The sequence below is a fragment of the Lampetra planeri genome, chromosome 21 (assembly GCF_965212315.1).
Source record: "Lampetra planeri chromosome 21, kcLamPlan1.2.h2, whole genome shotgun sequence".
Classification (NCBI taxonomy): Eukaryota; Metazoa; Chordata; class Hyperoartia; order Petromyzontiformes; family Petromyzontidae; genus Lampetra; species Lampetra planeri.
In genome coordinates, this window is record NC_136127.1 from 1,226,578 (window position 1) to 1,514,935 (window position 288,358).

General features: G+C 47.6%; 5 protein-coding genes and 1 pseudogene across 9 annotated transcripts; 2 read left to right on the forward strand and 4 right to left on the reverse strand.

The window, feature by feature from the left end:
- Positions 1-6,199: 6,199 nt before the first annotated feature.
- On the forward strand, positions 6,200-60,794 carry PEX1 (peroxisomal biogenesis factor 1). Of its 2 annotated transcripts, none has more exons than XM_078603701.1 (24): positions 6,200-6,354; positions 8,714-8,857; positions 11,639-11,722; positions 13,090-13,204; positions 13,735-14,507; positions 18,100-18,219; positions 19,904-20,024; positions 21,519-21,631; positions 25,999-26,093; positions 30,419-30,548; positions 32,996-33,092; positions 36,100-36,270; positions 37,373-37,527; positions 42,372-42,573; positions 46,671-46,837; positions 47,592-47,726; positions 48,073-48,137; positions 49,666-49,808; positions 51,546-51,649; positions 52,964-53,155; positions 55,075-55,308; positions 56,028-56,207; positions 56,924-57,054; positions 58,861-60,794. In XM_078603701.1, the coding sequence occupies exons 1-24, from the start codon at positions 6,256-6,258 to the stop codon at positions 58,940-58,942; spliced, it is 3,852 nt and encodes a 1,283-aa protein (XP_078459827.1). In that variant the 5' UTR covers positions 6,200-6,255; the 3' UTR covers positions 58,943-60,794. The 2 variants fall into 2 exon arrangements, with proteins under 2 accessions (XP_078459827.1, XP_078459828.1); XM_078603702.1 differs by having other exon boundaries at positions 55,078-55,308.
- Positions 60,795-60,994: 200 nt separating this feature from the next.
- Positions 60,995-156,053, forward strand: IFT88 (intraflagellar transport 88). Of its 4 annotated transcripts, XM_078603703.1 has the most exons (27): positions 60,996-61,096; positions 63,231-63,339; positions 69,269-69,331; positions 70,269-70,325; positions 71,158-71,214; positions 71,956-72,025; positions 72,571-72,640; positions 78,632-78,722; positions 84,841-84,945; positions 86,990-87,092; positions 89,318-89,432; positions 91,770-92,001; positions 93,079-93,149; positions 99,449-99,535; positions 100,501-100,600; positions 100,911-100,997; positions 103,249-103,435; positions 106,008-106,116; positions 114,465-114,615; positions 125,827-125,942; positions 126,861-126,913; positions 134,822-134,887; positions 140,527-140,633; positions 142,054-142,114; positions 147,283-147,393; positions 152,900-153,063; positions 155,862-156,053. In XM_078603703.1, exons 2-26 carry the CDS (start codon positions 63,238-63,240, stop codon positions 153,025-153,027), a joined length of 2,499 nt encoding a protein of 832 aa, XP_078459829.1. In that variant the 5' UTR covers positions 60,996-61,096; positions 63,231-63,237; the 3' UTR covers positions 153,028-153,063; positions 155,862-156,053. The 4 variants fall into 4 exon arrangements, with proteins under 4 accessions (XP_078459833.1, XP_078459829.1, XP_078459830.1 ...); XM_078603707.1 differs by having other exon boundaries at positions 60,995-61,096; positions 152,900-156,053; XM_078603704.1 differs by lacking the exons at positions 60,996-61,096; positions 63,231-63,339 and adding an exon at positions 67,463-67,791 and having other exon boundaries at positions 152,900-156,053.
- On the reverse strand, positions 142,880-145,930 carry LOC144724759 (protein Wnt-5b-like; annotated as a pseudogene).
- Positions 156,054-213,063: 57,010 nt separating the features above from the next.
- LOC144724504 (uncharacterized) lies at positions 213,064-222,299 on the reverse strand. The gene is made up of 4 exons (XM_078603708.1): positions 218,574-222,299; positions 217,310-217,909; positions 215,890-215,948; positions 213,064-213,091 (listed from the first exon to the last, which is right to left on the reverse strand). Exons 1-2 carry the CDS (start codon positions 221,152-221,154, stop codon positions 217,614-217,616), a joined length of 2,877 nt encoding a protein of 958 aa, XP_078459834.1. The 5' UTR covers positions 221,155-222,299; the 3' UTR covers positions 213,064-213,091; positions 215,890-215,948; positions 217,310-217,613.
- Positions 222,300-226,699: 4,400 nt separating this feature from the next.
- LOC144724505 (uncharacterized) lies at positions 226,700-234,817 on the reverse strand. Its single transcript, XM_078603709.1, has 2 exons — positions 234,509-234,817; positions 226,700-227,155 (listed from the first exon to the last, which is right to left on the reverse strand). Exons 1-2 carry the CDS (start codon positions 234,783-234,785, stop codon positions 226,971-226,973), a joined length of 462 nt encoding a protein of 153 aa, XP_078459835.1. The 5' UTR covers positions 234,786-234,817; the 3' UTR covers positions 226,700-226,970.
- Positions 234,818-267,934: 33,117 nt separating this feature from the next.
- Positions 267,935-279,889, reverse strand: LOC144724506 (myosin light chain 3, skeletal muscle isoform-like). Its single transcript, XM_078603710.1, has 7 exons — positions 279,532-279,889; positions 277,520-277,547; positions 272,540-272,683; positions 270,791-270,964; positions 268,773-268,850; positions 268,233-268,273; positions 267,935-268,081 (listed from the first exon to the last, which is right to left on the reverse strand). The coding sequence occupies exons 1-6, from the start codon at positions 279,640-279,642 to the stop codon at positions 268,245-268,247; spliced, it is 564 nt and encodes a 187-aa protein (XP_078459836.1). The 5' UTR covers positions 279,643-279,889; the 3' UTR covers positions 267,935-268,081; positions 268,233-268,244.
- Positions 279,890-288,358: the final 8,469 nt, after the last annotated feature.

Sequence of the window (288,358 nt, forward strand, 5' to 3'; positions counted from 1 at the left end):
AACTTTCGTGACTGCAGGAATTCATATTCCATGGTTCTTTCGGTAAAGTCACGTAGATAAAAAAATAATAACAATAATAAAATAATAAAAATAAAGTTAATCAATATACAGTGAGGGAAAAAAGTATTTGTTCCCCTGCTGATTTTGTACGTTTGCCCACTGACAAAGAAATAATCAGTCTATCATTTTAATGGTAGGTTTATTTGAACAGTGAGAGACAGAATAACAACAAAAAAATCCAGAAAAACGCATGTCAAAAATGTTATAAATTGATTGGCATTCTAATGAGGGAACTAAGTATTTGACCCTTCTGCAAAACATGACTTAGTACTTGGTGGCAAAACCCTTGTTGGCAATCACAGAGGTCAAACGTTTCTTGTAGTTGGCCACCAGGTTTGCACACATCTCAGGAGGGATTTTGTCCCACTCCTCTTTGCAGGTCTTCTCCGAGTCATTAAGGGTTCGAGGCTGACGTTTGGCAACTCGAACCTTCAGCTCCCTCCACAGATTTTCTATGGGATTAAGGTCTGGAGACTGGCTAGGCCACTCCAGGACCTTAATGTGCTTCTTCTTGAGCCACTCCTTTGTTGACTTGGCCGTGTGTTTTGGGTCATTGTCATGCTAGAATACCCATCCACGACCCATTTTCAATGCCTTGGCTGAGGGAAGGAGGTTCTCACCCAAGATTTTACGGTACATGGCCCCGTCCATCGTCCCTTTGATGCGGTGAAGTTGTCCTGTCCCCTTAGCAGAAAAACACCCCCAAAGCATAATGTTTCCACCTCCATGTTTGACGGTGGGGATGGTGTTCTTGGGGTCATAGGCAGCATTCCTCCTCCTCCAAACACGGCGAGTTGAGTTGATGCCAAAGAGCTCCATTTTGGTCTCATCTGACCACAACACTTTCACCCAGTTGTCCTCTGAATCATTCAGATGTTCATTGGCAAACTTCAGACGGGCATGTATATGTGCTTTCTTGAGCAGGGGGACCTTGCGGGCGCTGCAGGATTTCAGTCCTTCACGGCGTAGTGTGCTACCAACTATTTTCTTGGTAACTATAGTCCCAGCTGCCTTGAGATCATTGACAAGATCCTCCCATGTAGTTCTGGGCTGATTCCTCACCGTTCTCATGATCATTGCAACTCCACGAGGTGAGATCTTGCATGGAGCCCCAGGCCGAGGGAGATTGACAGTTATTTTGTGTTTCTTCCATTTGCGAATAATCGCACCAACTGTTGTCACCTTCTCACCAAGCTGCTTGGCGATGGTCTTGTAGCCCATTCCAGCCTTGTGTAGGTCTAGAATCTTGTCCCTGACATCCTTGGAGAGCTCTTTGGTCTTGGCCATGGTGGAGAGTTTGGAATCTGATTGATTGATTGCTTCTGTGAACAGGTGTCTTTTATACAGGTGTAATAAACGACTGGACCACGATGTCTGGCTCAGTGTCCTTTATTCGGTTCGTACTGTACTCCCACACGGCTGTCTCTACTCTGTAGCTTCTCCACGGTGCTGACTCCGATGTCGGCCCGATCCACAACAGCAGCCCCGCTGCTGTTACTCTCACACAGCCCCCTTGGCTGTACTCGCTGCAACTCCTCTCTCCTTCGTCCTCTCTGCAGCTCTGACAGCCTCGTGCTGTCTCTCCCTCTTCTCTCCCGCCACACCTGGCAGCCACACCGCTGCCTCTATCACGCAGCCCTTCTGGCTGTCCTCTCCGCAGCTGCACGCCACTCCGTAGCTTCCTCCTGTCTTCGGGGTTGGCTCCCGATGGCCGTCGGTGCCCCCCCCTCTTCTCACTCGCCCGCGTGGCCTCACTCTTTTCCGCTCACACCCCGACTGACTTCCCCTTCCGGTTTACCCGCTTAAGGACCCGAACCTTCCACACACGTCACATGGCTCCACCCCCTGTGACGTCACATCCGGAAGGTCGCTTGCGCCCGCATTACACAGGTAACAAGCTGAGATTAGGAGCACTCCCTTTAAGAGTGTGCTCTTAATCTCAGCTCGTTACCTGTATAAAAGACACCTGGGAGCCAGAAATCTTTCTGATTGAGAGGGGGTCAACTACTTATTTCCATCATTAAAATGCAAATCAATTTATAACAGTTTTGACATGCGTTTTTCTGGATTTTGTTTTTGTTATTCTGTCTCTCACTGTTCAAATAAACCTACCATTAAAATTATAGACTGATAATTTCTTTGTCAGTGGGCAAACGTACAAAATCAGCAGGGGATCAAATACTTTTTTCCCTCACTGTATTTAGGTTGGCGCCATGGTGGCGAGATGTTAACTACCCTGCCTGGTATACAGGATGGTCGTGGGTTCTATTCCAACTCTGATGCCTGTATATTTATATCTTAATTTTGGAGCTTTCGTGACTGCAGGAATTATTCTTTGGTTCTTTCGGTAAAGTCACGTATAAAGATAAAATAATAAAGTAAATAATAGCATACTACGACGTTAAGGTCCCATCACAGAGACGACCTCTCTCTTTGTGCCGATACGTGTTCTCTCTCTGTGTATCTTTATGATGTCTGTCTGCTTATATGTCTGTCTATAGTTTTCTGGTTAGATTGTTGTTGCTATTTCTTTTATACCTGATGATGATTGATGGCGTTGCAATCGAAACGTCGTAGTATGCTATTATTTAATTTATTATTTTATCTTTATACGTGACTTTACCGAAAGAACCAAAGAATGTATATTTATAGTTTTCATGTTCTCGCTGCGGTCGTGTGGATTTTTCTCCGGCTCCTGTTTTTTCCTTCCACATCTAGAAGCATGCGTTTAGATTATTTAGCTGCTATAAATTTCCACGCCATAAACCACTTCTTTTTGTGGCCAGATCGCTTCTGAAAAATGGCTACTAGCTCAGTGGGCTCTACCTGGTAAATAAAATAGTTTCGTTTTAGTTTAGATCGCTTTCTGTCCACTCGCGTGAAAGGGGCTCGTCTGGTCTCCGGTGATTTTATCTCTGTGAATGACGCTCGGACAATTCGCCTGGTCTCTAAGAGGAAGGTCAGATTTAAAAAGTCGATGGGTTTCATCACAAGAACACGTCCACGTGTGCTGGGATATAGCCTGGCATCGTGGCGGCGTGACACGTGGAGTGTAAGCCGGACCTATGCGTGCGTCCAGCTCGAGATTCTCATTCATATCTCATTCACCCGCACACCGGCCCCTCAACAGCCCACGTGCGGCACGCTCAGCCCCAGCGCAAGAATAGATTTAATTTTCCTTTGTGCTGTTTTGTTTCCGTGTTGGTTTAGTTTACTTAAAATGTTCTCCACTCGTTTAGCATCACTGGAACACGAGGACAATGCGGCTTAGCGGTAGAGCGAGCGACTCGCAATCAGAAGGTTGCAAGTTAAAAACCTGGTTGGGGGTAGATTCAACGCATCATCCATCCCAGGTCGATCAAATAAATACCACTTTGTGGGCAAGTCAACAGTGGTTGTCCTATGGATAGAATCGCCCCCGCCAAAGGAATGCACTGGCTCAGATGAACACTGTTTCAATGCTCATTTGAGCAGGCAATCACTTTGTCTTTTGTCTTTAATGCGATTGCATCTCAAGACGCCGTAGGCAGGCCAGTCTGAATGTTTCGAACCAGCGCAGTTGTTCCTTTAAAGGGGTCCACGTTTCGCAACCCATAGAGAAATTCCGGAGCTTCATATGGAGCAGATTCGATGGGTCTCCGTGACAATATGGATATCCATGTCTATGGAAGAGAGAGAGAGCGGTAGTCGCTCACAGGCCGAGGAAAATGAAATGACTTGATCCTGGACTTCAACAGAGACAGCGAGTCAACAGCAGGGACGACAGGGGGGTAGGACTTTCAAGCGTTGAAGTCAGCAGAAGAGAACGAGCGACCTCCCAATGCCAGCTGCAGGCTTCTCCAGAAGGCCTTGGTTGTTGGTTAAATAACAAGATGTGGAGGGGCCCTGATCCAGCAGTCGATTGATAAAGGGATGCACATGAAACATAAGCAACACGATGGCCAGTGGTATTCTACATGTAGCCACTTTGTAGCCGTGTGTTTGTGCTCTATTTTGTGTACGATCACAAATCACTATTTAATTAAATCGAAAGACTAAAAGTTATAGTGCCGCGCCGATTACCATCGCTTAAATGAAAGCGTGGTGATCTAGGAACAGGTTTGCATGTTTGCTGACCCTTTATGTGAGGCCTTGGAGGAAGCGGAAACCCCTCAGCTCAGACAAACATCACGGGGCAAGGTGGGGGTCGACCCTGCTGGAGCTGCAGTCCCTCGGATATCTTACGAAGTGAAGGGCGATCGGGAGCCAGAGACGAGTTGAAGCACCGGGCAGAGATGACCTCCCAAGTGAACTGCTGAAGGAGGGTGGTGATTGTGTTCAGGCTAGCCTATGTGACATCGTTAGAACTGTCTGGTCCACAGGATGGGTTCTGCAAGTTTGGAAAGAAGGGCGACCACGTTGATTGTAATAACTACCGGGGCATCTCCTACCTCAGTGTCCGTGAAAGTGCCTCGCAAGGATTCACTGTGGAACAAAACATTTTTTTGTTCCTGGGTAGTAAGTGTTATTTCCTATTTGCTTATGCCTCAAACAGTACAGAAAATACTCTGGTTCTTTCGGTAAAGTCACGTAGGTATAAAATAAAATACATTAAATCACGACGTTTCGATTGCAACACAAGAAATTATCATCAAGTACAGAAAATAGCTATTATTCCCCACAAATTTTGCTTTTGTGACCAGGATAGTGATATTTAGAAATTTACCTATTTTCAATCAGAAAACGTGTGCATTTGTGTCTTTCGTTCACATAAAGTCCTGGTCACAAAAGCAACATTTGTGGGAAATAATAGCCATTTTCTATACTTTTTAGGCATAAGCAATAAAATAATAACACTTAGTACCGGTACCCAGGAACAAAAATGGTGTTATATTGTGAATTATTCAACATCGCCATGGCAGGCACGCTCACGAGAGGATTGCGGAGCCCCAATGTTGATCTAAACCCGGGTGATCCTGCACGGATGCCATATTCTTCTGTCCTACTGCTACAGCAGAGGTGTAGGGCATTTCAACAAGACCTACAGTAACATCTTTGCTTAATTGTTATGGTCAACACCTAAAATGGCATCAATAGGCAACGGCTTTGGGGATTGTTATTTGTCGTGATTTTGGGGTCCCTGAACCTCTGCGGGTAATAATTATAAACCTTCATGATACTGGACAGGCCCAGGTAAATTTTCGTGGCCAGGATTCAGGGCCATTTCCTGCCTAAGTGCAGTCAAGGGATGGCTCCCTACTTGTCAACCGTGCAGTGGATGACCCCAGTAATTTCTGCTTACGATGCCGAGTTAATGACTCTGCTGCTGAAGCTGCAGCATACTCCTAAGAGACGGGGCTTTCCCATCAGCCCCACAAAAACAAAGCACCTGCCCAGGTAATTTATGGAATCAAAATACACCTCGAACTCCCCATGATTGATGGAGTTGTGAAGTGGAGGCGTTTTCATACGCGACAGTGGCGCGCTTATGACCAGCTCCGATTTGGCAGCGCACGTGTGACTTCCACGTCATCCGAGCGGCATTTGTCTCGTCACCAGTGGCGTATCGCTGAGTTGGCGCAGAGGCGAGTATGGGTGAGGTGGTGCAATGTGCAGGGGGCCACGGGACAGATGACTGACAGACGTCAGTCATCTCAGTAAAGCCACTCGGCACAACAGTTAACCCGTGACACTTTGTCGCGTCTGTCCCGTGATCTCATGCCAACACTTCAAGCGACGGCATCACGGTGCACCTAACCTGGTACAATCGCCGGGGTCACATCACCATCGCTGCGGGCTGTTTATGTTAAACTGTCGCTGTGTGCCGGGAGCGGTGGCGAAGTGGTTAGCGCGCTGCGCCAGGCACCCGAGTGTGCGCGGTGTGCAGTAAACATCGCCAGTGGGGAGACAAAGGCGGCCCGGCGTGGTTCTGGCCACACACCCCCTCGTGTGCCACAGTGCCGCACTTCGCAGCACTTGCCCCTTTAGTCTGTTCGAGGCTACACTGGAGACCTTTGTATGTGGCGCGTCGCGTGGCGATGCAGATTCCGGGGCCACGCGCGCGGCTATGCCGAGTCTGGGGCCCTGCGCGCGGCTATGCAGATTCCGGGGCCCGCACCGTGGGGATGCAGATTCCGGGGCCCCGCGCGCGGCTATGCAGGTTCCGGGCCCCCCGCGTGGCGATGCAGGTTCCGGGGCCCCGCGTGTGTGGCGAGGATGGCGGCAGCGGCTGCGTGCACGCTGAGGCTGGCGCCGCGCAGGGACAGCTTCCTGAGCGTCCCCTCTAGCCTGGCGCACAGCCTGCACCTGCAGCAGGTGCGCCCGCAGCTGTCTGTCGCTGTGTGTTGTGCTGTGCGTTGTGCTGTGCGTTGTGCTGTGCGCTGTGCTGTGCGCTGTGCTGTGCTGTGCGCTGTGCTGTGCGCGTGTGTGCGCCCAGCCTTCATGAGGTGCGCGCTATCAGCACTTGCCTCAACAGTCTGTGAAGGCTATACGGGGGATCTTTGTGTGTGGAGCTCTGAGTGTGTGGTTAGCACAGTCGGGGCACAGGTGGTGCATCAGCCAGTCATCTCGGTCATCTCAGTCGACCCGTGGCACCTGGGTCTGCCCGTGGCACCAGGGTCTGCCCCGTGACCTGCCAGCGGGCGTTCGACACTTCACGTGGCCTCAACGTGCACATGGCCTGGCACAAGCGCCGTGGTGACGTCACTGAAACTTAATGGTGAACTGCGATTCTTGTGTGTGGATCTGGGAACATTTCCTTCCGCCAGTGAGCACCGGCAGGCAAGGCTGGGTCACGTAGCCCACATGGCCAGCCACCGCATGAGCAATCGGCTGCATAGAGGGGGCTAAACGAGCACGATACGGGCTGGACAAGAGACGGACCGCTGCGGTACGGGAGGATGTGAAGCTGAGTGGACTTGCCGAAGTCTGGGCAGTTTGAGGCCTTCACCTTCCACCCACTCCAACAACTCCAACAACACACGGAGGTCACGAGGAGCCACGCTCACAACAACGAGCCGAGCGCCGGGCAAAATAAATGCGGCAAGTTGGCACCGCCAATTAGCACGTGCTATGTACTGTGCGAAAGAAGTTCGACGTAGGTGCCACAGGTGTTTGCATCAGCCATCTGTACAAGTCAACCCATAGCGCCTGGGTCTGTCCCTGGTGACTTTTCAGCGAGCCTTCGACACTTCACGTGACATTGAGGGAGTGCACCTGGCCTGGCACAGGCGCCATGGTGACATCACCGCCCCTCTTGTTGTGTGGAGCTGTGTAACAGTGTGGGGGCTCACTGACCTAATCGCTCCATACGAAGCACCAGCATTGGCGCACCGTGACGCCGCGGTGCCTAGATGTAGACATGCGGATTTATCGGGAGTTAAATCGGCGGTTATTCGACCGAAACGAGTGCTGTGAGGTAGAGAGGTACAATTGGCAAGGTTGAGGGGGCCCTGATCGTCGGTTCGCGTGGAGCGCGATTGTCATTGGCGTGGGTGCGATTGTGTTTATGCCGCGACTGTCAAATGAGGCGACCGATTGGGGGAGATGTAGACGGAGAGACATGAAGGACCCCAGGGACTTATCCCTGGGGGACAGCTGCAGTGGACGTGACGACTTGGCTTGAGGACACCTGCCAGCCTGGACGTAAGAGACCTGTCAGAGAGAGATAAAGACGTGAGCCGCCGAAGGGCTCTGGGGCTGCATGCGAAATCAGGTTTTTCCACCACCGTTCAATTAACATTTTGTTGTTCACAAGTTTCAAAAGCAGCAGGTGGTAGTTTGAAGGGTCATCGAGGTTGGAGCCAAGGTTTCATTAGTAGGAGCGTCACTTGGCCCGATTTAAGTGATGGAAGGTAACCACCGGACTAGAAGGAGCAATTGGCAAGATGAAAAACCAGAGTTGCAAATGTATCAGAGCAATGCTTGAAAGCGCTGGCAGGTAAGAGGTCCACGGGAGAGGTTTTAGTTGTGGAGATTAGGATCACTGTGGAGAATCTCTTGGTACGTGGCAGGTAAGAGGAGAGTGTAGAGTGAAGGTCAAAAGAATGACAGCCGAAAGAGACATCCCGATGGTGCAGGAAATGCTGGTGAGTTCGTCTCTTAGAAATCTGTTACATTTGAGAGCAAGTGGAGGGTCGGCCAGGCGCTTGCACGTGGCCACCACCGGTTTTTGATGGAAAACAGCATTTAAGTGCAGACCAGAGTTACCGTGGGTGGTTGGCTGCAGGGATGATGTGTTCATTGTTTTGTGAAGCGCATGAGGCTGCGATGACCTCATCGATGGCTTTGCTGAGTAGATGCAACTGCTGCAGCCGAGAGTCACAGCGGTTGCCTATCAAATTACCCTCATGACCAACCAGCTTTGAATGGTTCCGCACCTTCCAATCGGATTGAGCGGCCCACGTCATCTCCCCATGTGATTGCTCACCAATGAGAGTCTTGCGCATGCTATTTGAACTCACAAGCAATCAGATCCTGTGGGCGTTTATTTATTTACTTATTAATAGGGGTTGCCTCTCGGTGAGTCCCTTACACATGTGATACATTTGTTTTACATGGATTGCTGTTTGCCACTAGACAGTTGTCCATTGTGGATGGAATTAATCGAACTCGCCGAAGCATTTGCTAATTGTGCATTTTGTGTGTTTTATTTTGTATTCTGTACTTTGAGCAGGGCCATGTGGTTGTGATGAGCTGGGGCACAGGACAGGAGGCCTTCCTGGGCTGGCTGTGCCAGGGCCTGGCAGCACAGCACGACCAGACGGTGGAAATCGGTACCACCGTGGCTTTCCACCTGAACCTACGCGACGGTCAAGAGGTAACTCTTCTCACCCTGTGATCTTAACATTTGCACACATCGTCTGCTCCGGGATGAATGAAGACATTGGGCCGGCCAAGGCTTTCCAAAAACGCCACGCCGCCTCGCCATCTCCGCGTGTGTGGGTCCCACCCCCGAGTCCACCAACCGCGTGTGGCCATCCCCACGCCTGTCTCTGTAACTTGCCCTCATTTTGATTGCACCTGTACCACAGCCGGCGCAACTCCCCTGCTCTTGATTATACCTACAACGCTTTTTTGCCATGTTCATATTTCGAACGTGCAAAGTTGCTGCGTTCTTTGGCCTGCAATTTATTTACAATAAGAAAAATAATCGTAATAAATGAGTACATTGGGTATTCGTGACATTCTTATAGCGCTGTGCTATCAAGAAGGAAGGTGCTTTGTTTCACAGACAGTCTGCAGTAATTACGTAGGGGGGTAGCGATGTTACCGTGTGTAATCCCAATTGAGTAATTTGCAGCTATTTTGTCATTTGGCAAATGTGGATCTTGAGGCCAGCACGCAATGGCCTCTCCTCATTTTGAATGATGTCACAGGATCTTTAATGTCCACTGTGAAGCAGACGTTGCGTAGTATTTTATGGTTAACGAGCAAATCGCACATCGTTTGGACGTGACCGTCTGTCCGTTTGTCCCTCCCTCCCAGCCAGCAAAGCCTTTACTCTATATGGAGCCCTGTCTCTCTCCACCTTTCTCTTGCCTGCTGTGTATGCCAATTCATCTCAATATCTCACTTTCTCTCTGTTTCTATTTGTTTCTCGATTCCTCTGTCCCCTCTTCTACCTCTCCCTTCCTCTCCTCCCTGCACTATATCTAACCCACTTTCCGCCCCCCATCTCTCTCCCTGTTTCTCTCTCTCACCTCTCAACCTTGCACTCCTCATTCCCACCTCTCCCTTTCCCGTCTGAATCTCTCTTGCTTTCCCTAATCTTCCCTCCTGCTGTTTGTCACTTTCCCTCGCTGTCCTCTTTCCATTTTGCTTTCTCGCTTTCCTCTCCGTTACACACTCTTTCACTCTCTTTTCCGCCCCTGTCCGCAATGTTCCTCTCGGTCTCTTCTTCCCTGCTCTATCTTCCTCCTATATATATCCCTCCCTCAACTCCCTCCTCTCTCTCCTCTGTCACATCTGTGTGGGATCCACGGCCAGGGTGGAGGGTGGGTGGTTGGGGGGAAGAGGCGTGGCATCAGCACAACTCACGGACGCGGCCACGGGGTATGCGTGGGCCATGGGGCGGGCATGGGCTAGGGGGGGGGCGTGGGCCATGGAGCGGGCGCGATGGGCACTGGAGCAGTGTAGGCCACGGGGCTCCACTGTACATGCGATCGCACCCCAGTTTGTTATTTTATTTTTAAACACAGTTGCTGACCCAAAACATCAAGCGGCTGGCAAAATCAGCACTTTAAAAGTTACAATAGATAAGAGTGTGACACATTCCTTGATTTGAACAAGATTATTATGAGAGCTTGGGAACAGAAACTGGGAAGAAATTTCAAAATGTATAAGGTGGGGGAGAAGAAGCCAAAAGACAAGTGTTGTGACCTGCAGTGTCGTGAGTGAGTAAGTGAGTGATTGATAAGTGAGTGTGTGAATGGGTAAGTGGGTGAGTGAGTGTGTTGTTGTGGGGAGTGATAGTGTAGCGGTTAGCGCACTGCGCTCCGAATCCTTTGACCCGAGTTCGAATCCCGCTCACGGCCAACAACAGTGACGATTATCTGAACCGGTCCTGGGCCCACCTAGATCGATTCGGCCTCAAATTAGTATTTGGTGCGATTTGTTAAATCTTGCCACTAAGGAGCCAGGCAAGGTGTTGGCCACCCACCCCCTCGTGTGCCATGCCAGCCTGCATAGGTGCTCACTAACAGCACGAGACCCAGCAGTCTTTTAAAGGCTATACAGATAATCTTTGTTGTGACCTGCAGTGTGATGGTAGTTGAACGCAATACAGTCAGTCTGGCAGTCCTCAACACGGGTAGTGCAACCAATGAGAGTGATGTTTTGCGGGAACATTAACCATGCAAAGTAGAGATAGCAGAGCCAATGTCGTTATCCGCGAATTTTGCTATTCACGAGCATCTCCGGAACGTATACGTCAACGAATAATAATGGGATACTGTACTGCATTTGTACATCTGTCATCAATGCAAATACGGTTTTCCAATACGATACCACAAATGCCTTTTAATAATATTTTGAGGTCAATAAAGTAGTGCTCGGCTGTGGTGTTCAAATTGTGTGAAGGAACCATGCACGCTCTTACTTAATATTTAATTCCCAGTGTTGAGTAAAGATAAGACAAGAGAGCTCACAATCTGGGATGCATACATTTAACAACACACGCACAAACACGTTCAACATCGTGACCCCACAATTCCGACTTGAGTCTATATTCGTAAAATATACTCACTATCGTTTTTGGAGACTCAACGTGCGTTGCAGTGCATTTGTATATTGTCACCCGTCTTAGTTTTGCGTTGCTTTTTCTGCGTGGCTCAGCGGCAGAGCACGTGGGAAGGTTGTTCCTTCAAACCCTCGTTACTGGCGTTGACTTGGCCCATCAATCCCATGGGTTTGTTAAAATGAGTACCACTTTATGGGGAAGTCAACAGTGGTCGTCCTATGGATAATAGACGCCCCTGCCGTAGCAATGTGGACTTTGCACCATTGGCTCAGGGCTGTTAAACAAGACGATCACCAATGCCTCAATGCACTCGCAAATTGCTGACATGGTGTTGATGTACGTTTTCCGGTGTCTTCCCAGGTACTGCTGACAGTGCTCAGAGACGTCCCTTCCTGCCAGCAGGTTTTACTGGAGCCTTTAACCTTGGACGATTTTGAAATTTTGGTAAGTGAAGTTTCAATTTACAAATCGATTTGAAATGCACATGCAATGCAATTAAGTGTTTTTTTACAAACACTCATATTAGCCATCTTCTTGGTATGGCTGATGTTGACGTAGAGCAACGGCTGTGATTCTACATTGAGGTGCTTTAATGATCCAGATGATTGCATCAGGAGTAGCTTCCCAGTGCATCGCTGTGACGACGCCTCCCGCTTGGTATTTGTGAATTTAGCGTTGAGTCGTTGTACGTTCCGTGGTTCTGTTCTGGGTGACCACAGTCTCCGCACACCGCAGAGTTTAAAATTTTCCATTTAGTGCATCGTGTCCGCATCTGCTGCCATGTAGCCATCATTGTTCTATTTCAGGCCACGTGCGGAGCCACCTCGTGCCTCATAGGGACGGTTGCCCCTTTAAAATGTGTTCAGACGCGATACCCTGGCATTAATCACTATACTGCAAAAACGAGGCTGCTCTCTGTCCCAGCATGGGACGTCTCTGTTGATAATTCCACCTTTAACAGATGGTTTGGTGATGCAGCTGCATTGGCACAATTTCCAAAACGTTGCTCCGTTGCGTTTCCTCTTTAGACCGCCCAGTGTGATGGACGACCGTGTTGGCTTAACTTCACCTTTGTTGGCTCGTTGAGCCTTGGACACTTCCAGTGACTCCTCCTTGAGACGCGAAGAGCTCTGTCCGTCGAGCAGACGACCGCCTGCAATTCTGCTTTGTGCACGGCAATGCCACCCGCTCGACATCGCGACGCCGCTTGTTGTTGTCTCGCTGTCGATCTATGCTAGAATCATATTTGAAAACACCAGCGTTAATTTCGGTATTTACTTGTTACGTGGACATTCCCGTTTGGCCAGTTACCCTGCAAGTTTGCAAGGGAGATATGTGGTGAAATCGGCACTGAGCAGGAACAACTTCAGAGTGATCCTTATGGAGGAACGGGAAACATCGGAACAGAACGATCCTCCTTTACTCTTCACAGCCTCTACTCTCCACACTCTACTTGCCACAGCCTTCTCTACTCTCCACAATCTCCTCTACTCTCCACACTCCCCTCTACACTCCACATTCTCCACTCCACAGCCTCCTCTATTTCTACACTCAGAAAAAACGCCTTTAGCCAGATCGTTACCCTCACCCTAGTCGATTATGAGTTACAACTTGGGCTGTGAAGATCCGTTTTCCAAGTTTGCTCTGAAGTGTTGCTTTCCTATCGCTACGGCATTTGTCTCTGTGTTTTAATTGCATAACCTGCGGTGATCATATCGATGAAGATGTTGTCCCCGGAATGTGCAAGATCGCTGCTGCGAGAGCGAGACAGTGATGGGGGAAGAGAAGGCCTTTTTGGTTTGTGTTTACAGGAGCTCCATGCGGCAGAGCTGGAGGAACAGCTGCTCAATCAAGTTCGTGTGGTCTACATCGGAATGACTTTATCCCTGTGGATCAATCAGTCTGTTCTGGTTAACACCCGAGTAGGTTGGTACCATCATTATTACTATTTAACTTTATACCATGCACAATTAGCGATACGGATCTCCACATGCAGACTGTTCTATAACGCGGTGGTAGTTGCGTTCCTAAAGAACACCGTGTTATGGAAAAATCGCGTTATAATAAATAATATATACTATAGGGTTAAGTACAGTCCACAATAACACGTGAGATGCGTACGCAGGTTGAACAAAGACCGAGGTGTGTGGGTAGCCTCTAGAAGCATCCAGCAGCATCCCAATGCCTTGTGTGATGCTACGCCGAGGCAGCCGTACAACCGCTTATTCCTACTCGCACGACGCAGTTCCGTTCATTCAATCGCGTTATATCCAATTCGCATCCGCGTTATAAAAATATCTTCCCTGATACATTCATCGCGTTATATCCAATTCGCGTTGTGAAAACATGCGGCGCCATAGGAGAACGGACTAGCACCGTCAGATATATTTTTTTGCGCCATCTTGGTTTGAAGTTTAAATTGTGAAGGTGCAGCTTTGTCACCCCGCGTCCGGCAGTGTCACTGACGCCCTTCAGTAACTACGGGAGGCTGGAGGTGGACACGAGGCTTCTGGTGGAGCCCAAGTATCGGCACGATGTGACGGAGCGAGACATGGGGACCTCGGCGATCGCGAACACCAGCGGCGCCGGCGGCGGGGCAGCGAGCGTCCGCGACGATACGTCGGCGGGGAGCGACGAAGCACGGTCGGGAAGGAGCTCCGCACACGTGGACTCGGCCTCCAAGAGCAACACGGAGGCAGGAGGTGGCGTGGCGGCGAGGAACCAGCCGGATTTGTGGAGCTCCATGTGGAGCTGGTTTACGAGTGCGCTCTGGCAGCGAGGTGACGCGTCGACTCTCGCAGGGGCGGCAGCCGAGGATAAAACGGTGTCCCGGTGGAGACCTTCGGATTTCGACGGCGTGTACCGGGTCACGAGGGTAGCACCGGCGACTCCGGGCGAGCGCGGCCAACTGCAGGCGGCCAACGTGGTCGTTGTGTTTCCCTCCGGGGTGCGCGAGGGAAACGCGGCCACGTGGTTCGCCGAAATCTCCAGACTTGCTTCGCCAAAAGAGCGAAAGGAGAAGGCGAAGAAGAGAAGCGCGGCGTCAAAGGGCGACGGGAAAAAGTCGCCGAGCGAGGAGGAGGAGCGAAAGGACCGCGGTGCTGTGCCGTGCGTCGTCAGGGCCACGGTGGCGCAGCCCGGCAACCGAGCAGGCGACTGTGAAGGATGCGATTCGAATTGGGCAATCGAGCCCGGGAGTCGCTCGCAGCTACACACGGGAATTATATGGGTAAAGATCGTAAATATGATCGGAATCAAAATATGTATTTGTATTTATACTGGAGGAATCCGATGAGCTATAAAGCTCTTTTTTCACAGATGTCCAGAACAAAAACATGAGCGTGCTAAGTACCAGAAAGGTAAACAAATCATCCAAACAAATACAACACTAAACCATATTCTTAGGTTTTTCGGTAAAGTCACGTAGGTAAAAAATTAAAATTAATAAAAGTAAAATAAAAATAAAAATCACGACGTTTCGGAGGCAACACAAGCTTCCGTCTTCAGGTGGAACCGTCACAGCCCGACAGCTGTATCAAGTAAATGAGGGATTACAGGAGATACCACTCCGTATATATAATGGTTGAGGGGGGCAGGGCCAGGAACGGCACACTTTTTATTAATATGGTAAGGTGAGGCTTAAGACTAAGAATAGACTGCATAACAAATGACTGAGCCTGTGTTATGGAGAGGTGCGGTTTGTGACTAACGCCTAGCCTACATAACAAATGCTGCAAATGAGACAGAGCCTCTGCCATGTAGATGGTAATAGGCTACATAACAAAAGACTGAGCCTTTATTATGGAGAGGTTCGGTTTGTGACTAAGCCTGGCCCTACATGACAAAAGTGTGAAAAAAGAAAGCTAAACCTGGTAAAACAGAACTGGCTGTCTATCAGTAACCTGTAATAGTTGTCTGTCAAATAAGATGATCAAAATAAGCCACATGAAACTCCGACCAAAACTATCACGTTACCATACATAGCAGGCGTGACCAAAAAGATCTCCAAAATTCTAAACAAACATAAGATCCAAGTCCGATTCAGTACAGTGCATAAAATCCGTGATCTGATTCCATCTGTGAAGGATGTCGTTCCTGACTTACAGTATCCTGGAGTCTACAAATTGAGTTGCAGTTGTGGTGATTGCTACATTGGAGAAACGAAACGTCATGTTTCTGATCGTGTCCGCGAGCACAAGTCAGATCTGAAACACGGCAGAACTGATTCTTCGGCCATTGCCGTCATTGCTACAACTCTGTGGGCTCTCATGAAATTGTCTTTTCCGAGACCAAGGTGCTCTGCAAACCTCCTGGCTACCATCAAAGGTTTGTACACGAAGCCATACAAATATACAAACACAGACATAATTTCAACCGTGATGATGGTTACAAACTGAGTAATCATTGGAAAGATGTGATTAACCATGCAAAAAAAGATTTAACTACACTTATTTTGATCATCTTATTTGACAGACAACTATTACAGGTTACTGATAGACAGCCAGTTCTGTTTTACCAGGTTTAGCTTTCTTTTTTCACACTTTTGTCATGTAGGCCAGGCTTAGTCACAAACCGAACCTCTCCATAATAAAGGCTCAGTCTTTTGTTATGTAGCCTATTACCATCTACATGACAGAGGCTCGGTCTCATTTGCAGCATTTGTTATGTAGGCTAGGCGTTAGTCACAAACAGCACCTCTCCATAACAAAGGCTCAGTCATTTGTTATGCAGTCTATTCTTAGTCTTAAGCCTCACCTTACCATATTAATAAAAAGTGTGCCGTTCCTGGCCCTGCCCCCCTCAACCATTATATATACGGAGTGGTATCTCCTGTAATCCCTCATTTACTTGATACAGCTGTCGGGCTGTGACGGTTCCACCTGAAGACGGAAGCTTGTGTTGCCTCCGAAACGTCGTGATTTTTATTTTACTTTTATTAATTTTAATTTTTTACCTACGTGACTTTACCGAAAAAACCTAAGAATATGAATCCTTGCAGTCATGAAAGCTTCAAATCTAGAACACTAAACCATCGCCATCCTACCAGGCAAAGGCCACTGAGGTATTAACTTCTTCTTTCAGAAGTGACCTGGCCACAAATGAAAGCTCAACAAAGTGGCTTATAATTGGGACATTTATAGCAGTAAATTAATCTAAATAATCTCAATGCATCTTTTTAAATGCGGAGGAAAAAATCGGAGGACCCGAATAAAAAATCCAGGCAAAAAATTGTCGTTATTAAAATTGTTTTTCTCAAACTCAGGTCATAAGATGGAGATATTTTTATTATTATTTTAAACTCCCTGCGTCAGATGAATTTTGTTGCCTAGACTGTAGTTCTTCATTTTTACAGTGACATCGTATCCAGTTTTTTCGGTTAACGTTTCGCCTCCCATAGTGACCCCATGGTGGTTTCGACTAACGCTAACATTCTGACTAACGGTAACGTGTTTACGTTATGCACGCGGCGCCAATTTCGGACAATCTGAGTGCTCGTAAGTGGGCCTGACCCATGCCCTCAGCCAATCAGCAATGCCTATTCACGAACTTTTAGACCTCAACTGGCTTTGTTTATATTATGCTTTCTGTTTTGGCAGTGGAAACAGCTCTCTTGCAGACTCAGTGATTTTTTAAAGTTCTTTTTCAACTTAAGTGAATTAGATTAACATAGTTTTAACAATAGTTTTTGCAGAACGAATTAAAAACATTAACCGAGGGACGATTGTACCAGATTTTTTGTAAATTCTCCACTGAAATATCCCAGCGGAGGTGGAATTTGAGTGGTTGACAGTGCTCAGTAGTAAACTCAGCTGCCATCGGAGGGGGCTTATCCCGTAGCCCCGAGGTGGGCGTGATCCTTCTTGAGTGTTGTAGCGTTTGTGGACACGTTCCGCAATTTTGTCAAGCCGCTGCTATTCTCCTCGTGGGGGTTATTTAGCCATACTTGACCATGCAGGTCAACATTAAACTATTAAGCTCTACAGAAAGGACCTGACCATCACAAATGATAGCTCTACGAAGTGGCTTATTGTGTGGAAATTTATAGCAGCCAATGTCAGGGAGCGTAAATGTTGGAGTAAGGTACAGTACAACAATAGATGTTGTCGAACTTATGCTGACAACATAGCTTCACAGCAGCCCATGACATCTCTTTAGTTTTTGCGGCAGTTGCCCATCCAAGCACTTTCCGAGTTCAAGCCCTGCTTGGCTTCCGAAGCCTAACGAACTCGGGCGCATTCCGGGTGATTTGCCCATGGGGAGTAGCTTTTACTTGTTCTTGGTCGAACGTTTTGATTTTGAGTTCTGTCAAATTTACTTACATTAATGGAATAACAAAATATTAAACTTAGTACCTGTGGCAAACCACGGAAGGGGGAGTAGAGTTAAGGTTATAATGCAATGGGCAAAGGAGCAGGAAAGAAATGGAAGAGAGAAGAGGAAGAATGGGGAATGAGAGGAAAACGAACGGAAAACTGGGACCGAAGGGGAGGAGAGAGGAGAAGGACGCCAGGGATGAGAGTTTGATGATGATGAGAGGGGGAGAGGGATGAGAGAGAGAACAGGAAGGCACACGCAGTCGTGAGGAGCATGGAGCAGAAGGAAAGGGTCCAGAGTGGCGGTGGCCACACACAAGTCACGTGACTTACGGGAGGCTTGAGCTGATTTAGAGAGATATATAAACAAGAGTGGGGGCGCCACACAGAAGTCACGTGGTCTACAGGAGGCCTGAGCTGATTTCGATAAAGAGATGTAGGTCGCATGGGTAGAATGCACTTGTATGTTTAGTCGACGGTTTGTGTGATGTGGTTTTTGCACCACAGGTGCCAGAGCTGCTGAGGTGCAGGCTTCAGCTGGAGGCCTCTTCCACAGTCCAACTGAAAGCAGCCACATCCCAACCTGCAGTGGCTTTGGCTGTGGAGTTACAGCCACTTCTGCCTTTGGTAAGCAAAAAACATTTCACTCATTGCTGCAGTATACTCAGACCTGATAATAACAATAATGGTAATCATCACTTATTTAACCAAGGAAAGCCACACTGAGCTTGAACACCTTTTTTACAGGAGGGCCCAGCCCCATTGGTCTGTTTGACCGACACCAATTACATTGTATTGTTTTTTTATGTAACTTATGGGAGGAAACCGGTGAAGCTGGAGAAAACACGTGCATAGCAGGAGGAGAACTCATGTCTTTAGAACTGTGCTCCGTTTATTGTCCACCCCCCGCACCTCTTGCGAGCACACTTTTCTACGTACGGTGTGAAAGAAGTTTAACATACATACAGAATATAGAGACTCCATACAGAAAGGTGCCAGAGTCAGCCATCGAACTCGGTCACTTGCTGTGAGGCATGAGTGTTATCACCATGCCTCCCTGCTGCCCTATTCACAGCTTGAATGTACATTTGACTAATATGAGCGTGAAACTACAGAATTCGGATTTTTAAAATGTATATTGGCACATCCACTAATACCATGTGGTCTTTCTCACTATCTGAAAATCAGACATATGTTTTGCCATTTATAGTTGATCATCGGCGCACGATTATCCGGCTTCCAATATTATCCGGCGGTCCCGGGCCAATCTGGCGAAACCAGCAAAACCGCTCCAAAGGCTGTAACCAGTCTGGCGATCGGTACCGTGTGTGTGACAAAAAAAGTAGTTATGTTTGATTTCAGTGTCAAATATTATATACAGCACATTATACACTACATGCAACTTAAACACGGATAATACTGCACGTATATACTACAGTAATAAAAAACAGAAAATATACACAGTGGGATCCGGCGAAAGTATGCGTGTAATTCGGTGTTCGCGTCATTTCGGCGATCGTCAAACACATGTCGTTGAAACAAGAGCGTAGTAGTAGTACTGCGTTCATCACCCCATGCAAAGTCTTTGAGATTGGAGTGGTAAGTACGGTCCAGTAAATACAGTAACAGGATATTTATGTTTGTCTACTTGTATGTTTATTTATGCCAATTTCATATAGTAAACAAATTAAAACACTAAAAAAACATGCACAACAGCTAAAAACGTAATGTGATGCAAGGTCCTATATTAATGTGCAAACATTGGCTATTTTAAATAATGATGATGTAGTGATTATCCAGCGTTTTTGAAATCCGGCGCCCCCTTCCCCTACGAAGCCACCGGATAATGAATCGAAACACATAGCAGGCAGATGTAACGCCGTCGTGCCTGGCCCTTATTTGTAAAACCCATTTGATTTGGTGGAAACTGATGCAATCATCCAAGCACACAACAACCGATGCCTTAATAAAATGGTTAAAATCATCAAAGTAATGTTCAAATGTGGAACCTCTACCCCCGAGAGGGCATAAAGAGCTTGACAAAGTAGAACTTGTGAGGAGATGTGTGGGACAACAATGTGCGTCCGTAAGTGCAGGTGTTGTAAGTGCGGGCGTCGTAAGTGCAGGTGTCGTAAGTGCAGGTGTTCGTAAGTCGAGGACTGCCTGTATTGAGGAAACTGCCTCTTATATTTCATAAACAGTTTCCCGACATTTTGGTTAGAAAATATCCAGAGTTGAAATTCCTGGACAAGACGTACTCATCCCTGTTTGTCAGGAGAATCAGGCTGTGACTGTGCCGCCGTGTTTTCAGGACGCGTCTGTGTGTGAAGAGACCGTGTACCAGTCCTGGCTGTCCTGGCTTAAACTCTGCTGCATGGACACTCACGGCATTCCCACCGCGAAGTGCAGCGAAGTGGAGCTCAACATCTCAGGTTGTTCACCGGATTATTCTTCACAGTTACCATATTGCAACTTGGCGGTGCCAGCTGTGTCGTTCATAACGGCAATGTCTGGCGATCGCTGTTCATGTATATTAATTATGGTTGTTATCACGGCCTTGTTCTACTTCTGTTTTCACCGCGCGAATTGGATATAACGGGATGCATGTATTAGGGATACACTTTTTTTTTATAATGCGGATGCGAACTGGATATAATGCGGTTAAGTGAACAGAACTGCGTCACACGAGTAGGGATAAGCAGTTGTACGGCTGCCTCGGCGAAGCATCGCACAAGGCATCGGGATGCTGCTGGATGCTTCTAGATTCTACCCACATACCTCAGTCTTTGTTCAGCCTGCCTACGCATCTCACGTGTTATTGCGGACTTTGCTTTACCCTATATTAGATATCATTTATTATAACGTGATTTTTCCATAACGCCGTGTTCTTCAGGAATGCAACTACTACCGTGCTATCGGAGAACATGACTTTCGGTTTTTATGCATCACCGCCGGTGATCACACAAACAAAATCGGTGAAAACCCGTTTTGCCGGTTTGCCGCACCAGTGGTGGGGGGGGGGGGGCATTGTGACGCGGCCCAGCCGATGGCGCGTCAGCCGCTCCATGTCGAGGTTAATGGCTCGAATCCAGCAGCCACGCTGGTTATTACTGTCGGCGTAAAAGCTGTAACATTCACACCGCCTGCTTCACAGTGGACGTTCAAAATCCCCTGACGTGATTCGCAAGAGGCAGGCCATTGTGTGCCGGTGTCATGGTCCAAATTTGTTAAACTTAGAATGTTTTTTAAAAGTTACCCAAGGTACTCAAATGGAATTATACACAGCAGCAATCGTCGCCCCCCTAACTGCGAAAACTTGGCAGGACCCTCCTGAAAAGGTCTTGAGACTCCGTGAGGCTTTCCTGGGTAAACAGTCTTCGTAATAATACAAATAGTGTATAGAAATGTCAAGAGCAATAAACGCAACCTTTTCAACTCAGAAATGAAGGGAGCTGCCACAGTGGTGTAACGGTTAGAACATTGAACTCATAATACAGAGGTTGCCGAGTCCATCTCCCGGCATAGTGGTTGAATCAGCGGTGCATGCCTTGCTCACATTGTCCTGGATTCAGTTCCTGGTTCCCAACTTTTGGAACGGTAAACGTTTCTGGTTACCGGTTTATCGGTTATCGTTTATCAACCCTCGTACGATCTGTACTTGACATCTCAACTGGGACGGATGATTTGCTTTGATTGCTTCTTAACCTTGGCCTTCTGTCTTTCTCAAGGTCATCGTTCCATTTGTACAGCACTAAAAATCATTCTCATGTAATCACTTTACTTATTGTCGATGTGCGGGGAAGTGGAGAAGTGTATTATTACAAGCTGACTATTCCAAAGCTGGTTAAAGAAAAAATATCTTAGATCTTGCCTTTGCTAACGATGAAATCGTTGTGTTAAGTAAGTGTTATTCTGTAATGTTTCAGGGCAACTGAAAACGTTTTCATTGGCTGTGGTGAAACACAAGAGGATATCAAGCGACCACGAGCCATCGTATTTCATTCTGTCGCACAAGTGTCTGTTTAGATCATCAGTCAAGGTGAGTTGTCGGCTTATGTATGTTGATGAAAAATAGGGGAATGGGCTTTACCCTTTTATGCAATAAAACAGGAGGTGTTATGATGTTCAAACACCAAATAGATACCGATTGCAAGGCATCAAGTCTGCTTTAACCATGCATACTTGTGGCTCAACATGCAAACAAACATGCTCCGATTATAATTAATCTATGCATTCTCTTTGAAACTGATTTGTCGACACCAGAGACAGCCTTCTTTATGGCCGAGTCTCACCAGTGTCATACCAGAGAACGCCAAACTGCGAGCAGTACAAAGGCAATGCACATATCAAAGCATTAATAGCTCTGCGTTGAAAAAATAAGAATCTTGCAATTAAACATGAGGTGTTATGATGTTCAAACATCATATTTTGTTGTTCATCGTCTCTACAGTGGTGCTGTTGTTGATGTTGTGTTATGTGCAGGAGACTTCTTGTTTGTGATGTTATTGGGGTGGGACCAAAATCACAGATCCTATTATCTGTGAGGTGGTCTGTGAGCTGACTCTTCCGCGGGGTAAAAAAAAAAGAAATCACGGATTAACCAAACAAATAATAGGGTAAATTTGCTACGCAAACTCCTATTACCAGCAAAAAATCTCAGATCCATAGGAATCAGCTTCACTGTGCATCATGGGTAGATCACGCTTGGGAACATCGTCCAGGCATCCGTCCGTCAGCGAGTCGGGTTAACAGCTCCAGTTTGGAGAAGCCACATCGGCTAGCAGAGGACAAAACTCTTTGCTCCAGATGTCTGCAAGATGTCCAATTGCTTTTGCGTACGTTGGCAGTTGAATTTTTTTCACAAATACGACACACAACGCTGTTTGGTTCTACTCCAACGCTGTTTAGTTGCGCACGCGTACTTGTGTGTCCGTGCGACAGGCAGGCAGGCAGGAATCCACCCAGGCAGCTATATAGCTGCCAAGCAGCTATATATATATCTTTTTTGAAGCGATCTAGCCATAAATTATAGCTCAACGAAGTTGGCTTATCATGTGGAAATTTGTTGCAGCCAAATACTCTAAAACATGTGATATTGATTCTAAATGTCTAGGGAAAAACCAGAGGACCCGGAGAAAAATCCACGCGACTGCAGGGAGAGAAACATGCATATTACAAATATACATCTGTCAGAAGATTCCCCGTATAGATTCTACAGACTTTTGGGGCAAGTGCTGTTAGCGAGCACCAATGAAATCAGGCATGGCACATGAGGGGGTGAGTGGCCAGCACCATGCCCGGCCGCCTTTGTCTCTCTAGTGGCAATGTTTACACACTGCTCCAGGAACTAATTTGAGGCTGAGTCGACCTAGAGGAGGGCCAGGACTGGTTCATGTAATCGTCACTGTTGTTGGCCATAAGCGGGAATCGAACTTGGATATCTGGGTTTGTAATGCAGTGCGCTACCTACTGCAACAACAACAGCCACCATTTCCACGAAGTGGAGATGACATCACCACAGCGCATGTGCCAGGCTAGGTGCACTTTGAGGCCTCGTAAAGTGTGACACCATGGGCACCAGTCATCTTCAAGTCCACTCGGCTGCAGATCCATCTGTGCCGCATCAGTCCATCTCTTCTCTATCCGCTGCCGTGCCCGTTTAGCCCCTTCTATGAGCAACACAGAAGCTGCTTGGCCATGCGGTGCCTGGGCACGCTTGCTACACGACGCGGCCAACGCAACCTCGCCTGCAGGAGGAGCTCACCAATGGGACAGAAACAGCTGATTGGTGCACTACCGCTCACACACACACTCCGAAGTGCCCTGGAGTAATAAAAAACGAATAATAAGGCTTCTCAGTTGAAGTACGTGCAGTATTTTTACGTGGTGGAAAGTCGTCCCTTCAGGGTTACTACGCGCCTGGTCCATCTTATTAATCACTGACCTGATCGCACCCGTGGGGAATAGCCCTCTGTGTGCTCGAGTCTGTTACCAAAGCTGTTAATGAGGACACGTGGCGTTGTGTCAGGAGGCAATATGGTCTGTTCTCCTATAACGCGCTATCGTAGTTGCGTTACTGAAGAACATCGTGTTATGGAAACATCAAACATCGCGTGATAATAAATAATATATAACATAGGGCAAAGCACAGTCCGTGGTAACGCGTGGGTAGCATCTAGATGCATCCAGCAGCATCCAGCAGCATCCCAATGCCTTGTATGATGCCTCGCCAAGGCAGCCGTACGACTTCCTATACATACTCGCGTGATGCATTTACGTTCCCTCAATCGCGTTATATCCAATTCGCATCCTTCTGCCGCCCACATTGTGGGCGGCAGAAGGAAGTGCAGCGTAATGTGTTGGATTGTGCTTCTATGCTCCCGTATCGGTGTTCCCAAACCTATAGAACAACCATTCAAACGGTGATGTTGCAGTGACAGTGGTGCACAAATAAAATAAAAACCGCAGCACTTTCGTCAGTCACACTGGCCTTGACAAAAAAAAAGATATACTCGACAAACAAACACATAATAGCACGTGTGCTATAAAGAAGGCCCCTTTTTTCCCTCAAAGTATCCTGAACAAACGATGAAGGTGCACACAGAGGGCACAGTTGTGGAGTTAACACCGGTATCGACACAATAAGCACAACAATGATCACCGACGGATATATTTATGTTGAACCCGTCTTATGTGTTTCAATAGACTCTACATCCCTGGTGTTAACTTCCTTGACTCGGATAACGCCTCTAGGGGAAGGACCATGTGGGTGGAGAGGGAAGGGAGAGGGGTGGGGGGTGAAGGGTAGGGGTGGGGGTGCCGTGAATGCCGAATGAACGATTTTACAAATCAGTGGCCACTGGAGGAGAAGCCGTCAAGGGTTCCAAGTTTTGGTAATATGCTTCCCTCCCTGCCCCTTAATTTCTTGCGCTTGGATGTTCTAGAGTGGCTATTTTCGACAATTTATTAACCAATACCTGCAGTAATGAGGGGGTGGGCATGCTCTTCCCAGTTGTCTATAATGGTGCGTTTTGCCTTAACAACAAATGCAGTAGACTTGATTATCCGCATGCGGTTGATTTGATTTGCGGATTAACTGCGCACTTGAAGCTTTGACATGAATGAATAACTCATGGAATTTCCCTTAGCCCAAGATCCTTGGTTGGGAAATTCTCCAGTGTCCAAAATAGACGGCTGGGGAAGTTCCCCGAGGGAATTCACGAGGATAAAAGCAGGGCAAGAAGGGAAGTTCGAGGCTGTCGAGAGGGACTCGGGCCATCGTCGCTGTCTTCATGTCGTCGCTGTCTGCTTGGTCATACAACCTCCACGTCGGCATTATCTCATGACGACGTCTTCCTAAGCTACATTACGTGCAATACAGGAAACCTTTATAGCTCGAGTCCGGAGTCGTTACACATGGTAATTCTTGGAAATGTTTACTACAAGTCACGTTCTTGAAACAAACAATATGTGTTCCAGTTTATCCGAAATACACGTGATCGCCTCTACAGTACAGTTGCATATCTTTACAACAGTGAAGTGGAGTTTGATTGATGTTGATTGGCATGGCTCTGCTGCTGTCCACTTAGTGGGCCGAGTCTTTTGCGCAGGAGCAGGAAAGTGTTATCTCTGAGCACGCTTCAATCAGTCAATCGTTAGTATTCGTTCTTATTTATACCTATATTAGTGTTTTTTAGCATAGAGATGCACGTAAAATGGATATCTTTGGATTATCCGCAATTTTTAATTATCCTCGGCCGCCCTCTCCCATCATTAGCGCGGATAATCGAGAGTCTACCGAATTTGTAATAATATCTTTGCCTCCCTGGGTAGACCTTGAGGTTTCAGCCCCAGTAGGGATGTTTCCGGGAAGGGCGAGATGTTCGTGTTGTGAAGAATGTGATTAAAGTAGCGACCGATCGTCCCGAAAAAAATAACTTGTTTAATATCAGGGCAGTCCCAGAAGGGCATGTCTGTAAGTTCGAGGGGTATCTGGGGGAACAGTTGCCTATTTGCTATTGATGCAATGTTTTGAGTTTTTTGTAATTTTTAAAATGGCCAGGAATAGCATCGACAATATCCTCGTGTTGACAAGCGCCGTCTCATCCCTACACATGATGAACATGCCGGGCTTCACCGTGCGGTGCTTAATTTACGTGTGAGCGCGGTGTACCACGGGTCAGGGTTTTTGTTTTGTTCTTTGTTATTTAGTTTTTTGTTATTTTCAGGTATCCCGTCTGGCTTATCCTGAATTCTGGCTTACCCGAGTCCAGCTTCGAAGGGTTTTACTGTAATGTAATTCAATTCGATAGCATAATGAAGGCTGATCATAATTACTGTTTTAATGGATTTATTTACTGTGAATGCTGACTGAGTTTAATGATTCGCTTGGTGTGTGCTTCACAGGTTACCCTGTGTCCAAGTGAGAAGGGCTGGGTTATCTGCAAGCAAACCGAAGACTTAGACCACCAACTCCCTTTCATTCCGCTGGAGCGTTTAGGGTAAATTTTTTGTTGAATATAAACGTGAAAACCATTTCAATTAACATTACCTAAGTGTCGTCATGCATGCACATTAGCTTTGGTATCTTTATTATTACAGTAGAACCTATCTTCTTAGTTCTTTCGGTAAAGTCACGTAGAAGGGAAGTAATAAAATAATAAAAATAAAACATTATAAAATAATTCTCACGACGGTGCGGCCACAACTTAAGCAGCCGTCCTCAGGTGAAGAATGAAACACCACCAAGCTTGGAGCGTATATTTAAGCTGGGTTGGAGGGGGGGAGGTGGGAAGAAGAGCGCCTAGACAAAATAATTTGCATATCAAGAGGAATTTAGCATATGGAAAATGCGTAGGAGGTGGGCGGGGGGGTTTCAAATTAATATTATGCCCGTGCATTATGCAGGATTAGCAGCATCAAAGGGAGGGGGAAGGGGGGTAGCATTAACAAAGGAAAGGAATGTTAATAGTATGTAGCTGCAGTTACTAAACAACCACGTAGAAAACTAAAGTATAAACTACATAAACAACTAAAGTATAAACTACATAGCATCATCAGTATACTTACTATACTCTACAATAAGCTGAGTTACTAACAGTAAGTAATACATTACAATTCGACGTCGTAAAAATTATATAATATGCTTCCATCTAAACTTTATTCTCTTACATCACACGAGTCTACACCGTACTATATACTGCCATAGACAAACCCAACATTAAATTATATACTGTATTGCTATAAACCACCCTATACCTTATACATTTTAATATAACACTATGTATTATTCTACCCACCCTAATGTGTATCACACTGCTATATGTTTACTATACAATTACGATACTATATATTAATTTGCACATTGTATTAAGCATATGAATGTTATACTATTTGTTATTATACACTGTACCATTGACCGTCGTGTCAATGGGTGAGTTGTGGGGGGAAACTTGCAGCGGAGCAAAGAATCCATTCCCTGCGGAGAATACAATGCCAGTGAGTGGAACGCGGTCTGAAAGTCACCGTAAACGTGAACACAATCAGTTAAGATCCGAAATGGTTTATTACGTCCTTCCAATGATTGCTAAGCCAGAATCCATCTTCTCGGTTGAAATTGTCTCTGTGTTTGTATATGTGGATCGCCTCATGAACGAATCTCTCATGATAGCCAGATGGCTTGCAGAGAACCTCTGTCTTGGAGAAGTCAATGTCATGTGAGCCCACTGAGTTGTAACAGTGATCTGCCACGGCTGAGGTTTTTGTCCTACCGTGTGGATGCGGTCCGAGACATGTCGTTTGGTTTCTCCAATGTAACTGCTACCACAGAAGCAACTTAGTTTGTAGATGCCAGGGTACTGTATGTCTGGAACCACATCTTTTACAGACGGGACCAGATCACGGATTTTATGTACTGTTTTGAATCGGACCTGGATCTTGTGTTTAATCAGGATTTTGGAGATCTTTTTTGTGACCCCAGCAATGTAGGGTAAGGTGATGGTCTTGAAAGGCTCCTCAACAGGATCCTTCTTGATGGTTGGAGTGATGGCTTTGCGGATTGTGTAGTCGGAGTAACCATTAGCCTTAAGAGCTTGACGTACATGTTTGAGTTCACTGGCAATGTGTTCCTGGTCGGAGATGCATTGGGCTCTATGGTATAGAGTCTTGATGAGGGAATTCTTCTGGGATGGATGGTGCTGGGAATCCGGTTTTAGGTAAGCATCCGTATGGGTGGCTTTCCTGTAGACAGTGTGGCTCATTGAACCATCAGGTCTCCTTTTAATTAGGACATCCAAAAAGGGTAGCTTGCCATCTTTTTCGACTTCCATGGTGAATCTGATGGCTGGGTGTATGGAATTGATGTGGTCGAGAAATTGGTCTAGAGCAGGCCGGCCATGTGGCCAGATGACAAAAGTGTCGTCTATGTACCTCTTCCATAAGGTCGGGCGTAGAGTGGCAGTCTGGATGGCGTCTGTCTCAAATTTCTCCATGAAGATGTTGGCTACAACCAGAGATAGGGGGGGGCCCATTGGGGTGCCTTCAGTTTGCTTGTAGAAAGTTCCATTCCAGGTGAAGTATGTATTGGTTAAGCAATGTCTCACCAGGGGGGGTACCCCAGCATTCAGTCCTTGATGAACCAAGTCTTCAATGATTGCGATGGTGTCAGGTACAGGAACTTTGGTGAATAAGGAAACCACATAAAAACTGACAAGCAGGTCGTCTGGGGATAGGGCAATCCCCTTGATTGTCGATACCAGGTCAGTAGAGTTTAGTACCGCAGAGGTGTTTTTTCCAGTGAAAGGCCGTAGGATTTCAGACAAAAAACGAGCCAATTTATAGGTGGGGGAGTTGATAGTAGAGACAAGGGGACGAAGAGGTGTATCTTCTTTATGTATCTTTGGCAAGCCGTATAATCTTGGTGGCCTGGCTGCAGAAGGTTTCAACGAGAACTGTTTGGTCTGATCAATTAATGCGGTTGAATCAGAAATGATTTGCTTGGTTTTAGAGACGAGGCTGTTGGTGGGGTCTCTTTTTTTTTTGTATAGCTGCCATCGTTGAGTAGTTCTTTGATTAATTTGAAACCCCCCCGCCCCCCTCCTACGCATTTTCCATATGCTAAATTTCTCTTGATATGCAAATAATTTTGTCTAGGCGCTCTTCTTCCCACCTCCCCCCCTCCAACCCAGCTTAAATATACGCTCCAAGCTTGGTGGTGTTTCATTCTTCACCTGAGGACGGCTGCTTGCGTTGTGGCCGAAACGTCGTGAGAATTATTTTATTATGTTTTATTTTTATTATTTTATTACTTCCCTTCTATGTGACTTTACCGAAAGAACCAAGAAGATGAATCCCTGCAGTCACGAAAGCTTTAAATCGAAAAGTAGAACCCCTCTTAACAACCACTCCTGTTAACAACTAATCGCTTAACGACGGGCCTCCATAGACCCCAATGTGCAGTGTATAGTGGTGTAGTTGCCTCCATAGAGTCCAATGTGTCTGCTTACCGACCATTCCCCTGTAAACGACGGGCTGTTGTAGAGGCACAGTAAATATGAATTAATGCATTGATTAACCGTGTTCCATTTAATGTTATGACCAGTTTCATGGAACCAATGACCTTCGTTGAGAGAGGTTCTACTCTATTATTATCCCTTGTCATGTCCATCTTAGCTTAGCATCAGTTGGTGCCAATTTCCCACCCTAAGCTCTGCGGTCCTCTGTATATGAAGGAGTTTTCTGCCAATTATAAATTAATCTTTACATTTCATCGCTGAATCTCTGCGGTGGGTGGACGTTCCTGGCCTAGCATGTCCCCACGTATCTCACGTGGCGTGTAGCCGTTAGGCTGTGGCAATTCACCCACCCCCTCGTAACTCATGACCATTGTTTGACTCAAGTATCCACACCATGTTGTCATGTTTGTTTTGTTGGTAGTTTTTCTCGTCTCTTTTGTGCAGTTTTGTTCACTCCGTTACCCTGAATGCAACCTTCGTTTCTAATTTTCAAAAGATTAAATAATTGATTCCTGCACACTTTTTGATGCGTGCATTGTAAGCGAAGGCAATTTTTTTAATCGATGCCTACCACTGCTGTGCAAAGCAGGATAACCTCGCGCTTGGCTGTAATTTTTTTAGATGGTCCACATTTAATTTTAAAACCCACTCTTTGGCATCATTATCATCCCAAGCGCCTGTTGGGTGCATTGCTTCCCCCTCTCCCACCTCTGAATGCCGAAGCCTTATCAAAGCCAAACAACTCCTGAATCCGCTTGCGCCACTCCTTATAACGTACTTCGCACCATTGCTACGAATGAACGAGATAAATTTATGTCTTTCCTTTCGCCCACCAGCCAAGGGGTGGTAATTTTTTACGGCTATGAAGAAAAGGACCCTCGCCCCAAACGTCCCCAATGTGGACGTTTCCAAGGGCGCAACGGTGGCTAAGAGCTGTTAACCACCTTGCCTATTATACAGGCGGTTGTGGGTTCGATCCCGACCCTGACGATGCCAGCTGTATATTTGTAGTTTGCATGTTCTCTCTTCCTGTTGTATGGATTTTTCTCCAGGTCTTTCCGTTTTTTTCCCTCCACACTTACAAACGTTCATTTAAGAGTATTTGGCCTATCAAATACTATCATTTACGGCAGCCTGGAAGCTTCTGAAAAGAGAGCCATACAGATGAGTGGGCCTTACCTGGTAGAAATGAAAAAGTATTTTTTTTATGGTTTAGTTTTATTGTAGGGCCATGGGTGCTATTGACGAGCATGCTGGTTTTTTTCTGATGCGCGCTTACGGTGCGGTTGTGTGCGTGCATGTGTGCTGCGTAGCGGCGTTGAGCAGGCGGGGAGACGGGGCGAGCTACACGTGCTGCAGAGCCTCGGGTGGGGCCACCTCTTCAGCTGCCTGGGGGCTCCGTGGGGACTTCACAATGGTGGGCTCCTCATCACGGGCCCCAAGGTAATCGCCGGCCACGTTTTCCCCCCGACGTTCGTTTCTCACGTAACGAGCGTGTTTGTTAGAATCGTCTGGAAGAATGATATGTACGTGTATATATGTGTGTATGTTGAACTTCTTTCGCAGCTTACGTTAGCCAACCACGGTAATCGGAGGTGCTGAAAAAGTTATTTCCCTGATCGAAGTGTTCGCTCGGAGTTGGCATTCATCTGCAGGTATCACGGTGGCGAGATGTTAAATACCTTGTCTGGTATACAGGGGGTCGTGAGTTCGATCCCGACCCTGACGCCTGCTGTATATTTGGAGTTTGGTGTTCTCCCCGTGGTTGTGTGGACTTTTCTCATGTGCCGTGCTGGACTTGACAGGTGCTCGCGAACATTCCGTTCCCCAAAAGTCTGTTCAGGCTATACGGGGATCTTCTGATGCCTTTATATTTGGAGTTTGCGTGTTCTCCCCGTGGTCACGTTAATTTTTCACTGGGTCCTCCAGTTTTTCCATCTACATTTAGCATCAACATGCATTTAGAGTATTTGGCTTCAAAATATTTCCACATGATAAGCCACTTCGTTGATCTATCATAACTGACCAGGTCGCTTCTGAAAAGAGCAGTATAGCTCAGTGGGGCTTACCTCGTAAAATACAAATAGTTTATTTTAGTGTTGTGGTGCAATTCACGACTCCGAGGCAGGTTGCTGTTAGGGGCTCACGTCACGTTTATTTAAGGGCTCACGCCAGGTTGTTAAGGGCTTACGCCAGGTTGATAAGGGCTTACGCCAGGTTGATAAGGGCTTACGCTAGGTTGATAAGGCTCACGCCGAACCAGCACCCCCCTAGCCAATAACTCCCCAGGAGACAGGGTACTCAGATCCCTACACCCCGGCTAACCCGGCTCTCCACCCTGCCCCGGCCCAGGACTACCCCCAACCTCGGCCGATCGGGCGGAGTAGCCTCCCCTAGCCTCGTGTGAGGACCAACTACCCGAGTCCCCACTCCTACCCCTGACCAACCCCGGTTACATCCCGGGTCCCCCTTTAAATACCCCCCTGGGGGCATGATGTCACCGTCCTCCACGGCCCGCCTGACGTCACGTCCCGCGACGCCACTCTCTCAGAGGGCGCGCGTGACGTGATGTCACCCACTACATCTCTACATTAGTGTAATAAAAGACTTCGTCACACACTGCTGGTCTCCGTTGCTCTTTTATTTAGCTTCTTGCTCGCACCCCGCTGGTCCTGACAGCAGACCAGCGTCTCCTCGCGCGCGCCCCGTACGCGCTCCCTCATCAGTTCTTCCGCTCCCCCACTCCGCACGCCGCTGGCCGACGGTGTGCCGAAGCTCCTCCAGCCACGTGGCTGATGGCGCGGATCCCCTCCGGCCACCCAACGTGGTTCAGCTTCTTCACTCCAGAAACTGACCCGGAGCCCTTCCGGGCTCCCACCTATATCCCCTTCACCACGTGATCCTGACTCCTCCCCTTCCGGACCGTCAGATCCAGCCTTCCCATAGCGCCCTGTTGGCTCCACCCCCGTTCACCTCGCTTCTGATTGGACCCGAGGTGAACGACGGGCCCTCCCATTTGCCCCCCATACTGGGCTCCGCCCCCCAATACCCCGGGCCGTATGATTGGGCCAAAGCCCAGCAGCGAACCCCGTTTACGCTCGCATTACATTAGTATCAGTCTCCACTGATTCTGTTTGGCTCCACCCCCTGTCTTGTAGCTCCACCCCCTGCTCTGTAGCTCCACCCCTCTGTGCTGTAGCTCCACCCCCTGGGGAGTCCCAGCCAGGGACAAGCTCTCAGTGTTGCCCGGACTGCTGGAGTGGAGAGCGACTCGAGCGAGGCGTGGAACGCAACGTGGAGGCTGACTTCTTATGGCTTTTTGCAGCCTCCTAAGTTTGTGAACAAACACCAGACAGTTGATCGCTTCCAGATCCTCTGTGTAACACTGCATACCCAGATCATTTGAGAGACTGGAGATGGACACAATGCAGAGCATCACAAGGTCTCCATCTGGGTATTCTAACCGGTAGAGCGGTAACAGACTGGCCACACTCATCAGCCTTGGTGACTTATCGCTGTGCTCCACTGCATTAAAGCTTTTGACAATTTCCACGTTATGTTTTTTTCTCCCAATTTTCACTCGCGACGATCTTCTCAGCGATTCCAGTCGATAGCTGCACCTACCAGCTGTTGAAGCAGGGAGAGCAGTTTAGAGACAACACCCTTGGTTTGTCCAAAAGTATCCGTGGGTAATGTTTCAGGTGATGTTTCAAGAGGGGTTCTCCGCCTTCTGGGCCACACTGCAAGATTGACCCTCTGTGCATTGTGATGCGATTAAAACATTATTTTTGTCAGAGTTACTTTTGCTTACAAGTATTTGAGATGTGGACATGGTAAACGTGATCACGGCCTATCATAGCACGTATGTTTAATGCCGATCAAACTTCCAGGGCTCTGGCAAGACAGCCCTGGCGAGGGCCATCTGCAAGCAGGCTGCAGAGAGGCTTGATGGGCACCTGGAGATCATAAGCTGCAAGTCCCTGAGAGGTAAAACCATCTCTCGTGACTTTTCTCTTCACCGTTATACACATGCACACACACGTTTAATTTCCTGACCTCGTGCCCGCCGCAATATCTCTTCCTCAAAACGTATTGCATGAACTTGAAATATTGACTATGTTTTTCACGTGAATTGTCACAACTCACAAAGTCACCGTGAGCGGAAGCGATGTAACTAAAATGCCCTGTATTGTGTGCAATGCAATTTCTGAGACGAATTTAAGTGTTGTCATTCACTTAATTAACATGTTAGTCTGCGTGTAGTTCTGAAAAAACGCTTAAGCCCCTAAGTCCCTCGGTGTCATCTGAGTTGTCCACTACAAGGCCCCTACACAGCCCATGAGCAGAGCTGCCCAGAGCCACACCGGGCCCCCTCCGCTCGGGAATCCTCTCCCATCGTCTCTTCCCTATGCCAAGCTCTTAGAACTTTTCCCAATTCAAGAGACATATGAGCTGTTATCTATACAATTCTTTGATGGTGCTTTGTGTTGCTGGTTGCTTGGCATTTTGGGCCCTCGGTGGGCGGGCGGGTGGGCGGGGGCCAGTGTTCAGCAACTGCGTTCACCAATAAATAAAATCCGTGCATTGCTACCGATGTCTCCGGGTAGCTCGCCGTCTCCCCAAGGGGGGTGGACGAGGCCAGGGACTTGGGCCGCAATCGTCATGCCTCTCAGCTTTTCTGTGCCCCCAGGCCTTTAGACCTTGCTTGCATCCATTGCCTCAGACTACAAAGATTTGTTTTCACGCAAGTTACGCGTTGCGGTCTGCATACGCCAGTGCACGACGCTATGCCACGCCGGCTCTTCTCATAACACTAATCATCATCAGGGCCGTCCATAATGGGGTGGCAGTGCGGGGCCCGAGTCAAATCCCACCTTGTGGGCCCCCCTGCTGAAGCCTTCAAACTAAACCGGAAGTATTACTACGTCTGAAACCAAGACGTTGAAGCGCGGGGGGCCCCCCAAAGCATGGGACCCTGGCCAGTTGCCCCAATTCGCTGAACCCGAGGGACGGCTCCGCTAAACACAAACACCGGCACTTTTCAGAACAGTTTCTGTTCCTATACTATGACGGATCTACAGAGGGGAAAAGGAAAGTGAACTTGTGCTACAGGAATGCTTTTTTACGTTTAGTTTGTTGTCCTTCCCTCGCCCCTGCACCTCCAATGAGCACGGTTGGCTACATCTGGTGCGAGAGAAGTTCAACATACGTACATAAAGGACAAATAGGTTTCTCACTTGTATATTCACAACTTTCCGGCCGCTGGTTACGCTTAATAAAAAAGAATTACAGACTTTCAAAATGGTTAGCCTGAAATGATTGGTGTTTTTATTTAGTTCCTTTGATTTAAAATGTATAAATAAAATAAATAAAATAATTCTACTCTTTGGTTTTTTCGGTAAAGTCACGTCGAAATAAAATAAAATTAATTATAGAATACGACGTTTCGATTGCAACACAAGCAACCCTCATCAGGTGTGAATGCAAGCTCGGAGAGAGACACAGACACAGAGAGAGAGAGAGACACCTTCACAGAGAGAGAGACACAGAGAGTGAGAGAGACACACAGAGAGACACACACGCACGTAATCAGCCAGGTAAAGTGTTAACTGTTGTGTTAGCCGACTCTGTGTTGAATTGCATTACATTTCTAAGTTTACTAGGTTTGTTTTCTCAAGCTTCCAATTTCTCTCCCCCTGCCGCTCTCATTGACATGCTAATTTTTCTGCCTCCCCCTCTCTCCCTATATAATACCTCATCACACAGGCGTTGTTTCTCTGTGTGTCTTTGTGTGTGCCTCTCTCTGCGTTGTGTCTCTCTGTGTCTCTATGTGTGTCTCTCTCTCTGTGTGGTTGTCTCTTTCCATGTCTGTGTCTCTCTGTGTCTCTCTCTCTCTCTGTGTATGTGTCTCTCTATATATGTGTCTCTCTCCGAGTTTGCATTCACACCTGATGACGGTTGCTTGTGTTGCAATCGAAACGTCGTATTCTATTATTTAATTTATTTTCTTTCTACGTGACTTTACCGAAAGAACCAAAGAGTAATTCCTGCAGTCACGAAAGCTTAAAATCAAGTTAGAAAAGAACCCTTTACACAGATGGTAGAAGTGTGACTCCATAAACTGGCTCGGCCCAAGCGGAATGAGTCGCGTTCATAGTTGACATGTTGCAAGGGAAACACATTGTTGTTCGCTGATACTGTGTTGGCAGTGGTGCACAAGCACAAATACAAACTCAACACAGTCGTCAATAACACTGCCAATGGCTCTTCATAATTGCACATCATTTACGTGCTATGAATAAAGGCCTGAAATGTTGCATATTATAAAAAAAAATTATTCCCATTTAAGGCCAGATTGAAGAATGTGTCGAGTTTTGTTATTTGTGCTTTCAGAAAGAAAAAATCAACAACGCTTGGTCTATAACACCATGATCCTAAAAAGTGGGGAAAATATGCAGGCTATTCTACTAATAAAGCAGTAGTTGCTTTCCTAAAGAACACCGCATTATATAAAAATTGGGTTATAATAAATAATATCGGGTAAAGCACAGTCCGCGATAACACGTGAGATGCGTACGCAGGCTGAACAAAGACCGAGGCGCGTGGGTAGCATCTAGAAGCATCCAGCAGCATCCCAATGCCTCGTGCGATGCTACGCCGAGGCAGCCGTACGAGCGCTTATTCCAACTCGCGTGACGCAGTTCCGTTCACTCAATGGCATTATATCCAATTCGCATCCGCGTAAAAAAAAAAGCATTCGCTGATACATTCATCACGTTATATCCAATTTGCGTTATGAAAACAACACGCGTTATAGGAGAACAGAGTGTAAATATATAACAAGCGACGTTTCAGGCAATGGCCCTTGTTCAGAGCTAGGAAACTGTGCGAAACAGCGAGTTGGATGCATAACGGACATTGTGCATTGGATGTTTAACTTCGTGACGTTACTTCAGTCTGAGAAGTGAGGCGGGAACTCTCTTCCTGACGACAGGGAAAGCGACGGAGACGATCGCCGGCGTTTTGGAAGCGGCGATGAGAGAGGCGGTGTGGAGGCAGCCGTCGCTGCTGCTCCTGGACGACCTGCACCTTGTGCTGGGCTCAGCCTCCAACTTCGGGCCCGAAAACAATCCGGAGGACAACCAGGCCCTGCAGCTGATGGAGGGTAGGTGGCCGCCGACGCGATACGCGCGCTTACCTCCTTGATCATCAACTTCCAGCTGTGTCCATCATTATTACTGTTATTAATGTTATTGGCCAACACCAAGGGCATTGTACGGTTTTAGCTAAAGGGAGGAAAGTAGAGAACCCGCGGGGGAAGAACGTACAGCCTCCATGCACTCTCCCGCAAAGACAAAGATCCCCCCCGTGTCGCCTGTTTATGGATTGTTGGGGCAATGGGGCAAGTGTTGTTAGCGAACGTCTATTAAGGCCAGCACAGCACACGAGGGTTGGTCAATACCACACCCGGCCACCATTGTCTTCCTGCTGCTGATGTTTTTACATACCGCATCAGGTACTCGTTGAAGGCTGAATCGACCTAGGGGAGGCCCATAACCGGTTCAGATATTTGCTGGATGCGCTAACCACTGCACCACCACTCCCCTCACACACTCTCACACACAAAAACAACATCAGCCTCCATTTGCCACGAAGTCACCAGTGCTTATGCACTTTCAGTCCACATGAAGTTTTGAAGGCTCGCTGACAGGGAGGTTACAGGACAGACCCAGGTGTTATAGCTTGACTGACTGATTTGACTGGCAGATGCAAAGACAGCACTTGCCTCAACAGACTTTTGAAGCAAGTGCTGCTTGTGAGCACCTATGAAGGCCAGAATGGCACACGAAGGGGTGGGTGGCCAGCATCACAACTGGCCCTCTTTGTCTCCCCAGGGGCGATGTTTAAACACCGCACCAGATACTCATTAGAGGCTGAGTCGACCTAGGGAGCCCCAGGACCAGTTCACATAATCATCACTAGTGTTGGCCATGCGCGGGAATCGAACTCGGGTCGCCGGGTTCGTAGCGCAGCGCGCTAGCCACTACACTATTGCTACACACACCGCACGCTCTCACAACACTGCAGAATCATGGAAGAACATACAAACTCTACACAGAGAGGCACCGCTTGAGGAATCAAACACAGGCCCCACTTGCAGCGAGGCACGAGTTATTACCACAGGGCCACGCTGCTGCCCTTGATTTGTTAATCAATTCCGTCGCCCCCCTCCCCCTGCCCCCCCTCCTCCTGCCCCCCCCCACTAGTGTTCAAACAGCTGTTGTGCGCGGAGATGTCGCAGAGGAGCATGGTGGCACTGGTGTGCACCGCAGAGTCGGAGGGGGCGCTGCACCGCTCGCTCGTCTCCGCTCAGGGCCTCCACGTGTTCCAGCTGGGGCACGACGTGGCCCCCCTCACGCGGGTAGCCACTGCACTACATCGTTATGGCCACTGTCACGTGAGAGAATGGAGGAATACCGCCGTCTGGTGTCCAACTGGCACCCGCTGCCCGAGTTAATTTCGAAAGTAAAGACACCCCTTATATCATGGGCGCTTATTATATCAGCGGTGGCTCCGAGAAGCCATGGGGATGTCACGGAAATGCCACGGGGATGCCATGGTGGCGATATGTTAATTACCTCGCCTGGTACATAGGAGGTCGTGGGTTCGATCCCGATCCTGACACCTGTATATTCGGAGTTTGAATGTCTCTGTCCCTTTGGTCACGTGGATTTTTCTCCTGGTCCTACGGTTTTGCCTTCCACGTTTAGAAACATGTGTTTAGAGTATTTGGCTGTGACTATAAATTTCCACGTGATAAGCCGCTTAGTTGAGCTATAATTTGAGGCCAGGTCACTTCTGTAAAAGAGCTATATAGCTCAGTGGGCCTTACCTGGTAAAAGAAGTTGAAAATAGTTGAATGCCACGGGAATGACATGGGGATGCCACGGAAGGCGTGCTGCAGGTGAGCATGGCTCGTGGCTCCGAGACCTGAGCAAACTCCACATTCCCTCCCCACCTTCCCGCTGTACTAACGTAGTTATCTACTCGCTGCAACGATGAATAGACAAGAGGCTCTGAGTGGTTTAGATTTTTCTTATCTCCTGCTTTAGTGCGAGAGCAGCCATTCCACTCTTGGCGTTGTGTAGTTTGGTTGAGTTTATTTTTGTTCACCCTCCGCCGGGGCAGGGCTCATTGAGTTAATGTGTTTTTTGTATTCAAGGGTGACCCGGGGGGGTGAGCGTTCATCAGAAGGGCACATTTGATAATTGTGACAAATGACAACAGTGCCTTCTGAAAGCTCACTTCTCTACCATCGTGGAGCACTTAGACCAACGACTTGGTGTGATCTATTCACCCGAATTATATTGTCTTGTATAACACTTTTTTATTATTTGTTTTACTTATGGAGTTGACATTTTCACATGCGACTAGGTGGGTCTATAAGTGGGTGTGTGAGGGACCGAGTGATTTAGCAGGTGGGTGGGTGGGTGAGTGAGTTGGTGAATGGGTGAGTAAGTCTGTGAGTCAGTGGGTGGGTGTGTGAGTAATTTAGTAAGTGGGTGAGTAGGGGAGTGCGTGAGTAGGTGAGTTAGTGGATGGATGGGTATGTGAGTGGATGAGTGAGTAAATGAATGGGTTCGTGAGTGGGTCAGTATATGAGTGAGTGAGTGGGTGAGTTAGTGGGTGGATGGGTGAGTGAGTGGGTGTGTGAGTGGGATGTTCGAACGCTCACTGCGGAGGAGAGGCTGCCACTCCTCTGTCGGGAGCTGGACCGGTACCGCCTGGATCTCTCTGGCATTCAGGCGGTCCGGTGGAGCGGCTCTGGCTCCTGCCACCATGAGGGGTGGACAGTCCTCTACTCGGGGCAGGAGACTACCAAACAACAAGGAGTGGCTCTTCTTCTGAACAAAAGAATGAAGGGGGTGTGGGAGCGTGGCGGTGAGGATGTGGGAAGCTGTACGCCCCAGGCTACTTTGGGCTCGCCTTCCCATCAACCGCAGGCGAGGAGTGGTGGTCGTGGTTACTTATGCCCCCACCGAAGACGAACATCCGTGGAGGGATGCAGGCAAGGCCAATGGGTCAGATGCCTTCTATTACCTCCTGTCACAGGTGCTAGCTAAAATGGCCCCTAGGGATAGAGTCATCTTGTTGGGTGACTTCAATGCCCGAGTTGGTCATGATGCTGGCACCTGGTCTGGAGTGATTGGAAGGCATGGGCCAGATCAGCTCAATAACAACGGTAGGAGGCTGCTAGATTTTTGTGCAGCTCATGGGCTTGTAATTACCAACACGCTGTTCCGGCATCGGCGCATCCACACAACATCATGATTGCATGCCGGGTCCAAGCAAGAACATCTGCTGGACTACATAGTGATGGAACAGCGGATGCGGGCCCATGTCCTTGATACCAGGACCTACCATGGAGCTGATCTGCCCTCTGACCATCGACTTGTCATCTGTAAGATGCGCCTGCCATTCTTCCACTCTGGTGGTGGGTGTACATCCAGGACCCTATTCCAACCTAAGGTGGCCTGGTCTCAGCTAGCTGATGAAAGTTGCAAGCGAGAATTTCATCATCACTTGCGGCTGGGGTTAGCATCGTCCCCCATTCCTCCAGATGTCGAGGGTAAATGGGCGAGATTTAGGACTGTGACTCAGGCAGCTGCAATGGCTGCTTTGGGTACGCGGTCCAGACCTCCTCAGAGACCCTGGCTGACAGAGGTATGCAGGATGGCTGAGAAAAAGCGACAGGCCCACTCTAATCGTTTACAGCATCCCACGTCAGAGAATGAGGAGGCTTACTGCAGCCTTCGCTCGGAGGTTCGGAGAGCCGTGAGGCACTGCAAGGATGGGTGGTGGTCGTGGTTAGCTGAGGAGATGGAGTCTGCCTCAATGGCCCACGATCACAAATCCCTATTTAACTCAATCAAGAAAGTAACCTGCAGCGCCACACCTATTACCATCATTATGGGAAAAAACGGTGATTCAATCTCCGACCCCCAGGAACAGGTTTGCAGATTTGCTGAGCATTTCTGTGAAGTCCTGGGGGAGGGGAAATCCCTCGACATGGAAAACATAATGGGACAAAGTGGGGATGACCCTGCTGAGGCTGCGGTGCCTCAAGTATTGGAAGAAGATGTCACCGCCTGTGAGTGGCTGGCTGAGGTGCCATCTGTTGAGGAAGTATTAAAGGATATCCAGAGTCTGAGACCAGGAAAGGCACCGGGCAGAGATGATCTCCCAAGCGAAATGCTGAGGGAGGGTGGCGTTTGTGCACAGACTGCCCTACATGACATCATAACAACAGTCTGGACCACTGGACGGGTTCCGCAGGATTGGAAGGATGCCCTTGTGGTCCCCCTCTTTAAGAAGGGGGACCACACAGACTGTAACAACTACAGGGGAATCTCACTTTTCAGTGTGCCAGGAAAGGTCGTGTAAAGGATTATTCAACATTGCCTTGCCAGGCACGCTAAGGAGAGGCTTGCGGAGCCTCAATGTGGTTTCAAGAAAGAGCGGTCCTGCACAGATGTCATATTTTCTGCCTGTTTGCTACAGCAGTGGTGTAGGGAATTCCAACAAGACCTACATCTCTGCTTTATTGACCTGGTCAAGGCCGATGATACCATCAGTAGGCCTGGGCTCTGGGTTATTCTTTGTGCTTTTGGAGTCCCTGACCATCTGCTCACAATCATTAAGGACCTTCATGATGGTGAGCGGGCCCGGGTAAAACTACGTGACCAGGAGTCGGAGCCATTCCTTGTTCACCTTTGGGTGCGACAGGGATGTCCTCTGGCTCCCACATTACTTAACATCTTTTTCGACCACATAGTTCGTGAAGCCTTTGATGGCTGTACCAGAGGAATTTCCATCTGGTACAGATACAAGGGGAGGCTGATCGATGCCCGGGTGCGGTCAAGGGATGGCTCCCTATTGGTCAACAACATTATGTATGCCGATGATCTGGTAATTGCCGCTCACTCAGAGGAGGAGTTGGAGGCACTGCTGCTGAAACTGGAGCGTGCCACTAAGAGGTGGGGCCTTACCATCAGCCCCACCAAAACTAAGCACCTGCCTGGGTATTTTGTACCATCGGGCAACCCACCCCCACAACTCCCAATCGGTGATGGGGCAGTTGTGGAGAGAGTGGAGAGTTTCCAATACCTGGGCAGTGTGCTCATGACCTCCTCACGATGAGTACGCTCCAGTTTGACAGCAGAGGTCTCGCTCAGAATCAGCCGCGCGGCATTATCTTATCATCGGTTGCGTAATGCTGTGTGGAAGCTACCTGGTCTGTCGCTTCGCATGAAGCTTCAAGTCTTCTAGGCCACGTTCATTCCTTCCCTTCTCTACGCTTGCGAAACGTGGACCCCCTCTAATGGAGCATCTTCGCCGATTTGAAACATCTTGGGTTTAACCAGGCTGGATTGTGTGAGGAGCTCACAAATCCTTGAAAGATCTGGGCAAAGTCCCATCGGTGAGCTTCTCCGGCACGCAAGGCTGCGTTGGCTGGGTCATGTAGCCCGCATGCCCAGTCACCGCATGCCTAAACAGCTTTTGTTCGGCCAGATAGAGGGGTCAAAACGGGTGCGGCACGGGCTAGAGAAGAAATGGAGTGATGTGGTACAGGAGGATGTGGAGCTGAGTAGACTTGCCGAGGACTGGTACCAGCGGTGTTAAGATCGGCCCCTGTGGAGGAGGCTTGTGAAAGACGCTGCTGGGCAGTTGGAGGCAGTCGCCCTCCTACAACAATGGAGGGCGGAGGAGCGACGTTCACAACAACGAGCGGAGCGTCGGGTGGCTAAAGCACAGCAAGTTGGCACAGTAGGGGGCACATGTGGTGCATCAGCCAGTCATCTCGGTCAGTCGACCTGTGGCACCTGGGTTTGCCCCGTGACCTCCTGCCAGCAGGCGTTCGACACTTCACGTGGCCTCAAGGTGCACATAGTCTGGCACAAGTGTCGTGGTGACATCACCGCCACTTAGTGGCGAATGGCGGTTTTTATTGTTGATTGAGTGAGTGAGTGGGTGAGTGAATGAGTGGGTGGCTGAGCGAGTGAGTGGCTGGGTGTTTGAGCGAGTGTGTGAGTGATTGGGTGGGTGAGCGGGTGAGTGACTGAGTGGGTAGATGAGTGAGTGGGTAGATGAGTGAGTGGGTAGATGAGTGAGTGGGTAGATGAGTGAGTGGGTAGATGAGTGAGTGGGTGAGTCGGTGGGTGACTGAGTGTTTGACTGAGTCGGTGAGTGTGGCTGCCTCTGTAGGAGGACGGCCAAGAGCTACTGGCGGCTGTCATTCGCAACAAGTCGAGCGTCTCTGCGCGGGGACTGAGTGGCGCAGAGCTGCAAGAGGTCGCCAAGCTCACCGGCGGCTTCCTCGCTCGGGACGTCGTGCAGCTCGTGGAGCGGGCAGTGCACGCCCACCTGCAGGCCAACGCGCCGCCCCACGGGGATGGCACGCCGCAAGGTAACGCTCGGCGTGAGGCCCCTCGCGGCTAGCGAATTGTTGTGTCGAGAGTCTGGCAGTATGGTGGCAGTATGGTGGCAGTGCCGGTGGAAGCACTCGTGCCTCATAGCGATAAAGGCCTGGGTTTTATTCCCAACTCGGTCCCCTTTTCTGTCTGGATTTTGTATATTCTCCTGTGCTGCATAAGGTTTCCTCCAGGGTTCTCCAGTTTACTTTCCTAGATACAAATCTTTTTTTAATGTTACTGGTATTGGACAAAATATCCCAATGCTGAAAATTTTCCTGTAAATTATTTAGTTGGGATTACACCCAGCAGCAGCGACAACATAGCCCACGACTGCGAAAAACTTGGCAGGACCCTCCTGAAAACGATTCTTGAGACTCGGTAAGGCTTTCCTATAATTTTTTAATTGCTGGATTTGGTTCCACAGAAATTCTATGACCCATTTATAAGTTTACACAAAGATTTCAACTCGGATATTCGACTCATCATTGCAAGTGCCCAATCAACACAGCGTGCATCTTTTCACATTAAAGTCGCTGCTACCCCGCAATTAAACTCACTACGTTAAGACTTTGCTGGGATTGTGAATTGTGTTTGTTGTCCCCCCCCCCGACACCTCCAATTATCACGGTTGGCTTCGTGCGGTGCGAAAGAAGTTCACCGTACGTGCAACCGCATGAAAAAACTGTAAAAACCAGTTAGCAGTTTTGGCACAGATCTTGAAATATCTTGAGCATTAGACATTAGTTTTCCCTTTTCAATTCAGAATCGAAGTGAACTGCCGCACTGCGGTGTAAGCGGTATCTCACTGGACGCACGTGCGATGGATCGCATCGTTCTCTCTGTTACCAGCGGCAACGCACCGCGAGTGCTCACTCGCTGCATTATTCACGTTCCCGGGTACTGACGCTGGCTGGCCCCCACCCTCGCTCGCGTGAATTGCAAACACTGCAGGAGGTGGCCCGGTGGCTCCGGGGGGCGGCATCTGCAGCAACACGAGCGGCTGAGCGGCGCCGCAGCAGCCGTCGCGTACTCATCGTGAGGAGATTGTTGCCGATGTTTCAACAATGCAGTGGTGCCGTGTTAATCCCGGAGGAGTATTTACCCCACATGGAGATCGGTTTATTGACAAATCAATTTAACACGTAGGCTTTCACGACCAATATTATTCATAATAACGTTTTTTTTTGGGTTAGATCGCGTTATTTATAAATGTGTCGTAACCCTCCACCACCCGACACGGCTAAACAGTAAAACATGTGTCACGTTTACAAAAGACAAATAGTTCACTACTTCAGCCCACCGGTGTGTTGAAGAGTGAATCAACATCATTTACAATTTTGAGTACGACGTTTCGCTGGTAATTACATCCAGCATCATCCAGCAGCAGGGTGACGTCATCTTTCAACTCAATCTGGTGCAGTGATTCGAGGCGAGGAGGGTATTGTAATTATATAATGGATTGGTAATCATTCAATTGTTGTTCATTGGCATTTGTTTCCCCTATAAGAAATTGTATTATTAAATAGAATATATATTACAATAAAAAAATTAAAATGATATCTCACACACCGGTGGGCTAAAGTAGTGAACTATTTGTCTTTTATAATGTGACAAGGAAGCCGACATTTCTGAGAGAGTTGGCTTGCACAGAGTGCATAAACAAGGTAAAGTTCAAAGCGACGGGTCTGCATTGAAACTCACCACGCTTGCCGTCACCAGACTGAGTCGTTGTTTTGGTTGTGGCGCGTGGCGTCGCTCCATGTGTATGCTGGACTTGGACCATTCGGTATGGCAATTCGGCTCATGGCGAATTACTAATACACAATTTTTCTGCCGAAAGCGCAGCCGTGCCAAATTATCCCCAATTACGAATGAACAAATACCGATATAACGAGGTTTTACTGTAAGCAGGAAATATTCCTCAACATATCTGTGTCTCGACGTAAGAAACACAAGTACAATTTTTTTTTACAAATCTCACCAGCACCACGGCTTCCTGGTAGTATGTAATTTCACCAGCATTGGTTTCGACACGAGCAAAAACTCTGGAACCGGTTTTTACATTCACTGTCTCATCAGCATGCGTACAATTTCCTTGGGACAGATGTGTGCAGGGAGGTGTGTTGGCCGATTCTTGATTTTGTTCTTATATACTTAGGTTATTTCGGTAACGTTACGTAGATAGGAAAATAAATAAATAATAGATCGCAACCACAAGCGCTTGTCCTCAGGTGAAAGAGAGAAACCTGCCTCTGTGACGAGGCATTATAAAGAGGGGGAGGAGGGGAGGCTGCAAAGGGGCGAGAGGGTGGGGATAAAATTCAAAGAGGGCTTGGGTGAGAGAGAGAAAAGAAATGTGACAAGGAAGCCGAGATATCAAACTTAACATTTGGAAATGTAATGCTAACACAACAGTTAACACCCTACCTGGTTGATCCAGTCCTTCCAAAGATTGCTAAATTTTGCATCCATCTTCTCGGTTAAAATTATGTCTGAGTTGTGTGGAAAACCTCCCCGTCGAGGCGGTTCAATCTTGATTAGAAGCTTTTGTGACTGCAGGATTTCATACTCTTAGGTTCTTTCGGTAAAGTCATGTAGGTAGGAACATTTCTTTTCTCTCTTTCACCCAAGCCCTCTTTGAATTGTATCCCCACCCTCTCGCCCCTTTGCGGCCTCCCCTCCCCCTCTTTATAATGCATCCTCACAGAGGCATGTTTCTCTCAAACCCTCTTTCACCTGAGGACGACCGCTTGTTGTTGCGATCGAAACGTCGTGATCTATTAGTTATTTATTTTACTATCTACGCGACGTTACCGTAAGAACCTAAGAGTATGAAATCCTGCAGTCACGAAAGCTTTTCATCAAGTTTGTTCTCATATGTTCTGCACAATGACGGAAATTATAATTTTGTAAGAGGTTAATAGTAGCATAGGTTTTCACAGCCAATATTTTGCCCAAATTTAGATTACATTAATTGGCATTGGTTAATATCTCGTCTAAATCTGCTTGGTTTTCCTGTGATGTCAGGACACCTGTTTATTCTGACTTCCTGGGTTCTAACCTAACGATGCTTGACACAGTTTCAAGTAGAACTTCGCGTATCAAGCAGCTACATTTTGTCATGGGAATTCCTCCACAACTTACCAGTCAGTATGGTGAAAAAAGTTATAATTGGCCCGTTACACAGTCGAACACTTGACAATTTTATTTGTTAGGCTGCGTCGGGTGGTGGAGGGTTAGATCATTATGTCGCCTAACCCAATGATCAATTAACAAATCACGTTTATAGCCATGCGTGCGTTTGGCATTATTGATAAGTTGTGGAAAAATGATCATAACCAAGTTTATCAGATGTGCGACATTTTCCTTTTATAAGGTCGCACTCTTTACACACAAAGTGCTTACCACAAATGAACCACAACACCTCGCTGATCTCCTCAAGGAGCATCACGCAAACTCCAGTCATCCTCGCAGCATCTTTTGGCTTGCCATCGAACAAAGCCAGTCACTGCATTTCGTCCTGTCAGATGCGCTTCTGCGGCCGTCTGGAACGCTCTTCTGATATTAGGAAGCCACTGGCGCTATACGCTTTTAGATCTAGATTGGAAACTAATTTCTTTTAAACTGTTTTTTGTGTTTAGTTTGTTGTCCTTCCCTGCACCTTCGATTAGCATGGTTGGCTACGTATGCTGCGAAATAAGTTAAATATTCACAAAAACAAAGATCCCCTGTATAGCCTGTAACAGACTGTTGGGGCAATTGCTGTTAGCGAGTACCTATGAAGGCCCGCACGGCACACGAGGGGGTGGGTGGCCAACACCACGCCCGGCCGCCTTTGTCTCCTGAGTGGTGATGATTACACACCACACCAGGTACTCATTTGAGGCTGAGTCGATCTAGGGGAGGCCCAGGAAAGATACAGATAGTCATCACTGGTATTAGTCCGAGCGGGAATCGAACTCGGCTTGCCAGGTTTGTAGCGCATCGCGATAACCGCTACTCTACCGCTCCCCACATTCACGCATTCAAACGCACACATGTACACACACACGTACACACACACACTTACACACGCACACGTGCGTTGCAGGGCTAAATCTGAGCACAGAGGACTTGAGGGTAGCTCTGCGTGGCTTCACGCCGTCCTCCCTACGCAATGCGAATCTCCACGAGCCCTCGGGCCTCGGCTGGGACAGTGTGGGCGGCCTGGCCGCCGTCAAGCAGGTGCTCATGGACACTGTGCAGCTGCCGGTCAAGGTACGCGCGTGTGTGCGCGTGTGTGCGCGCGTGCGCGCGCTCGTGTGCACTCGTGTGCGCGCGTGTGTGCACGTGTGTGTACGTGCGTACACATTTAGAAATGTGTGAAGAGTATTTGGCTTCTACAAATTTCCACGTGATAGGCCACTTCGTTGAGCTATCATTTGTGATAGCCAGGTCGCTTCTGAAAAAGAGCTATGAAGCTCAGTGGGGGGGCCTTACCTGGTAAAATTAAAATAGTTTTAGTTATTTAGTATTGACACTCTCACTAAGGGAAGCCACATTAATCCAGTTACACACAGAGTCATGGGTGAATGTGTATTGGCGAAATCTCACATTAACCTTTGGTACCTTACAGAGGAAATGTGATCCACACCTTATATTGTAAGGAATGAAATCTGGAATAAGCAAACAAGTTAAGCTCCATCGCCACAGATAATGGGATTTGCCGATCGACTCTATTTATCCACAAAAATGTAGAGGATAATAGATAGCTGTTACGCAATGCAGTATGGGAAGTACACGGATGATCGCGGTTCGTAGTAAGAATCGTGGGGCGGATGATAGGATTTCATTGACCCTTTAGGTCCTGCGGATAACAGTAGTCGCCGGTATAATATGGTTGCGGATAAGAAGAGTTGTGAATGTACTGGAGGAATCTGATGAGTTATAAAGTAATTTTTCACATATGTCCAGTAGAATGACGATAGAGTGGCAGGTTACTGTTTAAACGACTGCGTGCCACTGGGTGCAGTACCCTGCGCTGTTTGAGAGGCTCCCGATCAGACAGCAGACGGGGGTCCTGCTGTACGGCGCCCCCGGCACGGGGAAGACTCTCCTGGCCGCGGCGGTTGCTCACGAGAGTGGCATGAACTTCATCAGCATCAAGGTGAGGCGGCGGTACGGGCGCCTCGTGCGTTAAGGCACTTCGTCGTCACGCCTTTTAGAACGTATATTATATTTTACGTTCACGCATTCTAACCCAAAAACTTCTATTGTGGATAATATTGGTCGCGAAAGCCGACGCGTTAAACTTGTAGATCATGTCGCCACGATCGCGTCCCCAGTCGCGGAAAATGCTGGGCCATATTAAAATCGTGGCGTGTGCTGGTTATTGATGTTTTTTGCCGACAAAGACGTAGGTATTTGCGCGAGATGAGTACAATGTGAACGAATGCGGTGTTGTCCGGCACTGTGTGTGGGGTGTAACCAAGCGGGTGTTGCCTCCCTGGCAGGGCCCGGAACTGCTGAATAAGTACGTGGGATCGAGCGAGCAGGCCGTCAGGGACGTTTTTAAGAGGTGAACAGAGACGCGTGGCTCTTGTATTTTTTTTATCAAATGCACAGTTCCTGAGCGCAGGCCCAAATGTCAAAAACGTCAAGTGGACAACACCCAACGGGCACTATTGAGGTCGCAAAAAACAATCCGGGTTAACGCGTACGTCACTTGACTTGAGCAATGTCATGGTAACGGCATGGTAAAAGGGATGATCAGAGGTAAATCCCAAAGTGGAGTATTGTGAGGGAAGAAGCAGAAAGAGTCAGTAGGAGTGTTTTGAGCTGCAGTGGGGTGAGTGGGTGGCTGGGTGGCACACAGTGTGAATGGCACGAAATAGCTCGCCTGATAGACCAAAGTCCTCCACACTGGTGGAGGACTCGATGAGTGAAGTCCACGAGAACGGTGACCATGGTAGTAGCGACAGGCAAGTGACAAGGAGGCGACTGGCTGGTGGTGAGCGAGTGGCTGGAGCGATTCAGTGAGTGGTGGATCATCATTCGCTTCGACTGCTCTGCCTTGAATGTTGGCTGTGTGTTTACTTCACTGCTTTCCCATCAACACACGGGGGAAATACAGGGTCCAGGTTAAACGGTGAAGCTTGACGTTCATTCATAATGCAGCATCGTATAAATCATATGGACGTGGCATGCAGGGTTGTGTGCTCCGCACGAAATGAAACCCCCAAATTTAAAGGTGAAACACTCCCGGCAATGAAAACAAATGTTACGTAACGTAGCGTAAAAAGTGGACAACGAGGAAAATAGAAAATAAATGTCAATCCATTGGAATAAGCTCACCTTGTATGGTGAGTGCAAGGTGAGCTTGTCTGGCCGTGTGGCTGCATGTGCGTCGATGCTCAGCAGCTCGGCAGCTCAGCAGCGCGGCATTGCGGCAGCTCAGCAGCTCAGCAGCTCGTCGTGACTCAACGAGCCGAGAGCCCAGGAGCATTGCGCAAGCACTCTGCTACTCTTGAAGCCATTATCTTTCTCAACCAACCGCAATGTTAAATTATAGTTCCAGTCGTATTTTTTAATCGGGCTTTGAGTCCATTCCACGTACCATGGTTCTGTTTTGGGTGACTGCAGTCGCACTTTGACGGAGAGTTTAAAATTTTCCATTTGTGCATCAGGTATCCGTGTCTGCTGCCGTGGTTTGTGTGGATGTGGTTTTGGGGTAGTGGCCCTGTAAGTTTCACGGACGATCAAAGCCAGGGTCTGTCACGAGATGTTGGTTTGTGACTTGTGACTTCTTGTGAACTCCATTTGGTTTTCCAAGCATCAACCAGGGTTGAAGTTGCATCGTTGAAGGTTAAGCGCGTATGCCACGTAATAATCTTACGATAGTGATTTGACAGAATCGTTACGTGGTCTAACCCGACACTCAGTAATGCATCTGTGTTCGGCACTGACGCTGTGTGGGTCTCGGAAACAAGACCTGGCCACAAATGACAGCTCAACGAAGTGGCTTATTGTGTGGAAATTTGTAGCTTTTACAGTGTCAAGCCGCAGGATTGACGCTCTGCCCCCTCGTTGCATTTCGTCCGTCGCAGGGCCCAGGCCGCGAAGCCGTGCGTTCTGTTTTTTGACGAGTTTGATTCGCTTGCTCCTCGCCGCGGTCACGACAACACGGGCGTGACGGACCGCGTCGTTAACCAACTGCTCACCCAGCTGGACGGCGTGGAGGGACTGCACGGTGAGGGGGGTTGGCGGCTCCCTTGTTCACTCGCTAGACGGCCAACGATGAAGTTCGCGTTGTGGCCTCTTTGCGGCACGCATCCTTCAGCAGGGCCATTACCCTCGTACAATGAACACTCTCCTCTTCCGGCCAGGGGGAAAGTGGAAACAAATGACGAAATGTGCAGTGGACACCGATGGGCTATGTGCCCATGGATCATGACGATTATTATTCCATCCTATCAGCAGCCTCGTCTAAAATGCTATCACTTAAACATAGCCATTCTTCTTTTCTATTCTCAGGTTTTTTTCGGTAAAGTCACGTAGGTAAAACATTAAAAGTAATGAAAGTAAAATAAAACAAAACAAAAATAAAAATAAAATTCACGACGTTTCGGAGGCAACACAAGTCTCCGTCATCAGGTGGGACCGTCACAGCCAGATTAGCTGCATCTTTGAATCCACATGTAACTTCGTGAAGGCAATAAAATGTGTTTTTTTTTAAGTTAGTTATTTATCCCCAATTTTATGCCATTTGCTATTGGAGTCATGAGATGGAGAAATCCATTCGGATCCCTCACAGATCAGCGCAACCCTTCGTGTTAGAGAACATTCCATGGAAGTGGATATCACCGAGCTACCTCTGAGGTCCGTTTAAGTGACCTCTGGCCCACACAGGTGAGGGAAGCACTTTCCCACCCACTCTGCATATGAGAGTAATGTCCATTGCATGACAAGCTGATATTTCATTCCAAGATATTTAATTTAGCCAAATACAGTCACTGGTGACCGTGCTGAAACCATTAATTCGCTACATTGAGAACCTGGTTTCATGATAGGTGACTGCCTGGGTTCGAACCCGGGATGTATGTATGTACGTTGAACTTCTTTCGCACCGTACATAGCCAACCATCTTATCCTTGCCAGCTCAGGGCTCTCACCTCTGAGCTTACCTTGTTTGTTTAGTGCACCAATTATATTCGGAGGTGGATTTATGATGAGCATTCCCGCTTGATTAAACGTGTTAATTATTTTACTCTAATTCACACCTTTAGTTCATTCAAGGCCCTCCACAGTCCCCATTGCTTGTCGCCGTGTGGAGAGACTTAATCCTGACACAACGAGTGGTGGTGCTTCACAGACAACAGTTCGAAAATATTGTTGTCAGGCCAGGTAGCGCAGCGGTAGACCGAGCGGCTCAAAATCAGAAGGTTGCAAGTAACCATTCTAGTTGTTGGTTGACTCGGCCCATCATCCTTGCGGGGTCCTTAAAAGAAATAACCACTTTGTGTGGGAAGTCAATACTGGGTGTCCTATGGATAGACTCGCCCCCCCACCATAAGGGCTCAGGGCTGTAAAGAGGAGTGCGCATCGCCTCATTGCCGTCTTGATTGGGGCGTGACGGTGGCAAGATGTTAACTACCTCACATTTGCATACAGGAAGTCGCGGGTTCAATCCCGACCCTGACGCTAATATAGTTGGAGTTTGCATGATTTCCCCGTGGTCGCGTGGATTTTGCTAGAGGTTCTCCAGTTTTTCCCTCCACATTTAGAACCAACGTGCATTTGGAGTAATTGGCTGCTATAAATTTCCACACGATGATAAGCTCGGTGAGCTATCATTTGTAATCGCCACATCACTTTTAGTAAAGAGCTATGAAGCTGATTGGGCCTTACACCTGGTAAAATGAAAAAAATATGTTTTATAGTTTACCTTCGATGCCCGTGTTTGGTGTGGTGAACATTCTTGCCGCAGGAGTGTATGTGCTGGCTGCCTCCAGCCGCCCGGACCTGATTGACCCGGCCCTACTGCGTCCGGGCCGACTCGACCAAACGCTCTTCTGTCCACCTCCCTCACTGGTGAGCCATTGAGCCGTTGTGCCTTCGTCGCTGCCAGGAGAGCCGCCGGCCGGATGTTCCGCATAGTTTACGATATACAGGGACTCCTCTACTTACGTTAGGTTCCAGAGGTCTGTTTGTAAGTCGATTTGTTCGTAAGTCCAACTTTACTGCTGTCAATTCCAAACATGTTGCACGGCACGTGCACGAAACACGGGGAATGGCTTTAAAAGTTGTATCATCTCCTGTAGATGTCACTGATTCTTCACATTCTACAGATGTAGATGCCACCACCGCCATCTATTGCGTGGCGATTGAACTTACGACTCGAACAAGCAACTGGACATACGGACTGGTTTGTTCGTATCTTTAAACTTCATAAGTCGAATTTTCGTAAGTAGAGGAGTCCGTCTAGTAATTGTAATAATAATGTAATAATTCTCCGGAGACGGATTCAGAATCGGTCTTCTTTATTTTCACTTCACGGTACACTTGTTCCCACACGCTCCGTTGCTGGCAGACAACGGAGAGCGGCAGACTCCCACAACTCCCACCGCGCACGTGGCACCCGGAGCCCCGCTCGCGCGTGGCTCTCACCCCGTTCAGTTCCCCGTCTCCTCTCGATCATCCCTCTCTCCTCCCTCTTAATCCCTTCGTCACGTGGTCCCCCCAGCCAATCCTCCATGGGCAATCTCGACCGTTCTCGATGGTTCCCTGTCACTCCCGGGACAACGCCTCTTATCCGGATCCCCATTAGCTGGGGCCCCAATGGCTGGGCCAATCACCCCTGATGACATGCCGTGATCACGCCGGCCCCACGCTCCCTATCTCGACCCTTATTGGCTACAAGCAGGACCGGCAAGCCAATCCCCCACGTGAACCCACTATAGCTGTTATTACAATAATACTAATGTCAACTTGTATCGCATCGCACAGTTTTAGCTCACTGACGAACAGAGACAACGACTCAAGAGGCTCGAGAAGGAACCAGAGATAAATGCGTCGGCAGCCACACGGTGAATTGCCCAAGCTCTGCGGTCCTCTACATATTTAGGCCAATTCATGAGTGTTTACATTTAGAGGAAACCTGAGCACCAGGAAGGAAAAACCCACGTATGCACGGGGGCAACACTCTTATCCTGTACAGATGGAACAGGTGGAGTCCACATTTTTGTTGTGGCGAGCCAGGGCACGGCTCCTCCTCAACGCCCACGGGAAGGGAGTTTCACAGCAACATTTGTGCGTCCACAGCGCTGGATTACAGGCGGCCACGTGTGGTAGCAGCGTAGCCACCACCGGCCGGCTAAGATGCCTTCTTTGCCGGTCGCCGTGCAGGAGGAGCGTCTGGAGATCCTTCACGTGCTGAGCCGGCCCCTGGTGTTGGCCGAGGACGCTTGCCTGCAGCCGGTGGCTGAGCAGACGGTGGGGTTCACGGGAGCTGACCTCAAGGCCCTGCTCTACAACGCCCAAATGGAGGCCATCAACGGCCTGCAGGCCGACGCCTTTGTCGTCAACAACAACAACAAGGTGACGGCGTCTCTCTTCCACGCAGTTTCTGAAACGATCCATACTCACAAGGGATGTGCAAATGGTAATATGTAGGATACTGCAACCGATGTTACGATTCGTAATCGACCTTTGGGTCGGGTCACGCGAGTAAAATGTGTGTCGTAAAGCCCTCCTCCACATTTGTGGCAACTGCCTGATGATGCCGGTTGTAACTTCCAGAGAAACCTCGAACCCTGTTGTTAACCCTTTCCCGTTCTGAGACGTCTGCAAGTTGCAGAGTGGGGTGTCCCGTTCACCGCTGAATCTCGGTACACGTAACCTGTTAGCGTTAATTTTATTTGGAGAGGCATTATGCCGTCGTTTTTAAAGACATTGTACTCACCGCAAATAACTGTAGCGACACGACCACTGCACTCTTTGATAGCTGGCATCAAACTGCTGCACGCCCTCCCGCATAGCCATGTGGGAGCCTCGGTACCAATAAAGTTATTTTTATTATTTTTTCTTCCGATTCCATATGGATGACATACACATACGTCATCGCAATGGGAAAGGGTTAAATGTGTGGATCGCTCTCCAATGTCACACCGGTGGCGGCTGCTGAAGCAGTAATAAATTGCCACGTGTGTTGATGTGACAACTTTATTAATTGGCTGTCTCACGTGGAGGAGGGTGCACAACACACATTTTACTTACATGATCTGACCCAAAAATCAATGATGAATCATGGATATGCACTTCGCACCTTGCTAGTTGGACTCATATTTGCCACGCATATTTTAGCGGGTAATACTCATGCTTGCGAGTGTGGCCCTGTATAGTAGCGTAGTCGTTTGCGTGCTGCGCTACAAACCTGCCTGACACCAGTGACAAGTATCTGAACTGGTCCTGGGCCTCCTCTTGGTCGACTCAGCCTCAAATAAGTACGTGGTGCGATGTGTAACATGAGCACTGGGGAGAGAAAGGCGGCCGGGCGCAGAGCTGGCCACTCACCCTCTCGTGTGACGTACCGGCCTTCGTTGGTGCTCACTAACGGCACTTGCCCCAATATTATTATTATCTACATTTCCAGTGCTGCACAGGTTTCTCAAACGCTTCATGCCACACTAAACCGGTGTTTCTCAACCGGGGGGGTACGCAGACCCCTGGGGGTCCGTGGCAATGTCCCAAGGGGTATGTGAGGCGATTTATAAATGTGTGAAAATATATCATACATTGGTGAATAATCATATATGAATCTGTCAATAGAAAATCACTATGATAACATTTTAAGCCATATGGTAGCCTAGAACGATATAAAAACCTTTCTAAATGCATGGATTGTAACAATGCGGGTTTCAAAGAGTAACCAGCGAGCGTAAACAGATTACGCCACGCACGTAGAGCGTCCGTTTACTTTTGTTATTTGCTTGCAGTTACTCGCTAGTTAGTTTAAAATATTGATGTTCATTATTACCCATTGGTTCTTTTGGTAAAGTCACGTAGGTATAAAATAAAATAAATCGCGACGTTTCGATCGCAACACAAACGGTCGTCCTCAGGCCGAAAAAATATAATCCAGCAGTGGAACTGCTGGACAAGCGAGAGAGCAGTTACAACAAGAGGTTATATATGTGGCGATGGGCAAGCAAGCGGGGTCTGAGCTGGAAAGGAACTCCATCCACGGACGTAAGCACGTCAAGAATGGTCATTATTCTTACATGTATTTCTCAGAATCATGTTGGTTCAGGCAAGGGGGTATACTCGGTTGAAACGAAATTCAACAAGGGGTAGGTACAGTAGCCAACGAAAGGTTGAAAACAACTGCACTAAAACGTATTCCAGCACACAGAAGCACGGGGTCTAGCTTCAAACTTAATGACGATGAAGATTATGATGCCGCTGCTGTTGTTTTGGAGTTCACCTGGCGGCTGGAATAATCTGAGTTGTTGCCGCAGCAGGAGGGCACGGCGGGGAGCGAGACGGACAGCCTCTCCTCCATGCTATTCCCCGCGACTAGCGGCGGCTCCGAAGAGTCGGGGCCCGAGTCGGGCCTGGAGCCGTCGCTCACCTCGCTGGATGCCTGTGAGCTGCTGCCCGCCGCAGAGGAGCCGTCCGTCCCCGACGTCTGGAGGCTTTACTTCGGCAGCTCCTACGAGTCCGAAATGGGCAACGGACTCTCCTCGGAGCTGGTGGGTAATGTTTTGCCTTCTCGTGAATGAATAATAACCGAGGTGTTTGGCGTCGTTGTTGACGCCGTCGTTCGTGCACATTGTGTCGTTTGCAATAACTAGGGAACCATTGCCGAGCTGGAAGGCAGCAGCCAGGCGGTTAGCAGGTGCTAGCTCAAGCTGTGCAATCTTCTGTGTATTAAAATGTGTTTAGCCAATTAATGAGTTTTGCCAATGAATGGGGCGCCGTGGTGGCGAGATGTTAAATACCTCACCTGGTACGCAGGAGGTCGTGGATTCGAAAACGACCCTGACGCCTGTATATTTGCAGTTTGCGTGTCTCTTTCCCCGTGGTCGCGTGGATTTTTCTCCGGGTCCTCCGGGTTTTCCCTCCACATTTTGAAATGTGCGTTTTTTTGTATTTGCTGCTCTACATTTCCACTTGATAAGCCACTTCATTGATTATATTATCATTTCTGTCCAGGTCACTTTTGAAAAAGAGCTACATAACTCAGTGGGCCTTGCCTGGTAAAATAAAAAGTTTAGTTTAGAGTGTTTATAAATCTTGAGAGGAAACTGGAGCACCTGGAGAAAACCCATGTATGCGAGGGGGCAACACTCTATCCCATGCAGAAGGGTCGAGATAAAATTAGTCCGCCTTCTGGTAAACCAGAGTATGGTGCCTCGATGCGCACGGGATAGGATTTTCATAATATTGTTGTGATCCACCGTTGACTCAGGCCACGCAGGAAGCATCCCTGAAGCAGCAGCTGCAGTGGGCGCTGGGCCAGTCGGTGCTGTACATGCCGTCCCTGCAGCAAGGCTTCTGTGAGCTGAGTCCAACGGAGACCGATTCCCGCCGTGCTGAGCTCTCTCTTATCGTCGAGAACGGACGCGCTGTCCACGGTGTGGACATAAAGGTGCGGTACGGCCACCCACATTCGTGTTTTTGCAATTTGAGCATAGTACCATGCGTCTTTTTTCTCTCTTTTTTGGCGGCAGGGGGTAACACGGTACCTCGCCTGGTATACAGGATGTCGTGGGTTCGATCCCGACCCTGACGCGTGCTGTATATTTGGAGTTGACATGTTCTCCCAGTAGTCACGTGGATTTTTCTCCAGGTTCTCTGGTTTTTCCCTCCACATAGAATCAACGTACTTTTAGTTTATTTGGCTGCTATAAATACTTCTACGTAATACGCCACTTGGTTGAGCTCTCATTTGTGGCCAGGTCGCTTATAAAAAAAAAGCTTTTAAAGCTCAGCGGGCCTTACACCTGATAAAATAAACAAATAGTTTAGTTAAACACACAGCAAGACGGTACCTGGGTTCGATTCCCGACAGGGGCGACCTTTCTGTGTTGAATTTGTGTGGACTCCCTCTGTTCTGCATGGGTTTCCTCGGGGTTCTCCGGTTTCCTGCCACAGCTGACAAAATCCTGTTTCGCCCAAACATCCCGATTCTGAAAAATTACCTGCAAATAACTCAACTGGGCTTACAGACAGCAATATCACCACCCCCTGCCGTAGAAACCTGGCAGAACCGTCCTGTGAGGCTTTCCTCGATAAATAAGCATAAATAAAACAAATACAAAATGTAATTAATGAGTATCCATGGATATATGTATGTGTGTTTAGAACGGTGAAACCCAAGCTGATAATGAGAAGACAATGAAGAGACTGCAGATCAAGCAATCACATCTGCTGGCTGCGTTGGCGAGCACATGTCCATCTATCTCCAGTGAAGACTGGGCAGTATTTAACAAGCTGTGAGTGGCCCTGCTCGCAGTGCTGCTGCTGCTGCCCTTCAACTAGCCGTGGTGGCGGAGTTGCAGCCATCACATCATGCGGCTCATGGTCGAGTGAGCGGCTCGCAATCGGAGGGTTGTGAGTTCGGATCCTGGTTGGGGGGGTTGACTCAGCCCATCATCCATCCAAGGTTGATAAAAACAGGACCCTGTGGGGTGGGCTGGTAGGACCGAACAATTGAATGGCTATAATAAAATGAAATGGCAAAAAATGGCCGCCAATAAGTGGATGCCCCGTGGCCCCGCCCTCCACCCCGCGTAACCCCGCCCCGGCCACCCGTGGCCCCGCCCCATCTCGGTGTCCCCGCCCCCAGCTCGTTGCCCCGCCCCTTACCGCCGTAACCCCGCCCCAACCCCGCGTAGCCCCGCCCTCCACCTCGTGCCCACGCCCCCTGCCGCCGTTGCCCCGCCCAGCCCCGCGTAGCCCCACCCCCTGCCGCTGTAGCCCCGCCCAATACACCCCGAGCAGGGGAGAGATTCCCAGGCCTGGCTCGGCTGGAGAGCCGCCGACGAGGGGGGGTAGGGAGTTGTTTTAATGTAAAAGCTTTAAATTTAAATGTCGCTATTAAAAAACATCAGGGAATGTAACATTGTTAAACATTAACTCCCTTTCACACACACGGGGGAACTATACGAAGGGAGAGCTTGAGGCCTAGTCTAGGCTTTAGGCCTAGCTGTAGGCCTTAGGCCGCCGTGAGTTAATTGTTAATATAAATGTTTTAATTATTTACGTAAAAGCTTTAAATGTGAATGTTGCTATTAAAAAACATCAGGGAATGTAACATTGTTAAACATTAACTCCCTTTCACACACACGGGGGAACTATACGAAGGGAGAGTTTGAGGCCTAGGTCTAGGCTTTAGGCCTAGCTGTAGGCCTTAGGCCACCGTGAGTTAATTGTTAATATAAATGTTTTAATTATTTACGTAAAAGCTTTAAATGTGAATGTTGCTATTAAAAAACATCAGGGAATGTAACATTGTTAAACATTAACTCCCTTTCACACACACGGGGGAACTATACGAAGGGAGAGCTTGAGGCCTAGGTCTAGGCTTTAGGCCTAGCTGTAGGCCTTAGGCCGCCGTGAGTTAATTGTTAATATAAATGTTTTAATTATTTATGTAAAAGCTTTAAATGTAAATGTTTCTATTTAAAAACATCAGGGAATGTAACATTGTTAAACATTAACTCCCTTTCACACACGCGGGGGTACGATACGAAGGGAGAGTTTCAGGCCTAGGTCTCGGTTTTTGTAGGGTCATACCAAGTGTTTGCAGTAGGGGGCGATGTTGCTACACGGACGGACAAACGGACGGACGATATAATCTATTGGTGGCTGGTCCACTTCGTTCCTACCAGTATAAGCTCCATATTTTAGGGAAGGCAACAGTGGCTGTTCTACAGATAAACTCGCCCCCGCCATAGGAATGTAGAATGTACACCACTGGCTTATGGCAGTAAATTGGAGACGAGCACTGCCTTATTGCTCATTTGAGCAGCAGGAAGTCATTTGGCTTTGATTTGATCGTGTGCCAGCACGCACTGTGGTGTATTTCGGTGTGTGTGGTGGTGCACTCCGTTGCGTGTGATGGTTTTTGTGTTGTTGTAACTTTCTGACCCGCCCCTACTGTACATCTGTGAAGAAGAGCTTGATAGCTCATCGGATTCTTCCAGGATAAACAAATATTCTGATTGTGACTTGTTTGGAGTCTATTGTGACACTCGTGCGACCTCATTCTCACGGGGTGCCTTCTCTTCTCATTGCAGATACAAAAACATCAGAGGCTGCCAAGAGAACAGTGAAGGCGACAGGACCCGTTCCCCTCTCCAAAGAGTCACCCTCGCTTAACCGACGATGCTACACACTCGAGCGGTTGCATTGACGGCGGTGTTGGCACACAAGGCAAAGCACCCGTTACGACAGCCATCACATTCTAAATTGAGAACTAATTTCTTTAGAGCCACTTCTCATTGCAGATACAAAAACATCAGAGGCTGCCAAGAGAACAGTGAAGGCGACAGGACCCGTTCCCCTCTCCAAAGAGTCACCCTCGCTTAACCGACGATGCTACACACTCGAGCGGTTGCATTGACGGCGGTGTTGGCACACAAGGCAAAGCACCCGTTACGACAGCCATCACATTCTAAATTGAGAACTAATTTCTTTAGAGCCACTTTTTGTGTTTAGTGTTGTTTTCCTTTCCCCGCACCTCTGATTAGCACGTTTGGCTACGTACGGTGCGAAAGAAGTTCAGCGTACATACGTATTAACACTGCCGGATAACAAAAATATCCTGACACGTAGGCCACGTAATGATCAACGTCGGATCTAATTGATTAATTTGGTTTTGAGAAATGTTCTTCCAACTCATCGTTGGCATGTCGTCTATCGCTTGACCACCACGTGACAAGTCCTTAGGCTGTGTCAGGTGGCGGAGGGTGCTGTGGTAGAAACTTGGCCAGATCATCACACAGTCCCAAATCCAATAATCAATTTTGAAAAATCTCTTGGCTGCTCTTGGCTTTTTATGAGCGCAGAGGGGAAAGCAGAACATTTCTAGTTGTAGTTTTGAAACTGTGCTTTACAAGGTGTTGAATACGTTTTGGATAATTGCTGACAGTTTTCTATAAAATGTGAAAACTATTGGAATTATAAATCTGTTGAATGTGACGTTTTTAATCGCACCCGCTAAAATGTGTGGGACTGATTTTGACTGTTATTGCAGTTAGCCTTATTGTAATCGATCATTGATAGGGATGTGATGCGTGGAGCTCTTTCAGCTATGATTGTGCCACTATTTAGCAGAATGACGGGTCTGTTAATATATCAGCGGTTTAAAATTGCTCTCGTGTTTAAAACAAAATTAATTCACAATGCTCACGTTTCCCTTGCAATCTGCTCAATAAGAGCCATTACTTGAAACGGTGCTACGAGGTAGTATTAATGACAACGTTCAAAACAAAACAGACAAGCTGGGAAGGCTGCCAGGCGGTGAGCCGGCACCAACAATTGCTCTGCACTTTTCTATTAAGATAATTTTCAGCCAACATGTGGTGTTCATTATACATGTGGCAGCAATATGGAGCATTTTGAGAAATCCCGCACATGTGAAGGGGCAACACCCTATTTCCATACACCTCTGACGAGCACGGTTGGCTACGTAGGGTGCGAAAGAAGTTCAGCATAAATGCATACAATGTGCAGATGATATCGGTGTGCACGTTGCTGTGCTGCATCTTGCTGGCGAGCCAGGGTGCTTGCACCTCGATACCCACGGGAAGGGAGCCGCCTCCACAGTGCTGCATTACAAGCCACGTGGCGAGCCAACACTGCCAGGCGGTGTTGAGGTGCTCTTGAGTTTCGCTGACAAAACTCTCACAACCCGAACTGCCTCGGTGACGAGCATATGAAAGATAATAGGATGTCCGTGCCACACAAGCATGTACGCCAATATAGCATGGGTTCTATGTAATGTTTTAAAATGTTCTTTTAAAGTTGAACTGCAAGGCCGGGTAATTATTTTGAGAATTGTAAATAGTAAAACTCTGATTTGTACATTGTATTTAGTAATTTTCAGACGATATGATGTATCTGATATATTATCATAAAACGCGTGTCTACAGATTTACATATAATTTAAACGTTTCGTTTACAATTCCATCTTCTCGAATGCACTGGTAATAAATTATTTTCAGTGATGGCTCATCTTCCACTCGTTTTATTATTGTACTGTTAATGTTAGCAGTGGATGCTTGTGCATCATTTGACTTGGAGGTAAAAACCTCGGATGTGGAGGTAAAACCTCTGATCTGAAAGTAAAAGCCGCAGACGTGGAGGTAAAACCTCTGATCTGAAAGTCAAATCCTCAGACGTGGAGGTAAAAACCTCTGATCTGGCGAGGGCGCTTCACGGCCCCCATTGCGGGCCCCGTCCCCATGGCGACGCGACGCGCGCGCGGGGCACGCCGGGAGCGCGGGGCCTGGGCGAGGTGAACGCGGCGCGGTGAGAGGCTCGAGAGCGTGAGACGCGGGGAGAGCGTGAGAGGCACGGCGTGAGAGCAGAGAGAGCGTGAGAGAGAGACGGGGAGCGTGAGACACGGGGAGAGAGAGACGGAGAGAGCGTGAGAGGCACGGCGTGAGAGCAGAGAGAGCGTGAGAGAGAGACGGGGAGCGTGAGACACGGGGAGAGAGAGACGGAGAGAGCGTGAGAGGCACGGCGTGAGAGCAGAGAGAGCGTGAGAGAGAGACGGGGAGCGTGAGACACGGGGAGAGAGAGACGGAGAGAGCGTGAGAGGCACGGCGTGAGAGCAGAGAGAGCGTGAGAGAGAGACGGGGAGCGTGAGACACGGGGAGAGAGAGACGGAGAGAGCGTGAGAGGCACGGCGTGAGAGCAGAGAGAGCGTGAGAGAGAGACGGGGAGCGTGAGACACGGGGAGAGAGAGACGGAGAGAGCGTGAGAGGCACGGCGTGAGAGCAGAGAGAGCGAGAGAGAGACGGGGAGCGTGAGACACGGGGAGAGAGAGACGGAGAGAGCGTGAGAGGCACGGCGTGAGAGCAGAGAGAGCGTGAGAGAGAGACGGGGAGCGTGAGACACGGGGAGAGAGAGACGGAGAGAGCGTGAGAGGCACGGCGTGAGAGCAGAGAGAGCGTGAGAGAGAGACGGGGAGCGTGAGACACGGGGAGAGAGAGACGGAGAGAGCGTGAGAGGCACGGCGTGAGAGCAGAGAGAGCGTGAGAGAGAGACGGGGAGCGTGAGACACGGGGAGAGAGAGACGGAGAGAGCGTGAGAGGCACGGCGTGAGAGCAGAGAGAGCGTGAGAGAGAGACGGGGAGCGTGAGACACGGGGAGAGAGAGACGGAGAGAGCGTGAGAGGCACGGCGTGAGAGCAGAGAGCGTGAGAGAGAGACGGGGAGCGTGAGACACGGGGAGAGAGAGACGGAGAGAGCGTGAGAGGCACGGCGTGAGAGCAGAGAGAGCGTGAGAGAGAGACGGGGAGCGTGAGACACGGGGAGAGAGAGACGGAGAGAGCGTGAGAGGCACGGCGTGAGACAGCGAGAGCGTGAGAGAGAGACGGAGAGCGTGAGAGAGAGTGCGTGAGACGGGGAGAGAGAGATAGTGTGTGAGAGAGAGGGAGAAAAATTAAGTGAGAGGGGAAGCGTGAGACGGGGAGAGTGGGAGAGAGTGAGAGATAATGCGTGAGAGCAGAGAGGGAGAGCGTGAGACCGACAGCGAGAGAGAACGTGTCTGAGTGAGATGTTGTAGAGTTCGGGAGTGGTTATGCGTGAGAATTCCAGGTGGCGGTTCAGGCTACATCCATGTAGATTGTCACATCTGTCTGGACTGTATTCTGTTTTTCTCGTAAGCTAATGACCTATCTTACAATTAAGATGTATCTTCGTATCCACATTGTGGCACTTCAAGCCGATCCAATCTCCAAGTACATTGGAGACGTAACGTGCATCCGGGTAGTAAGACTTGCTGTGTCCAATCTGAACGTTTTAGAATGATTCCTTATTAATACCACGACAGGTTACATCGACTCACCGAATCGATGCTGCCGAAATTTTGCATGCGCAGAAGATCTTGTGGTTGATGTGAAGTGTCGCTATTCCACTCTTACTTTTGTTACGTGGAGGGGACAGATAGGTAAAGGAGATGCATTGTCTGCTTATTTAACTTGTTAAGATGGAATGATAACAGCGGATATCCACGAAACTGACCATATACATGTGCTTAATATCAATTTGAAATAGAAGAATGCCAGCGAACCCAGTGGAAAGTGTAATAAATACCCAAACATTACGCCTCCTGGCTTTGCCATTCCTTGAAGACGCTGGTGCCTTCAGAACATCATCAGGCCGATGCGCACGTCTTCGTGCGTATAAAATTAAAGACGAACCACAGTCGTACGATTGTGGCCATGACATCCAAACTGCAGACCGTAGAGTAAACCATTGGGGTGTCTGGACCCCTTCAATGGGAGGAATGGGCAAAACTACACAAAGTCTCCGCTGAAGTCCTCTTGCGGCGAGCAGACCTCGGCATTGGTATTTAGCTCCCGCACGTATTGCCATACGCAAGAATATGAATTACAAAGAATTGGTAAATAACGTGAACTTTGAATTGCATGTTCCAGCTCAGGTATGGCGGGAATGCGAGGTGAGCACATCATGCTGGTGCCCGAGGAGGAAGAGGAGGACCTCTACTCAGGCTACAATGAGTACAACCCCACCTACGACATTGAGGTGCAGCATTGCAATATGTGCACAGTGGTGTGTGAGTGCGTGTTGTGGCGAGATGTTAACTTAGCTCGTCTGGAATGCAGGAGTTTGTGGGTTCGATCCCGTACCTGACGCCCGGATATTTGGAGTTTGCATGTCTCTCTCCCCGTGACCGTGTGGATTTTCTCCGGGTCCTCTGGTGTTTCCGTCTATATTTAGCTGCTATAAATTTCAACATGATAAGCAACTTTGTTGAACTCTACAGTACATGGTACTCTACAGTGAATGGTACTCCTTAAGGATCCTCTTCTTATTCTCTGCAATATTGATGTATCTGTTGTTGTTGCTGCTGCTGTGCTCACGCACCACGGATTCCCCTTGTAAAACAGTCGTGCAACTGGCTAATTGGGACCATCCGTGTAACAAATCAAATAAACTCAAACTTATGTTAGTGTGTGCAGTGTACAGTCCAAATGATCACAATTGCGGTATATGTACAGTACAGTACTGTAGTTATGTCCTGGGACACTGCAGTGGCGAGATGTTAACTCTCTCACTTGATATGCAGGAGGTCGTGGGTTCGATCCTGACCCTGACACCTGTATATTTGGAGTTTGCATGTCTCCCTATGGTCACGTGGATATTTTTCCGGGTCCTCCAGTATCCTGGAGTCTACAAATTGAGTTGCATTTGTGGTGATTGCTACATTGGAGAAACGAAACGTCATGTTTCTGATCGTGTCCGCGAGCACAAGTCAGATCTGAAACACGGCAGAACTGATTCTTCTGCCATTGCCGATCATTGCTACAACTCGGTGGGCTCTCATGAAATTGTCTTTTCCGAGACCAAGGTTCTCTGCAAACCTCCCGGCTACCATCAAAGGTTTGTACACGAAGCCATACAAATATACAAACACAGACATAATTTCAACCGTGATGATGGGTACAAACTTAGTAATCATTGGAAAGATGTTATCAACCACGCAAAAAAGACTTAATTACAATTTTTTGGACCATCTTACCTGACAGGCACTATTTTACTTTACTTTACCGAGTGTTAACATCCCCAGTTATTTTTTAACAGTACTCTCTTCATTGTTCAGCCAGCATTGGTATGAACATGGGCATTTTCGTTCTTTTGTCTATCATGTGTATCAGACCTCCCCTCCCCCTCTCTGTCCATTGTGTTGGCGTGTGCAGTAGTTTGTCGCTTGCGCACAATCGCTTCCACGCCGTCGCCCACCCTTTTGGCCCCGCCCCCCCTCCCTCCCGATACGTTCCATTCATTGGCTACCATATTCTGATGAGCTCCCCCTCCCTCTCCTCCCCCCTCAACTCGCTTTTAAGGGATTACATCTTGAATCATTGCCTCACTTGATGCAGCTAATCTGGCTGTGACGGTCCCACCTGATGACGGAGACTTGTGTTGCCTCCGAAACGTCGTGATTTTTATTTTTATTTTATTTTATTTTCATTAATTTTGATGTTTTACCTACGTGACTTTACCGAAAAAACCTAAGAATATGATTCCTTGCAGTCACGAAAGCTTCAAATCTAGAATTAACGCTGGGTATATCGAGTTTATACCACAAAGTCGTCGCCTGACAGAGTTGCGTGTCGAGGCCTAGTACCGTGCAGAGCCTCCGGCCTCGCCTAGATTGCCCACCCGGCTGAGGCTGGGTACTGGGGCCGTTACCCCCCCCCCCCCGCGCTACAATAATACTGTCTAATCGCTATAATTGTATTATCTACTAACCCTATAATAGTAATTGCACACATTGGGGTGGGGGGGGGAGTGAAGAGGACGTGAAACTTTGATGAATTTACCTCAGAGTCGCGTGTTAATGCGTGCGCATATTTTTAACGGGAATTAAAAATGGCGTTCACCCCGCAGCGAAGGCGTCGCTACCCGTTGCCAGGGGCAACCGCCGTGGTCCGCGCCGGTCGGCAATCGTAAATAAATAAGTAAAGCGTTAAATAAATAAAGAGAAATCGCACTACATCGATAATTGGTCCGATTTAAAGTTTAGAGACGAAAAATCGGAAATGCCTAAGTTTACCGCGGGGCCGGGGGCGTGCCCACCTGCAAAATTTAATCTCGCCGAACCCCACGGTCCGAGAGCTACATCCCCCGCAAGGGAGCGTACGCAGACGGACAGACAGACAGACAAAAAATGAATTATATAGGTTAGATTAACTCACGGCGGCATAAGGCCTACAGCTAGGCCTAAAGCCTAGACCTAGGCCTCAAGCTCTCCCTTCGTATAGTTCCCCCGTGTGTGTGAAAGGGAGTTACTGTTTAACAATGTTACATTCCCTGATGTTTTTTAATGGCAACATTTACATTTAAAGCTTTTACATAAATAATTAAAACATTTATATTAACAATTAACTCACGGCGGCCTAAGGCCTACAGCTAGGCCTAAAGCCTAGACCTAGGCCTCAAGCTCTCCCTTCGTATCGTACCCCCGCGTGTGTGAAAGGGAGTTAATGTTTAACAATGTTACATTCCCTGATGTTTTTAAATAGAAACATTTACATTTAAAGCTTTTACATAAATAATTAAAACATTTATATTAACAATTAACTCACGGCGGCCTAAGGCCTACAGCTAGGCCTAAAGCCTAGACCTAGGCCTCAAGCTCTCCCTTCGTATAGTTCCCCCGTGTGTGTGAAAGGGAGTTAATGTTTAACAATGTTACATTCCCTGATGTTTTTTAATAGAAACAATTAAATTTAAAGCTTTTACATTAAAACAACTCCCTACCCCCCCTCGTCGGCGGCTCTCCAGCCGAGCCAGGCCTGGGAATCTCTCCCCCACTCGGGGTGTATTGGGCGGGGCTACAGCGGCAGGGGGCGGGGCTACGCGGGGCTGGGCGGGGCAACGGCGGCAGGGGGCGTGGGCACGAGGTGGAGGGCGGGGCTACGCGGGGTTGGGGCGGGGTTACGGCGGTAAGGGGCGGGGCAACGAGCTGGGGGCGGGGACACCGAGATGAGGCGGGGCCACGGGTGGCCGGGGCGGGGTTACGCGGGTGGAGGGCGGGGCCACGGGGCATCCACTTATTGGCGGCCATTTTTTGCCATTTCATTTTATTATAGCCATTCAATTGTTCGGTCCTACCAGCCCAGCCCACAGGGTCCTGTTACTGGTAGGAACGAAGTGGACCAGACCACCAATAGATGAATGTGTCCGTCCGTCCGTCTGTGTAGCAACATCGCCCCCTACTGCAAACACTTGGCATGACCCTACAAAAACCGAGACCTATGCCTGAAACTCTCCCTTCGTATCGTACCCCCGCGTGTGTGAAAGCCAGTTAATGTTTAACAATGTTACATTCCCTGATGTTTTTAAATAGAAAAATTTACATTTAAAGCTTTTACATAAATAATTAAAACATTTATATTAACAATTAACTCAAGGCGGCCTAAGGCATACAGCTAGGCCTAAAGCCTAGACCTAGGCCTCAAGCTCTCCCTTCGTATAGTTCCCCCGTGTGTGTGAAAGGGAGTTTATGTTCAACAATGTTACATTCCCTGATGTTTATAAATAGAAACATTTACATTTAAAGCTTTTACATTAAAAACAACTCCCTACCCCCCCCTCGTCGGCGGCTCTCCAGCCGAGCCAGGCCTGGGAATCTCTCCCCCGCTCGGGGTGTATGGGGCGGGGCTACAGCGGCAGGGGGCGGGGCTACGCGTGGATGGGCGGGGGCAACGGCGGCAGGGGGCGTGGGCACGAGGTGGAGGGCGGGGCTACGCGGGGTTGGGGCGGGGTTACGGCGGTAAGGGGCTGGGCAACGAGCTGGGGGCAGGGACACCGAGATGGGGCGGGGCCACGGGTGGCCGGGGCGGGGTTACGCGGGTGGAGGGCGGGGCCACGGGGCATCCACTTATTTGCGGCCATTTTTTGCCATTTCATTTTATTATAGCCATTCAATTGTTCGGTCCTACCAGCCCACCCCACAGGGTCCTGTTCTTTTTTACGGCTCTAATTGTCGACGCTCAACTCACGTTGCCTGTAAATCACCACGGTCCCTGACGTCACGGCAAGCCTCGGGGAGCCACGCCGAGGGGCGGGGGATGTGGAAGGAGGGGAGGGGGGAAGGGGGCAGGGGGAGAGGCAGCTCGGACAGTACATTTCATCAAAGCGTGCTTTTAAAAAAAGTTTTTAAATATTTTATTACACGTTTTTATTTAACTCACTATGTCTGTTATCGTATACTCAAATCTTGTAACTCAAATTTAACCCACTTCCCAATGTTGTATCGACTGCAAACTTGGTATACTTATGTCATACTGATGACAATACTATATTCTATAATTAAAAATAACTCCAAATATATTATTTTTATGTCATGTTTTGCCTTGGGTCTAATTGTCCACGCTCAACTGACTTTAGCTGTACATCACCACGGCCCCTAACGTTATGGCAAACCTCGGGGCGACTTCCTGGAGTCGTGGAGTTCTGCCATTACCCGTACGGTACTTTTCATTAAAGCGTGTTTAAAAAAGTATTTTAAATATGACTTATTAGAGACGTAATTGTACATTTGGGCCTTGAGAAATATTTAGATTCATTGTGGTAATAGGATTGGAATTGGTGAGTAATATGTTATTGGAGTCGGCTGTAGATCCACCTTTTATAAGAGAATGAACAAAAGCAGTTTTCCATTTCTGGGGTACTGCGGTTTATTTGATCGATACATTTTACTTAAGAAATATTGATAAGAGATTAATAGATTGTCACCCACTGCGAGCAAACCAAAGGTAGTTTATTTGCCGAGTGTCTTGAGTGAGGCTAGTTGGTTTTGCACATCCAGCTCTGATAGTTTGGACATTAAAAGCTTGGGGTAGATCACCATTTCCATCTAGAAGTGGTGACGCTGGGATCATTCAGCTCATCAGAAACTAACGGCAGCACGTGGGTGAGTCAAGTCGCCTGTGTGAAAATTTTAGTATTGTCCCCTTGTGTGTCGGTTTTCTCTGGGTACTCGAAATTTCTACCACATTAAGGAAAGCGAGACTCGGAAAGGCTTTCCCGCGTACACAAATGCCATTGTTATTATTAATATTACCGATGTATTTCTTTATCAATATACAACATAAGTCTACAGATAATTGCAAGCAAATTACCAGGATCCATGCACCCATATGTGTCATGCAATCTTTCCTCATCATATGGCAACTCAATATACGTAATTTCTCGATAATGTGCAATACTGTAATAATGTGCAAAAAGAAACCATAAAGCAATTGCCTTGAATGTAAGTGCTGTGTGGTATTTTTCGTTTTGCAACTTATTTTGAGTATACAGTATTAATATTTAATAAAATCATCTATTTTTCATGAAATATGTGCATTGGGGCCGTAATTTTTTCAGAAAGAACTCATAAAATGGAAGTCGATGGGAAAATAGGTTTCGATATACAGATGGAGAATATTACAGGAACGTATCTGTTTGCCATTGAGAGGGATGCGTGGATTCTCTGGTGTCCCACGTGCAGCTGCGTTGCCCGTGTTTACAGAGCTAAGCTGTGGATCTTCAGCTACTGGTATCGTTGCTTTATTGATTACAAAGGGGCCACTGAAACTTATGAGGTTTTCGATGATAATACCTCTGCGTGTGAACACAATAACCTTCCGAGAGGTTAGGCAGAAGCATATGACGCTCTGTGCATGTGTTCATGAGCGTCAGTGCAGCTATTAGTGCACTGCACTACGAACCCGGCAAGCCAAGTTCGATTGTGACAATTATCTGAACCCGCCCTGGGCATCCCCTAGGTCGACTCAGCCTCAAATGAGTACCTGGTGCGGTGTGTAAACATCGCCGCTGGGGCGCTTGCCACCCACCCCCTCGTGTGCCGTGCCGGCCTTCATAGGTGCTGCTCGCTAACAGCACTTGCCCCAACATTATGTTAAGCCTACACGGGGGATCTTTGTCTTTGTGTGTCCAGGAGCTGGAGAACGACCCAGGCTTTCAGCAAGCCGTGAAAACAAGTCATGGCCGCAGGCCACCGGTGAGTCAGAACCACTCGTGCTGCACGTTGTATGATGTCGCCTGCGGTGGGAACACATTCACCTTGATGGATGCTTGCAGCTCTGCATTGTTTTCATTTGCATGCAACGAAAGTACTTTCAAGTGTAACAAGAGACCTACAAGAGGATTGGCAATAACAGTAAGGTCTTGATCTACGCGAGCCTAAGTGGGTAAAGGCGAGGAACAGAGCCGATAGTTTGAGAGCCGCAGCGAGCAGAGCGCACGTGGGATGCGGCCACAACGCGTGTAGCAGCCCCTTGGGTTTCGATGCATCATTAGATGAGTACACGGAGTCAAACCCCAGCTACCTGGTCCACCGCTAACCTGGAATTCGCACTCAGCCGATGTTGCAGAGGACGACGGGGATGCATGCCACCTAATATATTCTATTTTTACCATTTATATTAAAGCCTTCTCCAAGTATGACAATGTTTTCATGGCACAACACTGTTAAATGAAGGTGTCCGACAGTGTAAGCGAAGGTGATATGTCCCCCCCTCACTTAGTCTACTGTGTACATTTATCTTATAGCATTGATAATGATGTCAAGTCATTTAAGTCTGCTCATACCACAGCCAAATGGTTGCGTCAGTTTTGAACACTCATATACACACGTACTTATACAGGGTGTTTCAAAAAGATGGACCCGATTTGAAATCGCTATGTCTTTGAAATTGGGTCCATCTTTTTTAAACACCCTGTATATAGATGTACACATAAGTATACATGTGTATTATATGCCAGTCACACGTGTATTTCCCATGCACACAATGTAATTGAGCTGCCATTGTTCCCTGACGATCCCATTTCCTCATGACCTCATCCCTCCATGACACTGTTTACATGACTGTTAGCGCTATGCTAATGGAGCCAGTTGATATTAGTGGTGATCTAACTGTGTGTATCTGGTGCCGCAGATGACAGCCAAGATTCCAGGCACAGCATCAGTGAGAGCTCCCGGAACTGCCATGATGGTGAGGGCAAAGAGTGGACATTGATTAAACTGCAGATAAGATGTGGTGCCTCAGAGGTCAGAGTGCTGAGCTGGCACCTCTGGGATCCTCCGATCGAATCTGGGTGTCTGCCCGTAACTAAACTGCACTCTCAAATGTAGCCAGTTTATGGTCTCAACTCGGTTACCAATGACGACATGAAAACCATCCGATAAAATGTAGTTTTGTCTTTAATTTTCCTGAATAAGGACATTGATTTGACTATAGTGCAATGAGCATTTCTGTCTGTAGCAGGGCAGGTCGGGAAAGCTACATAAGATAAGAAAGTGCTGTCCCATAGCGTGGATAAGACATCACTTGATATTTCAGAAGCACTTGATTAATAGCACCTTCCTTGGTTCATTCCATAACACAGGGTGATGCACTGCTCTGTGAGATTCATGGAAAAAATGTATACTTAAAATAATATAATACTGGAGATTTGTCTTTGTAATGAGTGACTGTTGGTGGTACCCGTTTGAAAGTGCATTTATTCGGAATTATAATAAAATCTGTATAGGCCACAAGTTAGAAATTAATTTTTTAAAGGTGTAGCTGCCTTTAAAATGTCTAAATCTTGCTTCTGTGGCCTGTTTTTATATATATTGAACGTATCTGTTGCACTTTATTGAATTCTATACATTTCATAAACCATGATGAAATATGTCTAACATTTTTTAAGTAGAATGTGTGAACCTTGACCAGTTTAAAATGTGTTCTGCTGTGTTCTGTAACCCACTTTAAACATTCTCATTATGAACAAATAGGATACGTCCTAGCTTTGTGAATATTTTTTTTTCTCTTGTGTGTGAAGATGAGAAATCGTCTGGTTTCATCCATAGGAGGACGACCCATTACTGGGGCTGTGCAGGTAACCACAGACACTGAAGCGCACACACACACATTAAACACACAGACGTTGTGAGGTTGCTGGGTGTTTCAAGAGGCTTATGCTCTGTGTTAAGAGCATTGATCAAGCACCATCATGAGCCCATGGTACAAATAATTCAAAGCTCCGACCTACTTTGTGCAAACGTTTGAAGTGTGGTGAATTTGATGGTTTCTCCATGGTCACCAATTACCCCACAAAAAAACATCTTAACAATCTGGATTTCAGCTTGATTGTTCAAGTGCATGTTATTAGGGGCGCTGCGGTGGCGAGATGTTAACTCCCTCGCATGGTATACAGGAAGTCGTAGGTTTGATCCCGACCCTGACGTCTATATATTTGGAGTTTGCATTTTCTCCCCGTGGTCGCGTGGATTTTTCTCAGGGTCCTCCGGTTTTTCCCTCCACATTTAGAAAAATGCGTTAAGAGTATTTGGCAGCCAGTATTTGGCTGCTATAAATTTCCACTTTATAAGCCACTTTGTTAAGCTATGATTTGCGGCCAGGTTGCTTCTGAAAAAGAGCTATATATCTCAGTGCGCCTTACATGGTCAAATAAAAATTGTTTAGTTTCGTTTATTAGTCCATCACTGTGCAGGATAAGTTCGCGGATCATTCTTATATCACTACGTGCTGTGTTACTCCCAAGCTGGTGAGCTGCAAGGTGGTGAGGAGGTGGTAGTGGCACATTCGATGGATCTGTGACCCGTGTGCCTGTGTGCAGGACGGTAGCCCCGGAGCCCGACCCTTGACAGCTGTACGAGCTGCTGGGTACAGCTCCATGGGCTCGAGAGGTAACTCGCTCCACCACAGTTATTTTCTGCTACCCTCTCACTTTGAGATGTATTCCCTCTGCTAGCATTGCTCGTTTTAGGTGGTACAGGAAGCTGTGTCTATCTTTTATTTGGATGGCATCGTGTTAAAAGTAGCTTTAATTTCTGTTACGTGTGAATTAAAAATGATATACACAGGATTTTGATGGGTGTTTCCAAAATGGTCAGCATTTTTTTTTTTAAAGGTGTGTTTACATTTCAGACTAAAATGAATGGCAGAAGATGTAGGTGTTTTTCATTAATAACTTATGTGGTTGATCTAGCAGACAGACATCAGCTCGTCCACTTGCGCTCCATTTGTAACAAACATACTCCTGAACGTCACCTGTTTGGCTGACAGCTTTGGTACTCGAAAGGTTGATCCTGAACGGATTCGGTGTTTGCTGATGAGCAGGTTAATGCGCATCAACTGAGTTACTTTGAAACATCTGTAAAGTAACACCGATGTGATGTGTGTGAGTCTACGTGTGAGATATGAGTTGCACGTATTATTATGTTTTGGTCAGGCGCTGCATTTGACCCAATGGGCCAGTCCCGAGGACCAGCACCTCCACTGGAGACAAAAGGAGAGGACACGTGAGTTTGTGTGGCAAGTGACCTGTGCACGCATGACGTGCAGTGGTTGGCTGTAACTATGTGTATTTGTTTTAATATCTGATTATTAAATGTCTACAGCTACTGTAATTATACGTTCTATGTTATGCCCCTTCGATAGAAACACATTTGGTCACAGTTGGCTTAGATGGTCAAACCATTGCTTCTTTTCTGCAACATCAGACTTTATTTCAGCTCGTAAGGCCCTTTGAGCTCAGCAGCTCTGTTACAAGGACAACTACAGCTCAAGACCGTCGGCAGTGGCAGCAGTTATGGACATTGCGGGGTGGGAATGTGTAAAATAACCAAAGCTAAAACAACAAATCTATATATATAAAAGTCAAACATTGTGTGTGGGTTTGTGGCAGGTTTGTGTGTGGGTTTGTGTGTGGTCGCGCGCTTGGCTCTCCAATGGTGGGGTTTTCGTAAATAAAAATCGCCAGGTACCACGCCGTAAGCCCCGCGGTGAGCAAGCGCTATTCCTTTTTCACATCCGTCAACTTTAAATTAGTTTAATTAGCGATTTAGTGTGATTTTTGTGCGCTATCTCTTTATTTATTTATGACACATGCACGACCATACCAACTCACGAGCCTTTGGTGGGGGGGACGGCCCATGCCAAGTCGCACACCTTTGGTGGGAGTGAGGGGGACATTTTATTTGCGTAAAAAATGCTATAACAATGCACTAAACGCTCAGATAAATTCTTCACTGTGTGATGTCCCCCTCACCCCGATGCGTGCAGTTATTACAACTATACAGTTGCTAGATGCTAGGCCATAGATATTACTGCAGAGCGGCCGGGGAGATCGTGGCTGGTGGGTGGGGGGGTCAGGGGTAGCACATTTTTAAGAGTAGTTTTGAATTATTTTTAAGACCCGGGCAACGCCGGGTACTTCCCGCTAGTTATTTATATATGAAACCCATGCCAAAACGTATTTAAAACAAGATAATCAGCAATGTATGTATGTTGCACTTCTTTCGCACCGTACGTAGCCAGCAGTGATAATTGGAGGTACGGGAGAAGGACAAAAAACTAAACACACAAAGCAGTTCTTAAGAAATTAGTTCTGAATCTATATGATTTAAAAGCGCATCGCTCCAGTGGCTTCCTAATATCGGAAGGAAGAACATTCCAGATGGCTGCAGAAACGCATCTAAAAACGCACGATGCAGTGACTGTCTTTGTTCTTAAACACAAATCAAAAACAGTTTAAAAAAATTAGCATCACATAACACGTGCCTCAGACAACAATGAAGTTAGTTATAGCATTCGCAATAGCGGCAGATGTAATCCTGCAGCATGGCCTTAAAACATGAGATTAAGAAGGTAAATGTTGAATATTAAGATTGGTAATGAGGACAGGTTTAATTAATGTGTTGCCATACCCAATGAGCCATGCTTATTTGGTCTCGTTTTTCATGCTTAAAAAGCCTGATAATACAGCATTATTTTTTACTCTTTCATTGAATAATGGGACAATATTTTATATTGAAACGCTGTGTTTTATATATGAAATTGATGAGTTGTCACATGTTGTAGCGTTTTACACCTGCAGTTCTGTATTATCTAATTGGCTCACTTTGCTGACAAACAAGGTTTGTTGAATAATGTATGGCTTCTGTTTTAGATGGCTGAGTACAGTATTCCCAAAGGTGTTGGATTGCCCAGAGTATCTTTGCGATGGGTAACTGCTTTTATCTATGGTCATAGAAGCAGCTCATATGGTAATAAGAGTTTGAAATATCTTTATAGCGCAGGGCTTGATGATGCAACATATAACAGGCAATGGAAGCTGCAGGCCCGCTGGCTACTTTGTGGAACTTACACTCTGCATGGTAGTTTCAAAAGCTGCTGGCAGCAAAGGCGTGTATCACAAAAAATAGTCAATCTGGCATTGCGGAGTGCATATACTGCACGCACTTTCCTCCCAACACCACTGCTGGAGAGGTATTAACTGTTAAGTAGTAATCAATAAGACTATATTTATTCATGTTTTTATTGTCAGGAATTAACACTTTTATATTTTTACTTTAGAGTATCATGTATTTCTTTACCATAGCAAGCATATGTTGCTCATGGCTCATGCGTTAATTTATACCCATATATGCACATATCCACGTGTGTTAACGTGTGTGTGGTGTGTGTTTATATTAATGTGTGTGTGAATGTGGGTGCATATTAATGTGCGTGTGGGTATGTGTGGGTGCACCTGGCCTGGCACAGGCGCCACGGTGACGTCACTTAGTGGCGAATGGCAGGTATTGGTATTAGTATTGGTGTGAGTGCATATATGGGGAGCGTTGGCGCCATTGGTTAGACCACTGCGCTACAAACCTAGCTACCTGAGTTTGATTCCTGCTCATGACCAACACCAGTGGCGATTATCTGAACTCGTCCTATGCCTCCCCGAGGTCGACTCAGCCTCAAATGAGTACCTGGTGTGGTGTGTATTCAACATCTCCACTGGGGAGACAAAGGCAGTAGGGCATGGTGCGGGCCACCCACTCCCTCCTGTACCGTGCCGGCCTTTATAGGTGCTCGCTAACAGGACTGGTCCCAATAGTCTGTGAAGGCTCGAAGGGGGGATCTTTCTCTTTGTGTAAGCACCCACGCAAAAATGTGTGTGTGGGTGCTTACAAATGTGTGTGGGTGCATATGTGTGTGTGTGGGGGTGTGTATGAATGTGTGTGAGGAGCGATAGTGTAGTGGTAAGCACGCTGCATTATGGACTTGGCGACCCGGGTTCGATTCCCGCTCACGGCCAACACCAGTGACGGTTATCCTTTATTGGGCCTCCCCTAGGTTGACTTAGCTTCAAATGAGTACCTGGTGTGGTGTGTAAATATCGTCGCTGGGGATACAAATGTGGCCGGGCATGCTGTACCGTGCCACCCATCCCCTCGTGTGCCCAAAAGTCTGTTAAGTTTATCTAGGGGATCTTTGTCTTTATATTAATGTCTGTGTGTGTCACTGCATTTGAATCTGTCGGACCAATTTTCTGTTCACCTTGGGGTGCGAAAGGGATGTTCTCTGGCCCCAACACCATGTTGTTCGAGAAGCTTTCCGTGCATGTGCAGTGAGGGAAAAAGTATTTGATCCCCTGCTGATTTTGTACGTTTGCCTACTGTCAAACGCCAAATAGATGATACCTTTTGCAAGGAATCAAGTCTGCATGAACCACACCGAGTAATCTTGATTTTAAGCGTTCATGACTGCAGGGATCCATACTCTTTGGTTCTATCGGTAAAGTCACGTGGGTAGAAAGAACCAAAGACCACACGGAGTACTTGTGGTGAACATGCAAATAAAACATACTCTTGTAATACAGTGAGGGAAAAAAAGTATTTGATCCCCTGCTGATTTTGTACGTTTGCCCACTGACAAAGAAATGATCAGTCTATAATTTTAATGGTAGGTTTATTTGAACAGTGAGAGACAGAATAACAACAACAAAATCCAGAAAAACGCATATCAAAAATGTTATAAATTGATTTGCATTTTAATGAGGGAAATAAGTATTTGACCCCCTATCAATCAGAAAGATTTCTGGTGTCTTTTATACAGGTAAGAGTGTGCTCCTAATCTCAGCTTGTTACCTGTATAAAAGACACCTGTTCACAGAAGCAATCAATCAGATTTCAAACTCTCCACCATGGCCAAGACCAAATAGCTCTCCAAGGATGTCAGGGACAAGATTGTAGACCTTCACAAGGCTGGAATGGGCTACAAGACCATCGCCAAGCAGCTTGGTGAGAAGGTGACAACAGTTGGTGCGATTATTCGCAAATGGAAGAAACACAAAATAACTGTCAATCTCCCTCGGCCTGGGGCTCCATGCAATATCTCACCTCGTGGAGTTGCAATGATCATGAGAACGGTGAGGAATCAGCCCAGAACTACATGGGAGGATCTTGTCAATGATCTCAAGGCAGCTGGGACTATAGTCACCAAGAAAACAGTTGGTAGCACACTACGCTGTGAAGGACTGAAATCCTGCAGCGCCCGCAAGGTCGCCCTGCTCAAGAAAGCACATATACATGCCCGTCTGAAGTTTGCCAATGAACATCTGAATGATTCAGAGGACAACTGGGTGAAAGTGTTGTGGTCAGATGAGACCAAAATGGAGCTCTTTGGCATCAACTCAATTCGCCATGTTTGGAGGAGGAGGAATGCTGCCTATGACCCCAAGAACACCATCCCCACCGTCAAACATGGAGGTGGAAACATTATGCTTTGGGGGTGTTTTTATGCTAAGGGGACAGGACAACTTCACCGCATCAAAGGAACGATGGATGGGGCCATGTACCGTTAAATCTTGGGTGAGAACCTCCTTCCCTCAGCCAGGGCATTGAAAATGGGCCGTGGATGGGTATTCCAGCATGACAATGACCCAAAACACACGGCCAAGGCAACAAAGGAGTGGCTCAAGAAGAAGCACATTAAGGTCCTGGAGTGGCTTAGCCAGTCTCCAGACCTTAATCCCATAGAAAATCTGTGGAGGGAGCTGAAGGTTCGAGTTTCCAAACGTCAGCCTCGAAACCTTAATGACTTGGAGAAGATCTGCAAAGAGGAGTGGGACAAAATCCCTCCTGAGATGTGTGCAAACCTGGTGGGCAACTACAAGAAACGTCTGACCTCTGTGATTGCCAACAAGGGGTTTGCCACCAAGTACTAAGTCTTGTTTTGCAGAGGGGTCAAATACTTATTTCCCTCATTAAAATGCAAATCAATTTATACAATTTTTGACATGCGTTTTTATGGATTTTTATGTTGTTATTCTGTCTCTCACTGTTCAAATAAACCTACCATTAAAATTATAGACTGATCATTTCTTTGTCAGTGGGCAAACGTACAAAATCAGCAGGGGATCAAATACTTTTTTTCCTCACTGTACCGGTGAAATTTCCACCTGGTATAGATACAATAGGAGGCTGATTGAAGTCCAGGGATGGCGCCCTATTGGTCATGTATGTGGATGATGTGGTGATTGCTGCCCACTCTGAGAAGGAGTTGTAAATGCTACTGCTGAACCTGTAGAATGCTACTAAGTGATGGGGCCTTACCGTTAGCCCTATAAAAAATCCCCTCTCTCAACTCCCCATCAGTGATGGGGCATTTGTGGAGAGTGGAGCAGTTTCTCTACTTAGGCAGTATGCATATGTCCAGCTCCGATTTGACAGCCGAGGTCTCACTCCAAATCAGTCGAGCGGAATTATCTTTTCATCAGCTGCGTAACATTGTGTGTAAGCTACATGGCCTGTCGCTCTATACAAAGCTCCAGGTCTTCTCAGCCACAGTTATTCCCTGCCTTCTCTATGCTTGGGAAACGTGGAGGCCCCCTATAAAGGAACATCGGCACTGGTTTGAAACATTCAGGCCAGCCTGCGTACGATCCATCCTGGGTTTAAGCAGACTGGATTGTATGAGGAGTTCACAGGCCCTTGAAAGATTGGACACATTTCCATCAGTGAGCTCCTCCGGAAAATCGAGGCTGCATTGGGTGGGTCATGTTGCCCGCATGCCCAGCCACCGCATGCCCAAGCAGTTTCTGTTTGGCTGCATGAGGCTAAATGGAGCGGCAAGGGCTCGAGAAGAGATAGTCTGATGTGGTACAGAAGGCTGTGCAGCTGACTGGACTTACAGATGACTGGTACCAGCAGTGTCAAGATCACCCTCTGTGGTGGAGGTTAGTGAAGGATCCTGCTGGGGAGTTGGAGGCAGAGGAGCGACGCTCACAACAACCGAGCATAGTGCCGGGTGGTTAAAACGTAGAAAGTTGATAGTTGGTAGCACAGTTGGTGCATCTTTCAGTCATCTCAGTCAATCAACCCATGGCACCTGGGTCTGTTCCATGATCTCCTGCCAGCGGTCCTTTGACACATTACGTGGCCTCAAAGTGCACCTGGCCTGGCACAGGCGCAGTGGGGACGTCATTTCCGCTTGGTGGCGAACGGTGGTTGTTGTTGCAGGCCGGAGGAGAAGCTGAAGCAAATGGAGAAGAAGGTGATGCTGCTGGTGGAGGAGAGCGTCATGGCAGGCAGCCGTGGGGATCTGACCCTGGTTAGCACCGTACATGCATTTCCACTGCACACTTTATGATGGCGAAATTACTCGTTATCATTAATCTCTCATCAACACTGCACAACGATACCACAATGCTCACTTGCTGGAGGTGGCACATTCCTTTGTACACAGCTATTTAACTGTATACACATTGCGTAATTTTTGCGCAATGTGTATACAGTTCAATAACTGTATACACATTGCGTAATTTTTGTTTGGAATGTATTTCATTGTCTGCATTTTTCCAAAAAAATATTACTACATTCGCAGTTATTTTATTCATAGGTGCAGTACGTTAATGGTTCCAATGGAATAGAACTTAGTTGTCACAAACATACAAAAATGCTTGTTTCTGTCACGTACAAACCAGAGTAAGCTTACTCTTAGGTTTTTTCCGTAAAGTCACGCAGGTAAAAAATAAAATTAAAATTAATAAAAGGTAAGCCCCAAGCAGTATATATACAAAGTCGGGTCTCTTAGAATTTCTCTTTACTTGATACAGCAATTGTGCTGTGACGGTTCCACCTGAAGACGGAAGCTTGTGTTGCCTCCGAAACGTCGTGATTTTTATTTTACTTTTATTAATTTTAATTTTATTTTTTACCTACGTGACTTTACCGAAAAAACCTAAGAGTATGAATCCTTGCAGTCACAAAAGCTTCAAATCTAGAATCAGAGTAAGCTTGTGGGAGGTGGCTAGACATCTCAGATAATATGTGTTGGAGCAGGAAATCAGGATCGCTAAATTCAAGGGGTTCGAATCCACACAACGACCCAGGTTCACACGTGCAGCATGTGGATTGGACTTGGTCGCAAATATTTATTTCACAACTAATTTGGCTTAAGCCAGTGCCAAGGGATAGACTTTTACTAAATGCAACCCAGCTCACAGATGTCCAGTAGTTTTCACAGGTGTCTCAACAAGGTTATATAATTCAGCTCCTGGTTGAATAAAGCATAGTTACTGACTGTAAAAGTGTGTAATGTGGTATTGATTATGTTCTGGGAAACACTCAATATAGCATGCAAGTGCTCATCTGGTACTGGATGGAGTGCCTCTTGAAGTGATACTATGAGTAGAGTACGTCTGTGATATCATCTGCCAGAACTGTCTGCTAGCATCCTGCTTTGTCAGCTAGGCACATTTAAGTCCTGATAGAATGTTATTTTCACTCATGACATAACTATTGGAACAATTGTGATACTATCGGTGTAAAAACACACGTGCTTGGTGCCGCACATGTAAACTTTAGTCTTTGGGTACGATTACGCATTTGTTAAAACACACAGACCTGTACATGTAGGGTACAGAAAAGGTAACGCGTGCACCTGCAAGCTGGAAAATTCTGTAGCTTGTGTGGCATCACAGCGCGTGTTGCGTGCATGACTTAACAATCTTGCCAGGAGGAGAATTGACAGTGGGTGTTGGTGAGAATCAGCACCAATATGGCACTCTCTTGGTGAAAGCAAACATCAAACTTGAGCCATTACTGTGGCCAGGGCAGCTTGGGGCTTACCGACGTGCGTTTGCTGCACCTCTTGACAGATTCACATGCGCACTGCACCCTCTCTGTAAACGTATGGAATGTCCCAGTAGTCTGGTACTTGTAGAAAATAATACTGGTGGGCAACAGACTAAACTAAACTATTTTTTATTTTACCAGTTAAGGCCCACCGAGCTATACAGCTCTTTTTCAGAAATGATATCTCAGCGAAGTGGCTTATCATGTGGAAATTTGTAGCAGACAAATTCTTTTAAAGGCATGTTTCTAAATTTGGAGGGAAAAATCGGAGGACTCGGAGAAAAATCCACGCGACCACAGGGAGAGAGCCATGAAAGCTCCGAATATACAGGCATCAGGCTCAGGATCGAACCCATGCTTTCCTGGTCGTGGGTTCGATGGCGTCGCACCGGCACGGCCATCAAGCTCACCGTACTTGCCACTGATGTGCCACTGAGCGTACCAAATGGATACGGCCTCTCCTAAGGGGGTGACTGCTTGATTTCTATGTTTAGACTTAAAACTTTCGTGACTAACGGAGTTCATCTTCTTGGTTCTTTCAGTGAAGTCACGTAGATAGAAAACAAAAATTAAAAGCAAAAAACCCACGACGTTTCGGTCTTTTTCAGGTGGAGAGAAAAGAGGGGGCAAACCTCCAAATGTAGCTGCGTATAAGGGCTCCAGAGTGAGTGGGCGGGGGAAAGGGCTGCGTAAGAGACAGGGGGAGAGAGAGGGGGTGGGGAAGAGATAGGGGAGGGGAGGAGAGAGGGGTAGAGATGGGAGGAGGGAGGAATTGCACCTCGGTACACCCATTAGACAATGGGGGGGAGGAATGGGGCAGAGACAGGGGGAGAGAGAGGGGGTTTAAGCAGAGATGGGGGGGGAAGAGATGGGAGGGGGGGAATTGACAGGGGGAGAGAGAGAGGTGAGGCAGAGATGGGGGGGGGTAAATATGTGAGGAGGAGGGAATTGCACCTCGGTACACCCATCAGACAATGGGGGGGGTGGAGAAGGAATGGGGGATAAACAAATTCAAGTGCTCCACTTCCAATTTGATTTCGCTGCTCGGTCCCTCCAACAGTGGACGGCAGCAAGAATCGGTGGGATGCATTGAGGAGAACATGAAGCTCAGCCGCACGCTTCCATCAGCCAATCACACGTGGCTTTGGCCAAGACGGGCGATCGCTGGCACTTTTATCGGTTCCCCCCTGATGTCATTGGCTTATCGTGTAATTAACAGCTTAACTCTGCCGGCTTAATCATACGTTCTATATTTACCTGACCTGAATGCGATGGTGAGCAATTGCTGGAGGTCACAGGCAACTCATCTTATTTTGGGCAATGTGTCTCAGCAGTGCTTGGAATCTCAGTAACTCTGCCTGAACTTCAGTGTTGCAGACCGTGGAATGCTTTCATTACATCCGCCTCCCCCTTAATGACTCTTGCATCACTAGGGAAGTTTGTTTCTTTCTGAGAATAATTGTAAGCCTCAAACATGCACTAAATCAACGTTTTTAATTATAAACTATTTAAAATATACAATGTGTTTCAAGGGTATTAAAAGTAGAACATTTTTGTAAATATTAAGTATTATTAATTTCTATTTTTTTTATGTAGACCACAGACAACATATTTAATAACATTGCACAAATACACGTGGATGATCAGAATGGGAAAGGGTTACTAGTCAATATGATATCTCTAACTGAAATGTTCTGATCAAAGTGTTCCTCTTCCTGTCTCTCAGTGTAAGCATGCACCTCTCCACGATTGTTGTTGATGTGCTTTTTCAACATTTGTTCCATCTTCTTTGTCAACGACCACGTTTGTGATTCATTGTATTGTTTATTCTTTGGTTCTTTCGGTAAAGTCACGTATAAAGATAAAATAATAAATAAAATTAAATACTAGCATACGACGTTTCGATTGCAACACAAGCAATCATCATCAGGTATAAATTAAATAGAAACACAAATCTAGTATACTTAGAAATGTAATGTAATACAACAGAGAGTCGGATAACATAAAAGTCAACACCCTATCTGGTTGATTACGTTCTTCCTGAGAATGCTAAATTTGAGAGAGAGATTAAACACAGAACCAGAAACATAGACAGACATATAAGCAGACAGATATCACAGAGATACATAGAGATAGAGCAAAAATAGGCACAAAGAGACACTACGCCTTTGTGTCGAGGCCTTAAATAGAGAAAGGGGGGGGGCGGGGGTGGGGAGAGAGGGAGGGGTTAGAGAAATTAGCATGTCCATGAGTGGAAACGGTGAGTGGCAAGGTGTAAAAAGCTTGAGAGAGGGGGGCAGGGGCGGAGAGAGGGGTTAGAGAAATTAGCATGTCAATGAGTAGCACGATGAGTGGTACGGTACGAAAGCTTGAAAAAATTAGGAGGCAGCGAGAGAGACACACTAAATTATCTAACCTAGCAAAAATTTCGAAATGTAATGCAATGCAACACAGAGGGTCGGTCAACACACAATTAACGCATAGCCTGGTTGATTACGTTCTTTCAAAGATTGCTAAATTAGAAGTTAAGTGTGAAATCTGAAAAAACACAGACACGAAGACCGATACACAAGCAGAGAGAGACAACGAAAAAACCCAGAGAGAGAGAGAAATAACTAACTTAAAACTTCCCCGTAGAAGTGGTTCAAACTTGATTTGGAGCTTTCGTGACTGCAGGAATTATTCTTTGGTTCTTTCGGTAAAGTCACATATAAAGATAAAATAATAAATTAAATTAAATACTAGCATACGACGTTTCAATTGCAACACAAGCAATCATCATCAGGTATAAATTAAATAGAAACACAAATCTAGTATACTTAGAAATGTAATGTAATACAACAGAGAGTCGGATAACATAACAGTCAACACCCTATCTGGTTGATTACGTTCTTCCTGAGAATGCTAAATTTGAGAGAGAGATTAAACACAGAACCAGAAACATAGACAGACATATAAGCAGACAGATATCACAGAGATACATAGAGAGAGAGCAAACATAGGCACAAAGAGACACTACGCCTCTGTGTCGAGGCCTTAAATAGAGAAAGGGGGGGGGGGGCGGGGGCGGGGAGAGAGGGAGGGGTTAGAGAAATTAGCATGTCCATGAGTGGAAACGGTGAGTGGCAAGGTGTAAAAAGCTTGAGAGTGGGGGGCAGGGGCGGAGAGAGAGGGGTTAGAGAAATTAGCATGTAAATGAGTAGTACGATGAGTGGTACGGTACGAAAGCTTGAAAAAATATAATTCCTGCAGTCACGAAAGCTCCAAATCAATTTTGAACCACTTCTACGAGGAAGTTTTAAGTTAGTTTTTTTTCTCTCTCTCTCTCTGGGTTTTTTCGTTGTCTCTCTCTGCTTGTGTATCGGTCTTCGTGTCTGTGTTTTTTCAAATTTCACACTTAACTTCTAATTTAGCAATCTTTGGAAGAACGTAATCAACCAGGCTATGCGTTAATTGTGTGTTGACCGACCCTCTGTGTTGCATTGCATTACATTTCGAAATTTTTGCTAGGTTAGTTAATTTAGTGTGTCTCTCTCCCTGCCTCCAAATTTTTTCAAGCCTTCGTACCGTACCACTCATCGTGCTACTCATTGACATGCTAATTTCTCTAACCCGTTTCTCTCCGCCCCTGCCCCCCTCTCTCAAGCTTTTTACACCTTGCCACTAGGGGTCGGCACGGTTTGAACCGACTCAAACTAGTTTCAAATTGAGCAATCCAAACCAAACCAGCGACGACTGAACCAAACCAAACCAAAACCAAACCAAACTAAGCTAAACCAAACCTCTTAAGTTGGCTTGAACCAAACTAGTTTGAGCCGGTTCCACCCTGTCCGAGCCAAACCGAGTCGGTTTTCGTAGCCCCAAACCAAACCGAACCAGTTCAAACAGAGCCAAACCAAACCGATTTGGTTCGGTTCAAACCGCGGTTTGGTGGTTTGAGCCAAACCGTGCCGACCCCTACTTGCCACTCACCGTTTCCACTCATGGACATGCTAATTTCTCTAACCCCTCCCTCTCTCCCCACCCCCGCCCCCCCCTTTCTCTATTTAAGGCCTCGACACAAAGGCGTAGTGTCTCTTTGTGCCTATGTTTGCTCACTATGTATCTCTGTGATATCTGTCTGCTTATATGTCTGTCTATGTTTCTGGTTCTGTGTTTAATCTCTCTCTCAAATTTAGCATTCTCAGGAAGAACGTAATCAACCAGATAGGGTGTTGACTGTTATGTTATCCGACTCTCTGTTGTATTACATTACATTTCTAAGTATACTAGATTTGTGTTTCTATTTAATTTATACCTGATGATGATTGCTTGTGTTGCAATCGAAACGTCGTATGCTAGTATTTAATTTAATTTATTATTTTATCTTTATACGTGACTTTACCGAAAGAACCAAAGAATAATTCCTGCAGTCACGAAAGCTCCAAATCATTGTATTGTTGTGTTGTAACGTTCTGACCTGCCCCTCCTTGACATCTGTGAAAAAGAGCTTTATAGCTCATCAGATTCCTCGAGTATAGATACATTTGGATGATTCTGCCCTCCCGAGCTACAGAAACGAGTATCGGTGGTGGGCGTTGTCACGAATGCAGGCGCTGGAGAAAGCGAAGGATGCGGGGCGCAAGGAGAGGACGCTGGTTAGAGAGCGTGAGCAGGCGGCAGCCAGCGACAACACTAACCTCGACCTCACCTACGCCGTGAGCACCGCACGCAGCACGTTCAGTGGGCAGCCTTCAATCGCTGCAGAAAAGGGCATGGATGACAGATGTGATCGCTCTTCTTTCATCGATGGATAATGAAGAACAGTCAGCTACATGACTGCTGCAGCTACTAGAGCCCACACTGCCTATTCACATACCGTGGATCACATGATCCAACACTGCCCGCACTGCCTATTCATAGACCATGGATCACATGATCCATCACTGCCCCCACCGCCTATTCACAGACCATGAAACACATGATCCAGCACTGCCCACACTGCCGATTCATGGGTAATATCGCCGATATCCACCAAGCCTCCACAGAGCATATTGAATGGCTAATATCATCGATGTACACGTCATGTTACTAGTTTCACCTTGCCATACAAAAAAATAAGTACGTTCGCTTGACGCAGCATGCTCGCCATCCTGCACACACAACCGACACCCACGTCATCATCAATCTTATTAACATCGATGTCAGTTTATCAACATTCATCAACTCGGTTTGTTTTTGATGACCAAGTCGTGTCTATATTTGGCTGACCTCACTCAATGACTTTTGGCAGCCAGCGCTTTGAACAAATGACCAAAATAACTTTTGGTAGGGTCACACTTCAAATGTGGAGATCTTATAGAAGAAGCTGACAATCACCTTTGGAACCTCTTTGCCAGTAAAAAATATGATAATTGGTTTTTTACCCTTCTATCTGGCAACAAAACTGACACCTTTTTTTACAAGGAGTCATGTTTGCATAGACCACAATACCTGCAGCGATAATGCAAACAAAAAACACAACTCTGATAATGTATGCACTGTCCTTGAAGTTGATTGGTCCACACCCGAGACAGCTTTCCTTAGAGCCTAGTCTCACATGGTGTTGGACATGGTGTTGGACCAGATGACGCCTTTTGGCGTCATCTGGTCCAACACCATGTGAGACTAGGCTCTAAGGAAAGCTGTCTCGGGTGTGGACCAATCAACTTCAAGGACAGTGCATACATTATCAGAGTTGTGTTTTTTGTTTGCATTATCGCAAACAAAAAACAATTATCAAGCTGACAATCATTTACGATTGGGATCAGATCCAGTAAGATTTTTGTCAGTGAATTGGGTGATCAATCTATGATGATGATGGAAATCAAAAGCAGATCACATTATGATTGGCGTATTAGCTTATATTCTTTCCTTTAAAATTGAGAGGTCATAACAGTCATTTCCATTGATAATTACCATGACTTCCTTTATTTTTTCAGATTCCAGATATGTTACACAATTGACACTTGACCTCTGTCATGCACATTAATCCCTACGTACGAAAAAGTAATCTACCTTCCTCCACATTGTCATCTCACAATCTTACTCGTGATGGAGGTGTAGGCACACCGCTCTCCGCTTAGCTTTGGAAAATCCCACCACGTATAAAATTGCCAAATGCAGCAGTTTTCCAGCCAAGGTCTTGGTTAACAAACCTGCATTGTCTGCATAATCCAAATATATCAAGGTGATTTTTTAAAATGTATTATTTTGGGATGTGGTCGTCACTGGTGTGACAGCGTTGGGTTTTCCCATCCTTCGTTGTGCCAAGAAGGCGGTGGTGCCACCCTGTCTCCTTGAACTGATTGTTTTCGATTGTCCACTTGAAGGTTTTATTTTTTAAGGACAACTTGTGAAAATTTGCGATTGTCAATTCAGTTCTACTTGATTCTGCTCAAGATGTCCTCGATTATAAGGCTGCTTTTCTTGAAATTTGTATTGAGGGTATTTCGGCCAATATTTGGTGCGTCCGCTCATTCTCCACTTTGCTATCGACAACTAGAAATGTGGATGTGGTAATGGCAGTGACACCTTGATTGATAGACTTAAGTAGAGGAAACAACACATGTCTTTGTAGATATGTTAGTTCTTCTATTTGGTAATATATTCACTCAAGTGCACTTGTGAATTGTACTTGACGGACATTCATTTGTCATATCATAATTTGCTGCGATTGACTCGTGATGTTTGTGTCATTGTGAACTGTTTCTTATCGTACAGGTGATGTTTAACTTGGGTAACCAGTACGCTGCTAATGAAATGTACTCAGAGGCACTGAGTACCTACCAAGTAATTATCAAGAACAAGATGTTCAGTAGTGCAGGTGAGTGCCTCATTTGCCTTGTAGGTGTGTTGCCTAATAATCATTGGTTAAACATCGCTGACTTCGAGTTAATTTGCTGTCAAATACGGTAAGTCCTCACTTAACGTGTGTGCACATAACGTGTTTTCACTCTAACACGGTTTATCTATTGGGGAACACCTTTTGCGCAACGTGGAATGCGTCTCTTATAACGCGGAACGCACCCCATTATAGCACGGTTTCTGAGCTGATCGACGACACAACTACTTTCTTGAGCTGCTAGGCTGAGCCATATGGGCATTACTGGGTAAATGTGTGGAATGACGCCGTACTTAGCGGCGTACCCTCATCTCAGTATTTTTGTTTTTGTTAATTATTTGTATTGATCCAACCAGGGGGGGGGGGTGGTGTACAACTTCTGCGACAGGTGAGTGGTGCATAGCGGCATCGGTGGCTCGGACAGACAACCAACGCTGACGTTTAGGACCGTACGTAGCATTGTGTAGTACGTGCGTCAGATCCCCTTTCTTCCGGGAAGGAAGGGGGAAAGATGGGGGCGGGGAGTCAGTCTTATTTCAGGTTCAGTCAAGTCGACTCTGGGTCTCTGGAGTGGCAGTCACGAGGGGGGCCCAGATTTGGGTGAACTCCCCTTCCCTATTCCTCAGCTTCAGACTCAGGTGTTCTAACGCTGCTAGGGCGAATAGGGAGTTATGCCAGAGGGTTAATGAGGGGGCCCCATGATTTTTCCAGGAGCTCAGGATGGTTTTTCTAACTGGAATGTTGAATGCTTAGAGAAGAGTGTGTTGGTGCCTGGTGATGCCTTCGAGTTTAAGGCCCAGGAGGGAGGATTCACCTCATCTCAAGTCTTTTGTCCCACCATAGGAGGACTGCAGGCTCATTTTATTGTGCAAATGTGATTCACATTTGCATTGATTTATTTATGCTCCGCAATGTATTTACAGTAATTCCTCGCTGAACGCATTTATTCGCTTCACGCGCCACTTTTCAGGAACGCATCTACTGCATTAAATAAGGAAGTACTCTAAATGTATTCTGTGGTAATCAGGTAAATAATAATGTTTCGTCTTGAAATTTTGGGTAACGACAATCAAAGCATGTAGTTAACTAGGCAAGCCCTTTTTTGGGTTTATCTTTTGCAAGACGCCACATGGGCTTTCATAGCTACATAGGCTTCTTTTAAATTTGTCTGCAGATCATTTTCAATGTGGATTTAATCCACGACTGACACATAATTGACTAGTTTTGGCATTTATGTTATAGTCATTTCCAGCAGCCGGTTAGGAGGTCATGAACAACTTTATAACATGAATTTCCATGAACATCAAGCTACCATAAACCATTAACACTCCTGAATCATACACAATGAAAAACTGTAAATAATAAACGGTCATTCAAAATGAATAACGCTAATCCATGAACAACTCCACACTAAACCATTAACGATCATAAACTATCATAAACTATTGACAGCTAAACATCTTGGGAACCACTTTGTTGTATATCAGGATGTGAAAGAGCATTGTGTTGCTATGTTGTTCTCATTCCTTAGAAGGGATGAAGCCACTATGCAGTTGTCAAGTTTTATAGTCATGACAATGTTAAAGGCCACCCTAATCCTTTTTTTATTGGTGGCTGGATGAGGATGCTGATGGATCAGGGTACTGAACATAAATAATACATAGCCTCTTCTGGGTGAGCGAGTTATTGTAGAAATTCGCACAATACCATGCAGATTCTGTTTCAATTGTTAGTATTTGGATTTTATACGCGAGTGTGTCTACTCATAACAAGTATAGCAGAGGTGGGACAAAGTCATTGTTATGCAAGTCCAAGTCGAGTCGCAAGTCATCAAATTCATGACTCGAGTCTGACTCGAGTCCAAGTCACATGACTCGAGTCCACATCTCATAGGTGGGACAAAGTCATTGTTATGCAAGTCCAAGTCGAGTCGCAAGTCATCAAATTCATGACTCGAGTCTGACTCGAGTCCAAGTCACATGACTCGAGTCCACACCTCTGAAGTATAGTATTATACAAATAACAGTCTCCTGGGTAATATCTCATGATTAAATGGTACTTCAATTACTATTTTGGTATGATTAACTAGCTCTGCATATTACTTGCTCATGCCTTCACTACTTTTTTTGGTAATTACAGATTTATTTTGTCACGGTGTTTTAAAAACTGAAATTTCATGTATGGTTGTGTCTGTGTGTGTGCATCAGGTCGGTTGAAGGTGAACATGGCCAATGTTTACCTCAAGCAAAAGAACTTCCCAAAGGCAATCAAGTTCTATCGCATGGCCCTGGACCAGGTGCCGTCCAGCCAGCGAGAGATGAGGTGATGATAACTTATAAATACAATCGGTTATTGTTATTATTATTATTGCTACGTTCAGCCTCTGCTCTTGGCTGAGATTACTTATTATTTCACGTGGTTGCTGAGCTTAGAGCCAAGGGACATTCCAACATCAAACGGCCGGTGCAAATAGCACCGTCAAAGATATAACAAATGAGAGTTAAAACATTTCTTAAATTGAGCAAGGTTTTTCTAAGAGCTTTGGAAAAAAGACCTGCAGTGTTGTATATTGAGTTGCCGAGTGGGTGGGTGACTGAGTTAGTGGCTAAGTGAACGATTGGATAGCTGAGTTAGTGAGTTGGTGAGTGAGTGGGTGGGTGAGTGGATGGGTGGGTGAACGTGTGTGTGTTTTGTGACCTGTACTGTGATGGTTGAACAGACTGTGGATGAGATGCAACGGGCAGTCTGGTATACCGAGTTGTCAGCGTGCGTGGAGCAAGCAATGAGTGAAGTTCACGGAAACAGTGACCATGGTTGTAGTAGCGATAGAAGAGTGATAAGGAGGTGACTGACCACCGGTGAGCGAGTGACTGAATTGAATGGGTGACTGCCGGCTTTATTTGCATTGAATGCTATTGAGTGCAGCAAGGTAGGAGCTGTCTACTCCATCTGAGCTAAGCATGATGGCACACCACTAGTCTAGAACTTTGGAGGCAAAGGTTGGTGGAACGCACAAGCAAGTAGAACACGAAAACCCACTGCGTTACAAAGGGTGTTCGTTCGTGCGAATCTTTGAGTATTACACCTCGTATAAGCTTCCTCATATTTTATTTAAAAATAAACATTATATTATGTTCTAGATTTGAATCTTTCGTGACTGCAAGGATTCATACTCTTAGGTTTTTTCGGTAAAGTCACGTAGGTAGAAATAAATAATAATAATAAAAATACTATAAATAATAGAAATAAAAATTATAAATCACGACGTGATTTACTGTAACCAGCTGTGACGGTCCCACCTGATGACAGAGACTTGTGTTGCCTCTGAAACGGCGTGATATATACTTTTTATTTCTACTATTATTTATATTTTTATATTTTATTATTTATTTTTACCTACGTGACTTTACCGAGAAAACCTAAGAGTATCATATTATGTTTTTAATATAATTTAGATGTCTAATTATTATTGTAATCTTAACAGGCTAGATGTAATGGTATTATGCTATCATTTCCAGAATCTGATTGAAAGCATTAATATGGTTGATTGTAGAGGAACCTTTTATAAACCCAGCTTTCACATATGGTCAGTTGGCCTATACAATTATATGTATGAACTTGTGTTGATCTTCTTTCGCACTGTATGTAGCCAACCGTGCTAATCAGAGGTGTGGGGGAAGAACAACAAACTAAACACAAAAATCTATTCTAAAGAAATGAGTTTTCAATATAGATTATTTAAAAGTGCATAGCTCCAGTCTCTTCCTAATATTGAAAGGAAGAGCATTCCAGATGACCGCAGAAGCGCATCTGAAAGCGCGCGATGCAGTTACCATATTTTTTCGATGATTAGCAAAGGCCGCTGCGATGGTTTATGTTCCTTGACAAGATCAGCGAGGTATTGTGATTCATTTGTGACAAGCACCTTTGTGTGTAATAAGCGTGACCTGTTGCAATAATTTTTAAGGACAATTTGTATCCATCTGATGAGTGGCTAATTGGTCTATAAAGCCAGTGTTATAATCCCGTATGAACTGAAGAACGATTCTGTGATCAAGGTATTTGATTTCAGTGTAAACATTTAGTAAATAATCTTGATTTGAAGCAAAGAATTGTATTTAGTAAATAGGTCCACTTATTTTGTTCCAACAACTGGTGTCACTTCTCTGATAATGTCCGCACTTACACCATCTGGTTACCCCAGGAGTTTTCCCCTATTATATAATTGTGAAGGGCAGCATTTACTTTCTCATCGTGAATCAAATACTATTTTTGCCATATCAGTGTCTTACCCATGCTTATTAAACCTTTTCCCATTGCGATATGACTGCAAGTTGCAGGCTGTGGTGCCGTTCACCGCTGAATCTCGGAATGCACAAGCGGTTCAGAGTTAGTTTGATTTAGAAAGGCATAGCGCCGCTGATTTTAAAGGCATTCTACTCACAGCAAAGAACTGTAGCGACACGACCACCGCACTCTATGATAGCTGGCGCCAAACTGTCACACGCCCTCCCGCATGGCCTTGTGGGATCCTCGGTACCAATAAAGTTATTCTATTTTAGTTTACGTTACATTTAAAGTTGTGCATATTAACTTTACTCCTGTTAAAAAAATAACACGGTGTTGCTGCCTCGCTCTCAACCTCTGCGCCTCCCGCAGGATGAAGATAATGCAGAACATTGGCGTGGCGTTCTTGCGCGTGGGCCATTACACCGAGGCGGTGTCGGCTTTCGAGCACATCATGAGCGAGAGCCCCGATCTGCGCGCTGCCTTCAACCTGACGCTCTGCTACTTTGCGCTGGGCGAGCACGAGCGCATCAAGCGAGCCTTCCAGCGCCTCGTCGCCGTGCCCCTTGGTGTCGGGGATGAGGACCGCTACACGCCACACAACGTGAGCTCAGCGCTCGCATCGTCACTCGCTCTCATAACTATGATCGTTGTTGTTACGCTTGTTTAGCGAGGAAAGCCTCAAATCCCCGAAACTCTGCCTCGAGTTTGCTTAGTTTTAGGTGACATGCGCAGGTGAGTAAACTGCAAAGTGGGGCTCAAGATAATTTGACCAAAACTAAAGTTAATAAATACAATAATGCACAAGGACACAACTGGAAAATACAGTGGAGTAAGCTGAAAATAAAAATCTATAAAAATATACAATGCAACTGGTATGGACCAGACATACCTATGCTGAAAAAATACTCAGCAAATTGCTCAGTTGGGATTACACAGAGTAGGCTACTCGTACAAAAGAGTATTCAGACTCATTGAGGCTTTTCTGGACAAATAAGCGTGATAAAATAATGACAGAAATAATAACATGTATGCCTAGGACAGTTATTGGAGGCACGAGAAGGGATTCCGTTCATTGGTAAACACTCATGTCAAGAGTATCAGCCAATGGAGGGAAGATGTGCAGGAGGTTCACTGTGGAGATAGAGCGTTTAATTAGCTCATGTGCAAGTTCTTGTTGTATTGATGCATGGCAGTAACGTGAGGGATGGTGATGACTTGGGAAGACTTTCATCCAGCAGTGGATTGATCATGGCTAGTGATGATAATTAAGTGAACACAGCTTACTTGCACATGCTGTTTTCTTGCGTGTGTTTGTGGGTTCTTGTATGCATGTTACATGAGGAGCGGTAGTTGTAGCGGTTAGTGCGCTGCACCACAAACCCGGCAACCGGGTTTAACTCCCACTCACGGCCGACACTTGTGTCGATTATCTGAACCGGTCCTGGACCTCCCCTAGATGGACTCAGCCACAAATGGGTACCTGGTGCAATGTGTAAACATTACTACTAGGGAGACAATGGCCGTCGGGCATGGGGCTAGCCACCCATCCCCTTGTGTGCCGTACCGGCCTTCATAAGTGCTACTCACGAACAGCACTTGCCCCAAAAGTCTGTCAAGGCTATACGGGAAATCTTTGTTGTTTTTTATGTGCGTGTGTCCATATCTGTGTGGATTGCAGGATGATCCGCACACTAACTTGGTGATAGACGCCATCAAGAATGATATGCTGCGGCAAATGGAGAGGGAGAGGTGAGGTCGGAAAAATATCGAAAGGGAAACCCCCATGAAGCACGAACGACCGAAAACTAATATTTTGAGAGGTCGTGAGTGACCCTCGATTCCTCGCAGTAATCAGGGGGAGGAGTGGCATGGCTTAAATAAAAATATGTCCATGGGACCATTTTACCAGTTCTAGATTTGAAGCTTTCGTGACTGCAAGGATTTATATTCTTAGGTTTTTTCGGTAAAGTCACGTAGGTAAAACATTAAAATTAATGAAAGTAAAATAAAATAAAAATCACGACGTTTCGGAGGCAACACAAGTCTCCGTCATCAGGTGGGACCGTCACAGCCAGATTTGCTGCATCAAGTGAGGCAATGATTCAAGATGTAATCCCTTAAAAGCAAGTTGAGGGGGGAGGAGAGGGGGGCGGAGCTCATCAGAATGTGGTAGCCAATGAATGGAACGTATCGGGAGGGAGGGGGGCGGGGCTCAAAGACGGCACGACGTGCCACGTAGAACGCATCGGGAGGGGGAGGGGGGGCGGGGCCAAAAGAATGCACGACGTGGTACACGTCGACGGCGTGGACGTGGTTGTGCGCAAGCAACTACTGCTGCACACGCCAACGCATTGGACAGAGAGGGGGAGGGGAGGCCAAAAGAGAGTGTGGTGCAAGTGTACGTGGACATGTGTGTGTACAAGCACCTGTTGATACACATGATAGAAAAGAACGAAAATGCCCATGTTTATACCAGTGCTGGCTGAACAATGAAGAGAGTACTGTTAAACACTGGGGATGTTAACACTCGGTAAAGTAAAGTAAAATAGTGCCTGTCAGATAAGATGGTCCAAAAATGTGTAATTAAGTCTTTTTTGCGTGGTTGATAACATCTTTCCAAAACTTAGTAATCATTGGAAAGATGTTATCAACCACGCAAAAAAGACTTAATTACACATTTTTGGACCATCTTATCTGACAGGCACTATTTTACTTTACTTTACCGAGTGTTAACATCCCCAGTGTTTAATAGTACTCTCTTCATTGTTCAGCCAGCACTGGTATAAACATGGGCATTTTCGTTCTTTTCTATCATGTGTATCAACAGGTGCTTGTACACACACATGTCCACGTACACTTGCACCACACTCTCTTTTGGCCTCCCCTCCCCCTCTCTGTCCAATGCGTTGGCGTGTGCAGCAGTAGTTGCTTGCGCACAGCCACGTCCACGCCGTCGACGTGTACCACGTCGTGCATTCTTTTGGCCCCGCCCCCCCTTCCCCTCCCGATGCGTTCTACGTGGCACGTCGTGCCGTCTTTGAGCCCCGCCCCCCTCCCTCCCGATACGTTCCATTCATTGGCTACCACATTCTGATGAGCTCCGCCCCCCTCTCCTCCCCCCTCAACTTGCTTTTAAGGGATTACATCTTGAATCATTGCCTCACTTGATGCAGCAAATCTGGCTGTGACGGTCCCACCTGATGACGGAGACTTGTGTTGCCTCCGAAACGTCGTGATTTTTATTTTATTTTACTTTCATTAATTTTAATGTTTTACCTATGTGACTTTACCGAAAAAACCTAAGAATACATTTTACCAGTATTCAAAATGAGTCCGCCTCCGCTTATATTGCCGCAGGTGCGGCTAGGCTCTGCCTCCGGCCACGCCCTTTTCGTGGAACTTTCTAGCCGGTTCTCGGAGTTTCTCGGCCGGCCCTGCCCTTCACCTTTGGCCTAGATACCTCTCCCTTTGGGGATTGGATAATGTTTATAATGATGCCTGTACCCGTGCTTCCCTTTTCCAACCAGTAGATGTCACTATCTCATTGCAAAGGTTTAAAATGGCCGTAGCCCAAGTGTCAGCAGCATGGGCGGGGCAGTTAATGTTAATGTAAATGATGGTAGTAGTGGGCAACGACGGCGCTGGTGGTGGGTTTCCACCAATGAAAGGGCTGCCAGGTAAAGGTTAAACATGGGTGTAAATCAGGTGTAGCAGCATGGGCGGGGCAGCTAATGTTAATGAAGTGATGGTAGTAGTGGGCAACGGTCGCGCTGGTGGTGGGTTTCCACCAATTAAAGGGCTGCCAGGTAATCATTGCACCTCGCTTTACACAATCACACTGTTGACGGTGGAGGTTGCTGCTAGAGGTGATGGTAGTAGTAGGTAATGATGGTGCTGGTGGTGGGCTTCCACCAACAAAGGGCTACTGCTAGTGGTGATGGTCGTCATGGGCAGTGATGGTCCTGGTGGTGGGCTTCCACCAATTGAAGGGCTGCCAGGTCTAAAATGGAAACATTACAGCCAGTTATGACTTGAAATGGTTGATAACATCTTTCCAGTGATTGCTGAGTTTGTACTAGGGCTGAACGATTTGGGTAAAATATCTAATTGCGATTTTTCTGACAGATATTGCGATTTGATTTGCGATTAAATTTATGAAAGTCAAGCTTCAGTTCAATTTTCACTGTGTAATAGATTTAAAACATGTGATGCAGCATTACCACATGCTACCATCGAAATAAGAATTGCTCTATATATTTTAATGCAAGGATGAGAACTTTAAATATATGAATTGCTTCAAACATGAATTTGTTTGAGTCCAACTGAGTCGCAGACGTTGCCTTGGGAGCAACAATTTATTTCAGTAACTCAACATAACATAACACAACCTACACTTGGGTGTTGAATGCCCATCTAGCCACGCTATGGCAGAACTAGACATGGTTCACTATCCTGGCCCGGACCACAAGCTGGGTCCCGGACCGCGTGGCTAGAGGCTTCTTTAACCCGACGTGGATCTTCTTCACCAGCAACACGAAGAATCTCGAGCCCCTCACGGGCCCCCGATATATCCCCCAAGGCTGGGGCTGGCTCCGCCCTTTGCCCCGCCCTTTGCCCCACCCACCTTCCAGATCTCTCGAGCTCTTTCCCGAAGGCTCCCGAGAGCTCTTTTATGCCACGTGACCGCCCAGCGGCCCCCGTCCACCGATGCCCCCCCTCCAATATCATCCAGTCACGTGTCGGCAGGTCAACTAGAGTATCATGCCCCAACGTAACCCTGGCTGGCTGACACTCCCTCTCGCTCCCTCACCGGGAGCCCGTACCGCACACTGTACGTGGTGCCTCCACGCTGACCAGCGCTCGCACAAGCCCCGCTAGGGCTGGTACTACGCCCAGTAAGCGGGCTACACATAATGCCAACACATTATCCACCGTGGCTTCGTCAGCTCGGCACCACACAGTGACATACACAGTCACTATAGATTTATTAAAATGTTTAATTGAAATAGAATAATCAAACATAGAACAATTGTTCAGTTAAATAAATAGTTATAATAATTAAAAAGTAAACAATTCCAATACGAAAGTCATAGGACTTTTCAAATCGCAGTTTCTGCGATTTGCTTATCGCATTGTTTCAAATTGCTATTTCGATTTGAAATCGATTAATCGTTCAGCCCTAGTTTGTACCCATTTTCTCGGTTAAAATTGTGTCTATGTCTGTATATATGGATGGCTTCATGAACGAATCTTTGTTGATAGCCAGTGGGTTTGCAAAGTACCTTCGTCTTAGATAAATCAATTGTAATGATCAGCCACGGCAAAAGTATTGGTCCTACCGTGTTTCAAATTTGCCTTAGGTTCACGAACACGGTCCGAGACATGTCGTTTGGTTTCCCCATTGTAGCTACTGCCGCAGATACAACTTAGTTTGTAGACGCCGGGATATTGCATGTCAGGGATCTTGTCCTTCACAGAGGCGATCAGATGATGAATTTTATGTACTGTTTTAAATCGGACTTGGATCTTGTGTTTGTTCATGATTTGGAAATCTTTTTGGTTACCCCTGCTATGTATGGCAAGGTGGTGGTTTTGATTGGATCCTCAGATAGCTCCTTCCTCACGGTTGGGGTAATGGCTTTGCGGATTGTGTAGTCAGTGTAGTCAGAGTATCCATTCGCCTTGAGAGCGAATGGATAAATAACAAAATAACTCAACACATTTGTCAATAATGCTGCCTTGCAAAAAAAGTGTATAATAATAGTAATTATACCTCTCTGGCCCATCAGTGGGCTGTGAGAAAGGGCCATTACCCAGATCATCTCCTGTTTTTATAATTTCTTGGTGTAATAAGTTTACTCGCTGATGTGTTGGCAGTCATGGTCACAAGGGCACTGAATTGTGTGTGAGGAGCAGAGAATAATTAAACCAGAGCATGCATGGGGATATTGTAATTATTCTTACCACAGGCATGGTTAATCCACAACCACGGATAATCCACCCACTGAGAATCGAGCGTTAACTAATAACATTCAAATTAATAATATGAAACAATAGTCACTCACAACTGTGTTTTCATCAATTGTTCGAGGGTCGGCAAGCTGTGGTTCCGGAACCGCGTGCAGTGGCTCTTTGTCTTCCTCCTTGTGGGCAGCCGTTTTTTTCACTTAAATCTGAAACACAACTTAACATAAAGATAATTGATGACATATGGCAGGAAATGGGTGCACTATAAAATGTCTTGGTGACAACAAACTGTACAACAGTCAAACTGTATTGATAAAGAATAACTCAGGGGGGGGAAACAAAATAGATGCAGTTTATTCCGTCACCTATTTTGTTGATTTAAGTCAGAATGTTAGTTGTCATCTGTGGTGTCCCTGCTGCTGCTGTGTCTGTGTACAAGCAGCTGTGCGTGTGATGTGGCTCTCCAACTATTTTGGTAAAAAAAATGTCTCTTATGCTTTGAAAGTTTCCTACCCCTGGAGTAGATGATATTGCTAAATTCCGGGTATGAACAGCACACCCTTGACTTGACCATTGCTGCATACAATGTGCAGACCATCTTAAGAATCAAGCCTTGCCAATACTTATTTTACACAAAGGCTTTCACAACCAATATGATTTATAACCTGGATCAGGAGGTCCTTTCATTCCAGAGCTGAGCTCTGTTTAAATCCAGTAACGTTGGATTTAATCTCCAGCTAGGCTGAGTCGACAATTTTACTTGCTTTTCAACCAATCAATTGGAATATATTTGACCACGTGACAACTTGAATTGATTTCCTCTGTCGAGTGGTCGAGGGTTATAGTTGACAATAAAAGGCAACTAAATTATGAATCTTTCCAAATTGGAGACAGAATTGAGGAAACATACAATTAGACATTGTTAGCATTTATAAGTATATATAGTCTCAGTGTGTGTCTTCTAAATGGCACTATGTCATGGGGATGACAGTGTAATTGAAAAATGAAGACGAAGTTGACGAGGAGAAAGAGCTGTACAAGAGTGGTAGCAGCAAATATGCAGCAAGGGGTGAGTCAGTCTTTATGAGGGAGTAGTTTCAAGTTAATGTCAATCCACCAGGTAGTGAGAACTCGAGACCAGGATGGGTCTCATTTGCAAGAGTGACGACCTTGGTGACAATGAGCAAAAACAGAAGAAAAAAAAACCAAAGTGCGGAAATGAAGTAAAGCAATTGGAACAAGAAGCAAAAGAATCACCGTGTGAGACAAATTGCATATGTTGCACAAACATGAATCAAAAGTTAAATCGAAGCTAAATATTACATTCCTTGGAGTGCAACATTTTCCTGGCCAGTTTACCTTTAGATTGATCTCAGCACAAATTTCAAAACTATAGAAACGTAAATATTAAACAGATATAGGCTGAATTTCGATTTAAATCTTTCGTGACTGCAGGGATTCATCTTCTTGGTTCTTTCGGTGAAGTCACGTAGAAGGGAAATAATAAAATAATCATTTATCATGCTTTCTTTTTTTTATTTCCCTTCTACGTGACTTCACCGAAAGAACCAAGAAGAAGATATAGGCTGACTATAATGCTCTTATGTGCGCAAACTAGGAGTTATGTTAATAGCAGGCATGTTTGTCTATTGTGGATTTTGGCTTGAAATCAGGATACAACTTTTATGTGATTGTGTATGTACTGCTTTGTGAGCAGTGGTAGTGCAGAGGTTCGCACACTGCTGTATGAACCCGGCGACCCGAGTTCAATTCCTGCTCACGGCCAACATAGGTTACGATGATCTGAACTAATCATGAGCCTCCCCTAGGTCGACTCAGCCTCAAATTAGTACCTGGTGCTGTGTGTAAACATCACAGCTGGGGAGACAAAGCCGGCCGGGAGTGTTTGCTATCCACCCACCCCCTTGTGTGCTGTGCCGTCCTTTATAAGCCCTATTCGCTAACAGCACTTGCCCCAACAGTCTGTTAAGGCTCTACGGAGGATCTTTGTATTTTGATTGTGTTGGCGATGGTGGCCACGGTGCAGCGTTGACGCATGATGCACTGCTCGGGGTATGCAGGCGCACCATGGCCGAGCGTTTCATCATGACGGCGGCCAAGCTGATCGCCCCCGCTATCGAAGAGACTTTTGTGGCGGGATACGACTGGTACTGTTCACCAATTTGTTAACTGGCTTTTACGAGCAAAGCTGTTCACTTACAATTTCAGATACAGTCACGTCTGAATAAAAACATGCAATGCATTTTTTACACAGTGATACATAAAAGACTTTATTGTTTTTTTAAACAATCAAATAAACATCAACCTCAATGAAGTTAAATTATTTTTTACATGAAATCGTGTTGCCTTTTTAATGCTGGACCCTGCCATAGGATTGTTGCATTTGTACCATTCACTCAGGACCATTGCTGATGTTTAAGTTTAGTTTAATTTGTTTACCCGGTGAGAACTCAAGAGACCAGGATAGTCTCAATGGCATGAGTGGCCTGGGGTATTAGTCTGTTGGTAGAGGGCAATAATTGCTATGTCTAGTCCTGATTCATTAGCACGGTGGTTGCTAATCAAACCACCGTGCTAAACAATCAGGAGTAGCATGTTTGGTACCTCTAATTAGTACGGTTGGCTATGTATGTTGCGAATGAAGTTCAACCTACATACATTTAGTAATTTGCGGGATATCTTAGAATTTGTAAAATGGCCTACTCTTGCGAATGACGTCATGGGTTGTTTAATCTCCACTGTGAGTGATGGCAAGTAGCGTTATGGTGGTTATTCCACACCGCAATAATAATCGGGGCGACCGCTCGATTTTAACCGTGATGCACTGCAACGAGCGGTGGAGACGAGCATCACACATTTATGTGTGTATTTTGAACTTCTTTCGCACTGTACGTTGCCAACCATGAGAATCGGAGGTGCGGGGAAAGGACAACAAACTAAACACAAAAAGCAGTTCTAAAGAAATGAGTTTTCAATCTATATGATTTAAAAGTGCATCGTGACAGTAGCTTCCTAATATCAGAAGAGCGTTCCAGACGGCCTCTGAAGTGCATCTGAAAGCGCGCGATGCAGTGACTCTCTTTGTCCGATGGTGTTTACACACATGCTGCAGGTGTGTGGAGACGGTGAAGGCATCCCAGTATGTGGAACTGGCCAATGACCTGGAGATTAACAAGGCCATCATGTACCTCAAACTGAAAGACTTTGATCAGGTAGGAGCTAAGAGTGATGGAAGCACAACAATTCATCGTGATGGTGATTGGTGCTTGCACGTTTTTTGTTATGTTTTTTTGGTATGTTCACCAATTAAATCTAGCTTTTTAGAAAAAAAAAACTAAATATCAGATACTCAAGTAAACATTTGGTTTTTAAGTTAAGGGTGCAATGCCATTCAAGTAACGCAAGGATTGTATAGTACCGGTTATGGTTTGCGTAAATGGGTGTCAGTATGCCAGTGAACTGAACTGTTGCCGTTGGACTGTCCAAGCCCCTGCACGGGTTGTGTCGGTGTCTTGTGTGCAGGCTGTTGAGGCGTTGAAGATGTTTGAGAAAAAAGACACGCGTGTGAAGAGTGCAGCCGCCACCAACTTGGCATTTCTCTTCTTCCTGGTACATACTCTGTGGGGTCACGACCTTTCTTCGAGGTCAGCGCAGGGTGGTTACGTGAGGAGCATGAACATTAATCAAGTAGCCTCTTGCATAATGTAAGATCGAAGCCATAACAAACCATCACAAGCTCTCTGTGTTGTTGTAGAGGTTACATTTACATGTAAATTACAGATTGACATGCTAATCTCTAATCTCTAGCAATACAATGGCCGCCTCTTCAGCACCGTAATCGTGAGCTATATCAGGCTCTCCGATCTTACATTTACATGCAAATTCCATCTCTAGCCCCGTCCAGTTATCCTTGGGTTGCACCCATCTCAAACCTATATAACCTCTTTCTGCAGCAGCTCTCCCGCGATATTTCTCCTGCCTCAGCAGTTTGCCTGCTGTATTGTTTCACCTGAAGACGATTGCTCGTGTTGCGATCGAAACGTCGTGATTTTTTAAAATATTTTTCTATCTACGTGACTTTACCGAAAGACCCAAAGAGTATGAATTCCTGCAGTCACGAAAGCTTTAAGTCAAGATTTTACAAATTGATCATCAAACCCTGCTGCAAAAACTTGGCAGGACCCTCCAGAAAATCATTCAATCTTTATTTTACGTGTTAATATCGCCCTCAATAAAGTAGGCATCCGTGCACATTTCAGCATAATGGAAACATTACAGGGGGCACAGAGCAACAGGGATGAATAAAGAAACCCGTCATGACCTCAGTGGCTAACACCGACTGAGCAAAGTAAATTGTAACCACGCGCAAAAAATTAAGTGCAACCGTGCCCAACAAATATCATAAGAAAGGTGAGTAGTAAATACAAATGAATAAAATAAATAAATAAATGAAATGTAAAGAGTTTTTATTTTAGATTTTATGAGAAGGCAAGTCTTGCACAGACCACAGAATTCCTGTTATGAGACTCACTGAGGCTTTGCTGTAATGATAATAATATAAATAATATCATCAACATCACAACCAGGTCACGTGCTCCATCCAGACCTGTTCGACAGCCATGTGCTATGTCATGCTACATTCCGCTTTCAGTTTAACTTCATATAATTCAGATAAACATCCTGAAAAACACAACACAAGTGGTGTGTTCCTCAAGGTCACTCTGCTCATTGTTATTCCGACCGCTGTTGCAAACCCCTGATGTGAACATTGTGTGCCGAGTCAGAGTAACCCACAGACAGTGTCTGAACAGCTGCTCACCATTTACTGCCTGCCTCTGTCTATAAGGGTATTTTAATAAGTCAATGTCAAAGTTATTTCCGCTCAAATGAGCATTAAGGTGGTGTTCATCCTCCTTTTACAGTGCTGAGAAAGTGGTGGAGGTTTTACATTCCTGTGACGGTGACAAGTCTATCCATGGAATGGCCGTTATCGACTTACACGCATTTTACTGACCCCGGAGGGATGATGGGCTGAGTCAACCCCCAACAAAGATTTGACTTTGCAACCTTCAAATTGCGTGCCACTCTACTCCTAAGGAAAGAGACGTCTAATAATTCAGTATCCTTTGGTGGTGCCATTTCAGTCAAAATTGCACAGTGAATGGTAATATTTTCTTTCTGTAGATTTTACCACGAGGTCATAACTTAAATTTGGAAGAGCAGCGAATCATTACATATGTTTTTGTCCTCTGAGGGAGTGAATACAGTATGTCCTCCTATACTGCCACGTGTTTTCACAACGCGAATTGGATATAACGCGATGAATGTATTAGGGAACACATTTTTTAGAATGCGGATGGGAAGTGGATATAACGCAATTGAGCGAACAGAACTACGTCGCCCGAGTAAGCAGTTGTACGGCTGCATCATAGAAGGTGGGATGCTGCTGGATGCTTATAGATGCTACCCACGCGCATCAGTCTTTGGTCAGCCTGGGTACGCATCTCACGTGTTACTGAGGACTGTGCTTTAGCCTACATTATAATTTATTATGACACGATTTTTCCATAAAGCGGTGTTCTTCAGGAACGCAACTGCCGCGTTATCGGAGGACAGACTGTATGCGTGAAATGTATTGAAAAGTGAAGCTGATGAACGGTGAAAACTACGGTTTGTGTGGCATGTCGTTTACATTTCCCCTGGCACATGAGTAAGAGGGGGTAATGCTGTGTGATTCTAATTATACAGTGTGACCATAGATCACGGAATAAATAGGGGGGCCGGCTTTGCTTATTGAAACATCCTCCTGTGCCTTCTCTTCCCCCACGCCCCCCCCCCCCCCCACTGCTCTGCCCAACAGAGGAACGACGTGGCCCAGGCGGAGAGATATGCCGATGTAGCCATGGCGGCCGATCGCTACAACCCGCAGGCGCTCGTTAACAAGGGCAACTGCTTGTTCCTCGGGGGCTCCGCGGAGCAGGCGGCCGACTACTACCGCGAGGCGCTCCGCAACGACGCCTCGTGCACCGAGGCGCTCTACAACCTGGGTAGCTCGACGCCCGCTCGCACGGGGGGGGAGACACAAAACAAGCAAAGCGGGAGAGAGAGAGAGACCGGCGTGCAAGTTCGCACACGAGGGCATGTGGACGCGTTACTGTTATTAATGGCTGATGTTTTATTTTAGCAGGTAAAACCAAATGAGATATGAGCTCTTTTTTCAGAGGCCAGCTGGCCACACGTATGTATGTATATATGTTGAACTTCTTTCGCACAGTACTTATCCAACTGAGCGATTCGGAGATGCAGGGGAAGGACAACAAACTAAACACAAAAAGCAGTTTTTAAGAAATGAGTTTTTAATCTAGATTTAAAAGTGCATCACTCCGTGGCTTCCTAATATCAGAAGGAAGAGAGTTCCAGACGGCCGCAGAAGCGCATTTGAACACGCGAGATGCAGTGACTGTCTTTGTTCGATGGTTAGCCAAAAGCTGCTGCTGCTGCGAGGATGATCGGATGATAGCTCATCAAAGTGGCTTATCATATCTTGGAATTTATAGAAGGAGCTAAATAATCGAAATGCATGTTTCTAAATATGGAGGGCAAAAACCGGAGGATCCGGGGAAAATACTCACGACCATGGTGAGAGAGACATGCAAACTCAAAATATACAGGGGGTAGGCTCTGGATGGAACCCAAGACCTGCGTACCAGGCGAGGGAAGTAGTATTTCGCCACCACGGCAATATTCATTGGGAAATGGGGGGGGGGGGGGTGGGGGGCAAACAGATTGTGGATAATTTAATAATAATTTAAAAGTTAATGTATATAATGTATTAGTTAAAGAAAAACACAGCTGACGATAACAAACTTAAGCATTCACTTTATCAGAATCATAATTGAGAATCTTGATCATGATTTCCAGATGCCTGTATTTCAGCACTGTGGTGCCGAGGTTGCCATACCTAACTTGCCACAAGAGATGGCAGTACAACCAGTGTGGTCTAATCCCCCACCTCTATTCCATCTGTACGGGATAGAGTATTGTGCCTTCGCACACGTGTTTTTTGTCCAGTTTCCTCCCAACACGTAAACACTTGTGAATTGGCCGATAACACCTACCATGATGCCACTGTGGCGAGATGTTAACCACTTCCCCTGGTATACAGGATTTTGTGGGTTCGATCCTGACCCTGACGCCTGCTGTATATTTGGAGTTTGTCTGTCCTCCCCGTGGTCGCATGGATTTTTCTTCGGGTCCTCCAGTTTTTTTCTCCACATTTAGAAACATGCGTTTGGAGTATTTGGCTGCGATAAATTTCCACGTGATAAGCCAATTCGTTGAGCTATCATTTGTTATAGCCAGGCCGCTTCTCAAAAAGAGCTATATAGCTCAGTGGGCCTTACATTGTAAAATAAAAAATAGTTTCTATTTTCTTTTTTCATATAGAGGACCACAGAGCTTGGGGGGAATTTGGTGCCGGTTCACCGCCTGGCTGCCTTTACCGCGTGTCTGTGGTTCCTTGAACCTCCGAGTCATTCTCTGTCTTTCAGAGTAAGCAAATACTGTGCAAGTTACAAGTTGAAATTAATTGAATGCTCGATTCAGGTCTCACCACATAATCACGGGGGCACCACGGTGGCGCGATGTTAATGACCTTGCTTGGTATGCAGGAGGTTGTGGGTTCGATCTTGACCCTGACGCCTGTTGTATATTTGGAGTTTGCATGTCTGTCTCTCTGCCCGTGGTCACGTGGTTTTTTTCTCCAGGTCCTCCGGTTTTTCCCTAAACATTTATAACATTCATTTATAGTTATTGGCTGATTTAAATTTCCACTTGATGAGAAGCCACTTCGTTGAGCTATCATTTGTGATCGACAGATCGCTTCTGAGAAAGTGCTATGAAGCTCAGTGAGCCTTACTTGGTAAAAATTAAAATAAATTAATCAAGAAAAAAACACCATCCCTTTTTGTCTTGTGATGCCATCATCCTAACTCCTGAACATAAGCTAATATTATCGCTCCATCTCCTCCTTTGTTGTTTGTTTCAGCTGTGCTCCTCCAACACTTGTTTTCTTTTGCTCGTTGAACTCTTTGTACGCGACTTTTGTTTCACTCTTGGATAACACAACACCGGTCGTGTTAGCTGACTCCATATTTCCATAGTTGTTTCAGTGGAGCAGATTGTGAAATGCTGTTTCCTACCCTAAATAAAAACCTATTTTGTTTTCTCTATTCTGACAATGGTGAGGTGTATTTGGCTTTTGACATAGAAATCAGTGGGGCTCATTCATGGAGATTGAAATGCACCCTCCACATAAAGCGTGTTGGATTGAACAAGCAACCTCCTTCCCAGTGATTCAATGAATTGTTACAATTCTACATGTCAATTATATTCAAGAATCAGGTCACCGTGCTGCCCACTTCGCTATGCCACACTGTTGGTTCTATGGAGAGGCCAGCACGTACCATGGAAGTGTGTACTTTCCACCTGTGGCTCAGGAACACGGCCACCCTCAGAGATGAACGTAACCCACTGGTTTTGTGTACAACAATGTTCTGTGAAGTTGTTCGTGATGTGGCATTGCTGCCGTGTGTGAAGACGCTGTGCTGTATTGTGCAGGCCTGGCGCACAAGCATCTTGGACGTCTCCAGGATGCGCTCGACTGCTTTCTCAAGTTGCACTCCATCCTGCGCAACCATCCTCCAGTGATGCACCACATCGCCAGCATGTAACAAAACACAAAGAACCCCCATCTCGCCTCTTTAATACACTGTTGGGGCAAGTGTTGTTAGCTAGCAAACCATGAAGGCCGAAAGAGCGGGCAAAGAGGGTGGTGGGCTCATACCACGCCCGGTTGCGATTGTTTCCACAGTGTTGATGTTTACACACTGCACCAGGTACTTATTTAAGGCTGAGTCGACCTAGGGGAGGCCCATGACTGGTTCAGATAGTCTTCACCGATGTATGTATGTTTAACTTCTTTCGCACCATACGTAGGCAACCGGGCTAATCAGAGGTGCGAGGGAAAGACAACAAACTAAGCACAAAAAGCAGTTCTTCAGAAATTAGTTTTCAAACGAGATGATTTAAAAGTGCATCGCTCTAGTGGCTTCCTAATATCGGTAGGGAGAGCATTCCATATGGCCACAGAAGCACATTTGAAGGTGCGCAATGCGGTGGCCATCTTTGTTCGATGCTAGCCAAAAGCCACTGCGAGGATGACTGGAGTTCACGTGATGGTTTATGCTCCTTGATGAGATCAGCAAAGTATTGTGGTTCATTTGTGGCATGTTGGCTGTGAGTGAAAATCGAACTCGGGACGCTCGGTTCGCAGTGCAGTGGGGTAACCACTGCACTCCCACTCCCCTAGAACACTCACACCCTTAGCCACATCCACCCACACAATGTGACTAAAATAAATAACCACAACTTAGACTCACACTTTTGAAACACTATTTATGAGGATGAGTACAACATTACCAGTACAACATACAAGAAGGTATTGGGTTGGCTCTTGTTTACCTAGTGCTTAAGTTGTGACGGCAAACATACATGGCTAATTTGTCTGAAGCATTGAGGTCGCCCAGCGACCACCTAGGCCATCACCTGGGTAAGAAGGTAATGTAAAGGCCACACCCATCAAATTATCTAATGTGCCCTGGTTGATAACAGTAAACCCTCCACAACAACTTTCCCAGAGAATAGGGTAAGATGAAAACTGAGCGTGTAATGATCTTTTCTTCTGGGCAAACCCCAGGCATTCTTGTAAAATGTCTGAATGCTTTTTGCAGAAGAGAGGCTGCCTCTCCTTTGTCGAAAGCTTAGAACAGTACTGTCTTGACCTCCAGGTAGTATACAGGAGGTCTGATGGATGCTTTCGGTCTGCTGTATGTCATAGCAAGTTTTTTTGGGGGTTAGATCATGTAAATAGAAATCTTGTTAAACCCGCCACCACCCGACACAGCCAATTAGTAACGTAAACAAAACGTGCAAATTAGTTACTACTTCAGCACACCGGTGTGTTGGAGAGTAAACCCTCAACATTCGAGTTCAAGTTCAAGTTCATTTATTAGGTATAGCCCTGTGAGCCATTCAGCTCTTGAATCGGGTGCAACCGCAACAAACAAAAAACAAAAACATGAACAAAAAAACATCTTAAAGTGAATATGTGACTAAGTGCAAACAGAAAATCCAAGAAAAGACAGCAAAATATTGCAGAAAAAACACCGTACACCAACGCTGTGTGCAAAAATCCCAGTGGGATGCAAGTCAAACAACAACAACAACAACCACAAGACAGCTTAAATTAAGGCCATCAGTCTAACTCTGTACTACAACAAACAAACATGGCTAAACCAATACACTTTTCGAAATCACCAAAATAAAGCCATGAAAGCAATGCAAAAGCAATCATAGGAACTGTGACAGAATTTTCACAATAAATGGCATAAACAACATGTACTACCAAAACCCTGCAGCCATAGCTGGCTGCATGAGTCACTCCACCTTTAAGATCAGCACACTAAATCAAAACACAGGTCATACTTTGTAGCGATCATCCGGAGCGAAACATTTTATTTTAGGTCACTGAATAGCACTGGCAGCTAGGGGTGTACAACTCCTCTAGAGCAGTTTTGAGTGAAGATCTCATAGGTAGTGACTCAAGTTTCAATTTATTGGCAACAGCATTCCAGACCCTGGGGGCATCAATAGCAAAGGCCCTTCCTCCAGTATATGTACGGCAATAGGGAATATTAAGCTGGTAAATGAGTGTAGACCTTAGGTCAAATTTGTTCTTTGAAACAGAGATGAGATCCAGCAGGTAATCTGCAGATTCTTTTGCAAGTACATCATGAATAAATAAGATCTGGTGCACAAGCCGTCGAACATTCAGAGATGTTAAGTTTGACCCAATGTAGAGGTCACAGTGGTGAGTCCTATATGGGCAGTTCAATGCAAATCTTAAGGCCGAGTGATACATTGAGTCAAGCTTCTTCAGTACAGTACTTGGGGCTGATTTATAAACAATGTCACAGTAATCAAGTAGAGGCAGTATGGTAGCTTTAATCAATTCCAAACGGAACATAGGGGGGAAGCAGTGCTTGTGTCGATATAGAAAACCAATTTTAATTTTTGTCTTTTTCCCAATATAATCAATGTGATCTTCAAAATTCAGTTTTGAATCCAGGATGATCCCAAGATACTTATAGATCTTAACTTGCTCTATTTGATCATTATTTAAGGAATGTAATTTGGGGAAAATAACTTCCCGCTTTAGTCCTGGTGAGAAGCATAGCACCTTGGTTTTGGCAGGATTTAGGACTAGTTTAAGAGCAACTAGCTGATGTTGTAGTTTGTTGAAATCACTCTGGAGCTTAGCAATCACGTCATCCGGAGAGCGGCAAGCAGTAATTAGTACCGTGTCATCTGCAAAAAGATTTACCCTGGAATAATCCAGTTCAGTGCCCAAGTCATTTACATAAAGAGAGAACAAGAGGGGGCCGAGAATGGAACCCTGTGGAACCCCTTTTGTTATCTTAACACTGTTTGACCTCCAACCATCTGTGAATACAGTTTGGGTGCGAGAAAAGAGGTAATTTTTTAACCATTTTACTGTGTTTTCGGAAAAACCGAGGCAACTTATTTTACTAAGCAGGATGTTGTGGTCTACTGTATCAAAAGCTTTGGACAAGTCAAGAAAAAGACAGGCGCAGTACTGCTTATTATCAAGGCTACTGTAAATGTGATTCATAGAGTCTAATGCAGCAGATGTGGTGCTGTATTTTTTTCGGAACCCAGATTGTTTTAGATGTAATAGATTGTTGGCGGACAGGAAACTGATAATTTGGTAGTTCAATAATTTTTCAAAAATTTTCATCAACGGGGACAAAATTGAGATAGATCGGTAGTTATTTGGATCATCTTTAGGGCCCCCTTTGTGAAGTGGACGAACATAGGAATGTTTCCATTCTAGAGGAACTGATGCTTCTTTGATGGACAGGTTGAAAATATGGGCTATAGGTTTGTATATTAGGTGACCAACACTTAGTAGAGCAAAGACGGGAATACTATCTGCTCCGGTAGAGGAGGACCCTTTGAGGAAGGACAGTTGTTTCAGAACATTACTTTCGTGGATTGGCTGAAAACTAAATTCGCTTAATGTTTGGATAGGGGTGTAGGAATTTGCATGAGCAGGGGTTACTCCCAATAGATTATCAAATAGGGTACCAGCTTCAGAAAAATGAAGGTTAAAATTGTCAACTATTTTTTGGGGATCTGAAAAATATTCCCCATTTCGGTTAAGCTGAACGGGCAGATGATCTGTTTTGGATGCCTTTTCGATACATTTGATTGTTTTCCAGAAAATCCTGGCATTTCCATGAGATTCAAGGAGAGTAGAAGAGAAGTAGTCATTTTTTGCATGCCGTATTTTTTTGACGCATCTATTCCTTAAAATCCTGTATTCTAGCCAGTCATTAACCAAATTACTTTTCTGAGCACATGCCCAAGCCTTGTCTCTAGTTTTCATGAGTTTTGTAATCAAAGGATCAAACCATGGTGGACGATTGCCTTTAGTTTTAAATTTAACCAACGGAGCATGTTTGTTAAGAATTTGTAGAAACGTGTACCTGAAGGTCTCCCAAGCCGTAGTCAGGTTTGGAATATCACAGACCTTGTCAATATCCGAGTGAAGCACATCATTAGTAAATGCCTGTATGCTGAAGTGTCTCATGGAGTGCTTCTCAACCAATTTAGGGGGGGCTTTGTGTCTGGCTGATGATCTCACCCCAAAAATGAAGGAGTGATCACTAAGGTTATTACCTAGAACACCAGTCAGTGCGAAATTGTGAGGGGCATTTGTCAATAGGACGTCAAGCAGAGATGACTGTCCCGGATTTTTTAGGTTGGGTCTTGTGGGGACATTTATTAATTGAAACAGGTTAAATTCATCTGCAAAATTTGTGGCCACGGCCGGCGGGTTTAGCCAATTCCAATTTAGATCACCCACTAAAACTATTTCACCTTTAGGGAGGCCCCCAAGAAGCTCTCTCAGTGCAGATGCAGCTTCAACATCCTTACCACTAGGCGGTCTATAGCAGCACACTACCAATATGTGTTGATTATTAGGGAGAGTTATTCTGAGAGCCAGACCTTCAAGCAACATTTTTTAAACAAGGAGTGAGCTGGTGAACATGCAATAGTATTACGAACATAGATGGCAATTCCACCTCCTTTAGATCCTCGGTCAAGCCGAAAAAGGTTGTAGTTGTCAATCGTAATCTGCAAGTCATTGACGGCAGGAGTGAGAAATGTTTCTGTTAGGCAAAATATGTCCGGGTCAAGATTTGCTACTTCTAGTTTTAGTTGACTTAATTTAATCAAAAGCCCTCTGATGTTGACATGTAGAACACCAACACCTTTTCTGCCAGAAAAATCTACAGAATTATATGAGTTCTTTACATTTAGGCCAGGATGAAGCTCAATACCACCCAGAAATAAGAAAAGTAGAATTAATAGTTTGCACAGGTATTTTCTGTGAAAGGATGAAGAGCGACGAACCTTGGACGAATAGCAGCAGCTCACAGATGGTGTTATTTTTAAGAGCAGAATGAAGTTTGGAAGGAGTGCTGGTGAAGTAATGGGACAAAGATAGGGTTTAAAAGGATACAATGATGGAGTGTAGAAGTGTCTATAAGTTGTTTCATTAGCAGGTGTAGTGGCAAATTTAGCAATAAGTATTGACGCGAAGTAACGCGGGTAGCCGTTTGTAGAGTTGAGTGTGGCACTAGATATGGCCGGGAGGGACAGTAGTAAGATACACAGCAGGTGAATTGACATCTTTAAAACACTAAATTTAAACACACACACAGCTCACTCACACGCAGCTCACCCTCACCCACTCTCACGCACAGCCCACACCCATGCAGCACAACGCACACACGGCCGCACACGCCGCCGCCATCTTGCTGCTGTTGTTGTTGCAGCTGCTGTTGTTGTTGCAGCTGCTGTTGTTGTTGCAGCTGCTGTTGTTGTTGCAGCTGCTGTTGTTGTTGCAGCTGCTGTTGTTGTTGCAGCTGCTGTTGTTGTTGCAGCTGCTGTTGTTGTTGCAGCTGCTGTTGTTGTTGCAGCTGCTGTTGTTGCAGCTGCTGTTGTTGCTGCTACTGTTGTTGTTGCAGCTGCTGTTGTTGTTGCAGCTGCTGTTGTTGTTGCAGCTGCTGTTGTTGTTGCAGCTGCTGTTGTTGTTGCAGCTGCTGCTGTTGTTGCAGCTGCTGTTGTTGTTGCAGCTGCTGTTGTTGTTGCAGCTGCTGTTGTTGTTGCAGCTGCTGTTGTTGTTGTTGCAGCTGTTGTTGTTGCAGCTGCTGTTGTTGTTGCAGCTGCGTTGCAGCTGCTGTTGTTGTTGCAGCTGCTGTTGTTGTTGCAGCTGCTGTTGTTGTTGCAGCTGCTGCTGTTGTTGCAGCTGCTGTTGTTGTTGCAGCTGCTGTTGTTGTTGCAGCTGCTGTTGTTGTTGCAGCTGCTGTTGTTGTTGTTGCAGCTGTTGTTGTTGCAGCTGCTGTTGTTGTTGCAGCTGCTGTTGTTGTTGCAGCTGCTGTTGTTGTTGCAGCTGCTGTTGTTGTTGCAGCTGATGTTGTTGTTGCAGCTGCTGTTGCAGCTGCTGTTGTTGTTGCAGCTGCTGTTGTTGTTGCAGCTGCTGTTGTTGTTGCAGCTGCTGTTGTTGTTGCAGCTGCTGTTGTTGTTGCAGCTGCTGTTGTTGTTGCAGCTGCTGTTGTTGTTGTAGCTGCTGTAGCAGCTGCAGCCGACCCAACTGCAGTTGCAGGAGTCATACACGAAGCAGCCGCAGCTGTGTGTACTACAGCAGAGCAGCAGCGGGCGTGCGGCCTGGAGGCGCCGAGGCCGAATAGTTGCGTGATGTGGACGTGGAGAGGCGAGATGTTTGGCCCATCAGCTTCATTGTTCTGCTTCCATTGACGAGCACCCTCCACGTAGGCCTCGACGTAGGCCCCCACGTAGGCCCCCACGTGGGCCCCGACGTAGGCCTCGAAGTAGGCCTCGACGTAGGCCCCGACGTAGGCCTCGAAGTAGGCCTCGACGTAGGCCCCGACGTAGGCTTCTATGTAGGCCCCCACGTGGGCCTCGACGTGGGCCCCGACGTAGGCCTCTATGTAGGCCTCCACGTAGGCCTCTATGTAGGCCTCCACGTGGGCCTCGACGTAGGCCCCGACGTAGGCCTCTATGTAGGCCCCCACGTGGGCCTCGACGTGGGCCCCGACGTAGGCCTCTATGTAGGCCTCCACGTGGGCCCCGACGTAGGCCTCTATGTAGGCCTCCACGTAGGCCTCGACGTAGGCCCCGACGTAGGCCTCTATGTAGGCCCCCACGTGGACCCCGACGTAGGCCTCTATGTAGGCCTCGACGTAGGCCCCGACGTAGGCCCCCACGTAGGCCCCCACGTGGGCCCCGACGTAGGCCTCGAAGTAGCCTCGACGTAGGCCCCGACGTAGGCCACGAAGTAGGCCTCGACGTAGGCTTCTATGTAGGCCCCCACGTGGGCCTCTATGTAGGCCCCCACGTGGGCCCCGACGTAGGCCTCTATGTAGGCCTCGACGTAGGCCCCGACGTAGGCCCCCACGTAGGCCCCCACGTGGGCCCCGACGTAGGCCTCGAAGTAGCCTCGACGTAGGCCCCGACATAGGCCACGAAGTAGGCCTCGACGTAGGCTTCTATGTAGGCCCCCACGTGGGCCTCGACGTAGGCCCCGACGTAGGCCTCTCGGATCCCTCAGGACAGCTGTTTTTCACCTGAGGACGGCTGCTTGCGTTGTGGCCGAAACGTCGTGAGAATTATTTTATGTTTTATTTTTATTATTTTATTATTTCCCTTCTACGTGACTTTACCGAAAGAACCAAGAAGATGAATCCCTGCAGTCACGAAAGCATTAAATCGAAATATACTTTGCACCCTTATAGTGTTTGTGTATCGTTTATTGTTGCTGTAACGTTATGACCCAGCTCCTACTGCACCGTCTCCAAATATGGTGGTGAACAAGTTAACACCACATTGCCTCCTTTAATTGTGTTGTAACCGGAAGTACTGTGACGTTTCACTGGTGATTACAACAATCAGCTTCATCAGGCAATAGCCAGAATTGTGAAGAAGTCCTCCTATTTCGGTCTTAAATAGGGGAGTAAAGGTGATGTCATCACTGTGGGCCTATCAGGTGTGAAAGCCTCCATTTTTAACTTTATGTTACTGGTTGTTGTAGACTCACCTTCCACACAACACAAACAATTTAATGCATGTACAGTATTGCGAGCAGAGCAATTGATTTGATTCAATTGAAAAAATGGTTACATTTCTAGTGTTGGTTAAAAACATCAGTGGGGTCACCATCCGTGGACTAAAGTAGAGGTTCCGCTGCCCTTTCCTGCCATTTATGTATGTTGAACTTCTTTCGCACCATACGTAGCCAGCAGTGATAATTGGAGGTACGGGAGAAGGACAAAAAACTAAACACACAAAGCAGTTTTCAAGAAATTAGTTTTCAAATGAGTTTTCATGTAAATCTACAATGTAGAATTGTGGGAGCTCGATTGGACCCTGACAGGTGAGCTATTTTAGGCCCCAGTGCCATATATATACTGGTGTAAATATTTAATGAAAATAGACTAAAATGTAAAGATTGTATTGAATTTATTTAATAAAAAAATGTCTATATATCACATTTGGTGTAAATTGACGATCATCTCCCAAAAGTTTTCCTTGAGATTAATTTTGTTGAATCAGTACTTTGATGTTGGTTGGGTTTTTGCATCTTGACAAAGCAACATAACAAAGTTGTCCGTGGGAAAAAAAGACCAGGTTCTTAGAGATATAGTGCAACATGCTAAAAAAAACTGTCCTTGTGACTTATTGACAGTGATAGCAAATGCAGGAATGATTGGAACTGTCTTCGCGTCAAGTAGCCTGCACCGGTGTTACAGACAGCATACAGAGTGTCAGGCATTAGGCACAGATCGCCAAAACTATATGTATAATGGAGAGCAGAAATTTTGCATTTATTGGGGAATGCTTTTGCAGATATGAAGCACTGGAGGAAGCAGGCCAAGCAGCGGAGTGGCTGCTGCAGCTGGTGACAGTGGTGCCCACAGACCCGCACGCCCTCGCCCGCCTCGGAGACGTCTACGACGCTGATGGGGACAAGTCTCAAGCCCTGCAGTACCACTATGAGGTGTGCACACTCACCACACCGCTACCAGACATTTGTGTGTCCAGTCAAAACCCTGGACAGCCAGACAATAGGGGGCGGGGGGGGGAGCCCTGGTCTGGATATATGAAAGGTCTGCTCGCAGCCACACTTTAAATGGAAATGTAATAAAAACAGCAAAACCACATGTACTCTGCAGTTTATGGTACACTACAGTACAGTATGTTGTGCTCGACAGTACATGGTACACTACAGTGAATGGTACTCCTTCAGGGGACCCTCTTCTCATTCTCTGCAATTTTGATGTATCTGTTGTTGCTGCTCACGCACTATGGATTCCCCTTGTAAAACAGTCGTGCAACTGACTAATTGGGACCATCTGTGTAACAAATCAAATAAACTCAAACTTATGTTAGTGTGTGCAGTGTACAGTCCAAATGATCACATTTGCGGTATCTGTGCAGTACAGTACTGTAGTTATGTCCTGGGACACTGCAGTGGCGAGATGTTAACTCTCTCACTTGATATGCAGGAGGTCGTGGGTTCGATCCTGACCCTGACGCCTGTATATTTGGAGTTTGCATGTCTCCTTGAGGTCACTTGAATGTTTTTCCGGGTCCTCCGGTTTTTCCCTACACATTAAAAAATATGCGTTTCGAGCATTTGGCTGCTGTAAATTCGCATATGCTAAGCCACTTCGTTGTGCTATTGTTTGTGGCCAGGTCGCTTCTGAAAAATAGCTATATAGCTCAGTGGGCCTTACATGGTAAAATAAAAGAAAAAGTGTTTATAGTGTTCTTCTTAGGTTCTTTCGGTAAAGTCACGTAGAAAGTAAAATAAAATAAAAACAAAAATCACGACGTTTCGGAGGCAACACAAGTCTCCGTCATCAGGTGGGACCGTCACAGCCAGATTAGCTGTATCACTTGATAAAGTCACGTAGAAAGTAAAATAAAATAAAAACAAAAATCACGACGTTTCGGAGGCAACACAAGTTTCCGTCATCAGGTGGGACCGTCACAGCCAGATTAGCTGTATCACTTGATACAGCTAATCTGGCTGTGACGGTCCCACCTGGAGACTTGTGTTGCCTCCGAAACGTCGTGATTTTTGTTTTTATTTTATTTTACTTTCTACGTGACTTTACCGAAAGAACCTAAGAAGATGATTCCTTGCAGTCACGAAAGCTTCAAATCTGTTTATAGTGTTCTTTACACAGTGCCACAGCCCCTCCCTACCATCGCCCACTACCTCTCCCCCACCACTAACTATTACCATAAGTACAATTCACGCACAATTACATATTTTACAAATTACACAAAATTAAGCAAGTGTTTGTGCATTTTATTGTACATATTAGAGTACATACATATTCTAAATTATATATTGTGCAAGTTATTATTTTATAATAAAAAAAAAAATTGTATTTAAAATACATTACAGATGTTTTTCTATGCAGTAATTGGTCCAGCTCAATGTGAAATATGGCCAGCCCACGATCTGGCTAGCTGTTGTCTTTTCCTGTGCGATGATATCCTTACGTGTGTAAAATGAGGACTGGGACACGTCGTTAATAATAATAATAATGCAAATGTTTCATGCGTGTTCCATCCTTGGATCCCAGTGCACAATGCATGAAAAGCAGAGAATAAAAACAGACGCAGGGTCAACTGACCAAACTAAAGAGGGACGTCCAGTTTAAAGAGATGGGTTTTCAAAGCAGATTTAAATATATCTACTGACTCTGATTTCCCGATTTCAAGTGGCATGGGTGCCAAGATAACAAAAGCCCGATCGCCAAAAGAGCGCAACCTAGACCTGGGAGTGCTGAGCAGTTGTAGATCAGAAGATCTTAAGGACCTTGATGGACTATATAAATGTAGTAGTTCCTGTAAGCAATGGGGGTGAGCCCTTTTAGAGCCTTATAGGTTAATAGCAGTACCTTAAAAACCAGTCAAAATTTGACCGGTACGTCAATGAAGAGATAAGAGGACTGCTGTAATGTGCTCACGGAATGGTGTACATGTAAGCACTAGCAGCTGCATTCTGAACAAGCTGGAGTCTTCCCAGTACTTTGCTCGGTAATAAGGGCTCTTTATTGCAAGCCGGTAACGTAACGCGTAACACTCAGAGTCCCCAGAGAGCCCCGACCACATTCCCTTTCCCCCCCCCTTGCTCCTCTCCCTCTACGGTTCTTGAAAATTCTCACCCTGAACCTTCCCCTTAAGCCAATCAGAGCCTCATCTTTCCCAATGGTTATGTTACTCAAGTGTCCCGGCCGCCTTACCATTAAAATTAAAATTTTGTACACTTCATGACTATCTCGGCCTTGCTGTGCGCTGCGTTGCACCGCTAGTCGAGTAGATAACCTTGCGTTCAATTAACCCTCGGAGCCAGGATGAATGTCCAACTCCAATCGTCATGTATTGATTGTAACAAGGTAAAACTGGTGAGAAAACACAGATACAGCATCTGTTATAATCCGGAAACACCAACACAATGAACACCACAGCATCAGAACATTGTCTTAGATAACAATAGATCCTGGACGGACCAGGCCCCTACATTACCACTGAACAACTAGACAAAGCACAAACCGGTGCGTTGCATACAGGCACATCGTGTATTCATCCCACTGCACCCCAAATGTACAGCATTACACATAACAAGTAAACTGTGGATGAGATACTTCGTCATCTTTACTCTCAGGATCGCAACATAGGCACAAGTCTGACTCGACCTACTAAATCACACGTAACATCCACAATAAGGAAAGTCGCAGGCTTCGTTACTAACTAGGCCTCGTATATACTACAACAACTTAACGGCACCATAAAGGCATTTACATCACTATAACGGTCATTCCAACATTACAACAGCATTGCCAATATTATAGGAATATAAACAAACTTACAGATAATGCTTCTTAAGCTCCCACAATGGACAAGTGCGGCTGTGGTCTCACTGAGATGCGATGCGTGCCGCCATCTTGACTTATCTGTGTAATGGCCGACGCCCGCGTGGTACAGTGGAAATCTAACATCATCACTTCCTGGTCACGTGACAAAAATTAGCATAAAAAAACAGGAACTTCCTGTGAACGTACGCTCCCCATCTGCCGTGAGGCAAGACACTCCCCGTCTGGTATCTAGGAGATACCACCAATTATTTCCTATCTCATAAACAAAAGTGTATAACAACTTCAACGGGTCGACTTATTTGTCCATATCTTTGCGAGAGAGAAGTAGTACTATCTCGACTATGGGCCTGATGAAAGTTCTTGCGACACCTTGCTTCGCAATCATAACCTGGACCTTTCGAACTTTTCCATCGGCACTTGGAATCGACTTGAGGATGCGGCCCATTGGCCACTCATTCCGTTTGGCTTGGTTGTCCTTCAGTAGAACGAGGTCGCCTTCTTGGATGTCTGGTCTGTTAGACTGCCACTTGTTGCGCACTTGGAGTGTCGTAAGGTACTCGTTTTTCCAGCGATGCCAGAACGTGTTTGCAAAGCTCTGCACTTGTCTCCATTGACGTCTGTAGAGGTCTGCAGTGCTGGCCTCCTCGGTAGGTGCCGTGAGCACATCTGTCTTCTGGGTAAGAAGTGTAGCAGGAGTCAAGATGAATGGTGACTCCGGGTCGGTTGAGACGGGGATCAGGGGTCTTGAATTAATTATGGCTGAGACCTCGGCCATGAGAGTGGTTAAGACCTCATGAGAGAGCCGTGTGGACCCGACATCACATAGCATGGAGTCGAGAATGCGTCGAGCAATCCCGATCATGCGTTCCCAGGCTCCACCCATATGCGAAGAGTGGGGAGGATTGAAGATCCATGTGCAGCCTTGGTCACTAAGGTATTTCCTGACAGAATCATCTTCGACATTCTCCGTATTGATCTTAAGCTCCTTACATGCTCCTATGAAATTGGTTCCACAATCAGAACGGAGTTGCTTGGCTGGCCCTCTGATGGCGAAGAATCTCCGGAGTGCATTTATAAAGCTCAAAGAGTCCATGGACTCGATGACTTCGATGTGCACTGCTCGTGTACTCATACAGGTGAACAGCACTGCCCAACGTTTGCTGTTCGCGAGCCCTCCTCTGGTGCGGCGGGAGATGACTGTCCACGGTCCGAACACGTCCATCCCTACAGAGGTGAAGGGAGGTTCCACACTGAGTCGATTGGCTGGGAGGTCTGCCATTTTCTGTTCTTCCTGTTTTCCACGTAGCTTACGACACCGGATACACTTGTGGATTGTGCTGGCGATGCACCTCTTTGCTCCAACGATCCACAGCCCTGCAGATCGGATTGCTCCTTCTGTGAAGTGCCGACCTTGGTGCTTGACCTTCTCGTGGTAGTGGCGCATGAGTAAGATTGCGATGTGGCTCTGGCTTGGGATTATGAGGGGGTTTCGTTCATTCTCATCTAATTTTGCATTCCCTAGCCGACCACCGATCCTGAGCAAGTCGTCTTTGTCCATCCTGGGGTTTAGCTTCCTGAGGGTGCTGACCCTAGGAAGGTCTTCTCCCTTGTTGATGGCCTTGATCTCACTTGCATAAGCTGCCTGTTGCACACAGCGGAAGATTGATTTCCTTGCTCTGGAAAGCTCGTCTTCAGTGCGTGGCACTGTGCAGTGATGCCATCCATTGCAGCTACCAGTGGTGTCTCTCATCGGGCGATGGAAGCAGTCTGCGATATGCGTTAAATGTGCTATCGCTCGCACGAGCGTCGTCCATTTAGAGAAATGTTCAAAATGGTGTGGACTCAGTGGACTTCTTGGTCGCACATTTGTTACGAAAGTTGTCACTTGAGGACGAATCTCCTTGTCGGAATCGGGCTCTATGAGTCCAAAGGTCTCCTTGGTAGTACATGGGCCACCGTCACGTCGTAACAGGAACGCTGGACCCGTCAGCCAGATTGTTTGATTCAGCAGAGATGCAGGGACGGACCTAGTTGCGAGATCTGCTGGATTCTGGTCAGTTGGAACTTAATTCCATTGCTCCGGCTGCGTCGATCTCCTGATGCGCTCCACCCGGTTGCTAATGTAGGTGTAGAACCTTCTGGTTTGGTTGTTTATGTAGCCTAGTACGACCTTACTGTCCGTGTAGAACTTGACCGCATCCAGTTTGATGTCCAATTCATCTAAGATCAGTTCCGCCACATCTGTAGCAAGAACGGCTCCGCACAGCTCGAGCCTTGGGATGGTATGTTCCGGTTGTGGGGCCTTGCCGTGGAACTCCTTCCAGGATTCCCACTCGGATGACAGGAACGGAGAGGCCACGGCCGCAGCGACCACCGCCACGACCACCAGCAGAGCGACGAGCAGTAGCTTCATCTTAGTCTTCTTCCCATCAGTCAGGGCTGGCTTTGAGAAACGTGGAGGTACAAACTCCGGCGAAGACGGTGGATGTACAAGCGAAGTCATGGTGGTTTCTTCGTAAGTCTGCACGATACAGCCTTGACTTCTCTCGCCGAGTTTCTCTTTCAGCATGAAGTTGTTGGGGCACGGTTTGAAGTGTGACGTGCGTCCATTCGTGAGCACACTTGTTCTGAATGTGCTAATGCGGTCTGGTTTGTGTGTTCCATCGAGACAAACGTCACCTATGATGACCCATCCTAGGTCGAGTCTCTGGGCGTAGGGAGCGTCGTGAGGTCCATTGCGTTGGTTGCGAACCTTGTGGACTCTCAGCATGTCCCTGCCGAGCAGAAGTAAAATCTGTGCCGCGTGATCCAATGGCGGGATGAACTCTGCTATGGGTTTCAGGTGTGGGTGGTGACGTGCAACTTCGGGCGTGGGAATCTCACTCCTGTCGTCCGGTATCTCGTTGCACTCTGTCACCGTAGGAAGGGCTAGCTTCATGGTGCTATCTATGGTTTCCACCATGAGGCCGCTCGCCCTTCCCGCTGTCTCCATCAGTCCTGAGCATGTTCTGAGCGTGTATGGAACGGAATTCCCACCTACACTTAGCTGATCAAAGAACTCTGACCTTGCCAAAGACCTGTTGCTCTGGTCGTCCATTATGGCGTACATCCTTACTGCCCTTTCAGGATGTCCTTTGGGATAGACTCGGACGAGGCATATCTTTGAGCAAGATCTTCCTTTGAAGCCTTCTCCACAGACTTCTGTGCATTTGGTTGTGATTGACAAAGTGAGTGCGGCGGTCTCGCCTTGCTCCCCGCCGTGCTCTGCTTCGGGATCGGAAGCCTTAGTGCCACTGGGTTTCGAGTAAAATGTGTGCAGAGCAGTTGCGTGTTTGTCGCTGCCACATTCCTCGCACTTGATATCTGCCTTGCAATTCCTTGCAAGGTGGTTTGTAGAAGCACAGCATTTGAAGCACACTCCAAATTCTTTCAGAATGTTCTTCCGCTCTTCCAATGGCTTCCTCCTGAACTCACGGCATTTCTGGAGGGAGTGAGGTTTATCATGCAATGGGCATTGCTTCTCTGGATCCTCTATCTTTTTCTTTGTGGTGGTTGCCTGGACGGAGTTTGCGAATGTCGCAGGAGAGACCTCAGTCTTGTGTACGGAAATTGGCACTCTCGCTGTTCCTCGTTTCGCCATCGTTCTTTCCATTTTTGGGAGATCTGGACTGGAAATCCCCGTGGTGCCAAACATGAAACTCGGGTCATTTCTAGTCTTAGCCAGGTTGCGGATAAACATTGAGAAAAAAGAGAATGGGGGGAATGCAACCTGATGCTCTGACTTGTATCTTGAACCCGCTGTTCTCCATTTTTCCTGCACGTCAAATGGCAATTTCTCTACGATGGGGTTCACGCCATGGTATGTATTCAAGAAAATGAGACCTGGTAAGTAGGGGTCAGCCTGGGCTGATTCAAGCTCCATCAAAAGATCTCCAAGCTCCGTAACCTTTTATTGTCTCGACCAGAGATTTTTGGAAAGTTCTGCAACTTCTTGAAGAGAGCCTTCTCAATGGTTTCTGGACTACCATAGCACTCCTCGAGCCTCTCCCACACTGCATGCAGGCTTGAGGTGGGGTCGTCAATGTTTGCTGACCGGATCCTCTTTGCGTACTCTGCAGACTCATTTCCTAACCATTTCACCAACAGGTCGCGTTCTTCACTTGCAGAGATGTCTGCATTTCGGATTGCATTCCTGAAGGTAGATCTCCAGGCTCGATAGTTTTCAGAGTGGTCATCAAACTTAACGAGTCCTGTGTTGATTAGTTCGCGGTGAGCCAGGTACATAGCAAAGTCCCCTAGTCCTGCTGATCCAGAGTGTGTCCATATTGGCGCTTGTGAGGTGCTATTATTTGCTGCATTGCCTTGCATGCCGTCATTTGCGATGGCGTTGGACTGTGGGCCCAAAGGGTTTCGATCACGTTGACTGGATCCCCTTATGTGACTGTCTGGAATGTGGGTCTGACTTGGTGCATCCACGTCTGACCTCACGTGCGCGACGCTGAGTTGGCGACTAACTGCCAGGGCAGGATATGCATTTCCACCATTCCTGTAGACAGCATTCATGTTCATTCGGTGTGGAGATGGCGATGCCTGAACGTCCACCCTTTGTTCAGTATCGTTTGGTGGAGGAGCATTGATGCATTGTTCAGAACAGTCCAAAATATTTTTTCTGGTGAGTTGATCACGGTCCTTGACAGGTATCTGATTGCCAAACTCACTCCAATTCTCTTCCTTATCCAGGTTGGCTGCTGCCTCGAGCACCTCTGCCTGGGCCATTGCAGCAGCTGCTTCCCTTTTGAGTTGTAGGGTGCTTAACTTAGCATCCAGCTCAATGTTCTTCCGCGTGGCGGTAGCCACTAATATACTCTCTTGCTCTTCAAGCTCTGCTTTCTTCCGTGCAGCAGTAGCCACTAATATACTCTCTTGCTCTTCAAGCTCTGCTTTCTTCCGTGCAGCAGTAGCCACTAATATACTCTCTTGCTCTCGTGCGGCAGCAGTTGCTAATATACTTTCTTGCTCTGCTTTCCTCCGTGCGGCAGCAATTGCTAATATACTTTCTTGCTCTGCGAGCTCTGCTTTCCTCCGTGCGGCAGCAATTGCTATGCTTGCTTCTTCTTGTATGTGGGCCTTTTCAATTAGCATGGTTTCCTCTTCAGCCATGTTGGCAATACGGGCGTTTGCTGCTTCTGCTGCTGCGCGTGCCTGGCTGCTGCCATACTAGTAGATGATGTCTTTGAGTGTGCTGAGGCTTTAGATTTTGTGGTGGACCTGGATGAGACAGAGTGCTGAGATCGTGTCTCTCTTAAGCCCTCCACACGGTCCATTGCATCTTGTATCACTGCCTGCACATTATCATCGAGCAGTTCGAGGAAGTGCTCTTGTCTGCGCACTCCCTCAATGCCCTCATCTGTTTTCACCTTCATCAGGAGCGAGATGTATTTATTTGCCAGGAGCTTGTAGCTTGAGCTGCTCACATTCACTCGCTGGATGGCCCGCTGAATTGAGGCCACTGTGTCTGAGGCGTTTGAAGCTTCAGATGAATCTGCTTCAACCCGGTCCCATGCCCGTTGTATCCTGGCATCAAGGTCCTGTTTCTCAGCATCATAGCTTTCCAAGGCCCTTTGTGTCAACCTGACCTCTCTTTGGGGCCTTGAACTCCCTTGGTCCTCTTGAGGCAGGATGCGAGGTCCTGGATTGCTTAAATCACCTTCTTCAGTATCTCTCCCTGCTGAACTGTGGCTTTCCATGCTGCGATGCTAGCAGCACGATTTTAATGTAGACTCGTTGCAGAGTTCCTTGCTTGCTGCAGGCTGACTGCTTGAGAGCTCCTTGCTTGCTGCAGGCTGACTGCATGAGAGCTGGTTGCTTGCTGCAGGCTGACTGCTTGAGAGCTGGTTGCTTGCTGCAGGCTGACTGCTTGAGAGCTCTTTTCTTGCTGCAGGCTGACTGCTTGAGAGCTGCAAGAAGAGTATCTTTTTACTGCTGCAGGGCTGGCTGCAGCACTTCTTGGGAGCTTCAAGAAGGCTGTCTTTTTACTTGGCTGCAGAGAGCTGGTTGGGAGCTTCAAGAAGAATATCTTTTTACTATCTCGGCCTCGCTGTGCGCTGTGTTGCACCGCTAGTCGAGTAGATAACCTTGCGTTCAATAAACCCTCGGAGCCAGGATGAACGTCCAACTCCAATCGTCATTTATTGATTGTAACAAGGTAAAACTGGTGAGAAAACACAGATACAGCATCTGTTATAATCCGGAAACACCAACACAATGAACACCACAGCATCAGAACATTGTCTTAGATAACAATAGATCCTGGACGGACCAGGCCCCTACATTACCACTGAACAACTAGACAAAGCACAAGCCGGTGCGTTGCATACAGGCACATCGTGTATTCATCCCACTGCACCCCAAATGTACAGCATTACACATAACACTAAACTGTGGATGAGATACTTCGTCATCTTTACTCTCAGGATCGCAACATAGGCACAAGTCTGACTCGACCTACTAAATCACACGTAACATCCACAATAAGGAAAGTCGCAGGCTTCGTTACTAACTAGGCCTCGTATTTACTACAACAACTTAACGGCACTATAAAGGCATTTACATCACTATAACGGTCATTCCAACATTACAACAGCATTGCCAATATTATAGGAATATAAACAAACTTACAGATAATGCTTCTTAAGCTCCCACAATGGACAAGTGCGGCTGTGGTCTCACTGAGATGCGATGCGTGCCGCCATCTTGACTTATCTGTGTAATGGCCGACGCCCGCGTGAACCAGGAACTTCCTGTGAACGTACGCTCCCCATCTGCCGTGAGGCAAGACAATGACATTTAGTCACATTTTTACTTTTGCATAAATGTCAGATAGGAAAGCAACCCCTGACTTTAACACCATGTCTACGGGAAATTATAGTTCGCTTGAAGTCATTTCGAGTAAAGTAGCATTTCCCAGAAACGCATCCCTTATGTATAGCGGGGGATTCATGTATTCATAGTTTCTAGCATCAGAACTAAAAGGTATGGCAAATTGTAAATCAGAATACAAATCAGAATCCTAATATTTATCCTGGAGGAATCCGATGAGCTGTAAAGCTCTTTTTCACAGATGTCCAGTATGGGCGTTACAACGACAAACAGTACAAAAACATAAGAGTCGTGCAAAGTACAGGAAAAGTAAATAAATCACTGAAACACATGTAATGGTGGTATTGAGACGTACGCACACCAGCTCCGGCTAACTCCCATTACTTACCTGGACGGGGCAATCGTGATATTCCTCGCCGGGGCCCCTCCCGGGGGGAGGGGGTTGTGGGGTGCTTGGATCCCCCGCACCCCTCCCAACGGGTGGGGGCTGCGGGGTGTCCTGTGATCCCACAGAGCCCTGCCCCTCGGTGGGGAGTTTGCCTGAGAGAGTGGGGCAGTACTGACAAGCCGAAGCCAGAAGAACCAGCTGAAGACTGAAGTCCAGCTAGCTAGACCCTGGGACTCCTCTGACCCGCTGCCCTTGTAAGGGCCGGGCAGAGCAAGCCAGTGGTGCGACACCAGAGCCTTAGAGACCGACGTTCTTGTAAGGGCCGGGTCCGTGTGGCTGGTGGTCGAGAACTGCGCCTTGGCTGGGCCAGGTCAGGTAGCCTCCTTGAGAGGAGGGTCGAGGTATAGGTGGGGAGTAGGCGAGTTAGCTTGGGAATACCTCCCTTGAGAGCAGCGGGTGAAGAGGCCGTTACCTCTTCGAGTGTGAAGCTGTAACGTGGCTAAGTGTTAATAAATAGTGTTGCCTCTACTTCAACGTCTCTTTCGTCAAAGAACCCGCTACACATACAAATAAACTAAACCATCCCCATCTTTCCTAGCAAAGCCCACTGAGATGTTTCCTTATTTTTCAGAAGTGACCTGGCCACAAATGACAGCTCAACAAAGTGGCTTATCATTTGGACATTTACAGCAGCAAAATAATTTAAATAATCTCATTGCGTGTTTCTAAACACAAGAGAACTTCTTAAGTGAGTGATGAAGCAAGAGGCAACATTTCGTAGGCAACTGGAAGCATGACCACCTAGCGCAAGGTGCCGACACACAATTGCCCACCGCTAGTACGTGCTTATGCCTGCACCACAACGATGAGGAGTCAATATGGACCAAGTGTTACGAAAAGCTTTCACAACTCACTTTCGTGACTTAACTGCACTCGCATGCGGCACCACTACCACTGTGCACGTATCAGTTTAAACATACGTACGTATATAACCACATTTTTTGCAATCTGTGATGTCAATCCCCTTTCCCGTGTGCCTTGTGTGCAGTCGTACCGTCATTACCCGTGTGACATTGAGGTGATCGAGTGGCTCGGAGCCTATTACATCGACTCCCAGTTCTGTGAGAAGGCCATCCAATACTTTGAGAGGGCGGCACTCATACAGTAAGTACACACACCGGCATGCATCTTACCACCACCGTGAACATATCTCTAACAGAGGCTACTTGTGACACATTAGGCCACGGGGTACCCTGATAGAGCCCAATAAAGTATTGCCATTGTCTCTGCTTGCTACCACTGATTGCTTCTCAGGATCAATCATATTTTCCAGCATCCTTTAACTGGACTGCCTAAATGCCAATTACTCATGGGGCAGTGGCCAACAACCACCAGAAGCAACAGTTTGAAGTCACATGTAATTGTTGATTAATGCCATTTCACTACATGTGTTGCATGTACTCTTATTCATCTACCGTGTTATTGAGAGTTCCTGAGTGCTGTTGGTGAGTGTTAATGAGCACTGGTGATGTGTCGGCGAGTGCTGCGAACCTTCCATACCATACCAAACCAAGCACTCTAATCTGCGTGTAGCAGTGTACGTTTTGATAAGGGGCAGAACAGGGCTGTGAGTAGTCCGTGAGCATTTCACTATAACTTTAATATGGCAGTCCCAAGCATACCCAGATGATGGCATGTTTAACTTGACAGTGTTTGGGATCACGCAATAATTTGGCGGCACTTGGAAGTTTTTTTCTACATTGTAGGTGTTACGGACAGATACGGAACAAGTTATGTAACTGCCCACCAGCTTTGTCGATGAATGAAAGCGGCTAAACACAAAATACTCAATCACTTTAGAAACATTTAGCGACATGAGACCATAACTATCTAACCCAAAGTGGTCAGAATTAACTTTAAGTTGGAAATGCCATGCTCTAATTTCTATGCATGGTGACGAATACCATAATTCTTAATGTAAACCCTGATTGGATTAAAGATACTTCTTTCAGACTTTGTAAAATAGACCCACAGGACCCGCCAGCGTGTTCGTTAAGATGATTCTGCGTTGCCCAACTCTAGGCCCACGCAGGTGAAGTGGCGCCTCATGGTGGCAAGCTGCTATCGGCGGAGCGGTGAGTACAGTCCGTTATGTTTTCATAACGCGACAAATATATCAGGAAACACGTTTTTTATCATGCGGATTGGCTATAACGCGATTGAGTGAACGGAACTACGTCGTGCCAGTAGGAATAAAGGTTTGTACGGCTGCCTCGGCGTAGCATCACACAACGTGGGGTGCCGCTGATGCTTCTAGATGCTACCCACGCGCCTCAGTCTTTGTTCAGCCTGTGTTATGCATCTCACGTGTTATCGTGGACTGTGCTTTACCCTATATTATATATTATTTATTATCACGCAATTTTTACATAACGCGGTGTTGTTCAGGAACGCAACTACTACCACTTTATGGGAAAACAAACTGTACTGCGAGGTTAGATCAGAGTTCTTTCAAAACGCCATTACAGCCAATCTCGTCTGTGCCACCATATCTCTTCATAGTGTTCTTGTACGCAATCCTACAGCTATTGTTTCTGTATTTAAGTATGTTGAATTTATTTCACACCGTATCTAGCCAACCATGCTAATCGAGGGTTCTGGGGGAAGGACAACAAACAAAACACAAAAGAAACGAGTTTTCAATTTAGATTTAATCGTGCATAGCTCCAGTATAGCCAACACCTGACCTCCAATATCTTCTCTCAGTGTTCCACCATTAGGCTTTATGTTTTTTCCTTTGTCTCTTCTTTTTTCATACGGCGCTACTGTGGTTGCTTTTCCAACCGAGCGGCTCTTTACCAGTGCATCAGTCCAACTTGGTGATGGTGTCGGTGGTGCTGAGCACTAACATTGAAGGCTGTGTGAAGGTTGCCATCTTCTCCCACCCCTTGGTATCTGACCTCTAGGTTCCCATTCCCATGACTGTTTCAGTAACCTACCCTTTTCCATCCTGTTTGCTTTTATTATCCTATGCTCGCCTAGCACACGTGCACATTCATCGTACAATACCTGCTTATCCATTGAAATCTCCTAAAATCAGTATAACGTGGTGCTGTACTTGCTTATCGTATCAAAAGACACACATCATTTTATAAAAATGTAATAAAGGTCGTTGAAGCGACTTCTGGAATCCAGTCTTTATTTACTTTTCATTACAGCATTCCTTCACGCTGCTGACAGGCAGCGTGAGAGGGATAGAGAGAGAGAGACACGCGCGTAGTCACGTGGAAATTTGGACCTCCGCTCTTGCGTGGCCTCCTCCTCTGTTCGTTCCAGTTCTGACCACGTGTTGTTCGTCTCCACCCCTATTTAATACCCGGGTCACGTGGTACGTTTCCACCAATCCTGGTTAGCCTCTATGGAATCTTCAAGACTCCATCGTAGGCTCCCGGGACTCCGCCCCTGACTCGTCTCCCCATTGGCTGTGGCTAAAGCCAGCAGAACCAATCCTCTACAAACAGCTGTCACCTTTCCATTACGTCAGGGCCACGCTCCTAGGCTTTTTCCCATTGGCTATGGACCAGGACCGGCAGAGCCAATCATCGTGATGAGTTGTAATCCGTCAACGACCCGGATATAACCTCACATTACTTCACCCCCCCCCCGGTGTAAAAAGTCAGCCGTCTCGGCTGGGAAAAGGGGTGACAGGCCGAATCCCTTTGAATAAATCTTAGGGCGTCTAAGACGCATTAACAAGGTAAGGGGGAGTAGGGGTCAACGCGCCGAGGAATGTAAAACATTAAACAACAGACATACATTAGGGCGCCCCTGGAGCGCAGTAACACCAGGGTGACAGACCGCAAGGCAAGCAGTATTAGCGAAATGGGAGAGACTACGACCGCGTACGCGACGCCGGACCCTCTCCTCCTTTCGTTCGTGGTTGCCTCGCCGACTGTTCAGCAGGAGGTGGTTGCCGTGGAGAAGAAGAAGTTTCGGTTTCCGTTGTATCTGGGACAGGCCCCGTTGGAGGTGGAACGTCTGTGGTCTCGTCGTCCTTCAGAACCTGTTCATCTGCGGGGGGTATAACACAGCCCCGCTGGGGATCAATGGGCGAGGCAAGTGGCACATTCAGCACGCCGGCCCCCGCAGGTCAACAAGTGGAGATGAAGGGCCAGCACGCGGGTCAACGTAGGGCTTGAGCCGCGACGAATGGACATGCCAATGACGTTGGCCGTACTGGATGCGAACACTCTGGGGATTCCGAATGTCCACCAGCCTCACACGCCCCCGCCAAGGCTTGTGCAGTTTAGGGGACGTACCCACTGGCACCTGAGGGCAATGGAGCCATGCCATATCGCCCACCGACCAAGGCATATCAGTTCGCGATCGACGCGCATACCTCCCTTTCCTTGCCTGTGTACGGGCCGTCGTACATCTGGCGGCCTCTCATGCCTCCGTAACCCGTTTAAGCGAGTCTCGCACGTGGTCAGGCAGGGAAGGGGGGGACGGTTGTTTCCCCACTGCACCAAGTTGCACATCAATCGGGGGTACATTCTCACGGCCATACATCAGGAAAAATGGTGAATATCCTGTGGACGCGTGCGGAACCATGCAGTATGCCGCCAGGACGCCCAGTATGTGCAAGTCCCAATCGGTTTGTTTTTCACTGACCGTGTGACAAAGCATGCCCGAAAGGGTGCGGTTAAATCGTTCCACCAAGCCATCCGTTTGCGGATGGTAAGGGGAAGTGCGGATTTTCTTTGTACCCAAAGCAGAGCACACTTCTTTGAGCAATTTGGAGGAGAAGTTACGTCCTTGATCTGTGAGCAGCCCTTCGGGTGCTCCTTTATCCATGACGTATCCATTCAAGAAAGCCTCGGTGATGGATGAGGCCGTTTGGTCAGGCAAAGGCCAGGCCATAGGCCAGCGAGAAAATATTCGACCCCGACCAAAAGGTATTTATTTCCCCTAGCCGATGGAGGGAATGGGCCCAGGATATCCAGAGCAACCAGCTCATTAATACGGGATACCTCGATCGAACGTTGGGGCGGGATATAATTTTGACGAGGCGGTTTCCTCTTTGCACAATCATGGCATGAACGGATAAAGTTAGTGACATCTGCTGTCATGCCGGGCCAAAAGAAATCCTGCTGCATCGCAGCCAATGTTTTCTGCACGCCGAGGTGCATCAGCTTGTCGGCGTGCAGAGCGCGGACCAGGTCGTGGCGAAGGGATGTCGGCACAACCAGGCGTGAACGGTCAGACAATCCATCCGTACACATCAGTAATCCCGCCTGGCCCCGAAACATCTGCCATTTCCATCCCGCCAAATGAGATCTCGGTTTCCCGATCAGTTCCCGCAGCGGAGCTATAGAGGCATCAGCCTCCTGCTCGCGTAGACACACGGAGTGCGGCAAATGCAGCGTATCGTCGGCGCCAACGGGTACATCCTGGCCTTCATCGTTCGACATCGCCCCCATAACCGGACAGGGCGAGGTAGGCAGCGCCCCACAGCGGTGCGTACCCATCAGACAGGCGCAGGGAGGAGTCGGGGGCAACCTGGAGAGAGCGTCCGCGTTGCCATGGCGAGTACCCTTGCGGTACGTGATATTAAAGGAAAACTCCTGCAATGATTCTAACCACTGAGCCAATTGACTGGACGGTTGTTCTAATTTCAAAGAATATTGCTAACAGTTCCCGTCGCATCACGCAATATCGCGTCTCGGAAGGGGACAGAACCCTGCTACCGTATGCCACCACTCGCTCGACCCTGTCTTTCCGTTGCGACAAAATGGCTCCTATGCCGATATCGCTAGCATCCGTGTCACGGATGAACGGCTGGGAAAAGTCTGGGTAGTCGAGCGTCGGCGCGGTGGCCAGGTGATCCCGAAGAGATTGAAAAGAGCGCTCCTCTTTCGGGCCCCATTTAAATCTCTGATTTTCCCCCGTCAGAACATGCAGCGGCTTAGCCAGCGTCGCGAAATTCTTAACAAAACGGCGATAGTAGGATGCGAACCCTATAAACCGCCATACATCGCCCACCGAAATGGGCGTGGGCCACTCTCGGACACACGCCGTTTTCTGAGGATCCGTGGACACAACGTCAGAACTGATGATGTGCCCCAAGTAGCGGACGGATCATTGCGAAAGGTGGCACTTTTTTGGTTTAAATTTTAGGTCAGCCGAGCGCATCCTCCGAAAGACAGTCTCCAATCGTTGGAGATGTTCTTCGAAAGTGCGGCTGAATACAATGATATCGTCCAAATATATGAGGCACGTTTCCCACTGCAGCCCTGCCAGCACCGGTTCCATCGGGCATTGGAACGTCGCCGGTGCCGCATTCAAGCCCATAGGTAGGCGGTTAAACTCAAAGAGGCCTTGTGGCGTGCGGAACGCCGTTTTCGGTCTTGACGCGTCATCGAGGGGCAGCTGCCAAAACCCAGATGACAGGTCGAGGGTGGAGAAAAACTTTGCCCCTGACAAAGTGTCCAACGAGTCGTCCATCCGTGGCAAGGGGTATGCGTCCGCCACGGATATTTTATTAAATTGGCGGAAGTCTACACAAAACCTCGTCCCACCATCCTTTTTCTTAACCAGCACCACCGGCGCGCCCTAAGGACTGTTGGATGGCAAAATTATATCGGCCGCCAACATGTCGTCCACCGCGCCACGCACGTCTTCCCTTTCTGCAGGGCTCATGCGATGCGGGTGCATACAAATCGGTCCCGCCGCACCGGTGTGGATATGGTGCGACAAGAGTGAGGTCCCCAGATCCAAATCGTTTTTACTGAAAACGTCAGCGTACTCCGATAATAATGAATGCAAGGCGCTCCGCTGCGTGGCCGACAAGGACGTATTTTCCCCGCACAAATCTGCGATCCATCGATCGTCTGAACGATCGGATCGTGGCCCGCCAGCGGCCATTTTTGTGGGTGGTTCACCCTCAAAGCTGGTAAAATCGGTAGTGGCGTGAGCCAGCACCGAGCCAGCCGGGACGACGACCCGGTCCGGGCCCCCATTCAACACTTGTATAAACGGGACCTGACCAGGCCGAACGATAGTTTGAGCCGCCACTAGGGAAAAGGATTTTGCCACAGAATTCGACAGGGACAACAGCACACCCGTCGCACCGTCCGCAGCTTCCAATCGCTTTCGGTAACGCAGCGGAATAAGCATTTGTGAGCCTGATGGTACTTCTATCGTGGCAGCAACAATCGCGTTAACAGCGTTCCCTGGGGGCGAACGGCCCAGCAGGGACGGCAGGAACGACATTCTACGGCCCCCTGGCATTTTCAAGCAACCTTGGTCGACGAGTATTTTAACTGGCATGCGGCGAAGGAAATCGGTGCCCAATAGGCATGAGACGGCCAGTTAACGTGAGATCAAAACTGGTCCCTCCGCGGTGATATTCCCTATAGCAATACGCACATATATTCGCCCCAAAATACCCATGCTACCCCAATTTGCAGCGACGCACGCGTCGTTAGCCGGTCGGACCCGCGAAGTAGGAATGGACAGGAGATGAAAAATAACATCGGAAATTATGGTAGCAGACGCGCCAGTGTCCACCAAAATACGAACATCGATCCCATCGATGGTACCCCGTACCGTCGAGGACCCCGACGCGGCTGCCACCACCCTACGGGCCAATTTATTCCATTGTGTAACCGAGTACGGCATCGACACAAGTGATCCACAACCCCCTTCCGGAGTGCAAACATGTGTGCGAGTGGATGGGTGATGTGACAAGACCTGCCGGGTGTCCGATATGCGCCGACTTGCCCGAGGGTGCCGTGGATCCGCGTCCGGTGGAGGAGATGGAAGCCGGCCCGACGGGAGCTGAGAAGGTTGAAGTCGGCAGCGGCAATCCCGGGCGAAATGGCCTCGTCGGCCACACTTGAAACACGTGGCCGCCGTCGCCCGGCGGTCGCTCGCCCCGGTCGCCGCTCGTGGTCGTCTGGCCCCATCATGCTGCTCGCGCGGCCGGCGTTTCGGGACCCAGCGAGGAACAGCAGCCATCACCTCGTCGTCGCTGGAGTCGTTGGAGCCGTGGATGACCCGACATGGAGACCAACCCAACGGTGGACCGTCTATTTCAGGATCCTCCGTCCATGCCGCCATCTGATCCCAGCGTTTAAGGTTGAACTTGGCGTCCAAGCAGCGCGCCGCCCATCGGGACGTAAGCGGTTCGTGGCCGCACACGGCAACGAGATGTTTAGTTCCTGGGCTAACTCAATCATTCTGGAAAGGATGAGAGGATCCAGGAGATCGGCTGACGAATCGGGGTAGGCGGCCATGGCAAGCGCTAACAGCGCCCCTCGGTAAGCCAAGAGCGATTCTTCTGCTCCTCGACGACGTTGCATAAATTTCCGGGTAGCCGCCATCGGCGGCTCGTAGAACTCTGCCATTTCCGTGAAAACGTCACGCAGCGTCTTCTTCTTACTCGCCGGGATGGATCGGAAGACTGCCAAGGAGACATCATCCAACAGCGTGGGCAGAGCCTCCAGCGCCTCTGCCTCCGTCCATCGCACCAACCGAAAGGCTGACTCGAACCACCACGTGAACGCCCTCCAGTCGCCCCCGGCGACAAATTCTTTAATTTGAGGAAGGCGATGGCCGTGGTGAATGTCCGAGGCCTCGAGCGTTTCCAATCCCGCTCTCCGCGCAGTACGCGGCTCCGTCAAGATGGCGTCCGGCGGCCACGTGACAGCAGCCCCGCCCAAGATGGCGTCCGGCGGTCGCGTGGCGGCAGCCCCGCCCAAGATGGCGTCCGGCGGCCGCGTGGCAGCAGCCCCGCCCAAGATGGGTTCCACGGAGTCACACACTTGAACTTGGAGGCAATACATTTATTATATCACCCCAACAGGGTAACTACATAAACATACACAGTTTCTAGACCCCAACAGGGTTTCTACATAAACGTACACAGTTACTAGACCCCAAAAGGGTAACTACATAAACGGGTCAGGTCAGCAACACACTGCCTGATCCACGATGCCGAGCGTAACGACCAAAGACCGACGACCGATGACTGAAGACCAAAGAGACGTAGCACCGAGGGTTCCATTCCAGCAGACGGCGGCGATTGCTCTCGGGACCTCCCTTTTATGCTCCTGAGCGCGTCCTCGGCCACGCCCCCTTCTGGATCTCACCAGAAGGTTCTCGACCGAGCACCACGTGTCTCTCAAGTCACCCTTTGGGCCCCCTCGCTACCCTGTCCCGGTCACGTGCCCTCTTGGGTTCACCCAAACTGTCACGTCCTTACTTGCCCTCTCTCTGACCGTCACCAGAATCATGCCCCCTAGGACTCGCTTCCATGCCATACCCACTCTGGTGCCAGAGAGAGGCTCAAGACGCACAGTTCCACTCTTGTGACAGCAGCTGGCGCTAAACGCCATTGTGGCTCCATTTACGTCACTACACTAGTACAGTACACCGGTTTGTTGGACAGCATATCCCCAACATTTATAATCTGAGTATGACGTTTCGCCAGTAATTACAACTAGTATCATCATGTTCTTTTTACATGACAAACGTTACTAATTGGCTGTCGGGTGGTGGCGGGTTTAACGACACATTCATAATTACGCGATCTAACCCAAAAAACCCTATATTATGGATGATATTGGTCGCAAAAGCCTATGTGTTAAACTGACGAACCTCTTTGGGGAGGATACTTTTCTTCCTAATGATGTGAGTTGTAATTACGGGATGAAACGTCATACGCAGATTGTAAATGTGTGCGGCGTGTTACAAGTTGAAATTATTATCATTATTATTGACAAATGTCCAACAGTAGTTATCAAGTTGTATATTACTTCTACTCCATGGTTTTGAATCTTGTGAACGTGCTTATCAATCACGATGCATTCTTGACATGCATCAAACTACTCTAAAGGATATTTAACAGATACTCTATATATAAAATTCATGTTCATATCGTTATTGTTTGCTGTTATTTCATTTAGCTTGGTCTCTATTTTGTATGGATGCTTATCGATCTGTTTAGCCTAATATAGATTTTGTGTTTTGTCTCTTAACAGGAAATTATCAGAAGGCTTTAGAAACCTATAAGATGGTGCATGTGCAGTTTCCAGAAAACGTGGAGTGTAAGTATGATGCACTGTGCCATGCTTATCGGTATATCCATTGCCAGGGTTTCACATTCGTGTTTTTTTCATCTTCAGTTATCCTGTACATTAACCATGTCCATTGATATTGAAAGGTTTGCACATTTCATATAAGTCAGTCAGTTTAAATCTTGACTTAAAGCTTTCGTGACTGCAGGAATTAATATTCTTGGGTCTTTCGGTAAAGTCACGTAGATAGGTTCAAATAAAATATTTTTGGTTATTTTCTTTGAATCTATCTACGTGACTTTACCGAAAGACCCAAGACTAGTCAGTCAATCTTAATTTTAGAACTTTCGTGACTGCAGGAATTATTATTTGTTTCTTTCGGTTAAGTCACGTCTAAAGATAAAATAAGAAATTAAATTAAATAATAGAATATGACGTTTCGATTGCAACACAAGCAATCATCATCAGGTATAATGAAATAGCGACATAAACTCTAACCAGAAAACTATAGACAGACATATTAGCAGACAGATATCACCAAGATACATAGCGAGAGCAACACAGGTAACAGAGAGGGGTGATCGTCTCTGTGTGGTGGCCTTAAATAGACAGAGGGGGGGCGGAGGCAGAGAGAGGGAGGAGGGTTAGAGAAAAAATTAGCATATCAATGAGTGGTCAACAGACGTGGTGCTGCGAATGCGATGGCACGGAAAGCAAGCCTGAAAATCAGGAGAAGGACACACTAAAATTAAATAACCTAGTAAAATATCGAAATGTAATGTAATACAACACAGAGGGTCGGTCAACACACAATTAACGCATAGCCTGGTTGATTACGTATTTCAAAGATTGCTAAGTTAGAATTTAAGTGTGAACAATCTAAAGAGAGGACACAGGCAGAGAAAACAAGTCGCCAGAGAGAGAGAAAAAAGATAAGCTTAAAACTTCCCCGTAGAAGTGGTTCAATCTTAATTTTAGAACTTTCGTGACTGCAGGAATTATTATTTGTTTCTTTCGGTTAAGTCACGTCTAAAGATAAAATAATAAATTAAATTAAATAATAGAATACGACGTTTCGATTGCAACACAAGCAATCATCATCAGGTATAATGAAATAGCGACATAAAATCTAACCAGACATATTAGCAGACAGATATCACCAAGATATCTGTATCTTGGTGATATTTGTCTGCTAATATGTCTGTCTATCATCAAGATATCTGTATCTTGGTGATATCTGTCTGCTAATATGTCTGTCTATAGTTTTCTGGTTAGATTTTATGTCATTATTTCATTATACCTGATGATGATTGCTTGTGTTGCAATCGAAACGTCGTATTCTATTATTTAATTTAATTTATTATTTCATCTTTAGATGTGACTTAACCGAAAGAAACAAATAATAATTCCTGCAGTCACGAAAGTTCTAAAATTAAGATTGAACCACTTCTACGGGGAAGTTTTAAGCTTATCTTTTTTCTCTCTCTCTGGCGACTTGTTTTCTCTGCCTGTGTCCTCTCTTTAAATTGTTCACACTTAAATTCTAACTTAGCAATCTTTGAAATACGTAATCAATCAGGCTATGCGTTAATTGTGTGTTGACCGACCCTCTGTGTTGTATTACATTACATTTCGATATTTTACTAGGTTATTTAATTTTAGTGTGTCCTTCTCCTGATTTTCAGGCTTGCTTGCCGTGCCATCGCATTCGCAGCACCACGTCTGTTGACCACTCATTGATATGCTAATTTTTTCTCTCACCCTCCTCCCTCTCTCTGCCTCCGCCCCCCCCTCTGTCTATTTAAGGCCACCACACAGAGACGATCACCCCTCTCTGTTACCTGTGTTGCTCTCGCTATGTATCTTGGTGATATCTGTCTGCTAATATGTCTGTCTATAGTTTTCTGGTTAGATTTTATGTCGCTATTTCATTATACCTGATGATGATTGCTTGTGTTGCAATCGAAATGTCATATTCTATTATTTAATTTAATTTATTATTTTATCTTTAGACGTGACTTAACCGAAAGAAACAAATAACTAGTCAGTCAGTTTATTTAGGTTAAGGCCCGTTGAGCTAATAAGCCCTTTTTCAATGAGGACCCAGTCAAACCATGTTTCAAAATGGCTGAGCACATTACATAGGATGGGAGGATTTACAGGGGCTGTTTCGTGCGGATGATGTGACGGTAGCTAGCACATTACACGGGAAGGGAGGGTCTTCAGGGGCTTTATAGCATAGCTGATAAGACAGTAGCAAGCACGCTACATGGGAAGGGAGGGTTTACTTTGACTGCATAGCACGGCTGATGTGACGGTTTGCAGTACATTACATGGGAAGGGAAGGTTTACAGGGGCTACATAGCACAAAAGCAGGACATTTTTTATAAACATGGCCAATAATAAATAATACAAAATCAGAACTATATACAATGTACATACAATTTACATAGATATCACCTAAGCAGACGCTATCTAGGTCAAACCTTTGGAAATGCCTTGTCAGGCTCCCACCGAAATTTGTATAATCCACTTACATTTTTTCCTTTCCAATTTCTATCGAAAATAACACAGCAGCTGCATGCACACCTGTTTGCAGATTACAAGGGAAATGTAGATTTACAGGGACTTTGAATCTACCTTCTCTTTCAATAAAAGTGGAAGAATATGAGTAAATATAGACAATGCATCACACTTTATTTGTATGAATTTGGGTTTAAATTATAAAAACAAATATTTTAAGGCCCAATACTGTACCGGTGAAACGTTCATAAACACTTTGTTAAATATGTGTCGATCGCTCTCCAACACACTCAATCAGACTCAAAATATTTATATTGTAGGAGGAATCTGATGAGCTATGAAGCTCTTTTTGACAAATGTCCAGTCGGGGCACGAGGTCAGAAAGTTACAACAACAAACAAGACAAAAACACGATAGTGCAAAGTACACCAAAGGTGAACCAGTCACGACAATAAATAAACAAATGCAAATAAATCAAGTTTATGAGTACAAATTGGAAAGTCTATTAATTCCGGCCGATTTTTCAACAATAAATGCGAGCTTGGACAAGGCAGCAAAACAACAACAACAACAACAGTCCCAGGCCACAGCAACACAAAAAACGGTCCCTCAATAAACTTGCACACTACATTTCGATTTAAAGCTTTCGTGACTGCAGGGATTCATCTTCTTGGTTCTTTCGGTAAAGTCACGTAGAAGGGAAGTAATAAAATAATAAAAATGAAACATAATAAAACAATTCTCACGACGTTTCGGCCACAACGCAAGCAGCCGTCCTCAGGCGAAGAATGAAACACCACCAAGCTTGGAGCGTATATTTAAGCTGGGTTAGAGGGGGGGAGGTGGGAAGAAGAGCGCCTAGACAAAATAATTTGCATATCAAGAGGAATTCAGCATATGGAAAATGCGTAGGAGGTGGGCTGGGGGGGTTCCAAATCAATACTATGCCCGTGCATTATGCAGGATTAGCAGCATCAAAGGGTGGGGGGAGGGGGGTAGCATTAACAAAGGAAAGGAATGTTAATAGTATGTAGCTGCAGTTACTAAACAACCACGTAAAAAACTAAAGTATAAACTGCATAACAAACTAAAGTATAAACTACATAGCATCATCAGTATACTTACTATATTCTACAATAAGCTGAGTTACTAACAGTAAGTAATACATACAAAATTCTACGTTGTAAAAAATTATATAATATGCTTCCATCTAAACTTTATTCTCTTACATCACACGCGTCTATACCGTACTATATACTGCCATAGACAAACCCAACATTAAATTACATACTGTATTGCTATAAACCACCCTATACCTTATACATTTTAATATAACACTATGTATTATTCTACCCACCCTAATGTGTATCGAAATGGTTTATTACGTCCTTCCAGTGATTGCTAAGCCAGACAATTTTAACCGAGAAGATGGATTCTGGCTTAGCAATCACTGGAAGGACGTAATAAACCATTTCGATACACATTAGGGTGGGTAGAATAATACATAGTGTTATATTAAAATGTATAAGGTATAGGATGGTTTATAGCAATACAGTATGTAATTTACTGTTGGGTTTGTCTATGGCAGTATATAGTACGGTATAGACGCGTGTGATGTAAGAGAATAAAGTTTAGATGGAAGCATATTATATAATTTTTTACAACGTAGAATTTTGTATGTATTACTTACTGTTAGTAACTCAGCTTATTGTAGAATATAGTAAGCATACTGATGATGCTATGTAGTTTATACTTTAGTTTGTTATGCAGTTTATACTTTAGTTTTGTACGTGGTTGTTTAGTAACTGCAGCTACATACTATTAACATTCCTTTCCTTTGTTAATGCTACCCTCCCCCCCCTTTGATGCTGCTAATCCTGCATAATGCACGGGCATAGTATTGATTTGGAACCCCCCAGCCCACCTCCTACGCATTTTCCATATGCTGAATTCCTCTTGATATGCAAATTATTTTGTCTAGGCGCTCTTCTTCCCACCTCCCCCCCTCTAACCCAGCTTAAATATACGCTCCAAGCTTGGTGGTGTTTCATTCTTCGCCTGAGGACGGCTGCTTGCGTTGTGGCCGAAACGTCGTGAGAATTGTTTAATTATGTTTTATTTTTATTATTTTATTACTTCCCTTCTACGTGACTTTACCGAAAGAACCAAGAAGATTGCACACTACAATTTAACTTTTGAACACTGGTGTGCTGAAGCATGAATACATTGTCACGTTTGTTACTCACGTGACAACTTTGTCTATTTGGTTGAGTCGGGTGGAGGAGGGTGCACGATACACTTTGGCATTTTAGTCACACGATGATCTGACCCAACAGTCAATTATGAATCGAGATCATAAAGGATTTGTTTAATAATAGCGGAATTTCAGATCAGTGCTGCCCAATAAACATTTGTTTAAGCAAGTCTACCTTTTTGTTTCATTGAGTGCCATTAAAATATACGTATATAGTGAACCTCCCAACAGTTTAACAAGTAGTCTTTCGCGACCATTATTATTCATAATAAAGGGTTATTTGGGTTAGATCGCGTAAATATAAATGTGTCGGTAACTAACCCACCACCACTCGACACAGCCACTTATTAAGGTTTTACTTCTCATTCTTTTTTCCATGAATCCTATTATCTGCAAGGCCATGGGAACAGAATACGCCATACGTATCAACTGTGATGATCCAGTGGAAACCTGGCCATTATTTATTCGCTTAGAAGTGGCAGTGCATCCCCACATTGTTGCTCTTAAGAAGAGACACACTGTGTCTGTTACATTGTTAATGATCCCTTCTTACATTTCATCCCATCATGCCTGCATTCTCAAAACTGCACTGTCTTGGAAATGTGTTGCAATTCCACCCTGTATAAAATCATTGATTGTCAATAGAACCGCGAGGTAGAAATTCCGTGAAGCATTTTAATGGCGAGCCTTTGTAAAGCATCTAAGTTTTGTAAATGTTATTGTCGTATGTTAATATCTGTGTACGGGAGCACGAACACATGCACACAGAAAGTGCACCAAGCTTGGCACAAGCGCCGCAGTGACGTCACCTCCACTTGGTGGTGAACGGCGGTTGTGGTTGTTGCACACACGTGTACTTGTGCACGTGTGCACTTACCTGGCAACGTCCTAGGCCTGAAGTTCCTGGTGCGGTTGTGTAACGACATGGGACTGAAGGAGGCCCAGGAGTATGCCACTAAGTTGAAGCGTGCTGAGAAGGCTCGGGACGTCAAGGAACAGGCAAGGGCATGCGTTTGCAGGGTTGCGTGCCCGCACGTTTTTATACACCCGAGCACACTCAGAAGTTGCTATAATTTTCATCTGCGTGGGAGTGATGTTGCCACAGTGTCTGCCGTGGACTCGATACACCCTAAGATTACGTAGCTAAGGGAGTATTAGGAAGCCACTGGAGCTATGCACTTTTAACTCGGGAGTGAAAACTCATTTCTTGATAGCTGCTTTTTGTATTTAGTTGTCCTCCCGCACCTCCGATGAGCACAGTTGACTACGTACAGTGCGAAATAAGTTCAGCATTAATACATACGTACATTGTTTTAATGGAAATGACAGAAAGGACCCACATTTTGTATATTTTCAAACAAAATGCATCTAAATATTGTATAGATTTTGTGAAATCGTAAGAAATTATATATTATAAACATTTTGGTTCAATGTAAACACCTGTTTTGTTCGGGCCTGTCGGATGAGAGGTTGAGCAGTAATTTGTGTGGTTGCGTGCACACCTCTAAACTATTACTTTGGAGTCAGGATTGGTGTAGCGGCCAGATTTCATTCTGTTCAACCATACTGCCAGACTTGCTGAGCTGCTCGATGACCAGGAGATGGCAGCACAGAAAATGGGTTTGTGACAATTCAGTGTAAGGCTTTGGCATGTAGTATATATGTAGAATTTCTTTCGACACCGTACGTCGCCAACCGCACTAAACGGAGGTGCGGGGGAAGGACAACAAACTAAACACAAACAGCACTTTTAAAGAAATTAGTTTTCAATCTAGATTTAAAAGTGCAGAGCTCCAGTGGATTCCTAATATCGAAAGTAAGAGCCTTCCAGAGGGCCGCAGAAGCGCATCATGTGCATTGGTTTTCTTCTTGTGTCTTGATTTCCTCTGGCATCAAAACAGACATCAACATTAGGAATTGGCCAAATAAAACAAATGACAAATTGCGGACTAATGCAGTGTCTTCCTTAAACAGTCTTGAGATTCAGTGAGGCTTCCCTGCATCTGTATAAATCAAGGATAAAAATGTATATTATTATAATTTTGGCTGTACGCTTATAAACATGTCCTGTTTAGGTTTGCAAGTTCAACGTATTTATGGAGCAATTATAAGTGGGAAATGTTCATTTTTATTATGGCCCTGAAGGTCATTGGGAGAATTCCACATTCCTCTGATCGGGGCCAGTCGCTTCCCCATAGGACAATGCTGTGTTTTGTCTCGTAAGTTTGGCCGTATCTTTGGTGATTTACGGCAGCATGGCGGTCATGTTAATGACCACAAATACATGGCACACTGTTGACCCACAACCAGAATTTGAACTCGCAGGCTTTCTGTTTGAATGAGCATCCTTGCCGCAGTGACACCCAGTCAGGTTCTATTAATCATTTCGTGCGTGCTGTGTTGTGGGTGTGCTTTACAGAGAGTGAAGTCTGGGCGTGTTGGGAGTGGTCGGACGCTGAGGGAGGGCAGTGCAGGGAGTGGTGAGTACTCTGACAACCCCACTGTTGATTCATTGAAAGATCTTTGCTATCCCACATACAACTCAAGAATAAAAAGCAGCGCAATGATGAGCACTTAACTAAAAACCAGCAAACAATCCTCACTCCCGAATGCAAGTTTATTCATTGAGAGGGCGTTGTGACCTTTCATTGAAAATAAGCAAAACATTTTAGCGTGAGGGAACTAATAAATCGGTGACCACTTCCACATCGCCACCCAGGCGTTACAAAGCGGTGGGTATTGAGCGAACACGAGAGATCGCGCAGCACTGTGGGGTTTGAACCCGGAGAAGGGAGACTGGGCACTGCACACCAGCATCCACCCATTGCGGTGAACAAATGAATGTGCACACAGATGTATGTAGTCAAGAGATGGTGCCATCAAATTGATTGTACTGCACACATAACAGTTGAATATAAGATAAAACTAAACTATCTTTACTCTTTGGTTCTTTTGGTAAAGTCACGTAGGTTTAAAATAAAATAAATAACGACGTTTTGATCACAACACAAGTGGTCGTCCTCAGGCGGATTGGTCTGATCGTTTAGAGAAGTCGATTTAGTGATGATATTGTTGGTTTTTGTGGCTAGGCTGTTGGTGGGATCTCTGTTGATTTTGTGTTGCTCTGGCTTCTTTAGAATCCAGAGCTTCTTTAGAAGCCAGAGCCACACGTTAAAAAGTTAGATGTTAACAAGATTGTCATCAATTAGAGTAACATCCCAATTCCTGACAGCCTAAAATTGGTACTAGCGAAAGGGTTGAATTTCGCAGTCACCCCTAAACATATCCCAGTGGATCATATAATCGCCCAGGTCGACGTAGCCCTCGAAGGCTTGGGACACATCCCGGTAGACGTTGCTAGATCTGAAATCGCTGCTCTCCTCAAAAATGCTAAGAATCCCATTAGCAACATCAGCACGGACGAGCGTTTTTAACTCTAAATTAAAAAAACAGAGATGACATTGTCATCCTCTCAGCCGACAAGGGCAATGCCACTGTCACCACGGATACAACCACTTAAAACAACAAAATTCAGTACCTTCTTAATGATGGCAGCTATACCAAAATCATCAGATCCCACCAACCGCCTAGCCACAAAAAACAACAATATCATCACTAAATCGAGTTCTCTAATCGATCAGACCAAGCCGCCTGAGGACGAGCTCTTGTGTTGCGATCGAAACGTCGTGATTTATTTTATACCTACGTGACTTTACCGAAAGAACTAAAGAGTATGGATTCCTGCAGTCATGAAAGCTTAAAATCAAGATTAAACTATATTTATTTTATCAGGTAAGGCCCACTGAGCTATCAAGCTCTTTTTCAGAAGCAACCTGGCCACAAATGATAGCTCAACGAAGTGGCTTATCAAGTAGAGATTTATAGCAGTCATATACTCTAAATGCATGTTTCTAAATGTGGAGGGAAAACCCGGTGAAAAATCCCTGTGACCACGGGAAGAACACACAAACTCCAAATATACAGACATCAGGGTCAAAATTGAACTCACGACCTCCTATATACAAGGCGATGTAGTTAACACCTCGCCACCGTAGCGCCCCGTTGTAAGCACAGAGAATACACTCAAGACAAATGCATGTGGCAGAGGCCACACACTTGTAAGGATGATTATAATTATGGCAGCTGATTGACTCTGGAAGCCAGACATATACACTGAGAGTACAACAACAACAACACCCACAAAATTCAGTTTCAGTTCAGTTTCATGTATTAGGTATAACCCTGTGAGCCATGTGGCTCTTGACTCGGGTGCAACTGCAACAAACAAAAATATGAACAAGAAACATCTTAAAGTGACTACACGCAACAGAAAAATCCAGGAAAAAACAGCAAAGTCTTTCAGAAAAAACACCGTATTTTAACGCTGTAAACTAAGTTTCTCCAAACACGCAGTGGAATGGTTAAAAAATTACCTCTCTTCTCTCACCCAAACTGTATTCATAGATGGCTGGAGGTCAAACTGTGTTAAGATAACAAAAGGAGTTCCACAGGGCTCCATCCTTAGCCCCCTTTTGTTCTCTCTTTATGTCAATGACTTGGGCACTGACCTGGATCATTCCAGGGTAAATCTTTTTGCAGATGACACGATACTGATTACTGCTGGCCGTTCTCTGGATGACGTGATTGCTAAGCTCCAGGGTGATTTCAACAAACTACAACATCAGCCAGTTGCTCTTAAACTAGTCCTGAATACCTCCAAAACCAAGGTGGTATGCTTCTCACCAGGACTACAGCAGGAAGTTATTTTCCCCAATTACATTCCTTAAATAATTATCAAATAGAGCAAGTCAAGAGCTATAAGTATATTGGGGTCATCCTTGATTCAAAACTGAATTTTAATGATCACATTGATTATATTGGTAAAAAGACAAAAATAAAAATTGGTTTTCTGTATCGACACAAGCACTGCTTTCCCCCTATGTTCCTTTTGGAATTGATAAAAGTTACCATACTGCCTCTACTTGATTACTGTGACATCATATATAAATCAGCCCCCAGTACTGTACTGAAGAAGCTTGACTCAATTTATCACTCGGCCTTAAGATTTGCATTGAACTGCCCATATAGGACCCACCACTGCGATCTCTACATTGGGTCAAACTTAACATCTCTTAATGATCGACGGCTTGTGCATCAGATCTTATTTATTCACGATGTACTTATAAAAAGCAGACTACCTGCTGGATCTCCTCACTGTTTCGAAGAACAAATGTGACCTAAGGTCTTCGCTCATTTACCAGCTTCACATTCCTTATTGCCATACAAATACTGGACGAAGGGCCTTTGCTATTGATGCCCCCAGGGTCTGAAATACTATCGCCAATAAACTGCAACTTGGATCACTACCTGTGAGATCTTCACTCAAAAATCTCAGTGGGATGCAAGTAAAACAATAACAACCATAAGACAATTTAGATCTTAAATATAAGAACTGTATCCTGCGGCGAGATCTGAATCCTGAGACCGGACAATTACACTAAAACATAACGAGTAACAGTTAAAGCGAAATCAATGTATTAATCACGATTGGTAATACTACCCTAGACAACGAAGCCGAGCTTAAGTGTATACATTTGCATAATTGCATAAAATGATTTACTTTTTCATTTTTGTGGACACAATATATACAACAATCCACCCCATCCGCCCACTCACCAGCCGGCCGGCCTCGGTTTTGTGCAAATTCATCTGGCCGAGCTTCGCCAAAGACTCCCATCCTCCTCGTCGCCTCCTGCGATTGCGTTCGTGCGCATCCACAAACCACCTGGCGAATCGGTATCCATTTTCGACGTCGTGTGTGGAGCTGCCCCTCCGGGAAAAGAGTGGCAGGTTCATGGTATCGGGAACGACCCGGGAGCAGTTGCCCTGCAGCGCCCCTGGCGGCTGGCGCGCGCCACCGCGTGGACCACTCCGGCGGCGGTGATGGCGGAGACGAGGGCGGCTTCGCGCGTGCCCTTCTGAGCCACGGGGTCGAGCGTGTCCTCCGCGCCGGGCGTGGTGCAGTTCCACCGTTTGGCCCGGAATTGGTGCTGACACTCGGCAAGCGCTAGCCGGGCGTCCTCGGCCACGTGCGCCACGTGGTTTGGGTGCTGCAGGCATATTTTGCGCTGTCTGGGGGATAGCCCCGGCGCCACGATGCACAGCAGCCGATACTCAGGGTCGAAGTTGGGGGCCCACAGTGCCAGCGACCATCAAGAGGCGCTCGCGACTGCCCACAGCTGTGCGAAGGTGCAGAGTCCCAGCAGGGAGCAGCTCCTGCGTCGCAGGGGACCCATCGGAATCCTCGTGGCGAGCGGCGTGCATGTGATAGCCACAGATCTTATGAGCTGTTATTGCAGAGTCATAATGTCTTGTTCCTTCATATCCAAGTTGAATGTAATCATGTTACCTTGTTGGTTTACCCAACGGTGTCCATCGTTATCAAAAAACCGCACCTCTCTTCGAAAAAAAAGCCACGGTTTTCACGAAAAAATACTGAAAGGAGGAGGAAGAAGAAGAATGCAAAAACAAACTTAAATAAAAATTCGTTGCGTTTCGAAGTTTAGCGCGGACATTTAAAGCGGCAATCTCTTCGATTCCAGCGACGTAAACCATGGTGCTTGTGCCAGGATAGGTGCAAGTTGAGTCCACGTGAAGTGTGGAAGGCTTGCTGGTAGGAAGTCACGGGACAGACCCAGGTGTTATGGGTTTGATAGACTTAGATGATTGGCAGAGTTATAAAGCAAAATATCTGTCAGTCATCTAAGTCTGTCAACCCATACCGATATTCAGGCAGGAGGGCATGCGCACGAGTATAACATTTGTGTATGGCAGCCATCAGCATGCTCCAATTAATACTAAACAATGCCACTTCATACCCATCACCAATGAGGCGTTTACAAAACTAAAAACAAAACTCTTCAAAAGTGTCAGCAACCTACACTACTTCATAATTTCCACACCCCCTCTCGTGTTCCAAAGTGCCTCTTTCACACAGAAATCTGCAGTTTTCACAACCCCTATGTGTAATTATCTTTTCTGCTAGGGTCTTACGTAGAATTTTGTTAAGGGCGAGTATAACTTTTGTCAAGAGTTGTTTTGAGTTCAGTATAATTGTTATGCTCCTGAACCTGGTTCTCAGTTCACGCCAACATAATTATTTTCATTATTGCCGCTAAAGTAGGTATTACATTAACATGAATCACGCACCTATAATTCTAAGTCAGAATTACGTGTAACACACCCTCACTCTTCGTTATCAAACCGTACCACTTCCTGCTGCGTGCTTAAGTTGCTTGTCTTGTAGTAAGTGATTGCAGTGTCGACGCCTGTAAGCTGCACACCCCGTACACTGCACGAGGAGACAGAGCACCGTACAACAGCAGTAGAAGAGGGTCAGCAAGTTCGTACACGGCTTAGCAGAAAGCGGCTTTCTCGAGATGAGCGTCTCTGACCTCCTTTGTTAGCGACATTGGGCTGTCACCTGGTTTTAAATAATGCTCTGATTATTATTGCCTCAACATTTGCTATGGGGAATCTTTTGTGACTGTGAATGCTCATCGGTATAATCAGCAATGTTCGATGTTGATTTTATTTCCATGTAATTATGTTTGCGGATGTGCTCGTGTGCGCTTGTGTGTGCCCGTAGACAGGGGAGGAAGTGGCCAGGGCGTACGCGCGGAAAGGCTGAGTGGCAAGTTGCGTTCCGTCGCCCCTGGTGGGCAAGGTTATGATAGCAGCAACCCTGGCAAGCCGATCGGTAAGTCACTTTACAAAATAACAATACCAAATAATGCAATTTAGTAAAGCGCACAATATTTGAGAGACGTAAATGATTGTGACTCTTGAGTTACGGAGGTAACCTCAGCGTCGCTCGAGAGCTGAGCGAAGGAGGTGGTGGGCCCTTGAAGTGTCCGTAAAGTCGGTGAGGACTGAACGCTACTGCGTGCATGCATCATAATGGATTTACAGACGCCGTAGGCTACCGGCTATTACTTTCAATAAGCCTTCCGCTATTGTAATAGCAATTAAAAGCTCCTCATAGAACACCTTCTTATCCGGGTTTTTGTTATTTGCCAGGGGTGAGCTGGTATGCAGTAATGTGCCATTATATGAGGAGCCCCAAGAATATGCATGAGTTTTATAGATTGCGTTACAAACTTCAGTCATGGCCATGCAACGGGTAAGGCCGCCCAAAACAAATAAAGATGGATTTCTTATTATTACAGTGAGGGAAAAAAGTATTTGATCCCCTGCTGATTTTGTACATTTGCCCACTGACGAAGAAATTATCAGTCTTTAATTTTAATGGTAGGTTTATTTGAACAGTGAGAGACAGAATAACAACAAAAACATCCAGAAAAACGCATGTCAAAAAATGTATGAATTGATTTGCATTTTAATGAGGGAAATAAGTATTTGACCCCTCTGCAAAACATGACTTAGTACTTGGTGGCAAAACCCTTGTTGGCAATCACAGAGGTCAGACGTTTCTTGTAGTTGGCCACCAGGTTTGCACACATCTCAGGAGGGATTTTGTCCCACTCCTCTTTGCAGATCTTCTCCAAGTCATTAAGGTTTCGAGGCTGACGTTTGGCAACTCGAACCTTCAGCTCCCTCCACATTTTTTCTATGGGATTCAGGTCTGGAGACTGGCTAGGCCACTCCATGAACTTAATGTGCTTCTTCTTGAGCCACTCCTTTGTTGCCTTGGCCGTGTGTTTTGGGTAATTGTCATGCTGGAATACCCATCCACGACCCATTTTCAATGCCCTGGCTGAGGGAAGGAGGTTCTCACCCAAGATTTGACGGTACATGGCCCCGTCCATCGTCCCTTTGGTGCAGTGAAGTTGTCCTGTCCCCTTAGCAGAAAAACACCCCCAAAGCATGTTTCCACCTCCATGTTTGGCGGTGGGGATGGTGTTACTGGGGTCATAGGCAGCATTCCTCCTCCAAACACAGCGAGTTGAGTTGATGCCAAAGAGTTCCATTTTGGTCACATCTGACCACAACACTTTCACCCAGTTGTCCTCTGAATCATTCAGATGTTCATTAACAAACTTCAGACGGGCATGTATATGTGCTTTCTTGAGCAGGGGGACCTTGCGGGCGTTGCAGGATTTCAGCCCTTAACGGTGTAGTGTGTTACCAACTGTTTTCTTGGTGACTATGGTCCCAGCTGCCTTGAGATCATTGACAAGATCCTCTCGTGTAGTTCTGGGCTGATTCCTCACCGGTCTCATGATCATTGCAACTCCATGAGGTGAGATCTTGCATGGAGCCCCAGGCTGAGGGAGATTGACAGTTCTTTTGTGTTTCTTCCATTTGCGAATAATCGCACCAACTGTTGTCACCTTCTCACCAAGCTGCTTGGCGATGGTCTTGTAGCCCATTCCAGCCTTGTGTCGGTCTTCAATCTTGTCCCTGACATCCTTGGAGAGCTCTTCGGTCTTGGCCATGGTGGAGAGTTTGGAAACTGATTGAATGATTGCTTCTGTGAACAGGTATCTTTTATACAGGTAACAAGCTGAGATTAGGAGCACTCCCTTTAAGAGTGTGCTCCTAATGTCAGCTCGTTACCTGTATAAAAGACACCTGGGAGCCAGAAATCTTTCTGATTGAGAGGGGGTCAAATGCTTATTTCCCTCATTAAAATGCAAATCAATTTATAACATTTTTGACATGCGTTTTTCTGGATGTTTTTGTTGTTATTCTGTCTCTCACTGTTCAAATAAACCTTCCATTAAAATTATAGAGTGATCATTTCTTTGTCAGTGGGCAAACGTAGAAAATCAGCAGGGGATCTAATACTTTTTTCCCTCACTGTAACGAAACATTTACAGCCGGAACCCTTTGTCGCACGCAGGGTGATTTTAGCCATTGGTAGGACACACCATTCTGCAGTCTTTACGCATGTTGAACATTTCCTGCTGATCATGTGTAGGAAATTCACGTGTTATTTATCAACACTGGAAGATGTACGGTGCCAGATGCTATCTGCGAACGTTGCAATGAATTTGAAACTCATCTCATTCGTCAGTAACACTGTGTGGGCGACGTTTCGGGTAATGGCCCTTTTTCATAGCACATCCAAAGAATTCAGGCAATTTCCTGAATCGTTGCCTGTCGTATGTGTATCCCTTGAAGGCCACAGTGTTATTGACAATTGTGTTGAGGCTACTTGTGATTTGTGCTTGTGTGCACCACTGCTAATGCAGCATCACCACATAATGTGTAACAGATACAATTGACCCTGCATTGAGTTTGCAGGACCCTGCATTGAGTTTGTATTTCTGCAGGAATTCATATTTTTTGGTTCTTTCGGTAAAGTCACGTAGATAGAAAAATAAAGTTAAGTTTACTTGAATAAAGTGAAGTTTACTTGATTTGTTTTATTATTTTTTCTGTCTACGTGGCTTTACCGAAAGTAACAAAGAATATATAAAATAATATTTTATTTTATTTGTCAAGTGTTAATTAAATGAGTTGGGTGCGAATTACGTGGCCTACACCAGAGATATGGGACCTTTTTGCCAGTATCAAAGCATTACAAATAAGACAGGGTTTCACCCTTTCTGGCAATACAACAGGTGTAAAAAAATTCAAACGCCAAATAGATGATACCTTTTGCAAGGAATCAAGTCTGCATGAACCACACCGAGTAATCTTGATTTGAAGCGTTCGTGACTGCAGGGATCCATACTCTTTGGTTCTATCGGTAAAGTCACGTGGGTAGAAAGAACCAAAGACCACACGGAGTACTTGTGGTGACAATGCAAATAAAACATACTCTTATAATACAGTGAGGGAAAAAAGTATTTGATCCCCTGCTGATTTTGTACGTTTGCCCACTGACAAAGAAATGATCAGTCTATAATTTTAATGGTAGGTTTATTTGAACAGTGAGAGACAGAATAACAACAACAAAATCCAGAAAAACGCATGTCAGAAATGTTATAAATTGATTTGCATTTTAATGAGGGAAATAAGTATTTGACCCCCTCTCAATCAGAAAGATTTCTGGCTCCCAGGTGTCTTTTATACAGGTAACGAGCTGAGATTAGGACCACACTCTTAAAGGGAGTGCTCCTAATCTCAGCTTGTTACCTGTATAAAAGACACCTGTTCACAGAAGAAATCAATCAATCAGATTCCAAACTCTCCACCATGGCAAAGACCAAAGAGCTCTCCAAGGATGTCAGGGACAAGATTGTAGACCTACACAAGGCTGGAATGGGCTACAAGACCATCGCCAAGCAGATTGGTGAGAAGGTGACAACAGTTGGTGCGATTATTCGCAAATGGAAGAAACACAAAAGAACTGTCAATCTCCCTCAGCCTGGGGCTCCATGCAAGATCTCACCTCATGGAGTTGCAATGATCATGAGACCGGTGAGGAATCAGCCCAGAACTACACGAGAGGATCTTGTCAATGATCTCAAGGCAGCTGGGACCATAGTCACCAAGAAAACAGTTGGTAACACACTACACCGTTAAGGGCTGAAATCCTGCAACGCCCGCAAGGTCCCCCTGCTCAAGAAAGCACATATACATGCCCGTCTAAAGTTTGTTAATGAACATCTGAATGATTCAGAGGACAACTGGGTGAAAGTGTTGTGGTCAGATGAGACCAAAATGGAGCTCTTTGGCATCAACTCAACTCGCCGTGTTTGGAGGACGAGGAATGCTGCCTATGACCCCAAGAACACCATCCTCACCGTCAAACATAGAGGTGGAAACATGCTTTGGGGGTGTTTTTCTGCTAAGGGAACAGGACAACTTCACCGCATCAAAGGGACGATGGACGGGGTCATGTACCGTCAAATCTTGGGTGAGAACCTCCTTCCCTCAGCCAGGGCATTGAAAATGGGTCATGGATGGGTATTCCAGCATGACAATGACCCAAAACACACAGCCAAGGCAACAAACGAGTGGCTCAAGAAGAAGCACATTAAGGTCCTGGAGTGGCCTAGCCAGTCTCCAGACCTTAATCCCATGGAAAATCTGTGGAGGGAGGTGAAGGTTCGAGTTGCCAAACATCAGCCTCGAAACCTTAATGACTTGGAGAAGATCTGCAACGAGGAGTGGGACAAAATCCCTCCTGAGATGTGTGCAAGCCTGGTGGCCAACTACAAGAAACGTCTGACCTCTGTGATTGCCAACAAGGGTTTTGCCACCAAGTACTAAGGCATGTTTTGCAGAGGGGTCAAATACTTATTTCCCTCATTAAAATGCAAATCAATTCATAACATTTTTGACATGCGTTTTTCTGGATTTTTTAGTTGTTATTCTATCTCTCACTGTTAAAATAAACCTACCATTAAAATTATAGACTGATCATTTATTTGTCAGTGGGCAAATGTACAAAATCAGCAGGGGATCAAATGCTTTTTCCCTCACTGTATAGGCATTGTCTTTGAAACTGATTGGCCTACACCAGAGACAGCCTTCTTTATATAGCTGCTCATCCCAAGCTATACATGCTCTGGTGCATGTATTGTCTTTGTACTGTTCGCCTGACACTGGTGAGACAAGGCCATGAAGAAGGTTGTCTCTGGTGTAAGCCAATCAGTTTCAAAGACAATGCCATCTATTACTGCAGTATCTTTGCATGTTCACCACAAGGACGTGTGGTTAATGCAGATTTGATGCCTTGGAAAAGGTTTCTATTTGGACACCTGAACACCTCCTGTTTTATTTCCAGAAAGGGTAAAACCTATTCTTATTTTCTATGCATAGAATTAAACGTAAGTGATTATGCATCATTACCAGTATGATACCAGATAGCCACCAACGTTGGAAATTCTCTCTCTCCAATTGGTCCAGCTTTGAGAGGTTTTATTAATAATTCACTGGGTAACAAAAAAAAATGTTCCTGGGTAGTAAGTGTTATTTTCTAATTGCTTATGCCTCAAAAGTACTGAAAATTGCTATTCCCCACAAACTTTGCTGTTGTGACCAGGACAGTGATATTTTGAAATGTACCTATTTTCAATGAGAAAACGTGGTGTGCATTTGTGTCATCCCTTCACACAAAGCAAAGGTTTTGGGGACTAATAGCCATTGTCTATACTTTTTAGGCATAAGCAATTAAAAAAATAACACTTAGCACCCAGAAACAAAAATTGTGGTACATAGTATAAGCTGTTTATTTCCCCAAGTTTCCTACTGCACCTGAGTTTATTGAGGAGTAAACAAAAATAGATTTGAAACTGAGTGTTGTGCATAGCGTGCCATACTGCTGCTGCTGCTGTTGTTGTGTGCAGACGCTTCGTACAGCGACCCGCTGGGCCCGCAGGCCGAGCGGCCCCGCACGGCCGCAGCAAGGAGGCGGCCCCAGGAAGATGACGACTTTGGGGATGATGAGATCACCGATGAGCTGCTGCCGGACTAGACCCGGCACAGGGCCCCCCGTGTGTGAAGAGACTCGGTGAACGCCACCCCCCCACTGCACACGCGGCTAGACTCAGTGACCCCCCACCACTGCACACAGCTAGACCCAGTGACCCCCCCCCCCCCCCCCACACGGCTAAACTCAGTTTACCTCCAGCCCATTCTGCATTTCGTGTTGATCAGGACAGATTGGAACGACTATAACTTAAAACAAACCAACCATAGGCAAGGCAGTTATACACTGTGTGTGTATATACACACAGTATAAGCTCTGTTATCCGGCATCCATGGGGAATGGTGGGTGCCGGTTAATCAAATATGCCGGTTATCTGAGAGTTATACGTACTTATGGTTCACCAAATGCTCCAAGTACATACAACTTTTAAAGAAAGAAACTAAGCCCACATGTTAACTCTGATATAAGAAGTAATAATCTACCCTTTTACAGAGGTACTCATTGGTTAGTTTTAGAGCATCATTCTAAGTTGATTCTAGAGAAGCAGTGGGCCGTTTAGAGTCGTACAACATACAAAGTCACGATACAGCACAAGCACAATGCCATCGCTACGGCGGATGGCGGATGTTTACAATTGAGACTTCCGCTAGCGTCACCACTCTAAAAGTGTCTTGAAGCTTGCGTAAACACCAACGGATCTTTGAAAAGCGCACGGAAAGATGCCGGATGGCTGTCGCAATGTTTCGGGATACGTGAAGGAAGATTTGTTTTGCCGTCTATGACAGATACCGGTTCAGAATCAGAATCTATTTATCCTGGAGAAATTCGATGAGCTATTAAGCTTCTTAATATAACATTCTGGATGGTAAAATGCCGGATAACAGAGCTTTTCGTGTATATACATTCATCATAATCGTATGTTTTCTTGTTGATTATTATTCTCTGATTGTTGGTAAACTGTCTGCCTCATGGAGTTTTTCAGTACATTTTTAAAAGAGCATCTTAATAAATAAATGCATCTCACTGCTTAACAGATATCTTTTCCTATTACGTTCCAAAAGTTGTAAAAGTAATGCTGACCTTCATTAAGTTATTGGTGACCTGGATGTTCAGCCCAAACTATGGTTATTTAATACAGCCGTCTATACTAATGCCTGCTGAAGCTGCATTGAAAGCCTCAGCCACATAACTCAGTTATGTGGTTGAGGCTTTGGGTGCCGTTGTGGCGAGATGTTAACGACCTCGCCTGGTATGTAGGAGGCCGCGGGTTCGATTTCGACCCTGGCCATTGTATATTTGGAGTTGGCGTGTCTGTCTTCCAGTGGCCGTGTGGATTTCTCTCCAGTTTTTCCCTCCACATTTAGAATCAACATCACTCGTTTCGAGTATTTGGCTGCTAAAAATGTCCACCTGATAAGCCAACTTCTTGGGCTATTATTTGTGATAGTCAGGTCGCTTTTGAAAAAGAGCTATCCAGCTCAGTAGGCCTTACCTGGTAAAATAAAAACATTGTTTAGTTTAGTTTGTGTGCTGTGACCCAGTCAACCAACACGAGGCGTCTGCGAAGACCCAGCGTGGTTGGCATGGATGAGACTCTCAGTGCAATTTCGGATTGGATCTGTGGTACTGTTCACATTGTATCTGTTCATGCTTGAGATAGTATACAGAATAACACCTTTTACCACATGGCACACCAAGGGGAAGGGCAGTCGAGTCAAGAAAATAATGTGTGGGAAAAAAGAAAGGGGAAGAGAAATTCCGGGACGCAAGTCTCCCAAGATAAAGAGGGCACGGGCTCAAGATGAGCAGCAGCAGCAGCAAGGAGGAGCACCGGGCAGGAAGGAGAGGAGGGGAGAAGGAAATTACTTGGCCAAGATGTCGGGGATGAGACGGTGAAGATGATGAGAAGAGAGGTAGAGAGAAGGAAGATGCAAGCAGAAGTGAGCCACACAGAGGGGCAGCGTGTGTTTTTACAGCGGGCAGAGAGCAGAGAGGGATTCGGAGTGGGGGTGGCCACAAATATATCACGGGATTAACGGGGGGACTTGAGCTGATTTATAGATGTGTAGATTTATTAAATTCATAATACAGGTTTTTTGGGTTAGATCACGTAAATATATGTCATTAAACCGGCCACCATTTATTACATTAAATGTACACATACATATCCTTCCATCGAAAAATCTCAATTTGTTAGGCTGTTTCCGTGAAGTGAAACGTAATTTTTGTTACCTCAATGTGAGGTCTGATGTTCCAATCTATGTGCTGATGATCGTGCTGAGAAAGGAAAGCGGCAAATGTTGATCATTGAAAGCTCTACTTAATCCAGCCTGGTGCTGCTGCAGTCAGAGCTCTTAACGAACCAGTTAAGTGTTAGTCCAGGGTACATAAAATAGGTATCAGTTTGTGCAAAGTCAACAGCAGCCATCCTCTTATTCATTTGCTATTCATGTGTTAGGCTTTTTTAGATCCGCATTTCACTGTTGACTCGGGCCAGCTCTTAAAAGAGACGTCAAGTCTTCATGGGCTCTCGCCTTATACAATACAATCTGTCAATCCTATGCCAAAGGAATTTGGAATTGTAGCTTCTGGCTCACGGCCACCAGTGGAGATGAGTGTTGCCCCATGGTTGTTTGAGCAAGACTATCCTGTTGTATAATACGGTCACGTGTCTTCTTTTCCTCTCTGAAATAGTCTCAATTGTTATACTGCGTTTTTCTTTATCTGACGATTGAATTTGTACACCAAAAAAATTATATTATAAAATCTTTAATACGGAATACCGGACCATTCTTTGTGTTGTGCACTTAATTGCCGGGATCTCAATGTTAACGGTGCACCGCCCCTAATGGCACGTACCGTGCACGTCTGTCATCCAGCACCTTGGGAGGATGTTTGGTGGACTGCTGGGACCATGAGGTGGCCAGGAGATGGCAGTACTGCTCATGGGGTTGTCACTCATCCGTGCAGAACTTCCAGCGTCTCTCCTCGTGTGTGTGGGTTTTCTATCGGTGCTCGATTTCCTCCCGTATACACAATTCTTTATACGAATAAAGTATTTCAATGCAAAACTCTCCAGAAAACAAGTTTGTGGGAAGGCCTTTCGAGATAAAATGTGTGAACAATGTCCTAATTGCAATAAGTCGGCATCATAACAAAACTCCACATGCATTGCCACCTCCGCTTGGCTAATGCACGTGTCGCACACGAAATGTGTGACACTTCACACAGCCTTTCACTCCCTAATTGGTCTGTGAATCTGTGGAGAAGTGGAGGTCATCCCGAATTGGCAATTTGTACTTTGCGTGCAAATGGAAATGACACCGAGGGTGAAATGCAATTACACACAGCAGCACAAGCCGAAATAAAATCCAGTTGATTTTATCCCTCCTGGACCTTTACTCTGCCTTGGTTTTATTACTTGGTGTCACAGCTGACAATCTGACAAAAAGAAGAGAGGCAGGCCAAGATTCAGGTACATTTATCATGAAAATTGTTAAATTATGAAAATTGAGGTTTAAGTATTTATAAATATATTCGTGACTTTTGTGTTTTCTAGGTCAGGCTACTTGTTTGGCCCAGATTGAACAATTTTGCAAGGATTTTACTGCCAAACTTTGAAACACCTGTTCTTTTGGGCAGTTATTTTATTATTTTCGTGGAAAAGTAAGGCATTCCGCTCTGCAAGAGATCTTGCCGACGATCAATTGCAAACGTACGGAGAAGCGATTTATGGGGGAGATGCCCATCAGGCATAATTAGTGCAGACTTCTACCACGAGACGGGAGCCGTGGGCATGGGGGAAATGCCGCAGTCGGCATGCAACAACATGAAAGGTGGGCCTCTTCACGTTGGTGCAGAGGTGAGTTTATTGAATGAACATGGCAGGCCTTTCACACCGTGGATATATATTTTTTTGGTCTTCCCACGAGGCTCTTTGTTCGCGTCAAAAAAAATGAGCAGCCGCACTAAAAATGTCATTATTTTAAAGGTGCAAATACAATGAGCACCGATTAGCACAGTTGCCCACGTACGGTGCGTAAGGAGTTCAACATACGTACGAGCTCGTGACAGATGCAAACGTTACACGTTAAACAAAACACGGGCCAGGAGGATTCCGTGGGTAGAAAATGAAATTTTGAGAAATATCGGCAGGTCCCTTCAGCCAATAAAAAAAACTACTCTGACTACATTCATGACTCGATAGCAACACTGCAGCTCTGATATTTACAACGTAATCATTGGAAATGGCATATAACAGAGAGTCGCTCGCAAGTCACGAGTTTTTTTGTTGTGGACCGTTCCACCTTTTCGAAGCGGGAAATTCGGCCACTTCTCATTGTAGCTCCGGCCCGCACAACAACAACAGGGCTCATCGATGCGGCCACATGGCCGCTCTGGTTGCACGCGTTACTTCACAAAGGGCAGGCTGTGAATGAGCAAAGAACGCGTGAAGTCTCGCTTACAGCCAACATCATCAACTGTCCATGTCAGTGACAGTAAGTGCTGCTGAGAACAAAATGGCAGTGCAGAACGCGGGTGTCATTTGTTTTTTCTTCACAGCATGGAGGTATAACAACAAAACTAAAGGAAATGAATTTTTATTTTTACCACTGAGCTATGTAGCTTTTTTTTCAAGAAGCGACCTGGCCACAAATGATAGCTCAACGAAGTGGCTCTTCATGTGGAAATGTTTATCAGCCAAATATTTAAGAAACACGTTGATTCTAAATGTGAAGGGAAAACCCGGAGAAAAATCCACGCGACCACGGGGATAGAGACACGCAAACTCCACGTACAGGTGTCAGGGTCGGGATCGAACCCCCGACCTGCAAAATTCATAATTGATTTTTGGGTCAGAACACCCAAGTAAAATGTATGTCATACACCCTCCTCCACCCGACACAGACAATACAATTGTCGTGTGAACCAACGTGCCAACATCGTGTCACTGCTTTAGTATCACCGGTGTTTATGATGCAGAGATCCACAACCCATTTAACAATTGGGTACGAACGTTTCACTTGTAGTCACAACCAGCGTGATCAGGGATTCGACGGAACTGTGAATAAGTCCTCCAGTCTTAGGCCTTAAATAGATGGCTAATACAGCATCACTGCCGACTATGTAATTAAAACCTTAATTATATATAGGTGCCAACTGTGTGCAAAATTAGGCCTTTGAAACAATGGGATTAGCACCACTTTAAATCACTTCATTTTGATTGTCTCCTATATTGTGTGGTTGGGCATTAATATCCATAACGCTTGGGGCTGTGAGAATGAGGCCAAGAGGAGTGTTTCTTTAGCAGGGCAGGGGTTACGTGGCCTATGGAGACTACTCTGAAAGGGACGAGAGTGTAACGAGAAGGGTATTTGAGGCAAGGGTGCGATCTGAATTTGTGTACGGAGCAGAGAGCTGGACACGAAACTGTGCAGCTCGAAAATAAGGCGATGGAATCTGAGCACTGGTATCCGAGATGATGGAGGCTGGGAATTGTGCGACAAGACCGGTTGAGAAGTGAAGGTGACCAGGTCAGTTTTGAAGATACGATTGGGTCAACAACAACAAAACAGTTTTTTTTAATGCTGGGTGGGACGTGTGCAGGATGTGGCTTGAGCCCATTAGGCGAGAGAGACGTTGGAGTGGTGCTCCACGTGTCGGGCGACCCTTAAGAGCACGCGGCGGGTGACTTGTCAGGGCGATTCGGGTGTGGACGCCGCGCAATCTGGTGGCGGAGGTGGCAGTCGGCGGCGCCTCCTCGCGTCCGTCAGACGTCGTCGTCGTAAGTGCGGGCGCGGGAGAGCGGTACGGGGGGTGGGGGAGCAGGAGGGGGTGGGGGAGCAGGAGGGGGTGGAGGAGCGGGGAGGGGGTGGAGGAGGAGGGGGTGGAGGATGGCTAAGCGGCTGCATCGTGCGCGCTCCGCGAGGGCGCCCCGCGCAGCCTTTGCCATCACAATCGTCACGATCTATCCGCTGCTGGATGAAGGCCACCCCCTGTGTCGTCGGCGTCTCGATCCCCCGCACATCAGATCATCTCGTCGCTCCATCTCTGGCGGCGTTCATCCTCGTGGGCGTGTTGCCTCCTTGGCCTGCCGACGATGGCCGGCTGCCCGCCTCTGCCCTCCACCTCGCGGCGAACTCCACTGCAAAACCGATTGGCCGTGGATTCAACCTTTCTAGAAGCATCCATCACTCATTCATTCGGGCCCGCATGGTCAGCAAAGGAGTGTTGCGCCAAATGTGACCTCTTGTGACAGCGCTCGCATGAACAGCTCTCGCTGCTGCACGCCGACATCTCTCGAGCGATTTGTTTGATCCACGGGTCACGGCGGTGGGGGTGGGGAGCGACCACGGGGAGCGGCGCACGGTTCTCTGAGGGTCGCAGTTCGCTTCCAACGCACTGCCGGATTATCCTCGTAGCACAAGTAGCTACATTTGCTACGGGCCCCGCACTTTCAAGGGCCCCGCGCTAAATGCTTTAAAGCTATCCATTCCGGTTCAGTGAATCTGCACTTGCTTAATTACTATAGTACTATACCACCTTTAACATTTATGAACGACTAGGTATTTAAGATTAGCGATTTGTCGTATTATCTGGCTGTATAGCAAATGAAAAAACAATTACTTTACTATGCAAGTAAAAAAATAGTTTTTATATTTATGTTTTATTTAGGGCCCCTTTATAACATATGCTACAGGCCCCGCACCAGCTTAATGCGGCACTGTTCAAACGTCGACCGCCAGCTGAAGTTTCGCAATTCGCTGCTGGAGTTTGCGCTTCAAGCCGTACACCGTGTCCGCAGAGTGACAGAGCCGTTTCCAACTGAGCATTCGATCCGTAGGGGACCGGTCGCAGATGTTGACGGTGACATTTCTGACGAAGTCAAGCCATCGGATGCCAAGGAGGCATCTTTGGCATCACGTGTGGAAGGACTGGAGCTGATCCAAATCAGCTTGAAGCAATGTCCAGGCCTCTGCAGCCACCGTACAACAACGACACTGACAAAACACAATCCATCCCTCCTGAAAGGAAAACCTCTCTCGTACACCCCCGCCATAGATGTTGTGGTGCCACGACCGCTGAGCAAGCGCCACGACTCCCCCCCTATCCCCGTCCTGAACGCACACACGCCGCGCGCACACACACAAGCAGCACACACACACGTAGTGTCCCGGCGGGGGGTTGCCTGGCACCACGGGATTTCATCCGAAGGGCCCCTAGGTGGGAAGTCCCGCGGTTTCCCGGTGCCAGGAGATTGGCCGACCCCCCAGGACAAATCACATTGGCTTAAAATTGTATGGACGCACAGAAGCTCACCGGGCTAGCAGCAATGAGTCACTCACCGCACCGGGGAGGGGCCAGGGTGAAATATTAAGCGAACCGTGCAGACGGTGAGGTTAGAGGGAAATGCTAGTGCACACTTGCAGGTGTGTATTCGCCAGCCAGGCGGCCTCCCAGATTAAACCAGCTGAGTCAGGGGTAAGGAATGCGGCCGCAAAGACATTGGGCCGGGAAATAGTGTAACGTAATGCTCTAGGTAACGGCAGCGAAACGTTTGAAAATCAAAAGGTAGGCGCACGATTGGCTGCGCAGAATGACGTAACGTAACCCTGGATTTTCGAAATCACAGGGCATAAAATGGGAACCCGAAACGGTTCAAGGGTCTTCTTATCTCCAACCGCCAGGCTGCCCAGACCGACGCCCCGCCTGCCTCCTTTGAGCCACTCACAGCGTCCGTGCGACGCTAGCGAGTGCAGCTACGAGACAGCGATAGGTAAAGTCCTCTCTCATCTCCATCCCTCCGACTCTCACAGCGTCCGTGCGACGCCGCGAGTGCGGCCGTCAGGTACGTGGCAGGGCGCGTGAGTATTTGGGGGATTGGAGAGTGATAGGATCGGCTCTGCTCGCAGAATATTTCCTCCGGGCAGTGCAGAGTTTTTGCGCCGCGAATAAAGACATGAGCATAGAGCTTCGGCGCAGTGTTGGTGACTCGAGTGTGTGTGTTCGCGCTGCCGCTTTAGAGCGAGTCTTAGCGTGGCTGCGGGCCATTGATTAACCATCCGCCGGCACGCGTATTCGGGAGGCCTTGTGCGGAGCATCTGCGTGGGCGGACGCACGGTGAGAGAGAGGGCAGAGTCACAGCACGAGCGCTCGTTAAGATAACCGCCTGCAGAAGCGCGCTCGTTCGCGCCGCCGCTATAGCGTTAGTTGTGGTACGGGCACGTATTAGAATACAAGCACCAGCAGGGACGCGCGCGTTCGCGCAGCCGCCTTCGCATTAGTGGTGGTATACGTACGTGTGTGTGGAGTAACCCCGTGCGGCGGTGAGAGGGCACCCACGCGGGAGGACCGATCACCCGATCGGGGGGGGCCCAGCGGGAGCTGAGCGATGCGGTGGAGGAGGGAGTGAATGGGGCGAAAGTAGCACCCCACCCGCCCAGCGAGGGCGGTGGGGCGGACGTCTGCCCCCACAATGCGATGCTACAGATGACCCTAACAATTACCTAGGGCCCGATCTCAATCATCTCCCCTCTCATCAAGATATTTGAGACTTTGATGAAAAAAAGTTCCTCGGAGCTCTGTGCATGGCCCTATCCTGTTTTTGCTGAATGTCAACAACCTAGACATCTAAAATCTGCACTCTGACATTAATATTATTTTTCTGGTGACACAGCTCTGATAGCCTCCAGAAATTGCATGGAGGAGTTAGAACAGCATCTACAATAAGACTTCGATAATCTTCAACATAATGCCCTGAAACTGGTCCTCAATGCTAAAAAAGACAAAAGTTTTGTCTCCTGACTGCCCCAAACCTGTATCTCCACTCATGAACATTGCAGCTCTGGACTCATTGTAGGTCAACAACTTTAAATATCGAGGCATTATCCTGGATTCGAACTTTCAATAAGATGAAGAAAAAAAAAGATTCCTACACGTAAACTAACTCAGTTTTCCACCTCGACGCTGTCTGTATAGTTAATACCGCCATCCTGCCCTGATTTGATGATTGTAACATCATCGGCCACCCAGCTTCTGAATCTACCTCAAAACGTCTCATTCCGTTCTACCACCATGTTGCTCTTGACGCCTCCTACAGAGTTCATCATTGCAACCTGGACGTTATTTCAAATTCCCCCCCTCTGAATATCCGGAGAGACCATCACTGGGCTGTCTTCATCCTAAACGTCCTCTTAAACAAATCCACCAATTACCTAAAGGACCACTCAGTTCCTCAAACTCCCTGCCATGACCTCAGAGATGCCTCCTTATTACTACTAAAAACACCATTTACTAATACTTTGGTAAAAAGTCTTCCCACGTTGCTGCTCCACGTTTCTGAAATACTCTTGACGCTCATTTAGAACGTGGTTCCTTCCCTTTCCTCTTCCGTCTTTACCTCTGCCATTGGGCCGAAACCCAGGGCTCACTTGCACCTGCACCTATAGCTTTATTTTGGCGTCTCTTGCTCCCACACGGGGTTTGCAATCTCTTTTTTGACTTGCGTGTGTTTATGTCACTGTTCGACTAAAGTATAGCGCTTACTTCCATATGTACTTTGATTGTTCTGGCGCCTATTGCTCTCATATTTTATTTTAACGGTTTTTTTTTTACTATTAACATATTTCATTTATGACCTCGTTTTTTGTGCAATATTTCTCAAGGACCCTGTTCTCTGCAATATTGATGTTTTGTCCTCGTTTTTGTTGTTTCTGTGCTCACGCACCACGGATCTCCCTTGCAAAAGAGCCAGTCAATTGGCTGAAGGGGACTATCCGCCTCACAAATCAAATAAAGTCAAACTGAACGGGATGGAATAACCGGCCTCAAGCTTGCCACCTTAATGCTTCTGGAAAACAATGGCCCAGAAGGCAATGAAACAGACCCCGTATTGATTTCATGTCACTTTATTATTCAGAACCCGCCAAGACAGCACCTCATAATACGTACAGCATGGTTGTGTTCTTAAAAACCTGAACGTATAATGAAAAATCTTATATCGAAACCTATTTTCCCATAGGGTCCCGTTATATTATCTAAGATATATTCATAAGAAAGGGGTTTCTTACCCAAAACCTGCTAAAATAACACTTTTTAACACAACTAAGATATTTTTTATGCACAAATATGGAGAATAATAACTAGACAGGTAATTACTACTATTTATTTTTACGAGCTAAGGCCCACCGAGCTATGTAGCTCTTTCTCAGAAGCGACCTGGCCATCAAAAACGATTGCTGAACGAAGTGGCTCATCACGTGGAAATTTATAGCGGTCAAATGCTCTAAACACGTGTTGATTCTAAATGTGGAGAGAAAAACCGGAGGACTCGGAGAAAAATCAACGCGACCACGGAGAGAGAGAGAGAGACACACAAACTCCAAATATACGGCAGGCATCAGGGTCGGGATCGAAGCCACAACCTCCTGCATACCAGGCGAGGTATTTTAACATCTCGCCACCCTGGCGCTCCAATTAAAAAACAAACCGTACACTGTAATTTACAAACCATAAACTATGGTGCACAGCGTGTGAGGTGATGCTGCTGCTGCGAGGTGATGAGGGGTGGAGGGGAGGATGAAGGAAGGGACTGGAGGAGCGGTGTAAGGCCCACAGGGTGGTGGAGCGTTTCGTGGTTTTAACCACGTGGCTTTGGTGTAAACAAGTGGCTGTGAGGATACAGAATGCAGCGGGCAGGCAAAACGGACTGAACCGTGTAAAATGCATGCACGGAAAAATGACACGACGTGCATTTACTCTGCGTTTTTTTCCACTGAATTTTTTAAAATTTAGAATAAGAAAACAAAACAAACCCCGTAAAAACGAAACAAACGAGAAGTAAGCCGAAAAGAAGCATGAATTTATGACGAACGTAATAACATTAACGTATATATCGGCATACGGTACTTTTGAGTGAATTGCTATTGCCTCTCGTGTGCACTCGATCAGATTTCTGCGTATTTTTTTATTTTGCTTATTCGGTGATAACCTTCGTCTCTGGGTGCCTCTTCAACCTCTGTTGGGTCCTCCTTGGCCAGGCCTCGAGCATAGTCTGACTCAGACCTTGACACAGGTTTTTTAATAAGAAGAATAGTGTCAAGTTGGAACGAGCCGCTGCTACACCACACAATACTCACACCTCGAAGACAGAGAGCGAGAAGACGACTCGGAGGCACGAGGAGGAACCACACCTATTATTAACTATATATTTTTTGACCAGGTTAAGTCCTACTGAGCTATGTAGCTCTTTTGCAGGAGCGACCTGGCCACAAATGATCGCTCATCGAAGTGGCTTATCGTCACGTGGAAATTTAGAGCAGTCAAATACTTGAATAAACGCGTGACGTTGATTCTAAATGTGGAGGTGAAAAACCTGTGGACCAAAAAAAAAATCCACGCGACCATGAGGACATGCAAACTCCAAATATACAGCAGGTGTCAGGGTCGAGATCGAAGCCACGACCTCCTGTATAACGGGCGAGGTAGTTTACAACCGGCCACAGACACGCGGGAGGGTTGCAGCAGCCAGGCAGCGAGTCGGTGCCAAATCCCTCCACCCCCCCAAGCTCTGCGGTCCTCTATATGAAGGTGTTTTCGGCCAATTACTGAGTGTTTACATGTGAGAGGAAATTAGAGCACGAGGAGAAATCCCATGCGTGCGCGGGAAGAAAACACTCGAGCTCATCCAGACAGAAGAGGTGGGAGTCCACATTGCTGCCGTCACCGCTTCTCCCCGCGAGCCAGGGTACGGGCTCCTCCTCCTCGACTCCCACGGGAAGGCAATCCGTCGACATTTGCGCGATCCGCCAACCCTCGCTGCCTCCGCAGTGCTGGCAAAACGACGCCTGCCTGTGCGAGCACCCCCAGCACGCCTGTTGCGACAGCCCCGGCATCAGCGGCCCTGCGGCTGGCCGCTTGTTCCACGCGGGGTGCACAACTCCCGCACGTGCGCGAGGCATCTCTCGTTTCAACTCCATTCCGTTCCTCGCACACGCTACGACGAGAGGGCTTCAGCGGAGGGAGTTCGCGATTCCTCCTCCTCCGTTGAAGGAGCGCGGGACTGCAGGTGCTTGACTGCGTGGTCCACAGTTTGAGTTGCATGGCCACAATCGCACGGCTCTGGCTCGTGTCTTTAATTTCCCACCGATGAAGATTGTGCGCTTCTCTTTTCAACACAAAAACATATTTTAGCAAGGCAGGCTCGCACCTCAAATTTCCCAGCATCCAATAGGGGTTCTTCTTCGGCTTAATATTGTTAACCTTTAGTAGTATTATCATGACATAACGGTGGAGCAGTAGCGCAGTGATTAGCACTATAAACCTGGTGACCCGAGCTCAATTTCCCACGCCCGGCTAAAATCACTGGCGAGTGATAGGTGAACCAATCCTTCACGAACCTGCACTGAGTATAGAACCAAATCAAGCACAATAAATAAAAAGTGCAGTGTTCTTTACATACACTTTTTAGGTGAGGGCGCTGGTGAGGTGGGAGAGCTGGTGGGGTGAGTTTGGTGATAGCTGGTGAGGTGAGGGCACGAGTGAGGTGAGGGCACGGGTGAGGTGAGGGAACGCCGGTGAGGTGAATGTGGGTGCTCACGCCGCAGGCGCTCGTTGTGCTCGTGGAGTCTCCGCGCCCGCTTGGCGAGGCACACGACGAGCAGCAGCCCCAGCGCGAGGGCGCCTCCACCGGCTCCCAGCGCCCCGCCAAGCACCGCGGTGTGCGACGCGGCCCCCTCGCAGCGCAGCCCCTTGTACCACACGTGCTCCTGCACGCTGCACCTGCGGGGCCGCGCGACAGAAACACGGAGGCACCGCACGGCGAACGTCGGCCGCCGATCGCCGCCAAGCGGTTGGGAGCGTCGCCGCGGCGCTCGTGCCAGGCTTGGTGCACATTGGGGCCCACGCGAACTGTCGGAGGCTCGCTGCTGGCAGGAGGTCACGGGACAGGCTCAGGTGACATGGGTTGACTGACCGAGATGACTGGCAAAAGCACCACCTGTGCCAACTCACTGATTTTTTTTGCCTGCTTGGTGCTCCTTTTGTTATTGTGAGCCTCGTCTGCCCTTCGCTATTGTTGGAGAACTACTGCCTCCTACTGCCCAGGAGTGTCCTTCACGGACATGCTCCATACAGGCCATCTTGACACCGCTGGTACCAGTCATTGGCAAGTCCACTCAGCGTTGGCTGGGCATGTGGGCGCCAACATGACCCAGCCAACCTGTTTGAGGAGCTCACCGATGGGACTGTGTCCAGATCTTTCAAGGATATGTGAGCTCCTCAATCCATTCTAGAGTTGAAGCTTTCGTGACTGCAAGGATTCATATTCTTAGGTTTTTTCGGTAAAGTCACGTAGATAAAACAATTAAAATTAATAAAAGAAAAAAAAATCACGACGTTTCGGAGGCAACACAAGCTTCCGTCTTCAGGTGGAACCATCACAGCACGATAGCTGTATCAAGTGAGAGTAATTCCAAGAAAACAGTCCTTGTATATATACTGGTTGAGGGTGGAAGGAGCCAAGGTAGGCCCTGAATATTATTTTTGTGAGGTTCGGTGCAGCTGAAGCACGTTGTTAGGAATGAGCCTTTGTTGTGTAAACAAGTTGCGGCTGATGTAAAGGTGCGTGTAAATGGGACTGAGCCTTTTGTTATGTAGAGGTGATGTGGCTGAAATCGCTGCCAGGAAATGAGTCTTTGTTGTGTAGAATGGTTGACTGAGCCTTTGTTATGTAGAGGTGGTGCGGCTGAAATCGCTGCCAGGAATGCTCCAAATATGTGTAGTTAAATCTTTTTTGCATGGTTAATAACATCTTTCCAATGATTACTAAGTTTGTACCCATCATCACGGTTGAAATTATGTATGTATTTGTATATTTGGATGGCCTCGTGTACAAACCTTTGATGGTAGCCAGGAGGCTTGCAGAGTATCTTGGTCTCGGAAAAGACAATTTCATGAGAGCCCACAGCGTTGTAGCAATGATCGGCAACGGCGGAAGAATCAGTTTTGCCGTGTTTCAGATCTGACTTGTGCTCGCGGACACGATCAGAGATATGACGTTTCGTTTCTCCAATGTAGCAATCACCACAACTGCAACTCAGTTTGTAGACCCCAGGGTATTGTAAGTCAGGAATGGCATCTTTCACAGATGGAATTAGATCACGGATTTTATGTACTGTACTGAAACGGACTTGGAACTTATGTTTGTTTAGAATTTTGGAGATATTTTTGGTCACGCCTGCTATGTATGGCAACGTGATAGTTTTGATCGGAGTTTCATGTGGCTGTTTCTGTATGGTGGGAGAAACAGCTTGGCGGATGGTGCGGTCAGAGTATCCGTTCATCCTGAGGGCCCGATGTACATGTCTTAATCCAGTATGATAAAACCCAGGATGGATCATAGGCAGGCCAGCCTGAACTTTTGAAAATGGTACACAAAGGGCTCCACATTTCGCTTAGAATACCCGAAGATTCGTATGGAGTAACAAGCCAGGTAATTTCTGCACAGTATTACACAGCTGATGAAAAGACAATGCCACTCGACTCATTCAGAGTGAGATATCTGCTGAACTATAGCTGGGAATAAGCACACTGTGCAGGTGTGGAGACGTCTCCACTCTCTCCAGAACTGCCCCAGGCAGGTGCCTTGTTTTTGTGGGAGTCATCTGCAACTCCTCAAAGTGAGCAGTAATGAGAAAATAATCAGGATGCATAGCATGGTTGACCAATTGGGAACCATTCCTTGACAGCACCCATACATCGATCAGTTTCACATTGAATCTGTCCCAGATGGAAATGTATCTGGTGCAGCTTTACCTGGGCCTGCCCACCATCGTGAAGGTCCCAAATGATTGTGAACAGAGAGCACAAATAATAACCCAGTGCCGTGGCCTATTTATGGTTTCATAGGCCTTGACCAGGTCAATGAAGCAGAGATGTAGGTCCTGTTGAAATTCCTTACACCTCTACTGTAGGAGACGCACAGAGAATATGGCGTCCGTGCAGGACTGCCCTGGTCTGAAACCACTGTGGGGTCTCTGCAAGCCTCTCCACACACCACCACACAGCAAGCCGAATATACCACCTTACATGTCCACATGGCTACGACAACACACCACACAATGAACACCACACCACGCAGTCATAATTTCAACTTGTAACACGCTGCACAGTACTCGCTCACTCTTGAGAGAGAGAGAGAGAGTTCGGCTCAAGAGGCGCGGGGAAACACAGACAAGCAGCAAGGGAGCAGCCTTACAATGAGCCGGCGCCAACAAGTGCCCAAGCTCTGCTGTCCTCTATATATGAAGGTGCCATCAGCCAATTAATGAGTTTGCATGGGGGAGAAAACCAGAGAACCAGGAGAAACCCACACGCGTGTGAGGGGGCAACACTATATCCCATACAGACAAGAGGTGGAGTCCACATTTTTGCTGTACTTCTCTTGATGGGAAGGCATTTTCATTATATTACTTTACATTTGCGTGATCCACCAACCCTCGCCTCTACAAGTGCTGGATTACATGCCATGTGCGTTACCACACCACCCCGGATGAAGTGTGACACACCGCCCACACACCACCCAGCAAGCACGACCACACCGCACGTGAGCTGCTGTAGGCTCCAGCTGCACACAGCAAACATAGCACACGACCATCGTACAGCGACTTCCACCTCTCCACTACGTATGTTGAATTTCTGTTGCACCGTACGTAGTCAACTGTGCTCATCAGAGGTGCGGGGGAAGGACAACAAACTATATACAATAACCAGTTCTAACGAAAATAGTTGTCAATCTCGATTTAAAAGTGCATAGCTCCAGTGGTTTCCTAATATCGGAAGGAATTCCAGACGGCCGCAGAAGCGCATCTGAAAGCGCGCGATTCGGTGACCTTCTTTGTTCATTAGCGAGCCGAAATTCGCCGCTGCGAGGATGACCAGAGTTCCCGTGATGATGGTTTATGCTCGAGATCAGCAGGGTATTGTGGTTCATTTGTGGCAAGCACTTTGGCACCCAGCAGCAACAGTACCGCATTGCTGTAATCTCATTCCCGTTCGCAGAATTGCACCCGAATGTATCACGTTACTGGCCTGGTGTGAATTTGTCGTGATACTTGTGGAAAATTGGTCAGAAATTAATTGTTAAAATGTCCAGACTTGGCCATGATATTTCCACACTCTGCGATTTACATCTGAATTATCGTGCGCCGGCTAATAGAATGGTGGCGGCTTGCCCACTGATTCAGTTTTTACGTGCGGGGGTCAATACTATTTCACCAGCACCTGGCCAGAACACAAATCTGTCATTATTTTTTCCTTCATGAGTGAACAAACCGGTTCTTCAACGGTCATTCCCAGTGCATTTCGATCTGAACGTCGTGCAGAGATTTCAGACATTTGTGGCAGTCTGCTTTGTTGAACTCTTGAAACTGTCAATAAAATGTGGTTACTCGTGTTAAAGGTAAATGTGAAAGCCGTTCATCATAATAATTTGAATGAGTCTCGTGACATTTTATCTCGTAATGGTTATGATTATTAATTCAAAAACCTCCCAACTAATGTAACTTGTGGTAATTTTTTTCTCATCTCAAATGTCATTCATTGTGGAAATACAACTTGGGCAATGTCCCATCACAAGAGGAAATGACGGCAAGTAACGGTGCTTTTTGTGTGTTTAGTTTGTTGTTCCTTTACCCCGCACCTCCCATTAGCACGTACGGTGCGAAAGAAGTTCAACGTACATACCGTACACAGGATAACTGCATTTGCACTGCAGTTATGCACAATTGACTGCCTGTACGGTCATCCTTCGTTCTACGGCAACGAAATATACGGAATTCCGCTAGAATGTAACTCATAAATTACGGAGTTAATTCAATATGTGTTACGTGAAATCACATTTACGGAGTTTGGAATCTCTTAAATTATTCATTTTGGGGGGAGAAAAAAAATGCCACACTGACGTTTGTGTCTGGGACACTATTCATACTTTACTGGTTTCCCACGACTTACATTGAGTATTATTATTTTTGATCATAAGATTATTGATTTTCAATTAAATGTGTTTCAAATAGGTTTGCTGCATTCCTAACCCTTTCCCGTTCCGAGACGTCTGCAAGTTAAAGGGTGGGTCCCGTTCACCGCTGAATCTCGGAATGCGCAAGCAGTTCAGCGTTAATTTTATTTAAAGAGGTGTAGTAGCGCCGCTGTTTTTAAAGACATTGTACTCACTTTAGAAAACTGTAAGAACACGACCACTGCACTCTACGATAGCTGGCTCCAAACTGTACCACACGCCCTCCCGTATGGCCTTTTATTTCCGATTACGTTGCGATGCATGGGACGTCGCTCGCTGGAGATTCACCACCCCAATAGGCGCCGCTCGCCCGGCCGCTGTCCTCCTCCGCCGCCGTACCCGCCGCATCGCTTCCCACGGCCGCCGCCACCGTCGAAGGCAGCTGCGCCCCTGTGAACGTTCTTCCGTCGTGCGTGGGGGAGCCGAGTCTCTGCGACGGTGGCGCGGAGCTGCTCCACGCCGCGGACGTGAGCGACGTGTTCTCTTCTCCGCCGGCGCCGTGGTTCAGCACACGCGCTTCACCAGGTCCGAGCTCGGAGGGCCGAGGAGTCCGGACGGATTCCTCTCCGGCCAGGCCACCGTCCCAGGCAGCGGTCTCACGCTGCACCCATGCCGGGCTCCGTGTCGTCTCCCCATCTTCAGCACGGGTTGATGCGACCTGGACTGTGCCGTATGCTGCCGAGGGGACGCCGACCTCCGCACGCCCTTCCGCGCCGAGGTCGCGTGCCGCCACCGCGTCTGGAAATGTGTGGGATTACCGACAGGAGAGTTAAACCGTTTCAGATTTATTCCCATTGAAAATAAAATGCTTACTCTGGTTTCTGATCCAGCCCCAGGTCGCTCAGAAGTTGAGCAAGTGGCTCACAATCGGAAGGTTGTGAATTCAACTCCCGGTTGGGGTTGACTCAACCAATCGTCCCTCTGGGACGAGTAAAGTCAGTGTCACTTTAATGAGAAAGTTAACCATTGTGTTTTTTTATTTGTCTCATAAATACCCCTGCCATGCATGAGAATAAGAGTTGGCGTCTGCACTAATGCATCATTACATTGAAAATTACATTTTTAAATGTTTCCTGATGAACAGTTTTTAAACTGGCCTTTAAATAGTTACCCTATTAGTAGCTCTTGAGTAAAAAAACACACCCCTCAAAAAACAGAAAGTATTCCTACTGAATAAACTCGTTGGTATTATAAGTAAAATTATAAAATGATATTCGCACATTGCATTATGGGAAGACTTATTTGTATTGTCATGTCGAAGCACAATCCACTAAGTGATGGCCTGTGGCCAAATATGCCAGTTGGCTTTGTTATTCAGCAAACAGACAATGTTGAAAAGCAAGCGAAATGTTGACTGGTTGCGAGTTACATTTGATTCATTAGCTGACGTTATTATATCTACAAAATCTGACCCAAAATTAATAATGCATCATTACATTGGTCGTGAGAGCCCGCCCATAACATGTATGGTCTCTGTTATTAAAGGTGATACTCCATGTGGCTGAGTATGATGCTTTGGGATGTTTAGTGTGTCGTCTTTCCTTCGCACCTGATTATCACGGTTGGCTCCGTACGTTGCTTAACAAGTTCAACATGCATACACATACAATAACAGCCTACAACACGCACGGCATGGGCACGCTTCATCATCCAGCAGTGGGTTAACAAAAGTGGCTGTGCACGCTCGTGAAACTACACGCTGAAAGGACGCCGAGTTACGGATTTGCATCGATATTTGTGCTCGAATATGTCCACGCATTGAAAGCGCCTTGCGTCAACATCTCAACTTCAAACCGCAGTGGGACACATTGCTGCAACTGTTTTAAATCGTGGCAACCACCTTGGGTGGGGGAAGGCGGGGGCAATTGTCCCCCCTTCGCAGCTCGAGATTGCGTGCAGGATCATCCTGCAAGGATGGCCTCAGAGGCTTCTTTTACGAGCTCAGTGATTGGTGGGCGACTTTTTTGTCCTTAGGTATTTTATTGACAAAACGACATCCGGTAAACAACACAGAGGATATGGACGAGGGTTGACACCAGCACAGACACAGTAGGGACTACAGTGCAATGTAAACCTGTCGACGCCGCATGTTTCAATTAACTGTGTCAATAAACTCTGCAACCCCCTGGTGTCTTCCTTAGCTCTGATACCCCTGTAGGAGAAGGGGAGAAGGGAGGTGAGTTTGGAAGGGGGAGTGCCTAAATGCCCTAATGCAGTGGTTCTGCAGCCTTGGTTCTCATGTGTACAGTGAGGGAAAAAAGTATTTGATCCCCTGCTGATTTTGTACGTTTGCCCACTGACAAAAAAATGATCAGTCTATAATTTTAATGGTAGGTTTATTTGAACAGTGATAGACAGAATAACAACAACAAAATCCAGAAAAACGCATGTCAAAAATGTTATAAATTGATTTGCATTTTAATGAGGGAAACAAGTATTTGACCCCCTCTCAATCAGAAAGATTTCTGGCTCCCAGGTGTCTTTTATACAGGTAAAGAGCTGAGATTAGGAGCACACTCTTAAAGGGAGGGCTCCTAATCTCAGCTTGTTACCTGTTTAAAAGACACGTGTTCACATAAGCAATCAATCAATCAGATTCCAAACTCTCCACCATGGCCAAGACCAAAGAGCTTTCCAAGGATGTCAGCGACAAGATTGTAGACCTACACAAGGCTGGAATGGGCTACAAGACCATTGCCAAGCAGCTTGGTGAGAAGGTGACAACAATTGGTGCGATTATTCGCTAATGGAAGAAACACAAAAGAACTGTCAATCTCCCTCGGCCTAGGGCTCCATGCAACATCTCACCTCGTGGAGTTGGAATGATCATGAGAACGGTGAGGAATCAGCCCAGAACTACACGGGAGGATCTTGTCAATGATCTCAAGGCAGCTGGGACCATAGTCACCAAGAAAACAGTTGGTAACACACTTCACCGTGAAGGACTGAAATCCTGCAGCGCCCGCAAGGCCCCCCTGCTCAAGAAAGCACATATCTGAAGTCTGAAGTTTGCCAACGAACATTTGAATGATTCAGAGGACAACTGGGTGAAAGTGTTGTGGTTAGATGAGACCAAAATGGAGCTCTTTGGCATCAACTCAACTCGCCGTGTTTGGAGGAGGAGGAATGCTGACTATGACCCCAAGAACACCATCCCCACAGTCAAACATGGAGGTGGAAACATTATGCTTTGGGGGTGTTTTTCTGCTAAGGGGACAGGACAACTTCACCGCATCAAAGGAACGATGGACGGGGCCATGTACCGTTAAATCTTGGGTGAGAACCTCCTTCCCTCAGCCAGGGCATTGAAAATGGGTCGTGGATGGGTATTCCAGCATGACATTGACCCAAAACACATGGCCAAGGCAACAAAGGAGTGGCTCAAGAAGAAGCACATTAAGGTCCTGGAGTGGCCTAGCCAGTCTCCAGACCTTAATCCCATAGAAAATCTGTGGAGGGAGCTGAAGGTTAGAGTTGCCAAACGTCAGCCTCGAAACCTTAATAACTTGGAGAAGATCTGCAAAGAGGATTGGGACAAAATCCCTCCTGAGATGTGTGCAAACCTGGTGGCCAACTACAAGAAACGTCTGACCTCTGTGATTGCCAACAAGGGTTTTGCCACCAAGTACTAAGTCATGTTTTGCAGAAGGGTCAAATACTTATTTCCCTCATTAAAATGCAAATCAATTTATAACATTTTTGACATGCGTTTTTCTGGATTTTGTTGTTGTTATTCTGTCTCTCACTGTTCAAATAAACCTACCATTAAAATTATAAATCATTTCTTTGTCAGTGGGCAAACGTACAAAATCAGCAGGGGATCAAATACTTTTTTCCCTCACTGTAAACCAACATGTAGAATGTTAATAAGCACTTAGTGTGCGATGAAACAAAGTAGTTGTATTGTACTTACGTGCCCGTGCTTATTTTGTGTTTTCGATTATGTACCTTGTCAAAAAAATCTGCCCGTGTCTCGCACCCCCAGAAAGAGCATCTCGTACCCCAGGTTGAGAACCACTGCCCTCATGAATGCGCTTAAGAATCAAAGTCCCCCTGGAGGAGAGGTCGTGATGGGGTTCCATGTTTGGTGGCGAGCTTCCTCCCTGCCCCGTAGCTTTGCACTCGGAGTCCCGAAAGGGGCCTTGTGGGCGGTGTTGACAAGACCGCGGGCGCATTCGGACCACGACGCCGGCACGCGGTGCGTAACTCCCGCAACGTCACGGGATCTCGCAACATTCGCTGTGTGGAGCGGGACGGCGCCTAGTTATTGTGTCCTTGGTTCATACAGACACACACGCGAACCCTCCCCCCCTCGAGTATTAATCAGGGCGGCTGTGGGGCTCTAAGGGCCAAACCTCTGCCGACGGACGTGGCAGAGCACGCGACACCCACTTGGCCAAGTCACGTGCTTGGTGGGGGCATCACCGCTGGCCGCGTTGTCAATCGAAGGTCTCGGTGAACCGAGTTTGAGAAGCGCACATCGGGCCAATGGAAACACAACCCGGACAGCATTCATGGACGGTGTCAATGATTTTCGCTGTCACCTTCGCCGTCATATAACGCGTTGGGGAAATTACACCAACGAAGCAACCACGATCATCACTCAAAACTCGCACAGCTGATAAATATAAATTGAGTGTCACTTTCAAGGCAATGACAGATTTGTGAAATGTGGCTTGACACATCCTCCTGCGTGCCCAAGTAAGAAGGGTGATGATCGCACACGGGATCACGAAACTTCACGCGTTCACGGTGGAGCGCCACGGTGGAGGGAGGTCGTGGGTTTGATCCCGACCCTGACGCCTGCCTGCTGTACATTTGGAGTTTGCAGTGTCTCTCTGTCATCATCATCATCACAGTGGCTATGAGATGTTGACTACCTCGCCTGGTATGCAGGAGGTCGTGGGTTCGAGCCTGCTGTACATTTGGAGTTTGTCTGTGTGAGTCGGGCCCCCTGTGCCTCGATCTGTCCTGGCCGTGATCGTTATCGAGGACGCAGGGCGCTCATCAATTAATGATGAAAGATAAGTTTTGGTAGTACTCTGCGTTGTTTTCCTTGTTCCGCTGCGTGATCCTCCTCCTCCTTGTCAACCGTGACACGACTCTCGCTCTCGCTCCCAACACCGGCCACGACACCCAAGGACTTTCCGAGAGGTTGACGAGGGTTCAAGATGGCATCGGTTTATTCGTCCGGCTCACAGCACACAGGGACGCCGACGGACCCCCTGTAATATCGACGCGCTGGCGTCACGATTGCCCCCCCGCCCCGATACAGGTATCCATCTCTTAAAAATGCTTAGGAAATACATCTCGTCCAGTGGTTACGTGACTCTGGCGACTGAATCACGCGCCTGCCTATTCTGAGAGATTCACGAAGAGCGCGGCCGAATGAACCATGCGTGTATCATCATCAGCCAACCGTGACCCAGCAACATTCGCAAGGTTTAACAACGACTGATTCTATTGTAGTGCACCGCTTTATCAGTAACACAAACACACTGGCTACACACTCGTCTCTCTCAGCAGTGGTCACGCGGATGATTTTTCTCCGGGGTTCTCCGGTTTTCCCCCTCCACATTTAGAATCAACATCGCCACGCGTTCAGACTCTTTGGCTACTGCTATGAATGTGCACGTGACAACGATGATCCACTTGGTGGAGCTACCATTTGTGACAGCCTTGTCGCGTCTGAGAAAGAGCTGCTGAGCTCGGCGGGGATTTCCTCTGCAGAACAACAACAACGACGACGATGACAACAACAACAAGGCGTTGAGTTGATGGTTCAGATGCGCCGCGTCTCACGAGTCGTGGGAACTCATCCGCGGTGCCACGTGGGGTCGTCTCCCTGCGAGACTCGAGGACGCATGCGCCTGGACTCACTCACACTCAGTCACACTCGTGTACTCACACTCACTCACACTCACTCAGACTCACTCGCACTCGTGTACTCACACTCACTCACACTCGTGTACTCACACTCACTTACACTCACTCACTCACACTCGTGTACTCATACTCACTCACTCACACTCACTCGTGTACTCACACTCACTCACACTCACTCGTATACTCACACTCACTCACACTCGTGTACTCACACTCACAACAACAACCGCCATTCGCCACTAAGTGGCGGTGACGTCACCACGACGCTTGTGCCAGGCCATGTGCACCTTGAGGCCACGTGAAGTGTCGAACGCCCGCTGGCAGGAGGTCACGGGGCAGACCCAGGTGCCACGGGTCGACTGACTGAGATGACTAGCTGATGCACCACCTGTGCCCCCTACTGTGCCAACTTGCTGTGCTTTAGCCACCCGGCGCTCCGCTCGTTGTGAGCGTCTCTCCTCCGCCCTCCGTTGTTGTTGGAGGGCGACTGCCTCCAACTGCCCAGTAGCGTCCTTCACGAGCCTCCTCCACAGAGGCCGATCTTGACACCGCTGGTACCAGTCATCGGCAAGTCCACTCAGCTCCACGTCCTCCTGTGCCGCGCCCGTTTAGCCCCCTTGATCCGGCCGAACAAAAGCTGTTTAGGCATGCGGTGGCTGGGCATGCGGGCTACATGACCCAGCCAACGCAGCCTTGCCTGCCTGAGGAGCTCACCGATGGGACTTTGCCCAGATCTTTCAAGGATTTGTGAGCTCCTCACACAATCCAGCCTGGTTAAACCCAGGATGGATCATAGGCAGGCCAGCCTAAATGTTTCCAACCGGCGAAGATGCTCCATTAGGGGGGGTCCACGTTTCCCAAGCGTAGGGAAGGAAGGGAATGACTGTGGCCGAGAAGACCTGAAGCTTCGTGCAGAGCGACAGACCAGGTAGCTTCCACACAGCGTTACGCAACCGATGAAAATATATTGCCGCTCGACTGATTCAGAGTGAGACCTCTGCTGTTAAACTGGAGCCGGTCATAAGCACACTGCCCAAGTATGGGAAACTCTCCACTTTCTTCACTACTGCCCCATCACCGATTGGCAGTTGTGGGGGTGGAGTGTCCGATGGTACAAAATACCCAGGCAGGTCCTTAGTTTTGCTGGGGCTGATGGTAAGGCCCCACCTCTTAGTGGCACGCTCCAGTCTCAGCAGCAGCGTCTCCAACTCCTCTTCTGAATGAGCAGCTATTACCAAATCATTGGCATACATAACGTGGTTGACCAATAGGGAGCCATCCCTTGATCGCACCCGGGCGTCGATCAGCCTCCCATTATATCTGTACTAGATGGAAATTCCCCCGGTACAGCTATTGAAGGCTTCATGAACTACGCGGTCAAATTAGATGTTAAATAATGTGGGAGCCAGAGGATATCCCTGTCGCACCCCAAGGTGTACAGGGAAAGGCTCTGACTCCCGGCCGTGTAGTTTTACCCGGGCCCGCTCACCATCATGAAGGTCCTTAATGATCGTGAGCAGAGGGTAAGGGACTCCGAAAGCACGAAGAACAACCCAGAGCCCAGGCCTACTGATGGTATCATAGGCCTTGACCAGGTCAATAAAGCAGAGATGTAGGTCTTGTTGGAATTCCCTACACCTCTGCTGTAGCAGACGGACAGAAAATATGGCATCTGTGCAGGACCGCCCTTTCCTGAAACCGCATTGGGGCTCCGCAAGCCTCTCCTCAGCGTGCCTAGCAAGGCGATGTTGAATAATCCTTGCGAGGACCTTTCCCAGCACACTGAGTGAGATGCCCCTATAGTTGTTACAGTCTGTGCGGTCCCCCTTCTTAAAGAGGGGAACCACCAAGGCATCCTTCCAATCCTGCGGAACCCGTCCAGTGGTCCAGACTGTTGTTATGATGTCATATAGGGCAGTCTGTGCACAAACGCCACCCTCCCTGAGCATTTCGCTTGGGAGATCATCTCTGCCCGGTGCCTTTCCTGGTCTCAGAATCTGGATCGCCTTCAGTACTTCCTCAACAGATGGCACCTCAGGCAGCCACTCACAGGGGGTGACCTCTTCCAATATTTGAGGCACCGCAGCCCTAGCAGGGTTATCGCCACTTTGGGCCATGATGTTTTCCTGGCTGAGGGATTTCCCCTCCCCCAGGACCTCACAGAAATGCTCAGCAAATCTGCAAACCTGTTCCTGGGGGTCGGAGATTGGATCACCGTTTTATTCCCCTAATGATGGTAATAGGTGTGACGGTGCAGGTTACTTTTTTGATGGAGTTAAATAGTGATTTGTGATCGCGGGCCACTGAGGCAGACTCCATCTCCTCAGCAACCCGCGACCACCACCCATCCTTGCAGCGCCTTATGGCTCTCCGAACCTCCGAGCGAAGGCTGCGGTAAACCTCCTCATACTCTGACGTGGGATGCTGTAGCCGATGAGAGTGGGCCTGTCGCTTTTTCTCAACTAACCTGAACACCTCCTCTGTCAGCCAGGGTTTCTGGGGAGGTCTGGACCGCGTACCCAAAGCAGCCATTGCAGCTGCATGAGTCACAGTCCTGAACCTCGCCCATTTACCCTCGACATCAGGAGGAGTGGGGGACGATGCCAACCCCAGCTGCCAGCGATAATGAAATTCTCGCTTGCAACTTTCATCAGCTAACTGAGACCAGGCCACTTTAGGTTGGAATGGGGTCCTGGGTGTACACCCACCACCGGAGTGGAAGAATGGCAGGCGCATCTTACAGATGACTAGTCGATGGTCAGAGGGTAGATCAGCTCCACGGTAAGTCCTGGTGTCAAGGACATGGGCTCGCATCCGCTGGTCCGTCACTGTGTAGTCCAGCAGATGTTCTTGCTTGGACCCGACATGCATCCATGATGTTGTGTGGTTGCGCCGATGCCGGAAGAGCGTGTTGATAATTACAAGGCCATGGGCTGCGTTGTTATTGAGCTGATCTGGCCCATGCCTTCCAATCACTCCAGACCAGGTGCCAGCATCATGACCAACACGGGCATTGAAGTCACCTAACAAGATGACTCTGTCCCGAGTGGTCACTTTAGCCAGCACCTGTGGCAGGAGGTCATAGAAGGCATCTGACTCATCGGCTTTGCCTGCATCCCTCCACGGATGTTCGTCTTCGGTGGGGGCATAAGTAACCACGACCACCACTCCTCGCCTCCGGTTGATGGGAAGGCGAGCCCAAAGTATCCTGGGGCTTACAGCTTCCCACACCTCACCGCCACGCTCCCACGCCCCCTTCATTCTTTTGTTCAGAAGAAGAGCCACACCCTGTTGTTTGTCAGTCTCCTGCCCCGAGTGGAGGACTGTCCACCCCTCATGGTGGCAGGAGCCAGAAACGGTCCACCGGACCTCCTGAATGCCACAGAGATCCAGGCGGTACCGGTCCAGCTCCCGACAAAGGAGTGGCAGCCTCTCCTCCGCAGTGAGCGTTCGAACATTCCACGTGGCCATCCGCAGTGGTTTTTCGTTATTTCTGGAGGAGCCCCGAGGGTGAAGATTCAATCTCCTGGCTCCGCCAACTGGGGTTTAGCTAGGAGACGTTATAGAAGCCTGTCCCCCCGGGGCCTCCGGCACAAGCTTATTTGTTACATGTTTATGTTTATATCGTAGTCTCGTGGTAATTAATTGAATGTGGAGGGGTTACCAGCCCCTCGCACCCGTCCAGAGCCCCCGTTTAGCCACTGTGGTGGTCACAGACGCCATGAGGGGAGAGGCCAATGGGCATTGGTCCTCCTCACATAGCAATGTCCACGACAGTGTTGCCCGTGTACTCACACTCACACTCACTCGTGTACTCACACTCACTCACACTCACTCACACTCGTGTGCTCAGACTCACTCACACTCACTCAGACTCACTCACACTCACTCGTGTACTCACACTCACTCACACTCACTCAGACTCGTGTGCTCAGACTCACTCACACTCACTCAGACTCACTCACACTCACTTGTGTACTCACACTCACTCACACTCGTATACTCACACTCACTCACACTCACTCGTGTACTCACACTCACTCAGACTCACTCACACTCGTGTACTCACACTCACTCACACTCGTGTGCTCACACTCACTCACTCACACTCACTCAGACTCACTCACACTCACTCGTGTACTCACACTCACTCACACTCACACTCGTGTACTCACACTCACTCACTCACACTCGTGTACTCACACTCACTCACACTGGTGTACTCACGCGTGTCTCCGTGTAGGCGACCGGCGAGCAGCAGCAGCAGGAGGAGGCGGGGGGGAGGGGGCAGCGCTCCCCGCGCGAGGCGCAGCAGCAGCAGCGGCCGTGGCCGTCGCATCTCGTTGAGTCGAGGCGGCCACGGCGGCCTCGGTGCGCTGATTGCCAATTAGCGCGAGTGGTGCGGGTGGTGGGGGGCAGGCTGAGGGTGTGGGGGGCAGGCTGAGGGAGTGGGGGCAGGCTGAGGGTGGTGGGGGGCAGGCTGAGGGAGTGGGGGGCAGGCTGAGGGTGGTGGCGGGCAGGCTGAGGGTGGTGGGGGGCAGGCTGAGGGTGTGGGGGGGGGCACGGATTAGGGTCGGGGTTGGAGCCCCGGGCCGGCCTCCCGGGGGTGGGGGGGGTCGTAGGGGGCCGCTGATGCTGCTGCGCGGTGACCCTCGCTACCCCCGCAGCCCACGGGGCGGCCCGTGGGCTGCGGGGTCGCCGTGCGCCCTCACAGCCCAAACTCGCACCCCCCCCGCGCGCTTCGTGAGCCACTGCGGGGAGTTGTGGGTGGTCGCGTTGGTCGGGGGTGGGTGGGGGGTAATCCTGATGAAACGCCGAGGTTTGTTTTTGATTTGGGTTTAGTAAACACGCGACGTTACCCCAACATTGGCACGTGGCTGTCCCAACGTTGGGCAAACGTTGGCACGTGGTTATCCTAACGTTGGGCGAATGTTGGCATGTGGCTATCCCAACGTTACCCTAACGTTGGAATCGTGGTTATACCAACAACGTTTATCGGGTAGCCGGGTGAGATTGACTGAATGGGTTTTGTTGGCGGTTCGCGATGTAATCCTCATTTGCGCACGACGTGTCAAATCCACGTGCAGCGAGAATCGGATTGACTCACACGCAAAGCTGCTTAAGAGGCATGCGCGCGGTTCGTTGTAAGTGGTGGCGGTGGTGGCGGTGGTGGTGGTGGCGGTGGTGGTGGTGGCGCTGTGCGCCAGAGGTCACGGCGTCTTTGACAAATCGTGAGTCCGTTTCAGGTTTGCATTCGCGTGGCGATGCCACGGATCGCTCCAAGCTGGCAACGTTTCTGACGTGGTCGTTAAAGGAGGGATGATGATTGCATTGCTGTCAACCCCTTATCAGTGCATACCTTGGCAGACCAATTCAGACCTTATTGATCACCCCTTGCCCCTTATAAATCTCAACGTTCATCCTACAAAGTGCCATCACAAGGGAGAAACACGAACAAATATTTAAAAAATGCCCTATTGAAACGGCTGTGCGCCGTATGGACCTGAAAACTCAACTTCCCTCTACAAAAATACGGCTAAACCGTATGGGTTGACAGGACTGTGATTGGCTTCAAGGTGGCCAAGCCTAAAGGTGGAGTGGGCGGCCAAAGGAAGGAACGCGCTTGAGAGGGATGGATTTGTTCGTTGAATCGCGTGGCTGCGAGAGATGGCGGCGATGGCTTTTTGGGAAAGGCGTGGACAGAGCGCAGCTGAGAAAGAAAATGTTTTGCGATCAAAAAGACGCTAATTTCTAAAACATAATTTACAAAGAGGCTAGGAAGGCCACTGGATTCGGCCCCTTAAACACATTGCCACTGTTGTTGTCTCGCTACAGAAGTAGAAGTCAATTTAGTTTAACCAGGTGAGAAGTCAAGAAACCAGGATGAATCTTGATTTGAAGCTTTCGTGACTGCAGGAATCCATACTCTGATGACGGACGCTTGTGTTGCGCCCGAAACGTCGTGATCTATTTTATTTTATACCTATGTGACTTTACCGAAAGAACCAAAGACCAGGATGAGTTATTTGCGATGATCGCTATGCATAATGGAAATGGAGTACTTTGGTGACAATTTTCTTTTAATGAGGCAAATTTTGACCATGACGCCGGTAGACAATGGCCTACGCTTGCCATTGATGCCAGGGGATGTTTAACGTCCGCTGAGTGAAGCAGACGGTGCATGGTATCATAATTGTGTCTGTTAACACACCGCGGTATTAACCAGGGCGGCCACCGGATTCTAAACCGCGAACCTCTGAAACCAGGCGGCGAACGAACGACCGCGTGGCCACGTCTCTCCGCCATGGAGTGACTGGCAGCTGATGGACATCTCGGCACAGCTCACCGCAGGGTGTGGGTAGGTCAGCTGTGGCTCTTGCCAGGATGTGGAGATGTTAACGACATCGCCTGCTATACAAGAGGTCGTGGGTTCGATCTAGACCCCTCTATATTTGGAATTTGCATGTTCTCCCCGTGGTCGTATGGATTTTTCTACGGGTCCTCCGGTTTTTCCCTCCACATTTAGAAACAATATCATGCGTTTGGAGTGTTTGGCTGCTATACACGTCCACGTGATACGTCATTTGTGGCCAGGTCGCTTCTGAAAAAGAGCTATATGGCTTAGTGGGCCTTACCTGGTAACAAAACAAATTTTTATTAATTCTAATTAAAAAGTTGAGTTTTAATTTGGGATGGGCCTCGAGTGGGACGGCGCCATCCCCACGCCCTGCTGGGGGGCAGAACGACCGCGTCCTACCTCGACCCCATCCATAGAGTCCATGGGCCCCGGACCAGAGATCTCACTTGTCGGTGCCACCTGGGGTTGCATCACTTTGGTGGTCCCAATGTCTTCGTGTGTCCAATATAACGGCGAGTCGTGAGATAGCTCATCCGAGCTGGCATTGTGCGCCCGTGTGCACAGGCTGCTAGGGGCCTGTGCGGTGACGTGAGTTGAGGCGACGTTGGTGCACAAAAATCATTGCGAATGGGCGTATTGGCGGTACACTGGTGCAGCATAACACACCGGTCATCATAAAAGTCTAAAATTAAAATTTTAATCAGCGAATCTGTTTTTATCAGTCTTTAGTTCACCCTGTGGCCAAGTTTGACGCGATTCGAATCTGTATTCAGTCGACTGAGACTTGCTAAAAAGAGGTCAACATTGACCGTTGATTTTGGGCACAAGTCAAATCTGTCGAGGGCACGAGGAGTCAAAACACGGAGCAGTCCATCGTCATCAGGCTGGGTGCTGCGATACGGCAACACTGTGAAGCTTCGTGTTCGGCCGCTCATAAAAAAAACAACACTCGTCTTCCAACTGCTTCGACATCACGAGAACTGATTTTGACGCGCCACCACCACCACCCGCAAGGATTTTCTGAGATTCTTCCACCAGCTGTGGTGTGAGTAGCAGCTGCAGGATTGCATGCCGCCGTGCCGTTTGTACCTGCCAATCAGTGGTGCATTCATTAAAGTTTTACTGGCAACAGCGACCGGGTTCCTGACTCTCCGAACCAGGGAATCGATTCTGCAAACGGTTACCGGTTACCATTTACCGGTTATCACGCAGCATACGCGATCATGAGCCACGGAGACCAGGTTTGCGGTGGTGTGTGTATTTGAGTTTATTTACAACGCGGGTGTGTGCAGGTGTGGGCCCGGTTATCACCCACACGTAAGCAGCATAACGGTTTGCTGGATTAATTTGAAGCATGCAGCAGTGACTTGAAGCTCACTCAAGACTTGCGGGTGATTTTTTTGTTAAAGACCACAAAACTAATAACGCATTGCCTTGTTAATCCAGTCACGTGACATGGGTCACCAACGCAGCCGCAGCACTTTGCAACCATTGAAACACTGAGCGGACTTCACACACGCGCGCACCACCGACTACAGCGGATATATAAATACCAGGAGAATATTTTGCCACACCGAGATGAAGGAGGCCGATATGCGACCGAAACGGCTGTTGTCTCGTTGCAAAGTGAGATATTTACGAGGGAGCGCAATGACACCGATGCAAGGTAATGAACAATCGAGTAATAGTTTGGTGTTTGACGGTGCACGCTCTACTGTCTATGTGACGAGGGGGTTAGGACCTACGAGACCTCAGATAAGCTCAGACATCAACTCACAACACGACGTAACTGCAACAAAACGGGCCCGGTCATGTGTGGCCAGTGGTGTGTGGCCAATGGTGTGTTTATGGTTGCCACCTGTCCGAGTTTGACCAGGGCAGTCCGGGGAAATGGCATCTGCTGTTCTGAGTGGCAGGACTCGATCCGTACCGAGATCTGGCGCCGGTATCGAGCTGAAACTTGATCACAGTTTTCATAATGGCCCCGGGCTGAATGAGAAACACGTCCCATGGTTCGTCTGCGGAAAGGGTGGCCACCCTCGCTGCGGCGCTTCTGGAGACTGTCGCATCACTCGCTGCCATCGAACAGATAAGACGCGCTTCAGCAGACACACGCCTTCGTCCGCCCGGTTGAAGGGGCCCTTTGACATCGCCGATTGCCGAGTCTGTGCCCTACAAAGCGAGGCCGTTTGCGTGCCGGGCGCAATATATCATCAACTCCATAGTCAGCGGGAGTACGAGGCAACAGCAGCAGCAGCAACAACAACAGTGACAGCAGCAGCAGCGGCAGCAGCAGCAGCAGAAGCATATCACCGACGGGCGGTGGGGTTTGGCAGGTGGCCTGCCCCGTGGAAAGGATCAGCTGTGGCTCTGATCATACATAAACTCATTTCTTTTTAACTGCTTTTTGTGTGAAGTCCGTTGTCCGTCACCCCGCATCTCCGATTAGCACAGTTGGCTACATGCGGTGGAGCGAATGAAGTTCAAAGTACACACGTGATGGGGCCCTGTGTGGGGCAGTGCCATCCACACGCCCTACTGGGAGTCAGGACGACCATGGCCTCCCTCGGCCCCGTCCACAGAGTCCATGGGCCCCGAACCAGCTATCTCACTTGTCGGTGCCACCTGGGGTTGCATAACTCTCGTGGTGCCAATGTCTTTAATGCGGCCAATATAAAGGTGAATTGTGAGATAACCATTTGAAATGAGTGGGGATAACAAGTATTTCAGTCTCATTAGCCGTATAAATTGGTACATACTAGAGAGCAGTGTTCGTCACTAAATTTTCAGAGTGGTGCCGCTTTGGCTGCCGAAAAGACATCGTCAGTGTGAGGGCCGCCACACATTTGAAACCATTGGGGGTTATCAGCATCATGATGATGATGGGGGTGTTTTTACAATTTGTTGCACTGTCAGGGGCCGCACTAAAGGCCACCAGTGGCCCGCAGACCTTGCAATGAAGAACACTCGACGAGAGGTTTGCTACCCTCAAGTCGTACCAACTTCTTCTCTGGTCCGTGGGACTCGTAAAAAAAGCAAGAGTGGGCAGTGACAACTCTCGAACAATACGGTTGCGGTGTACGCATTCCAAGGATTTGTGTTTGTTTACTGTCAGCAAATAATACGGAGTTGTGAAAAAAGAAGGAGCTTTATATACGTGAGGCTGGTTAACTCTTGAGCCTACGATTCTCTTTGAAGAGAAGGACCACGGAAACTTCTGGTTTATGACATTCCAGGAAAGTTTAAGAGCTGGCGTCATGGGACTTGGTACGATGTAGAGACTCTCTCTGCAGAAATACTTCCTCAGATGTGCTGGCGGCACATTTCAAGTTTAATTCTTTTCACCAGTTGTAGAACTCCACGAGGCGAGGATGAGTCTCGTTGACGAAGGAGAGAGGGTCGCTGAAGATAACCGCGGCTCAGCGGGCGGCAGTCGACCCTCGGGCCGAGAAGCGGCACTGGGATTCCTCCCGAGGTGTCATCCCGACGTTACGAGAGGTCGGTAAGCAAGGGGGGGGGGGGTGGGGGGTGAGGCAAGATACCCTTGCGGTGCTGCAGGAGCTGAACATTGACACCAGTGGGTACTCATCGTGGACAGTCGCACGATCTGGCACAGAGGCGCCGCTCAATCACCCGATGCCCACACACACGCACCACACTGCACCCGAGCACCTCTGCACCCTCAGACTGTGAATTCATTGCTGTTACGGTGTTGCGACTCAAAGATTAAGTGCCCTCTTAAGTTGTTACTATAAGCAATATCACTTTCAGCCACTCTACATGTACTGTTTAGAAAAAAAAGATTAAGTTAACGCATAGGTTTTCACAGTCAATGTTGCGATGCACGATTGTTTTTTTTTCGGGGTTGGTCAAGTAATGATGTTGCCGAATGTATGTCGTGAAACCCTCTACCTCAGTGATGAGCAACCCAGACCAGTTGGTGGGCCACATGAGCAGCCCTCCTTCACCTTAGCGGGCTGCATGCTTGCTAATCGTGCTTCTGCACGAATCATGACCCCCCCTCCCCCCCGCATCAGCCTAGACACACTTAGACGAGGCCACCATGAGGGGCTGCACGGGCCATACTACTATATATATTTTATTTTACCAGGCAAGGCCCACTGAGCTATTCGCTCTTTTTTCAGAAGCGACCTAGCTGCCACAAATGATCTCTCAACAAAGTGGCTCATCACGTGGTAATCTATAGCAGCCAAATACTCTTACACGTGGAGGGAAAAACCGGAGGACCCGGAGACAAATCCATGCGACCATGGGGAGAGAGACACGCAAGCTACAAATACACAGCAGGCACCAGGGTCAGGATCGAACCCACGAACCTCCTGTATACCAGGCGAGGTAGTTAACATCTCACTACCGTGGCACCCCCCCCCCCTGCATGCGACCCGCAGGCTGCAGGTTGCCCATCACTGCCTTACCACCTGGCATTGCAAATCAAACGAAATTGTGACGTGTACAACGCAACAAAGTATTGTGTCAGCTCACCGTGGGCGAGTTGAAGAAAGATATCTCACAATCGAATTCAGAATTAAAACACGACGTGTCACTCGACGACGCGCCAAGCATCCTCAGGACAGAAGCAAGCAAAGCGATTCCAGCTTCTGACTGATTCTGGCTTCTATTATGAATCGTAAATCTATTAATGCTGGAATACGGTATGATACACACATAGTTTGCATCTATGCTGCAGTACATTGTTACACGCTGCAATCAATAGCTCTTGCAATGAGCACCGAAGACTAGTAGCATAGAAATGTCACGTAATATCACATTACAGTGGTCCCTCGGTTAACGATATTAATTGGTTCCACGAAAACCCTCGTTCATTGAAATAATCGTTAATCGAATATAATAAATACATGTTAAAGGGGCTTAATTTGTTCAAAGATGATCAGAAGTTAATAATTTTCACCCTAAAAACATAATTTATAATATTTAAAAACGCAATTTTTATAAATAAACAGAAGAACATATTCAAGCATGAATGTTATTCGAAACATGCATAAATAACGAAAAAAAAACTGCATAAAATAAAAATGCTTACCTTAGGCTCTCAAAACGCTCATCAAAGGGTGGGTCGCTGATTGGCTGAGGTCTGCCGAGTCCACTCAGGGAGCGCTCCGATTGGCCGAATTTGGTGGCTGCGTGATATCGTACACACATACCGTTGATCGAAAATGTATCGCTAAGAGAAACAATGGGGGGACCCCTATGGGAGGCAGATCGTTAATCGAAATATCGTTAATCGATGGCATCATAAACCAAAGGACCACTGTACGTGCATCTGCAATGAAAAAAAACCCGGAAAAATGCAACCCACTGTTCCGAAATCAAAATTCCCCTCTCTGCGCGCTAACGACGAGCAGCTCGCGGGCGTGGCTCGTGATCTATCACGAAGAACGAACGCGGTGCTTGTGACCGTGTAACACGCAAGCGGGAATAATGCATCACCATTGCAATAACTTGGCTCGACTCGGCTGCCCTCAACTAAGGGTTTAGTTTGCATTGTTCTCTAAATCGGCGGCAAGGAAGCGTCTCTCTACGGTTTTTTTTTAAGTCTTTGGAGTTTTGGTGAAGGGTGGTTTTTCTATCGTTCGCTCGTAAACTGAAACGGCGCGGTGTTACGGCGCTTTTCCAAGCACGTCCGGTGTGCGCGATGGCGAAACTTATATCAACCGGCTCTTTAAAAGCGTGACGGAAAATAGATGGTGCTCATCTCCTGTCCGTAGCCCTGAGCCAGTAGCGGAGATTCCACATTTCTAGCGAGTCTATCCATAGGACAACCGCCGTTGGTTCCCTCGCATCCGAGCCGAGTTTCAACCGACGGAACTTTGCATCATTAACACGAAAGTCGACGTAGTGTTCCCGTCATAAGCCAGGCCAGGCAGGTATAACGACGCGGCAAGGGAGAGGCGCGCGTTGGCCACGACGGAGTGCGCGGAGCGGGCCGCCGCTAGAGGCCCTGCTTGGCGAGGGCGGCCGCCACGTCGTGAGCGAGCGAGTGCAGGCGCGGGGGGACGTGCGCCGTGCCACGGGCGCTGGCCGGGGAGAGCGGCGCGGAGGGGCGGCTCTGCGGCGAGCCCTCCAGGGAGAGTTCGGGCGACACGAGCACGATCTCGGCCCCGTGGTCCGTGCGGGCCTTGGCGTTCTCGCGGAACGTCAGCTTGCGGCTCTCGATCTGCGAGGCCGGGCAAGATGGGGAGGCGGGGGGGTGTTACAACGTTGTGACCTGTCGAGCCCTTGTGAATAACGACGATTTCGACTTGTATTAACGCGCCACCAATGCCACCACTGCACAGTGGTCGCTCCTTGCTCTCGGAAGAGAGACAGAACGACTCGGAGACGCGAGCCGAAACCTCAGACGAAGAGGGAAGGTAGCCATGCGACGAGCCGGTGCCAAATTTCCCCTCAAGTTCTGCGATCCTCTACATATGTTAGGGTGCTGTCGGCCAATTAATGACTGCTTACACGTGGAAGGAAAGCGGAGCATACGGATAAAATCCGTGCATGCAAGGGAACAATGCTCTATCCCACACCGACGGATCAGGTGTGGTCCACGTTTTGCTGTACCGCTTTCTCCTGGCGAGTCAGGGTATGGCACCTACTCGAAGCCCGTGGGAGGGGAGTTTTGCAAGGTTTGTGCGTGATTCACTAACCCTCGCTGCCTCTGCAGTACAGATGTGCATCACTATCGCCTGCCATATTATTATACTGATTATTTGTGGAAAGGGAAATTCATTTTTTTTATTTACAACACTCATTGGTTCTTTCGGTAAAGTCACGTATGTATAAATAAAATAAAATTTAAATAAATCACAAATTAAAAAAATAACAAATTTTAATTTAAAATAAATCACAAATAAAATAAAAATTTAATTTTTAGAAACATTTTTAATGTTATTTTATTTGTGATTTATTAACATTTTATTTTATTTCTACATACGTGACTTTACCGAAAGAACCATTGAGTATAGTAATTCCTGCAGTCACGAAAGCTTCAATTCTAGATTAATGTTACAACATTTACACACATTTATGTATGTTGAACTTCCACGCTAATTGTAGATGCAGGAAATATAAAAAAAAGTAATTTCTCATATTCAGTTTTTTATTTAAAATATTATCATCATAGATGGGGTATTTAACTTTTATTACCCGGGTGGTGTTGGCTATGCACACCGGCAATCCAGCACTGTGGAGAGGGCGAGGGTTGGTGGGTCACACACAGATGTTCTGAAACGTCACGGTGCCATATCCTGGCTCACCAGGACAAGTGGAGCAGCAACCTCCAAACTAATATCATCGGTCCCATCTGTGCGAGATAGATCTTTGTCTAATAACTCTCTTCATACGCCTCAGTAATTATGCTGGAGCAGTCAACACCTGATGACGGTTGCTTGTGTTGCTTCCGAAACGTCGTGATTTCATTTATTTGTTTTCAATTTAATCTATTTTGTATTTTTTTACCTACGTGACTTTACTGAAAAAACCAAAGAGTATGGATCCTTGCAGTCACGAAAACTTCAAATCTAGAATTAGATTTTTGTCCCCTGGTGGGTTTTCTCTCGGGTGCTCCGGTTTCCTCCCACACGTGTCAACGCTTGTTAACCGGCTGACGACATCTAAGTATACATTGAAGAGTTCAGAGCGTGGGCAACTGTCGGTAGTGCTGGCCCATGACACTGACCGCTGCCTTCAAGCTTGGGTCTGCGGTTCCTCGGCGATTGTGAGCGGTCCAATTTGCATGAGCTATGAATTTATATATTAAATAAAACATCATTTAACAAAGCTACAACGTTCTTTAAAAAAACATCACACATTGAGTCATCAATCATGTTGCTTATTATTATGATTATTATTTGTGAATAGGGTATTTACCATTTTATTATTATTCTGCAGAATTGTCCCATATATATTTAAGCTGGGCTGCATGGATGCAGCAGCAGGAGATGGAACTGCTTTTCAGTGCTTATATCTCAATGCTAAAATACAATTATATTAAAAAATTAAAACATTAGAACACATTAAATCTTCAACAATACATTGAATGAGTTTAGTTTGTTGTCCTTCCCTCACACCTTTGGTTGGCGCGATTGGCTACTAACAGTCGTGCGAAAGATGTTCAACATACAGTACATACACACGTACGAATGTGCGGCATCATAGGTGTTATTCAGACCCATGCTAGTAACCATATAAGAAGTGAGAAAGCCACTGGGCGACCAGATTGAAGTATTCAGCTGGTGCTCGAGTTGGGGTGCCACACACTCGGCCCGGCTGCAATTGTCCGCCAAATCCACTGCCGTTGAGATTTCATTTGTCCAAAGTGTGTGATGGCCGACTTTATGAGCGGATTACCGAGTAAATTCCCAAGTTGCCTGGTAGCTCAATAAAGCCCTGGTGGAAAGAAGCTTTGCGGTTCATGCGGCATGAAAGATTTAGTAGAAGAAGGCATGCAGGTGGATGTCTGGCGGTGGTAATAACGTCCCGTCTCAACAAATGCACGGCTCCACCTGGCACGTCTCGCGACCCATGCCTTCATCGCGTTTTTAGTTTTTTGAGGTTTCCACTATTTATGAGGTTGACATGTTCCATTAATATTATTGATTATTTTAATTGAAACACACAGGAATCCCCCTCTATGCATAAGGGTTACATTCCTGAGAAAATGCTACTTAACTCGAAATTGCTTAAAGCGAACTTTATTTTCCCACAGACGTAATGTTGAAATCAGGGGTTGCGATCCTAGCCAACATTGCACGGTGAAAAATACGCATGACTAAACGTCATGAAGTGTTCAAAACTGCAATTATAAGTTAAGATAACTCATCATGAATACAAAATAATTAGATAAAACTTGCAAGAGATGAAGGGCTATGCTAATTTTAATATTCAATCCAAATACCTAAAGTCTTTTCATATTTTCTAGACTATTAAACTACATGCCTTATTTTAGTGGTCGGTAAAGGTGCAACATCTTGAGTACATTATAGATTTTTAAAATTCGCATTTCTCAAATAGCTCCCTCTGAGGTCGTGGGTAAGCCGAGAATCCTGGCAATATCGACTGCCTTATCACCCGCTTCAAAACACCTTCATAACTTCTAATTTAACCTCTAGATTAATCCCTTTCCTTTCCTTTCCAGAGACACTATCATCATTTACTGTGCGTTTTGCACTCATCTTTCTGAGCGCCCTACACTATTTCTACCTTACATGTACGCAACGACCACATTGCATGGTGGGCTAGCAGACGGAGGCCTAGAACTTTCACGAAGTTTTTGTGTGTGTGTGGGCATGCAATTCATTTAAAGATGGGAATGCAGATGGGAATAGTAGTGTAGCAGTTTGGCGACCCGAGTTAAATTCCTGTTCATGGTCTACACCGGAATGACGATTATCTAAACTGGTCCTGAGCCCTTCTCCAGGTCGACTTAGCCTCAAACGAGTACCTGGTACGATGTTGTAGTAAACATCGCCACTGGGGAGATGGCAAAACTTATATCGACCGGCTCTTTAAAAGTGTCACAGAAAATAGATGGTGCTCACCTCCTGTCGGTAGGCCTGAGCCAGTGGTGTAGATTCGACATTTTTATGGTGGAGGGAAGCGAGTCTATCTATAGGACAACCGCCGTTGGCTCCCTCGCAAAGCGGCGCTCCATCCGAGCCGAGTTTCAACTGATGGAACTTTGCATTATTAACACGAAAGTCGACGTAGTGTTTCCGTCATAAACCAGGCCAGGCAGGTATAACAACGCAACAAGGGAAAGGCGCGCATTGGCCATGGCGGCGGGTTTGCTGCTGGCCACCCACCCTCCTCATGCGCCATGCCGGCCTTCATTAGTGATCTTTAACAGTACTTGCCACAACAGTCTGTCGAAGGCTATTCGGGGAAATCTTTGTCTTTGTTTATTAATTTGTAGAAAAACAAATATTGCACACCAGTCGTGCTACAATCACTGTGATTGTTTTTAAGTAACATTGCACTGACACAGAGTACAACAAATATTTGCCGTGTTGTTATAAAACGAGGTGCATTACAACATATCATCAATGCTGCTGTTGCGTAAACCGCACACCGATATGGCGACCTGTAAAAAATGGCGCCCGATTAGTTGGTCCCTTTTTGTGGCGGCGGGGTGAGGCCTGTGGCTTATTTGTTTGAGGGAAGATTATTTAAAGTTTATACGTGGCATGATTCATAATGGTGGAGGGGAATCATGTGCCTCCTGCATCTTAAGTGTTTCGATCGTGGCTTTAAAAGGGCGTGGAATGAAACGTCTTGCGGCGAATGTCGAAGCATCCCAGGGGTTGTTTTCTGACCTTCACGTTGCCACCACTGGGCGTGTGGTCCAAATTGGCCAGAGAGCCGATCTTGGACTTGATGTTCTCGAACTCCAGCTTGGCCGTTTCGATCTTCACGTGCCCTCCACCTGCCAAAACAAACACGTTCCCCGTTTACGAGTTAAAATATTGTAAACAAAACAGTGAAAGAAAATTTTACAAAAATACTAAATAATACACGAACCAGCCCAAAACAAACCGAGTATGACTGGTTCCTAGGTCGGTGAGTCACTTTCATTGAACATATTGTTAAAGATTATGAATAATTATATTATTGTGCGTGGCAATATGTTCAGAAGCCGAATGTCAATGTGGAAGTTTGCTAGCCACAACGAGAGGGCTTTAGGAGAGAGTTTGTGTAGTTGTGCTACTCGTCTGTTGAAGGAGCGCAGACTAATTAACGTTGACCGTGAAAGTTGACGAATATGAAACTACCATCCAGTGTTACACATAGAGATCACCAACTGCTAATACTTGCCGGGTTTATAACCGATATTGTCCATCGACCGACATTTGGAGGTAACGTGGCTGAGATCCAACTTCTTTGAGATGATGTGCACCTGTAGAAACACAGACAGCAGTGAGTGTGAGATGATGTGCACCTGTAGAAACACAGGCAGCTGTGTGTGGGATGTTGTGCACCTGTAGAAACACAGACAGGTGAGTGTGAGATGATGTGTAGCTGTAGAAACACAGACAGCTGTGTGAGTGTGAGATGATGTGCAGCTGTAGAAACACAGACAGGTGAGTGTGAGATGATGTGTAGCTGTAGTAACACAGACAGCTGTGTGTGGGATGTTGTGCACCTGTAGAAACACAGACAGCTGTGTGTGTGAGATGATGTGCAGCTGTAGAAACACAGACAGCTGTGAGTGTGAGATGATGTGTAGCTGTAGAAACACAGACAGCTGTGTGAGTGTGGGATGATGTGTAGCTGTAGAAACACAGACAGCTGTGTGCCAAAGAAAACCAGAAGTGGTTCCATCAATCAACATTTACAATCACCATCACAATCCATGGGCAGATCGCCCGTAGATGTCCACTGCACATTTTGTCACTGGTTTCCACTTTCCTCCGTCTTGTGCAAATATGGCTCAAGTAGTGCCACATTTTTCTGGCACTAATTTTTGATGATGTCATTGTTAAGAAATTCTCTATGAGGTCTTCCTCTCTTTCCTGTTCCTTCCATTTTTCCGAACAACACACTTTTAATTCCCCTGTTGTTGTCCATCCTACATATGTGTCCAAATGGTGCAAGTTTCCTTCTCATCACTGCCTGCATCATCATGTCTTCTTCTATGCACAAACACGTATAGACAAACTAAACCAATCACATTTGTATATAGACATTAGTAGAAATGCTTATATTTAAAATATTGTTGGAATTTGATACTTCTAAGGGCATGTATAACTTGTCGCGCTGCCACCTCTGTTGTCTGCTGGCCGAGTCGCCCTTCAAGAAGAGCCGTGTGGCCCCTTCACTCAGGAAATTAACTTCTGAACTTCTTCTAAACTTCAATCGGATTAGCCGGAATGTGACGCGAGCAACGTCAGATCGTGTTCCGATTGGCCGATTGGACATTTTAATTGGAGTACAATAACAATTGTGTTTAAATGGTTCCAGGAGTTACAAGTCAATCGATATATTAATTCTCAATTTTTCTGTTTTATTTAGCAGTGACATCGATAGAGTCTGGACAAGTAACAATTCCCGTGAACGAGTTCCTATAATTTCTGCACTTCATAGCCACGTTGCTGAGTGCATTGTGGAGGTCCTCCTGCCAGCGGTGGCATGATCAAGATGTTTCTGGGCTGCACCTTTACCTTGCTTAAAACTATGCCCTACAACTAAGATATATCTGAAAAGCATAATTAGTTTTGGATCTTCCCAATATTTGTGGGGCAGCCGTGGTGCAATGGTTCACGTGTTGATGCATTGCCCCATGAACCCGGCACACCGGTTGTGTGTTGGAGAGTAAACCCACAACATTTACAATTTTAGTACTGCGATGGTTCGGCTGGTGATTACGACCAGCTTCGTCAGGCGATTTGTCAGAAATGTGAGCAAGGCTTCCTGCTGCCGGTGTTAGCTAGAGCAAGATGATGATGTCATCAATATGTGCCTATCAGGTGCGAAGACCAGAGGGGGGTGAATGCAATTATATAAATTATAATGTATTATTTAACACGTAGGATTTCGCGACCAATATCATCCATAATACAGTTTTTTTTGGATTAGAGCACGTAAATATATAAATGTGTCGTTAAACCTGCCAACACAGCGTTTACCGAAAGAAAACGCACACTGACGCCTATCTGAATGCAGTCACACCATCACCGCGCACAACAATCCTCTCTCATCAACACGCTCACACATCGGGCTAAGAAAATGTCAGATGGTGATAGTGTGAGAAGTGAAATTAAACATGTTAAAGAAGCGCTGAAATTGATCGGTTACAATGATGCACGAATAAACAGGGCAATGAATGCCACAACAAAATCAAATAACACGAGCGTTGAAACTGGCCAAGTAATTAAAACTATTCTTTGGTTCTTTCAGTAAAGTCACGTATAAAGATAAAATAATACATTAAATAATAGCATACGACGTTTCGATTGCAACACAAGCAATCATCATCAGGTATAAATGAAATAGCAACAAAAAATCTAGCCAGAAAACTATAGACAGACATATAAGCAGACAGATATCACCAAGATACATAGAGAGAGTAACATAGGTACAGAGAGGGAGATTGTCTCTGTGGGGTGGCCTTAAATAGACAGAGGGGGGCGGAGGCAGAGAGAGGGAGGGGTTAGAGAAAAAATTTACATGTCAATGAGTACGAAGAACGCGTAGTAAAGTACGCAGGCTTGAACATTAGGAGAGAGGGAGAAAGAACACACTAAATTAAAAAACCTAGCAAAATATAGAAATGTTATGTAATACAACACAGAGAGTCGGTCAACACACAATTAACGCATAGCCTGGTCGATTACGTATTTCAAAGATTGCTAAGTTAGAATTTAAGTGTGAAAATTCCAAAGAAAGACAAAACATAAAAACAAGAGGTACGGAGACACACAGACAGAGCAGAACATAAGAACGACAAAAAACGAGTGTAGACAGAAAAAAGTACACTAAATATACACTCGTTTTTTGTCGTTCTTATGTTCTGCTCTGTCTGTGTGTCTCCGTTCCTCTTGTTTTTATGTTTTGTTCTTCGTACTCATTGACATGTAAATTTTTTCTCTAACCCCTCCCTCTCTCTGCCTCCGCCCCCCTCTGTCTATTTAAGGCCACCCCACAGAGACGATCTCCCTCTCTGTACCTGTGTTACTCTCTCTATGTATCTTGGTGATATCTGTCTGCTTATATGTCTGTCTATAGTTTTCTGGTTAGATTTGTGTTGCTATTTCATTTATACCTGATGATGATTGCTTGTGTTGCAATCGAAACGTCGTATGCTATTATTTAATTTATTATTTTATCTTTATACGTGACTTTACCGAAAGAACCAAAGAATAATTCCGGCAGTCACGAAAGCTCCAAAATTAAGATTAATTAAAACTATTACAATACCGAACATTGCGGGAGTAAATGATCCAGATGTTTGTAAAAACAAAACATTCGAGTCAGATTTGGCACGGTACATAAAATACAGAAATGTATATCTAATACAATGTATTGTATTGTATTAGCGAAGCTATCAACAGAAGGTGTGTACCGGATTCATTGCACTTGTGGCAAACGCTATGTTTGGCAAACCAGGACGAATGATCAGCACGAGACTAAAATAACACCAAAGATAAATTAAATACTCCCAAATACAACTGTTGGCAGTGGCAGAACACACGTGCCAACAAGGACACTCAATTGATTTTGATAACGTTGAAGTTCTGTGCAAAACTAGTTACTACAGGCCAAGACTAATTAGACAATCTATCAAAATTGAGAAAAAGTTTTTTTTTTAACCATTCGGATAGCTACTGACGTAGTGCTGCTTAGAAGTGTATCATAAAATAATACATTGTGTCGGATGGTGGTGGGTTTAACGAGACACTTATATATTTAACCCAAAAAAACATGTATTATGGATAATGTATTAGGTTAATATGACAATTTGTTGTCCATATTATGCAGAACCCAAAATCTTTATGATGACTATACTCCCAATCCCGTGGTGTTTTGACGGGTAAACAGCTTCATATATATGTCAACACACATCAATGCGCCAACACACAATCAGTGATATCTGAAATGGGTCCCCATTGAAAAAGGACCTTCTGAGCTCAACAGACCTTGCCTGAAACAAGCTGTTCCGTCACACTCTTGCGTACGACGAGAGGACTTCAGGAGAGAGCGTTCGTGTAGTTTTGCTTTCCCTCCCCCTTTGAAGGAGTGCAAACTACAGTGGTTTACTATACGGCACGCAGTCTGCTCTGTATGGCCACATTCGCACTACTGTTGATAAAGGATTTTGTGGGTTAGATCATGTGAATATAAATGCGTCATTAACCCACCACCAGAGTAAACCCACAACACTTACAAGTGGGTTTACTCTCCAACACACTGGTGTGCTGAAGTAGTACCTAATCGGCAGGAACTGTTTACGTGACAAACCTTACTAATTGGCTATGTCTGGTGGTGGTAGTGGGTTAACGACGCATTTACATCACGCGATCTAACCCACAAAACCATTCGTACGAATTAACACCGTGCCGTCAAAGCCCTGCTACGTGCTTAAACGCACACTGCCGTTGCTTGTCTTAAAATTTCCATTCAAAGTTCGCATCAGAATATTATCGACCGAAATTTGTAGCCATGGAGGAGGTGCTGGCGGTAATGGCAGCAGCGGATCCCTGCCCCCTGAGCCGATGGTTACCTTGCCGCCCCCAGGTTGGTGCTTGAGATTTTCAGTCGAGTGGACCTTGGACCTGATGTTTTTGAGGTCAGGCAGCGGCGCGGAGAGGGGCCGGCTCTGACCGCGCGAGAGGCACGGAGACTTGGGCGGCGTGCGCACGACGGCGATCGCGCGCCTCTCCAGCGGCAGCGACAGGCTCGACTGCTGCGAGCGGAGGCCGGTCGGGGTGCGCGAGCGCGGCAGCAGCGTCCGCGGGGTGCCCGGGGCCATCGGGGGGAAGGCCCTCGGCGTGCCCGGGGTGTTCGGCGCCGTGGCCGTCCCCAGTTTTTCGTCGCACGCGCTGGGGGTCGTGGGCTTGCTGCGGATCGCGAGCGCGCCTTGAACGGGGAAGGAAATGTCGATAAGTAAAATAGAATTATAATATTAATGTAAACTCACTTACAGATGGCGAAGACCCGACGCAGCAATGGGCTGGCGTCAACCTGTGTAGAAGGCGATGGCGCTGTGAGCTCATCACGTTCGAGCAGCACACAACAGGGTGCGGTTATCTCGCTCGCACATGGAAGATGAGAGAGTGGCCCGATTGCGATCGTGGTGGAGTGTGATATGCTCATCACAGAACTGACCACTGGCCTCTTTACACGCTTACACAGGAGATATATACGAATGCTATATATCAAGCAACTCCCGATGCCATCGAACGGATTACCAAACTCGACACAAAAGTTACGTTTTGTCAGTTATTGTCCAAATAAAGCCACACAAATGAAAGTGTTGGAAAGTGTAAGAGTTTCCACTTGTAATACGCCACATGACTCAAGAGGTGTGAGGAGGAACCGCGGCCTAGCCGGAAGGCAGCCACATGTATGAAGTTGTTGTCGGCTAATTCATGAGCGTTTACATGTGGGAGGAAACCGAGCACCCAGGGTAAACTCACACGTGCGAGGGGGGGACACTTAACCCCACACATATGGAACAGGTGGAAATCCACATTTTTCTTTAGGTCTTTCGGCAAAGTCACGTAGATAGGTTCAAAGAAAATACAAAAAACAACGACGTTTCGATCGCAACACAAGCGTTCGTCTTGATGACGAACGCTTGTGTTGCGATCAAAACATGTATGAAGTTGTTGAATATGAAATCCTGCAGTCACGAAAACTTTAAGTCAAGAGGAAATCCACATTGTTCTGTATCGCCATCTCATTGAAAGCCAGGATATGGCACCTCCTTGATGCTGATGGGATGGGAGTTTCATAAAATTCGTGGGATCCACCAACCCTCACTGAATCCAGAAGTGCCGGACTGCAGGCACGTGCCACCTAATACTGAAGGTTAACTCAACGTGCGTTAGTTACCCTACGCTGCCACTGCTGCCCTCATGTCACAGCTTACTGGCAATGTACACAGTATGGCCCACACACACGCAGGTGCTGGCATAGTGATGAGCTATGCATAGACGCTAACAATCACAACACCTTATTCGCAGAACAAAATAATAATAATGCGACGACATTCCTCTTAACCACACCGACATTCCAGGGGAAGCTGCAAGCAGATCCGATTGTCCGCATTCACATGAGAGTTTCAGTTGCCTGATATCCACGTGGTTATGCGCGGTTAAACCAAGTGCTAGTTCGGTATCGTTGAGACCTTCTGCTCGAATCGGAGCAGCCATCTACAATTAAACTGGGTTCTTAAGTGGAGTGAACAATGTGCAAAATAAAATCTCTACATTCAAGGTTGCTTTTTTTATTCATCCACATGCTCTTCCGGCAATTGCACACACGTAGAACACCGCGCACGTAAATGTTCCGCACCTGGTCGTGGCTACTGCGGGGCCTTTAGAAGCAGCTCTGTGACATCAACTTCTGAGGCCGTTGTCTTGACACGACGCAGTGCAATGCTTGCTTTAATGTGAGTTCCGAATGTAAACTTCTTCATCTCACGACATGACGGAGAATCGGCTGGAATCTGATTGGCAGAAGCGTAGAGTTGAACGTCTCTCCCCTCACTTTTGGCGTCACGGTGGCAAGGATATGTTAACTACCTCGCCTCGTATACAGGATTATGCCTGTTGTATATTTGGAGTTTGCGTGTCTCTCTTGCCATGGTCGCGTGGATTTTTCTCCGGGTCCTCCGGTTTTTCCCTCCACATTTAGAATCAACATGCGTTTAGAGTATTCGGCTGCTTTAAATTTCCACGTGATAAGCCACTTCGTTGAGCAATCATTTATTGCTCCTGAAAAAGAGCTACATAGCTTCAGTAGGCCTTACCTGGTAAAATAAAAAAAATAGTTTACTTTTAGTTTGTCCAGGGCATGCTCGGCGAGCAGGACATTTTGCTTAGATTTAAGCTTGTGGGCAGCCTTGATTAATATAACCGTATTCGGGTTTGACTTGAACAGCGGTTGTTGCTCAAGTCGCCACTCGTAGCACCCCAGTCTCCGTTGCCCACACAGGCAAATGGCGACTCACGAGTGGAAATGTAGCAGGATGGTGGCTGTTACCAGCTAGTATAGACGTGAAGCTCACCAAACGATGTAGCCTCGGTGGCTTGTGTAGCAGCAGCAGCAACAAAAATGTAGCAGTGGCATGCACGGCAACATCACCAGCAGCAACAGAAATGCAAACAGTGGAATAACGTTTAGATGTTGACATTTGTCCTAGAGCTCACGTATGCTGTGTGTGTGTGATTACCTGCCGCGGAAGAGGAGCGGTAGAGGCTCACCGCAACCTTGCGGGGTTCACTCATTTTCCCATCAATTCTAATACCTAGAACGAGAGGATACAAAGAAAAGGTATATACATTCCAGTTTGGCTATGGAATAAATATCTGGTTTCTTTTTTAATTCCTATGAGCTAAGTTTTCCAGTCAACACGGTCTACATGGCTGCCCTGCATCTGGAGGAGTCCTTGACTACTCTTTAAATGAAACACATCACAACAGATGCCTGATAGCGGATTTTTCCTTGCCAGTCAAAATAAGTGTACGATACAGTTTTGTTTAAACATCTAATTAAGTCAATGGGTTGCCATTGAAAACGAGGTTTTAAGATCAATGGACCTTAACCGAGATAAACTGACTATTCTATTAATTTATATTGCAGAAATATGCTCAGGAGCTAAGTGCCAATGTTGAGGTTTGCTGCTAGCCACAAAAGGGCTTCAGGGGAGAGTTCGTGTATGTTTGCTTTTCTTCCATTGAAGGAGTGCAGACTACAGTGGTTCACCATATGGTCAGTAGTTTCGGATGTATGGCCACAATCGCACTCCTGTGTCTTTCGTTTTTTATTTATGAAGAGATTATGTGCGCATCGGCCAGTTGATGCTGTGACGCCGGTTGATGTGGACACCGCCGGTGTCTTCGAGCGATGTTAAAGCCAGGAGGTGCAATATTTGGGTCTCGAATGAGGTGGTGTTCATTCTGCACTTCGTCGTAAATGGAAATGAACGATGAGGATGAAAGGTTTGGACGAGGTCCGGTGTGTGAGCCACGTGGAGTTTCTGGCAGTCACGGTCCTTCAATAGTCACTTCGCTTACTTTTGGAATAGCATTAGAAATCCCACATGTGCCTTTATGTTTGTGCTGTGATGCAGTGTTCAGGCCGGAATGGATAAGACACACACGTTGAGCCGATGCTGTAAGGACAAGACGAAAGTGAAATCAGAGACTGAGTATAGCTCTTGTAAACAAACAAGTAATATAATGGACGACGTTGTGGGCACTCCGGCCTCTTGATGTGCTATTGTAAGGGATTACGAGAGGCGCTCTCCACTGCCGTACAGGCAGACCTCACTTAGCACTCCCTCGTTGAACTCTTGATTCGTTATAGCGCTCTTTGTCCTGGAGAAGAAAAAAAAATCTAAAAAGCACTCACGAGTGAGAACACGCAGCGGCGTTGAGGAAACGCACCGGCTGCCCGCTTTGTTTACATTCTCTCAGCCATTGAGAGCGACGCACGCTCTCTGAGCCAAGCAGCGCCGTTTACTCTGCCTGGGTCTCTCCCTCTCAGCCTTAGTTCCGCGTGTTTTTTGTGAGCCCATAATGTCTGAAAAAATAAGGCATGCACAGTGTCAGTGACCAAAGTGTCAGGGGAAAGAATCACCTTGGATGCTAAAATGCGAGCTATGGGGCAGGTCGAGGCGGATGAGTGGATGCACTGGTGAGTACAATGCATATTCATAATGGAGGTTTTTGGGTTAGATCGCATAAATTTACGCGATCTAACCCAAAAACCTATATTATGGATGATATTGGTCGCGAAAGCCTACGTGTTAAACAATGCATATTACTTATGTAGCCAACTGATTAGCACGTTTGGATACGTATGGTGATAAAGAAGTTCCAACATACATAGATAATTATAATATATTATTTAAAATATAAAATAATGCTGACCATGTTTATTATTAGCACTATTACTTATACTCCAGTGAAATCCACACATATTGCTGATATGTAGGAAATTTACGCGGTTCAGAACGCATCCCCTTTTAGCGCTGCCTCACGGCAGGTGTTTTGCTCCACGGCAGGAGTAGGGGTGTGTGTATAAACATGAATTTCCTGTTTTGAGGTTGAGTTTGGTCACGTGACCAGGAAGTTATGATTTGACAGCCTCTCAGCCACGCGGCAGAGTTTCAGCCATTACACAGAGTACAAAATGGATGCACAGATAATGTCTCAGTGAAGGCAGCTGCATCTGTTCATTGTGGGACTTTAAGAAGCATTGTCTGTAAGTTCGTTTATGTTCTCATAATATTGGGAATGCTGTTATAATGTTGTAGTGGTGATACGCGCTGGGGTAGTGATTGGCTGTGTGTGTTGGTGACGCGCGCTGACGGTGGGGGATCAGGGGTCAGCGCGGGGTCATGGGTTGTGTGGTGGTGATTGGCTGTGTGCCGGTGACGCGCTTGAGAGGGAGTGATCGTGTGGCAGCGCGGCGTGATTGGTTGTGTAGTGGTAACACGCGCTGGGGAAAACGGATCGTAGGAACAGCGCGGCGTGATTGGTCAACTAAGGAGCGATGCTCACGTCGAGGTCCGCATACACTCCGTCTCCCGTGAGCGGGGACTATATAAGGGGATGCGCGCAGGCGCACGGGGGGGAAGAGTACCAGCGAAGACGGAAGACGGAGGAAGAGGCGGAACCCTGGGACCCGGAGCCGAACGTCCGTGAGAGAGCCGGCTCGTGGGACTCGGAGGTTGTGGCCCACGCCCAAGCCGGGGTGGGCCTGTAGGCTTCACGGGCGTTACGGTAGCCGGAGGAATAGAAGCTACACGAGTCAAGTGCAGTGTGTGTAGCCGGAGGAATAGAAGCTACACGAGTCAAGTGCAGTGTGTGTAGCCGGAGGAATAGATGCTACACGAGTCAAGTGAAGTGTGTGTAGCCGGAGGAATAGATGCTACACGAGTCAAGTGAAGTGTGTGTAGCCGGAGGAATAGATGCTACACGAGTCAAGTGAAGTGTGTGTAGTCTGAGGAATAGAGACCACTCGTTGTAAAGTGACAAGTCAAGATTTAATAAAAAGTGTGTTACCCGTCAAGGAGTTTCCTGCCGTCATTCAATACTTCAACTGGCGTCAGAAGTGAAACAGTCTTCCAAGCATGGATACAAGGAAGACCCGTCGGACTCACGAGATTGACCGCGAGGATAACCTTGACGACTCGGGCCAGCTGGCATCGGGGGGTGAGGAAGAAGAAATGCCGACGCCACAGGATCCGCCGAGGGCGCCGGACGAGCAATTGGGGACGGAAGCCGTGCTCCGCGAGGTGCACTCCCGTCTGGCGGAGCTGCTGCTCGCCGCCGCGTCCATCCTGGCGGAGATCAGCACGTCGGGAGGAGCGGGGACGTCGGTGGACTTTCAACAGGGTCGCCCCGGGGATTCCCGCCAAAATGACTGCGGGATTCCCGCCCTTTCTACTGCGCGGCCATCTTTTGGCGGGAACGGCGAGTACCACGTGGCGGCGGTTCTCCAAGCGCGCCCGCTTACGTCATCGACGCGCGCTGCGGACCGCCATCAGACACCCGCCATTGGGGCCGCCATCTCGCACACCGACGGAGCGGCGGAGAGGAACCACGAGGCAGAGGACGCCTTCATCTTTCAACAGCGCCTTCCAACATTGTCAGCCTTCAAGGCGGATGGCGGGGACTGGGCCCAATTCCAGCGCAGATTTCTGGCGCATCAGGAGATGTCCGCCTGGTCCGACGCTACGGCGCTGCGGGCACTGCCTGCCATGTTGGACGACAACGCGCTCGCGGCCTTCACGTCAGCACGGAGGTCGGACCGCTCCACGCTTAAGGCCGCGTTGGGTCTCATGGCCAAGGTTTACGGACCTCCCTCGGTGTGTCGCCATTATTTCTACGCAAGGCGGAAGGCGGACACGGAGACCGTGCTCGCCTACCGGACGGCGTTGCTGGCTCTCGCCGACGCCGCGTTCCCTCGTATGGACGAGGAGGGCCAGGACGCGATGGTCTTGGAGCAACTGCTCAAGTTGGCGCAGGACCTGGGGGTTCCCATCAACACGGCCGACGAGATCGATATTTCTTCCTTGCGGGTCGCAACAAGTATACAGGCGCACGAGGTCCTTCAACGTAAACAGGGGGTCGTCTGCAATGCTGCCGTGGCCTTAGCTCCGGGCCCGGTGGTCACCGAACCCCAGGTTGTCAGCCCACGAGAGGAGGCGTTCACCACGGGACGACCGGGGGACTGGAGGTCGGGGGGTCGTTCGCCTCTGCGATCGGCCCGCAAGCTGGAGCAACCGAGATCTCCGACGACCCTCATCACGTGTTATAACTGCGGCCTCCGGGGCCACGTGGCGTCCGGTTGCCGCGCTCCACGTCAGCGCGCCATGGGACCTCGGCTGGACAACGACCAAGGCCCCAAGTCGTCCCTACTAACCCCGGCAAGTCGCGGCACCTCACATGCTCGGCCTACGGGCACGACACACATGGGCCGTCGCGTTGCGGCGGAGGAGAGCCGGTTAGGGTTCGGGAATTCGGTTCGGCGAGGGGGGTTCGGCCGGGACCGGGGGGACATTGAATGGTCGGAGTTGGGGCACAGAATAGTGGCTGCCTCGGCGGGATCATCCGTCGTTACGGGATTCATTGATGGGGTCGAGGTCAGGGTGTTAGTGGACACGGGGGCGTCGGCGACTATTATATCGGACCTCATTTACAACATTCTCCCCGTCCAATGTCGACCGCTGCTCCCAGTGGACGTGCCATTTTACGCCGCTAATGGGGGATCGTTGGGCATTATCGGTCAGATTAGGGCGTCCATTTGCATTGGAGATATAAAATTGTCGGGACCCGTTTTCCTTGGCGGTTCCTTGTCTATTGGGCACTGATTTTTTGGCTAAAATGCCCGTTAAAATTCTCATCGATCAGCGTTGCGAACCCTACTGAAATTCGGACGGCGTGCGCTACGATACAAGCGTTAGCGACACAGACCGTGCACGTGCCCCCGGGTTCACAGATGTTAATTCCCCTCCGGTTGCGGAAACCGTGGGTGGGGGAGACCTCGGAACAAGGCATGCTGTTGGGTCCTTCAAATAGGGCTGTCGGGGGTCTCGATTTGTCGGTGGCTCACACCTTGGTTCGGGCTGACAAGGACCCGTTTGTGATGGTTTTAAACGCTGGGTCGCGGCCGGCCGTTATTCAGCAGGGCACCGTGCTAGCTCACGCGGCACGGATCCCTGCGGAAGAGCGGCTGGTCGCGCAGGTTGATCCGAGCCCCACGGGGAACATTACAGCGACGGAGGACCTTGTATGGGTCGATTCGCTGTGCGCGGACTCGAACGATTTGTCAACGGGACAGTTGGGTGCGCTGCGGGCGTTGCTGATAGAGTTTTCTGATGTGTTTAGTAAGCATAAGTATGACATTGGGTGCACGAACCTGTTACGCCACCATATTGAAACGGGCGATGCGGCACCGGTCAGGCAAAATCCCTTCCGACTGAGTCCTACTGAGAAGGAACACGTTCAGTCGGCCGTCAACGATATGCTGGAAGCCGACATTATTTCGCCTTCTTCCAGTCCTTGGGGAGCACCTATTGTGCTGGTTAAAAAGCAGGATGGTTCCTTGCGATTTTGCGTAGATTTCCGTCGCCTGAATAATATCTCTGTGGCTGACGCGTACCCGCTCCCCAGAATGGACGAGTCCCTCGATGCATTGTCTGGTGCGCGATATTTTTCGACTCTTGATTTATTATCGGGATTCTGGCAGTTGCCACTCGACGACGAGTCTAAACCTAAGACAGCGTTTCGGACTCCAGGGGGCCTGTTCCAGTTTAACCGGTTACCCATGGGACTTCATTCCGCTCCCGCGACGTTTCAGCGCCTTATGGAGTTGGTTTTGTCGGGCTTGCAATGGGATACGTGCTTGATTTACCTTGACGATGTCATTGTTTTCAGTAAGACGTTTGAGGAACACCTCCAGCGATTGAGAGAGGTGTTCTTGAGAATGCGATCGGCTAATTTAAAGTTTAAACCGGCCAAATGCCACCTTCTTCGTAAGTCCGTTAGATACTTGGGCCACATTGTCGACTCTTCGGGGATCTCTACCGATCCCGCGAAGACGGACTGTCTCAGTTCATGGCCGACGCCCACGTCAGTTTCTGACGTGCGCAGTTTCATCGGCTTTGCTTCTTATTACCGCCGATTCGTTGAGCATTTCGCCACCATTGCAAAACCCTTGCACGCTCTAACGGCAAAAGGAATCAAGTTCCGATGGGGACCGGAGGAGGAGGCTGCGTTCTGCTCCCTCCGGGACGCCTTGGTGGGTGCCCCACCCTTGCGTTATCCTGACTTTGCGAGTCCCTTCTTGCTAGACACGGATGCTAGCAACACGGGCATTGGGGGGGTGCTCTCGCAAGTCGTTGGAGGGGTCGAAAGGGTGGTCGCCTATGGTAGCAGGGTATTGTCACTGGCGGAGCAGCGCTACTGCGTCACCCGTCGCGAGCTGCTTGCTATTGTTTTTTTTGTACAACAGTTTAGACCGTATCTATATGGCCGTCACTTTACGGTCCGGACGGACCACGCGGCGCTTCAGTATTCATTGAGGGTCGCCCAACCCTCGGGCCAATTGTCACGGTGGTTGGAAGTCCTCCAGGACTATCAGTTCACGACTACATACCGTAAGGGGTTGCGCCACACAAACGCCGATGCCCTGTCGCGATTGTCGCCTTGTCACAAATGTGCGTGCTTATCGGGATCGGCGCGCTGTAAACCGACAGTTGGGGAAGGTATGGGGACGTTGGCTGCGACTGCGGGTGCACCAATCGGGGATGTTCCCGCTGTCCCTGAGGGAGAGGACTCGCTACTCTCACTGTCGCTGATTGAGTGGGGCCGTCTCCAAATGGAAGACAGCTCCCTGCTGGCGTTGCGCCGCAGGGTGGGGGGCCCTGAGGAGGGTTGTGAGCGAACTGGCTCCTGGGTACTTAAGCAAGGCCTATTAATGAGATGGGATAGTTTGTCCCGGCGGCACGCACTTGTGGTGCCTTCCGCTGTGAGGGGGAAAGTTGTCCTGGCTGCACATGAACGCCTCTTGCATTTGGGAGTAAACAAAACGCTTGCTCTGCTTCAGCGTGACTATTATTGGCCGGGGATGGGGAGTGACGTGGTAAATATTCTAAAGGGATGTGTTGATTGTGCCAGACGGAAACCACCACCCGTGGCATCTAATCCACCGCTGCAATCTATTCAGGTCTCGCGCACTAACGAGCTCGTTGCGCTCGATATTTTGGGGCCTTTTCCAGTCACGCCTAGGGGTAATAGGTACCTGTTGGTGGGTGTCGAATATTTTACCCGGTGGCCTATGGCGTGGCCACTCGCCAACCAGTCGGCGGAGGCTGTGACGGACGCCTTTGTCCAGGGCTACGTCCTGGACAAGGGGGCTCCCGAACGCTTGCTGACCGACCAAGGGAAACATTTTTCAAGTAAATTGCTGCAAGAGGTGTGCGACCTATTGGGTACTAAGAAGGTGCGTACCTCCCCGTACCACCCACAGACGGATGGGATGGTGGAGAGACTCCACAGGACTTTGACTTCTATGCTGTGCCAGCAGGTGTGTGAGGCACATGTTGATTGGGACCTGCAGGTCCCGGGGGTCCTCGCCGCGTATAGAATGGCCCCCCATTCAGCAACGGGATTTTCCCCATTCTATCTGATGTACGGTCGGGAAGCCGACCCGCCCATGGAAACGCAGCTGGGCCTGCCCGCACCACGAACAAATTCGAAATTGGCTGAACATATTAAATTTAATATCCATAAGCTGACAGAGGCAAGGGAGGCCGCACGGCTCAATTCGCGGGCTCGCCAAATTGCAAACGAGCGGTTGCGTGCACGGAAGGTGTCCGTGCACGACTGGAAACCTGGTGATAGGGCCTGGCTGCATTGCCCTCAGGCACCTTTGGCTACGTCGCCTAAATTGTTGAAGCCATGGCGGGGACCCGTGGAGGTCGTGCGGGTTGCACGCCCCCAGTGCGTTCAGATAAAATGGGGAAAGCGTCGTTGGTACGTCCACCCCTCCCGACTGAAACCATTCTCGCCTCCATATGGCCTCCCTTTGTGTCGTGGGGGCCGAGCATGTGACGTGACCGACGACCAAAGGGGGGAAATGTCTCTGCCTGATCCTCACGTGTCTCCGCCTGATCCGCTCCCAGGTGTCTCGGAACTGACAGCTGCCGACCACCGGCGGCCGGATCTTCACGGCGCGACCGGTCCTTCCAGGCCCGATCTGCGCCGTCCAGAGCTGCCGGAGCCACCGGACGGTCGTCAGCGTCCCGTGCCATACGACGGACCGGCCAGGCGGACTCGCGCTAGGTCGCGCTACTTGTTATGACCTACCGATTGAGGAGTCGAGGCGGCCGGAGCGCCTCGTCACTGCATGTGGTCGCAGAGACACTGGACGCGTTCATTTTCTGGAATTCGCTTTTATTGTGTTGTTCGTCGGGCTGTACATAGCTTCTTATCTAGGTGTTGTTGTTGACTTTTATTGCGTTGGTTGTCGATTTGTACATAAGTTCTTGTTATTGTTGTGTTGTTGTTGTTGCGTTACGGGGCACACTAGGGGGGTGGGGTTTCTTGTGTTGTTGTTTAGCAGCCGGGCCGGCTGCGAGCTATGTGGGAGGGGGTGATGTAGTGGTGATACGCGCTGGGGTAGGGATCGTGTGTCAGCGCGTAGTGATTGGCTGTGTGTGTTGGTGACGCGCGCTGACGATGGGGGATCAGGGGTCAGCGCGGGGTCATGGGTTGTGTGGTGGTGATTGGCTGTGTGCCGGTGACGCGCTTGAGAGGGAGTGATCGTGTGGCAGCACGGCGTGATTGGTTGTGTAGTGGTAACACGCGCTGGGGAAAACGGATCGTAGGAACAGCGCGGCGTGATTGGTCAACTAAGGAGCGATGCTCACGTCGAGGTCCGCATACACTCCGTCTCCCGTGAGCGGGGACTATATAAGGGGATGCGCGCAGGCGCACGGGGGGGAAGAGTACCAGCGAAGACGGAAGACGGAGGAAGAGGCGGAACCCTGGGACCCGGAGCCGAACGTCCGTGAGAGAGCCGGCTCGTGGGACTCGAAGGTTGTGGCCCACGCCCAAGCAGGGGTGGGCCTGTAGGCTTCACGGGCGTTAAGGTAGCCGGAGGAATAGAAGCTACACGAGTCAAGTGCAGTGTGTGTAGCCAGAGGAATAGAAGCTACACGAGTCAAGTGCAGTGTGTGTAGCCGGAGGAATAGATGCTACACGAGTCAAGTGAAGTGTGTGTAGCCAGAGGAATAGATGCTACACGAGTCAAGTGAAGTGTGTGTAGCCGGAGGAATAGATGCTACACGAGTCAAGTGAAGTGTGTGTAGTCTGAGGAATAGAGACCACTCGTTGTATAGTAACAAGTCAAGATTTAATAAAAAGTGTGTTACCCGTCAAGGAGTTTCCTGCCGTCATTCAATACTTCAATGTTAGAATGACCGTTATAATGCTGTAAATGCCTCTATAATGCAGTTAAATTGTTATGATAAATAAGAGGCCTAGTTAACAACGAAGCCTGCAACTTGCCTTTTTGTGAATGTTACTTGTAATTGAATAAGTCGAGTCGTACTTGTACCCATGTAACCTTATTGCGATCTTGAGAGCAAGGATGACAAAATGTCTCATACACAGTTCAGTGTTATATGCAGTGCTGTAAATTTGGGGTGCAGTGTGATGATTACACGATGTGCCCTTACTTAACACAGTAGCTTATTCTCTTGTATAGCTGTTCAGTACTAATGTAGGTGCTTGGTCCATCCAGGATCTATTGTTGAGTTTCAGGTTATCTAAGACAATGTTATGATGCTGTAGTGTTCATTCATTGTATTGATATTTCCAAGTATTAACATATGCTGTATTTGTGCTGTGTTTTTCCATCAGTTTTACCTCGTTCAAGTCATTAAATACGTTTGGAGTCGGATGTTCACCCTGGCTCTGAAGGTTTATTGAATGCGAGATTATATACTCGGATAGTGGTGCAACGCAGCGCACAGCGAGGCCGAGACAATTAGCGCTCACTTTTTCAGGAGCGCATCTCGAGCACTAAGTGAGGTCAAAGTGTTTAATTAGGAATCTATTTAGTTGTTTAGACTATAGGAATATTAGACTGGAGGAATCCACCGGGTTGAAGGGCCACCAGAGGAGTTACCGATGCTGGGAGGCACGAGGCGGAATCTGGTGGCCGGTGCCAGCAGCAAGTAAAGGCGGAGAGCCCTGATTGACCGCTCGGACAGCCACTCGGCAAAGTGCGGGGATGAGTAAAGCGCCAGGGGATTGGCCAGGAAATTCGAAATGAAAAGAACGGGAGAGGAAGAACGGGAAATTGAGAGGATTAGGGGTCAAGAGAGAGAGAGGGGGGTTGGGAGATGAATGATGGAGGGAACTTGGGGCGGAGGTGAGGAGAGATTCTAGAAGTTTCGGAAGGAGAGGAGCTATAAGGCTGCGTAACGTGAGCACGGGGCTTGCGGTGGGAGGGAGTGTGGCGAGTGCTCGTGCGGGGTGAAGGCTGCTGGACAGTAGAGCACTGCTCAAGGCTGAGACGGGTGGACCTCCATTGCACTGTAGAGAAGGGCCATCGCCCGAAACGTCGCCTTTTGTCTATATTTTTTTAAGGCTACGGTGTTATGAATGAATGTGTTGAGTTTACCTGCAATTTGTCCTTGTGCCAATGCAGCATCAGCAATTAATTTGCTTAATCTTTTAAGGACAAACATGTTTTTTCTAAAAGTTTGCGAGTGAATCGACATGAAAGGTGACCAAGTATGCATGTTTTGAATGAGGTGTCATTTGTTCGAGATGTAATTTTATTGCAAACAAGGTCAAAATAATAAGAAGCAAACAAAAACGGCCTTTGACTCCGCCACAATTTGGCTAAGTCGGCTTATCGGCCCAGGGGCTGAAATATTCCGCTCAGCAATTTGCAATCGGCCCAGCGCATGCCAAAGGTCCGTTACAAAAGTCGTTCAACGGATGGGGGTGCGTTGCTGTGAGGGACGGCGGGAGCCACTAAATCCCAGCGGGCTGCCCGCTGCCGGTCGTCGTCGCGTTCAGTCTCTCAAGCCTCCCGCAAGTCACGTGACTCACACCTGTCAACTCCTCGTCGGTGCCCTACCTTGTTAAAGACCAAGTCAGACCTTATTGGTCACCCCTTGCACTTATAAATCTCAGCGTTCATCCCTCTCTGTAAAAAAAACACAAACGCTGCTCCTTCGTGCAGCTGCTCACTTCTGTTCGCTCCTCTCCCCCTTTTCACTCCTCCCATGATCGTCCCCGACGTCTTGGACCGCTCATTCCTCCTCTCACTGCCCCTCCTCCCCCCTCCCCTTTGTTATTCCTGCTGCTCACCATGACCCGGCATCCACTCACTTTACCGATCACCTTTCCCCCCCCCGCCCTCCCGTCTGCTGCCTTTTTGCAACAACTGACTCTACACCGTTTAACACGTAGTAATAGGCTTTTGTGACCAATATTATTCATAATAAAGGTTTTATGGTTTAGATCGTGTTAATATGAATGTGTCGTTAAACCCGCCACAATCCGACACAGCCAATTTGTAAGGGTTTGTCATGCAAACAGAAAACGTGACAATTAGAGTCAACCCAGAACACTTTGAGTACTGTAACATCTCGGCTGGTGATCACGACCAGCTTCATCAGGCAATTTTCCAGAATTGTGAGAAAGTCTTCCCACTTCCGTTCATAAATAGAGCAAGATGATGTGATCAATGTGTGCCTATCAGGTGTGAAGATCATAGGGGGCGGGGGGGGTAATGTAATAATATCAATTATAATGAATTATGCAGATATGGTAATACACAGTACATATTATGCAGTACCCAATAACCTTTATTCTGATTACTCCCCTTCCCGTGGTGTGCCTTGGGTATACAGGGTGTTTCAAACAGATGGACCCAATTTCAAAGCAGTATTTTCACGATGGCAACATGTTACAATTACACAAAAAGTTGCAAACGGTTTAATGAGTTATCAAGTTTTACTAACCATTTTATAAATGCTCTATGTGCACCTGCTGTAGGGACAACATCGAGACGATAGTTGAATTCGTCCCAACCGCCTCTCAAAGTGTCCGTTGCCGTGATTCTGTTTTTTGAGCTCATCCAGATTAGTTGCTAAAGGTGGCACAAAAACCCGGTCTTTTGTGCCACCATGCTCTTTGATATTGGCAGATCAATGCCAAAACGCCGTTGAAACGCACACTGTACCGCAATTACGGATTCAGTCTTGCCGAACTGCAGAACGCAAAACGCCTTGTGTTGCGGGGTCGCCATTTTGCGAATGACTGAGGCTAGGGGCTGTTTGTGCACTGGGAGAGGCATCTAGCGGTAATCATTTGAAACTCTATGCCCCGCCCTCTCTATACCCCGCCCTCTCTATGCCCCGCCCTTTCAAGTGATAATAGTTTCATTCATGGGTGGTTCGTGGTTACAGAGATATAGCGATTTCAAATCGGGTCCATCTCTTTAAAACACCCTGTACAACCTTCTATATTCAACAAAGACAAAGATCCCCTGTATAGCCTGAACAGACTGTTGGGGCAAGTGCTGTTAGCGAGCACCTATGAAGGCTGGCACGGCACACCAGGGGGTGGGTAGCCAGCACCACGCCCGGCTGTCTTTGTCTCCCAAATGGTGATCTTTACACACCATGCCAGATACTCAATTGAGGCTGAATCGACCTAGTGGATGCCCAGTTCCTATTTAGACAATCGTCACAGGTGTTGGCCGTGAGCCGGAATCGAACTCGGGTCGCCGGTTCCGTAGCGCAGCGTAGCGCTAACCGTTACACTACGGCACCACCGCGTGATAGATTCAATACACACCAATGCACTGACGCACAATTCAACGCGCTTCACCCCAGGGCGTGAGCCGTGAACGAGGGGGTGCTGGCGGAGCGTCATGGGCCGTTACTCACTCGTCGGCCTCTTGGGGGTGACCGAGAAGGACCTGGCGCTGGCTCTGTAGGCTGACGGGGACATGCTGGATGGGTGCCCTGGGTTACTTTGGGATGATTCTTCCAGGACCCCTGCCTGTGGGGAGCGTGCGACAAAAGAAAAGTGACTGTTTCACATCTTCAAAAATTATTTCAATGCATTTTCTTTTTTACGTGAAAGAAAAGAAGGTGCGCGGCAAACGGGCAAGCAACAACAACAGGAGAACGTTGTCCGTGTTACATCGCAGGGTTGTATGCCGACGCACACAGATGGAACAAATGGTAACAATGGAAGACATAATTAAATCTTCCCAGCTTTAGGCTCTGCCCCGCTGCCTTTTGCAGCCAACTCGAGATTTGTCCGGTATCATGGGAACTGGAGGGTGGGAGGGAGGGCAGCAGTGGTCCGGATAATCGGAATCAGGATCAGAATATTGATTTAGACTGCCGGAGGAGGAATCCGATGAGCTATGAAGCTCTTTTTTTCACAGATGTCCAGTAGGGGCGTGACGTCAGAACGTTACAACATCAAATAATACGAAAATACTAAAGGAGTGAAAAGTATAGGAAAGGTAAGCAAATCACTAAAACAAATTACACGTAAAGACTTAACTATGAAATGTTACCAGGTAAAGCCCACTGAGGTATCAGCTTCTATTTCAGAAGCGACCTGGCCACAAATGATAGCTCAACGAAATGGCTTGTCACGTGGAAATTATAACAACCAAATACTCTAAATAATGGAGAAATACAAAGCATACGTGAAGTTGGTTGTAGCGCGTATTTAATGTCTAGCTCGCGAGACTGGGGGTGCAGATGTAGAATGCGCCATCTGTTTTCATTGCTTCATCCAAGTAACCGGTTTACTTGCAGACGTTTCTGCAGTCACATGGGCACCCTCGAGTGAGGAACAGCTGGTCAATTAACCAGGGCGTGTGAAAGGTGCGAATGAGCGCGGTTCATCCATAACCAGAAATTTTCTGCCCAAGGATAACCAGAGTTAACTCTATAACAAGCACACGACGTTTCAGCATTCCATCAAATGCCATTAGCCTGTCACTTGATTATCAAACGTGCGATTAGTACGGTTGGTTACGTACAGCGCGAAGGAAGTTCAACATACGTCCTTACATGTGAAAATGAGAGTGATCTCATCAGGGTTGCCACCTGTCCAGGTTTGTCCCGAGTCTGGGAAATGGCATCTTGGGTTTCGGGTGGCAGGAACTGATTTGTAGTGAGATCTACTGCAATAAACTGCACACTTCTCTGATAGTCCGAGGCTGACGGAGAAATATATCTAGGTTTATTCTCACTATAGTTAACATGTAATGGTGGTTTCTATGATACAGTATAGAAAACTAAAATAAACTATTTTTTATTATACCAGGTAAGGCCCACTGAGCTACAAATCTCTTTTTCAGAAGCAACCTGGCCACAAATGATAGCTCAAAAGAAGTGACTCATCATCATGGAAATTTATAGCAGCCAAATACTCTAAACGCACGTTTCTAAATGTGGAGGGAAACACCGGAGGGCCCGGAGAAAAATCCACACGACCACGGGGAGAGAGACACGCAAATTCCAAATATACAGCAGCTGGCAGCAGGGTCCGGATCGAACCCACGACCTCCTATACACCAGGTGAGGTAGTTAACATATCGCAAACCACGGTGCCCCTAACATGGAGGTTGGGAGTCTTGCATGAGGAGGCCTCATTTTGAATTTGAAGATGCAGAGGCGTGGAGCGAGCGCCCAGAGGGTGAAAAGCACCGGGCTAAGAGCACTGTTCACAAACCACTGTGTCCATTCCCTTCTCAGGCGATACCTGCACCAACGCAATGAAGTATGGTTGTTCAGCTGTGACCCCCCCCCCCCCCTCCTATCTGCAACAGGTTTGGTTCTATCAGCCATGGCGTCGGCTGGTAAGGCTAAGGAGCAGGAGGCGGAGTGAATCACTGGGTACATGCAGGACACCTGGATTTGACTTGCTGACTTGCTGTTTACAACATGTGGATGTTATCTGGCATATCCGATCATGATCGTGGCTGTTGATGTCGATGATGACAATGCTGTATTACACAAACCCGTGTTGTACAACTCATACTGAGCTCGTCAAGGAGAATAAACCATGTCGCAAACTCCGGTTATCCTCGCTGCAGCGGCTTTTGGCTCAACTATCGAACAAAGGCGGTCACCGCATCACGCGCTTTCAGATTTGCTTTTGTGGCCGTCTGGACCACTCTTTCTTCCAATATTAGGATTTAAAACTAACTTCTTGAGAACTGCTTGTGTTTAGCTTGTTGTCCTTCCCCCACATCTTCGGTTAGGACGGTTGGCCACGTACGGTGCGTATGAAGGTCGACATACTGTACATGCATGCTCTCAATGCTATTGACTGGAAGTGTACAGCAACGTCTTGCTCCTAGCTTCTCATTATTATCACAGCCATTGCGCAGCCCCACTCACGGCAGAGCCACAGCAAGCCTCTCTCTACCCCCTCATTACCTGGTCCCTCGTTGGGGCCCCGCGTGGTGAGATGTCAACTACCTCGCCTTGTATGCAGGAGGTCGTGGGTTCGATCTCCGACCTTGATGCCTGCTGTATATTTAGAGTTTGCGTGTCTATCTCCGCGTGGCCACGTGGATTTTTCTCCGGGTCCCTCCGTTTTTTCCCCTCCACATTTAGTAATCAACATCACGTGTTTAGAGTATTTAGCTACTCATGTAAATTTCCACATTATGATAAGCCACTTCGTTGAGCTATCCATTTGTGATCGCCAGGTCCATGTAGCTCAGTGGGGCCTTACCCGGTAAAATAAAAAAAATTGTGTTTCATTTCTCTCGTTGGATGGAAGAGGAGCGTGTGCAGCTGATGAGACTCCCGCAGGGAGGTTACCTTGCGGTGTTTTGTGGGACTGCTTGTTCCGGACGAATGCCAGTTTTCCGTTCTCGTAACTTTCCAAAAGTGACAAAATATAAAGGTTACAGAAAAACCACAAATTTAATTAATTAATAAAAACAGATACCATCGCGCGGATACATAATGCAGCTTCTCTTGCTTTAAATAACAAAGCACCCGTTACGTATACTTAGATGATGCTAGGTGGCATGAACGACGAAGAGGATGAACCTATAAATGTGTTGCTTCAACAAACAGCCCAGCCAGGTGGCTCACAGTCGAAAGGTTAAGAGTTAAACTCCGAGTTGGGGGTTGACTCAGCCCACCATCTCTCTGGGGTCGATTAAATAAGTACCAATTTTGTGAGGAAGTCCACAGTGGTTGTCCTATAGATATACTACTATAGATATACCACAGCGCTGCTTTAATAATAGGGAATGTCCTCACTGGCTCTGGGCTGTAAACAGGAGGTAAGCACTGCCTTTATGCTCATTTGGGTAGAACATTAACTAAACATCTTCTATTTAGTAAATTAGTAGTAAATGAAAGCTGGACAATAACAAAGATCCTATCAGCAAACTAAAAGCAACAAGAATGTGTTTTTTAAGGATTTGCAACTTTTCATGGACACACGATGAGTAACACACATGCATTACGGATAGCAGCAGATACACAACCAGATAAAGTACGAGAATAATTGACAGGCAAGTTAGATTTCTATGGCATGTAATGAGAAAACAAGAGACTGAATGTAATGTTTTGACCGGGACAACAATAGGTAAAAGAAGCCGGGAAAGACAGCGACTTAAGTGCATCAGACATTTGAACAATTGGCTGCAACTGGGAGTATTATGCAACATTTCTTGAGTATATAATATCATGGACAGAACTAAGTTGAAAGTCCATGATATCCGACTTCCTTTAGAAAGGACATGGCACATACATAAAGAGAGAGAAATTATCGAATGGCAAAATTAGTGAATGGCGAAATTAGTGAATTGCAAAATTAGCGAATGGCAAAATTAGCGAATAAGCACAGCAAACGTCAACCCAAATAAACCCTCAACGCACCAGCACAAAAACACACACACTCGGAACACGGCAAATGAAAATATCGTGCAAAAGCGCAAACTCGTGGCGACTGTTTGTGAATTGTCACATCAGCGTTTGCTGCAACTTAAAGACAGAAGGAGCTGCAGGGTTCATGGTAAACAAAGCCACGGCAGGGCAATGTGCATCACGGTGAATCCTGCAGGAAAGGCAAATTGAACGTAAGAAGGCGCACGGTATAAAACGGAGGGTTGACAGAACACAAACACAGATTTCATGAGATGCAAGAAATTAAAGCGAAAGGACGCGACGACGACGTTTTTGGAACCCGATGGTGGGGGGGGGGACCCCACGCGTCGTCGATCACCTTTCGATCTCCGTCTACCGTGCGACACTTCGGCATCGCCCGCGCCGTTCCTCCGGGCGGGTGCTCTAAGACGAACGACGGCTCGTTTCGTGGGCTCTGCGCTCCTACCTGATGCTTGTGTCGGCAACACGGAGAGACACGCGCACGCAGGCTTTCAATCGCACAACGAAACCCCCCGTCAACGACTCAACTGACGCACAATAATATCGACGACCGGCGAACGTTGCTGGATTGAAAACTCATTTCTTAAAAATAGCTTTTTGTGTGTTTAGTTTGTTGTCCTTCCTCCGCACACCTCCGATTCTCACGGTTGGCTGCGAACGGCGCGTAAGAAGTTCAACGCACATGCATACATACGTGCTGCGAATGCGCAATTATATTTATGATGGTAAGGAGAACCTTTCTTCTTATTCTTGTCCTGTGGGTCAGGCCTGGGGTCTTGATTTTTACGCGAGCTCGGTATTTTCGATGGATTGTTTCTTCTATCGAGGGCTTTGACCGGCTTCCTCTGATCGTGTTGCCACGCTGCGAATTCGCGAGCGGGCATCGAACGGGAATCCCCTCGCGCAGCCTCTGTTGCAGCATCTCTGGCATTTTCACCTGTCAGGCAATTAAGACATTCATTAAATGTGACACATTTAATTGAAAAATAATTTTGTATGTTACAATACGAGCTACCTGGCCATCACAAATGATAGCTCAACGAAGTGGCTGATCATGTGGAAATTTATAGCAGCCAAATACTCTAAACACATGATGTTGATTCTATATGTGGAGGGAAAAACCGGAGGTCCTGAAAAAAAATCCATGCGACCACGGGGGAGAACATGCAAACTCCAAATATACAGCAGGCGTCAGGGTCGGGATCGAGCCCACGACTTCCTGTCTACCAGGCGAGGTAGTTAACGCCAAAATGGTGGTGTAATGATTAATCGATTAACATCGATTATTAATTGTCTAAGCTGATGAGACATGCAAAGACTAGGTGTGTAGGAAGCAATACATTTGATTTATATACAGTATATTGTATGTAACAGGCTCATATGATAGCTGTAGCAGCTAGAAGCTGCTAAATTCCAATAATTTCACTACAATTTCAACAACTAAGTGGTTCTTGAATCGAATCGCCATGATTCAAGTCGTGAAAATGCTGCGCTGGACGGCTAGAGGAACCGCGATGAATGGTTATGCCCCCCTCCCCCCCCCCGGGTACGTGCGTGTGCGCGTGCATGTGGCCGCCGTGGACGGGCGGGCGCCCAATTACCTCGGTCGTCACAGCGTGCAGTCTTTTCAGTTAGTGACAGATCTGAGAATATGACGTCGGTGGCCACGCTGAGGTCCTCCGTGTCCACGTCCACCTCCGTCGCGTTGTCGGCTCGCCGCTCTGCCACATCCCGCTCGGACGGCTCGTCGAGTGCCTCGGACAGGCTAAAGTCTGCCTCGTCTGCCGTGAGCTCCACCGTCTCCACCGTGGTCGTCTGGATGACGGTGAGGATGTCCTCCTCGATCATGATCACGGACTCCACCACTTCCGTTGCCATGGGGACCTGTTGGTCTTGCATAGGTGGGTCCTGTGGAAATTCACTTTTCACCTCTGCGCCAACCGCTTCTCCTGGCCGGTCGTCGGCAACTGCACGCTCCCGCTGAAGTGACTCGGCAGCAGTGGTTTTGCGTTCTGATTCAACGTCGTCGTCATCGCTGCTGCTGGAGGAGGAGACGAGATGTCCCGCATCTCCTCCAAGCGCTTCAGAAGTGACCGACGTGCCGATGATATCGGTCGAAGCAGCCTCCTCATTGCCTCCGTCCTGTATGATCGCATTTTCGTTTTTTTCAAAGTCTTCCAATTCAGATGTGTCGTTTGTGATGTCAGCAACGCACGCAGGCATCGATTCTCGCTCACACTTGAATTCTCCCTCGTCCAGGTCACTACTACTACATTCGCTAGATTCTGTCACAGTCTCGGTCAAACCACGTCTGCCCTCATTACGTTCATCCGGCAGGACCCCGGCCGTCGTTTCCGAGGGCCTATCAAGCTCATCGTCTCTGCCCTCGCTTTGTGAGATGCAGACCCTGCCCCCCCGGAGATTACGTGAACTGTCAGTGCCATCGCTTAAACTGGCGATGGGCACTTCGAGGGGCCTTTTGTGCCAAGTCGTCTTGGGCACCACCGCGGCGCATTCCACTTGACTGAGCGCCCCTGAACTGGCCGCCGCGCTCGCATGCTCATGCCTGCTGACGTGTTCCACGGCAGGCGGCCCCCCCTGAGGACCGCCTGCTTCCGAAGGAATCGCCGCTACCACTGCGGCCACCGCTTGCTCTTTCGTCTCCGGGTCCATCTCGCCTTCGGCTTCGCGCCTGCTGGAGGACAAGGCCGATCCCCCCAAGCATTCTGCGTGCTCGTGGAGTGCTGGGGCAAGGTCATCGGGCGGCGTCACGTGCGCCCCTTCCGCAGGACTCCCCTTGCCCTCGATTTTTAAATGAACACTGGCTTCAGTTCCCTCTGCAGTTTCATTACTGGATTCTTGCTTTGGTAGATCTTCATACTTGTCCGCTTCATGTTCAGGCCCGGGCACATCAATGGGGGCCAAAAACGAATCAACTGTAGACACTTCAGGGCCAATGTTTTTTGGAGGTGACAGCGCAGGGCAGATGGCCGAGTAGTTGCTGCCGAATGAGCATTCGGGAGAAGCTCCTGTGGGATACTCGGTGATAAAGTGGTCAGGGTAAGTGCTGTTTTCTGAAAGCTTCTCATCGCCGGCACTCGTAACTTCGGGTACGAACCTGTGTTCTTCCTTGGCGTCGCTATCTGGGGGGCAAGAGGATGGAGGTGACTGTGGGACGTACTCCTCACGACTCAGTTCAAGTATTTCTGGTATATCCTGAGAAGACTGCCGACTGTACTCCTGGTGGAATGACAGGTACTCGCCGTCACGCTTGGTTCCATCGCCAGCTGCGGAGCACGGAGGTGAGGTGTGACGTTGGGGTGAGAGTGCCGCCGGTCCGTCCGCTGCGTGATGGGCGTCCTCTGAGGTGTCGTGCGACACTTCGCAATCGTCGGGGATTTTGTCCGCAGCCGGAGCCTTCCCGTGGCATTCGCTCTCAGAGTCAGGTCCCTCAAACTGCTCTTCACAGAAGCCATCAGAGTGCACTGAAGATTCAACAACACAAGCAGCATTCTCCTCTTCCTCCTCGTTTGGAACTTCTGTTAAGTTACTCACAATGATGTTAGGAGGTGCCTTTTTGTTGTTTATTTCTGCGTCCGGTTGTTCCAGGAATCGATGTAATTCGTCACGATTCTCAACCTTAGTATTCAGACATACTTTATCTTGAAAGACTTTGTTCGATTCCATATGAACAGAATGCACCTGATGCTCAGCAAACGACACGTTGGAGTCGACGCAAGTGTTTGTGGACAGTTCTGGGTCATGCGTGGCCGTGTCGTCATCGCACGTGAATCCAGACGACGCAGGACCCTGGCCTTCATCCACCGAGCTCTGATCTTTCGTTGGGTTCAGGATCTCAGTGGGCTTCATCATCTCAGTGGAGTTCAGGATCTCAGTGGGGTTCAGGATCTCAGTGGGGTTCAGGATCTCAGTGGTTTCGACTCGTTCCATGGTTGGCAGCAATTTGAAGTCCTCTGCATTTTCTGCGCTTCTGTCTTTGCGATCCGGAATCGTAATTTCTTTAGCGACCTCAGGCTCGCGAATGATAACGCCGTCCCCTGTTACAGCGCCCTCTGCTTTAGAGGAAGCGGTTTCACTGGAGACTGCCGCTCCTTCGAGGTCACCGCCGTCACGGGCGTCTACTTTAATGCCTGTGAAGGAAGACGTCTTAAATCCACGCATGGCGTCTTGTTCCAATGCGAACTCACGCTCTTCTTCTTCTCCACCGGAAGGCACTTCAGCAAATGAACAAGTTTCGCTTTTCTTTGGGAGAGGGTTTTCCTCCTTTCCCTTGCTCGAAGTGACATCTGCTTCCAGAGGGTGGGCGGTATTGATCTCAATGTCATGGCCTGGCTTTACACCGGCATCTGCACGAGTTTCTGTGGCTGGTGTCTCTGTTAAATGACACGAAGCCTGCTCACTTCAGGATGTCGTGATGTATTTATGATAATTATTTTCATTTTATCATGGTCCAGATGATCTGTGTCATCAGCATGCCTGCTTGATTGCATCTTAAAACGAGTACTCTATTACTCAGAGCATAATGATTAATATTTAATCATCAACAGGAAATCCGTAAAGATGCAACGTTCCACCAACATCGGCATGTGATTGGAACCGTTGGCCCAATGTTGGACCAACGTTGGACCAACATTGGGCGAACGTTGCATGTTTACCACCGAAGCATACATTTCACATGCACATCGCGTTTACTGTACAACAGCAGCTGTAAATACGTATTGCCATCTATGAATTTGTTTTCGTTGTAAAGCTGCCCAATATGTAGCACACAAACGTTTGTTAAAATGTGCAGCGCTTCTGTAGATCCGTAAGAATTTCAAGTATTGCGAGAGTCGTGCGATGCATTCGAATACTGTCTACGGCACAGCAGACGGGTCGACGGGAGAGCACAATGCAGAGGTGTGTGCACCGAGGTCTCAGTGAACTTGCAACGTTAGGCCAAAAGTGGCCGGTTTACTCTACTCTTACAAGTTATTTGATACATTTCAAAACAATTAACCAATAAAGTATCTGCAAATACAATGGTAACTGTGCAGGCTTTCTCTGTAGTGTAATTATTGCTAAATTTGACAATGAAATCTAGATTATTTCCAACGTTTGTTTGTGCCTTCAACAATGTACTTGCAAATGCTCGCAGTGCTTTTGATTTGCTTATAAGGGTCATCCAGGACACGTGCCAACGTTGGGGCAACGTTGGAACGTTTGGTTGGACCAACGTTGGTCCAATGTTGGGCCTACGTTAGTCCAATGTAGGCCCACCGTTGGACCAACGTTGAACCAACCTAGGCCCAACGTTGGGCCTATGTTAGTCCAATGTAGGCCCAACGTTGGACCAACGTTGAACCAACCTAGGCCCAACGTTGGGCCTATGTTAGTCCAATGTAGGCCCAACGTTGAACAAACCTAGGCCCAACATTGGGCCTATGTTAGTCCAATGTAGGTCCAACGTTGGCCCAACGTTGGGCCAGCGTTCCGAGTTTACTGGGCATGGGCACCACCGTTGCACAGTGGAATATTGTGATTTAAAATAGTGCACAGCGCACACAGTGGATGTTTGCAGCAAGTATCTCGTTAGAGATAGAAAAAAAGAACAGCGCGTGCTGTGCGTCAAAGGCTCGTGAATCCACGAGCAGCACAACTGCAAGAGTGGTTGCCCACAGCACACACCCGTTCCCCCCGCTCAATCGTCAGAGAGTGAGCGCACAACCCCGTTGCATAAGACGCGGCAGGCTGCAAGCTCAGGCAAAGCCGTGGGTGAATGCCAGGGGGCAGCGGTTTCCAATATTTGTCTCTGCAGATGCCCTGGAAGTGTTTTCAACATTCTATATACTTAAATGTATGAGTTTTTTGTGCAAATGTAGTTAAATGTGAACTGCTTTATTGCAGTTTTCTCATAATTGTTAAACAAGGATTGTCGGGCCCTTTGTCAACCACACCGGTCATGGGAATTCTTTAACCGTACTTCAACGCGCTGGTCAGTGAGGGTCGCTGAAGGGGGCGGGTGTGGAGGGACCGGTTCAAACGTCACTCGCACGATGGTGTTGGCCACGGCCGGGGGATCGAATTTAGCTCGCCGGGTTCACAGCGCAATTCGCTCAACCAATGCACTACTCCCCCTACCTCCCGAATCGAGTTTGTAAAAAATAAATAAAATAAATGAATGAATGCGGTGGATGGGATGAGGCCATGCGGGAAACTTGTATTGCTGCTGTGGCTGTGTATCGTTAAGTCATTCACACTGTATTTCTAGAACGGACATTGAGTACGTTCAAATCCACGAGTGTGGTGACTTTTTGCTTTGGTGAGCAGAAACACTGTCGCACAGAATTATGGAGATGGGGTGGGACGAAGCCATTGCATGCAGCGCCACACGAAAAGGACATCCTCTTGTCATTTGTAATGGTGGTGCGCATTTGCCCATTAAAACAGTGTCCATCAAGCCGACCAGCAGTGTGCGTTGGTGAAGGGGGTGGTGAGCGCCCTGGATCGGTTTAGATATCGCTCGCCACTGATCTTAGCCACGGTCATTGAATCGAGGATGGTAATTTGTATGAGAACATCAAATTGGCAAATCGCTGGACATTTACATCACGATCCACACAAATCGCAGTAACGGCGATGTAACCACCATGGCTCTATATAAGCGGCTCTCATTCGCCACTTTAGAAAGTCCATGGGGGCTGGTGGCATTCACATGAGCAGCAAAGAGTCATAATCCTCAGACCTCGTTTGCAAACCCAAATGACCAAGCGTCACCTGCAGGACCCTCATTGGAAACCGGTACTCCCTAACGTGTGGACGAAATGAGTGCACGTCCCCAATTCCATGAGTGCAAAAACCCGAGGAGCATACACAGACCTTTGAAGCGGCACTGAAATGATAATCTGAAGGGGCTGAGAGGAAACACACAAGATGTGAATTCACTTGGGCATGTAAGGACACCGCGACACACGAATTATGAATCTTGGCAACTCCACAAAGTAAAGTCTACCTATTCTTTGGTTCTTTCGGTAAAGTCACTGCAATCACGAAAGTTTTAAGTCAAAATTTAAAGTCTACCTCATAGTATGGGGTCGTGATAAATGGGCGCAGCAATGTAGTTTAACATTTTTATAAAGTAACATCAAGTTACACAATCAATACGTAACTTGTGAAGTACACGGGAGCTGGATTGTTTTTTGTCCTCTAACTCATGTGGAAGTCAACGCAGTTCGCGTCTGGTTACATTCACCACGGCACATCGTCAAAGACCTGGTGAAGGCCTAGAAGAGCGTTCACAGACCAGGGCTTTTGGATTGGTAAAGTCACTTGGCTGGGAGTAAGAGCTGTTTGTGCACTTGCAGGTACATAAGGGACGTTCTTTAGCTTCAACAGTTATTCACAACTGTGTTTGACCATGGAGTTCGAGAAACTTCGCATGACTGTACCATGATAATTGTTTTTTTACCCTTCTATCTGGCAACAAAACTGACACCTTTTTACAAGGAGTCATGTTTGCATAGACCGCAATACCTGCAGTCATAATACAAACAAAAAACATAATTCTGATAATGTGCACTGTCCTTGAAGTTGATTGGTCCACACCCGAGACAGCTTTCCTTAGAGCCTAGTCTCACATGGGTTGAACCAGATGACGCCAAAAGGCACACAACTCAAAGACAATGCACTTCAAGGACAGTGCACATTATCAGAGTTATGTTTTTTGTTTGTATTATGACTGCAGGTATTGCGGTCTATGCAAACATGACTCCTTGTAATAAGGTGTCAGTTTTGTTGCCAGATAGAAGGGTAAAAAAACAATTATCATATTTTTACTGGCAAATGAGGTTCCCATAGTGTAGATGCTTGCCCCGAGCTCATACTCTGATGGTGCATTGTCTTTGAGTTGTGCGCCTTTTGGCGTCATCTGGTCCAACCCATGTGAGACTAGGCTCTAAGGAAAGCTGTCTCGGGTGTGGACCAATCAACTTCAAGGACAGTGCACATTATCAGAGTTATGTTTTTTGTTTGTATTATGACTGCAGGTATTGCGGTCTATGCAAACATGACTCCTTGTAAAAAGCTGTCAGTTTTGTTGCCAGATAGAAGCGTAAAAAACAATTATCATATTTTTACTGGCAAATGAGGTTCCCATAGTATGACTGTACCATGTTTTTTCTCTTCTGGAACAGAATCAATGGAAGACTGCTCGATGGCTAGCTGTAGTCAATGGACGATGGCTCCCGAATGGTTAACCACATGTTGCGTCACGGGTGATCTGGCAATTGCTGCCTATCCTGATAAGGAGTTGGAGACCCCCTCGCTGCTGAACGTGCAGCTTGCCGCGAAGATGTGGAAACCTTGCCATCGGTCCCACCGAAAACACGGCAGCTAACCTGGTAGTGCCATCAATGAGCTCCCCCCTCTTCGTAAGTAACGGCGAGGCTGTGAAGAGGGTGGAGTAATTGACATAATTGGGTTCCCAGTTGGTGGCAGAGGTCTCAATCCGAATTAGGCCAGGCGCATTATCATGACATCACCTGCCATGATACCTGCGTGGACGCCTGGAAGGCCGCCCCGGACAAATCTTTGTATCTTCTTCATCGCAATTGTTGCTCTGTCTTCTCTACGCTTGGGAAACACAGGAGCCACCTTTGAAACTCCGGTTTGTATGAGGCGTCCTGAGACTTAAACCATTCGCAGTCGCCTTCGTAGGAGCTATCTCGGGTTTACGCAGGTCGGTGTGAGGAGTTAACAATTGCGTTCGCCATAAATACACGGGCGGCACATCCATAGGCAGCACATCAATAGGCAAACCAGCCACGTGGCTCAGCGGTAGAGTGGGTGGCTCGCAATCAAAAGGTTGTGAATTCAAATCCTGGTTGTTCAGGTTGATTCAAGCCATCATCCCTCCTAGGCCGATAAAATAGGTACCGCTTTGTGGGGAAATCAATTAGTGGTTTTCTTAAGGATACTCACCCCCGCCATAGGAATGTGTAATTTTCACAACTGGCTCAGGGTCGTAAAATCCAAGATGAGCTCACCTCCTCAATGCTCATTTGAGCAGAAAATCACTTTGACGTATGGTAAACACCAAGACGTAAATTGGATTACGAAAAAAATAACACTTACCATGTGATAGTGTGATAACGTTTTTTATGCGAGATTATAAGAAAGAAAGAAATACACATCACTCATGTGTGACGTGTGGTGCTAGAATAATAATCAGCACTTTTCGAGTTCTCTGTACAGCACAGTGGTGGATTTTGAATAGACTGCAGTCTTGGGCTGTGGCTATGAAAGGAGGGGTGGGTGGCTTACCGCTAGACTGATTCTGAATGTTAACGCACGCTGGAGAAGCTGCTTATGAATATTCACATTCACAATCGCGTCGCTCTCCCCCGATTTGGGCTCAAGGATGCCCGTGTGCGCTGCTCCGCGTACCCGAGCCTGTCATCTCGCCGCCTCTTGTGCACAGTGCCTGGCACGGTCCGAGGAGCCGGGAGGCGTCGTGCCACCGCCATTGTTGAACACTCACAGATCAAGATCATACCCTTGGCGAATTTTCACATTTATCCTCTTGTAATTCTATATTTTTTGTAACCTAGCCAGTGCAGTATTTACTGGTGGTTTTTTTCCCCGCTACGCCTCTCACCGCTTCCTATCTGAGAGTGAGTTAATCACGCAGGAAATCAGCCATCGTGTCGCGCTCACTGCAAAGTGTCTCTTGGTTTGGCCCTGTTTAATAATTTTCAGACACGCGATGAACAGTGACAAGCGTAATGGAGCAGCAGAAGCAGCGGCTGCAATGCGCAATGAACGCCGCAAGCGCCAGAAAAAAGCCACCGCCTTAATCTTGCTCTGAAAACAACACACCATGCCGTATTTAATGTCTTCTTCACCTTCACGTACGTTGTTTTTTTATCGAGAGGTTCTTTACAAAACACAGACCACCGAAGAGCCCGAAAGCAAACGAGTCATCGCGCAAACGGTTTCGGTCACGACGCACCCTTCTCCAGAGAAATCTTCTGGTAGGCGGCGACGGCCGTCGTCGCCGCCGCCCCAGCCCCGGGGTCGGCGTCCTCAGCCAAGCCGCCCGCCTGCAGCTCCGGCTCCGTGGCTCTCGCGTCGGGATCGCCGCCACCCGCCGTGGCTCGAGGCCGCGTCGCTCCCGCGCCCCGCTCTGCACACAGAAAGCGACCGCAGGGGGAACGGAGAACGGCCGGCGGGTGGGCGCACGGGAAACGCGCGACGTGCCGCCTTCAGGCGGAGTGCGCTGTTACAACGCCTGAAGACGGAGTGCGCTGTTACAACGCCTGAAGGCGGAGTGCGCTGTTACAACGCCTGAAGACGGAGTGCGCTGTTACAACGCCTGAAGGTGGAGTGCGCTGTTACAACGCCTGAAGGCGGAGTGCACTGTTACAACGCCTGAAGGCGGAGTGCGCTGTTACAACGCCTGAAGGCGGAGTGCGCTGTTACAACACACGGCAGCTGCCGTGACGGTTTGCGAAAAGCCGAAAGCGCAATGTCACTAACACGAGTCTTCTTTAGATAGCGAGTACTGTAGTATGCGCAGTAAATTCGACGTGAAACCACCAGCATGGAAACTGTGACTCATAATACGTTGTAAATTTGCGTGAAGTCATCATGTCGGTACAATGTCAATTTTGTAGCTATAATCCTTCGCCATATGGCGGAGCGAATAAAATCAACTTGTCACGTCGGCAAATATTCCCACTGATTGTTTTTTCACCTCAGCTCTCGTGACAGCTGAGGTGTTAACATCCGATGGCACTGGAGGTGATCTCCGGCGGAACGTCGCAGCAGAACATTCTCAACGGTCCGAGGAGCCGGGAGGCGTCGTGCCACCGCCATCGTCGAACACTCGCAGATCAAGATCATACCCACGGCGAATTGTCACGTTTATCCTTTCGTGATTATGACTTTATTTTGGTCACCTAGCCAGGACAGTATTTACTGGTGTTTTTTTGTTGCCACTACGCCTCTCACCGCTTCCCATCTGAGAGTGAGTTAATCACGCAGGGAATCAGCCATCGTATCGCGCTCACTGCAAAGTGTCTCTGGGGAGGGCCCTGTTTAATAATTTGCAGACACATAATGAACAGTGACAAGGGTAATGGAGCAGTAGAAAAACCTCTATTATTGATTCTCAACATGTCACTTTGCTTTTCAACATTCTCCGGTTTGCTTCAAAAACATGAATCAATTGGCAAAGTTGCCCACGTGACAACTTTAATGTGTTGGCTGTAGGGCGGTGGAGGTTAAAAAAAAAACATTATACCGAAAGAACCTCACCAAAAAGACACGAAATATAAATCTTAACATTGGTCATGAAAGCCTACGTATAAAATGTAATTCTGTATTTGAACTTCTTTTACACTCCCGTACATAGCCAAACGCGCGAATCGGAGGCGCAGGGGAAGGACCACAACACTAAACACACAAAAAGCATCAAATCATTACTCTGCCAGACTTTAACAAATACAACTTAAGTTGATGATTACTAAACTCAATGATCCTGTACAAACTACAATATCTTGCATTGTATATACATACTGTGCACAGTGTATGCATCGTATATTGTTTGATATTTAGTATTGTTAAGGCTGTCGTGTGCAATGCGATAGCAAGGCTACGATGAACCAGGGCTTTGCACGCTTTGTCATTGCAAGAGTTTTTATTTGTGCATTCAACTGTTCTCGATGCGCTGCATTATTAGAATGCGCCACCTGCCATACACGTGAATCCTATGAAAAAGTAAGAATAAGTTTTACCCTTTCTGGAAAAATAAAACAGGAGGTGTTAAGATGTTCAAACACCAAATAGATACATTTTAGCAAGGAATCTAGTTTACAGTCACCACACGGACGTTGGGTGAACATGCAAACCAACAAACTCTGATAATTAGATGGCATCGTCTTTGAAACGGATTGGCCTACAGTACAAAGGCAATTCACGTGTAATAACAGCCATAGAGGGTTCACGTGGGGATTGGCTTGCCGGTCCTGCTTTGTAGCCAATAAGGGATGAGCCATGGAGCATGGCCTCGGCGTGATCGCGGCGTGTTAGCAGGGGTGGTTGGCCTGGCCAATGGGGGCCTCAGCTAATGGGGAGCCGGATCAGAGGCGTGGTCCCGGGATTGACAGGGAATCATCGGGAACGGTCAACGCTGTCTATAGATGATTGGCTGGGGGGTACCACGTGACGAAGGGATTAAGAGAGAGGGAGAGAGGACAGTCTTGAGCAGACTTGGGAACGACAAGAGGAAGAGTCACGCGCGTACGGGGCTCTGGGTGCCACGTGCGCGGTGGGGACTTGGCGAGAAGTCTGCCCTCTCTCCGTTGTCTGCCAGCAACGGGGAGTGTGTGTAAAGTGTAACTGTGGAAGTTGAAAATAAAAAGGACTGATTCCGGAAGCCGTCTCAAGGAGGTTTATTACATTGGTGTCAGAAGTCCTTCTGCGACCGTTCGGACGATCGTCAAGATGTCCAAACACCTCAGAAAAAAGAACCTGCCCGTGCCCCCATCGGAGGAAGAGGTCGAGACGGATGAAGATGAGCTGTTGGGGGCTACAGCCCCTATGCCGCCTGCTGATACTTCTCTCCTCGACGCCTCTCCGCGTCGACTGGGAGAAGATGCGACCACCGCAGGAAGAAAAGACGGATGGCGGCTGATGGCGGAGCAGATCGAATCGTTACGCGCCATTCTGCTAAGTCTGGTGACCGCGGTGGCGTCCTCTCCAGCCGTGGGTCGCCAGATTACGGATCAGCTGGATGCCGCGGGAAGGGGTCCTGAGAAAGAAACTGGGTCCACCATTGCTCCTGCCACGTGGGAAGAAGCCGTCGTTGTGGGCGGGCCGGCTGTGCGGGAGCCGTCGGCCGCCATTTTGGGCGCGCCTGCCAACACGCGGCCGCCAGACGCCATTTTGCCTGCGACGGGTGGGACGCGGGAACAGCAGTCGGAGACGCCTGCGGCGCGCGCTTGCCACCGCGGACATCGCCTTCCACAGATCAAAGAATTTCTCGCCGGGGGCGATTGGAGTGCTTTTACATGGCGCTTCGAGTCGGCTTTTAGATCCGTCAACTGGACGGAGGATGAGGCGCTGGGAGCGCTACCTACACTGCTTGATGACGTTTCTCTGGGGGTCTTCCGCTCCATCCCAGCGTCCAAGAAGACACTGCGAGATGCGTTCGCAGAGATGGCGGAATTTTACGACCCACCGACGTCAGCCACCAGAAAATTTATGTCGCGTCGCCGAGGATCGGAGGAGTCACCTTTGGCTTATCGGGGGGCGTTGATGGCGCTGGCCATGGCTGCCTACCCCGACGCGACGGCCGATCATTTGGATCCTCTCATCCTTTCCCGTATGCTGGAGTTGTCTCAGGAGCTCAACATTTCTCTACCAGTCTGCGGCCACGAACCGCTCACATCGCGATGGGTGGCGCGCTGCCTGGACGCTAAGTTTAATATCAAGCGTTGGGACCAGATGGCGGCGTGGACGGGGAAACCTGAAATAGACAGGCCGCCCTTGGGGTGGTCTCCACGACTGGTTGTCCACTGCTCCGATGACTCCGGCGACGATGACATGCTGGCTGCTGCTGTTCCGCATAGGGTTCCGAGACGGCGGCTGCGCGACCAGCGAGGCGACTACGCAGGCCGTCCACGTGCGGGGGCCGGGTCTTCCGACCGCCGGCCGACGACGGCCGCGTGTTTCAAGTGTGGCAGACGAGGCCATTTCGCCCGTGACTGCCGCTGCCGACCTCTGCTGTCGCCTCTTCTGCCAAGGGGCCGGTATTACGGCAGACGTCAATGACTTTGTCCGCTCATGCCATGATTGTGCAAAGAGGAAACCGCCTTGGAACCACTATGTGCCGCCGTTACGTTCCATTGAGGTGTCCTGCATCAACGAATTGGTTGCTCTGGACATTCTGGGCCCGTTTCCCCCGTCGGCTAGGGGCAATAAATACCTTCTCGTCGGGGTGGAATATTTTTCTCGATGGCCAATGGCCTGGCCTCTGCCCGACCAAACGGCTGCGTCCATCACCGACGCTTTCTTGAACGGGTATGTCATGGATAAAGGGGCACCTGAGAGGCTGCTCACAGATCAAGGGCAGAACTTCTCCTCTAAATTGCTTAAGGAGGTTTGCGACGCGCTGGGTACAAAGAAAATTCGCACTTCCCCATACCATCCGCAAACAGGCCTGCCCTGGACATGACCGAGAACCAACAACCTTCTTCTTCTTCAAGTCTACCACCTCCTGTCGATCTGAAAGCGAAGCGACCATGCGCCGGAAGCGGAGAGGGTCCCGCGTCGCGTACGCGATCGAAATCTCTCCCGTTTCGTTAACGTTTGATCATCTAGCTGTTCTCCCTGTTGTTACCGCGCTGCAGGGGCGCCCTAATGTATGTCGGGCTTTACATGGGTGACTGTTTTTAAGTGTTGTTCGGCGCGGGGACGCCGTCACCCTTTATTGTTAAACGCACCTTGGTGCCCTAATAAGATGTTTTACGGAATTGGTTGATCACCCTTTTCCTAGCCGAGACGGCTGATTTTTTTCACCGGGGGGGGGGGGGTGATGTAATAACAGCCATAGAGGGTTCACGTGGGGATTGGCTTGCCGGTTCTGCTTTGTAGCCAATAAGGGATGAGCCAGGGAGCATGGCCTCGGTGTGATCGCGGCGTGTTAGCAGGGGTGGTTGGCCTGGCCAATGGGGGCCTCAGCTAATGGGGAGCCGGATCAGAGGCGTGGTCCCGGGATTGACAGGGAATCATCGGGAACGGTCAACGCTGTCTATAGATGATTGGCTGGGGGGTACCACGTGACGAAGGGATTAAGAGAGAGGGAGAGAGGACAGTCTTGAGCAGACTTGGGAACGACAAGAGGAAGAGTCACGCGCGTACGGGGCTCTGGGTGCCACGTGCGCGGTGGGGACTTGGCGAGAAGTCTGCCCTCTCTCCGTTGTCTGCCAGCAACGGGGAGTGTGTGTAAAGTGTAACTGTGGAAGTTGAAAATAAAAAGGACTGATTCCGGAAGCCGTCTCAAGGAGGTTTATTACACACGTATCAGCATTTATAGCTCGGGGTGAGCTCCACCAAAGAACCACGTGAGCTGAGTCACGGCCATGCCGTCAATTACTCAAGAAAACCCCAAAAAGCTTTGTACAAACCATTACATGAATCAATACAGTGACGGATATTTATTTGCAATTTGTATGATTGAGTTTTGTTTTCGTAAACATATTTTGGAGAGGGGGGGGCAAACAAAAAAACGTGGAAGCAAAATTAAGTGAGCCAGGATAATTATGATATTTTAAAATACGGATGGTAGGATGGGCATAGGAGTTTATATCGTACGACACTGAACTGAATTTCGCCGCAACACGGCAGCCCCCGTAACGAGGATGGGACGGCGGCACCCCGTGGAACCAATTCTCACACCTGGAACGCAAGCATGCCATGGTTATTGCCTTCAATCCAAAGGCAATCACCCAGTAAATGCGGAACGTTGGCCCAACGTTCCATATTTACTGGGAGGGTATCTTAAATACGGAACTTGCCAATAAGGTGCATACCAAACATGGGAGAGACAATATAAATAATCCTTGAGGTATTTTAAATTTGAACCCAACCATGTTGAATTAACCTATATTTCCCCATGCCCTATGTGTAATAAAAACTTTAATTTGAACTGGAGTTGAACTTCTGCACATTCATTTTCCTATTCCAACAGTGTACCACTCTCTACGTGTCCGTTTAATCTCCCTCCACTGCTGGTTGTGCAGTCACAACCACAGTAAATATACACCGTGTTATAGTATACTGTGCTGTGCTACACCCAGCCGGTGGCTGAATGGCTCGGAGGTCAGAGCTGGCCTTGCCGAGATGATGTGTTCGATTCTAGAGTTCACCCGCCTGTGATTAGGCTGGGTTCCCAAGTGCAGTGGGTTGATGATCTCAGCCTGGTCACCGATAACTTGCACACAACAAACACGAAATGGAGTCACCTACTAAACATGTGTTGTGCAATCCCCACGGTGTGGTTTATTCGGCTCATGAAGGGACCTCAGAGGTAGCTCTGTGATATCCGCTTCCGTGAGCAGTCCTTTAGCACAGTGGTTGCACTGCTTTGAGAGACCGAAATCACAATTAGCACAGATGGCACCTCCGATTAACACGGTTGGCTACGTATGGTGAAAAAAAGTGCAACATACGTACGTACAATTGGGAAAACATTGGCGAGAAAGACAAAGTAGATAAACCAACGCTAGTATAATTATGCTTTCGTGGACGAGAGATCTGCCATGGATACATAGTTCTGTGGCGTCATCTGTAATTGCTGCCTTTAGCTTCCTCACAAAAGTGTCAATTAAAATGCATTATTGCACTCGAAATACATGCAGCAAATCTTGCACGAGTTACTTGTTCATGAATTATGCAAAGTAGAGGCAAATGCTATTTTTACATTTAACAAAAAATACCCTACATTTCCGTTAATTACACTATGGCCATAAAAGGAAAATGATATAAGAGGTGATGTTAAGCCAACAATGCTATTGATGAACGTATTATATTTTTTTGCTATTTGTTCACCGTGTATCACTGCCAATGCAACGTGACCAAACGTATTGTTACGTTTGGGCAATATAACTTTAAAAAAACATGAAAAATCAATAATATAATTCTAAACGACGAATAAGTGCGAATAGTCGGATGCATTCCCCCCGGACGTCTAGTTTATTGCTGTTATCCACGCAAAAGCATGGATAAAATAACGGACAATGGGATAAGAGGGAAATCCACAGATAAACTTGGGGTGGCGGCTAATATAATCATCATAAACGAGAATAAAATATGTTTATTTTACCAGGTAAGGCCCACTGAGCTATGTAGCTCTGTTTCAGCGGCGACCTGGCCACCAATTAAAGCTTAAGGAAGTGGCTCGTCACGTGGACATTTATAGCAGCAGCCAAATACTCTGAATGCACGTTCATTCTAAATGTGGAGGGAAAACTAGATGACTGGGAGAATAATCCATGCGAGCACGGGGAGAACATACAAACTCCAAATATACAGCAGCAGTCGTCAGGGTCGGGATCGAACCCACGACCTCCATACCAGGTGAGGTAGTTAACATCTCCTATCCACCATGGCACCGAGGAAGAGGAGGTCAAAGGGGGGAGGATAATAGGAGTTTCACTACTGTATATCATTAAGCATTGCATAGCTGAGAATTATTACAGCTGATTTCAGGATTTCTTTCTGTCATATATACGAAAAAACTATGAGTGTATGGGTATCAGCATTTTATGTTTTAATTAATCAAAAACTATCTTAGCTTTCGAACGTTGCCTTCACACGTTGCCTGCGGTTTAATTGCCACCGTATGATTGCCACAGTATATTGCGACGGCAATAGAAACGATACGAGGCAAAGCAAGGTCACCTCTGCGGGTCTTGCGCCACGTTTACTGATATGTTAGAGCAACACCCTCTCCCCTGTAAACACAGAAACTCACGTTTTTTATCTGAAGCAGCAACGGTAGTAGCGGCAGCAGCGGCAGCGTCAGATTGTGGGTTCAGGTTCCATGGCAATCCGTTCTCTCTGCCCGCCGGCTTCTGCTCCGTTCCCTGCCCTTTGGCTTGCCGGTCGTCACGCGAGTCGCTGCTGCTGCTGCCCCTGCCGCTGCTGCTGCTCCACGTCCCCTCACCACCTCCGCCGCCTTCCGCTGTCTCCTCTTCCATCACGTTCGTTGCCGGTGCGTGCAACGGGTCTGGCTGCTGCTGGTCGCACATGCCTCGTCGCTAGATTTCCATAGGGAAGTTTTCTGCAAGCACAGCAACACAAAAGAATAACAACGCGTAGGTTCAACGCAAGCGAGCCGGGTAAGTGGCTGCAGAGCAGTAGGTTTCTGATGGAGGGCCGCATTTTTGAGAATGATGTCTCTTCACAAAGGGCGTCTCAAAATTCTGAAATAAATATACCGAAACGTCATAAACGCTAGAGTGGGCTCGGAGGCAGCTATCGAGGACTGGGTTAAGGAAATCGACCTTACAAACAAGTGGGGCAGAATGGAGTGTGGTAACTCCAGAGGAGAGTTCTTCAGCAATATTTATTTTTCCCAGTGAGCCACACAAATAAAGTTGGGTGTGCTGGCCAGGCGCGTGGGCCCTGCACGTGAGGTTGTTGGGCAGATCGGGGTAATGAGAGCGTTGCGATAATTCACTGTGTAACAAAAACATTATATTTTTTGTTCCTGGGTTTAAGTGTTATTTTCCAATTACTTATGCCTCAAAAGTACAAAATGGCTATTATTCCCCACAAATTTTGCTTTTGTGACCAGGACAGTGATACAGTGAGGGAAAAAAGTATTTGATCCCCTGCTGATTTTGTACATTTGCACACTGACAAAGAAATAATCAGTCTATAATTTGAATGGCAGGTTTATTTGAACAGTGAGAGACAGAATAACAACAACAAAATCCAGAAAAACGCATGTCAAAAATGTTATAAATTGATTTGTATTTTAATGAGGGAAATAAGTATTTGACCCCCTCTCAATCAGAAAGATTTCTGGCTCTCAGATGTCTTTTATACAGGTAACGAGCTGAGATTAGGAGCACACTCTTAAAGGGAGTACTTTGTTACCTGTATAGAAGACACCTGTTCACAGCAGCAATCAATCAATCAGTTTCCAAACTCTCCACCATGGCCAAGACCAAAGAGGTATCCAAGGGTGTCAGGGACAAGATTGTAGACCTACACAAGGCTGGAATGGGCTACAAGACCATCGCCAAGCAGCTTGGTGAGAAGGTGACAACAGTTGGTGCGATTATTCCCAAATGGAAGAAACACAAAATAACTGTCAATCTCCCTCAGCCTGGGGCTCCATGCAAGATCTCACCTCGTGGAGTTGCAATGATCATGAGAACGGTGAGGAATCAGCCCAGAACTACACGGGAGGATCTTGTCAATGATCTCAAGGCAGCTGGGACCATAGTCACCAAGAAAACAGTTGGTAACACACTACGCCGTGAAGGACTAAAATGCTGCAGCGCCCACAAGGTCCCCCTGCTCAAGAAAGCACATATACATGCCCGTCTGAAGTTTTCCAATGAACATCTGAATGATTCAGAGGACAACTGGGTGAAAGTGTTGTGGTCAGATGAGACCAAAATGGAGCTCTTTGGCATCAACTCAACTCGCCGTGTTTGGAGGAGGAGGAATGCTGCCTATGACCCCAAGAACACCGTCAAACATGGAGGTGGAAACATTATGCTTTGGGGGTGTTTTTCTGCTAAGGGGACAGGACAACTTCACCGCATCAAAGGGATGGGGCCATGTACCGTCAAATCTTGGGTGAGAACCTCCTTCCCTCAGCCAGGGCATTGAAAATGGGTTGTGGATGGGTATTCCAGCATGACAATGACTCAAAACACACGGCCAAGGCAACAAAGGATTGGCTCAAGAAGAAGCACATTAAGGTCCTGGAGTGGTCTAGCCAGTCTCCAGACCTTAATCCCATAGAAAATATGTGGAGGGAGCTGAAGGTTCGAGTTGCCAAACGTCAGCCTCGAAACCTTAATGACTTGGAGAAGATCTGCAAAGAGAAGTGGGACAAAATCCCTCCTGAGATGTGTGCAAACCTGGTGACCAACTGCAAGAACCGTCTGACCTCTGTGATTGCCAACAAGGGTTTTGCCACCAAGTACTAAGTCATGTTTTGCAGAGGGGTCAAATACTTATTTCCCTCATTAAAATGCAAACCAATGTATAACATTTTTGACATGCGCTTTTCTGGATTTTGTTGTTGTTATTCTGTCACTCACTGTTCAAATACACCTGCCATTAAAATTATAGACTGATCATTTATTTGTCAGTGGGCAAGCGTACAGAATCAGCAGGGGATCAAATACTTTTTCCCTCACTGTACTTTGAAATTGACCTACAGAATTTTCAATGGTGGAGCCAGGATTTTCAGGTCGGAGGGGCAATCCCTCCAGCAATGAAAAATGTTAGGAGCTGTAAGTAAGTAAGGAGTTGTTAGTAAGTAAGGACTTGTCCCTTGATTTTTATTCGACGCATGTGCGGCGATGGCGCAGCCATTGATCGAGGGTCGAATTCGAACCGCGTTGTGTGATCGGCATCGCGCTCGCTGAAGGTGTTGATGCTTTCAGGGATGTCGTGTACTCTGTATACGCAACTGCGCACAATTCTCTAAGTCACTTGTAACCGCTTTGCCGTTACTTATTGTCAATTATGGACTCAGACTATTGTCCTATCTTCTCATAGAGTCCCTGGCACGTAATAATATGCTACACAGTGGCAGTGGGGGTCGCAAAATGCGGGATTTATTCCTAATAATCCCCAATGATCCGATCGAAATTAGGGATTTCGATCGGATCATTGGGGGGGGCACGTGCCACCCCCACCCCACTGGCTCCGCCAGTACCTATTTTCAATGAGAAAACGGGCGAATTTGTGTCATTCCTTCACATAAAGACCCGGTGTCTTGCCTCGCGGCAGATGTGGAGCGTAAGTTCACAGGAAGTTCCTGTTTTTTTATGCTAATTTTGGTCACGTGACCAGGAAGTTACGATTTTAGATTTCCACTGTACCACGCGGGCGTCGGCCATTACACAAATAAGTCGAGATGGCGGCACGCATCGCATCTCAGTGAGACCACAGCCGCACTTGTCCATTGTGGGAGCTTAAGAAGCATTGTCTGTAAGTTTGTGTATATTCCTATAATATTGGCAATGCTGTTGTAATGTTGGAATGACCGTTATAGTGATGTAAATGCCTTTATGGTGCCGTTAAGTTGTTGTAGTAAATACGAGGCCTAGTTAGTAACGAAGCCTGCGACTTTCCTTATTGTGGATGTTACTTGTGATTTAGTAGGTCGAGTCAGACTTGTGCCTATGTTGCGATCCTGAGAGTAAAGATGACGAAGTATCTCATCCACAGTTTAGTGTTATGTGTAATGCTGTACATTTGGGGTACAGTGGGATGAATACACGATGTGCCTGTATGCAACGCACCGGCTTGTGCTTTGTCTAGTTGTTCAGTGGTAATGTAGGGGCCTGGTCCAGGATCTATTGTTATCTAAGACAATGTTCTGATGCTGTGGTGTTCATTGTGTTGGTGTTTCCAGATTATAACAGATGATGTATCTGTGTTTTCTCACCAGTGTTACCTTGTTACAATCAATAAATGACGATTGGAGTTGGACGTTCATCCTGGCTCCGAGGGTTTATTGAACGCAAGGTTATCTACTCGACTAGCGGTGCAACGCAGCGCACAGCGAGGCCGAGATACCTGGTCACAAAAGCAAAGGTTGTGGGGAATAATAGCCATTTTCTATACCTTTGAGGCATAAGCAATTATAAAATAACGCTTACGACCCAGGAACAAAAATCGTGTTACATCGTTGGCAACAAAAGGCATGGATCAAGCGGTCAACATCAGAATAGTCGAGATAGGCCGTACATCGAGAAATGTTCCACAACGTGAAAAGGGGACAACCTTCGCAGTACGGTAAACCCCCCCCCCCTCTCTCTCTCGCTCTCTGTGTCCCGCGAGGGCTACGTTCTTGAAAACGCACGCGATTGCAGAAATTCGCGAATGCATGAAACTTGGTTTAAATGGGGGAAAATGTGGTCCCGTTGGTGTGAGTGAACATGGGGGGGGGGGGGGGGTAAATGTTTAATCACAATGACTACGATAAATAAATAATACATTATGAAGAACAATGTGGGTTCTTTTTATTACCTTTGATGATGATGATTTGACAACGATGGAGGTGGTGGTGAGGAATTCAGGAGGGTGATTGCTCGGTAAATGTAGGGTGTTCGATAACAACGCCACACGGCTGTTATCATTCCATCAGTCTGGGGGGCAGCGCTAGCCTGCAACACTTTCCCTCATTAAAAATAAGACATTCGCCTTCTTTTTAATCATGCACCTCACACAGTCGACTCATTACAACAGAAATCTCACACATTTACTTTCTCACCAAAACTCATCATCACTTCCTTCTGCCTTTTTTCCAGCAGACGCAATTTCCACTCTTACTGGCCGCTTGCGAACCACGATTAAGGGCAATTAACAAGAAAGTATGTACTGTGTCAAGTAAAAAAATGCACAATAGCGAGCCCCGGGCGTGATGACTGCGATACTTTGTCTCCCTCGTGGCGTCAGGGTCAGGATATCGAACCCACGACCTCTTGCGTACCAGGCGAGGTAGTTAACGTCTCGCCACTGCTCGTGAAAGAGCGTGAGGAGGCTAATTGGGCATCCCGAGGATGTGTTTCCGCAGGCTTTACGTGCGACAGGATAAGCGAGCAGATGATGAAAACGTGAAACTCCCCCCCCCCCAGTGTGAGTTCGGAACTGGGGGGGGGGGGGGTTAAAGCTGCGACGACGACGTGGTGAAGAGAGCTGTGAAGTTAAAGTCTACGTTCAGAAAGCAAATGTTGATTGAGTTGACGATTTAGAGAAAAACGGCCATGGAAATGTCGGCTTCTGTGGCACGTAAGCAAACTCTGCTTATTAGCTTGTACGACGGGTTTAGAGCTCGTGTTGAGCAAGACACAACAATGTTTAAGCACTTTGTTCGATGTCAAACTCGAACTGCGGTCCATACAGCAGTTGTGTGTGTTTTATTTGCAGCCATCAATCTCAAGCGCTGTGAACCACCCCCGCTCGTCATCAAAGCCACTGCCCCATGGTTCGGCCCAATCCTCGTGAAATATTTTAGAGCCTTGCGAAATATCGTGGAGCCTCGTCAAATATCGCTGGCATCCAACCTGGACATTCAGGCGGTGTCCAGGTGAGGAGAAGTGTAACCGAGTGCGCCGCGGTGCCGAGGAGATGTTAACTCCCTCGCCTGGTACACAGGAGGTCGTGGGTTTGATCCCAACCTTGACGCCCGCTGTATATTGGAGTTTGATTCTACGTGAAAATATATATTTTTTTAAATATAGCTAGATTATTTCGATTTATAGCTTTCGTGACTGCAGGGATTCATATTCTTGGTTCTTTCGGTAAAGTCACGTAGAAGGGAAATAATAAAATAAAACAATAAAAATTATCACAACGATTCGATTCTTGCTGATTGCTTGTGTTGAAATCGAAACGTCGTGAGAATTCTATTGTTTTATTTTTATACTTTAATTATTTCCCTTCTACGTGACTTTACCGAAAGAACAAATAATATAGCTAGATGAGTTAATAAAACCCGATGTATGAAAGTGAAATGACTCCTATCGTGACTATGAACACCGTGTACGTAGTGGTGGAAATGTACGAGGGGATTGGAGCTTGCGTTATAGTAACCATTGATTCAATGTGCCAGTCTACGACGGTGGGCCTTACCAGCACTCCACAGAACAGCAGACGTGAACAGCGGCACCTTTCAGAACGGTTCCTACTCCGACGCTACAATGCTGCCACAGAGGGAGTCACAGTAGTGAACGTGGGCTGTGCAGTGCTGGCACATGCTGGAACTTCTGCATTTACATTCTGACCTCTGATTACTACGATGTGTGTGTATGTCCGGGGCAGACACGCCAGGGACCGGCAGAACCGTCTCTTAAAGAATTTCATATTTACGCCCGGAGCCAACCTCTTCACTCAGAGTGGCCCATGTTTACGGCCATGTGTTTATCGGACCTGTCTTTGACCTCTGCTACAGTTTGGAAGTCAAGGTCTCATTTTCCATTAAATTTCACTTTATTTTGCTTTTAAACTCCAGTCTGCTTTCTGCTCTCACGCCGTGTGTTGTTGCCAATTGGATGTAACGTCGATGAATGCATCTGTGAACACATTTTATAACGCGGTTTCGAATTGGATATAACGCGATTGAGTTAACGTAACTGCGTCGCGCGAGTAAGAATAAGCGCTCGTACGGCTCCCTCGGCGTAGCATCGCACGAGGCATTGGGATGCTGCTGGATGCTTCTAGATGCTACCCACGCACCTCTGTCTTTGTTTAGCCTGCGTACGCATCTCATGTGTTATCGCGGGCCGTGCTGTACTTTATTAAAAAGCGATTTTTCCATAACGTGGTGTTCCTCAGGAATGCAACTACCGCGTTTATAGGAGAGAGCACACTGCTGTTGTCTGATACAGTTACATTACCAACAAGCACTCCTCCACGATGCTTTGAGCACTTGAATTTTTTTGGGAAAAAATTGTTTTAATTAAAAAAGATGCCAACGTTGAAAGCTGTTAAGCGAGTCACTTCACATCCTTCACCCTCCTCCACGGCCCCGTTTAACATCGCTTAGCGACTAACAATGTAGCGCGAAATTTCCACTCATTCTCATGTTTTTATGTCATCAATAAATTATATTGCCAAACTAAAACACGGTAATTATAAAAGAACAAGTAAAAATCAACAATATAAAAACATTCTCATGAAAAATGCCTGTCATGTTGCTGTTTTCGAAACCTACTAACCTCGAAGCCGTTAACATTGTGTGCCTCAATGGGCTCTTGCTATCTTTGTTAACAACACAAATATCCATTTATTTATCTCAATGCCTGCCTCCAGAGACTTTGGGGATGCCTACTGCTTGAGATGTTTGACCATTTGGGGAGTATTCTTATAACGCGATTTTTCCATAAAGCGGTGTTCTTCAGAACCACGACTACCACGTTACAGGAGAACACGACTGTATTAATATTTTACCAGGTAAGTCTCACTGAGCTAAATAGATCTTTTTCAGAAGCGACCTGGCCGCAAATGATTGCTCAACGAAGTGGCTTATCACGTGGACATTTACAGCAGCTAAAAATACTCTAATCGCGTGTTTCTAGATGTGGAGGGAAAAACCGGAGGACCCAGAGAAAAGTCCACGCGACTACGGGGAGAACATCCACACTCTGAAAATGCAGGTGTCAGGGTCAGGATCAAACCCACGACCTCCTGCATACTGAAGCTGCCAGAATCCTGCCATGCCCTCGAACGCTGCTGCTGATCTGTAATATGCTCAGCTACCGACGGTTGCGTGTCTATCTGGGCGAACAAGTCAGTTCATCTCGAACCCCGAATAACGGGATTCCCCAGGGATCTGTGCTCCAACAACTGTTCAACCGACACACGAGTGATACGCCACGGACATCGCGCAAGTCCACGCACATCGTCCCACAAGTAGGTGTACGCGGACGACGTTTTCCTGGCCACGCAAGCTCACAGCCTCGAACCCCCAACATCATCGCAGTGGAGCACTCCCGACGGTAGCGCCTGTGACCAGACCCAAGTAAATCGACTGTCTCGGCGTTTCATCTCCGATAACGACGACGCCAACACCACCACCACCACACCCGGTGTGCTCTCAACACGACCCGAGGTTCACCAATCTTGGCGTGAAAACTCGAGCACACGCTGACTTTTGACGAACACCTGAAAAATCCCGACGGGTACAACCAAGACGAACTAGGGGTGGATGCCTCAGTGCTGTGGACGTCGCCCACTGCCCCTGGCGGACTCAGCAGCAGACAACTGGGCCCCAGCGTGGACAAAAAGCCGCCACTGTCGACTCGTCGACACGCGATATAAAGCCTCGATGCGCACCATTGCGGCAAATTCAAAATATATATATATATACACACGCCAATCCAATGGGCTTTCTTGTGTTGTCAGACATCGCAACATCGTACGTCCATTGTGACGCTGCGACGATTCACGAACTGCACCGGTCAGAAGCTGGACCGATGCCCGCCGATCGTCGACGATGTGACCAACATCCCGCGTGGCGCGAACTCGGTGCAACGTGAAGCTGCCATCGAAACGGCGCGGACCAGCTCGTGGGCTTTAAGCGACGTGGCCAGCGTAGCCGATGTGAGCTCGCCTGTGATGAATGAAATGTGTCATCGTGCACTCTGCTAATAGCTACGGGTAGCCAGGTGCGTTTGAGAATGTATTATTATGATTTAAGTGAATGCAATGGTGATAAGGGATTGCACCCCGAGCCCGACGTGCACAGTAGAGTAATGGGCACACGCCCAATTTAGATGTTGGGCGGATTTTGTGCTGATAAATTGAGCTGATGACAATGTCGCACAGTTTTAGTTTGAGCAGAGAATTTTTCAGAGGCGCAGAAAACCACTGACAATGTCGGAGGGCAGCCCAGTTGGGCTTGATGATTTCTTGTTCCCAAGCTTTTGTAGTCCTGATTTTGGGACGTTTGGCCAACTTCGTGAGCAAGTGTTCATACATGCGGGAGGAAAATGCTGTGCCCGAAGGTGTGAGGGGGAACACCACGCAATCCCCGTACACGTAGCACCTCGGTGGCGAGATATTAACTCCGTCGCCTTTGATGCAGGAGGTCGTGGCTTCGATTTCCGACCCTGACGCCTGCTGTGTATTTGGAGTTTGCGTGTCTCTCTCTCCCCGTGGTCGCGTGGATTTTTTTCCGGGTCCTCCGGTTTTTCCCTCCACATTTAGAATCAACATGCGCTTATAGTATTTGGCTGCTAGAAATTTCCACGTGATAAGCCACTTCGTTGGACTAGCTATCATATGTGGCCAGGTTGCTTCTGAAAACGAGCTGTATAGCTCAGTGGGCTTTAACTGGTAAAATAAAATAAAAAACGTTGAGTAAATACTTTTTAGTAATATTTTACACCTTTTCTGTACTGCCATCATGCCCTCTGACGTAAATTACCGCAAATACCCCTGTATATAGCGCATTGTAAACCATACTCTCTATACATCAGTTGTACACAGTAATAAATTGAGGACTTCGTTATTTCAGAATCATCAGAATCTGTATTTAGACTGGAGGAGGAATCTGATTAGCTGTGAAGCTCTTTTCACCGGGGCCGACCGCATCACAGTGCACTTTTCTGTCACGCGTTTCTCGGACGCTGCTCACGGTGACATTTCGACAAATGAAACTGACCCAAATCACCCATGCCATTGTACCGTACCGTATTAATAATTAAAGAAAGCATTTAATATTTATCTGGCAGACAAATGACCTGCCTTATTATTACTCACACACGGTGTGTACAGACATTATTTATGTTTTGTTCCGTAGTAATATAACAATAATTAACTTTTATCACGAAAGGACACATTTTGTTTTGGTGCAACACACCATCACGGCTTCCTGTTATATGCGAGTGTGCAGGCAGGATAATCCACAGGCACACCGGTGCTTGCTCAAGCAAATACGCCGCTCAGCTTAGCTCAAAATCCAACGATTTAGCCACTGAGTTTCCGCTCGATGCACAAAATGCAAGATTTATCCCTTCGCACTGAAAATCATTGTATGCACCATCTGTGACGCGATTTTAAATCCCAAGCCCTTTAGTCCAACCGCTGCTGGATGAAGGTCTCCCCCATGCCTCGTCCGTTACGGGGGTCGGTGACTTTCCTTCACCGCGTTCGTCAGTGCAGGTCGGTGAAGTGGGGGGGGGTGTGGAGGCGGCCCGGGACTCGTTCCTATGTCACTCGGCGCCACTGATGGTCAGCCGTGACTGGAAATCACGCTCAGGTCTCCCGAGTTCATTGCGCAGAGGGCGAACCGCTTGCTCCACCGCCCCGACACCCTCGTGTGTTATTGTTGTATTGGCAGTAGAGTCCCTTCTCCTATAACGCCGCGTGTTGCTTTCAGACGAAAATTGTATATAACGCGATTGAGCGAGCAGAACTACGTCGCGCGAGTAGGAATAAGCGGTTGTACGGTTGCCTCGGTGCAGCTTCGCACAAGGCATTGGGATGCTGCTGGATGCTTCTAGATGCTACCCACGCGCCTCAGTTTTTGTTCAGCCTGCGTACGCATCTCACGTGTTATCGCGGGCCGTGCTTAACTTTATTAAAATGCGATTTTTCCATAACGTGGTGTCTTCATGAATGCAACTACCGCGTGGCTTTTTGTGACTACATAGAGCAGTCCAACCTTCTTTTCCTCACCTGTATATTTAAGATTTCTGATCATCGTCCACCTTCAATAATTTCCCTTGCTGTGTGTTTACAGCTGTATCCTTCCGACAAATATATTTGTTAGTTGAGCGAGCCTGTTGTACATTCACTTGGTTTTACAGCAGAACTCCAACAATCCACATTGATATGGGGGGACCATATCAAAGTAGATTATGTAATCTGCGGCCTACTGTGGAGGTAGGACCCAAATAAACCATTACCAAAATCTTGATTTGAAGCTTTCATGACTGCAGGAATTCATACTCTTTGGTTCCTTCGGTAAAGTCACGGAGATAGAAAAATAACGAATAAATCACGACGTTTCGATAGCAACACAAGCCATCGTCTTCAGGTGAAACAACACAGCAGGCAGACTGCTGAGGCAGGAGGAAATGTAGCGAGAGAGTCACCGCAAACCAGAGGTCACACACGCCTGTGGTGGGCACAACCCAAGGGCAAGTGGGCGGGGCTAGGGATGGAATTTGCAAGTAAATGCAGGATCGCAGAGCTCGCACACCTCGGCCAATCCGAGGGGGCGAGGGGGGGTGAAATTTACAGAGGGAACAAAAATACTTCAATCTTGATTTGAAGCTTTCGTGACTGCAGGAATCCATACTCTTTGGTTCTTTCGGAAAAGTCACGTAGTGAGAAATAAAATAAAACAAATCACGACGTTTCGATCGCAACACAAGCGGTAGTCATCAGGCAAAGGAGTCAGCCTCTAAAGGCAAACTGTTTATAAAGGTTTGGGGATGGGCATAGCCAATTGCGGCTGTCTTCATCTCGTTCTTTAAAATGTACCCGTGGTTCACTTTCAATTGTTGTTAAAATGACTGTCAACATCAACATCTAAGATGATTAATACTTTCTCGACTTTAAACTTTCGTGTCTGCAGGAATTCATATTCTTGGTTCTTTCGGTAAAGTCACGTAGATCGAAAAAAAGGAAAAAAAAGAAAAAATAATAAAGTAAAATAAAATGTAAAATAAAAATAATAAATTGACAATAATAAAAGCAAAACACCTCACGACGTTTCGATTGCAACACAAGCGGTCTTCATCAGGCGGAGAGAAAAGAGGGGGCAAGCCTCCAAATGCAACTGCTGATATAATAAGGGTTTCCAAAGTGAGCGGGCGGTGGACGAGAGCTGGGAGGAGGAGGAGAGCTGCGTGGCGCAAACAGCACGGTCCGGGCAACCAATCAGCCAGTGACAATGTAGGAGGAGACAATGGGGGGAGCTGGGAGGGGGGGAGCTGGGAGGGGGAGAGACGCACGGCGTGAGTCAGCCAGTGACAATATAGGAGGAGACAATGGGGGAGCTGGGAGGGGGAGCGATGAGCGGCGTGAGGCAGCCAGTGACAATGGAGGAAGAGACAATGGGGGAGCTGGGAGGGGGAGAGATGAGCGGCGTGAGTCAGCCAGTGCTAATTTATTTTGGGATTGATTATCGTGTAGGTATTTAGATCTGGATGGCGTCATGAATGGATCTTTGATGGTAGCCAGAAGGTTTGCGGCGTACCTTGGTCTCGGAAAAAACAATGTTGTGTGAGCTCACCGTGTTCAAGATGAATGGATATTCGGACCGCACAATCCGCAAAGCTGTATCCCCAACCATGGATAGAGAACCATCTGGGGACCCAATCAAAACCATCACCTTGCCATACATAGCAGGTGTTACCAAAAATATTTCCAAATTTTTGAACAAACACAACATTCAGGTTCGATTCAACACAATACACAAAATCCGTGACCTGATCCCATCTGTGATTCCTGACATGCAATACCCTGGTGTCTACAAACTAAGTTGTGTCTGCGGCAGAAGTTACATTGGGGAAACGAAACGACATGTCTCAGACCGTGTTCGCAAACACAAGGAAGATTTGAAACACGGCAGAACCAATACCTCTGCCGTGGCTGATCACTGCTTGGACGCGGTCGGTTCACACGACATTGTTTTTTCCGAAACCAAGGTACTCTGCAAACCTTCGGGCTACCATCAAAGATTCGTTCATGAAGCCATCCAGATATATAAACACAGACACAATTTCAACCGAGAAGATGGGTACAAACTGAGCAATCATTGGAAGGACGTTATTAACCAGTGTAGGATATAATTGGCAGTGATGTTCCCTTCCTACCTACCTATGTCAGCAGTTATTTGCGACTCTCTGAGTTACATTCACTAACACAGCCACCGTCGTTTGCTTGCTCCGATGTGGCTGTGGTTCTTTCCGAGCTTTTTACAATCTTACGTTTACATGCAGTCTTCGATGTGACGGCGAGCTGCGAGCTTACATTGACATGCTAATCACATTTACACAGTACATTTACATGCAAATTTCTCACTTTAACATCACTAGCCCCCCCCCCCCCCCCACTTCGTTTGTGACTCTGGGGCTACATCCATCTCTAACCTTTAAAAGCAGCCTGCATCAGCAGCTTCCCTCCTCTTGCTTCCGCCTGATGACGATTGCTTGCATTGCGATCGAAACGTCGTGATCTATTATTTTTTCTACCTACGTGACTTTACCGAAAGAACCAAAGAGTATGGATTCCTGCAGTCAAGAAAGCTTAAAATCAAGATTGATTCATGTAATACCGGATGTGGTGATCAATTTGCTGCTTGTCCCAATTATCTGGTCCAGACTGCACAGCTGGAATGCAACTCTCCTGGCCAAAATAACAACATCCAGGAGCTGTTGAGATTGCCAATCCGTTCTCACGGATTTAGGGTCACAAGTGCTGCACCAGCATGATTAATCATGCCAGCATCTGGCGCCAACACCGACTAATCCTCACGACCAAGCTGAGCAGTCAACAGACGGTGTGTAATCCTTCATTGCTGTTACACAGCTCCAAGACTTCAGTGGAGAGAGATAGAGAGAGAAACTTAAAACGTTTTTCTTCTCTCAATATTTCTACGTTGGGATGTGGGCACTGCCGGTGGGCCAAGATGTATTGGCCCATCTGATAGTTGGTCCTGAAAACGCTGGGTGGTGTTGAGGCCTTCTCTTTGGAATTGCTGGGGGGGGGGGGGGGGCGGGATTCTGAACCCTGGAAATGGTAAAAGCGCAGCGATGTGGAATCGTCTCAAATCAGGACGGTGTGCGGCGACTTGCAGGGGGAACTCGGGAGGCAGTGGCAACCGCCACATAGCAGCTGCTGCTCCTTGTCCTTCTGAGAGTGGTAGAGGTCGCGGGTTTGGGTGGGCGCTGACGAAGTAGCCTAGGCGAGTTCCTGCAGTGCACCCTGTGCACTGGCCACAGTACGCCGGTGGGTGGGGAGGACATTCGCACAATTGGGTGCCCGGTCGCAGCTTCTTGAGTGTTTGTGGAAGTTGCGCCCGTCCTAGGCGAGCGTAGAGGAAAAACTCCATTTCGTTCCTGACTGATTGATGCCTTGTGGTAGGCGGAGAGGCTTTTGGGAGGGAGAAGGTGGGGGCCCATTCGCCACAAGATACCCAGCCTCTGGCTGGCTTTTATGGTCAGGGTGGTTGGTATTGGTGTCTTGCTGAGTTGTGTTTTTTTTGTGTGTAAATGGTGCCCTCCAAGCAATGGCGGAGCCTGGATATTTAGGTAGGGGGGGCAACCCCTCCAGCAATGAACAATGATAGGAGTTGTTAGTAAGTAAGGACTTGTCCCTTGCTTTTTATTCGACGCATGTGCGGCGATGGCGCAGCCATCGATCGAGGGTCGAATTCGAACCGTGCATGATCGGCATCGCGCTCGCTGAAGGGAAGTCGTGTATTGAATATGCGACTGCGCACAATTCTGAGTCACTTATAACTGCTTTGCCTTTACTTATTTCCATTTATGGACTCAGCCTATTGTCCTATCATCTCATAGAGTCCCTGGCACGTAATAATATGCTACACAGTGGCAGTGGGGGCCGCAAAATGCCAATTTATTACTAATAAACCCCAATGATCCAATCGAAATTAGGGATTTCGATCGGATCATTGGGGTGGCACGTGCCACCCCCCCCCCCCTCCACTGGCCCCGCCAGTGTCTCCAAGATGCTGATAGTGAGGAACTTGGCAACGATCGTGCAGTTGCGTGTCTGGGGGGGGGGGGGGTTGGGCTCTCTCTTGCTAGATGTGGTCATCGCCCGCCACTTGTGTTGCATTCAGGTTACTTGCCACTTATCAGCCCACGTGACAGTGCATACATGACTTTCATCTGTGCAGCTCGTATAAGGCACGTTCAGAACAGCCACAGACCTTGTGCAGAATTCAACAGCCTTGACATCACCATCGCAATTGGTACATAACACAAAGCAATCGTTCACGTCATTGTGCAGAATATAAATAACAACATAAACCACCCAACAGTTCACCTCCTTTGCACGTCCCATGAGCTACACCGCCTTTTGCGAGTGCATTATTTCATGAACTCTGACCCTCATCGCTGTCCATGGACAATCATCATACTCGACCTCGAGGGATCTCAGATGATGATTTCAGCAATATTGGTTCAACACAAGCAAACTCTGAACCGGTTTTGACATTCACTATCTCATCAGCGGCCACGCTTGCTTGAACCAACGCTGATGAACTGCCAGATATATATATATTTATCTGGGCAAAGGCCCTCTCTGTGTTAGACACAGGTCCCAGATCCACGCAAAAACCATAGCACAAAATAGTGAGCCGGTGACTGGGATTCTTCTGGCATGCGACAGAGATTCAGAGATGACTCCTACAAAGAGGGGCTTCTGGGTAAGCCTGCGGAGTCAACACGGGCCGCGAGCCGCGCCAACAACGTGCAACTGTCCGCTCGGGACGCCCTTGTCACAAATTGCCGAATCAAATTACGGCAACACACTGCAGCCGTGCAGACACAGGCAGACACAGGCCGACACAATGGGGGGGGGGGAGGGGTGTGCAGCTACAGCCCTTGGACTGACCATGATGGCACACATGTCAAGTCACAAGACTTATATGTTATTGTGGCGCGTGATGGCGATGATATGTTCCGGAGCTAAATGCCAAAGTCGCGGTCTGCTAGCCACGAGAGGGGCTCAGGAGAGAGTTTGTGTGGTGTTGCTATTCCTCCTTCATTGACGGAGGTGCAGACGACGGCGGCTTCCTGTATGATCCATAGCTTGGGCTGCATGGCCACAATTGCGCTACTGTGGCTTGTCATTTTCGATTTCTATATATCTCTATGGGTATCCATGTATATCTATGAGTCTCTATTTGTCCCTATTGGTCTCTATGTATCTTGATGTGTCTCCATGTATCTCGATGTGTCTCTATGTATCTCCGTGTGTCTCTCTGTATCTTTATGTATCTCTATGTATCTCTCCGTATCTCTCTGCATCTCTGTGTATCTCTATTTGTCCCTAAGGTCTCTATGTATCTCGATGTGTCTCCATGTATCTCGATGTGTCTCTATGGGGTTACTCTACGGTCTATAGTTTGGGTTGCGCTACTTTGGCTCGTATTTAATTGTTAATTCATGAAGGAGATGTGTGCATCGGCCTCTTGTTGTTGTTCTGATGCAGTTGAGAGTTCGGTGGTGTATTGCCCGAGACTCGTGGATTCTCACAAAGTTGAGTGTCTCACGGCCGTGCAACGGATTCTCACGCTGTTAATTGTTCTTAATTTGTGTTGTAAATAACTCACTCAGCCATATTTACTGCAGTGGACAGGCAGCTGCCGATGGTTCAGATTGTATAAACTAAAAATATAGACTGTTTTTTATATCACCAGGTGAGGCCCACTGAGCTATAGAGCTATTTTTTCAGAAGCGACCTGGCCACAAATCATAGCTAAACGAAGTGAAGTGACTTATCACGTGGAAATGTATATCAGACAAATACTCTCAACCAGTGATTCTTCTTAACCTGGGGTGCATCTCGTACCCCTAGGGGTGCGAGATGCCCTTTCTGGGGGTGTGCAAGACACAGTCAGATCAATACAACTACTTTATTTCATCAAAACGATGTATTTGTTAACATTATGCATTGTTTTACGATTGAGAGCCAAATGGGTGCAAGGCTGCAGTGAAGGTTAAAAGTGGAGAGAGGGAAAACCCGTAGAACCTGGAGACAAATCCACGTGACCAACCACGGGGAGAGAGGCATGCATAGTGAAAATTCACTAAACCCTCTCTCTCTCTATCCGCGAGGGTTGCGTTCTTGAAAATGTTCGCGACTGCAGAAATCTTGGTTTCAATGTGGAAAATGTGCTCCCGTTGGTGTGAGTGAACATGGGGGGGGGATGGTAAATGTTGAATCACAATGACTACAATCAATAAATAATAAATTATAAAGAACAATGTGGGTTTTTGTATTACGTTTGATGATGATGATTTGACGACGATGGAGGTGGTGGTGGTGATGGTGAGGAATTCAGGAGGGTGATTGCTCGGTAGATGCAGGGTGGTTGATAACAACACCGCACGGCTGTTATCATTCCATCAGTCTGGGGGGCAGTGCCAGCCTGCAACACTTTCCCTGATTGCATTCGCCTTCTTTTTGATCACGGAGCTGACAGTTGACTCGTCTATACCAACATGGATAAACGAGTCGACTGTGTAAGAACGTATAAAGCACAAATGCACAAGATCGAGTTCAGAGCGGGATTACTGTGAGACTTGAGGGCTAAGCGGGGAGCCGAAGGGGTCGTGACTGACCTTTGCAGACCGTCTCGAACGTAGTAACATGTACAGTAGTAACAGGTACAGTAGTAACATGTACAGTAGTAACATACTGCGTGCACCTCCCCGGTCTGTAGGCACTACGCACACTCGCGAATACCGGAGTCCGGCAGGTCGCGAATTGTGAACGAGTTGACATCTCGTAATTCGCGAATATGCGAAGCTCGCAAATTCAGCGAGGGTTTCCTGTATTCAGGGCATCAGGGCCGGTATCGATCCCACGACCTCCCGTTACCATTGGGCATCGAGGAGGTTGCCACACCCCTGGCTCGCCACTAGAAGGCGGTACAGCACGTGGACTAATCGCCGTCCGTTTCCACCTTCACGTCGTGCGCGTGGGCTTATTCTCCGGGCTCTCGGGTCTCCTCCCACACGTCTATAGACTCACTCATTGGCTGATCAACACCTTCAAGTAAATACCCAATGCGGGACCATCCTGACAAAAATCGTCCTCAGGCGCACTGTGGCTTTTCTGGATAAGTGACACTACTATCATGATTTATCGTCACAGTTATGCCCCCAATATTTTTCCTCGGTATATCATGTTGACCCCTCCTGTGTCTAAGTCCAAAGGGCCAGAGCAGAAATTTGTGACCACCCGTAAGGTAAACAGCGGGGTCCTTTAGTCGTATCCAGTTTGATGTCAACGGTCACCGAGGGTACGTTACTTGGTAGCCACTGGCGAAGCCTTTGGGGGGGGGGGGGGGTGGCACGTGCCCCCCCAATGATCCGATCGAAATCCTTAATTTCGATCGGATCATTGGGGGTTATTAGTAATAAATCGGCATTTTGCGACCCCCACTGCCACTGTGTAGCATATTATTACGTGCCAGGAACTCTATGAAATGATAGGACAATAGTCTGAGTCCATAATTGGCAATAAGTAACGGCAAAGCGGTTATAAGTGACTCACATAATTGTGCGCAGTTGCGTATACAGTACACGACTTCCCTGAAGGCATTCACCTTCAGCGAGCGCGATGCCGATCACGCATGCGTCGAATTCGACCCTCGATCGATGGCTGTGCCATCGCTGCACACACGTCGACTAAAAAGCAAGGGACAAGTCCTTACTTACTAACAACTCCTATCATCATCGTTAGACCTCCTTTGCCAGTACCAAAATATAATAATATGGGTTTTCCCCTTTTTTCTGGCAACAAAACTGAAACCTTTTTACGAGGAATCATGTCTGCATTCACCACAATACTTGTGGTAAAAATGCAAACAAAAAACACACTGATAATATATGCATTGTCCTTGAAACTGATTGGTCCACACCAGAGACGGCTTTCTTTTGAGCCTCGTCTCAATTGGTGCTAGACGAGAGGACGCAAAAAGGCGTACAGCTCAAAGACAATGCACTATCAAAGTAATGAGGGCTCTGGGTAAGCATCTACATCATTAGACCTTGTAAAAAGGTTTCAGTTTTGTTGCCAGAAAAAAGGGGAAACCCCTATTATTATAACTCCTATCATTTTTCATTGCTGGAGGGGGTTGCCCCCCCCTACCTGAAAATCTTGGCTCCGCCATTGTTGGTAGCCCAGCCATGTAAAATGGTGATCGTACAAATCACCGTTATGGGCCACATACAAGGAATTGGAAGCAGTAAAGTGATGCCACCTCTGGTGGTACTGGCTAAGTGCGCTATCTGGGCCTGGCTCATGGACTGTGCGTGGCTTAGACGAACAACGTAACGTGGTAGCCAGGACTTGCGATGGGAACGTGACGTAACTATCCATGTATTCCCATGTGTGTGAGTCTATTCACCATCCCAAGTGTGAGTGTATTCACAATCCCACGTGTGAGAATATTCACAATACCACGTGTGAGTCTATTCACAATAACACAGTGAGTTTTCACAATTCCACGTGGAGTCTATTCACAATCCCAAGTGTGAGTCTATTCACAATCACACATTGAGTATTCACAATTCCACGTGGAGTCTATTCACAATCCCAAGTGTGAGTCTATTCACAATCCCACGTGTGAGAATATTCACAATACCACGTGTGAGTCTATTCACAATCACACAGTGAGTTTTCACAATTCCACGTGGAGTCTATTCACAATCCCAAGTGTGAGTCTATTCACAATCACACAGTGAGTATTCACAATTCCACGTGGAGTCTATTCACAATCCCAAGTGTGAGTCTATTCACAATCCCACGTGTGAGAATATTCACAATCCCAAGTGTGAGTCTATTAACAATCCCACAGTGAGTCTATTAACAATCCCACATCTAAGTCTATTCACAACCCCATGCACGTGAGTTCATTCACATTCACAATCCTACGTTTGTGCGAGCCTATTCACAATGCCACACGTGTACTGTATTGACACTCCCACGTGTGCGTGTGTCTATTCACAATCCCACGTGCGTGTGTGTTTGTCAGCCTATTCAGTCTCGGTGGGTGGGAGGGGGTGGGGTGAATCTATTCACAATCCCATGGGCCAGTTCACAATCCCACGTATGTGTGTGTCAGCCTATTCAGAGTCCTGGTGGGAGGGGGGGGTGAGTCTATTCACAACCCCATGGGTCACACATGGATCGTGGCCAGGCTCGTTGCACGCTGCGCCACGGCCGATGCGCCAATTGCTCCACACATGCGCACGCACGCAGCGCATCCTCCCTCCGTCACCTGCGTCGCTCGACACTGCAGTTGCTTCTTCTTCTGCTGCTGCTGCTGCAGCTTGCAGCGTCCGATAGGGACCCTCGTTCAAATTATTGGGGCTAATTTTAACGCGCGCCAGCAATCAATCGCGTGCGATGATGTCCAAGAGAGCTGAGCTTCGACTCCGGGGGGGTCTCCTGCATCAGCGTCCCAGGCGCACGCCGCTCCTCTCTCGACCCCTCTCCACCTCTCTCTTTCTCCGTCACGCACTCATCGTCATCCTCGCTGTCGTATTCACAATCACACCGCCAGCAGTATCGCCATCATACTCTCGACGCGTTACGATGCCGGGGGGCTGAGCCGAGCTCTCCTCGCCATGCACGCAGCGCGGATGATTGTCGCAGTGGCGTGCGTTGGGCAAATGCGATGATGACGACGACGATAGTGATGTATTGGATGATGAGTGGGATGATGATGAGTTTCATGATAAGTGGATGATGATCATGGGTGGGATGATGAGTGGGATGGTAATGATCAGTGGCATGATGAGTGAGATGATGATTGCGATGATGAATGGGATGATGATGATCATGGGTGGGATGATGAGTGCGATGATGGGTGGGATGATGGGTGGGATGATGAGTGGGATGATGGGTGGGATGATGAGTGGGGTGATGGGTGGGATGATGGGTGGGGTGATGAGTGGGGTGATGGGTGGGATGATGGGTGGGGTGATGAGTGGGGTGATGGGTGGGATGATGATTGCGATGATGAGTGGGATGATGAGTGGGGTGATGGGTGGGATGATGAGTGGGATGATGGGTGGGATGATGAGTGGGGTGATGGGTGGGATGATGATTGCGATGATGAGTGGGATGATGAGTGGGGTGATGGGTGGGATGATGAGTGGGATGATGAGTGGGATGATGAGTGGGGTGATGCACGCACCTCGATGTTGCGTCGCAAGCAGCAGCAGCACGGGGAATCTCGGACGCCGCGCGACCAGCGAGCGGCACGAGGCGACTGGAATTCGCCGTGGCGATGGTATTCGCTGCTGCTGACGGTGATTTTGTGATGATGGCGATGATGACGAGGGTGCTGGTGGCGCTGGGAGAGACGACGACTCTCACTCTCTCTCTCCTGAGACAGCTGCAGCAGCAGCAACGTCACGACTCTCCTCCCCCACATCCCTCCCTTCACTCCTCCCCTCATCCCCACCCCTCCTCTCCCCTCACCCCTCCCCTCATCCCCACCCCTCCCCTCATTCTCACCCCTTTCCCCTCCCCTCATCCCCTCTCTCCTCCCCTCATCCCCACCCCTCACTGCATGCCCTCACTCCATCCCCTCCCCTCATCCCCACCCCTCCCCTCATCCTCACCCCTCCCCTCATCCCCACCCCTCCCCTCATTCTCACCCCTTTCCCCTCCCCTCACCCCTCCCCTCATCCCTCCCCTCACCCCCACTCCTCCCCTCATCCCCACCCCTCCCCTCTCCTCTCCCCTCACCCCTCCCCTCATCCCCACCCCCTCCCCTCATTCTCACCCCTTTCCCCTCCCCTCATCCCCTCTCTCCTCCCCCTCATCCCCACCCCTCCCCTCACTGCATCCCCTCACTCCATCCCCTCCCCTCATCCCCACCCCTCGCCTCCCCTCATCCCTCCCCTCATCCCCACCCCTCCCCTCACTGCATCCCCTGACTCCATCCCCTCCCCTCATCCCTACCCCTCCCCTCACTCTATAACCCCCCCCCTCCCCTTCAAACTCCGTCCTTCATTCTCTCACCCCCCGTCCTCTCCTACGTGAGGACCCAGCCAGGTCACCACATTCTGTCGATCGCTGCTGCGGCGCTGCCACTGCCACTCGGTCACGTTCGCTCTGAACATTTATTTTAAACGGTGACCCCAACGCACTTCTTTGAGAAAATGTTGATGGGTTGTTTAGCGCAATGCGCAGATGCTCCGTGCACATTTCTGTGCTGTCGTTTGTAACTTGCGAATGTTCATCCTGCACTGCTCTTCTGTGATGACGACAATGATGGGGTACTCTGTCCTGTTACAGATTTGAGTGATGTAATGTAGCAACAATGCGGTCCACGTCCCATGATATACGAAGAGTTTCTCAACCCTGTGGCCATACCAAACCACCACGGCCCGCATCTCCTCGTTAACTACGTCTTGGGCAATCATCAGGCGCGTGCAGCGCGCAATGACAGGATCTGTAGGGCATTCGAGAGACTTGGTGAAACGTGGATGAGGGGAATCGGGAAGGACTAGAATATGTTGGAACCCTGGCACGGAGTCTCACAGGGACAGACACTAAGAGACAGAGTGAGACAGAGAGAGACAGAGTGAGATAGTGTGAGACAGAGTGACAGTGAGACAGAGTGAGATAGTGTGACAGTGAGACAGAGTGACACAGTGTGACAGAGTGACAGAGTGAGACAGAGTGAGACAGAGAGAGACAGAGTGACACAGAGTGAGACAGAGTGACAGAGAGACAAAGTGAGACAGAGTGACACAGTGTGAGACAGAGTGAGACAGAGTGACACAGAGTGAGACAGAGTGAGACAGTGAGACAGAGTGAGACAGAGTGACAGTGAGACAGAGTGACAGAGTGACACAGAATGTGACAGCGAGACAGAGTGAAACAGAGAGAGACAGAGTGAGACAGAGTGAGACAGAGTGACAGTGAGACAGAGTGATAGAGTGACACAGAATGTGACAGCGAGACAGAGTGAAACAGAGAGAGACAGAGTGACACAGAGTGAGACAGAGTGAGACAGTGAGACAGAGTGACACAGAGTGAGGCAGTGTGAGACAGAGTGAGACAGAGCGACAGTGAGACAGAGTGACACAGAGTGAGACAGAGTGACACAGCGACAGTGAGACAGAGTGACAGAGTGACACAATGTGACAGTGAGACAGAGTGAAACAGAGACAGACAGAGTGACACAGAGTGAGACAGAGTAAGACAGTGAGACAGAGTGAGACAGTGAGACATAGTGACACAGAGTGAGGCAGTGTGAGACAGAGTGAGACAGAGTGAGACAGAGTGACACAGTGTGAGACAGAGTGAGACAGAGTGAGACAGTGAGACAGAGTGACACAGTGTGAGACAGTGAGACAGAGTGACACAGAGTGAGACAGAGTGAGACAGAGTGACACAGTGTGAGACAGAGTGAGACAGTGAGACAGAGTGACACAGTGTGAACAAGTGAGACAGAGTGACAGTGAGACAGAGTGACAGAGTGACACAGAATGTGACGGCGAGACAGAGTGAAACAGAGAGAGACAGAGTGACACAGAGTGAGACAGAGTGAGAAAGTGCGACAGAGTTACACAGAGTGAGGCAGTGTGAGACAGAGTGAGACAGAGTGACACAGTGCGAGACAGAGCGACAGTGAGACAGAGTGACACAGAGTGAGACAGTGACAGTGAGACAGAGTGACAGAGTGACACAATGTGACAGTGAGACAGAGTGAAACAGAGACAGACAGAGTGACACAGAGTGAGACATAGTGAGACAGTGAGACAGAGTGACACAGAGTGAGACAGTGAGACAGAGTGACACAGAGTGAGACAGTGACAGTGAGACAGAGTGACAGAGTGACACAATGTGACAGTGAGACAGAGTGAAACAGAGACAGACAGAGTGACACAGAGTGAGACAGAGTGAGACAGTGAGACAGAGTTACACAGAGTGAGACAGTGAGACAGAGTGACACAGTGTGAGACAGTGAGACAGTGAGACAGAGTGAGACAGAGTGACACAGTGTGAGACAGAGTGAGACAGTGAGACAGAGTGACACAGTGTGAGACAGTGAGACAGAGTGACACAGAGTGAGACAGAGTGAGACAGAGTGACACAGTGTGAGACAGAGTGAGACAGTGAGACAGAGTGACACAGTGTGAGACAGTGAGACAGAGTGACACAGAGTGAGGCAGTGTGAGACAGAGTGAAACAGAGTGACACAGTGTGAGACAGAGTGAGACAGAGTGAGACAGTGAGACAGAGTGACACAGTGTGAGACAGTGAGACAGAGTGACAGAGAGTGAGACAGAGTGAGACAGAGTGACACAGTGTGAGACAGAGTGAGACAGTGAGACAGAGTGACACAGTGTGAGGCAGTGAGACAGAGTGACACAGAGTAAGACAGAGTGAGACAGAGTGACACAGTGTGAGACAGAGTGAGACAGTGAGACAGAGTGACACAGTGTGAGACAGTGAAACAGAGTGACACAGAGTGAGGCAGTGTGAGACAGTGTGAGACAGAGTGAGACAGAGACTACACATTTGGGGGCCACTATTCCACGAGACCACAAACCCAGACAAAACGATGTTATCAGTCGCCCGAGGTCAGGGGGCAACCCGCAGCTCTGGAGCCGCGTGCGGTGGCTCTTCAAGGACTGCTGCTTTGTGACCGTTCTTGATTCAGGACCACCACCGTCTCGTATTCACATTGCATCATGGCCGTAGCCATGGAGTCTACATTGGGGGGGACCAAATTTTCCAGGGGGTCTGGGGCTCCCCCCCCCCCCCAGACAAAAATAATCTAAATCTAATAACGAATTTCCTGCCATTTCCTGCCTAAAAATAAAAAAAATTCACTAACACATGGGATTGACTTTTTATTTATTTTTAACAATAATGTCTACTAGTGTATTGTATTACATTGCTCTGTTTTTTTCTCTTGTTTCATTGCATGTAATGGCAGAGATTATGGATTTATAAAGTACAACTATAACCACAATCATATAAACAGAAATCTTATTTATAGAAATATATTGGGGTGGGACATTTTGAGCATATTTGAATATTGGGGGGGGGGGGGTGTCCCCCCCAATATATATTATAATTACGGCCTTTGCATTGAATAGCGCCTCTTGACATAATGAGGTTGATTTTTTTACATAGCGAATTCGATTTTTTTCCTTCTTGTTATTTTGGTTGCCACGGTGGCGAGATGTTAACTACCTCGCCTGGTCTACAGCAGGTCGTGGGTTCGATCCCGACCCTGATGTCTATTGTATATTCTGGAGTTTGCGTGTTCTCCCCGTTGTCGCGTGGATTTTTCTCCGGTTTAGAATCAACGTGTGTTTCGAGTGTTTGGCTGCTTTCAATTTCCAAATGATGATAAGCCATTTCGTTGAGCTATCATTTGTGGCCAGGTCACTTCTGAAAAAGGCCTAATAGCTCAGTGCGCCTTACCTGGTAAAATAAAAATAGTAATAGCAAGACTCCTGATCTAGACCTATCACAGACCTGTCAACCCATACGGCTTACCCGTATTCTTGTACAGGGAAATTGAGTTTTCAGGTCCATACGGAGTATAGCCGTTTCAATACAGACACAACTTTGATTTGTCTATTTGTTTGTGTGTTCTCCCTTGTGATGGGACTTTGTAAGATGAACGTTGAGATGTATAAGGTCACGGGGTGACCAATAACATCTGAATTGGTAAGCACTGATAAGGGATTGACAGGGAAACTCTCAACACTTTGCAGTACCCTTGTGATAAAGTCATACACAATGCAGTAAGCACAATAGCAGTACCCGTTATCGTTACAAATCAATTACTGCCACCAAGACGATCCCCCAGAGTCCCATGATTCCAAGGGCGGTCACCATTTGGGTTTAATTCGCAGCCTGGGATGTTAATCACCAGCCAGCCATCCTGGGGGGGCTGCCCACGTGGTCGGTCCCTGCAGCAACGTTGCCCGGCAGAGAGACCGCAGCGAAGTGCTGTCGCGCCCCCTAGCGGCTGCGTTGTGACGTCTGTCTCTGTGTCCCCTCTGACAATATGGCGGTGCTGCGTTGGCTGCGGTGCCACAAAGGGGCCGTCCATAAATGACGTCACGCACCTAGGGGGGAGGGGGTCAGACATTTGTGACGATTTTGAGAAATGTGACGTCACATCAAAATTCTCAACTTCAAATAAATATAGACAAAATGTTCCACTTAATTAAATAGACTGTTTAATAAATGTTTTCTCCTACAACATCAGAGTGCAGCACCACATTAAATACGCACTACAATGACAATAGTTTAAAGCGATTTGAAACATGTTTTATATATTTTATTTGGGGGGGGGGGGGGGGGGCAGAGCTTTGTGACGTCATATTTGAGGGGGGGGTCTAACTTTTTGTGACGCCGTGTGACTGGGGGGGGGGGGTCAAAAATCGTCCAAAATCGCGTGACGTCATTTATGGACGGCCCCAAAGCACAATTAACCCAAAAAATAACTCAACACACCCTGTCGATAACAAAAACAGGTGCGGATTTGAAAGGAAACACATATATATACGTGATAAACGACGATTCGTGCAATGGCTGGATTGTTAATATATGTGCTGCTGTGAAGATGATGAGACAGTGCATGTTGAAACCGGCCCAGAGTTTCCTTGTGTTGAGCCAGTGCTGATGAATGTGTGAACTCCGGGGGAGCTTTGTTGTTGACGGGATGTTTAAAACAAAAAAAGTTTTTATAGCACTACATAAAAAAGGGAGCATTGCTCGAAACGTCACCTGTGTTAAAAGATTTCATTATTTTAAGGCGACGGTGTTGTTGGTGAATGTGTTTGGTTCATCGGACTCGCCCGTTACGGTTTGCGCTACGTGGCGGCTGTACTCCAGCACTGTGGAGGCAGCAGCGAGGTTTGGTGGGTCACCGCACGGATGTTGCGAAACTCCCATGGGCGTCGAGGCACCAGACCCTGGTTCGCCATTAGGCAGTTTAGCAAGTGGACTAATGTCCATCTGTCTCCATTTGTACGGGGACAGAGTGCTGTGTGGGGGCCGTTGGCCTCCGGGGTCTCTCCCTCACGCATCCCCTATTCCGGTTGCGTTGCCACACCGCCCGAATACCCGCTAGGGTTTCGCCGGCATTCGAACGCGACGCCCCTACTCATACAGTCTCGCGCCGCGCTCCTTCGCTGCGAGCGTACGTACGCACAGCATCATCAATCAAACGCCATACTCCCCCTCACGCAGCTTCGCGCAGCACTCACTCGCTACGAGTATACGTATGCCCGTCTACAGCCCTGTGCCGCACTCGCCTCCACGCCGAATAACCACGTTACCAATGCGCACCTGTATCAGACACGTAGTGAACGTACGCGCACACACGCAGCTCCACTCGCACTCAAACGCGACACCCTCTCTTGCGCCGCTCTGCGCAGCGCTCCCACGTGGCGAGCCACCGTATACACAGCACCACACGCGTTCACACTTCTCAGCGAGATCACACGAGGCCACGATCAGCTATTAGTGATTTATTCTCGGCTCCCTGAGAATTATTGCTAAATCAGTATGAATCGACGAGGCTGGCCTATTCTGCTACCCCTGGACCTATTTCCTATTTATCGGCTTATGATACTATTTCACCTTCTTACTCACGGTTCGAAGTATTCGGTGTCCCGTGGGTTTTCCTCGCTGCTCGTCTGGACACGTCGCACGGACGTCCGGAGGGCAGAGCTGGGAGCCGCCTTGACCGCTGGCTTCTTGGAGTCAGATCCCCTCTACCTTGCTACCTTCGCTTTTTATCCTATCTCCCCGTCCCAGGGCTCCGCCTCCCCCAGCACTCTTCGCTCCTTCCCGCGTTTATGCGCGGCGCATATTCTAATCAGCTCCATTCTCATGCCTCCCCATCACAATGGGTGGTCGGCTTGACTGCGCCGGTGCATGCCTTTGTCATGCCAATTAGGTCACGGTGTCCATCACAAAGGCTTGCCATGGGATTTTATGCACTGACCTCCGCATACCTCCGCTTATTCGTAGTTCCAGCTTTTACCCTTTAACTTCACTAATTTCCCTAATAATGGCGCCTACGCGCTCGAGCGTAATTATCCTAACCATCAGCGACTACGCACAAGAGCCCCTGTTGTCATGCTAATTATGTCGTCCCGTCCCTCCCCTGCCTGCCTCGTCTATACGTGTGTGGGTGTGGGGGGTGCGTTTCAACCGCAGTGGCCGAGTGGCCCCTCGCTGCGACCATGCAATCTTAATGCCGGTCACAGCGCCGCGAAGTAGCATCGGGGGAGGTCGTCCAATTCCCTGGTCGCCGGAAACCGTGAAAATTATCCCGATAAGGGCTTCTCGGATTAAAACCGGTCGGCCAGGTGACTTCCTCTCGGAGCTCTAATGGGGGGGGGGGGGAAATGCATGTGGGTGTGTTTATGTGAGGTGAGGTGAGGGGACGCGGGGGTCGGCTCCGTCACTTAGTGGTGGCGAGGTCGGGGATGGGGCGCCCGCCGAGCGGCTTCATGGCGGCGGCATCACAGCTGCCCACTCACGTAAGGTGTGGATTTTTTCCGAGTGCTCCGGTTTTTCCCGTCGCACGTACCGACCGACCGTGCGGGTATGACTCAATCCACCCCGGTGCCGTGTCCGATACACCGAACCTTGACCTTAGCTGCCCGATGAGTATTCCATGGTGGATGGTGCCGAAGGTGGCTGAGAGATCGAAGCCAACCAACTCTACAGCGCACTGGTCATCCACGATCTTGTAGAGGTCATCAGTGATATTTACAGACCTGTCAATTCATACGGCTTACCCCGTATTTTTGTTCAGGGAAATTGAGTTTTCAGGTCCATATGGCGTACAGCCGTTTCAATACGGGCAAACACATGTTTTTGTCTTTTGTTTGTGTTTCTCCCTTGTGATGGGACTTTATCAGATGAACGTTGAGATTTATAAGGACACGGGGTGACCAAACACATTCCAGCGGAGGGAGCTTGTAGGGACGTTGGGTTGCTCGGTTAATGGTCAGGGTCAACGGCGGCGTGGTGTATTCCGCAAATATGCCCGACTGTGAGGGCGGGCACAAGCCGGAGTGAGTAGGTTAAACGTTGAGTTTTATAAGGGCACCACGGTGTGACCAGCCCCTCCCCACCCAGCCCCTCCCCACCCTCCCCCACCCAGCTCCTCCCCACCCTCCCCACCCAGCCCCTCCCCACCCTCCCCTCTCCATCCAGCCCCACCCCTCCCATTTTTGGATGAACGACGAACGGACGGACACAATAAACCCCATGTTGGCTGGTGGAACCAGGAGGTTCCTACCAGTATAAGGTCTGAATTGGTCTGTAATAAGGTAGGCACTGATAAGGGGTTGACAGGTATGTCTTTAGTAGAGCCGTCTCATTGCTTCAGGGGCTCTGTAACCTTTGAAATCGCATTCAGGTTTAAGATGGGGCGATAGTTTGCGGGGTCACTGTGGCTCAAGACGATTTTTTTCAGGAGCAGCGTTGCCTGCGCAATTTTAAACCGTTCTGAGAAACAGCCCTCGCTGAACAAAAGATTTGCCAGCTGGACAATCAGCGGCAAGCAAGCAATATCCGAGCACGATTTGAGTTTCGACCGTGTGGATGTAGTCGAGCGCGAACGTCTTACTTGGCAGCCGTGCGATGAACATCGACACCTCTGCCACGGACGTTGGTTCCAGGTTGATCAAACTCAGATGGCAGCCCAGGAGAACGCGTTGCCTTCATGTTAGAAACTGCCGTCTTGATCGTCACTATTTTATTGGTGGAGACTGTCGCAAGTAATGTGCACAGACCGGGTTGACGCCTGGATGGGTGCTTGGGGAACATCAACATAATTATCTCTCTCACTTACAAGCATCTGGTAAAGAGTATCTGTACTCTAAGCCGATATCTTTTCCTAGGTAAACTAGTGCCATGATAATAAGGGGCCGTGCATAAATGACGTCACGCACCTAGGGGGGGGGGGGTGGGGGTCAGACATTTGTGACGATGTGTGACGATGGGGGGGGGGGGGGTTGAGAAATGTGACGTCACATCAAAATGCGCAATTTTAAATAAATATAGACAACACGTTCTACTTAATTAAATAGACTTTTTAATAAATGTTTTCTCCTACAACATCAGAGTGCAGCGCCACATTAAATACGCACTACAATGACAATAGTTTAAAGCGATTTGAAGCATGTTTTATTTTTGGGGGGGGGGGCAGAGCTTTGTGACGTCATATTTGAGGGGGGGGTCTGACTTTTTTTGACGCCCTGGGGGGGGGGGGGTCAAAAATCGTCCAAAATCGCGTGACGTAATTTATGGACGGCTCCTAAAGTGAATCAAACGTGTCACGTTATTAAATGTTTAATATCAAAGTGAGGTGCATTGATATTGACCTAATCGGCCAAAGAGGTGTGCATATAAAGAGAGTAAGACTGCCTCATGTGCCGCTCTGTACCGCACTGTACGCGTGCCTGGCTTTTTTACTAAACCTCGTTGCCATGGAAACTGCAGAAATTGGTACCTTGACATTCATAAATATTGCAATTCAGAGGGCCTACCCTTTAAGAAGCGAGCGGAACTAAAGTGCAATCGCAAAAACACAAACCTATGGACAAGGTTACAGTTGCACGAAATTGCATTTAATCAAATCATTGCTGTGATGAAACCAGGATAACTGAACTTGCGTTGGGTTCACACTCAAATCTTCCAGAGATGTGGGACTACAGCTGTCGAGGTCTGGCGCCTCATAGATTTGGATGATGTCATACTTTGTTTTTGCAAAATCATGTGCGCAACAATATTACACGGTTTGGTGGCAGCTCGAGCGAGCCCAGCTCGGAGGCCGAAGTGCTGTCTGGCACATCGGGACGTTGTGGAGCGCGTACCTAGTGGGAGACCTCGTGGCAAGGTGAATACTGAGTGCACACAATGCCCAGCTGAGATCCAGGCCAACACCGCAACACAAATGCGAGCCTCGCCGTGAGGGATATTCACGCGGCCTGCAATCGAGCACTGCGGAGGCAGCGAGGGTTTGGCGGGGACCACGCGAATATTCTGAAATCCCTTCCCGTGGTAACGTCGAGGAGGTTCCATAATCCCAGCTTGCCAGAAAGCGGTACAGCATAATGTGGACGAGTATCATCTGTCCTTTCTGTACGGGATAGAGTGTTGCTCTCTTGCACGTATGTGTTTACTCCGGATGCCCCGGTTTACTCTCACGAGTATGAGCGCGAATTAATTGGCTGAAAACATTTTAATACATAGAGGACCACATAACTTGGGCAATTGTTGGCGCCAACTCACCGCGTGGCCGCTGAACTTCCCGCTCGTCTGCGGTTCTTCCTCGCACCTCTGAGTCGCTCCGTCTCTATCTTGGAGAGCGAGCGAGCACTGCGAGACGCGTTACAAGTTGAGATGAGTTTTTAAAGAGATCCGGACGACCGTCCCGACTCCCACCACACCTGAGGCAGCTTTGTGTCACCTGCGCAGCCCGCAATCCGAGACCCACCTGCATTATTGGTGCCACGGTGCTTTGTGGCAATTTTGGTTCTTACGTTTTCCGCGTAATCATTTGCCTCGCATAAGTCCCATGAGCCAGGGCCAGACATTTCACCCGTCCGTACCGCTAGAGGTGGCATCACTTTATGACGACCGAAATAAAATTGAATTATTCAATAACCGATTGAAATGAGTCGGGGTTACCAAAGAACGCACTTGTGTTGGCCGTATACATGAATCGCCACTGTTAAAGTGTTGCTACCGAGGGCGGTTATTGATTTCTGCTCTGGCCCATGGACTATCTGTAACAGTTTTTTTTCGAGGTACATTTCAATGATCCCAGTGGAGCCGATAGCGAGACAACTGCTGCTCCTCCACTGGGCAGGAGAGTTTTCCCTCAGGGGGAGCTTCCCTGTACTCCCCGTCCATTTGCTTTACAGCTTTACACGAGGGTTTTTTCGTGGTGTTTGCTGGACATTTGCTGTAGGCCGAAGTCGGGAGGATACGGATGTTTGTTGCTCTTCTTTCGCCACCGTACGTAGCCAACCGCGTTCATCAGAAGTTGTTGTAGTGTTAGCGCGCGTTTCTCCCAGTGTTGGTGTGGCGTGATGAGAGGCTGCGATGATCCACGTGGCGTGAACGCAACAACAGCTGCGCTGTTTTTATAGTCCCCAGTCCGCATGGGATTTAGGAGGACGGCTCGTGACGTCGTTGCCACGACGTACTGATTGAAAACTAATTTGTTTACAACCACTTCTTGTTGTGTTTAGTTTGTTGTTTATCCCCACCGTCACCTCCGATTCGCCACCGTTTGCTACGTACGGTGGGAAAGAAGTTAAACATACAGAGTAAATACAACACACATGGCTGACGAAACCGGGAGAAGGCAGAGGAAGGGACTCGCATCATTGTTTCCGTTTTACGTAGTGGAGTTCAGCTATTTTTATTTTACCAAGTAAGACCCACTGAGCTATACAGCTCTTTTTCAGAAGCGACCTGTCCACAAATGAGAGCTCAAGGAAGTGGCTTATCATGTGGAAATGTATAGCAGCCAAATACTCAAAACGCACGTCAATTCTAAATGTGAAAGGAAAAATTGGAGATCCCGGATACAAATCCACACGATTATGGGGAGGACATGGAATCTCAAAATATACAGCAGGTGTCAGGGTCGCAACCGAACCCACGACCCCCTGCATACCAGGCGAGGGAGATAACATCTCCAGTTGCTGGTTACACCATAGATCAAAAATGTGTGAGCGTACGTCACATCAGCTCCCTTTCAGTCGCCAAGTCACAATTAAACACTTTCTTGTTTGCTGCTGCTGCTGCCTATTGTTGATGTGTGCTGTGGCATCGCGATGTTCAGCATTCTGGGCGCTGTTTGCATGGATGACGCTGTGTGGGATAGAACTATTGTTGTTGTTGTTATTATTCACTGGATTTTTGCCAATGTGAGGAGCTTAAATTTATACTGTCGCCCTCCCTGCGTAAACACGAAACGCGTTTTTACACTTGGTTTGTTTCTCTGTGGTATTCTCGTACCATTTTTTTAAGTTTAAGTGACTTTTGATGTTCAACATTTTGAGATTAAAATGTACATGACACTATATGAAATATATTTTTTATTAGAAAATTTGAATATAATTTGTCACTGAATTAAAAACAAATGGAGGAAGCACTAGTTCATGCTTATTAATGATTATTACATATATAGTTACAGTATTAATTTAATTTGTATTAACGATTTATTTTTAACAGAACGAGTACGCTGTACGCCAGGGCATCTCAGAGCGACCTACGTTACATGTCGTCATCTCAACACATCTGAAAGGGCACCCTTAGTGGCAGCTGTCTCTGTGGGCACAAGGAAAAAACAGCACCTGGCCTGCATACAGGCAGGGAGAGATGAATGCTGTAAATCAGTGTTCTTCACGATTTTTCAGAGGGGGGCCCAATTTCGCCAATAAGACCTCATCAGTGTAAGGGCCGCCACACATTGAAACCATTGGGGGTTTGACAGCAGCACGATGATGATGATGGGGGGTGTTTTCACAATTTGTGTATTATCGGGGGCCACACGTCAGGGGCCGCACTGGAGGCCACCAGGGGCCACCAGGGGCCACCAGGGGCCGCCAGTGGCCCGTGGTGGCTTTGCAACGACGAACCCTGCTGCGTGATCCCAATTGAGTTCGCATATTATTTTTCGAATTTGCCATATTTGGACCCTGACACCGGCGCACGATGGTCTGCTCTTGCAAATGACATCATTGGTTATTGAACAGCCACTGTGAGGCAAACGGCATGTACAGTATTTTTTTTGTCGATTAACACACCCACAGTGCTAACCAGGGTCGGCCACCCAGGATGTAAGTTTCTCCCTTCGTGTCAACTTCTATAGCGTCGTACTCTGCTGGTGCACATTGTCTTTAACGTAATTTGCTCAGACATGACATTAGTACTTTATAAATGAGGATTTTGAACGTTCTTTTAAAGATAATTTATTACAATGGAAGAACATTTTATCGTCACATAAACGACACAAATTTTGACATTTGGTGGAGGTTGTTTCTTTGCTCATTTGCCGTTTCAAAATTGGTGGGGGGTGTCTGTCAGTCAAGGTGAATGGTTTCTGGAAGAGAAAAACAAAATACGTAATTCACGAGAGGAAACTGTCCGCCCACGAAGCGTACATTTTTTTGTATCATTTTGTATTGTTTCATGCACAGTACGGTAGAGTGCGGTGTTCTTTGGCCCAGCTGACAGAGGAGACATTCGCTCACCTGAGGCAGCCCTCAGCCCGCCATGATATGCTTGATGAACGCTGCAATCGCAGATACACGGAAGAAAAATCAAGGCGTCGGCATAATAACTAACAACTTACCGTATAAATGTATCAATGAATACAAATGTAATCGTGAAATACTTTCCATAACAGAGTTTCTTTTGGGGTTAGATCACGTAAATATAAATGTGACGATATGGGTGGTGGTCCAGATGTCTTGTTGTCACTCAATTAATTGATCCCGAGCATTTTTTCCCATTTGCACGATCATTTATGTTTGAAATAACCCTTTCTTAAAAATATATATTACGTTTTAGAAAATTAAATCTAGGTCACAAGACATCTGGTCCGCCGTGTCCACGACAACAAAGCTACCGTGCCTTCACAGGCAACAGCAACGCATACTTTATCCGTGCGAGTTCATCGATGCGCACTTCTGCTAAAGTAGACTTTGTCGATTACAAGTGTCGTGTTCCGATCGGCAGCGTTTGACAAGTAAAGGGCAATTGGTTGGCGATGGGAAGGGAAGTAGGCTTACCTTCATAGTTGATGTCTCCATTGCTGTCCTCCTGTCCAGACATCAGCTGTTCCACTTCATCCTCAGTCATCTTCTCCCCTGCACACCCAATCCGCACGTGTCACTCAAATATCCTTCATGCCCCATACCACGGGACGTTGGAACTCATCGTCCCGATGTCTTCCCATAGAAATCACAATTTGACGTGACACCGTCCATTCTTTAGAACTTCACCCTGCAATTGTGTTTGACAAATATCCGTGCGGTATTTGTTTACATATCAGGGACTATAGTTAAACCGATAGTCTGTATCTGTTTAATATTTAGCGCTACGGTAGCTGAGTTTTTGAAAAAAAATTGTTATCAATCTGCAGGTGATCTGCTTAGAGCCTATTTTTGCTGCAGGGAAATTTGTTTTCAGCTTTTATTTAGCTTAATTAATGTTTGTGCAATAACTTTGATTACTCATGTGATGCGGTGGGTTTGTTGTACAGTATTTGCTTTTGTTCTGATTGATTTGCTTCATTGCCGAATTTTATTTTGTCTTTGTCATGTTGGGGATCCAGGTCACTATTGCAAATGAGACTCATCATGGACTCTAGATTTATCAGATGCTTAAAACAAAATAAACTTGCAACTCGTCTTCCCGCCTGACTGCGACATTTCAGTCTTTTAAATGTACAGTCAATGGCTCACCACTTTCTCAGATTCTGCATTGCTCACTCATTGGATTCCACTGCAGATTTAGACCTCTCATTGAAAACGTAATTACACGAGACCCCCCAATTTGTAATACTAATGACACAAACATGCACATCCTGTGCACGGGTAAACAAAGATCCCCGTATACACTTTATCATACTGTTAGAGCACGTGCTGTTAGCGAGCACCTATGAAGCGCCCTGAGAATGATTGTTAAAGGGAGCTTTATACTTTTAAATTACGATTAAGGCCAGCACAGCACACGAAGAGGGTGGGTGGCCAACACCACGCCTGGCTGCCTTTGCCTCCCTAGTGGTGATATTTACACACCGCACCAGGTACTCATTTGAGGCTGAGTCGACCTAGGGGAAGCCCAGGACCGGTTCAGGTAATTGCCACTGGTGTCGACCGTGAGTGGGAACTAAACCCGAGTCACTGGATTCATGGTGCAGTGCACTATATTCTCAGATAAACGTAAAAGTATTCCACTCTATGTTGATTAACTGTGAGAAACCAATAGTAGCTACTGCATATTCTCTGTATATTCTCAGGTTAACATAATGTTTGTACAACAAACTGAACATAAAAGCATTCCACTGTATGTTACTTAAATGTGCATAACCAAACTCATAACAGGTACTGCATATTTTCAGATTAACATGATCCATTGTAATTTATATGATAACATTAACCCCGCTTGGTCTTCGCACCGGATCGGCTCACAGCGATGACATCACCTTTGCTCTATTTAAGACCGAAACAGGGGAACTTTTTCACATTTCTGGCTAATCGCCTGATGAAGCTGGTTGCAATCATCGGCGAAACATCACAGTACTCGAATTGTAAATGTTGTGTGTTTACTCTCCAACACACCATTGTGAACTGAAGTAGTGACTAATTGTTACCTTTTTGTTTACGTGACAAACCTTACGAATTGGCTGCGTCGGTCGGTGCCGGGTTTAACGACACATTTATACTTACGCGATCTAACCCAAAAAACCTACGACTGTACTATTTTTATTTGACCAGGTAAAGCCCACTGAGCTATATAGCTATTTTTCAGCAGCGACCTGGCCACACATGAAAGCTCAACAAAGTGGCTTATCATGTGGAAATGTATCGCAGCCAAATAATTTAAATGCGTGATGTTGATTCTAAATGAAAAGGAAAAACCGGAGGACCCGAATAAAAATCCACGCGACCACGGAGAGAACACGCAAACTCCAAATATATAGTCGCCAGGGTCGAACTCACGACCTCCAGCATACCAAGCGAAGGAAGTTAACATCTCGCCACGTCTATTGCCGACGGCGATGGTGGCTACTCGCTCCTCTCACCGAGCGTCGCAAGGACGTGACGAAGCTCAGCACCCATCACGGTGCCGTTGCCCTCCTTGTCGAACACGCGCAGGCCCTCCACAAAGTCTTCCAGAGTGCCGCGGTCCTTGGAGTTGGCGACGTGTTGCAGCGTGGGCAAGAAGGTCTCAAAGTCCATGTCCTTAATCAGCATCTCTGCAACGCAGCATCGGTGGGGGGCGGGGGCGGACAGTGGGGGTCGGTACTTTTCATGCGCTGGAAAAACTGACTGGAAATTGACGCATGCCACCGTTGAACGTTTAGAAGTCTCTCGTTACATGACGAATTAACGTCACAATGGTAACGGTGCGAGCTCCTCCTGCCCTTTATTCAAATGTACAATCCACTTACTCCGTCTTGTCTTAGAATTGTTATATTCGTACAACATGGCTGAGCTATTGCAATTTGAGGTAATGCACTAATACCACACAGAGATTGTATTGCGAATTATTTTGGGATTCTTTCGAGAGCTATGCGTGAGAACTCTGATCCGTTGTGATGTGGGGGCCAATATCGCAGACCCTCTTATCCACGGGGTTATCCGAGAATTTTGTCCATTTATCCGTGGGAAAACATTCTGTGGATGATTGCCGATAATATGAATATTTCCGTTTCTGAACTCCGAATATCCGCAAAAAACACCTGTTGACAATGGGAGTTGTGACGTGAGGTAATATCTGCTGATAATCCGCGAGCAACTGCATGAATTTGCCAAGTGGCTCAACTCGCGCTCAAACAAATTGTGGGTTAATCGGACGCCGTTTCGCATGGACTGATGGGAAAAGTAGCATGTAACGGTGTGGACGAGCGCTGTCGCACCGGGGTGAGCCGAGGTGGTCTGTGTTACATGAGATAAAAGGGCGTGAGTGGTTATGGGGGGAAAATTCCTCCAAAGCCCCCATCTCCGGAAGCAGAGGCGCCACAAAGTCTGGCTTTGACCGGAGTCGGCAGGGCTTGATGTTCTGTGATTTGCCGACGTGTGGGGGGCGCTATGGTGTGGTACGCGGTGTTTTGAAGTTGTTAGCGCGCGATGGCGCTGCGTAGATGTGAGAAGTTATTATCCGCCACTGTTTGATTCGTGTCCTTGGACAAAGTGTCTCAAGGCATAGTTAATACATTCGAAATCTCGTTAAGACTCGCTGTATATCCGGATCGAGTTATTTGTCCATCTTTCTATTGCCGATGAAGCACGTCTCAAAGTCCGCATTGGTGCCCGATACTATTGAGGGAATTGCATGGGTGAGTCAATGAAGGCAAACTCCTCTTTCCCCAGTGTTAATAGAAAAGAGCAACCCTCACATTGCCGATAGCAAAGCATAGGAATGTATAGGGCCGTGGACCCTACAATATGCGCTGTTAATAGAAGTAGCGGGTAATCGGGTCAAGGATAAGAGGAGTTCTATATTTCAAACACGTGTAGACAACTTACATTTGAGCGTCATGGTAAAAGAGATGGGAGCCATTTTCTTCCTGCCGTTTTGAACAGTGAGGGTGGAGCTATGGTGTGAGCTGTGTTGTTTTGGTTGTTCCCAGGTTTTTTTCGTGATTATTAAAGAGTTGTATTGCCATCAGACCGTCCTGAGTGCAATCATCTTCGACGACGCAAGTGAGTGAGGTGCCGAATAAGGAAACGGACGACACGTGGCATAAACAAACAGGTGCCACCGCGTTTTAGAGCAAAGCCAACCATCGGTGGTGGTGGCGGCGATGGAGGTGCTGTGGTCCCCTCACCATCTGGCTTGGGCTTGTTGAGCACTTTCAGGACCTCTGCGTTGGTCGGGTTCTGGCCGAGGGCTCGCATGACATCGCCACACTGGGAGTACGTGATCTTGACGTCGCCCGTGCGGTCAAACAGGGCGAAGGCTTCCTTAAACTCTGCATGTGGGAAAGAGATTAGAATCACAACGTGTATTCCGAATTGCGTCGTTGTTAAAGCTGAAGTAGTCCATCTGTTTACACAGAAACAATGTAACTACTGTACTACGGTATATATGTAAAGCGTACACGAATTTTTTACCCGTGGCACACCACGGCAAGAGGAGTTGAGCCAGCTGCGTAAAAGGGGAGCAGTTAGGCGGGCGAGGTGACCGGGAAAGGGAAGGGATAGCGGGATGGAAGTCCCCAAGACGGGCAAAGAGGGCACGGCTCAAGATGAGCAGCAGGAAGACAGAAAGAGCAGCGGGCAGGAAGGGAAGGAGCGTGAGAAGGAATGAACGGGCCAAGATGTCGGGGATGAGAGGGTGATGATGATGAGCGGGGGGGTAAGAGAGGGAGAGAGGAAGGAGTGTGCAGAAGTGAGCTTCACAGAGCAGCAGCGTGTGTTTTCAAAGGGGGCGGGGAGAGGGAAGGGATTCAGGGTGGGAGTGGCCACACACAAGTCACGTGATTCACGGGAGGCTTGAGCAGATTTAGATAGCAAAGACAGATGAGAGAGGAGGGATTCAGAGTGGGGTTGTTCACACAAAGGTTACGTGATTTACGGGAACCAGATCTACATTGATTTGAAATGCATAAAGACTTTCGCATTGTATTTTGGAAGAAGTGATGTATTTTTTTTACCTCCGCTGAAGGTATTCCTTCTAAACACGTTATTTTTTTACATTAATAATGTAACACAATGTGCAATTATGTGTTCGCGTGATGTGCAAACAATTTTGGTGACGTTAAACTTGAAATTTTACGGCATGCACAGTCTGAATGTTGTGTAACGGCCCGTGATCTATCAATGGAAGTGACGTTGAGCAGTTATATTTGCCCATGCCCTCTGAGAGTAATGAAACCTCTTTTAACTTAAGTTGATCTCTTTGTCCATGAATGTCCTTACACTAATAATAGTGCACTGCTCTCTACATGTCCATTTAAGCTCACTCCACTGCTGGATGTGCAATCGCAAGGACAGTAAATATATCCGCAGTGAACACTGCATACAGTACAAAATAAAACGATAGATTTTTGTTCGATATCTGTTCCACCGTAAAAATGTGAAAGAATATATGGGAACCGAGGGGAGGGGCTGCGGGGGATAGCTCCAGAGGGCGGCGCCACACAGGGTGTCACGGTGACTAGATGTTAACTACCTCGCCTGGTGTACAGGAGGTTGTGGCTTCCCGACCCTGTATATTTGCTGTTTGCATGTCTCTTTCTCCCTGTGGTCGAGTGCATTTTCCTCCGGGTCCTGCGGGGTTTCCCTCCAAATTTAGAAAATATGCTTTCAGAGTATTTGGCTGTACTCTTTGGTTCATTCGGTAAAGTCACGTAGGTGGAAATTATTTTATTTTCTACCTACGTGACTTTATCGATTGAACAAAAGAGTATGGATTCCTGCAGTCACGAAAGCTTCAAATCAAGAGTATTTGGCTGCTATACATTTCCACACGATAAGAAGTCGCTTCGTTGAGCTATCATTCGTGATGGCCAGTGGTCACTTCTGAAAAACAGATACATAGCTCGGTGGGGCCTTACCGGATAAAGAAAAAAAAGAGTGAAGTTTAGTTTGATCCTTCTTTGGAAACTCGTCTGTCACTGCCTGTGTCCGCGAATGTTTCATGTTGCGTGCACCCTTCTCACGTGGCTGCATGAAGAGCAGCACAACTCTTAGATACAAATTCTTAATCTGCTCCATAAAACGGTGCTACGTGCTACCAGAGAAGGGCCATCACCCGAAACGTCGCCTATTACATTATTATCATTATTATTTAAGGGCACAGACAGTGTTTATTGACGATTGCATCGAGTTTGTATTCTTTCGCGACGTCTTTCGCTCGTGGAGAGAGCGAGATATTGAGGAGGAACCCGTGCAGACAACTCACGACTGGAACGTTACAAGAGCCACTACCACCACCACGTGGGGCACTGAGCAGGCGACGGTGGTGGTGGTGGGGCAGTCCAACGAAGCGAGAGGGAGGAGGGAGCAGGTGATGGGGGAGTGGGTCCGGTGTTGGCACATTTGCGGTCCCTCGGTGCGCCTGCTGGCGACTTAATCACGGATACATTCAGCGGGGCCCTGACACTCACCCTTAAAATTAGATTAAGCAGTTGTCTGGCTGGCTGGCGGCGGCTGTTGCGAAGTTTCTCCCTGTGATTGTGGGAGTTGTCTATGATGCCCCTCGATCTTTAACTCTGACGGTTGCGATTGGCTGCGGCTCCGTCGCGCGTGTAAGCGACACACCGCGACTGCGGCTGCCGGATGTTATTTCTATTGTTTGCTTGTTTTCGCCACAATCTGCCCGTCCAACCGTCGACAATTTTATTATCCGCTAATTGAATCGCTCGAGCGGGGGTGAACGTTGAGTGAGTGTCGTGTGTGGGAGCGAGACGGGCAAAACAGCGAGCGCTGCCAATGATTTTGGTTTGATTGAGCTGCAGCATTATCGACGTGCTAAATTACACTATGTAACATGATTTTTGTTCCTGGGTAGTGTTATTTTGTTATTGCTAATGCCTCAAAAGTATAGAAAATGGCTATTATTCCCCACAAACTTTGCTTTTGTGACCAGGACTTTATGTGAAGGAATGACACAAATTCGCCCGTTTTCTCATTGAAAATAGGTACTGGCGGAGCCAGTGGGGTGGATCCGATCGAAATCCCTAATTTCGATCGGATCATTGGGGTTTATTAGGAATAAATCGGCATTTTGCGACCCCCACTGCCACTGTGTAGCATATTATTACGTGCCAGGGACTCTATGAGAAGATAGGACAATAGTCTGAGTCCATAATTGACACAAATGCACACGCTTTCTCATTGAAAATAGGTACTGGCGGAGCCAGTGGGGTGGGGGTGGCACGTGCCCCCCCAATGATCCGATCGAAATCCCTAATTTCGATCGGATCATTGGGGTTTATTAGGAATAAATCGGCATTTTGCGACCCCCACTGCCACTGTGTAGCATATTATTACGTGCCAGGGACTCTATGAGAAGATAGGACAATAGTCTGAGTCCATAATTGACACAAATGCACACGCTTTCTCATTGAAAATAGGTACATTTAAAATATCTCTGTCCTGGTCACAAAAGCAAAGTTTGTGTGGAATAATAGCCATTTTTTAAATACTTTTGAGGCTTAAGCAATTAGAAAATAACACTTACTACCCAGGAACAAAAACATATTTGTTGTTACACAGTGTTACACACGGACATGCCGGTGTCGCGTCAGTGGCCTAAGTTGGCGGCGGACAGCTGCAGAGACACACAATCCAAGTGGGTTTGCCGGCTCCATTCGATCCCAAGACGCGGCAGTTGCCCACAGCGGTTTAGAATTTAATTTTAATCCGCCCGCCCGGCCGCTGACACAATCGGTGCGCCCCGCGCTCAACTGGCGCGTCCGTTGCGGTGGGGTGAAAGTGCGGGCCACACTAACTCCAACTTCTTCTTTCCAAGACGTCTGTCTGACCCGCCAAAAACATGCCCCCTCCTCTGGAGAGGCTCTCGCTCTCTCTCCAGAGGCCTCCCTGCAGCGGGGCCCTTTCCGCCAGCGGTGACGCAGGGCGCGCAATTGCAGGGCTGCAGCTTTACCGCATGCCTCAACGGTGTCTCACCAACGTACCTCCGTTTTATTTGAGACATATACAACATCGAGAGCCAATGCTGCTGTGATGTCATGTTCTTGATATTGCAGTAAACACTTGACATTTTCACGTTGTGTAATGTTTAAGGGACTTTCTTTAATTTCACCTTTTATGTGCGCTATATGTTTTGTTCTTGTACTGATTTCCACCCCGTGTTGGTATTCTCAGTAAACTCTCTTTGCATGTTTTCTTCAGCATTTGTTACAAAAGCTACCCGGTCTCAATTGCCTGAGTTCAACCTCTCTCTCTATGCGAGTATTGCCCTTTCTTCAAGACGTCAGCATGCATTGCCTTGCTTCCATTTAACTCTGTCCATGATATTTACTGAACAACTATCCCATAGATCCTCATACCAGTTGCATCCAGTTGTTAAAATTGCTTTTGTAACTTAATGAGCTGTCTTTTTCAACTTCTTGTGGTACCGATAATTTCCCAATCAAAACCATAATTGTGTTTTCAGTCTCTTGTTTTCTCATTCCATGTCCGAGACATATAACTTGACACTTCTCTAATTATTATTACCAGTTGCCTCTTTGTACCCTGCTGCTATCCGTGACACATTTATGTTACTCATCTCTTGTCTGTGCTTGAGTTAAATAAGCGATATTAATTACATTAAACATCTCAAAATGTTGGCAATATTGTGACAGTGTGCCCTACTCTTTTATAGATTAACAAAGATAAAATTGTAAATAAGATGATTGCAGCTGAGATAAAGAGTGGGCTTATTAATAGTGGTGGTGTAGTTCAAGATAACAAGAGAACAGGTGGGAGAGGTTAAGGAGAGGTTGGGGTATTAGGGGTAGTGATAGGCGTTGGGGTAGTGATAGGGGTTGAGGTAGTGATAGGGGTTGGGGTAGTGACAGAGGTTGGGGTAGTGATAGGGGTAGTGATAGAGGTTGAGGTATTGATAGAGGTTGGGGTAGTGATAGAGGTTTGGGGTAGTGATAGTAGTTAGGGTAGTGGTAGTGGTGGAGGTAGTGATAGGGGTTGGGGTAGGCCTGGTTGCAGCAGGGGGACGCTTACAGAGCCGCTGACTGCTAACACAGCGGGGTCAATGTGAATGCGTTATTCAAAGTGATGGTTGACACGGGATGTTAGAAATCCACCCAAGAACCACCGGATTATTTGTTTACACTCACCCTCGATCTGGTCTGGTGAAAACTCGACCTGGAAATGTTAATGAAAAGAATTCATTGTTAAATAGGCACTTTACATCGCTTTACAATACAGTCAGTGTGAACATTTAAAACGTTGCTTCCGTCAACTCTTGAGTTTCTAAATCACATCTTTAATATTGTAATATAGTATAAATATACGGTTATTATAAAACACACATTTAAGTAATATAAACCATGTCAACATCATTATCCATTTCACGGAACTGGTGAAATATCCGTGACCTAAATCCATGGACAATGTATTCCCGTACTCATTGAATTTCAACCGCTTTAAATGACCCCAGTGCGGTGATCATCACGCGTGACGTTAATGTCAGCAGCAGCACCTGGACGACAAGAAGCTGCGGAGACCATCACGTGACGTTCACCTGAGACCATCACGTGACATTCACTTGAGACCATCACGTGACGTTCACCTGAGACCATCACGTGACATTCACCTGAGACCATCACGTGACGTTCACCTGAGACCATCACGTGACGTTCACCTGAGACCATCACGTGACGTTCACCTGAGACCATCACGTGACGTTCACCTGAGACCATCACGTGACATTCACCTGAGACCATCACGTGACGTTCACCTGAGACCATCACGTGACGTTCACCTGACACCATCACGTGACATTCACCTGAGACCATCACGTGACGTTCACCTGAGACCATCACGTGACGTTCACCTGAGACCATCACGTGACGTTCACCTGAGACCATCACGTGACGTTCACCTGACACCATCACGTGACGTTCACCTGAGACCATCACGTGACGTTCACCTGAGACCGTCACGTGACGTTCACCTGAGACCATCACGTGACGTTCACCTGAGACCATCACGTGACGTTCACCTGAGACCGTCACGTGACATTCACCTGAGACCGTCACGTGACATTCACCTGACACCATCACGTGACGTTCACCTGTGACTGTCACGTGACATTCACCTGAGTCGCTCACGTGACATTCACCTGTGACCATCACGTGACGTTCACCTGAGTAGCTCACGTGGTTGATCGATTACTGACATCTCACTAAAGCAACGCGTTTATGTATTAATGTTTACGCGGAACCTTCCATGGAGAGATCACAGAAGCGTCCTTCATTCGAACATTTCTACACTCCGTCACAGACTAAAATATGATAATTGCTGTACAAGACGATGACATCGGGGTCAACAGATCGCGCCGAGTCTTCATTGGCCTGGTGACGGGGTCACACGTGTTGCCGCTCTTGAAATATTTAGGTGGTTTTCATTGAACGGAATTCGAGATAATAAAAACAAATGTCTCCTCTTGTTATTGTTTTGGAGCTGCGCGACTCCTGGCCAAGTGCCGTGGCACAGGAGGAGGTGCTGGGTGATGATAACCCGTGTGGAACGTGTTTGTGTGTGTGTGCTTCTGCTACTGTGTGTGTGCTGCTTCTCTGTGTGTGCTGCCGCTGCTTGTGTGCGGTGCTGCTGCTTCTGTGTGTGTGCTGTGTGTGTGTGTGCTGTGTGTGTGTGTGCTGTGTGTGTGTTGCTGTGTGTATGTTGCTGTGTGTGTGTGCTGCTATGTGTGTGTTGCTGTGTGTTGCTTTGTGTGTGCTGCTGCTGCTTCTGTGTGTGTGCTGCTGTGTGTGTGTGCTGTGTATGTGTGCTGTGTGTGTGCTGCTGTGTGCTGCTGTGTGTGTGTGTGCTGCTGCTGCTTCTGTGTGTGTGTGATGTGTGCTGCTGTGTGTGTGTGTGCTGTGTATGTGCTGCTGCTGTTTTTGTGTGTGTGCTGTGTGTTGCTGTGTGTGTGCTGTGTGTGTGTGCTGTGTGTGCGCTGCTGCTGCTTCTGTGTGTGCTGTGTGTGCTGCTGTGTGCTGCTGCTGCTTCTGTGTGTGCTGCTGCTTCTGTGTGTGTGTGCTGCTGTGTGTGTGCTGTGTGTGTGTGCTGTGTGTGTGTGCGCTGTGTGTGTGTGTGTGTGCTGCTGTGTGTGTGTGCTGCTGGCTACCTTGACCGTGGTGGGGTCGAAGCCGGGCTCCTTGGGCGGCTCGGGGGGAGGAGGCTTGGGAGCGGCGGCGGCGGGCTCGGCCGCTTTCTTAGCCGGAGGCTTCGGTGCCATCTCTCTCTGTCTGTCTTCTCGATGTCCTGGGGCCCTCCTTTGGTGCCGCGGCAAGAAGGTGGCGGAGCGAGCGAAAAGTCCCGGAGTCTTATAGGGGTCCTCTGCGGGCGGGGGGGGGGTGCTGGGCGGAGCGAGGCCGTGAACCCGCTGCGCGTGTTCATTGTTTTATTACGACACCGGCGCAGTGAGCGAAGGGGGGTGAGTGTCAATCCCCCCGTGGTTGACACCATCACCACCCTGGCTCAGTGTCCTTCATTGTAAGGCCAACCACGGGGGGCACCGCCCCCCCCAAAAAAATACACAACACGTGACACCCCCTCCCCCCCCGGGTTTTAAATGTGTGGCGGCCCTCACACTGATGATGTCTTATCGGCGAACGTGCCCCCCCCCTCTGAAAATGAGTGAAGGCCACTTGTTTGTGCGCGCTCTGTGTGTTGGACTTACTTCGCACCGAGCTCATCGGATGTGCGGGAGAAGGACGGCAAACTGAACACACAAAAAAACACTAGAGAAACGTTGACTATGATGTGTGTACCCTTTGGTTCTTTCGGTAATGTCACGTAGGTGTACAATACAATCAATTAAATCACGACGCTTCGGGCGCAACACAATCGTCCGTCATCGGGTGGGACAACCACAGCACCTGATGACGGACGCTTGTGTTGCGCCCGAAACGTCGTGATTTTATTTATTGTATTGTACACTTACGTGACTTTACCGAAAGAACCAAAGAGTATGGATCCCTGCAGTCAAGAAAACTTCAAATCTAGATCTGATGTGTGTGTTCTAGTATCTCCTGTTCAAGGTAAATCTGAAGATTTAAAGTGGTCAAACATTACTTTAATATTTTACTTTATTTGCATTCTAGCATTGTGACGTAAGCGCCGCTGTGGAGATTACAAGTTCCAAGAGAATCTGTCTATGAGCCACGTGTCCTTTCTCAATGGCAGTGGCCATCGTGCCCTTCTCTCATTGAGCTCTGTCCGTGACATTTACCCAAGAAGTCGACATTGGAGACTCCTCCCAGTTGCATCAGATTGCTCAAATTGCTTCTCCAACTGAATTTGCGGTCTTCCCTGACTTCTTGTTCCGATAATTTCCCCAGTCAAAACTTTATATTGAGTCTCTTGTTTTCTCATTATATGCCCGAGAAATGTTACTTGCCTTTCTCTAAATTATCCGTATACATTTTCTTTTTGTACTTACTAAATATGCAGACAATTCGACTCCTCTTTCATAATATTGAAATATGATGTTAATAAACATGTTCCAAAATGTTGGCAATATTACTCTTTTAAACTACTGTTACATTTTATGTTGAACGACTGATGTGTGAAGGAGGCACATTCCCTGCTCATTAAAAAAAAAACATTAAGGAGATTTTCACGGAGCGTAACTGCGAAATGCATTGCAGGTGTTGTGTGGTCGCTTTTCGACTTGCGCCACTGGACGGAGAGTTGCGTCGCAAAGTTGATGGTCACGTTCTGGCTGTCCCCTTCCGCTGCCAGGGATGATCACCTGCCGGTTGACAATAACTTCACTTTGTGGGCGCTCGTGAAAGTTGCCACTGTCGTACCATATTAGCAACAACAACAAAAGTTTTGCTGGCTGGCTGACAGCGCGCAGGTGCGAGGGGGCGGGTGGCCGGTACCTGGGGGTGGGGGGGCGCCCGGTGAGGGATGCGTGGGGGGGGGGCACCGAGGGAAAGTGAGGGTGGGGGGTGCGTGGGGGGGGGGGTGCGTAGGGTGGGGTGTGCGTGGGGGTGGGGGGTGCGTGAGGGTGGGGGGTGCGTGGGGGTTGGCGGTGCGTGGGGGTGCGGGGTGCGTGGGGGTGCGGGGTGCGTGAGGGTGGGGGGTGCGTGGGGGTGCGGGGTGCGTGGGGGTGCCGAGGGGGTGGGGGGTGTAAGGGGGCGACTGGGGTGATATGCGAGTTGTGGAGTGGGGGGCGCTGGGGGTTGTCACGCGCAAGCGGGGGGCACTCAGGGGGTGGTGGAGAGGGGAGGGCGTTGAGAGGAGGGGGGCGACTGTCGTTCTAACGAGGGGTACTTTACATTTATGTTTAAACAAAGTCAAGTTTTGCTGACCGGTTGAAGGCGGGGAGTGTCGGACGGCCCGAGTGATGTGCGGTTTGCGAGTCCTGCACAGTATTACACACAAATTGTACAACTTTAAAACTGGGCTATTATGGCCGTGGATATAATTAGGCCATGGCTGAATTATTACTGGGTATCATGTGTGTGAGAACACGTGTGTCTGTCTTCAATCAACAACTGCCTCCCTCACGACAAATATTATTGAATGCGAGCACGCCCTGAACTACACTGGGAAACACAAGAAGAGTGCCTGATATAGACATCTGAAATCACGGACGTCAGTCCACTCTTCCCTATAAACCAGGTGTTTTGCTTCCAGCGATAGTTGGAACCAGCTGCTCGGTGCACAGGCCCCGAAGGCCCAAAACGCGCAGGCAAATCGGCAATAAACATCGCCGAGGTAATTGCAATAGGTAAGAGTTTCTCTGAAATGGATCAAGGATTATATTGTAAGAACATGGCAAAGGGAGACGATGGGAGGGCCTTCCAAAGTCTTGTCTTGAGAGGCAGATTGAAAACTAATTTATGTTTGTGTTTAGTTTTGTTGTCCTTCCGATTAGCACGGTTGGCTACGTACGATGCGAAAGACGTTATACACACATACATATAATGTAATTTCCAAGTCTATTGACCACACCGATGGGTCCTGAATTAGACGCATTATGTGGTGACGCTGCTGCTGATGCCTTGGGCGGCGGTGCACCAGCACAATTAACAACAAACTCAGCGCACTCGTCAACAATCCACACGCGGCGTGGCCTTTCAAGAGCAGGCGACTGAAGAGCCCAGAGAGTCACCTCGAGTCGCTCTGAAGAGCTCGCGAATCACGAGGCTCGGGAGAGTCGTGAAATCGTCGCTTGCCACTTCAACGTCGCCCGATTCCAGTGGTTGACACTCCTCAGTCGTATACCGTCATGCTCCCCCCGCTGATCTCAACATTGCGCTCAGTAGAGCCATGTCCTGTGCAAAAATGTACATACTTCACAAGTGCGGAATTACACATTGATGATGGCTTTGTCAAACCATTCTCACAAACGCCTTCTCGCCTCTGCCTGTACTTTGGCGATTCGTGATTGGTTTGACGAGTGAATTCTTTGTCTTGTTCTGGCGCGGGGCTTGTGCACTTGCCACTTACATGGCTTGACGTGTCACGTGTGAGGGGAGACGAGGCGACACGTTGCGATAAACCAACGACACCGCCATGTTAGGGTTCTCAACATTTCCGACAGCTTTACAAGTGGTACGCGTTTCCCCGGCCGCCAATCTCATTGTCTCCTATCTCTCTCTCCCTGTGTCTCTGTCTGTATCTCCTTCTCTCCTCTCACTCCCTGTGTCTCCTTGTCTCTCCTTGTGTCTCTCTCTATGTGTCTCTCTCTGCAACTCCTTGTCTCCTCTCTTTTTTTTTTTGTAATTTTTTTTTAAACTTTGCTTTATGTAAACCCCCACCTCTCGCTCACTCTTTCGCTCACTCTCTCGGTCACTCTCTCGCTCACTCTTTCGCTCACTCTCTCGCTCTCTCTCTCGCTCTCTCTCGTTCCCTGTGTCTCCGTGTCTCCCTGTATCTCCGTGTCTCTCTCTCTCTCTGTCTCTCTCTGTATCTACACGGGGCCGATTCCTCGTGGTTGCCCAAGACCGGGTTTCTCCCCCTGAAGCCGATCCCTGGAGGCGCCGCCGAATCTCGCCACATTTCTTCCCTCCACTCCCGGAGCTTTTCTTTCGACCTTCGCTCAATTCCTCGAGTTTCCGCGAGCACCCTGTGACCTCTGTGACCTTCACCGTGGCCTCAATGTTGACCCAATTGCCTCCTCCCGATCGCATGGGGAAAAAAGCCACGTTGCGCGTTGCACATCGCAAGGGAACAGAAGTCGGCAACCAAAATCACGAGAAAAGCCATTTTTTTCTTGTTTCGAATTCGATAACACCCCCCCCCTCAATATTTCAAGAGCCGCACATGCATGTCGAATACGAGACGGGTGGTCCCTTCATATGGAGGAGGCTCGTGAAGGACGCTGCTGCTACTGGGAAGTTGCAGCCAGTCGCCCTCCAGCAACAACGGAGGGCAGAGGAGCAACGCTCACAACAACGAGCGGAATGCCAGGTGGATAAAATACAGCAAGTTGGCACAGTAGGGGGTACAGCTGGGTGCATTTACCGTTCATCTCAGTCAGCCAACCCATGGCACCTGGGTCTGTCCCGAGACCTCCTCCTGTCAGCGAGCTTTTGACACTTCACGTGGCCTCAAAGTGCACCTAGCCTGGCACAGACGCCGTGGTGACGCCACCGTCACTTCGTGGTGAATGGCGGCTGTGTTGGTATTGATCCTTAAACAATGAATGGCCACGAAGCCAGTTTCCTTGATGAGCCGCACGCAGCTTGCCGCCCCCCTGTGCCACGGGGCTGCCACGCGAAGTGTCACGTTGCATCTTGGAGGCGACGTTGTAAAGGGGGCAGCTGGGGAGAGCTGGGCAACTAGAGACTTCGCACCGCACAACGCCGAGAGACGCGTGTTTGTGCGTCTGTGTGAGAGAGAGAGAGAACGTGTTATGCGTGCCTGTCGCGACCTCGGGCACTGATCTCCGCCGCTCACGATATGATAAACATTCTAAACAAGCGTTGACATCCAGCTAAGAAAAATGTAAACTGCAAGCATTATGTAATCGAGCAATGATGGACCGCTCACCCCCCCCAGGGAAAAGTAGTTGTCTGTAATATAAGCCCTGTTCATTTAAGTCCCACGTCAAGGAGCCGATTGGTTAAACGTTATATCGTGGGACCTTTTGCCAGTATCAAAATATGAAAAAAAAAGAAAACTAACAAATTTTTTTTTCATACTTTGATATTGGCAAAAAGTTCCCATGGTATAGCTGATCACCCCGAGCTAGAAATGCTGTGATACGTGTGGCATTGTCTTTGTGCTGCTCGCCTTTGGCGTTCTCTGGTCTGACACCGGTGAGACGAGGCCATACAGAAGTCTCTGGTATCGGGCAATGCATCTATTAATTCTGAGAGCATGTGTTTGCGTGTTCACCACAAGTACGTGTGGTTCAGGGACGTGAATGGCATACTCCAATGAAAATAGCTGTTACGAAAACTAAAATAATAATAAAATAAATAATAATATTTTTCCACTGATCTGTGTTATAAATGTCATTTATGTACGATTCCAATCATTTTTATAGTCAAAATCGCCAAATTTGCGGAGCGCCGTTGTAAATACAGGAAGACACGAGAGGTGAGGCAGCCACGAGCTCAGCCTCCCCTCTGATTGCGCAACCCCTCAGTAACTGGATGGAGCACGGGCAATAAGCGCGTGCCTGTTACTATCTCTGTGTGTCACCAATGTAGCCATCCCCAGCCATTGACCTCACCGCACGTCGCTGGTGTGGCTCATGTAGACTTGATGCCGTGCAAAAGGTGTCTATTTGGTGTTTGAACATCTTAACACATCCTGTTTAATTGCCAGAAAGTGTAAATGCCTATTCATAATTATTAAGGTAAAACGTCGTTTTCACTCACCGTCAGTGCTGACCCCTCATTGTTCATGCATTGCTACGTTACTTTAAAAAAAGCACGGCAAGCTGCTCGTGCCTGCCTCTTTATATCATCATTTATATTCTGGTCCGCCTTTAATAACTGCAATAGTTACAGAGACTCAAAGGCGTTTTTTGCAGTTATGGCCCTCTCGGCAGATACCAATTGTCGAGCGAATTTGTATTAAAACATTTTTGGTTGGATTTATGTCTATTTTCATTAATTTCCTGCAGGTGAGTTCAATTGTTTTGTTAAAATTACTTTGCCACTGCACTGTGGCGTCAGAGAATGAGAGATGGTTGATATTGTCTCCACGCACGAGGTCGGTGGTTGGCGGAGTTGTGGGTCTCAGTGAAGAAAATGAGGAATGCTCTTGAGTCGAGACACAGCTTTGCCTGCGCAAGGCAAGTCGCTCGCTCCTGGTATTGCTGAACAGAACTCTGGCTATGAGCAGATACGGAGCACTCAGCCATCGATGGGCAACAGCATCAGTGTGCGTGAGGGCATGTAGTTGTGTATGCATGTGGGCATGTAGTTGTGTATGCATGTGGGCATGTAGTTGTGTATGGATGTGGGCATGTAGTTGTGTATGGATGAGGGCATGTAGTTGTGTATGGATGTGGGCATGTAGTTGTGTATGGATGAGGGCATGTAGTTGTGTATGCATGTGGGTATGTAGTTGTGTATGCATGTGGGCATGTAGTTGTGTATGCATGTGGGTATGTAGTTGTGTATGGATGTGGGCATGTAGTTGTGTATGGATGAGGGCATGTCGTTGTGTATGGATGTGGGCATGTAGTTGTGTATGGATGAGGGCATGTAGTTGTGTATGCATGTGGGTATGTAGTTGTGTATGGATGTGGGCATGTAGTTGTGTATGCATGTGGGCATGTAGTTGTGTATGCATGTGGGCATGTAGTTGTGTATGCATGTGGGCATGTAGTTGTGTATGGATGTGGGCATGTAGTTGTGTATGGATGTGGGCATGTAGTTGTGTATGCATGTGGGTATGTAGTTGTGTATGCATGTGGGCATGTAGTTGTGTATGCATGTGGGAATGTAGTTGTGTATGGATGTGGGCATGTAGTTGTGTATGCATGTGGGCATGTAGTTGTGTATGCATGTGGGCATGTAGTTGTGTATGCATGTGGGCATGTAGTTGTGTATGGATGTGGGCATGTAGTTGTGTATGCATGTGGGTTTGTAGTTGTGTATTCATGTGGGCATGTAGTTGTGCATGCATGTGGGCATGTAGTTGAGTATGGATGTGGGCATGTAGTTGTGTATGCATGTGGGTATGTAGTTGTGTATGCATGTGGGCATGTAGTTGTGCATGCATGTGGGCATGTAGTTGTGTATGCATGTGGGCATGTAGTTGTGCATGCATGTGGGCATGTAGTTGTGTATGGATGTGGGCATGTAGTTGTGTATGCATGTGGGTATGTAGTTGTGTATGCATGTGGGCATGTAGTTGTGCATGCATGTGGGCATGTATTTGTGTATGCATGTGGGCATGTAGTTGTGTATGGATGTGGGCATGTAGTTGTGTATGCATGTGGGCATATAGTTGTGTATGCATGTGGGTATGTAGTTGTGCATGCATGTGGGCATGTATTTGTGTATGGATAAGGGCATGTAGTTGTGTATGGATGTGGGCATGTAGTTGTGTATGGATGAGGGCATGTAGTTTTGTATGCATGTGGGTAAGTAGTTGTGTATGGATGTGGGCATGTAGTTGTGTATGCATGTGGGCATGTAGTTGTGTATGCATGTGGGCATGTAGTTGTGTATGCATGTGGGCATGTAGTTGTGTATGGATGTGGGCATGTAGTTGTGTATGCATGTGGGTATGTAGTTGTGTATGTGTAATGTAGTAACTCGGCGGGAGACGACTTCACGGGTAGCACACTCTTTATTTCACCAACTTCGTTTCACAGGTGACTAACACCCACTGTAGTATCTCGGGTGACTAACACCCACTTGGTTACTCGGGTGACTAACACCCACTTGGTTACTCGGGTGACTAACACCCACTGAGCTACTCGGGTGACCAACACCCACTTAGCTACTCGGGCGACTAACACCCACTGAGCTACTCGGGTGACCAACACCCACTTAGCTACTCGGGTGACTAACACCCACTGAGCTACTCGGGACACACCCTGCTGGGGTGTCCGTCTCGACTATGGGTCCCACAGTCCCGACCCACATGGGCGTCGGACCACGGGTCCCACAGTCTCGCCTCCGAGCCACACAGGGCCCCGGTCCCTACAAGGACAGCAGGACTAGGGGTCTCAGGGCACTACGTCTTCAACTCCGTCTTCGATCTTCAACTGGTTAACAACCACGAGTTCTCTCGCGCGTCACCCTTTATACCCCACCTGCGGACGTCGCTGAGAGCACCCATCCTATTTGACCAATCACTGGGCGCTGGCTACGATCCTGTTTTCCCACATCTCAGCGCGCCTCACCACCCACGCCGCGCCGCCCCGTCATCTGTCACTCCCGGCGCGCGCATCCACACCACGCCCACAACGCGTGCCCAACCCCGCACCCCGTGCCGCCCCGTGATCCATCACTGTCACTGTCGGCGCACGTCAACACCACCACTACATCACCCCCTACCACATAGCTCGCAGCCGACCCGGCTGCTAAAAAAATATACAACACCCCCTCCCCCCTGTGTGCCCCGTAACACAACAACAAGAACAACAACCAACGTAACAACACAACACAACGCGAACACTGCCATCCGCAACCATCAACCAATGCCACTACAACAACAGAACAATATGTACAATCCGGCGAGTGACAATACCAAATGTGTATGCAGAAAAAAAAAAAAAATTCTTTTTTTTTTCTTCCGACTCGTGCAGCGTCCCATTCTTTCCGAGCGTCCCTAGAACGGGACATTACCCCGGCAGAGGGGGAACACTGGGCGAGCTCGGGGTTGAAAAATGTCTTCATGAAAAGTGTTGTGCCCTAGCCCGAGTCCGCCTTGCCGGTCCGTCGTACGGCACCAGATGCGGTTGACCGTCCGGTGGTGCCGGCAGTTCAGGAAGACATGGGCCAGGCATCGGGGATCCGCGCGTG

What these genes read in the sequence shown, in the direction of transcription:
- LOC144724504 (XM_078603708.1), bottom strand. Translation starts at nt 221,154, where the DNA reads ATGCGTGGATTTAAGACGTCTTCCTTCACAGGCATTAAAGTAGACGCC. An exon ending in TGCACGCTGTGACGACCGAG is followed by an intron (nt 217,910 to 218,573) that starts GTAATTGGGCGC and finishes ATTGCCTGACAG; the next exon opens with GTGAAAATGCCAGAGATGCT.
- IFT88 (XM_078603707.1), top strand. Translation starts at nt 63,238, where the DNA reads ATGGCGGGAATGCGAGGTGAGCACATCATGCTGGTGCCCGAGGAGGAA. An exon ending in GTCATGGCCGCAGGCCACCG is followed by an intron (nt 69,332 to 70,268) that starts GTGAGTCAGAAC and finishes CTGGTGCCGCAG; the next exon opens with ATGACAGCCAAGATTCCAGG. An exon ending in GCCGTGGGGATCTGACCCTG is followed by an intron (nt 78,723 to 84,840) that starts GTTAGCACCGTA and finishes TCACGAATGCAG; the next exon opens with GCGCTGGAGAAAGCGAAGGA.
- LOC144724506 (XM_078603710.1), bottom strand. Translation starts at nt 279,642, where the DNA reads ATGGCACCGAAGCCTCCGGCTAAGAAAGCGGCCGAGCCCGCCGCCGCC. An exon ending in TCGACCCCACCACGGTCAAG is followed by an intron (nt 277,548 to 279,531) that starts GTAGCCAGCAGC and finishes TAACATTTCCAG; the next exon opens with GTCGAGTTTTCACCAGACCA. An exon ending in TCACGTCCTTGCGACGCTCG is followed by an intron (nt 268,851 to 270,790) that starts GTGAGAGGAGCG and finishes TTGGGTGTGCAG; the next exon opens with GGGAGAAGATGACTGAGGAT.
- LOC144724505 (XM_078603709.1), bottom strand. Translation starts at nt 234,785, where the DNA reads ATGTGCGACCAGCAGCAGCCAGACCCGTTGCACGCACCGGCAACGAAC. An exon ending in TGCTGCTTCAGATAAAAAAC is followed by an intron (nt 227,156 to 234,508) that starts GTGAGTTTCTGT and finishes TTCTGTGTGCAG; the next exon opens with AGCGGGGCGCGGGAGCGACG.
- PEX1 (XM_078603701.1), top strand. Translation starts at nt 6,256, where the DNA reads ATGGCGGCAGCGGCTGCGTGCACGCTGAGGCTGGCGCCGCGCAGGGAC. An exon ending in TACACACGGGAATTATATGG is followed by an intron (nt 14,508 to 18,099) that starts GTAAAGATCGTA and finishes TTTGCACCACAG; the next exon opens with GTGCCAGAGCTGCTGAGGTG. An exon ending in TCTGTCCACCTCCCTCACTG is followed by an intron (nt 51,650 to 52,963) that starts GTGAGCCATTGA and finishes GTCGCCGTGCAG; the next exon opens with GAGGAGCGTCTGGAGATCCT.